The 286,810-nt window shown below is 42.9% G+C and overlaps 1 protein-coding gene across 2 annotated transcripts; it reads right to left on the bottom strand.

Annotated features, from left to right (window-relative positions):
- Nucleotides 1-43,851: 43,851 nt before the first annotated feature.
- LOC141117415 (deubiquitinase DESI2-like) lies at nucleotides 43,852-252,694 on the bottom strand. 2 transcript variants are annotated; one of them, XM_073610273.1, is made up of 5 exons: nucleotides 251,843-252,694; nucleotides 111,606-111,678; nucleotides 80,816-80,909; nucleotides 67,993-68,134; nucleotides 43,852-53,574 (listed from the first exon to the last, which is right to left on the bottom strand). In XM_073610273.1, exons 1-5 carry the CDS (start codon nucleotides 251,879-251,881, stop codon nucleotides 53,314-53,316), a joined length of 609 nt encoding a protein of 202 aa, XP_073466374.1. In that variant the 5' UTR covers nucleotides 251,882-252,694; the 3' UTR covers nucleotides 43,852-53,313. The 2 variants fall into 2 exon arrangements, with proteins under 2 accessions (XP_073466374.1, XP_073466375.1); XM_073610274.1 differs by lacking the exons at nucleotides 111,606-111,678; nucleotides 251,843-252,694 and adding an exon at nucleotides 86,296-86,345.
- Nucleotides 252,695-286,810: the final 34,116 nt, after the last annotated feature.

Genomic DNA, 286,810 nt, shown 5'->3' with positions numbered 1-286,810 from the left:
TTAAACGACCAGCAGTCCGCTTTAAGATAAAAGTGGTCTCTGCGGTGGATTCGCCGCAAGATCACTTTTATCGGCTGCGGAAGAGGTGCACCCCTCCCGCCATGTCCCGGCCGTCTCCGCGGCTTACCAGTTGCGGTGGAGATGATCGATCCTTTCCCCTGCTTGACAGTCGAGTGAGGGAATGATGGCCCCCACCCGACTCAATACCGTTGGATGACGGAAGCGTCGTCAAATGTCACTTTCACCCAACGGCCTTAAAGGGACAATTTTTTTTTTCATTTTTTAATTTTATTTTGTTTATTGCATTTAAGTGTAAATGTGAGATCTGAGGTCTTTTTGACCCCAGATATCACATTAAAGAGGTCCTGTCATGCTTTTTTCTATTACAAGGGATGTTTACATTCCTTGTAATAGGGATACAAGTGATCCAAAAAAAAATTTAAAGGGACAGTGTAAAAATAAAAAGTAAAATAAATAAGAAAAAAAATATTTTTAAAGCGCCCATCCCCGCGTGTTTTGCTTGCAGAAGCAAACACATATGTAAACGATGTTCAAACCACATGTGTGAGGTATCGCCGCAATCATTAAGAGTGAGAGCAATAATTCTAGCAAAAAGATCTCCTCTGTAACTCAAAACTGGTAACCTGTAGCAATTTTTAAACGTCGCCTATGGTGATTTTTAAGGGTGAAAGTTTGACGCCATTCCATGAGCAGGCTCAATTTTTAAGCATGACATGTTGGATCAATTTACTCGGCGTAACATTATCTTTCACAATTGAGCTAACTTTACTGTTTTCTTATTTTTTAATTAAAAAAGTGTTTTGTTTTTTTTCAAAAAAATTGCATTTGTAAGACCACTGCGCAAATACAGTGTGACATAAAGTATTGCAAGGATCTACATTTTATTCTCTAGGGTGTCTGAGACAAATATATAATATTTGGGGGTTCTAAGTAATTTTCTAGCAAAAAAAAAAACCCACAGAATTTAACTTGTAAACACAAAGTGTAAAAAATAAGCCTGGTTCTTAAATGGGTTGTAAAGGTTCATTTTAAAAAAAATAATAAACATGTTATACTTACCTCCTCTGTGCAAGGGTTTTGCACAAAGTGGCCCCAATCCTCCTCTTCTGGGGTTCCCCAGCGGCGCTCCTGGCTCCTCCCCGCATCCAGCGCCCCCTCAGACATGCGCATTTCAAGGGGACACTCGTGCGGGCCCGCTCCCAAGTCCTGCTGCTGCGTCCATTGACACAGACAGCAGGACTAGGCCCCATCCCCCGGCTCCCATGTCACTGGATTTGATTGACAGCAGCGGGAGCCATTGACTGTGCTGCTATCAATCTATCCAATGAGGACCTGAGACAGCGGCAGGTATAGATATTTTATACATAGTTACATTGGTCCAGCTTGCCTTGGACTAATGTTACTTTGTATATACCAGGCTGATGCCCCTGGCAGCTGGAAATCACTGAAGTAGACACCGCTACTCCAGTGATCTCCACTTGCTTTCATGTCCTGAGCTGAGGGGCTGCTGCTGCACTTGACAATGCTCTCTCCTTGTCACCAAAGTGTTTTCCAGTGATGTCAGCTTGTAAAATGCAGTTCTGGGAGGGGCTAGAAGCAGCTGTGCCAACACTCATTGCACAGGCATCTCTTGCTATCAGGGAGCCAGTCCATACTAATGACATGCAGCCTTTGTTGGAGCTAATGCACTTAGACAAGAAGTGGCTGCAAAGAGGCTGGAGGAGATCCAGAAGTGCTCAAAGCAAAGAAGACTATTGTTTGGTATGCCTGGATATATATATATATATATATATATATATATTACATTTTTTTTAAAGGATAGGTAGTCCTTTAACATTTCCTAGTGGGCACGCTAATCATGACAGCAGCCTCTACTGTGGAAAACCAGGTGCAAAAGATTGCCTTCCAGGATCCAAGACTTTGACCTCTAGCCTGTTGGCATTTAAATTCCCCCCATCACACAAACCACACTCTCTGTAAAATCATCCTGATGTAAAAGAATGATTCACCATTTAAACAGCAGAGGGACCCATCGTCTTATTTCTTTATGGCCTTCTGATAAATCGGCTAAAGTAGTTTGCTAATGAAAATGAAGCATTACATTTCACAAAGGCACTCTGCATCCTTATGGCAGCAGAACCTGGTTCATACTATCAACAATGTTGCTATCTAAACTGTAGTGTATTCTAATTAAATATTTGAATACATTTAGTATATATTTCTATCCTTTGTGAACTCTTTTATGGGTCCTTGCATATATGGTAATACTGGAAATTTGCTTCACCGCCAAACCTCAGACAAATAAAGTAGTATTATAGATCCTCAGTGTTTTTTAAGTTTACCACATTGTGACAATGGAGAAGGAAGAGAGAGATGGATGGAGAAAGAAAGAGAGAGAGATAGGGAGGGAAGATGGAGAGAGAAGGAAAGAAAGAAGGCAGTTAAAGCAGATAAAGATACTGCAAACACTTGGTGTTGGCGCTTCAATAATCACAGCACCATGATTGTTATGGTTTTAGGATGATTGAAGCGCATTTTTTCTTATATTACATTGTATTATATTATGAAATAGTTTAACTCACCATAATGCAGAATAAGTGGGAGCCCTCAGTGTGTCACTTGCCACTGTCGCCTACCACCAGATTGTTAGAAACCATGAATCAGACCGAGACATAAGTACAGTTAAATCACACTTGTTTAATATTAAAAGTAAATAGAACAAACGTAGCTAAAACATAGCTAAAGTTCGGTAACCGGAACGGATAGTCAGACAAGCCAGAAAGTCAGGAAGCCAGGGTACAGCATAGCGGAAAAGCAAGCAGGATCTGGAACCAGAAGGAATATCAGCCAAGCAAGTCTTTAACAGTAACGCAGGAGATAGTTTCTGTGATGTTGACCAAAGCGAAGACAGAGATCGTCTGGGCTACACGGCTTAAGTAGGTAAAACTGACGAGCAGGATATCATCAACAGGAGAGTCACTGTGGAAAGATAGGAGCTGGCAATTAGCTGACAGCAAGCGGCCAGCTCAGAGAAGGAAGGGCTGAGCCCAGCCCTGACAGTACCTCCTCCTCAATGACCCCTCCCCCTCGGAGGACCACCAGGCTTGAGGGGAAAACGTCTATGGAAATCACGGGGGAGGACAGGGGCATGTACTTACGAGGATGAGACCCAAGAGCGTTCCTCCGGACCATACTCTTTCCAATGCACCAAGTACTGTATGCGCCCACGGAGCCTACGGGAGTCAACAATGGACTGTACTTCATACTCCTCATGGTTCTCAACCTGTACAGGGTGAGGATGAGGCACCAAGGTGGTAAAGCAGTTGCAGACCAAAGGTTTTAATAAGGAGACATGAAATACATATTAGAAGGAAGGTCTAATGCGTAAGCCACTGGTTAATCCTGCGAGGAATACAGAAAGGCCCAATAAACGAATGTGCGAACTTCAGAGAAGGAAGGTCTAATGTGTAAGCCACTGGGTTAATCCTGCGAAGAATACGGAAAGGCCCAATAAACCGATGTGCGAACTTCAGAGAGGGAACACGAAGTCGGAGGTTGCGAGATGACAGCCAGACCCTGTCCCCAACCTGGTAGGAAGGCGCAGGCAGGCGTCTGTGGTCAGCATGGAGTCTGCACCTATCATTAGCATGTCTCAAAGCCTCCTGAAATTGTGCCTAAGTGGAACAAAGACCACAGAGATGCTCCTCTAACACAGGAATAGTCTGCGGAACAAATTAGTCAGGCAACATGGAAGGTTGGAAACCATAGTTCTCCATAAACGGGGACAATCGGGAAGCAGAATTCAAGGCACTATTGTGAGCAAACTCCGCCCACGGTAACAGGTCTGACCAGTTGTTATTATGGTCAGAAATATAGCAACGTAGGAATTGCTCCAAGGACTGATTGGCTCATTCTGTGGCCCCATTAGACTGTGGGTGATATGCAGAGGAGAAAGTAAGCTGAATTCCCAACTGTGCACAAGAGGCTCGCCAGAAGCGGGATACAAATTGACTACCCCTGTCCGAGACAATCACCTTGGGTAGCCCATGTAAGCGAAAGATCTCCCGAGCAAAAATGGAAGCCAGTTCCTTAAAAGTGGGCAAGTTCTTAAAGTGGAGTCCCATCCAAAAATGGAACTTCCACTTTAAGGGAAGGTGACCCCCTGACGTGCCACATTTGGCATGTCATTTTTTTGGGGGGGACTTCCCACTTCCTCCCGGGGCACCATGGCACCGGAACTAAGTTTACCTCTCTGCAATCATCTGGGACAAGTCACAGGTCCCAGATGATTGCCCAGCCAGTCACAGCGTGCAGCTTGGCTCGTGCCTCTGCAGTGCGTGCCCGGATGTGAAGCCACAGCCGGGCGCCCACAGTGACAATGCCGGCGCTGCAGAGAGGAGGGGGAGACGAGCAGGGCTTCATTTCCCCGCATCGCTGGACTCTGGGACAGGTAAGTTTCCGATTATTAAAAGTCAGCAGCTGCAGTATTTGGAGCTGCTGACTTTTATTTTATTTTTTTTGTTGGAACTCTGCTTTAAGTAGACTACAATGAGACATTTTCGAGAACCGGTCAACCACCATAAGGATAACTGTGTTGCCCTGGGAGTTGGGTAACTCCACAATGAAATCCATAGACAGGTGGATGAAATGAAACTCCACAATGAAATCCATAGACAGGTGGGTCCAGGGCCTCTCTCCATTGGGTATGGGTTGTAAGAGGCCCACTGGAAGGTGTCATGGAGTCTTATGTCCCATACACACAATCGGAATTTCCGATAACAAAACCGTGGATTTTTTTCCGAAGGATGTTGGCTCAAACTTGTCTTGCATACACACGGTCACACAAATGTTGGCCAAAATTCCAAACGTCAAGAATGCGGTGACGTACAACACGTACGACGGTACTATAAAAAGGAAGTTCAATAGCCAGTGCGCCACCCTTTGGGCTCCTTCTGTAAATCTAATGGTTATCTCGTGTTAGTAGAAGTTTGGTGAGAGACCCTTTTCAGCCTCGTGCTTTTCAGTTCATTTCTGCTTTTCAGTTTGTGCTTTATGGTTCGTATCTGTTCTTCAGTGCGTGTTGTTAGTTCGTTCCTGTCTTTCAGTGCGTTCTATTTAATAGTTCGCTTCTGTTTATCAGTGCGTTCTTGTCCACTCGTTTCTGATTTTCAGATCATTCTTCTTAGGTCCTTTCTGATTTTCAGTGCGTTCTGTCAGTTCGTTCTGACCAGCTGACCATTTTCAAGCCATGTTGCGGGTACATTCTCATTGTAGAGTTCGTGCTGTGCTTGGGCTTGGTGTTGGAGTTCTTGCTTTGACCCAAATCCAGTCCATGAACAGGGCGAGGAGGAGTTCATGGATGAAGAATTGGTTGCTCCAGCGTGACCAACTCTCGCACATGCCTTTGTTGCGAGAGATCCAGGAGAATAATCCTGATGATTTCAGTAATTATCTCCGGATGACGGCCCCCGTTTTTCACCGTCTTTTGGCTTTGCTGTCCCCTTATATTACGAAGCAGGACACCTGCATGCGGCAAGCCATCACTCCTGAGCAGAGGCTCGTCGCCACCTTGCAGGGAGAAGTCTCCAGAATATCAAGTTTAGGACTGGAATCTCCCCCCAGGCTCTGGGAATCATTATTCCAGAGACCTGTTCTGCCATAATTCAGATCCTGCAGAAGGACTATATTAAGGTAAGCTTTATCCTTTAACATCACATTCTATGTAGTTAATGTTTGCTAATGTATTGTATTTATTTCATCATTCCCTAATTACCATGATTGTAATATGCTGTGAATGTCCTTTTTGTCCTCATGCATGCTGTAAGCTTTTAATGCTCCTTTTTTGTCCTTCGTGCATATTTGCCTTCATTAACCTCCCCAGCATGCTATCCTGGGCCCATACACACCTAGTCTAGTCACTTAACAATGTATTTTGTCAGCTCCATTGTAGGGCTTACCCTAAACACCCCCTAAAATGTGTACAAATGTTATTGTTGTCCTTAAATTCAGGCAGAGTGCAAGAGGCTTTTTTTGAGGGGCCAAAACTCATTTGGAACCCTCCCTCCCCCACAACAGTTAACAACTGATACCAATCCTCTATATGCTGACTTTGCCAAACCTATACACACTAAACCTACCTCTTTTGTGTTCATATTTATGGATGAATTCACCAAAGCATGTAGTGCAAGGGCCTGCTTGAATACTTTCAAATGGTACTGTTTAAAGTTTTGTTCTGCTATTATCTTGATAGATAATTGCAGAATGTAAAAATGTGCTTCAATTTGGACAGTGTGTATTCATATTTTTGTATTATGACACTTCTTACCTGTCCAGTGGGCTGCCAATAGTGTGAGTAAGGAGGGGCTAGCCAAGCTAATACACATTATTTATGCATTCAGACACTGGGCCATCGGGGGGGGGGGGGGGGGGGAGAATATGATAAGTGGACCTTATACTTTTGTCTTTAAATACTCATTAAAATAAATGTTATACTTATGTTGGCCAAGAATGTTTGTGTCTAATCTGCTTGCAATGTTATGTGCAAAAGTACTATTTTTTTTTCTTGTTTGACGCCACAGTTTCCTCCAAACCCACAGGAATGGCAGACTGTGGCTTCCCAGTTTGCCTAGCGGTGGGACATCCCCAACTGTGGTGGGGCAATAGATGGGAAAGACGTCCACATCGTCCCACCCCCCAACTCGGGGTCATACTATTATAATTATAAAGGGTATAGTAGTATAGTAAAATGCAAATTAATAATGCGCTAATATTAACCTTCTAGTATAACACAGTGTAACCTCCAAAAGATAATTAATAATAATAATGGTGATAAACCATATGTGATATATATGATCACGTATAATTAAATCTAAAACAACATCCTTCACCATTAATGATTCCAATAAAAACTAACTGAAAACCATAGATATGATGAACAAATTGCAATGATATGTTAATAGTAAACACAGTGCAAAGGTATCTCAGTGTGACAGCATACCGCTGTGTGAAAAAACAATGTCTCTGCTAGTTATTCACATGGGCTAGACTGATATACAAGCCTCAATGAGTATCCCCAGTGACAGATGATTCAAAGATTCGGCTACTTGTTAGCGTGGACTGGCATCTGGCTTCCGCAGTATGAAAAACAAAGAAAAAGACCATTACGCAGGTAGTATAGTAAAATATTTCCTATGTAGTAAGCGTAAACTTCACTCACACTTTCCCGCAGAAAGAATCGCATATAAGAAGGTCATTTGCATACAGCTTACAGATGGGATCTCCTCATACGCCGACAGTGCACACAAAACACTGCTGGTGACGTCACTGGCTCCTCCTGACGTGTTGTGTCACTAGACATGTGACTTTTTCAAGGGTGACCATGTGACAGATTTGCTCAATATTTATAGTGTGCATGCCGTTTGCTATAGTGACCAGGGAGTTCAATGCATCATCATGCCACTATATGCGTTCTGCATTTCATCTACAAGACAACATAATATACATTCCAGATAACATTTTAATACACTTATAAAACATTTATAATCCTAACAATAAAACATGTATTAAAAGGTATAGAAAGAAGTTATAAAAAAGAAGAAGTTATAAAAAACCCCGCAATTGATAATGTACCGAAGATTTATAGATGACTGTATAGATAGATGATAGATGTATAGATGACTGTCGACCTTGAAAAAGTCACGTGTCTAGTGACGCAACACATCGGGAGGAGCCAGTGACATCACCAGCAGTGCTTTGAGTGCACTGTCGGCGTATGAGGAGATCCCAGCTGTAAGCTGTATGCAACTGACCTTCTTATATGCAATTCTTTCTGCGGGAAAGTGTGAGTGAAGTTTACCCTTACTACATAGGGTATATTTTACTATACTACCTGCGCAATGGTCTTTTTCTTTGTTTTTCATATTGCGGAAGCCCTTTGAAAGCTAGATGCCAGTCCACGCTAACGTGTAGCCGAATCTTTGAATTAACCATCTGTCACTGGGGATACTCATTGAGGCTTGTATATCAGTCTAGCCCATGTGAATAACTAGCAGAGACGTTGTTTTTTCACACAGCGGTATGCTATCACACTGAGATACCTTTGCACTGTGTTTACTATTATTATATCATTGCAATTTGTTCATCATATATATGGTTTTCAGTTAGTTTTTATTGGAATCGTTTATGGTGAAGGATGTTGTTGTTTTATATGTAATTATACGTGATCATATATATCACATATGGTTTATCACCACTCTAATTCTTATTATTAATTACCTTTTGGAGGTTACACTGTGTTATATTAGAAGGTTAATATTAGTGTATTATTAATTTGCATTTTATTTTCTTTATGTGGTATCAGTTCACATACACAATAATTGCAGCTATATTATTTAGTCATCTTTTAATATCTGTCACATATTTATTTATTTGTTCATATTAGCGCTTTAGTACATTTTTATATAGTAGTATAGTGTTGTTGACAGTGGTGTCGGCGACTTATGAGTTTTTGTATGTGGACGTGGGGAAAAATGGCCAGATGTCGGATGGTGGAGTCATCTCCCAGATGGAGTTTTACAGACGGCTCCAGAATGGCAGCTTGGGCATGCCACCTCCAGAAGACAGTTTGGCAGGACTCCCATTTGTCTTCGTCGCAGATGAAGCATTTGCGCTGGGGGACCATCTTATGCGGCCATTCCCAATGAGGACTCTCACCCCAGACCAGAGCCAGAAGTGTGGTGGAAAATGCCTTTAGCATAATAGCCAGCCGGTTCCGCCTATTCCTCACTGCTAGTAATATGGCAGGATACAAACTAAATCACTTAATTCTTTCATGCTGCATTTTATACTATTTACGCAAAAATGCAGCCAACTTTGTGGCCTCAGTTGCGACTGAGGCAGGTTTACCGGATACAACTCTGACGGCTCTTGAAGCTGGCCATCCTGGCTTGCCCCCCCAAAGCGCCTGTGAAGTATGGCAAAGATATCTAGAGTACTTCGCGGGTAGGGGCCATTGATATGCCAGAGAATGTCTAACCTGTTTTAAATAAATTGTTTGTTAAAAACTGAACTCATATTTCATTTGATTTACTGCTTGTGTTTCTTTTAGCTGTCTCCTAAGTTCTCCAATGGCCTTTTATTTCTGGCCATTTTCTTCAATAGTGCAAACATAACTTATTTGATACATGAGGTGACAATCTCTTCTTCAGCTAACTATTATGTTGTGCTATGGGTCTGCTACACACACACACCTTGTTTTTGTTGTTAATGTATGTAATGCATTAATGATAAAAATAATCATCCTTTTCAACTCCATGAATTAATTGCTTGCAGTCCTTAAAATGGCCTGATTGGGGCAAATTTTAGAGCACTGTGGGTTTTTTTTACTAAAGGCAAATCCACTTTGCAAGTGCACTGAAACTGCACTGAAAGTGCACTTGGAGTGCAAAGTGGATTTGCCTTTAGTAAATAACCCCAATTGTCCCTGTAACTACACCAACTTACTCCAAAAACTGGTATTGAGCATTGAAAGAAGAAGCCACACATTGTTGAGTATAAAACACTTTACTGCAAACACATTTACATGTGCAATATAAAAGGTTTTTTTTAAACAAACCAACATCTTTGGTGTATAACATTATGTGTGACAGTATATAGCCTTTTTGTGGCTAAACAGGCATGTTTAAAACCATAACATACACAACCCAGGAACTTACAAAGTTCAAGTTTTATAAAGTGAAGGCAATATGAGACATTAGTATGTCAAAACTGTGTTGATTTTGTCTTCATCAGATGGGTTGATGTCACCACCGTAAAAGCCAATTTTTTAGCAGTTTTAATTTGCTGCTCTACTTTGCAGAACATGGTTCCTGAAAGGCAACTAAACTTAAAATGAAAACCCCAAAACGCACACAAACCTTTAAAAACGGAATGCAAGGATTCCAAAAGATACAAAGAAAGTGTCTTTAATCTGTTGATGCTTATATTTTAAATCTGAAAATGTTAGGTCTAGCATAGGTTTTGTGTTTGTTCACAAGCATGAAAGGAAAATTCTACTTTTTAGAGCTATTCTGTAACCTCAGTCCTGTGTTTTCCAAAATTGGTTAACTATAAAATATTTGTCATTAGGCAAAAATATTTTCCCGCCTATAGTGCTTCTGAACATTAAAGTGGACCTGTACTTGACGCTTGTGACCTTCTTGCTAGCATAGTGTAAATTTTGAAGGGCTGAAAATTGTACCCTCTTTACAGAAAATTCTTCTCCCTGTTTACTGCTGGTTAAATCCCAAGCCTAGGTCTTTGACCATCTTATCTTTGTTGAAGAGGAAAGTCTGGTAACACTGATTTGATGGTTTTGATTATGTAAGCAGAACTGATTGGAGAACCTAGAACACAATGCTGTTGGCCTTTTTGATACACTCTACCCATCCAAGTTGTAGTGTGTTCATAGCAAACCTGTGCTTTTCCCATTCAGAGTGGTCTCATCGCAAGTCCATAGCCTTGTGTGAGGTGCGACTCTGGGCTTGCACTTGGCTTTTGCTTTCTCTCCTGGCAGCTAAACTTGGTGAAGGAGACATTGTCACTTTAAACCCACTGATACATATTCTTATAGTGCTCCCCTGCTTCTCTTTTCTCAACTCAGCCTCTCAAAAATACCCACGTGACAGTGCTTGAGTTTAGGGATTGGCTGCTGGGCCTGATCATTGTCACATGAAAAAGTGGGTGATCTCACTGATCCTGCTGTATTTGCTAGTGTCAGTGGGTTTGGAGACTTTTCATAGATACTGTCTCATTGCTTGGAATGGACAAAGTGACTGGGTCTCTTCAAAGTGGACCTGTTGCTTTGCACTGCTTTGGCAAAACACGTATAGTAAAGCCGGACATAGATAGTTCGAATCAGATTCAAACCATGTATGGACAGGCTGAATGTACCCAAGTTGATGGCTCAACTTGGGTAAAACCAGCCTGATGGATTTTACATGTGACTATTGCTAGCAGCTTTTATAGAACACGGTGGCTCCGTGGGAGAGATTGCTCCATCAACACTGATTGTGTTGGGGGAATTGAGCGTTTTTTTTTTTTTCTGCAACCTGTGGTTGCAGGAAAGAAAGTTGCTTAATCTATGGCTGTCCTAACACGCTTAGTGTGTTGCTTATTTAAATTTCTTATGTGCACATGATTGTTTACAGATAAAGGATCTAAAAGAGAAATGTGTCCATGTAGTTTGCACCCACATGCAAAAAAGCCTGTGAATACTTGAAATTAGGAATATTGGCAAAGTCTATAGGGTCCATTTATGGTATTTATAATGGAAAATTAGCTCATAATTTTGAGGCACTATTTTGCTGTTTCTTTTCAAATCCCTGTAATCTGTTTTCTACACTTGTGCATTACATGCCATGGGTTGTTTTCAGGATTTATATATACTGGATGAGTACAAATGCCAGTTGCTAAAAGTACACATGTTGCATGCTTCTTCATTTTAGAGCCTCTTGCATTTCAGGTTTAGTTCCTGTAGAACATCTTCTGGAACCAGTCAGCAGGTCTCTGAGACATACTCATATTCCATCCCTGCTCCTCCACGAAGTCAAGTCTCACTGTTGACTGAAGGCCAAGGCATAGTGCGCAGCACTTACACCAGACTCTTCAGCTATCATTCAGTTATACTTCAGTAGCATGCAAAGTAGTCTGGGAGTTGTAGTTCAGTAAAAGTCGAGAGATCCATAGCTATCGTCTCCCCTTTACATAATTCATTTGTTGCTGCAAAATGTGCCTGCCAAGTTGTGTTAAGTTCCATCAGGATTGTCAAATCAGTTGTACTTATTTACATGTTCTTATTAATGTGTTTGTTGAACCTGTGGTTAACCTTTCCAAATGGGTAGAGAGAACATCCTCATAAGCAGCAGCCTTGAATAAATGAAAATTAATGGAGACAGTGTTGACGCACAGGCTTTTATATGATCTCATTGGCTGCCTCATCTGTGACCAGATCTCCAGTTGAGCAACTTGTAAGTGTAACCCGTCATGGCCTCTGCAGAGAGGGGAGCGCCCATACAGAGAGTCTTAACAGCAGCTCACTCTTAGACAAGTTTTAGTTTGTAAAATGTAAAACAATGTTTTTTTTAGGGGCATTTTTGTACAAAACGTTGTTCTTTGGTCTTTTATAAAAAAAATACTGTGGTTGAGGAAATGTTATTGTTTAAATTGTGAATATTAAACCTGAATAAACAAAAAAAAAAAAAAAAATTAAAAAAGCCAAATTTTGAAGATGCACACTAATTGGGACTCAAAAATGTGGATTTCCATCATGGTCCCATGTCTAAAATGTGTGTCTTTTCCCTACATATTTTTTGATAGATGTAGGGAAAAAAACACACAGTGTGTCAACATGTGCTATCAGGGGATATCAATTCATGTGTTTTGTGGGTGCAACCCCTTCCTCGCAACTAAAGTAGATAAGAGGAAGGGGTTGCACCCACAAAACGCGTACATTGATATCCCATGATGGCTGATAGCACATGTTGACACACTGTGTGCATCTTCAAAATTTGGCTTTCAAATTGCTTTAAAATTTTGATAAAAATGTAAAAAATAACAACAACATTGACTTTTTTTTGGTTATATTTTGACTAAAACATCAATGATGTTGGTGAGTCTTTTTTCAACATCATTGAGCTTTCCTTGACCTTCTCTAATTCACGATTGCACATCATTATTTTGCTAATCAGGATCTGTGCACTTGCACTGTTGAAGTGAGTTTCTTCTTCCACAACATCCACGTCACCTAAAAAAAAATACACGCCATGTATTATAAATATGCAGGCATACATCTATTACCTGAAGCTGTGGTCTCAGACACTGACCTCTTGTGGTCACTATTTCGCCCACTTCATGTACCTCAGAATCCACATCTTCATGGTGTGTGGGGATTTCCCCTTCTTCTGGAGGTGTGGGGTTCCTGGTGTCCTCAGATGTCCCGATTCTTTTCTCCCCTATGTGAATACAAAAAAAGGTATACTTAATTCTTTTCTCCCCTATGTGAATACAAAAAAGGTATACTTAGCACACAGATATTTGAGGCAAGAAATAATAATATGAAATATTGCTTGGAAGTGTTGTCCAATTGTCTGTTTTGGCAGAGTTCCAAGCTGAAGACATGATTTTTTCCCTTTCCAAAGCTGGAATACTTACCTGTTTTGTTAAAGTATGACACATGGAGAGACCCCTAGTATTCACTGGAGCACCTGTGTGGGACACCATAAAAACGGTTTTCTAGTGTCCCACACTAGTGCTCCTGTGTCCAGATGTGTAAACAGCTGCTGAGTGTCCACTCCTTACACTGAATTAAGTTTTCATTTCATTGTATTACATATACATCTAGACAATAATGTACTAAACTTCTTTTCATAGAAATAGGCATGAACAAATCTAGTTAACTTGCATCTGTCAAAAACGTTGTATTAGTGGTCGAAAGAACGATGTTTAATACGAATGATTACTGTGCCCACGAACCTCAAACTTGCCATTTTAAACTGTACAACAGTAAGGAAAAGCACATGGAGCAGTACTAAAGTACTACTAATAATAGGAACACAGGACAAATACTTACTTTTTAGAAGCACTTTCCTGATCCTTCTGTACTGATTGTGCTCCCTCAATTTCAGGTCTGACCAGCGTTTCCTCAATTGCTTCTTGGATCGTCGTACCCCAAAATTCCTGTGCAGACTTCTCACAACTTTAGTCATGATCTTGGTCTTTCTCACATTTGGGTTTGAGTAAGGTCCATGCTTCCCATCTTAGTCGGCCCTCTTCAAGATGTCCACCATCTCCACCATCTCTACAAAGTACATATTTGAGGCCTTATATCTCGTCCTGGATCGGGACATTTCTTGCTCCAGGCGTTCCTCCTCCTCCTCGTTGCTGCTCTCTGCATGCACCTGCTCTGTTTCTGCCATGTGTTCTCCCGCTGCACCGAAAGAGAAGGGGCGGGGAATACACTAGAAAGAAGGTCAGGGGCGGAGTTTCATGCATGCGCAGTGTATATAAAGCATAACACGCGTGCATCGTACATACAATCTGTGAGCTGAGGACAAAGTAGCGTAAGCACCAATCGTGCAAACGAAGGTACAATTTTAACTTGGGGCATCAGTGGTTAGTGACCTATACTTTTTTTATAGATTGAGGCCTATATTGGGAAAAGATTAGGAGAGTTTAGCCTGACATTAGGGTTTGTCTTGTGTTGTGTCTTGCAGATAAAATGGATACATTTGCAGATCCAGAATTCCTACCAAACTTCTGGCAAGTCAAACACTGAGATTGCTCCAATAAGCTAAAGAGGAAGGCAGTGCTGGAGCAACTGTTGGAATTATTGAAGACTGTGACTCCCATGGCAGACATCCCCTATTTGAAGGCCAAAATTGGTGGCCTGAGGAGCACATATAATAAGGAGCGCAAGAAGGTCCAGGATTCCATGAAATCAGGAGCAGCAGCAGGTGATGTATATGTCCCCAGCCTCTGGTACTATGACAGACTGCGGTTTTTGTCAGACCAGAGTGAACCCAGGCCATCACTCTCAACCCTTCCTTCCACACTTCCTTCCACATCAGATGAGGCTTCAGAAGTCCAACCTGGGCCTTCCACCCAGGAAGATGTGGAGGAGCCCAGCTTGAGCCAGGTATAGCATTGTTCAACATATTTCTTGTCAAAAATGTAATGGTGTTAACTAGATGTTATTATTGATCACTAATTTCTGATTTAACAAAGTGGTTTACATATCAATAGACAATAGTAGCCAAAAATGATTGGGACAAGAATGAAAAATGCTGGGGTCAGAATGATAGTCTTTTTGATTTGTTAACATTTAATTTGCAACATTCATGAGCTAAAAAGTGTGTGTGATGGATGACCAAGAAACTAAAACTATGTTTTCATATGCAGGAAAGTCTCAGCCAGGAGGAGGCCGTGGAAAGTGGCAGTCAGGAGGTGGCCGTGCCCAGCAGCCTGACCGAATCCCAGTTTCCTCCCCTCCGCCTTCCAATCAAAAGGACCAGGAAGGCGAAGAACCTGGAGGAGTCAGCGACTGTTTTGATTCAGCAGGCTACTGCGGTCCTCACAACAACCCCTGGTGGCCCCAAGTCATATGGCTGTCTGACAGCCAGTAAACTGAAAGAAATGGAGGAGGGCCAACACCTCATCTGTGAGGAGATAACACTTCAGGCCCTAAACAAGGGGATGAGGGGCCAACTTACAACTAAAAGCCACGTGTGTGAGTTGGACCACATTACTCCTCCACCACCTCCAGCAACACCACCACCACCTCCAGCAACACCACCAACAACACAGCCACCCAACCCACCACAGCAGCCTGGAAGGAAGCGTGGAAGGAAGTGTTGAGAGTGATGGCCTGGGTTTGGTGTGGTCTGGCAAAAGACGCAGGCTGTTGTAAGGCCACAGCCTCGGGACATATATGTCACCTGCTGCTGCTCCCGATCTCTCGGAGTCCTGGACCGTATTGTGCTCCCTATTAAATGGACTCCTCAGGTTACCAATTTTGAAAGTCAAATAATTGATGTCTGCCCTGGGGTACAAAAGCTTCAACAATTCCAACTGTTTCTCGAGCGTTGCTTTCCTCTTTATTTTGTTAGAACCCCTAATAAATTTTTAATTTTTGTTTTGACAAATACTTGGCTATGTGTTTTTCTTCAAACAGAACAGTTTGTTTGTGAGTAGGCAGGTACATTTCAAAAATACAATGTCAAATTAACAAGCTACACCAACACCAACCAACCTCTTTGAGGTAAAAAAATACAAGATAATAATGGTGTTGTGCTAACTTGACACACAAAACGACAAAAAATATTATGGAGATCACTAGAAAAAAATAAAAATAAAAAAGCTTTTATTCTGGAGATCTGGAGGAATGAAAAAATAAAAGGAGATCACTATAAAAAATTAAAAAAAAAAAAAAGATTATTCTGGAGATCTTGATGAAAAAACCAACAAAAACAAAGATTATTCATGAGATCACGAGAAATAATAAAAAATCCGTTTGTGTGAATATCAGCAGCAAAGCAACTTCATTACTCTAACATTATAGAGAAGAAGAGAATATGCTGCATTGAAAGATTAAAAAATTTGCTGCGTGACGAATGTGCTATTTCCATTACAAAGGCAAGTTTTACAAGACAGAGCGCTTCCCTCTTGTACTTGATTCTGAGCATGCATGGACTTTTGTGTGTCGGACTTGTGTACACACGATTGGACTTTCCAACAACAAAGTTTTGTTGTCTGAAAATCTGAGAACCTGCTCTCAAACATTTGTGTGCGGAAATTCCTACAGCAAATGTTCGATGGAGCACACACATGGTCGGACTTTCCAACAACAAGCTCACATCGAGCATTTCCCGTTGGAAATTCCGATAGTGTGTACGGGGCATTACTCTGAGCACACACAGAACAGGCAGCTACGAAGGTGGTTACAACAGCATGTAGACTAGGCCACCAGAATTGTTGGGAAATGGCCAAAAAGAGTTGATTCTTCCCAGGGTGGCCAGCAGCCTTGGGAGAATGGTAAGTCTGGAGCACGACAGTACGGAGACACTGTGGGACAAAGCAGCGGTCACAAGGTTTTTCAGGAGGAGCATGGACCTGAGCAGCAAGAATTTTGTCACCCAAAGGAGAAGTGAAACTGGTGCGAAGCGTAGCCAGAATACGATCAGGAGGAATCACAGGAACCGGAACAGACTCCATCTTGAAAGTGGAGGAAAATTGTTGTGACAAAGTGTCAGCCCTTACATTGTTAGTCCCGGGAAAGAATGAGACCTGTATTTGAAACTAGACAAGTAAAGAGCCCATCGCGCCCTTCTGGGAGAGAGGCGTTTAGCCTCAGACAAGAATGTGAGATTCTTATGGTCAGTAAGAATGAGAACCGGCACAGTGGTACCTTCGAGAAAAGATGTCTCCATTCTTTCAGAGCTAAAATGATCACTAACAGCTCTCTGTCACCAATCTCGTAATTGCACTCCGCAGGTGACAATGTCTTGGAAAAGTAGCGGCAAGGATGCATAGCACTCTCAGAGGTAGGACATTGAGACAGACAGGGTGCCAACTCCAGTCTCAAAAGCATCAACCTCAAGGATAAAAGGTAACGTAAGATGAGGATGAGCCAACACAGGAGCAGAAACAAAGGCAGCCTTGAGACTCTCAAAGGCCTTAACGGACTCCGGAGGCCAACTCTGTGGGTTACCGTCCTTTCTGGTCATATCAGTCAGGGGCTTGGCCAGAGATGAGATGTTACGAATAAACTTCCGATAATAGTTGGCAAAGCCCAGAAAACGCTGCAGAGGACGTAAACCCATGGGTTGGGGCCACTGTAGCACTGCTGAAAGTTTCTCTGGGTCCATTGAAAAACCAGCAGTGGAAATGACATAACCCAGGAATTTAACCTGTTCACGATGGAATTCGTACTTCTCCAATTTATAATAGAGATTGTTCTCTCTTAGTTTCTGAAGCACACGACAGACATCTGTGTGGTGGCTCTCCAGGGACTTGGAAAATATGAGGATATCATCGAGATAAACCACCACACATAACTGCAACAAATCTCGGAGGACATCGTTAATAAATTCCTGGAAAACTGCTGGGGGATTACAAAGGCCAAAAGGCATTACGAGGTACTCATAATGGCCTGTTCTGGTATTAAACGCACTTTTCCACCCGTCGCCCGTCTTAATCCTCACAAGATTGTATGCCCCTCTCAAATCAAGCTTCGTGAAAATCAAGCTTCGAGCTTCGTTGCTCCCTTGAGGCGGTCAAATAACTCCGTAATCAACAGAATCGAATAGGCATTCTTAATCGTGAAACGATTGAGACCCTTATAATCAATACAAGGTCTCAGTTCACCACTCTTCTTCATTACAAAGAAGAAACCAGCACCAGCAGGTGACGAGGATTTGCGGATGAAACCTCGAGAACGCGTGTCTGCAACATACTCCTCCATGGCCTTATTCTCAAAGACCGACAAAGAGTAAACCCGGCCACGAGGGGGTATGGCACCAGGTTGAAGGTCAATAGCGCAATCATACGACCGGTGTAAAGGCAAACTACCGGCTTGACTTTTGTCAAACACATCCCTAAAATCGCGGTACTCCTCCGGCAGGGAGGAGAGCGAAGAGTTGCACAGGACCTTGGCTACCTTCTGGAAGCATGACTTACTGCATTGTGGCGATCAGGAGAGAACCTCAGCGCGGAGCCAATCAAAAGAGGGGTTGGGCCTCTGTAACCAAGGATAACCAATAACCAACTGAAGCTTAGGTGAGGAAATAACTTGGAATTGGATTATCTCATGGTGAAGAGCCCCTACGGCCATGGACAACGGAACAGTCTCATGAGTCACATGGGCAGGCTGTAGAGGTCTCCCGTCAAGAGCCTCAATGGCAAGTGGAGTGTCATGCAGCTGCAGCGGAATCAAGTGCTTCGATACAAAGGCAGCATCAGTGAACAGGCCTGCAGCACAGGTTGTAACGGAGCAGCCAGGTGAGCCGTGCGACTCCGTGCAAACTGATCCATGCGGTGATCCTGCTCATCCAATCTGGAAAAAATATTACCAACAAGTGGATTGACTGTATCTTCTAAATTCATGATGGCCTTCACCTACTGTCAGAAACCATTAAATCAGACTGAGACAGAAGTACAGTTAAATCACACTTGTTTAATGATAAAAGTAAAATAGAACAAAGGTAATCAAAACATAGCCAAAGTTCGGTAACCGGAACGGATAGTCAGCCAAGCCAGAAGGTTAGGGATCAGTGTAGTGGAACAGCAAGCAGGATCAGGAGCCAGAAGGGATGTCAGCCAAGCAAATCTTAAAACAGGAATACAGTCTCTGTGATTTGACCAAGGCGAAGGCAGAGATCCTCTGGGCTGGGCGGCTTAAGTAAACAGGACTGCCGAGCAAGATATCATCAACAGGTGAGTAGCTGTGGAGAGATAAGAGCTGGCAATTAGCTGACAGCTGAGCGGCCAGCTCAGAGAATGAAGGGCTGAGCCCAGCCCTGACGCTCACGGCCTTTACAACTCCCAAATGTGGTGGATATCCTACTTTACAGCATGAATCAGTCTGCACTGATTATGTTGAACTATAACTAGTGTACCAGTAGTCCTGCCTATCACCTATCCATCTGGATTAGTATCTAGGACAGCCCCTCTGGCTAGAGGAGTGTGTGTGTGATTGGATTCTCCCACTCTATCTTATGCGAAAACGGTATTCATTAATGATTGACTTTCCAAATGACACCTGTCTTTCACCACTGTTTGAAGAGGCTCCCACCAGTGAAATTTTCCCTCCAGCTATTACCTTGCTGCACGGACTAAACCACATTTCTCCATACCTTGCCCATGTGTATTGATCACACATGTGTTTGGTCTGATACTTATCCTTTATATCTGTGTCAGAGATGCATCACCATTCCACCCACACACCCCTGGGGTAATGCACAGACAGGATGTCAATGATTACCCATTATGGATAAATGAATGCACTATTTGTGCTACAATTGTCGCATGACATCCTTTATGTGCATTATGAGCAGGTGTCCGGACGCTTTTTGTTTTTAATGTGTTTGCACTGTTTAGTTACATGCCTATTCTAGGTGCTAACACCATATAGATGACAATGTAAAGCTGTATTCCAAGCAGATTGTAGCACATTGTTGTTTCTTACTTCTTTGTTAAATAAATATTTTTTTCAGATTCTACTCTAGGACTACCCTTTGTTACCCATAGTAACCGCTATGCTTTCCCAATGTCTGTCATTGGGATAAACCCCCTTTTTTTTGTCTACAGTTTATGCTTACGGTGACAACACCTTACTTGATGAGTGGTAAGGTAAGTAAGAAACGGGATCTTTGCCATACCCGTTATTTTTGTTTTTGGTTGCCACCTGGAACAGAACCTGCCTCTTCATTTGTCTAAAATCTCACTTACGTAATTCTGGTACATGTGCATTATGCCATCTCCACACTTACAGATCTTTTAGACTACATGTTTTTAGACAACTCAAATAACACAAGTGAATTGTTAATAGCCCAATATTCTTCTGAAATCTTAATTAACACAAAACCGTTATGCAAATGAAAAAATATGTGGCAGTCTGGCATCTCCTAAAATGTGTTAGCTTATTAATATAGCAGAAATTGTGAAGGTACATACAATAACAGAAATAAATGAGTTTATTACAAATAAAATACAGAAAAAAAATCAAACACAAATGACCAGAACATGGGATGTTGGCTGGCTACTAAGCAAGACAAATGCCTTGTAGTAAGGTTGGCTCCCACATCTGTAGGTGGGGTCACCATTATTGCTTCTTGTGGCTGTACACTACAGCTGGAGGCTACTTGTAAACAGGTCTTTCAGGGCATATTTTGTAATTTGTAACTGCCCAAGTGCACACAAACGTACTTGTCTAACAACATGTACAGGGATTCCGGCATGAGACTGGCTCACCCCATTCCCCTGATCCAAGTCTATAACAACCCCAGACGCTTGGAGCACCTCTCACACAGGCCTATGATCTAACATTGCACAGATTAGGGCCCTGGGAGGCCAATTGAACACCTGGGCCCGTGGTACACAGAAGCTCGGGTCACCTAGGGCATATTCCATGAGTGGACTCTCTTTCACCGCCAGGAAGGTGACTCCTTTCCTTTAATAACCACCTGCTCCTGAGGTTTGCAATCAGGTTTTTCACACTAAAGCCTCGTACACACGATCGGATTTTCCGCAGACAAAACCTCAGACTTTTGTCCCAAGACGTGTGCCTGGATTTTGCCTTGCATACAAATAGCAAGGAATTGTCGACCAACAAACACGAATGTAGTGATGTACTACGTGGTTTTTCAGCTCTTTAGCGCCACCCTCTGGGCTTTTACTGCTAATTTCATGTTAGTAGAAGTTTGGTGAGTGTTAATTCGCGCTTTTCAGTTTGCGCTTTTCATTTCGTGCTTTTCAGTTAGTTTCTGAACAGCCGTTCGTCAACCAGACATGTTGCGGAGGAGATAACGTGTTATTTATTATTGGCCTTGGAGTTATTGCTTTGACCCAAGTCCAGTCCAGGAACAGGAAGAGGAGGATTTCTTTGCCCAAAAATTGGTTGCTTTATTAATCATGACCAATTATGTCATAAGCCTTTGCTGCGGGAGCTCCAGTAGAATAATCCAGATGATTTTCGGAATTTTCTCTGGATGACGGACCCCTGCTTTCACCAACTCTTGGCATTGTTGACCCCTTATACTAAGAAGCAGGACACATGCATGAGGCTTTTATTTTATTTTTGGTTGAATAATGATTTGATTTGGTATATTTTCTATATTTTTGGATGCATAGAATGCACTTTTTGGTTAATTTCTATTGTCAGATAGCATGTCTATTTTTTTTTTTTTCTTTTTTTAATGCACAATAAAAAAAATGTGTAGAATAATACTTGACTATGTGTTTTACGTCAAATGAGTTTGGGAGTAGGCAGTTACATTTAAAAAAATACAATGTAAAATTGACAAGGAACACCAACATAGTTCTATCTTTGATCTTAAAAACTACGGGATAATGGTGTTGTGGTAACTTGCCAAAAAAAAAAAATAAATAAAGCATAATAACATTATTCTTGATATCACTAGAAAATAAAAGCCTTTTAAAATACGTTTGCCATAACTCCATCAGTATTACCTGCAAAGCAGCTCCATTATTACCCCATTAAATAAAGAATGAGAGAATGTGCTCTGCATTTCGAGATTTTATGATTTGCCACGTCGCAAATGTTAATTCTCCATTACGAACGCTAGTTTACAAGACAGACCGATTCTGGCTCGTCCTTGCTTCCGAGCATGCGTGTTTGTACTTTGGACTTTTGTCCGACGGACTTGTGCACACACACTCAGAAAATCCGACAACAGACATTTGTCCGCGGAAAATTTTAAAGCCTGCCATCCAACATTTGTCCGCGGAAAATCCAACAACAATTGTCCGATGGAGCATACAAACGGTCGGATTTTTCGTCAACAGCCTGTCATCACACATTTCCCGTCAGAAAATCCGGTCGTGTGTACGCGGCTTTATTCTTCTCCCTAAGTATTGGCTGTGCACACTTCTAATCACTTTCATCACACCACACGGAGGCTGCTTGTTGTATTTTAATCTTTTAATCTTTTTTGTATTTAATATTCTTTATTTTAAATAAATGTAAGCAATCTAAAACAGCGAGCATAACACAATTCCAGGCAATTGGTATTGATTTCTAACAGTCCATGTATCCATAACTTCCAGAAAAGTGGAGAGAGGGAGTATTGTGTTATTCACTGTTGGATACATAACTTCACCTCATCTTGAGGCCTCATTTGAGGGTCACAGCCTTCCTTTCCTAATCAGGCCTCTCCCCAAAGGGTAGGGAGCACACACAGTTCTAATTTATCCCAGCTCTCTATTGGCCTGTCCTGTCTCTTCAGCCCTTCCTTCCCCTAAATACAGGGCTTACCTCATTCCCTGTCTATAGGGAAGGTTTTAAAGTTAAAAGGAAAAGAAACTCCTGCCTACACCAGTGGTCGATGGATTATCTCAATCTAAAATAATTGGGGTTGTTAGAGGCTACAAAGGACTTTATTTCATATGGGATGTGACAACTTCCAATTTTGTGCTAAAGAATATGTCTCTGGAGATGTAATCCACCACAGATCATCTCTAGATGAGCACACCTCTCTAAACACCCTGGGCCAGATAATCGGAGATTGGCAGTTGTTGAGGAATGCAAGTTATCACATGTGACATCTTATTTTGGTGCATCAGATGTCAAATAAACTCTTTTTTCTCAGTACATATACAGTATGTGTAACTGTCTTGCATCATCATCCTCTTGGTGGACTAATGCACACCTCTATTGCACCAAATATTGACAAATGCATTATTTATTTGGGGCAGATTGTTAGACTTCATAGGCGATAAGCCACACTTTTTGCCACGCTAGTCATATCTTCCATGTGTCAGATATTTGGCACACTGACAACACTTTATCTGGCTCGTTATTAGCACCATGGTGGTAAATGTATAGCTTTGTCTTCTCCCATGAAAATTCTTTAGTACTAAGTTTGTACTTGTGGTCTTGCCCAGCTGATCTAGAGGAAGGCAAAAAAAATAAATACATAAAAAGCCATTTGTCACTGCATTCATGGGGAAATTTTTTTTTGTGACCACTCAACAGGGATCAGACCTATCCATGTGTAGTGTTGTCCAAAATGTGTACATAGGTGGATCGAAATTCAGGAACAAGCCTAATTTTAATCTATGAATAGGGAGGGGGGTTTTTGGAGGCGCCAACTCTGGTAACACTGTCACATGATGTTAGTGTAAAGCATACACTTACTGGTTCATAGGTTCAGATGGGGTGGCGATGTCATGGGGTGTGCTGGTGTTCAGGTGCAGGCTCCGGTGATGATCCTTCAGCTTAGGAGATGTAAAATCCTGGTTGGAAAAAGGTAGTACAGCAGTGTCCAGTGGAAGCTCCACGCTAACCACCCTTGAACACGGAAGCAGAAGTGATGTCAGCGGTGCATGGAGAGCATCCAGACACAGATGGGGATAGTACAGGCTACGCGCTCGGGGCTCACAGCTCCTTCTACTGGCCTGTTTGCTCTCTGGAGGACAGCAACTAAATAAGGTACAAGACATCTGGCTAAAAGAAAGTGGGCGGGGCTTCCGCGGCTGTGGAACCATAACAGCCAGCGGACCCACATTGTACAAAAAAGTAAAAAATAAAAGATGGAAATGAGGAAGAGGTTTGAGAGTCAATTATTTAATATAACAAAAGGTCATTCATTTAATATAAAAAACAATTATTATATACAAAATCGATTGATAAAAAAGAAGGTGTAATAAAAGAGAATTAAAAATGCATAAAATGCACTGTTGGTTTGTGAACAATGGAACACATTGTGAGATAAAAACGTGAAGGGGAGGGGGACGGGGGGGTGGGAACTATATCCCCCAAGTATTTGTATTATCCTGGAGATTGAACCCTGATGGGAATAATTTAACTGTAAGGCACAAGGATGGGATGGAAGGCAAAAAAAGCAGGGGTACAACTACAATAAAGAGTGTGTCTCTAATTCTTCATTGAGTCCTCCCAGCGAGAGAGTGTTCAAAGAATATATCCAGTAAGTTTCCTGCTGACATAAGCGTTTAAAACGTTCTGCAGCAGAAAGATCTCTGGAAATAGCCTCTATAACCCAGACTTTGAGGCCAGTGGTGGATTTATGGTGTACCTTCAGAAAATGAAGAGGGACACTGTTTGTCACAGCCTTTTTCTATGAAGCGCCTATGTTCGCCAAAACGTTGGCGTAAGGTGCGTATGGTCCTGCCCACATAAAACAGGCCACATGGGCAGGTCAGGCAGTATACCATGTACTCACTAGAGCAATTGTGAAATTCTTTTATGGTATATGTTTTTCCTTGAATAGTGACTTTTTTTGGCCGTGATCCACAAATTTACAAGTGAGACATAATTTTTTCTTGTATTGGTACATTCCCACTAATGGAATGAAGGGAATGTATGAAACCGAAGTGGGTGTGACATTTTTTATTATTTTGCTGGGTGCTATTTTACTCTTTATATTTTTGGCTCTGTGATAGGATACCTTAGGTTGTTGGGTGAGGGAAGAACCCAAAAAAGGGTCTCTGAGCAGGATGCACCAATGTTTGGTTATGATATTCTCCATTTTTTTGTCACAATCATGAAATTGGGTTGTGAATCGTGTTGGTTGTAGGTCATCTAAAGTTTTTGCCTTTGGTGGAAGTTTACTTGCTTGTTGAATGAAGGCTTTTTGGACCAGATTTGATGGATATCCTTTGTCCTGAATTTTTTTCTGAGAGGAGTTTGCCCTGTGTATGGTAATCTTTGTCTTTGGTACAGTTTTGCCAAATTCTATGGAATTGACTTTTAGGTATATTTTTAATCCATCTTGGATGATGGCAGCTATCATAGTGGATGTAGAAATTTCCAGCGGTTGGTTTGATAAAGTTCGTGGCATGTATTTGGGATTCACTATGGAAGAGTTCTAGGTCCAGGAAGGCTAATTTGTTGGGATCTATAACATGAGTGAAGGATAGCCCTAGGGAATTGTGGTTACAATGCTCAACAAAGGACTCCACACTTTCTTTTGAACCATCCCAGATCATTACGATATCATCAATGAAGCGTCCGTAGTAGATCATTTGGGCAGCGAAGGGATTGTTGTGTAGGACATACTGTAATTCCCAATAGCCCATAGTCAAATTGGCGTAACTTGGAGCAAAATTGGCACCCATGGCGGTACCCTGGGATTGAAAATAGGAGGTATGATCGAACTCGAAATAGTTATGTTCTAAACAGAATTTTGTGGCCTCCAGGATGTACTGTGCCTGTCTGGGGTTGATGAGAGGGTCCTCAGAGAGAAAATGTTCCACTGCTCTGAGGCCAATGGCGTGAGGAATGGAGGTATATCGGGATGCGACGTCCAGGGACACCCACTGATAAGTTGGTTCCCAGATGTAGAAGGAAAGCATTTCTAGTAGATGGACACTATCTCTGATATACGATGGTAAGTTTTGGGCTAGAGGTTGGAGGAAACGGTCTATGTACATGGAAAAGCCGCTGGTGATGCTTTCCATAGCGGCTACTATGGGACGGCCTGGTGGATTGGACTGGTCCTTATGGATTTTGGGCAAATGATAAAAGTAGGTTTTTTTTCTGAAACCCTTGACGAGAAATGACAGTTCTGGTATTGAGATGATGTTTTCTTCTAGGGCTCTGTTGGCTAGTCTGGTGGCTTTCAGAGTAAATTCAGGTAATGGATCATGAGTGAGTTTGCAGTAGGTGCTGGTATCGGATAACAATCTAAGGGATTCTGCCATGAAATCTGACCGATTCTGGATTATGATACCACCACCTTTATCTGCTGCCTTAATAATGATGTTATGGCTGTTGGTTAAATCATAAAGTGCCTTTTGTTCTGCTCTAGAAAGGTTGGACTTCTTCTTGGGAACTGATTTACACATGTCAATTAGGTCGGCATACACGACTTGGTAAAATGTTTGTAAGTAGAGGCCTTTTTTATGTACTGAATTGAAAATGGACTTAGGTTTAAATCTCGTATTGTTAAATCGAAGGGGATGTTAGGCAATGTTGAGTGTACAACAGGCCCAGATTAAGAGCATCATGGGCCTGGTGCTAAGGATGTTGGTGGGACTTTTTATGAAAATAAATAAAATGAAAACGCAAACAATTTTTTGTTAAATTTAAATTAAAGAGAGAGAGGGGGGTGAGAGAGAGAGAGAGAGAGAGAGAGAGAGAGAGAGGGTGGTAAGGGGTGAAGGGGGTGAGTGAGAGAACAGGGTGAAAGAGAGGGGATGAGAGAGAGAGGGGGGTGGGAGTGAGGGGGTGAGTCTGTGGGGGGCACAGCATAGTACATTACACGGGGGGGGGGGTATAGCACAGTACATCACATGGTTGGCACAACACATTACATGGTGGATACATGGATACAGCACATTTAATGGTGGGCACAGCACATTACGCGGTTGGCACTGCCCAATACAGCACATTACAAGGTAGGCACAGTACATTATATGGTGGGCACAGCACATGACATGGTTGGTACTGCACAACACAACACATTGCATGGTGGGCACAGCACATGCACACAGTGGGCACAGGACCTTATATGGTGGGCACAGCACATGACATGGCAGGCACAGCTGAGCACATTACATGGTGGGCACTGGACATTACAAGTGGGCACTGCACAGAACATTATATGGTGGGCACAACACATTATATAGTGGGTACTGCACATAGCATGGTGGGCACTGCACAGCACATGACAAGGTGGGCACTGCATGACACAGCACAGCACATTACATTGTGAGCACAGCACATTAAATGGTGGACACTGCATATGACATGATGAGCCCTGCACACCACATTCCATTGTGGGTACTGCACGGCACATGCCATGGTGGACAATGTACAGCACATTACATGGTGAGTACAGCATATTACATGGTAGGCACTGCATGGTGCAGCACATGACATGGTGGGCACAACACAGCACATGACATGGTGAGCACTGCACAGCAATTTACATGATGGGCACTGCACATGACATGGTGGGCACTGCATGACACAGCACATTACATGGTGGGTACAGCGCATTACATGGTGGGCACTGCATGGCACAGCACATGACGTGGTGGGCACAGCGCATTACATGGTGGGCACTGAATGGCACATAAGATTACATGGTGGGCACAACACATTACATGGTGGGCACTGCATGGCATAGCACGTTTCATGGTGGGAAATGCAACTGCACATTACATGTTAGGAACTGCACATGACATGGTGGGCACTGTTGAACAGCACAGCACATTACACAGTGGGCACAACACACTACATGCTGGGCACAACACATGGCAGGGTGGGCACAGCATAGCACATGGCATGGTGGGAAGTGCACATGACATGGTGGGCGCTGCACATTACACGGTGGGCACTGCACATTACACGGTGGGCACTGCACATTACATGGTGGGATCACTGTATGGCACAGCACATGACATGGTGGACACTGCAAATTACATAGCGGGCATTGCCATGACATGGTGGGCATTGCACATGACATGGTTGGCACTGGATGGCACATCACATGACATGGTGGGCACTGCACATTACATGGTGGGCAATGCAAGGCACAGCACATGACATGGTGGGCACTGCAAGGCACAGCATGACATAGTGGGCACTGAACATCACATGAAGGGCAATGCAATGCACAGCACATGACATGGTCAGCACAGCGCATTACATGGTGGGCACTGCAATGTACAGCAAATGACATACTGGACACAGCACATTACATGGGGGGCACTGCAAGGCACATGACATGACATGGTGGGCACAGCACATTACATGGGGGGCACTGCAAGGGACATGACATGACATGACATGGTGGGCACAGCACATTACATGGGGGGCACTGCAATGCACATGACATGGTGGGCACAGCACTTTACATAGTGGGCACTGCAATGCACATAACAGGACATGGTGGGCACAGCACATTACATAGTGGGCACTGCAAGGCACATGACATGGTGGGCACTGGGTACAAGAGAGCACATTACATGGGGGGGAGCAGCAGTCTGTCCCCTAGCACAATAATTACACAACATCCCCCTAACAAATGTACTGACCTTATCATAACAGCATGGGAGATGTCCTTCCTCCCGGGCTCCTGCTGGATAGGACATCAGCGCCCCTCCCCCAGACATGGAGGATCTGTGTGAGTGAACAGATCCTGTGATAGGAGTCAGGAGGCATCGGCAGAGACAGGACTCGGCTGCACTGACTTGTCTCCTCCATGTGTGCACAGAGGGCTCCTCTTCCTTCAGGAAGGCACACAGGAATTGACAAGCCACTTCCATGGGCCTATATTGAGGGAGGGGCCTGGAGCTGCAGCTCCACCAGCCCCTATGTTAATCCGGCCCTGGTGTACAATTCCATATCTGCAAAAGGATTATCTGTATTAAAATCATCTAGGTCCATGGTAGTGGAGGAATTCATATCTGTACAAAGGGCATCAGGGTTGGTGGTTCCATTGGCTAATTTAAATCTGTGTGTGGTCCTCCCTGTTCAGTGTAAGTTGATTGTTGGCTACAGACACTGATCAGGGTATTCTGAGCGCTAGGTCCCGCTGCCAGAACTCAATTACCCAGCAGGGGAGATTCCACCACCCAATCTGGGGACAATCTGTCCAAAGGACAACTATTAGTCGTGCACTCCACAAATCTGGCCTTTATGGAAGAGTGGCAAGAAGAAAGCTATTGTTGAAAGAAAGCCATAATAAGTCTCATTTGCAGTTTGCGAGAAGCCTTGTGGGGGACACAACAAACATGTGGAAAAAGGTGCTCTGATCAGATGAGACCAAAATTTAACTTTTTGGCCTAAAATCAAAACGCTATGTGTGTCAGAAAACTAACACTACACATCACCCTGAACACACCATCCCCACCGTGAAACATTGTCAGCATCATGTTGTGGGGCTGCTTTTCTTCAGCAGGGACAGGGAAGCTGGTCAGGGTTGATGGGAAGATGGATGGAGCCAAATACAGGGCAATCTTAGAAGACAACCTGTTACAGTCTGCAAAAGACTTGAGGCTGGGGTGGCGGTTCATCTTCCAGCAGGACAACAATCCTAAACATACAGCCAGAGCTACAATGGAATGGTTTAGATGAAAGAAAATTCATGTGTTAGAATGGCCCAGTCAAAGTCCAGACCTAAATACAATTGAGAATCTGTTTCTAAGACTTAAAAATTGCTGTTCACAGACGCTCGCCATTCATTCTGACAGAGCTTGAGCTATTTTGCAAAGAATGGTTAAAAAATTACACTCTCTAGATGTGCAAAGCTGGTAGAGACATCCCCAAAGACTTGCAGCTGCTATTGCAGCAAAAAAATGCACACCACACTTTTCAGATATTTATTTGTAAAAAAATTTGAAAACCATTTATGGCTTTCCTTCCACATCACAATTATGTGCCACTTTGTGTTGGTCTATCACATAAAATCCCAATAAAATACATTTACAATTTTGGTTGTAACATGACAAAATGTGGAAAATTTCAAGGGGCATGAATACTTTTTTCAAGGCACTGTATATCAAATATGTCAGACTATATGAGTGAAGCCTATAGATGGCTGAATAATACTACTACTTACATAACTCTTGGTGCTGATTCTACAAAATAATTTATAGATGTCTTGTTTTGTTATCCACAGATGTGAAAATGGGGATGGTTTTAAAACATAAGACTGAATTGTACACTGTCAAGCAACCTACAATTCCCATTATTTATCATTAACCTTAGGTTCATGAAGGGAATCTAACCTCTTGAAGCAGACCAACAAGGGCCGGAATATGTTCACTAAAAGGAGAGTTTAAAGGGTAACTACACATTTGTGGAAAAAAAATATAGCAAATAAAATAATAAATATTATAACATTTACAATTACTACAAAAGACATGCTATAATTTAATGTTATTAAAAATTACCTTTCCTTTTCAATTTGCAGTGCTTTCATTTCCAGTAAAATTCAGTGCAATATGACAACCTGGAGGCAGATTAAAAAGGTGATCAAAAAGCCTGAAAAATGTAATTTTCTGCTTATATGGTTGGCTCACTGATTTTCCCAAAGTCTACACTAAGATATAAATCAGATTTTAGACATCCACTGCAAAAGAAATGTAAGTTTTGGTGAAATAAAGATACTCCCTAAGGGTTAATCACTTCTATAGGGATGCAGATACTGAAACTTTCCTCATTAGAACACAGAAAGCACTTTAGCTGATTGAAAAAGTAATAAACCTAAAAGCAAACATTTTATTAGGTGATAAACTGAATAAGCTTGGAGCAAACTAAACGGATGACTCAGAACCTTCTTAATTGATACAGCTGCTAGCACTGATCACAATCTTATAAGTACATAAACATATAAAAACAAAAAAAAAGCCGCGCTATATTAAGATTACCAATGTGATATGACACATATGAAATGCATGAATATCTTAGTGCAAACTGTGCATGATATTAAACATAATAACATATAATATATAGGGGAGGGGTCGGGACAGTGCAGTAGGCAGCAGGTTTGAACGCTGCAAATGGACAAGCTATCTCATCGTTTTTTCCTTTTACCTGCTCTAGAGTGGTGCACTTCAGCACCTGGAAAATATAAGTATCCAGATTGATGTTTTATAAATAAAATAAGTTTTTTAACAAAAAAAAACATTTTAGACTTTATTTTTATATATGGATGAAGGAACTGACTGCTGGACATCTCAGGATTCCAAAGAGCTTCATTCACATAGAACCCACAGGCGTTCACAGGCATTTTTTGACCAAACTTGGGTGTGCGGTGAAATACCCCGAGGTGAGCAGATTCACACAGGGGGGAGCACAAGTTTGTTGTCACCTTGTCAACTTTGGTGCACCATCACAGGATTTTGCTTTGCCAGCACAATGGACATTTTTTATTTTATTATTTAATATGTTTGATATTAAGCACATTTTGCACTAAGTCACAGGTGGCAAACACAAGGCCCGCAGGCCAAATCCAGCCCACCAGACCTTGTCATGTGGCCCGTTGTTTTGCTTGCTTCTATCTAGCAAGGTTACTCTGTGGTATAAGCAAGGAAGCTGAGATTTCTGCAGTGTGTAAATGTGCTTTTACTATACAAAGATGTTGTACATACAAACACGATTACAATATTAGGAATACAATACAAGACTGACAGATATCTATAACAAGCAAAATGCATAGCACAGCTTATGGTCTATAACAGTACAAATATACTTAAAGGTTACTTATCTTCTGCTACTGTATGTTCGTAATCTCCATTGGCAACGATTCTCCTGGAGCATCAGGCAAGTTTCCTCTATCATGAGTGGCTTCTGATGTTACAACATGATGGTGTGTGTGTTTGTGTCTGTCCCTACTCACCCCTTTTATGTGTCAGGCTGTTTACCATAGTTACCAAACAACAGAAAACATACCTGTTCACTGTAGCTGTAGAAACAATGGACTGTTGCAAACTTTCAATTGAATACAAAAATGGTATCTACGTACCATTGTCTAATGAAGCCAACATATGACAGTAATCTAACAGTCATTCTTTCAGTTTGAGAGTTGAAAGAACCTCAGACAAGTACATTTCTTACTTGTTTACTGTAGCTATAGAGACAATAGCCTGTTAATTGAACTATCAATTGAATACAACAATGATATTTACCCCCATTGTATAAAACAGCATTTGTTTGAGAAATCTACTCAAGCCAAAAAACTGACAATATCTCTATGACCAACCATTATTGTGTAATGTTATGTCCTATGTATCGTAAGTCTGATTAATAAAAAAAAAAAAAAAAATCATATTGTAACAAATGCAACACATTCTGCCCTAGATTTTTTTTTCTTTCAGACTCCATACAGAAAATCACTTCATTATTATGAAAAACTAATTTTAAACATTCATTTTCCTTGAATGCAACACCTCCCATATTTCTGTCATTGAGAAGGTGTCTAAAAAGTTCATTAGAAAGTCCATTCTAAAGTTCTTTAGAAAGTCCAGGCTTGTAATTCATCAAAGGCCTTGCTCTCCACAGCTCTTGCGATCTTCCGTCATTCTTTCCATCATGTCCTATGTATCAAATCGGAGACAGCCTGTGGAGTGGAAAACAAAGCGGATTATCTGTTCCTTCTAATAATACATAAACAGTAGATCCAAGCCCTTCAGCTACAATCTCTCCTCTAAATGGCTTCTTGCCTGGATATCTGACTAACACTTTGCCCCCTGCCCGTACCCACTTCTGACCCTCCCAAAGAACATCAATAGGGAGGAGAGGAAATATACTGATATTTCCCAGAAGATCGCTGCCGTTTTATTTTGGAAGGTTTGCTGTTATGTAGCCTCACTTTCCACTCTTGCTGAGAAGTATCCTCTAACCAGTCAGAGTCCCAGCCACTGTCTTGAAGCTCATCTGCCAATGCAAATGTAACGTCAAACCTTCCTGCCAGATTCCCTCTCATTCCTAGAGAGGCTTCAGCTTCAGATACGTCACTCATGGTTTCTATGTCATGGGAAGCAGTAACATGGTATCTGTTAAGCCCTGTTCTTTCAGGAACCTTACATAAATACTGAACTCTGCACTCCGGCTGTGGAATCTGTGCCCCAGCCCCTACCATCCTCTCATATGATGTGCTTTTGGCTATTGGCTTAGAATTTAACAACATGACTGCCTGTGTGAGGACCCGATCCCACCCCCTTAGTGTATGTTTGGGTGTAAGTTTGCGTATCTGGTCCTTCAATAGCCCATATCTTTCAATCAAACCAGCTGCCTGTGGATGGTATGGGATGTGGCACAACCAGTACACTCCAGATTCTTTGGCCCACTGCTGTACTGTTGATCCGATGAAGTGTGAGCCGTTATCACTTTGGACTTGTTTGGGACAACCATAAGCAACGACAAGTTTCTGGAGCAGTTGAAGCATTGCGGCTTGATCTGCACGTTTGCAAGGATGAACAAGCATAAGTCCTGAATAGGTGTCCACTGCAGTGCAATAATATCTCAGTCCATTGTTTCCCCGGGGCAGGGGACCGATGAAGTCGATCTGCCAGATCTCTGCAGGCCTCTCACCCCTCTTAATCGACCCGGTGGAGTACTTTTGCAATGGTCATTGTCGCACTTCTTCACACACTGTACAGTTCTCTATTACAGTCTTTATCATGTCCATGGATATAGGCAATCTTCTCTGCTGTGCCCATTCATATATTGCTTTCTGCCCCAAATGTCCATATTGCTTGTGGGCCCAGTTTGCCAAGTTCATCAAGACAGGATCAATTGGCACAACTGCCTTCACTTTGGCAATTTCATATGCAACTCTGTTATAGTTCTCAAAGTCTGGGACTAGGGGCACATGTGCATCAACATGCCCCACTTTCATGGTGCGGGAGTGAGCTTCCTTTCAGATGTAGTCCCAGACTTCCTTGCCTCCCCACACCACCTTTCCATGAATCATCCATTCATTGGACTTCCATGTGGGCATCCAAGTTGTCCATCCTTTAAAAACCGCCCAGCTGTCAGTGTAGATAGTGACGTGGGAAGAAGGATCCTCCTGAAGAGTCACCACCACAGCTTTCAACTCTGCATACTGACTGAACCCTCCAATTCCGCTCTTCTGCAGGACTGTGTCTGTACTTGGGTTGTAGGCTGCTGCTGTCCACTTACGTCCAGACGAGGTGACTATGGCTGAACCATCAGTGAACCACGCTGACTCCTTCATGTCTTCTGACAGAGACTCAAAGGGTGGAGCCTCTTGAATGGGGGATGACTGCAGCACAGGAATTTCTTCTTCTGGCCGGGTGCTGGTAAAAGTGACAAGCCCAGCCAACTGTTTTGAAATGTCTCTAACATCCCCAGCTGCAATACCCCCTCTTTCTTGAAGGTACCACTTCCATTTCATCAGTGTCTGGTTCTGGGCTACAGCTGCCCTAGTGGTCAGTCCATTATCTCTCACCCATCCTGCTATTGGCAATGCAGTATGGATGGTGACTGTGTCCTTTCCTGTAATGGTCTCTACATGTTGAAGTGCTGTGTAGGCCCCAAACAGGTACTTCTCTAGGGGCGTGTATCTCTTCTGGGACCCTGTCAGTTGTTTGGACCAAAATCCAATGGGTATTGCTCTCAGTCCTTTCTTTTCATTTGGCTGCCACAGACTCCAAGATATGGTACCATTCTGCTCCACTACATCCAGCTGAAATGGTACTCCTTGTCTCACGGGTCCTAATCCCTGATGCTGCAAAATAGCTTCTTTAGCAGCCAGGAATGCAGTCCACTGCTCTGAATCAGATGAGAACTCAGTCTTTTTTCTGGTGACATTATATATAGGCCTCAGAATCAGTCCAAGATGTGGGATGAACGATCTCCAGAACCCCACAACTCCAATGAACTTCTGTGCCTCCTTTTTGGTGGTAGGGGGCGACAGCACCTGGATAGTTTGCACAACTGTCCCTGGAATTTTCCTCTGCAGCCCAGTCCATATCATTCCCAGGAATTTCACTTCTGTGGCAGGTCCTTGGACTTTGTCTCCGTTGATAGCCCACCCTCTGTTCTCCAAGTGCTCTATCAGCAGGTGCAGTGCTTCAGTTACATCTTCTTTTGTCCCAGAGATCATGATGTCACTAATGTAGTGAAACACAGCGACTTTCAAATTCAGGGTACTTAAATCTCGGGAAATCAGTCCATGACAAATCGTTGGAGAATGAAGATAGCCTTGCGGAAGGACAGTGAAAGTGTTCTGGCGGCCGTCCCACATTATAGCAAACTGGTCTTGACACTCTGGGTCTATTAAAATCAAAAAGAAAGCATTAGCCAGGTCTATCACAGCATGATATTCTCCTGCATTTTTAGCAATTTTCTCAACAAGTGAGATCATATCTGGTACAGCTGACTTCAATGGAGGTGCTACTTTGTTTAGACCTCTGTAATCCACAGTCATTCTATATGTCCCATCAGGTTTTTTTTACTGGGAACACTGGAGATGAGAAAGGACTTACAGCAGGTCTAAGGATCCTTACTCTCAACAGTTCTTGAATAGTCTCCCCAATTTCTTTGTGGCCTCCAGGAAGTCTGTACTGCTTGAGACAGACTGGCTTCTCTGGTAGAGGAAAGTAGACAGGGGTCCATTTCGCATGACCTCTGACCACAGCCTTCACCGCCCTAACCAGATAAGCTTTATCAGGATACCCGAATGTGAATGTACCTCTTTCAGTCTGAATTGACTGACCTTGAAGTACATCCATCCCAAGAATATTTTCAGGTAACTCTGATACCAAAACATTTGTCATAAATCCTGATCCCTTGCCAATAGCCAATTTCACCCGTATCCTAACTGCTGGTGTAGTTTGCCCTCCCAAACCTTCTACATAAATCAATTCTCCTTTGTGATGGGAAGGATTTCCTTGCAAAAGTGTAACTTCGGCTCTGCTATCAACTAAAGCCATTACATGTGTAGAAGAAGATGACTTCCCCCACCATACAGTGACAGGTGCATATGGGCGTCGGTCTCCTGCTGTCACTACCCTCACGGCTATTACAGGAGACTCACCTTCCCTTCATAAAGGATAAGGAACCTCCCAATCCCCTTTTTTGATTCTCCTGCCTTTAATAGGTACTCCTGCCTTTAATAGGTCCACCGACATTTGTTTCCTAGAAATAACAAGCCTGGTTTTCTCTTCACCTCCTGTCTTCTCTACCCCATTCCCTTTCTTCTCTGTTCTTTTCTGCTTGTATTCTTTCTGTCTGGCCTTGACTTTATCTACTGCTCTGACAGGTTTTGTTTTAGTCTACTCTAGCTCCCCCAACTGGCTTAAAAGGGTTGTGGCATCATGAATCTTGCTGTTTAATCCCAGGACTCCCAACAAGGACAATAATGGAGCCCTGAGATTAAATGGCGCAGACTTCATCAGCTTAGAGCGCAGAGCAGACGTAAAGGGTTCCATATCTGGACTCATCCATTCTGGAAACGTATTTAATCCGGTTGTACAACCCATCTCACGTAACCTGGAAAAACCCTCTCCTATTGATCTCCAGGAGTAGGTATTTTCCAGGTCAGTAGGACTAGCGCATACCTGGACTATTCCATCTCTCACGAGGTCTAACAGTGAAAAATTCTCGCTAAACTCTCGGGCTTTTCGCATTGCCTGACGCAATTGTGGATCATGGGTTAACACTCCCATAGTCACTGCTTCCTTACCTGACAAAACAACACTGTCCGCCTCTTCATCCCATAAGTGTAGGAGCCAGATTGAATACAAAAATTGTATCTACGTACCATTGTCTAATCAAGCCAACACCTGACAGTAATCTAACAGTCATTCTTTCAGTTTGAGAGCTGAAAGAACCTCAAACAAGTACATTTCTTACATGTTTACTGTAGCTATAGAGACAATAGCCTGTTAATTGAACTATCAATTGAATACAACAATGATATTTACCCCCATTGTATAAAACAGCATTTGTTTGAGAAATCTACTCAAGCCAAAAAACTGACAATATCTCTATGACCAACCACTATTGTGTAATGATATGTCCCATGTATCGTAAGTCTGATTAATAATAAAAAAAAAAAAAATCATATTGTAAGAAATACAACACACCTGTGCAGCATCCGCCGGCCGCCGCCTGTTTTTCCCACTGCCTGTCTCCCAGACAAGATTAAACATCCTTCTCCTTAGTCCCGCAAGCGGCGTCTGCTTTGTGTGAGCACATGCGCGGCTTGCTGTCTCTTAGGAAACTAGAGTAAACATTTCCTGCTCTTCTGCTCAGTCCATCCAGCAGGGCCGGTGTTCTAAGCGCATGTGTGGTTGGCCCAGCATAGCTGTCAGCGGCGGAGGTCCTTGTCAGCAGCGGAGGTCACTGTCAGCTTGGATGGCAATGTTTTTGTTTTTTTACCATCCAGTGGCCTGCATCCTGTGGGCAGGCTTTTTGAGGACTTGCTATACGGGGAGGTACCAGAGCTGGGCAAGGTAGGAGAGAATACAGATGTAAGGAAGTTTTTTTTGGGGGGTGAAGGCTGTGGAGGCTGATGTGTGGGGGGGAGTGGTGGGTGCAGAGGTCAGAACCTAGGAGGAGGGGTGAGAATGACACCTGTACGTAACGCACTCCTGCACTCTGTATGTAACGCACTCCTGCACCCTGTACGTAATGCACTCCTGCACCCTGTACGTAACACACTCCTGCACCCTGTACCTAATGCATTCCTGCACCCTGTACCTAATGCACACCTGCACCCTGTACGTAACGCACTCCTGCACCCTGTACGTAATGCACTCCTGCACCCTGTACGTAACGCACTCCTGCACCCTGTACGTAACGCACTCCTGCACCCTGTACCTAATGCATTCCTGCACCCTGTACCTAATGCACTCCTGCACCCTGTACTTAATGCACTCCTGCACCCTGTATGTAACGCACTCCTGCACCCTGTACATAATGCACTCCTGCACCCTGTACTTAATGCACTCCTGCACCCTGTATGTAACGCACTCCTGCACCCTGTATGTAACGCACTCCTGCACCCTGTACATAATGCACTCCTGCATCCTGTACGTAACGCACTCCTGCACCCTGTATGTAATGCACTCCTGCACCCTGTACATAACGCACTCCTGCACCCTGTATGTAACGCACTCCTGCACCATGTACCTAATGCACTCCTGCACCCTGTACGTAAGGCCCTCTTGCACCCTGTATGTAACACACTCTTGAACCCGTCACTCTGTACATAGCGCATTCCTGAATTCTTCACTCTGTACATGGTGTACTCTTGATTTCTGATGGTGTTTGGTCAAAGCAGTCTCCAATACCGTTTCTTGTGGATGATACTAGCGTTGCGTGACCCTCCATTTTGGAGTTGCATCATCTACTACAGGAGTGTGAGTGGTCTTAGTGCTGGTCTGCACCTGCCCTTCACAGCACTGCAATATTAAAGAGTAGATCCATTGCCCTACAAATACAACCGGCCCTTTCAGACAATCCATACTGCTGATGCGGCCCCCGATGAATTTGAGTTTGACACCCCTGCACTAAGTCATTCATGCACTTCATTTATTTGTGTCATATCACATTGGTTACTTCAATACAGTATAGTGCAGCACTTTTCATCTGTTATTGTTTTAATTTGCCAGCACAATGGACATTTTATATATTGTATGTTATTAAGTTTAATATCATGCACGGTTTGCACTAAGATATTCATGCATTTTATATGTGTCATATCAAATTGGTAATCCTAATACAGCGTGGCATTTTATTTGTTTTTAGCAAACATTTTAATATATTGCAGTTTACCAATTCTTAGATTCTGGTGATCCAGCCAGTAATGGATAGGAAGGAAGAGGCGCCACAAATGCCAATAGTGTAGCACTGTTTATTTAGCAAAAGACATGTAAAACATAAGTAATGCACTCAGAATGTTCCCAGGGTAACAGGCACGTGTAGTGTAAAACGTCCACTCCAGGGATAACGGTCCGTGTTGGTGCCGCCATGGAACAGAATCCACCACGGGTGGAGATGCAGGGAGCTGGAAAGAGGCTGGGAAAGGAGCTGTCTTTCCTGGAAGTAAACTAGCCAATAGGAACGCAGAAGCAGGACCACGCCTCCTTCGTCAGCCTTCGTCCTCTTTTTCAAATTCAGATGCATTTGAAAATCAGGGCAGAGTCCCCTGGAAACGAGTCATGTATATCCTGACTTCCACCAGGCATTTTGACAGCTGTCATCCTCGTGTGTGGGTGAGAACGTTGCTGGTACTATCTACATCTTGACCTGGCTGGAGCTCTGTCATCCTTGGTTTCTGTTTACTCAGTGATGCCTCCAGCCTCAAACTGATCACAGTCTCAGGTCTTCCCTATCTATGCTGTTTTATGCTAACTTCAAGGTAAGTGTGATGCTTATTTTAATAATTTTTTTAATTGATGCTGACCTCAGCACCCTGCTGTTCATTTTCTTCTGCATTGAGGTGATCCTTCCCAGATCTTCTGCAGGAGCTACAAAGGTTCCAGTCTCAGTCCCTGCGCCTGCTCAGTCATCCATCCATCGATTACTCTCTCATCCATCCATTAAGTTGCCTCATCCCTGCCTCTACCCTTTTGATGGTCTACAGATACAAATGAAGGTTCCAATGGACTAATGCCGCGTACACACGAGCGGACTTTATGGCAGACTTTGCCCGGCGGACGGGATTTCGTCGGACAATTCGATCGTGTGTGGGCTCCAGCGGACTTTGTTTTCTCAAAAATTGGACGGACTTAGATTTGAATCATGTTTTAAATCTTTCCGTCGAACTCAAGTCCGGTCGAAAAGTCAGCTCGTCTGTATGCTAGTTCGACGGACAAAAAGCCACGCTAGGGCAGCTATTGGCTACTGGCTATGAACTTCCTTGTTTTAGTCCGGTCGTACGTCATCACGTACGAATTCGACGGACTTTGGTGGATTGTGTGTAGGCAAGTCCGTTCATTCAGAAAGTCCTTCATAAAGTCCGTCGAAAAGTCCGCCGGGCAAAGTCTGCCGTAAAGTCCGCTCGTGTGTACGCGGCATAAGTGACCCTACACTTGTAGGAGCGTTGTAGGTACTGCGTAAACTTTTTCGATTTGCAATAATGAATCAGACCTTCCCATTCAGAATGAGTATGTAATCAGCCTGCTGTGCTGATCAAGCAGGGAAAATCTGACAGGACGGTTGTACAGAATTCAGTCAGTAGACTACACAACCTCCCAGCCCATACATGGATATAAATTAATCTGGTTCTTGCTGAACTGGCCCAATTTTCAATCCATGTATGTCCGGCTTAAATGATTACCAAGTTATTGGCCAAGAATTAGCATGTGTTCCCCAGCAGCCCTGGAGCTGATTTTTGACAAGCAAAAAACACCTGATCATTGATCAGGGTAATAGAGATGACCTAAAGGTTTTTTCTTTCTTTTAATAATTAAAATAATACTCACAATGTTTAATATTGTTGTTTATATATCATTTTGATCTATTTGCAGTGCTCCAGTTTGCTTGCATTTGGAAGGAAACCAAACCAATCATATACTGTATATCACGGAACACTCTGTACTGCCATATTCAGTGGTACAGTTTCCATCTATAGATCTCTGTGGGTCAAAGTTTAGTATTTTTCCCTTCCAGTGTTCAGAAAATACATACTTTACAGTCCAGTATGCAAAACACAAACAAACTGGAAGCAAAACTCATGCAAATGAGAGGCAAATTGCATACAATTCAGAATTAAAATACACAAACAATGCATGCGTTTCTTTTTAAATACAGCATTGGACAGAGAGCCTTCTCTAGTGGTTTGGAATATGTAGTCAGGAAAAATATGGATGTGACAATGCAAGTTGTAACTTTTCCAGACAGCTCAGTTTTACATTGTTTTAAATCAAAATACTGGAAGAAAATCTTTGCTTTGTCACTCACTGATTTTTTTTTTATAGTGAATGTGGCTGTTTATTTATAACCGCCCATAGTCTGGTATTCCAGTGCTTTTATTGCTGCATCCATTCATTTCATCACAATCAGAATAAACAAGCAGGTCTTTGCATTCATTGTTGGTTGTTGGCAGCAGCTTATTTCTCATTGCCCTGAGGCGGAGATACAGTCTTCTACAGTAGAATATAGTAGAAAAGTTGCTGGGTCAAACTCTGTTTAAATAGATCACCATCTGTCTTCAGGAGCCACACTATGTTGTACTAATGATTCAATTGTCTTCCATATAATTGCACATCTGCATGTCACAGTAGAGGATCAGATTTATATCCACCACAGCTGCACAATGAAAATAACTAAATATGTAAGTTTGACATTTTAGTGCAGTAGGAGAAACAGTGGGAGATTGAGGTTGCTTTTTTCACATAGCATATTGATGTAAACAGCTGTATTGGTAATATTTTTTTAAATCATTTTTATTTTTATATTTGCTTGTGATACTAATGCTCTGCCACACCCTAAGCTGTTCATCATGCAAATCACTTCATCAGGGCCTGGCTATCACAATGTAAAGCCTTGTACACACTACTAGTTTATTTTTTTCGTTCAACCCGCTGGTCGGGTCGAACTTAGGTCGGAGACGCTATATTAACAATCAGATGTTAGTACAGTGATATGCCCTGCTGAGCTATTGTGTTCTGACAGGGGGAAGGGCCCCCCGCCAGAACACCTTCTGGTCAGCACTCTCAGCCACTGGCTAAGAGGGCTGAACGAGAGTCGGCCAGCAGACCTTTTTCGGTCATGACCCTTCGACAGAAGTCAGCCAAACGGCCAGCTTCTGTCAAACCAGCTGTCGCACACACGGGCTGAATGTTGACACAAGTGAGTTAACAGGGGTCTTGCTTTATTTAAGACCTATACGAAGATCTTAATTAAGGTATGGGTGGCTAGCTGTCTTGCAACAAGATTGCAACAGCCAAATCTGACATTTGATGGTATTCAGGCCCAATTACTGATCCAGGCCTGACTGTAAAAAGGTCAGAATTCATCCCACAAGGCACTTTCCATGTGTAAAACTGGACCTTTTAAGGCAGTGCACTTCCTGGCTTTTTCTGTTTCAATCGTTTTTATTGGTATTTTGAAAAACGCAAAGTAAATGAGTACTGTGCAGAGCAGCAAACAATCCTCACATGCTCTGAATCATACAACAAGAATTGGTACAAAAATGTGGGGAGGAGAGTAAAAAGTCATCAGGGGAAGATCTTGGTAAACCGTTAGATCTTCAATAAGGCCACGGAGGAACAAATGGGCATTAACAGAAATAAACAAAGAAAATAAGCTTTGGGTTATGAGCATAGTACATTACGAATACATTATTAACCCTGAGAGGTAGCTGTCAGGACTATTGCCCTGTATATCAGAATAAGAATCAATAAGGGCACAAAGAGCCTGAGGTTGAGACCCTGAAATGTAATCACTTTTTTTTGACAAACACTCCAGCACCAAGTACCATCTGGCGTGAACTTTATAGCCTGCTTCTATCAAGGCTACATTCAGAATACCTTTATGAATCTGCTTGCTCCATTTACGCCAGTCTTATGCCTCAGGGTTTATGAACAAATCCGTTTCCCATGCCACCTGGCAGGATAATCTATCGTTAGTGTTGATGAACAGTTGTTATAATAGCGAGATGCTCCCCAACGTCCTGCATGCACCTGTTTTCAAACACAGTACGGACTGCCACGTGAGAGCTGCCCTTGTGTAGGGATTGGAGAAAGTGATAAATTTGTTGCCATTGAAAGCTCTCGGCGGGGGATCATCTTCAGGCTTCCCGTGAAATAAGAGGAGGGACGTATGCCTCTGTGACCAAAATAGTCACCTATATGGTACATTCCCTTATTAAGCCACCAACCATACCTGTCAGGTTGCATACCCGGTGGGAACAGGGGGTTGCCGAAAAGAGGAGCTACTGGGGTGTGCATTGAACGCAGAGGCCCTCTCCTGCAGCTTGTGTCCCACACCTCAAGTGAGTGGGAGAGTGTTGGGCTCAGTATAGCCCTTCAATGTTTCGGGGAGACTGAAAGGTTGAGATCCATTGCAAGTGGAAGGCTTGCCTGGGCCGCTATGGAAACCCAATCTGGTCGGTAATGTTTGCTATGGAGTTGGCCAAGTTGAGCTAGCTGTGCTGCCACATAGTATTTCCTAAGGTCTGGCACTCCTAGTCTGCCAATATCCTTAGGAGCATACATCGTGGCCCTTGCTATTCTGGGCACTTCCTGGCTTTTTTAGCATAGTAGGGATCACAGAGTTGAACAGGCTCCTGTACCTCAAGACCTGGGCTTCAGCCGTTATCCTGTTAAAGTCAGCAATTTGATAAGCAGGGTGGTTAATAGTTCCTTGGGAATCTAACAGGCATCTGATCAAGTTGAATGACACATCTGCCTAGGCAGAGCTTTGAGGATCACCAGAATGCCCCGCATCTTTACCCTGGGGAGCAGACAAGGAAGGAGTTTCAGAGAAGAAAAGACTGATCCCATGGTGCTCCCAGAGCATCCACTGCTTCTGCCATAGGGTCCTTGGACCTGGAAACACACTTCTCCAGTTTGTTGTTAAATCTGGAGGCCAGGAGATCCACCTTCAGTGACCCCCACCTGTGACACAGGTTCTGGAACCCCTCCAGATGTAGGGACCTTTCCCCTTGGCTCAGGAACTACCAGCTGAGGTAGTCTACCTGCCAAATGTCTACACCTGGAATGTGAATAGTAAATAAAGCTGGAATGTGACGTTCTGGACAAGTACTCTCTCGTTATGAAAAGATTTCTGATTTTCCCTAGTGGTTGATATATGCCACTGCCTTGGCATTACCCAACTGAATCCTGATCGGAATACTTCCCATTTGGGACGTCAAACTATTCTAATACATAAAAAAATGGCTAGTGAAAATAGTTAAACTTTTCTTATTAGAGAAAAGATGTCCATCTTCCTAGGCTCTTCTAACAAACAACTGAAGCATACTAGGGGTGGGAGGGATTATACCAGGCTCTGCACTGTTTGTTTGCCAGTGTCCAAATCCTCCTGTAGGTGGCAGTACAATCCAATTGTCTCTGAATCCTGTGTCTCTCAATGAACAAGAAAGACATTAATTTTTAATAATCTTAATGAGTGAAGTAAAATCATGTATGAGGAAAATTTGAAAAAAAAATGCAATTTTTATTTTGCACAGGAATGAATGATTGAAATCAGTACAACTTTACTTAATTGTGAAAACAAAATTTACTTGCCTTCATTTTTTTTAACCAATCAATTCTTACATCAGTACTACTTTTTAGTTGATGGGAGGCACTAATTGCTGTACACCAAGTCCATGTGCTGATCATCTAAAAAAACTCTCCTAATGTGTGCAAGAACCTTACAATTTCAATATTTTATATGAGACCGAACTTGGAAAGGCTTATATTTGCACACAGGTTACACACACAAGTTAAAGGTCAACTTAAACCCATAATCATAATTGCAAAAGATCTTTTTATTATTAAATGATATCAAAAGACATACATTTAGAGCGCTTATATTTCCTTCCTTTCCTGTAGACTCAAAAATATAAAAATGCTTAAAATTTCCCAGCCAAATCTAAGACTGGCATCCAAAGAAACAAACAAACAAATCAGGCACAAAAATCAAAAGACATAAAGGAATTCCATAATAATTTCTGTATTTCAAGGCATTATATATCCTGAATCAAAACCCCAGATTCAATCTGCATCATGAACAACAGATATATTATGCAATGACTCTTCCTCCCTGAAACCAATCATCAGACCTTTTGTCCTTTGGTTAAAAAACGTCAATAAGGGTGTAAGAGTGTCAACGATAGACTGGGTATGAGTAGATCCATAAGGCATACAGCTACCCAATTGGATGTATCCTTAAGAGAAATACTTGAAACATATAGTAATCCAGTCTGATAGGTATGGAACCTTCCAAACACCATCAACAGTCAATAACTGAAACACAAGTTTACAGAATAAAAAACACTAGAAAATCTAGGTGCATAAAAGCATGGATTTTGTATATTTTAAGGTGATTACCCCATTGTCTCAAAAATTCTAAGCACATACTGTACATGAATGGTATAGGGAATGACCTGAAACTTTGTCCAGAGAGTAATGTGTTTATACAACATCCAGCATAGTTTAAAAAAAACTTCCTACTTTCACCCAAATATGTGTTAAGTAATAAATAGTTAAACCTTGTGGTTAGGTTCACCACTTCTAGATTATAGAGGAAGAATTATAGCTAGCAAGAGTAAAACATTGATATTCATGTGTACATTACACAGGTGATACATGCAAGACAGGGAGGACCTTCAATAGACTAATCAATAGTGGAATCCCAAGGCGATCGAAAAGTTCCAAAGCTAAAAATGATAAAAATTGCTAAAAAGAAAAGGAAGGAACAAAAATAAAGTAAAAAATCTACTTGTACACCAAGTCGTGTCACCACCTTAGGCTGCAAGGCATTGTGTCAGCACTAATGGTGACTTTTGATGAGCACTAATGGTGACTTCAAGCAATGTGGTGAGGAATAGAGCCTTTACACAGGATATATAAGCGCAAAATGGTGCCAAGGGGTGAGGATGCCAAATGTGTTACATCCGGGACCGTAACCACGTCACTGGAACCAGAAGTGACATAAGCGGAACAGGAAGCGCATCTATAACAATGATACAACAACACCAGGACCAGATATGGTGTACCCCAGCAACCAAGTCTTGTAGTTCTCGGTCTACTGGAGAAACATGATAGCTGGCACATTAGCATCTCCTGTCTTGGGGTTTTTTAAGTGTTTTTCCTACTGGTGCTTCATCGATTACTGCTTCATCAACCCAAGATGTCAGACAGATCATTTTTCACCTTGCTCAGCTAATTGCTGAACTTATATACAACCCTACAAAAGTATACAAACTCCAGTTCTGATTGCCCTAAAAACATCACTTTCTCATGTGGTTGTTCTTTCATTGTTTCCTTTCTCACTCCATTTTCATTAGGTACAGAATACTTCTAGCACATCAAAGATACTACACATTTCTCAAAGAATTCTTTGTTTCCTCTTATTCTACTCTTTTATTGTTACTAACCATGTATTCAACTTTATACAAATTAATTGTCTAAAAGCAATAAACATAGAGAAATAAATTACTGATTTAACTGCATATAAGAATGGATGTTAGAGGTTTTGAGCACCTCTTTACAGAAAACATTTTCTTCCCAGTCCTTATACAATTGTTTGGTGTTTAAGTGTGATCAGCACTAAAGAGAATCTGTAAATCATAGAAAATGTTATGACATCATCAGAGGTCTTTTCAAAAAAGTGAAGTTCAATAACTAATCGGAACAGTCTAGGCTGATGTACACAATTTAAACAGTTAAAAATCTGTCTTTTTACCTATACTGTAGATGTCTTGGTGATTTATTATTTTAAAGTGGATGTAAACCAGATTTTTTTTTTTTTATATCATACTGTAGAGTATAAGATTTTCTATCATTTGAGCCCAGTCTTGCCACACAGAGTTAATCTCTGAGCAATCCTCTTTTATTGTTCAGTGAGAAAAATCTTGACAAACAGAAAAACTTTGTCAAATCCTCCCCCTTGCTGTGAGTGACAGGTGATTTACATCTCGTGCACTAGCCTAAGACACAGGCATTATTTTTTAATTCCCTCCCCCACTCCTTTCTTCAGCAGCTCTGCAAGGATTGGCTGTTCCACACCTCAGCATGATTTGGCATGCTGAAGTCATGTGGTTACTTTCCTGTCTTTTCACTGGATGTTAGAGATCATCTCAGTAGAGCACTGGACGGTGTCAGTAGGGAAGAGATTGATGTCAGTAGTTTATTTTTATTATCATAACTTTTTTACAATTTTTCTATTTTTTACAATTTTATTTAATAATATATTATTTTTATATTATTATTCTTAATATTTTTTTAATATACATTTTTTTTTAGGAGCTCCATTGGGGGGCTTTGGTGAGATATCAGAGGTCTAAATAGACCCCTAATGTCTCACTTTTAAGACAGAGATTCCCCAGTCCCTTCTTCTGCAGCCAAGCAGCAGGGGGAATCTGTGCAGAACAGCATGATTAGGGTGTGCCCAGGCACACCTGGCACACCCTGTGCGCACGCCTATGACTGACATCACGACTCCACCTACCGAGCTCCAGACAACAGACCCACCCACAGAATATGCAGTTTTTCGGGTCTAATAACAGACAGAGGGGAGACATTTGACAGGTAAAGATACATGCAGGAGGCATGTGTATCCTTATAGATAACCCCTATGGCAGTAGTTTAGAAAGGATGACCTTGGGTTTACATCCACTTTAACATTATGTATTTTCAGAAAAACGTACGGAAGTCAGAATGAATACATAGTTACAAATTTGCTCCTGTTAAGCGGATTCTACACTTTTTCTCTGTGTTGAAGTTTCAAGGAATAAATATCAGTCTTTGCAGCTCTCTCTCTCTTTGTACAAGGTGATTGGTCTTGTATTCGCTCCTCCTGCAGTTTTCTGCAGGCAGCTTTCCACCTACAGCTCTGCCCTCTGCATAGGCTGTGTGCAACACAGTGTAGATGCCAATCATTCTTTTAGGCTAAGCCCCGTACATACTAGTAGTTTTTTATCGTTCAACCCAGCAGGGCTGAACGAAAAAAAAAGTGACAGCTCCGGAGGAGCCACTGTATTAGCCATGTGATGTTAGTACAGCGATCTCCCTTGCTGTGTTATTGTGTTGTAAAAAGGGGCCAGCCCCCCACCAGTACACTTCGATCAGTGCTCTCAGCCGTTGGCTGACAGCAGTGATCAGATTCCGATCTGCAGACCTTTTTCAGTCATGTCCCATTGACAGAAGCCAGCCAAACATCCCGCTTCTGTCTGACCGGCTGCAGTACACATGGGCCAAATGTCGGCTGGTTTCTATTGAGCTGGCCGATGCCGCCTGACATTCGGGCCATGTGTACTAGCACACTGGCATTGAAAGTAGGCATTTGGGGGTGTTTTTATCGCTCCTCAAACGCCTATGCAAATTATAGTATGGACAGCACACAGTGCTGTTCACATTATCAAAATATGAAGAGTTAGCATTACGTCGCTTTGCTTCAAAATTGAAGCCTTGTGTCTGGAGGAGTTTGAAGCCTTTCAAAGCCTCCCATTTAGCTCTATAGTAATGCTTTGTTAATGCACTGGCAGGCGTTTGTGGCATAGATGCAGCGTGTTCAAATTGGTTTTAAAAAAATAATGCAGGAGGAATTTAATGTCCCACAATGCCCTGTATTGAGGAGAGCATAGAGTGTCCTGTGGTCACTTCCTTCTAAGCACTTCCTGTTTCTGCTGCTTAAAGAAGGCTAACATCAACTTGTGATGGTAGGTATGTAAATCATGACAGAGCATAAAAGTGCCCTTTAGAATATCTCTGAGAGACAATTGGATGTACCCAATACCGCCTGGATGCCCTTCTCCTCTTTCTCTGCTAAGCCAATTGCTCATACATCAGCATCATCTGCAGGAGGTCAAACATGGAATAAAGCAAAGTAAAGGAATCCATGCTGCTGCCTTCCCTGCTGATGGAATATGCACAGGAAACATTTGCCATGACAAGCCACACTTCAAATTGTTTATTTCCTGTAATGTCACTTACCTTTAGCCCCCGTTCACACCTATTCGAATTAGATGCAGCTTACACCGCATCCAATTCGCAGGACATTTTAAAATACATTCATTTGAATGTATCTGGTTCACATATGTGCGTTGCATTCGCACTGTGCATTGCACAAAAAACGTGTGCGTTTTTTGGGCATTGTGGTGCGAATTACAAGCCCATTATCTCCTATGGGAACGCATCTGATTTGCAGATGCATTGCGTTCTGAACAAGGATTTTCTCCTTCTCCTCACTACACCTCCCCCCCCCCCCCCCCTACTCACTGATCAGCAGCTACAACGCAGAGAAACCTTTGAACAACAGATTTTTATCTTCCCAGTGAAACCTGAGCTTCAATTCGCACCGCACATGTGTGAACCCAGGCTGAAAAACAAAACAAAAAATAGTCATTTGTGGAGCGGTTTTAGCGCATCATTAATGCTTGTAAAACTTTAGTCTTTCACCTATACTAAAGCGCATTAACGTCAGTCTAAAGCCCATACTAAAGCATGTTAATGCTATAGGAGCATTTGTTAAGAGTTAGAAATGTATTCAAGTGTGATCAAGCCCTTACACAATAGTATCTGGGCTTGTAAATGCAGTTGGTGCACATTTATGTGTTTTGTGGCTATTGAAGAATTTATTTCAGTTAAAATGTTTGTGCTTAGAGTTCAGCTTAATACTTACCTTTGCTGCCTGATGCAAAGCTAAGCTGGCTAAAATATCTTTTGCATTTGAAGCACTTCCAGTTGTGTTGGATGCTCGACCCCCTCTGTGTTCTCTATGTGGTTCCATCTGCCACATGCTACAGCATATCTGTGTCTTTTAGTGGCATATTATCTGGAAGGAACCACAGTGCAGAGCAAACATAAGGCATCTGGCCCTCTCAAATCTGTCAGATCCAGAAGATTTTTTTATACTGCGTTCTGCAATAGATTGAATATCAGTGACTAAAGCAGTGGGGTAGGTAAGTATTAAGTATTTTATATACAGTACATGCTATCATTTTTTTAATGCTTATCTAGCAACAGAGTTGCTTTAAGAACTAAAAAGGCAGACATTATAATGTTGTCCAAATTAAGCCCCGGTTCACACTGTTACGACTTTTAATGTGACTTGAGAGTTCAAAGTCGCATGACAAGTCACGCTCCGATAACTGCAATAGAACCGTTCCAATCGGTGCGACTCAAGTTGCTCCAAATTAGAAAATGGTTCCTGCACTACTTTTAGTGTGACTTCAAAACGACTTACATCGACTCCTGTTAAAGTCATAAGTAAGCTGTGAGGAAGCCGTGCAGAATGTTGGATTGGAAGGCGCGGCAGTGTGAATCCAGGCTTACCGTTTATGCAAGAATACTTCACATTCATAAGGATCCAACTACTATTCCAATATACTGTGGGTATCAGTGTCAATTTTGGCAGCAAATTTCGATGCAGTTTTAGTCTTAGGACTAAAATGGCATTTTAGTTTTAGTCCCATTTTAGTCTTCTGCAATTATTTTAGTTTTAGTCGTATTTAGTCCACTAAATCTCCAGTACATTTTAGTCGACTAAAATCTCCAGTATATTTTAGTCGACTAAAACTCATTTTAGTTGTCTAAAATCGAATGGGTGTAATTCAATTGTAAGGCATTAGTTAACATTTCTCTACAATTTGCAAACTCATTATATACTGCTGGAGTGAGAAATCTAATATGTTATTTATTATTACATTGAGGTATAAACATGCCCTACAGACCAGTGTTAATTTTGAAGTCAAATTTCAATTTAGTTTTAGCCTTAGTCTTTTGACTAAAATGCCATTTTAGTTTTAATCTCCATTTTAGTCTTTTGACTAAAATGCCATTTTAGTTTTAGTCGTATTTTAGTCATTTCAGTTGTTTAAGTTTTAGTCAAATTTTAGTCGACTAAAATAATATTTATTTAGTCGACTAAAATAATATTTATTTAGTCGACTAAAATGTTTTAGTCGTTTTAGTCGACAAAATTAACACTGGTGGGTATTTACATGTTTGTTTTAGGAACAGTTGCTATTTCTCTTTAGCGACTAATCAGCATCAGACCTGTTCTAAAAATATAAATTGGTTTGGTGTGGGACAATAAACAGTTCTTGGTAAGAACACATTGATACATACCCATTGATACATAAGTCCCTGTATGTTTCAGTTTCCACACTTTTCTTTGAAATGTCACTTAAAGTGGATGTAAACCTGAAATTTTTATTTTTTTATGTCATAATATAGAGTATAAGATTTCCTATCATTTGAGCCCATACTTGCCACAAAGAGTTAATCCATCTCTGAGCAATTATTGTTCAGTGAGATAAATCTTGACAAACAGAGAAAAACTTTGTCAAATCCTCCCCCTTGCTGTGAGTGACAGGTGATTTACATCTCATGCACTAGCCTAAGACATGCAGTATTTTTTAATTCCCACCCCCACTCCTTTCTTCTGCTGCTCTGCCAGGATTGGATGTTCCACACCTCGGCATAATTGGGCATGCTGAAGTCATGTGGTTACTTTCCTGTCTTTTCACTGGATGTTAGAGATCACAGCAGAAGTTCAGTGTAAGAAATACACAGAGAAAATGCATATTGACAAGGGGAGTGTAGAGGTGGGCGGGGAGTCTACTGACATCACGACTCCACCCACTGAGCTCCAGACAACAGACCCACCCACAGAATCTGCAGTTTTTCGGCTCTCATAACAGACAGAGGGGAGACATTTGACAGGTAAAGATACATGCAGGAGGCATGTATATCCTTATAGATAACCCCCATGGCAGTAGTTTAGAAAGGATGACATTGGGTTTACATCCACTTTAAGTCTTTATGTGTAATCTAAAAGGTTGTAACAGACAGTATATGTCGGCTTTAAATAGTAGCACTTGGTGTATTTTCCTGAGCTCTAAGTGCACCTGGAAATAGTACATTAAACTGAATGGCTTGGTACACTTGAATGCTTGGTGAAGTATTCACTTTGCTTTGTGGCACATCAAATTCAGTGTTATTCAGCTATTCCTCTGATATCATGTCTCAGTTGTCAATATTCTTTGCTCAAGTAGAGAAAGAAGCCCCTGAGGTCATATGGCCAAAGTGGGAGAATATACCAAGTAGGAGAATAAACAGTTTATATAAAGACTACGATGATATCTCAATGACAGATGCCCTCTATTCTGTTAGAGACCCAAGCTCCCTTCTTACTACCTAAAATTGAAGTTGCCATTCTTCGACTCACAGGCCAATTGCTAGTTCACTGAAAATGCATGTCCTTGTGAAGACATTAAAGAAACTCTGTCCCTTTGCTAATTTAGGACAAAGTGACAATCTCTTGAAAGTTAACCCTAACCCACTTATACACACCTCCCTGCCACTCCACTGAAGCCCTGGCAAATAGTGCTTCTGGGTATAGGGGAGAATGTGACCTCTCCCCAGGATGTAGTGCTTGGGCCTTATGTGAGGAGGAGGACACCTCAATCCTTTTCTAAAGATATGACACCATTCAATTTAGAGTTTACGCATGGTTTGACCACTAGCTCTGATGAAGGAACAGAACAGTTGTGGAGCACAGGAAAGGTGAGTCTGATGGTAAGTAAGGCACAATGGGGACTTTCAAGAAAATCTGGCACTTTGTGAAATGGAAACTAAACCATTAGAGTTTCAGAGACAAACACTTGCTGCTTACTTACCACCAGACTCCAACACTAATACCCTCTAAAGATTATGTGTCCTCCTTACCCACAGCCATTCTTATTGTGTGGCCTAGATGGGGTGGGTATTCTCACTTTAACTACTGCAACCTGAAGTCTCCCTTTATATACAAAATCCAAGGGGTAAACCTGACAATGTGGGTCACTGCATATGAACAGTCTGATGAATCACTGAGCTGGTATCCCAGAGCAAAGGAAGGAACATATTTCAGCAATATTTCAATAGCATGATATTACTATTTAAAAGGTTAGCTTTCTTTAAGTATGTACGTAGAAGTTGCATTTAAAGCAAAAACACCCGAAATTTTTTTTTTCAAAAACCTAGCCACTCTGTGGGGCTGACTGGTACCAGTAACATGTAAATAGATTTTTGCAGAACGCTGCAATGAAAGGTACGTTTTGGGAGTTACATAACGTGATAGGGGTACTTTAAAGTGAGACTTCTGCCAAAATGTTTTTTATTAGCTTTGGATAGAGCAGGGAAGGTTAAGAACCTTGGTTGGGTTATCTTTCTGTATCAGGCCTCATTAGTGATATTTCCCCTTACTTGTCATCCTGGTAGCAACATGGTCATCCAGTATGGGAAACCTCCAGTTTGAACACAGACAACTATAAAAATCTGTTAGGAGCTTCAACCCTCTCCACTCTACTAAAAAGATATGTTTATTGATGTCTGTGTCCATTTTTTAGATTTCATCTCACTTACTATTCTGCTGACTCATTGTCAATGAGAACAATAAATACCTCATCCACTCTATCCAAATCTAAAAAAATAAATGTTTTGGCTCAAGATATGCTTTAAATATTAAATGGAAAAAAAACACTAAAATTGCAATTCTATACCTTCACCAATAATTCAACCTAAATGTTGTCAAAATAAGCCCCTTGTACAAATCATCTTTCCAATATACATATTCTGTCCAAACAGGTCATGCTGTTTAAGTCTTGTCCTTTTTTGATGAAGCTCTAACAATTATGGTGTCCGGGAATGAAAACAGTCCAAAAAAAGTCAAAAGGTACCAAAAAAATTGTACAGTCAGAATTTGTTACATTCCTTGGGCATTCAAAGAAATTAAAGAAAATGTACATTTTTTTGCATAATTATGATCCAAAGAATCACAATGAAAAGAGAATACAATAAAAAGGGATAAACTAATAAAAATTGAATGACAATGTTGTTGTTGTTTTCTTGAGTTGGAATTTAAGTTATACTCTCCTTTGGAGAATGAAAACTATAAGTCAGTGAAGGTCACAATGTCATTTAAACTCTTGTGTGTCTACAGGTTCGTGAAGCCCCAGTGGAGGCAGTCGATGTTGCTGTTGCGGCAACACCTGATGTGGAAGGAGAGTCTTCATCTGTGGTTTCTCCTTGCTCCTCTCTTTGAAGACCAAGGGTGATATGACTCTGTAGGGCTGCTGGTGTTAGCCATTCTTTTGGAAGGCAGCTCTGAAGAAAAGGGATACAGGAGCTAAAATAAGCAAGGCGATTCACCCACCGGGGAATTTCTTTTCCGCACAACATCTAGAATATACAAGAACAACAGTGTTAAAATTGATGCAGGAAACTTAATTGTACTGAGTCAAACATTTGTATAATGTGCAATGGAGTTGATTTACTAAAGGCAAATAGACTGTGCACTTTTGCAAGTGCAGTTGCACCAAAGCCCAATAAATGAGGTAGAGCTCTGTTGACTTCCATTATGCAATCTTGTGCAAGCAAAAATGCATTTTTTTTCCTTGCATGTTATTGGGTTTTCTTTGTAAAGTGAAGCTTTATCTCATTTATTAAGCCCTGGAGCAACTGCACTTGCAGAGTGCAATTGCACGTTCAAAAGTACATTGTTTCTGGTACAGAAATATTTTTCTGTAGAAGATTAAAGATGAACTCCAGGATAAGCAAATATTGTCTAAATACAAGAGACATTTGTGTTGTTTCTTGAATCTTGGTGTGCTTTCTGTATTTTTTCCAGATTACTGCAGTAAACTGTTTTAAATATTTAGGTGCACTTCCCTTAAGAAAAATAATAAATAGTTCATCATTTACCATAAAGTGCCAGTGCATATGTAAACAATAATATATGCAATCAATACAAATCAATAAAAATCAATAAAAAACCGTGAACATGCAAGTTCATAGTAACAAAAAAACTATATAAGTGCAGATTCCATTCAATATTCTTCCAGTGGGTGCAAGGAACAAATGGCAGAGTAAGTGTGACTCCTCCACCAAAAAATAGTCAGCCTCTTACCAGATGTTATTGATTCCCTATGGCAAGGGAGATCAGTAGGTGCTCAATATAGATAAGCTTCTTTAAACTGCCTGCTTCAGCCAGTACACTTCCCCAGATCTCCAGCAAACCAGACTTTAAGGGTTAACAGCACGGCATGTAAAGTGAATATATCCTCATCTATAGAAGCTTATTTTTCCATTATGCTTCCTGTAATCAAGACCAGTCACTGCTACTCTCTCTTCTTGTGCATGCAACCTGTAGTTGGTGGACCCGCTGGGTTCCTCCCACTTCTCTGCCCTCTGTACAGGCTATGTACAGCATGGTGAAGATGCCACTGCCACTTTTACAAGGTTATCTCTGGGTTTGCAAAGCCATTTGGGACACACAAAGTTGATTTATAACCCTGGTGGCTTTCAAATAAAATATTTAATTACAAATTTTTGTTTTCAGAGTTCAACTTTATCTGAAAAGGAAAATAACACTCTGAACCACATTGAGAGCTTGGAGGACAAGCTTCCAATCACATGATCACTGTGATAGTCTTTGATTAGCTAACACAGTAATCAATAGTTTTAGACCCCCCCCCCCCCCCAATCTTTTTTTCTTTTGTGGGGAGAAAGAGATACATTATATCTTTTTCCCCTCGTTTAAGGAGAAGTCTGAAAAAAAGAATGAATAAAGATAAAATAAACTAGATCAGGGCCTGCTCTAGGTTAGTCTAAGGCTCCATTCACACTAGCGCGTTTTTTGATGCATTTTGCATTTTGCAGAAATGCATGGGAATTTTTTAACATGGGTTCCTATGGAACATGTTCACATCAATGCCTTTTTGTACCTCTGCATTTTTGGAAAGGGTCAGGGACTTTTTTTCATGCAAAATGCAGCGTTTTGCATGTAATAGAATTCAATTAACTAGCATCAAAAACGCAAGTGCACCGTTTTTGCAGCGTTTTTACAGCGTTTTTGATGCGTTTTTGGCGTTTTATTTTTTAAACTGTAAAAAAAAATGCAAAATGCGACAAAAACGCCGCAAAAACGCTGTAAAAATGCTACAAAAAAGCTGCTCAAAAACGTGGCAAGCATGACAAAAAAAACTCCAAAAACGCTCAAAAGCAACATGCATAGGTGTGAATCGAGCCTTAGGCCCCGTCCACACCTGAGCAATTTTCTTCTTGAAGCTTGTAGGTCTAAAACGCTTAACAAGCCAAATCCCATTCATTTCAATGGCCCCTGTTCACATCTGAGCATTCTGTCGCTTGAAGCAAAACGCCGGAAGCCGATTACAATCGTTTTTGGCCCCATAGACTTCAATACAAACGCCTGAAAATGCTTGACTTGAGAGTTTTACGGGTGTTTTGTTGCTCATTTTCTGCTTAAACAGCAGCTTTCCACCCCTAATTTCCTCCCCGTCTCCTCCCCCTTGTGCTTTCTATTGGCTAAACAAAAATGCCTGAAGCTGTAGAACACTTGTAATACGCTTGCTTAACACTTGTAATAAAATTCCTAAAAACGCTCAAAAACTCTCAAATATAACTGCCTGAAAGTCACTACGTTCAGGTGTGAATGCAACCTAATGCCCCGTACACACGATCGGACATTGATCGGATATTCCGACAACAAAATCCATGGATTTTTTCCGACGGATGTTGGCTCAAACTTGTCTTGCATACACACGGTCACACAAAGTTGGTCGGAAATTGTGAACGTCAAGAACACGGTGACGTACAACACGTACGGCGAGCCAAGAAAAATGAAGTTCAGTAGCCAGTGCGGCTCTTCTGCTTGATTCCGAGCATGAATGGAACTTTGTGCATCAGAATTGTGTACACAAGATCGGAATTTATGCGAACGGATTTCATTCTCAGAAAATTTGAGATCCAAATCTCAAATTTTGTGTGACAAATTCTGATGGAAAATGTCCGATGGAGCTTACACATGGTCAGAATTTCAGACAACAGCATCCCATCGAACATTTTCTGTCGGAAAATCCGACCGCGTGTACGGGGCATTAGTGTGTTATAGATATAATTAAAATCAGGAGATACAGTATGTATTAACATTTCTCACCAAATGAATTTGTGCTGAAAAAAAACAAGCAAAATATCTGGATACACTGAGTTGCAAACATATGTACCGTTGTACTAACAAAGTTGCAACTGGGTTCAAGTGTTACATTTATGTTTGACCTTTATCATTAAGGGATTAAACATTTATGTTTCCAACTAAGGTATCACCACAATAATCTACACTCTTATTGTTTTTCATAATGTATGGTGCTAGAGGGTCTGTTGGGTTTTTAGCATTGCTTCTGTCCTTGCTGTATGTGATAATCTCTTTAAATTCCTTTTCCAAGTGGCAAAAAAAAACTAGGAAAGTTGCCTAATTGGGCACATAGAGCAGTAAAAATCTGATAAAGATTCTATATCTGCCCTTTTGCTTTCACTCAGCCATTCAGGGAACACTTTGCATTCTCTCAACCACTTGGCACAGGACCCAGAAGTTAGTGGAGATCGCTGTAGTAACAGTGTCTACTACAGATATTTTCAGCTTCCATGGGATCCCATATGTATGGCACTTACATATTTTCACATATATATATTGATATATTAAAACTGTTTTTTACCCTGTACATTTTGTACTTACCCTATATATTTTCAGTGCCTAGGTCTAGACTTATTTGTTTAGTGCATACAGGTATACAGTCCTAACTTAGTGCAGTACACTAATTGTGCTTCACTGATCCTAATCCGAGCTAATGGATCCTACTGCTGAAGACACTATAACAGACATGATGAAATTAAATCACCCAAATATCAAACAGCAAGGATGTGAAATGTGAAATTCACAATCAAAATGTATTTCAGGTGTAGCAAGGTCCCAGGGTCCAAGAGGCCTAATGTTGACCTTAAGGGTTAGGGAGAGCTGGCATTCTTCCTTGTAAAGTGGGTTACCAGGCATGGCAGGTGTGAATCAAGAAGAATGATGGGCGCCAGTCACGTTTTGGATGCAAACAAGAGATGTATTGTCTCTCTAGAACTGGGGGAGAGCGGGTTAGGGCCAGGACACTATTGAATAGATGCAATGATAATTGGCAGACTCCGAGACTTCTATAGGTAGACAGCTACACAGTGGAAGGCCTCCAGCCAGGTAATATTTCTGTATAGGTAGGACCGCTGTCTCCTATGGCAACTAGTTTTGTAACAGTCACTAACGGTAGTTGTACAGAACTCTTGGTAACACAGAACAGTCCTTTTATTTATCTCACAGTATCCCACTGTTGATCACACACTGAGCTCCCAGTCTCTCACTAGACTTACAGATCCCAGTCGTCACTGGATCCCCTGAGCACTTCCACAGCTATCCCGCTGTATACTCCTCAAGCCTCACCCCCGCTATCCTGCTGGGTCCCCGGTCGGCACTTGCTGATACTTTCCCACTTCCTCACCGTTCTCGACTGGTGAGAAGATTGCTCTTGTACTTGCTTCAGCTTACTCACAGTAGTCTCTGGTAACAAGGTAGGTGGTCCCTTAGTGGCGACAGCTTCCCCTCTACCTCCGACCACAACTGGTTCCCTGTCCGGCTGAACCGTCTCAACTAATCCTGCAGTCCCAACCCTACGCTGCTTCTCCTGCTCCTGGATAGGTCTCAGGCAGCCTAGCAGCCAGGCTTCCAGCCTAGCAGCCCAGAGCAACATAACACACGTCCACCCAGACAGCAGTCCAGGTGGCACAGAACTCCAATCACCTGACTCCACCCAAATAAATAGGCTCCCCCAGCAGGCCAAGGGCCTTAAAGAAACCCTTGCCCATTGGCTGAGACACCCTATCCATTCATAATCTGTCCTTGCTATGCCCTTGTCTATCTAATGTCACCAGCTATAATGCCACCTAGTGACAGAAAAGAAAAGTGCAGCAATTCCAGAATTAGGGGGAAATTAGTGGATCGCCTAACAATTAGCCAGGACAATTACTACCTGGCAAACTAAATTGGTTAGCAGCCCTGCCTAAACACCAGGGTGCTACACAGGTAACTGTCAAAATAATAAAAGTATCACTCTTTGAAAACACACTACAGATTCTGAATCAAGATTTTGGCTTTTCCTTTAGATGTCAGGTTCCTTTTTTTTCATCTTGAACCTCAGGCCTTGCAGTTTAGCTATAGATGAATCTCATTAGAAAAATACAAAGTAAATAAGTTGATAAGGCTGTAATAGAATTTTTCAGGTAGCATCGTAAGAGGAGGCAGCAAGCAGAGAACTGCATGTAAAATCTGACTTTCCTATTTTTTCCATGTCTTGACAGCTGTGGGTGGATCCAGCAACTAGGCCTAAGGGTCGGTTCACACATGGGCAACACGACTTTAACGCGACTTTGTACCGCGACTTCAACGCGGCTTCAGCGCGACTTTGGCACGACTTCGGCAAATTACGAGGCGACTTCAAGTCGCCTCCATGACGGGCGACTTCGCTGGCGGCCCCCCCACCGTACCAGGCCGCATGCCCTCAACATGGGGGGTGCTCTGGGGCATGGGGGGCGCAGTGTGCGCTCCCCCCCCAAAGCACCTTGTCCCCATGTTGATGAGGACAAGGGCCTCTTCCCGACAACCCTGGCCGTTGGCTGTCGGGGTCTGCGGGCGGGGGGCTTATCGGAATCTGGGAGCCCCCTTTAATAAGGGGGCCCCCAGATCCCGGCCCCCCACCCTATGTGAATGAGTATGGGGTACATGGTACCCCTACCCATTCACCTAGGGAAAAAAAGCGTCAATAAAACAAACAGTACACAGGTTTTTAAAATAATTTATTAGGCAGCTCCGGGATCTTCTTCCGACTTCGGGGGTCCTCTTCCGACTTCGGGGGTCTCTCCGCCGTCTCCTCCCGGTGTCCGCATCTTCTGCAGCTCAATTGCTAGCGGTGGTCCGGACTTCTGCCTTCTTCTTTTCTTCCAGAGATGTTGACACGACGCTCTCTCCAGCTGGAATGGTCTCTGAACGCTCCGCAACGGACTTATATAGGCGGTGACCCCGCCCCCTTATGAGGTCACTGTCCCAGGGCATGCTGGGGCTGTGCCGTCATAAGGGGGCATGGTCATCACCCGGTGACCACGCCTCCTAAAACGTCACAGACCCAGCATGCCCAGGGACTGTGACGGCATAAGGGGGCGGGGTCACCGCCTATATAAGTCCCTTGCAGAGCGCACAGAAACCATTCTGGCTGGGGAGAGCGTCGTGTCAACATCTCTGGAAGAGAAGAGGGAAGAAGATGATCCAGAGGTCCGGACCACCGCTGGCAAAAGAGCGCCAGAAGATAGCGGTGGAGCCGGCAGAAGATGCGGACACCGGGAGAAGACGCCGGAGAGACCCCCGAAGTCGGAAGAAGATCCCGGAGCTGCCTAATAAATTATTTTAAATACCTGTGTACTGTGTTTTTTATTGACGCTTTTTTCCCTAGGTGAATGGGTAGGGGTACCATGTACCCCATACCTATTCACATAGGGTGGGGGGCCGGGATCTGGGGGCCCCCTTATTAAAGGGGGCTCCCAGATTCCGATAAGCCTCCCGCCCGCAGACCCCGACAACCAACGGCCAGGGTTGTCGGGAAGAGGCCCTTGTCCTCATCAACATGGGGACAAGGTGCTTTGGGGTGGGGGGGCCGCAGCGCGCCCCCCTCCCCCAAGGCACCAAACCCCCCATGTTGAGGGCATGCGTCCTGGTACGGTTCAGGAGGGGGGGGCGCTCGCTCGTCCCCACCCCCATTCCTGTCCGGCCGGGCTGCGTGCTCGGATAAGGGTCTGGTGTGGATTGGGGGGGACCCCCCACGCCGTTTTTTCGGCGTAGGGGGTTCTCCTCAAGGTCCATACCAGACCCAAGGGCCTGGTATGCCCTTGGAGGGGGAACCCATGCCGGATTTTTACTTAAAATTTGGCGCGGAGTTCCCCTCAAGATCATCTGAGCACAAGTCGCATGCCGAAGTCGGATCATGCGAGACGGCGATCCGACTTTGATCCGACTTCAATGATAGTCAATAGGCTGAAGTCGGATCAAAGTCGGATCAAAGTAGTACAGGGAGTACGCTCTGAAGTCGGAGCGACTTCAGTAGTGTCTATTAAGACGCTAGCGTTAACTCCCATTGAAACTATTTCTGGAGCGACTTGGGGCGACTTGAGGGCGTACAAGTCGGATCCCAAGTCGCCCCAGTGTGAACCGAGCCTAACTGAACAGGCGGGCGGGGGGGGGCGCAGACTGCTTAGGGCCCCTGAGCTAGAACGCAGCTGATGGTGTGTGGTACGGTGACGTTAGTGCCAATGTACTGATCCTGGTGCATTACACTGTTTACTTTTTTAAGCAAACATTAGGTTCTAATGGCCACAGTGAAATGTGAGGCGGTGGATTGCGTTGCACCGCACAGTACTGAAAAAAAGCACTGCATGCCATATTTCTTTCAGCAACCACTGCCAAAAAGGGGTGGTGTAAATTAGCCTGATAGGAGACAAGGCATTTTTAATTAGTGTCAGGACTCTATCCACAAAAAGGGCTCACATGCATTGAAACAAAGATCTGGCATTTCTGTCAGTATTCTACATGGTCGCATTCGTTTGCGTAGGATTGCGCATAGTGGATGCATTGGGAATGCACCAGACCACGGATGCACACTGGCACATGGCCATGCCCACCCTCATCCAGGATTGGTGCCGAATGGTCTTTAAAAGGGAGTTAGCTGCCCCGAAGATCAACCAGATTGCTGGTTGATCTTCGGCTCTCCACTGCGCTGGTTCCTGTGCACCTTGTACCTGTGGATTCTCTGTTACAAACTCGGCTTGCTCTTGGACCTATATTCTGCCTGCCTGGTTTGACCCTGGCTTGCTTAACGGACTTGCTTATTTTACTCTCCTGTGTATGACTCTGGCTTACCCTCCACACCATGCTTTGTCCCAACGTCCGCACCTATTACCTAACCTTGGCTTTGAACAGACTACACTTCTGGCTTCTTCTCTACTTGTGACCTGTCTCTTGCCACACCATGTGCCTCCAGTCACTGCACCAATCCTACTTCATCTGCTCCAGTGCCTTGGCTGACTACCTGGATGCCTGATCCAGCAATGCTCCAGTCGGGACATCCTCGCTAGCAGTTCCAGCAGGCGAGCCATGCTTCTTTTGGGCCTAGCACCCCCTATTCTCACCCTTAGGGGTGCCTGGAGCTTAGCTGCAAGGGAAGCCCTCTCACCATTTGGCCTTCATCCAGGTATGTGATACTTAGCTTGCAGTAGGACTGTGCTGGGCAAGGTTGTCCACCGTAGTCCCACTTCACCTGGAATGAACAGGCCCCTAGAAGAGCTGTGAGAGTCTGTAGATTTAGCATACTCTCACTTCCCCTTTCTCTGAATGATTTTCATTGATGAATTCTACAAGCCTGTGACAACTCTCATCACATTTGAGTTTTACTTTTTACAATATCACCCATTTCACCCAAGCAATTGTGTAACAGTGATTTGTAGCAGCCAAATAATTTCTCTCAATATTTTGCTAGGATAAAATGAATTGCAATTAATGAAAGGTCCATGTGATTTGTAGCTCAGTCAATGAGCGATTTACATGTGCAGCGTTTGAGTAGCTAATCATGTTATCCAATGTAGCTGCTGATGTCCATGGCTCACCAGCGATTTATAGCATATAATCATGTAGTCAGCTAAAGCAGAAAATCTGTATTCTGCTACAAATAATCAGAGAGAAAAACAATTGAGATATTTGTAGCTGCTATAAAGTTGGTAGTGTGACGTGGCCCTAACAGTTACATGGCTGGAAATAAAAGAGGTGAAGTCAATACAAATTGATGTCTCTATTTGTGCCTAGGCCCTCCTACAGCCTTGTACTTGTTAAAATCCAATTGAAGCTTCCCTTAAAACTCAATATGTCAACTCAGGGTGCAGCTAGATTTTAAATGGCTAAGCTTTTATGTTTATTTAGCAAGCTGATTTAGGACAAAATTAGTCTGTTCCCTGCCAGTAGGCTGTAGAGAGTACTCAGGGCTGGTGCTACAACTAGGCAAACTAGGCAGCCGCCTAGGGTGCCCAGCTACCGGTGTTCCTACTCTCTTCTCTCTGCAGCAAGCCACTAAGTCTCAGCATCAACAGGCAGCCGCCGCTCCGTTCGCATATAGTGTCAGAGGCGCAGCAGCGGCAGAGGACTGTATCTGTGTCCCGACTCCCGAATGAATGGAAGCAAGCAAACATTCATTGATGGGCACTGGTAGGCTGCATTGATCGGCGCTGGTAGGCTGCATTGATGGGCACAGGTGAGGCTGCATTGATGGGCACTGGTGAGGCTGCATTTGATGGGTGCTGGTGGGCTGCATTTGATGGGCGCATCATTAAAAAGGTGGGGTATACATGGGCAGGGCAAAGGGGGTGGAGACGAGGGGGCGGAAAAACTAGGTTTTCACCTAGGGTGTTAAAAATCCTTGCACCAGCCCTGAGAGTACTGCTGCTTTCAGAGCCAGTGTCAGAGCTCCTGGACATGTCAGCCTGCTGGAGAGAGGCTACTGCTTACTAGCAGAGAGTAACAGTTTTTATGGCTGCAACCTGAATTGATTGAATGACTTTTAAATTGAGCTTCAGTTGGGCCTTAACCACTTCCAGTCTGGGTCAGTTCTGACATTACCCTCCTACATGTAAAAATCAGCATTTTTTGCTAGAAAACTACAAACTACTTAGAACCCCCAAACATTATGTATTTTTAAAGCAGAGGCCCTAGAGAATAAAATGGTGGTTGTTGCATATTTTCATGTCACATGATATTTGTGCAGTGGTTTTTCAAACGCATATTTGTGGGAAAAAATAAATTTTAATCAAATGTAATGCACAAAAAAAAAATAATGCACAATTGTTTGGTAAAATATAAAAGACAATGTTACGTTGAGTAAATAGGTACCAAACATGTCACGTTGTAAAATTACGCACGTACGTGAAACGGCGCTAAACTACAGTACCTAAAAACAACATAGGAGACATTTTAAAAGCCTGTAAAAGGTTACCAGTTTACAGTTACACAGGAGGTCTGGCACTAGAATTATTGCTCTTGTTCTGATGTTCACAGCAATACCTCACATGTGTGGTGCGATCGCCATTTACATATACAATGTATGCATTTGCCTTTGCGTGTGAGCATGAGGGGACCAAGGCAAATTAAAATAAATTTTTTATTTTATTATTTATTTTATTTAAAAAAAAAATGAACACTGTATCTTAATTTTTTTATCAACTTTATTGCTATCACAAGGGATGAACAACATCCCTTGTGATAGCATGGGCTGTGACAGGTCCTCTTTATTGAGCGATCTGGGGTCTATAAGACTCCAGATCTTTCCTTTAACCTCAAAAGCATAAGATCAAATGAAGATCGGTTTGATCTGATGCTTTCACAAGCCAGTAATAGCTTGCTTACATGAGACCAAAACCAGAACTGCTGAAATCCTTGTGGTTTCCTGTTTCTGACGTCACACAGTGGGAGAAATAACATCAGTTCCTCTCACTGTGTCCCAGGAACCAGATGCCTTCAGTCACATTCTTACTGGGTTCCGATCAGGGCTGGTGCAAGCATTTTTTACACCCTAGGCGAAACCTCATTTTGCTGCCCCCCATTGATTCCACCCCTGACTCCACCCCCTTTGCCCTGCCCAAGTATATCCCACCTTTTTAATGAAGTGGCCATCAAATGCAGCCCACCAGCGCCCATTAAATGCAGACTCACCAGTGCCCATCAAATGCAGCCTCACCAGTGCCCATCAAATGCAGCCCACCAGCGCCCATCAAATGCAGCCTCACCGGCGCCCATCAAATGCAGCCTCACCAGCGCCCATCAAATGCAGCCTCACCAGCGCCCATCAAATGCAGCCTCACCAGCGCCCATGAAATGCAGCCTCACCAGCGCCCATGAAATGCAGCCCACCAGCGCCCATGAAATGCAGCCTCACCAGCGCCCATCAAATGCAGCCTCACCAGCGCGAATCAAATGCAGCCCACCAGCGCCCATGAAATGCAGCCTCACCAGCGCCCATGAAATGCAGCCTCACCAGCGCCCATCAAATGCAGCCTCACCAGCGCCAATCAAATGCAGCCTCACCAGAGCCCATCAAATACAGCCTCACCAGCGCCCATCAAATGCAGCCCACCAACGCCCATCAAATAAAGCCCACCAGTGCCCATCAATATATGTTTGCTTGCTTCCAATTATTCGGCAGTCAGGACACAGACACAGTCCTTCGCCGACGCTTTGCCTCTGACACTTTGTACGAACGGAGCAGTGGCTGCCTGCAACACTTAGTTGCTTTCTGCAGAGAGAAGAGAGTAGGAACACCAGTGGCTGCGAGCCCTAGGCAGCAGTGAGCCCTAGGCGGCTGCCTAGTTTGCCTAGTGGTAGCACCGGCCCTGGTTCCGATTGGAAGGGAGAGTCCAGTAAAGGCAGCGGCGGAGGGGTAAACCCCCTTCCACCGCATGTAAAAGTAATCCAGTGGCTATTTAGCTTGCTCAGATTACTTTTACTAAAAAGAGAATCAGCTGCAGAAAAACATGATACCGGGATCCTGACTGTAGCTCCTGGTATAACCACTATCCTAGCTTTAGTCCGTAGGGTTCAATATTGAATTGGCCCACCCTTTGCAGCTATAACAGCTTCAACTCTTCTTCGAAGGCTGCCCACAAAGTTTAGGAGTGTGTCTATGGAAATGTTTGACCTTTCTCCCATTTGTGAGGTCAGGAACTGATGTTGGACAGAAAGGCCTTTTGCTCGCAGTCTCCACTCTAATTCATTCCAAAGGTGTTCTATCAGGTTGAGGTCAGGACTCTATGACTTTATGGACCTTGCTTTGTGCACTGGTGTGCAGTCATGTTGGAACAGGAAGGGGCCATCCCGAAACTGTTTCCACAAAGTTGGGAGCATGAAATTGTCCCAAATGTCTTAATATGCTGACGCCTAAAGGGTTCCCTTCAGTGGAACTAAGGGGCCACGCCCAACCCCTGAAAAGCAACCCCACAGCATAATCCCCCCTCCACCAAATGATTTGGACCAGTGCACAAAGCAAGGTCCATAAAGTGTCCTCTACAGAGTCCTGACCTCAACCTGATAGAACACCTTTGGGATGAATTAGAGCGGAGATTGCGAGCCAGGCCTTCTCATCCAACATCAGTGTCTGACCTTTCAAATGCGCTTCTGGAAGAATGGTCAATCATTCTATTAGATACACTCCTAAACATTCTGGACAGCCTTCCCAGAAGAGTAGAAGCTGTTATAGTTGCAAAGGGTGGGCCAACTCAATATTGAACCCTACGAACTAAGACTGGGATGCCATTAAAGTTCATGTACATTTAAAGGCGGTATTTTGGATAATATAGTGTATCAATAAAAATATATTTTCCTGAAATTGTATGCAATTAATTCATGTAATGATAGTATATACAATATTAACTCCTGCAAGGGGTGCTTACAATGCTCTCCTGACAGTATGATAGTTTTCCCCAAAAAGCATCCAAGAGGCGCTGGGATTAGGTTAGGTTGAGTTAGGCTGCTCACAAGAGACAGGGCTATCCTCCTGAGGGACCCAGCAGGTTACCAGAAATAAAAGGAAGGAGTGCCAGACCAAACGATAAAAGATTTCAAATTAGTTTATTGGTTTACACTCATTTCACGTGTTTCGGGGGCTCTTTCACACTAAACCTCTAATGAATGGGAGGTTTATTTTGGCCCAGAAAAGACGCTGGATATTTTTTAGTGTAAACTGATAAATTAATTTGGACCCTTATTATTTGGTCTGCACTCCTTCCATTGGTACATAGTCAAAACATACCCTTAGGGTGCTGACTCCAATGATCCATCTTTACTCAACTAACAAAATATGCAACTCCTTCCAATGGTGCATGTTTTTTTTTATTTTTTACTACAGTTTGATCAATGGGGTTAATTTAATAAAACTGGAAAAGAAGTGTAAAATCTGGTGCAGCTCTGCATAAAAACCAATCCAGGTTTCCACTTTCAGATTTTTTTTCAAAGCTTAATTGAACAAGCTGAAGTTAGAAGCTGATTGGCTACCATGCATACAGTGACTTGAAAAAGTATTCATACCAGACTTGGTATTGGTATTCGTACCAGACATCCATTTAAAGACCTGAGACTGGGGCGGAGGTTCACCTTCCAGCAGGAAAACGACCCTAAACATATAGCCAGAGCTACAATGGAATGGTTTAAATCAAAGCATATTCATGTGTAATGCCGCATACACACGATCTGGATTTTGATAGGAAAAAGATATGACGGCTTTTCCGACGGGATTCCGCTCAAGCTTGCCTTGCATACACACGGTCACACAAAAGTTCTCCGAACTTTCCACCGCCAAGAACGCGGTGACTACGACGAGCTGAGAAAATGAAGTTCAGTGCTTCCGAGCATGCGTCAAATTGTTTCCGAGCATGCGTAGGAATTTTGCACGTCGGAATTGCTACAGACGATCGCATTTTCGGATAGGTACTTTTTCCGACCGAAAAATTGAGAACATGCTCTCAATCTTTTGCTGGCTGGAATTCGGCCAGCAAAAGTCCAATGGAGCATACACACGGTCGCATTTTCTGACCAAAAGCTCTCATCGGTCTTTTGCTGGCCGAATTTCCGATCGTGTGTACGTGGCATTAGAATGGCCCAGTCAGTCCAGGCCTAAATCCAATTGAGAATCTGAGGCAAGACTTGACAATTGCAATGCTCTCCATCCAATCTGACAGAGCTTGAGCTATTGAGCAAAGAATGGGCAAAAATGTCACTCTCTAGATGTGCAAAGCTGGTAGAGACATCCCCCAAAAGATTTGCAGCTGTAATTGCAGTGAAAGGTGGTTCTACAAAGTATTGACTCAGGGGGGGCGAAATACAAATGCACGCCACACTTTTCAGATATTTATTTGTAAAAAAATTTGGAAACCATTAATCCTTTTGCTTCCACTTCACAATTATGTGCCACCGTGTGTCACATAAAATCCCAATAAAATACATTTACGTTTTTGGTTGTAACATGACAAAATGTGGAAAATATCAAGGGGTATGAATACTTTTTCAAGGCACTGTAGCTGCACCAGATTTTACACTCTCCAGTTCTAGTAAATTAACCCCTTACTGTCACTTAGCTTGATCTATATGTTGTATACAGTATATATAATTGTGGATAATACATATATATATAACTCCATAGGATGCAAAAAAAACTTTCATATACTAAACGCTACTATTACCTGTATTAATCACATGCAGTTACTGGAATACAATTTTTTGCAATAGTGGTTCTTTAGTTTGTTATAAATGAAAACCAAACAAACCTTATTTAGATATTTCCATTTACAGTTGATTTAGAAATATAGCAAATAAACATGTGCTTTATGAAGTGGGTAATTATTTCTTTGTTTAATTGTTCCATCATTTCATGACCAACATCAGCAAGAAGTCAATGTGAATATTCTGAAAATTGGCGCTTGCTGTGTTCAAGTCTTTCCCTTCCCTTCTATCTTTTTTTTTTTTACATCAGCAGCTGTCTTTTTATTTGAGATTCTATAATGTAATCATACTCCTCCAGATTTATTCAAATGAGAGAGCAAACAGGGACGTGGCTGCTGTGTAACAGCACATAAGGGGCATGAATGCAAATCAGCGTGGTACCAGGCAGGTGGGATCACGGTGTCACAGACCTCAGCCAGAGCTGCAGAGAAGTGATTGCAGTTTTTGTGCATTAAATGGTAGGCGTTGCCCTTATACTCCTTCCCTAGCTCCTCCATGATGTTATCAATGTCTTCCTCTGTGAAGTCTGTTGTACCAAGGGCAATGGCTTCCCTGTAGAAGACACAAATGACAGAAATGACAAGGAGACTCTGTGACCACCATTAAAACCAGAACTCTGCAGCACACATATGTCAGTTAGATTAGGTAGAAGGGTATAATTAAAGGTTCTAGGGAAATTATTGTTATAAAATTTAGACATTTAATGTTTCTTAAAGTGTAGCAGTGAATTTTCAGCATATTATTTCATCAGAAGGATTGGCAAATTACAACTTTAATGTTGTCTAAATATTTCCACCTGTGAATCATGCAATTAAGAAAACTTGACAACTGTGATTAATAAATTGCGTGACGCTCTGCGGACTGGACATGTCTGCAATTATATATTTAGGCAAATTGAAAAAACTCATGATTTGCCTACCTTGAAAAGCGACACCTGTTAGTACGTAACAGGTTGCAATGACAGCAATGGAAGTCAGACATATACTAGGAATTGTTATTAATATTTGTTTCCTTTTTATTGTTCTGTGGGTTAGCTTTTAAACCAATAAATAGATCCAGAGAAATATGCAGCTGACTTTATCCAAAAAGCAAGACTTTTCTGTTAATATTGAGCTCGGCTCCATCCCTCCTACCTCTCCAAGCGTACCTAATGGTGAAGATTTGCATATAACTTCAGCACATATGTCTCTGGATGTGCGCAGCATTTTATTAGATGGATTTCACTTAAAGTAAACTCTAATGATGTTTTTTTTTTTTACATCACGTTTTGTTGGATTTGCCCGGTTTGGGAAAGGTTTATTTTAAGCACATCCCTCTCATAGACTATATGCATGCTTCTATGACAGTTCTACTGAAATAAAGTTGTGGGAGAGCTGGATATCAGTTAAAAATATATATCAAATTGAGTTACTAAGAAAAGAGGTGTACCAATCGCCGAAAAGAAGCAGTTTGAGTGCTCCTGACACACCAAGTGCTTCCTGGAGCTCGTTGTATGTAAATTGCATGGATTTAAATGGTGCAATACATACATGTGCTGAAGCAAGTGTCTTCTTGTTCTGTACTGTGTCTGTTTTAGTGTGTAGACTTCTATGTCAGTCTGTCCTGAAAATGTACTCCCAATTATTTTTTCCTGCCCTGAGTAGACCCTTTACTTACAAGAGTATTAGTGCTTTAGTGATTTTTTTTTTACAGGGATTTTTTTTGTCTTGGATACTCCCAACAGAAAGTTTTCCCTTGAAGCTCTGTTTTTGTTTTGTTTTGGATGATCTTGCCCATTTTTGGGGGGTTTAGCACCTCCTGTTGCATTGACCACATTATAAAAAAATATAAATATAACAATAGGGGGGGTCCTTTTATATTGCCACCCAGGTCCTCAAGCACAGTGATCTCACAGAGATGTATAACAATCTGTCAAGTAGCTTAGCTCTCCAGAATCTGCCAAAAATTGAAATATCAAAATGGACTGGCCCTTTAATTATGACGCTACAAAAACACAATGGAATCTTAATCAATATTAATCAGCCTACAGCAAATGTTTACAATTACAGGTTTGCTTACAATGTTTACAATTACAGTCTTGGCATCTAGGTTTTGCAAGGCCTTGTGCAATTATCTCTTTTAAAAACCAGAAAGCTGGACATGATTGGCCTGTGGCCTCTCATATTTATAGAATAGCACAGCTGATACACAGGCAGAACATTACTCAGTAACAATAAATGATCCAGTAATTACAATTCACCTTTTGGTATTTATCATTGAATACCAAAAGCAGCAGAAATAATGTCTTCTAGCACAAACTATTTTAATACAATGCATGCCCTGTAAAAGAACTGTTGATTAAAGCTGAACTACAAGCAGATAAAGATCACTATTTAATCCATTTACGAATTCAATTAAAAATAATTATTTTTTTATAGATGTTGATGTACTGCTCTATGCTGAGTATGTTTGCCTCTTTAATTGTGTCTTTTTATAACTTTTGTTCTCTCTCTCCCCATTTTCTTCATCTTTGGAAGCCGGGGGAGATGACCTATCTACCGTCTACATTTTGGGAACCCAAGCTATATGCTTTAGATGGGTGGCTCCCTTTCATCTAGGGGGGGGGGGGGGGGGGGCAGCAGCCTACCAGCCCCGCGCCTAAATTTTTCAGTACACGGTGGCCTCTCCTATACCCCCAATTTTGAGACTATTTTCCCATAACGCCCAGGACCTTAATTCCCTGATGAAACTGTTTAAGGTCTTTCAAAATTATCGCTCCCAACAGGAAACATTGTCTTTATGCAGGAGATCCATTTTCCTGCTTCTTTCTTCTTTTAAGCCATCTTTTCTTCATAAACACTTTCCTAAATTTTTTACTGCGAATGCAGAAAACAAAACAAAGGGAGTGGCTATTCTCTTTTCCAAGAATGTTCCCTTTACCCTGACTCAAGAAATCAAAGACCCTCATGGTCGCTACCTTTTGCTCAAGGGTTACATAGGACCCCTGTTGTATACTCTCCTCTCCTATTATGCCCCTAATACAGGTCAGGTTGCCTTTTTCTCTAGCATGTTTTGCACCCTATCTCGGCATTTTGAGGGTTTGGTAGTGTGTGGTGGTGATTTTAATCTAGCTCTGGACATAAGCCTTGATAAATCCAAACCAGTAGGGTCTAAGTTGCGCAGCTCAACCAGGGCAAATCTTCGCTTGGCTAGGTTGCTCCACTCCAAGGGTCTAGTGGATATTTGGCAAGAAAAACACCCCTCTACCAGGGACTATATCCACTATTTTCATGTACATCATTTTTTACACCAGGATAGATCATGTATTTGTCTGATCCCCCCTTGTTCCCTCCATGCATTAGGCCTGTATTAGAAAAACAGCTTGGTCTGATCATGTTATTGTCTCAATCTCTATCGTATGCCCTTCTCCTGGAGATAGGCGCCTTAACTAATCCATTTTAAGTGACCCGATTCGCTACATGGAGATAGAGAAAAGTATTGTAGAATATTTCCAGTTGAACCTCACTGAATCCAGCTCACTGATTTCCCTGTGGACTTCACACAAAGCGACACATCAAGTCCAACCTATGTGTGTGATTATATGTCAGTTGCTTATCTAATAGTTTTTTGAAACTATTGATGCCCCTCGCTGAGACCACCGCCTGTGGAAGGGAATTCTACATCCTTACTGCTCTTCAAGTAAATAACCCTCTACATTGTTTAAGGTTAAATCCCTTTTCTTCTAATTTTAATGAGTGGCCATGTGTCTTGTTAAACTCCCTTCCGCAAAAAAGTTTTATCCCTATTGTGGGGTCACCAGTACGATATTTGTAAATTTAAATCATATCCCCTCTCAAGCGTCTCTTCTCCAGAGAGAATAAGTTCAGTGCTCGCAACCTTTCTTCATAACTCATATCCTCCAGACCCTTTATTAGCTTTGTTGCTCTTCTTTGTACTTGCTCCATTTCCAGTACATCCTTCCTGAGGACTTGTGCCCAGAACTGGACAGCATACTCCAGGTGCGGCCGGACCAGAGTCTTGTAGAGTGGGAGAATTATCGCTTTATCCCTGGAGTTAATCCCTTTTTTAATGCATGACAATATTCTGTTTGCTTTGTTAGCAGCAGCTTGGCATTGCATGCCATTGCTGAGCCTACTAGAACCCCCAGGTCCTTTTCTTCTCTAGATCCCCCCAGTGGTTCTTCCCCTAGTGTATAGATTGCATTCATATTTTTGCCACCTAAATGCATTATTTTACATTTTTCCACATTAAACCTCATTTGCCATGTAGTTGCCCACCACATTAATTTGTTCAGATCTTCTTGCAAGGTTTCCACATCCTGCAGAGAAGTTATTGCCCTGCTTAGCTTAGTATCATCCGCAAATACAGAGAAATACAGGTCGTTTATGAACAAATTAAATAGGATTGGTCCCAGCTCCAATTACCACGGACGAGGTTCATGCTGTAATTAACTCCCTACCCAGCTCCAATTACCACGGACAAGGTTCATACTGTAATTAACTCCCTATCCACTGGCAAAGCTCCTGGCCCAGATGGTCTCCCGACTGATTTCTATGTAGCACATGGTAACATGCTGGCCCCCAGGCTGGCCGCCCTATTTACACATTGCCTGGAGCAGGGCTTCCTCCCACCCTCCATGGCACATGCACATGTTATCCTCATCCCCAAGACGGGTAAAGATCCCAAATTATGTGCCTCTTATAGACCTATAGCACTCCTCAATACTGACCTCAAAATCCTAACTAAACTCCTTATCACTAGACTTAACTCATTACTCCCCTCTCTGATTGACTCGGATCAGACCAGGTTCATGTCCCACAAGTCTACAGACATCAATTTTCTTAGATTGTTTACTAACCTCCATGCAAGACACGACAATCAGGGAACTAGAGTGGTTGCCTCTCTCGATATTGAGAAGGCTTTCGACTCGATTGTGTGGCCTTTCCTGTGGGAGATTCTGCGGAGAATGGGATTTTCCCTGGTATTCATTCACTGGTCAGAGACTATATATAGTTCGCCTACGGCTGCCATTCGTTTAGGGGGCCGTCTATCTCCTGTTTTTGAACTTTCTAGCGGTACACGGCAGGGCTTCCCTCTCTCTCTGGCACTTTTTGAATTCGCCATGGAACCAGTGGCGGAGGCATTACATGTCTTGCCACACATTAAAAGTCTACGACTGGGCTGGCTGGAGGAGAGGGTGGCCTTGTATGCAGACGACCTCCTCTTCTTCCTGAATGATGCTGGCCCCTCCCTGCAAGGGGCATTGTCAGTCCTAGCAGAATTCTCTGTGGTGACGGGGCTCAGGGTTAATTGGTCAAAGTCGCAGCTGCTGGCTATTGCTGAGGCTAAAAAAGAGGCCTCGGCTTCTCTTCAACTACATAGGGTGGACAAGTTTACCTACTTGGGGGGGTGTGTTTCAGGGAATCTGTCTGACTTCATTCCAATGAACTTGTCCCCAGTAATCAACTCAGTCAGAGCCAAGCTGAAAGCATGGGAGAACCTCGCCCTGTCCCTACTGAGTCGTATTAACCTCATCAAAATGAAAATCCTTCCCAAGTTTACATATTTGTTTCGTAATTCCCCTCAATGGATCCCCAAATCATTCTTCTCCCAACTAAACAAAATTTTCTCCTCCTTTCTTTGGGGTCCACGTTCCCCCCCCGCTTTAAGTTAACCACCCTAATGCGCCCTTGTTCGCAGGGGGGCCTAACATTCCCGGACTGTCACAAATACTTCATTGCAGCTCAATTGGTCACTGCATTTTGGTGGCTTGCTCCAGATCTAACTCGCCCTCGGCCGTTGAGGCTGCGGTGTTGCGATCTTTGTAGACGTTGTCGAATCTCCTTTTACAGGGTCCAAAGGCTCCATACGACCTAACCCCTTCCATGCGTACCACCCTTAGGACATGGTGGGAATGCCTGGCCTGTGAAAAGTATCCTCTGACTGCTGTATCCCGAACACCCTGGAACAATCCCAACCTACAGCACTTTCTCGAGATTCCAGACCCTGTGATATGGGCCAGGTACCATATTAGAGCTCTCTCAGAAATCACCTCAAACCTAACAATATTCTCCTTTGATCACTTAATGTCTCATCACAACGTCCTGCTCTCCCACAAATTCCGATATCTACAGTTGTCCCATGCTTTCAGGGCTCAGTTCCCTCCAGGCGAAAGGCAGATGGTGCAGTCCGACCTGGAGCGGATTCTGCGATTTGATTGTACAGAAAAACCCACCTCCATGCTATAAGCACATCTCCTCCGGGTCTCGTCTCCTGAACTGTCCAGGCTCCATCAGCAATGGCACCGGGATGTATATCTTACTTCCCTCGGGTGCATAGGATGAGGTCTTCTCTCTCACTGGAATGTTGGCGTGACCATGCCCCCGGGGATTTTTTCCACATCTTTTGGTCCTGTCCGGTAATTACAGGTTTCTGGTCACAAATTATTTTAGAGGTGAATGATCTGCTAAGTATCTCCATCCCCAAGAATATGCCTGCTGGGGCTGGTGGAGGATTTGGTGCCCAGAGTGGCTGAGAGAACCTTGTTGGGTCTCCTGCTGTTCTATGCCAGGAAATCCATTGTCCTATGCTGAAAGTGAAAGACACCTCCCTCTATAGGTTTATGGAAAACACTTGTTAACAATGTGATACCCCTTTACAGGGACACCTATATACATATCGGCTGTCCGAAAAAACACGACAGAGTTTGAAGTAAGTGGTTAGCGGAACCCTCCACTGCTGCAACAGTTTAGGTGATCTCTCCGATATATTACGGCTCACCTTGACATCCTAACAGACCAACCCGGGATAGCACAATACTCTAGGTGAGCTAGCTCATTGTCAGTCCACCCCTGGAGCAAGAGCCGTGACAGCCTATTGATGATGTTATATTACGGTAGTCGTAGATATTCTAATGATCCTTGATATTGTAATGATATCTGGCAACCCCTGTGTGGGTTCTTCCCTGTTAATAGCCAGATGTGGGCTGAGCTGTTGTACGTCTGTACTGTTTTGTGTATGTTAAGAAAATAAATAATGTTTTTCAAAAATAAAAAATAGGATTGGTCCCAGCACAGAACCCTGACCCCACTACCCACCCCTGACCATTCTGAGTATTCCTCAATTATCACCACCCTCTGAACTCACCCTTGTAGTCAGTTTTCAATTCATATACTCACTCTATGGTCCATGCCAACAGACCTTATTTTGTACAGTAAATGTTTATGGGAAACTATGTCAAATGCTTTTGCAAAATCCAGATACACCACGTCTACGGGCCTTCCTTTATCTAGATGGCAACTCACCTCCTCATAGAAGGTTAATAGATTGGTTTGGCAAGAACGATTCTTCATGAATCCATGCTGATTACCGCTAATGATACAGCTTTCATTACTAAAATCTTGTATATAGTCCCTTATCATCCCCTCCAAGAGCTTCCATACTATTGATGTTAGGCTAAATGGTCTGTAATTCCCAGGGATGTACTTTGGGCCCTTTTTAAATATTGGTGCTACATTGGCTTTTCTCCAATCCGCTGGTACCACTCCAGTCAGTAGATTGTCAGTAAAAATTAGGGACAATGATCTGGTTAGAAATATAAATATGCTCTTAAAGTGAACCCATCTCTCCTCCGTGTTATTTGTTCCCAAGATTTTATCCCAATTTATGCCTTCTAGCAAGGTTCGTAGTTTAGGGAAGCTGGCTCTTTTGAAATTCAATGTCTTTGTATTTCCCTTATGTTTCCTATTTGTGTGATTTATACTGAAGCCAATTGACCTATGATCGCTGTTTCCTAAATTGCCCCATATTTTCCCATCCGTGATGCGGTCTGTATTGTTGGTAATCAGTAGATCTAGTATCGCTTTATTTCTAGTTGGTGTGTCTACCATCTGACCCATCAAATTGTCCTACAAGCCATTTAGGAACTGGCAAGCCTTAGACGAATGTGTGGTTCCCTGCGCCCAGTCTATGTCTGGATAATTAAAATCTCCCATTATGATAACACTTTCCATTCTTGCTGCTAATCCAAATTGTGATAGGAGGTCTGTCTCCACCTCCTCCCTCAGGTTAGGGGGCCTTTAGCATACTCCCAGTATTATTTTCCCCTTAGCTTCATCCCTTTGGAGCTCTACCCATAAGGGTTCCACCTCCTCAATAGCTCCCTTAGTGATGTCATCTCTCACATTCACTTGCACATTATTCTTGATATATAGACAAACCCCTCCTCATTTTTTACCCTCTCTATCCCTGCGATGAATGGTTGCCAGCCTATCATGAGAGCTGTTGAACCAGGTCTCTGAAATTCCCACAACATCTAAATCCTCCTCGTACAACAGTAGCTCTAGCTCACCCTTCTTGTCCGCCAGGCTCCTGGCATTGATGAACATGCCACATAGCTTAGACCGATCGCATACTATCCTCTTATTGGGTGTTCCAAGATTGCAACTAGGACTTGTTACTATACTTACCTTGGGTTTATGTGCTTTAGTCAACCTATCACTAATGCCCCCAATACTACCCCAAGACTATCTCTACCTCTTGACCCTCCCTCCCGTTGCCTAGTTTAAAAACCCCACTAACTTTTTGGCCATCTTTACTCCCAGCAGATCTGCACCCTCCTCATTTAGGTACAGTGCGTCCCTTCTATAGTACTGGTGACCGACTGAGAAGTCGGCCCAGTCCTCCAGAAACCCAAACCCCTCCTTACTACACCAGCTCCTCAGCCACTTGTTTATTTCCCTAATCTCCCTCTGCCTTTCTGGTGTGGCTCGAGGTACCGGTAGTATTCCTGAGAATACTACCTTGGAGGTCCTTTTCCTCAATTTAGCTCCCAAGTCCCTAAAATCGTTCTTTAGGACACTCCATCTGCCTCTGACTTTGTCATTGGTGCCAACGTGCACCATGACAGCCGGGTCTTCCCCAGCCCCTCCCAGTAATCTGTCCACCAGATCCGTGATGTGCCGAGCCCAAGCGCCCGGTAGACAGCATACAGTTCGGCACTTTAGGTATTTGTCACAGATTGCGCTCTCTATCCATCTAAGAACTGAGTCCCCTACCACCAGAATCTGTCTATCCTTTCCCTTCGCTACCCCTCCCCCACTCTCACTGGAGGAATTCTTCCCCTGGCAGCTAGGAGAGTCCCTCAGCTCCAGCAGTGCTGGTCCCTGACTGGTTTCACCAATGTCACTCAATGGAGTGTACTTATTGGGATGCTCAAGCCCTGGGTCGGCCTCCCTGGCACTTCCCCCTCTACCCTTCCTGACTGTCACCCATCTACTCTTTTCTGGTGCCTGCATCTCTTTGTCTCCACCCTCCTCTGTGCTGGCCCCTGCTGGCACCTGCCGGGTATGTTCCTGGATCTCCTTTAGTATGAAGGGTCTTCTCAGTGCTGACAGTTGCTTCCCTAGATTCAGAACCAGGGCTTCCAATGTGCTTACATTTTGCACCGCAGTATTCGCCCTCAATCAGATAATCAAGGAACACATAGATGTCACAAGATGAACACCGAGTCAGATCTCCACACCCGCCAGCCATTGTAAATACCAAATTAATGAAGATTGGAGATTATACCCTGTCCAAATTACCTAACAACTAGCTTCCTGACAATACTCAACAATACACTACACAGGTACTCAACAAGACAATACACAGGTACTTGCAGACCACGTGCACTCGCAGAACCACGTGCACTCGCGGACCCACATGCACTTGTGGACTCACGTGCACCTGTGGACCCACGTGCACTTGCAGACCCACGTGCACTCACAGACCACGTGCACTCGTAGACCCACGTGCACTCGCAGACCACGAGCACCCACAGACCACGGGCACTAGCAGACCCACATGCACCCGCAGACCCACGTGCACTCGCAGACCCACGTGCACTCGCAGATATACTCGCACTATACTCAGGTACTCCCAATACACAGGTACTCCCAATACACAGGTACTCACAATACACAGGTACTCACTATACCCAGGTACTCACTAAACCCAGGTACTCACAATACACAGGTACTCACAATAGACAGGTACTCACTATACCCAGGTACTCACAATACACAGGTACTCACAATAAACAGGTACTCACTATACACGGGTACTCACTATACACAGATACTCACAGTGATTTGGAATGTTGGTACTCTTCCTTTCAGTCAGCATATAAGGACATTTTGAATATTTCCCTAGTGGAAGCTAATGTCAAAATATCGAATAGGTGGAAGATAGTGTTTTCTCGCTTGTCGAGGCTTTATCCACCTTCCTCGCCCCTATGTTTTGGTGGGTGCCATTCGTTTGGCACCATGTATCATATATGGTGGGAACTTGCGAAGTTACAGGGTTTCTGGAACAAGATTTTTGCTATGATACGGAAGGTTTCTTGAATCCCGGTTCCCTAACAGCCTCGTATTGCTCTGTTAAATGAGCAATTGATCTTCTTTATGTTTTTAACTGCAAAACTTACTATAGCCCTTTCTTGGAAAAATACCTCAGTCTGTATCTCACCGTGTAGGCAAAAGATGTCTTGGATAATGCTCAATGAACAAATTGACAGTAGGATTAATGACACTACTTAGCGATCTAAGGCTGTCTGGAGCCCCTATGCGGATTGTGTTCATGTGCAGCTATAGGGGCTTTGAATATGGTGAACTCTCCTCCTGGAAGCCTAATTTATTTCTCTTCCCTCCAGGCCTCTCTCTCTTCCATTTCCCCTTCTGTTTTCACTATTCTAGTCTTTTTTTTTGCTATCTCTGAGGCCCCGCTTTGCTGAAAATAGTTGCAGTTGGTACTCATATAACACTTTGTATATGTGCATTTGCATAGTTAAATGCTTGGCTTCTCCCAACTGTCCTTGATTCGGGTTGTGTATCAATTCCGCCCCGCCTACACTTAGACCGGACATGGCTTGAAACTTAGATGTTCAATGTTCATTCTGTTTCTCACAAACATTTTGGAGAGATGTCCATTATTCACTGTATTTGCAAATTCTGTACCAGAGTCCTGGCTGTACTTTTTCTTTGTCTGATCTTTTAAGTTTTCAATAAAAAATATTGAAAGTAAAAAGGTTTTTGTTTGTTAATGAAAGTGTAAGTATCTGAATCTCTCTTCAATTTGGCTGTATGGTCCCCTGCACAGCAAAAATAGGGAGAAAATATCTAAGATCATCATCATGGACCATATATGTCCATGTACACTAGCCCTAAGCCAGATAAGCTCTAGTGCTGACAACTGTGAGCATTCTTACAAGAGGAGAAAGCAGAGTGATGCCCTCATCCTTGGAGTGATAGTCCTATACTGTTCAATCAGCAGCCTAGGCGTGGATCCACGTCTAAGCTGTACAGCTAACTGAAGTGGGGAAACTTGAAGTCACCACAATAATTATACTGTCTGCCAGGGTTGCCTGGATCACAACATAAGGCAAGGTAAAGAGAATTTCAAACCTTTGTCTTTTAGTTAACTGTTTGCTTTGAATTCAATTTTAAAAGTATAGATACATGTGTAGCACCCTCCTAGGTAGGTGCTAGAAGAGAGCGTAGTTTTTGGTCTTTCTGCTTACCAGGAATATTGGACAGTGGGAGGGGACCTGACATGTGAGTGCACAGGCTTTGTTACAGTCCTGACAAATGGCAGAGGAAAAGTGCTGCATTGCATGTTGGGATACTGTATAAAAGCCCAGGGTACATGTGCTCAGTTAGTTGAGCCAGGGAACAGAGTCCAGAAGGAAGGGGGGGCTACCCTCTCCTCCACGGGGTGGTCATGCGGCCTTGGGTGGTGGAACCAAGGGCCTAGAGAGAGAGAGATAGAAGCTGAACCCAGAGGTCCTGCAGAGCTGACTGGAAGTAAGACACCAGGAGGGATCTGATTCTGCCTACTGTGAGTACAGATATGAGTCTTTGGGGGCCTGTCGAGTGAGGGCCAGCCTCTTCAGCTAGAAGAGTCAGTGGACGGGTGTCCGTAAAGGGGATGCTAGAGAGTAGAGCTGCACGATTAATCGTTAAGAATCGTTATTGCAATTTTTTTCCCCCTTGCAATCTTGACAAAGTATTTCCCGATTCTTTCTATGCAGAGGATTCTCTCTGCTCTGCTGAACCCGGCAGCTGTCAAAAGAAAGGAAAAAAAAAAAAAACAAGCAGTCTGCCAAGAATCACAACATTCTTTAGCAGTGAAACTTAAGTATAAACATTGTAACGATTTGTCCTTTAGATCAAAGGAATACACTTTGGTGTGTAAATGAGGGAAGTTTAACTACTTAAACACTAAACCTTTTTCTGACATTTGTTGCTTTCAAGTTAAAATCAAATTATTTTTTTTTGCTAGAAAATTTATATATATTTTTTTTTTTTTTAGTAGAGACCCTAAAGAAAAAATGTGGTTGTTGCAATATTTTATGTCAATATTTTGTGTCATTCAAATGCATTTTTTTGAAAAAAAATTACACTTTAATGATTTAAAAAAAAATAACCAGTAAAGTTAGCCCAATTTTTTTTGTATAATGTGAAAGATTTTACGCCGCGAGAATCGTGAGAGAATCGTGATCTTTTTATTCTAAGCAAAAAAATTGTGATTCTCATTTTGGCCAGAATCGTGCAGCTCTACTAGAGAGTATCCTGAAGATAATGTAGTGCATCAAGTCTGCTGCTAGTGAGAGCAAGAAGGCTTAATTCCTCCATACATGTGGCAGTATGGTTAAAGCAGTGTGACTGCTTCCACAAATAATCCGGTGAGGCCAAGCGAGAGTTGTCCTCATCCTCTGTGAATAGTTCCAGTTAGAGTATCCCACTAATCACTTCTCCCATCCAAGTTCCAAATTAAAATACAAAAACCCAAATACCTTGGACTGGTCATTGAGTGGAGAGCAAGCGGGAGTAAGAGTGGGGCAAGTGGAAACTCCAAGCAACTGAAGTGGGAAACCCTTAGTAACCAGCTGCAGGTAACCAGAGAGAGGCCTATGAAGTCAACACACAGCAAGCCCTACTGGGACAGTGTTACACATGTAAATATTCTCTAGTACTAAACATGAAACTAAAATGCTTATGTTGATAATCATTTTTCAATATCTACAATATCTTTCATGGACTTTCTGGCTGCTAAATAAAAATAGATGTGGAGTTTCCATAAATTGGTTGAGCTTCAAAAATTACATCAAGATTACTGGATATTACCACAATGCTAACTAAGCACATGCTTTGTATCAAGTGCATTAAGTGCATAAATGGCCTAAATTACAATTACTTGAATTTAAATGTTTCTCCAAGTTCCACTGCGCTGCCGGGTGTAATTTCGAAAATGCCACTGAATGGGTAGGGATGTCCTCCATAGGCAAACTCTGTAAACAAACAATTACAGATACTTAAAAAATGTTAACCAATAATCACTGAACAATAAAGAGGTCTTTAAAAAGAGGTGTGAATATATATTGACATAGAATGTACTGAGTCACTGTTTCTTTGAAATAACTTTATTCAACTTGTTTGAAATCCAAGTAGATGTGACTACCTAAAGCATATTTAAACCCAAGAAGTAAAATGTAATTTATTGCAGGTAAACATAAAATGAAAACCCAGACTAATTGTCTTAAAAGTAAATTATACAGGTCAGTCAAACTGTACCTGCAAACATTTACTCCCAAAACTGGCAAAAGGTAATGTTGCTGCATCCACCTTATAAAACTTAGTGAATATAAGAACTGACAACCAAGTGGCTACTTAGAAACTTCAGAAATTGATGCTTGTTGTCAGAGATTCTGGGATGCACTTACACTTTTCGTAGGTTGCACTGTAAACAAAATTATTGGTTCTTGGTGCTTGATGGCAGTGCTTCAACACCCTAATGTTGGCTGCCCCTCCACAACCATCAACAGAGAATCTGACCTAGGAATCCCAAACATGGTATTCAAAATACACCCGATTGGTCCAGACTACATCCAAAGAATGTAAGGCAAATTCCTTTGGGTGTACTGGCTTAGGACAAAGAAACAAAAGTGCAATGTTTTTATTCATGTGAACATCTGATACCACCTTACCCAGAAAATAGAGTCTTGTACACAGGCCAACCTTGTAGATAACTTTACCAGTTCGGAGACTCTACATGCTGAACTACATGATTCTTTTGCTCAACTGTGAAATTTAAATTCCACCTGAATTCCTCCAAAGTCCAAAAGATGATAAAAGGGTTGGACTCCAGTTCTGAGTAAGTTCTGAGTAAGACTCCACACAGAATAGAAGGTCATCCAGGTACTCCACTATTGTTATCTTTGGCAACAACATCTTGGCAAAGCTGCAAACTAATAAAGCTTCTTCTCTACTGCAAAATGCAAGAACCTCTGCTGCTCCTGGTAAATGTGTACATGGAGGTATGCTTCCTTGATATCTGTGGCTGGCAGACAATCCCCCTGATGCTGGGACACTATTACCAAACAGGTCAACTCCATCGTGAACTTGTGAATGTTGGCAAAAAATCCAATGCTTTAAGATAGGTCGTACTCCACCCCTCTTGGTCACCGTGAGGAGGTTTATGTAAAAATCATGGAATCTTCCTGTAGTTGGAACTGGACATACCACCCCCTGGACCAAGAGTCCCTTAATGGCTAGACATAAATCCGATGTGGAGGGGGTGTCTGAAACTCTTTTTTGTAGCCCGAGGCTGCCAATTTGCTAACTTATTTGTCTAACATATGCACTAGCTAATAGTACACAAACTTAAGCTTAACATGTGGGGGCCAAACCTCACACAGAGGAGAAGGTTTCTTTGTGTCCTTGGTGGTCTGGGATGGCCAGGAATGCTTACCCACTGTAGAGGTAGAGGGCATAAAAGACTTAGTCCCCTTGTCTAAATTGACTATGAATGAAAGAAAACTTTTATGCCTCCACCACGCCTTAGGGGACTAGCACCCAGCACAGCCAAACAGCCACCACCCTAGCTCCAGTTGTAACCCCCATTAGGCTGGGCTGTTACATTACTATCACATGTCATGAGGCAGACTAAACAACAAAACAAAACAAAACCTCACGAATAATAATGATATATTGATAGTTGGTTTATATATATATATACAGTACCTCACACATTTTTGTAAATATTATATTATATCTTTCCATGTGACAACACTGAAGAAATGACACTTTGCTACAATGTAAAGTATTGAGTGTACAGCTTGTATAACAGTGTAAATTTGCTGCCCCCTTGTAAACCAGTGTAAATTTGTGAGGGGTGTACTCACTTTTGTGAGGTAATGTGAGGTAATATATATATGCCCATAAGTTTACAAACCCTGGCAGAATTTATGATTTCTTGGCCTTTTTTCCAGATAATATGAATGATAACACAAAAACATTTCTTTCACTCATGGTTAGTGTTTGGCTGAAGTCATTTATTATCAATCAACTGTGTTTACTCTTTTTAAATCATAATGGCAACAGAAACTACCCAAATGACCCTGATCAAAAGTTTACATACCCTGGTGATTTTGGCCTGATAACATGCACACAAGTTTACACAAAGGGGTTTGAATGGCTATTAAAGGTAACCATCCTCACCTGTGATCTGTTTGCTTGTAATTAGTGTGTGTATAAAAGGTCAATGAGTTTCTGGACTCCTGACAGACCCTTGCATCTTTCATCCAGTGCTGCACTGATGTTTCTGGATTCTGAGTCATGGGGAAAGTAAAAGAGTTGTCAAAGGATCTGCGGGAAAAGGTAGTTGAACTGTATAAAACAGGAAATGGATATAAAAAGATATCCAAGGAATTGATAATGCCAATCAGCAGTGTTCAAATTCTAATCAAGAAGTGGAAAATGAGGGGTTCTGTTGAAACCAAATCACGGTCAGGTAGACCAACTGAAATTTCAGCCACAACTGCCAGGAAAATTGCTCGGGATGCAAAGAAAAACCCACAAATAACTTCAGGTGAAATACAGGACTCCCTGAAAACATGTGGTGTGGCTGTTTCAAGATGCACGATAAGGAGGCACTTGAAGGAAGATGGGCTGCAAGGTCGAGTCCCCAGAAGAAAGCCATTACTACGCAAATGCCACAAAGTATTTCACTTACAATATGCCAAACAGAGACACAGAGACAAGCCTCAAACCTTCTGGCACAAAATAATTTAGAGTGATAAGACCAAAATTTAGCTTTTTGGTCACAACCATAAACGCTACATTTGGAGAGGAGTCAACAAGGCCTTTGATGAAAGGTACACCATTCCTACTGTGAAACACAGAGGTGGATCGCTGATGTTTTGGGGATGTGTGAGCTACAAAGACACTGGAAATTTGGTCAAAATTGATGGCAAGATGAATGCATGTTATAAAAAAATACTGGAGGAACATTTGCATTAATCAGCCAGGAAGCATGGGACGTACTTGGACATGCCTACATGATCCAAAACACAAAGTCAAGTCGATCTGTCATTGGCTAGAGCAGAATAAAGTGAAGGTTCTGGAGTGGCCATCTCAGTCTCCTGACCTCAATATTATTGAGCCACTCTGGTGAGATCTCAAACGTGCAGTTCATGCAAGACAGCCGAAGAATTGACAGGAACTGGAGGTTTTTTGCCAAGAGGAATGGGCAGCTTTACCATCTGAGAAAATAAAGAGCCTCATCCACAAATACCACAAAAGACTTCAAGCTGTCATTGATGTTAAAGGGGGCAATACACAGTATTAAGAAATGGGGTATGTAAACTTAAGATCAGGGTAATTTGGGTAGTTTCTGTTGCCATTATAATTTAAAAAGAGTAAACACAGTTGATTGATAATAAATGGCTTCAGCCAAACACTAACCATGAGTGAAAGAAAATAAAAAAGAGGGTAATATCCGCGCTTGGTAAAAAACAGCATGCAGCAGCTGAACACTATAACCCAGATATAAGGTACACATGAGTGAAAGAAAAGTGTTTGTGTTATCATTCATGTTCTCCGAAAAATGGGCAAGAAATCATAAATTCTGCCAGGGTATGTAAACTTATGAGCAAAACTGTATGTGTATATATATATATATATATATATATATATATATATATATATATATATATATATTGGAAAGTTGGGGGTTGTTTAGCTCTAGTAGTAGATGCTTTTGCCAGTGATTCCAAACCAGTCAGGAACTGTACTTTAGGGCATGGTAGCCCATTTTTATTAAAAAGACAAATAAAAGTCCATAACATAACGGTTTCCCATGCAGGGGTTCTTCCTCAGCAAATACACACAGCAGAAAATGCTAGCCCGTCTGGCTCTCGGTAACAGTACTTTTGCTCTTTATTCTGGTCACACAGACCACCGGATTCTTCAGAGTGAACAGTTTTACTTTAGTGCCCACAGCTCCGCTCTGGCCTTAGTCCTCAGGCTGTTTCACTGCCTCTTGCAGTCACACATGTTCTGGCTGCCTCCTGCAGCCCCTCTGACTCCTGGAGACCTCCTGCCTCTTGGTGTGGAGCAGTCTCCAACTGGGAGCCATGAGGTATTCCCATAAACTCATTATAAGGGCTGTGCTCACCTGAGCACACACCCTGCTGGTCATCTGCAAAATCTGGACACAGGGTTGGAGATCCCGTCCCACCCAAGACACTCTGGAATCTCCAAACTACAGAGCCCCATGACGGGATACCAAAACCTGGAGAAAGCTGTGAAAGCAGTTTTCTCCAGTCCACATCTATGATCTGCAGTCTTCCACCAAGCAAATGTGCACACCCTGTGTCCCCCAAACTACCAATTTTAGCGTGACAGCATCTCCTACTGTCACAATATATATATATATATATACACACCAAAAAATACTTATAAACTCATAAATGACCCATATCAAACCTTTCTTTAGGTCTTAGGCTGTAGTAATGCAGGGTGCTGTAATGACCATTGGCTGGAAACCGTAGGCAATCCAAAGGGCAGAAATTATATCAGCACACCAAGGATTTCTCAGAAGGATCCAAAGCTTTATTTACATGGTCACACAGTACACATACGGCAAAACAATACGGCCTTATATGTACTGTGTGAGCATGTAAATAAAGCTTTGGATCCTTCTGAGGAATCTTTGGTGTGCTGATGACATTTCTACCCTTTAGCTTTATGAACATGTCACATAAAAGCTTCAGCAGAGCCCTGTTTTCACAAATGGCAGTAGCTAACTATATAAATGAATGTATATTTTACAAAATGGCAAGCTGTCTCTATTTTATACTTTAGGAAAACATACATATTGTTTTATTTGACAAACGAACTGTTACATTAGTGACATTTTGCTGAAAATAACATGCTTTTGAAATGTATATCACTTTTAAAAAAAAATCTATGCCAAAACAGATGCCAGACTCAAGTTGGCAGGGTATCCTGATACTTATTCAAAGACATTTCTTCCAATGAACCTGTTATTTTCATAAATTGAAAATATAAAAATATCACAGTATTCAAGATAAACCTCCCACATCTCAAAAACAAAATTTGCGCCTTTCTTTTCCTCAGATCTTTTAATAAAGGAGAAGCAGAACTGGAAAGTGATATTAAAATCCAGACTATATTGTTGTCCTTAAAGCGTATCTCTCAGACATTTTAAACAATGTTTTTTTAAATAGAAATATAGGAACAAAAAAACAAACAAATACTCATCTCTATGCTGCAGCATCAGTGTGATGCTGCAGCTGTCCCATATCAGTTCTTAGTCTGCTGATCACACAGCTCTTGGCTTTTTCTGAGCAGAGAGAAGTGACAGTCACTTACTACTTTCCATTTTGTGCCTCCAGCGCTCAAGGGAGATCTAGGAAGGGGAGGGTGTGGGTGTAGCTGACTTTGGTTCTCAGCCCTGCGCTGAAAGGTGGAGCCAGTTGTCAGTCAGGCAGCTGAGCGGATCCTGATAATATGGTTGGGATCCTTCCAGATCCTGGAACGTCTCTGCAATGTCAGCTGACAGCAGGCAATTGCTCGCTATAAGAGGACTCTGGGTCACAGGAATGCAAAAGTAAGTGCACTCCTGTGACACAGAAAAGAAGTATGATCAAAAAAGCTTTGGCTATACTTAACCATAACAAGCTGACCTCCACCCCACACCTTTTACACCCACCCCCACCCCCCTTGAACTAGTAGCATGATTTCACAAGGAAAATAGCTAAATAACCTACATACCCCAATCAAATCATCTGGGGTCAGCTGTATACAACTGGATACAAACAAAAAAAGGAGAAGAAACAAACTACTTAAAAACAGCAACAAGCTAGTATTTCAACAGAAAATAACAAGTAATCAAAATAATTAAAGAAAATTGTAAATGGTTTATCTTGCTATCCGATGTCTTTACTAATCCTGTCTTACAATGTTAAGGGTTTAAATTCTGTCAGGAAGAGGTGGCTGGACTTAAAAGAATTTCAACAGTCGTGGGCTGATATCATTTTAATACAGGAAACCCAATTTTGTAAGGGCAGGTCCTTTAAATTTGCTTCTGATTCCACTGGGAAAGCTGGAGTGGCAGTGTTGATTAAACAGTCCTTCCCCATTCAGGTCCAATCCCCTAAGTTAGATACATACAGCCAATTCATTCTCCTCAACTGTCTATATGGGGGCAAGCCCCTTACAATTCTTTCCATATACACCCCAAATGCAGGTCAACTTGGTTTCCTATCATTTCACCTCTGCTGCAATCCTCTCATCCCTATACAGTTATGGGGGAGGGGGGACTTTAACTTACTCATGTCCCCCACCAGAGATTGGATATCTCTTCGAGGCCACCAACCTTCTAAACAGCTACTTAGACAATCTGTGCCATTCTGCCAATGGATGAGAGAACATACTGTAGGTTATTTGACTCTTGCCGTGTGAAACATTGCACTCACTGTGTATAGTGTCTTCAGACATTGACCTGATTATCTGGTCGGTCTATTCCTCTCTTGTCCTGGATTTTGAACTGGCTCCAACCAAACCCGGAACCTGCCATTGGCGCTTGAATGGCTCTTTACTCCACAATAAGGAAATTACAGCCACTCTTTCCCAGGCACTGGAGGCATTCTTTTGAAGCTTCTGCTTTGTGAGAGGCTCATAAGGCCTTTATTAGAAGGCAATATATTGCTGCCGCCTCACGTCACAAATGTTATTTAACTAAATTGTAAATGATATACTATCCCTGAAGAAGCTGCTAAGTGGCTGGACACCATCCCACAGCGCTAAATACAGGCCCTGACTGATACATGTTCTCTCTCCCCAGTGGGTGAGTTTTTATTTGCTGCAACGCACTTTTATTTTCTCTTATCTTTTATTCGTTCAGTCATTGGCTGCTGACTAAATATTACTGCCACCGATACATAATGCTCCTATCTTTATGATGGTGGAATTTAAACACAACAAGTTATTAGTCAGAACTTGGGATATACATGCATACCAGGGACCACGTTGTGTAACGGTGAACACATTGCTTGCTGTAAGCCAGTGGGCGAGGTTTGGTTTGCTGGAACGCACGTTTATTTTTTGTGTTTTTTTTTTTGTTTTGTTTTGGTTTTTTTTACCGTCTGGTTACTGGCTACTGGCGAAACATTATTACTACTGACGCACAAGGTTTTCCTCCTTATGAGTATGGGACTTAAATATAACCAAGTAATGCGGGTCAGAACTTTGTGACATATCTGCGTACCAGTGACCGCATTGTGCAGCAATGAACGCATTGCATAATATATTCCAGGGGGTGAGTTTCTTTTTGCTCCAACACACTCTTATATTTTAATTTTTTTTTTTTTTTTCTACCCTACTGGATTATGGATACTGGCTGGACACAGTTGCCGTGCTGCACGGTGCTCCACTCCTCCTGAATGTGGACTTTCAGTACAGCAAGTTATTCCTGGTCAGAACTTTATATCAAACATGCGCACCAGTATTCAAATTGCGAAGCAGTAAACATATTGCACAGGAGAACTGGCTGCGGTGCACTTCGGGATTTTAACCCACGAAGAGGAACCCTCGGCCCACATTCCATCAGGAGGGGACTGTGGGGGTCGAGATTGGAGACCCTCCCTTATTTACACTCAGGTGAACCTTCTCCACCGGCTCGCTATAACATCTAGCGGTGGATAGGCTTATTCTATTATATAGGGGACATAATCCTTACGCAGGGAAAGAGATTCCCTTTTTCCTTTTTTTATGTTTATACCTTGATAAGGTGTAGCTGGCGGGCACCACGACTGTTAAGCAGTTTGTGGACTTCCTTGCTGTGCCTCTAAGGCGCCCTGTTGGCGCACCGCCTCCCAGGGACTTAAAAAGTCATGATTTGTTTGGGTGATCAAACGCACCCGAGTTTAGGGGGTTGCGTGGGGAGGGGGGGTATGGGTTTTGTTCAACGGTACACCATAAAATCTGTCTATGTTGATGCTCATATGTTAGAACTATATTTCACAGGTTTAACAGGAGTATGGAATTTGATTGACAGCGAATCAGGAATGCTGGTTCTGCGCCTGGGTCTGGATGGAGGTCCGGAGAGCGGATTAGCCGAGATGCATACCCACTTACAAATATGGCCCCTCTTAGAGTGATATCCTGGAATGTGCGGGGGCTCAATTCCAAGCTCAAACGATCCCTTGTCTTTTCATATTTGAAAAAATATCACCCGCACATTTGCTTACTCCAGGAAACTCATCTTACGGGCTCCAGAATACTCTCCCTCAAGAAGCCCTGGGTGGGATCATATTTCCATTCCACCTATTCCTCCCACTCCCGGGGAGTTAGTGTTCTTGTGCATAAGGCGCTTCCCTTTGTGCTTCTGGACCTCCACCTGGACCTGGACGGGCAATATGTAATTTTACACGCACTATGTGACAGATTGGAAATGTTAATAGTGGGTTTGTATATACCACCACCGGCTAAGATGATGATACTGCATAAAATTCAAAATATTATCGCCAGCTACCCCACCCCCAATATAATCATAGCAGGTGATTTTAACATGACCCCAAACCCCAGTGCTGATAAATTACACCCAGGTCAGACGACCGACACAGTGCTGTCCCGGTGGGCGGAGGTGTATGGCCTTTATGATACGTGGAGATGGAAAAATCCACAGGGTAGACAATTCTCATGCCACTCTGTTACACATGCGACATTATCACGCATTGATTTAATTTATGTTACCGATCCTCTGTTATCTCGGGTGTCTGCTGTTTCCCATCTACCGCGTGGCATATCGAACCATACCCCAGTTATGCTGGATCTCTCTACGGGCTCGGCAGCTGGTGCGGGCCTATGGAGACTATCCAGATACTGGATCACCGATGAGAAACTGGAACCGCTAATGTTAATGGAACTTGGGGATTACTGGACACATAATGATCAATCAGCCTCTCCACCAATAGTATGGGATGCATTTAAGGCATATGCCAGAGGTAGGTATCAGTTTAATATCTCTAAAATTAGGAATGAGTCGAAACTGGAGCTCTCGACGGCCGAAAAAAGGGCACTAAGACTGGAGACTCAATACACAGCCTCACCCGACCAGGGCACACACTCCGATATGCTCACTGCATATAGGGAGGTGGCGCTCATTCGGGCAGCCTCTTGCCGGCGTTTCCTCCTTGCCCAGACTCAACGTATATTTGAGCAGGGCAAGCGATCGGGTAGATTGCTGGCCTGGTTGGCTACAGAACGGGCTGGTAGCTCCTGTATTGCTAATGTTAGGGATGAGGATGATACTTTGCTCTCTGAACCCGCACATATTAATGCGCGGTTCGAGAGGTATTATCAGCAACTCTATACATCCAGAGCAACATACTCCCCTGAGGAATTAAATTCGTTCCTCCTAAAAATAGACTTCCCTTCTCTAACAACAGAGGCGAGGCAGGCACTGGAAGCTCCCATAACACTGAAAGAAGTCCAGAGAGCCATTAAGTCACTTCAGGCGGGCAAAACTCCGGGACCTGACGGACTACCCACGGAATTTTACAAAACCAATTTAGATATATTAGGCCCCCACTTCCACTCTATGCTCACTAAAGCACTGACTCAGCAATGTCTCCTACCCTCAATGATGGAGGCGATAATCATTGTCATTCCAAAACCTGGGAAGGACCCGGAAATGTGCTCGTCCTACCGACTCATTTCTTTACTGAACATGGACGCCAAGATCCTTACAAAAATCTTGGTGGGCAGGTTAAACTCGGTGATACTCTCCCTCATACATGGTGACCAGATCGGATTTATGCCTGGCCAGGGTACGGATATAAATATCCGCAGACTCCATACTAACATAGTGTTACCCCGAGATCCTAAGGAGGGTGGAGTGGTGGCCTCGTTAGATGCCGAAAAGGCCTTTGACTCGGTTGAGTGGGCCTTTTTGTGGGAGGTAATGTCCAAATTTGGAATCGGGAATAAATTTATCAGCTGGGTCAAATTAGTCTACCAATCGCCAACGGCTAGAGTACGTGCGGGTGGTCTCCTCTCTCCTCCCTTCCACCTGTGTAGAGGGACAAGGCAAGGATGTCCACTGTCCCCAGGGCTCTTAGCCCTGGCCATTGAACCTATGGCTATATTACTCCGCTCGGTGAAGGGATTAGAGTCAGGGCCCCTGGTGGAACGAATTTCGCTGTACGCGGACGACACGCTTTTATAGCTAGGTGATGATACCCATTCTTTAGTTGCGGCTCTTGAAATTATAAATTATTATGGAGGTTTCTCTGGGATCAAAATTAATTGGAGTAAGTCTAGCCTGTTCAGTCTGTCTGATAATGACCCCCCCACAGCTGACCTGACCCCCCTTCGAAGAGTTACCCAGTTTAGATATCTTGGTATTGAGATACGCAGAGACCTAACCCAATATCTAACGAACAACTTATACCCAATCCTCCAAAATATTATTGCAAAATGTCAGGCCTGGAGATCGCTACCATTGACACCAGTGGGAAGGGTGAATCTATTAAAAATGACGTTCCTCCCTAAGTTCTTATATATTTTTAGGAACACCCCGGTTCCAATCCCTGTCTCTTTTTTCCACAAACTAGACGGGGTAATCTCCTCTTTTATATGGGGAGGAAAAACTCCAAGAATAGCGAAAGCCAAGCTACAACTTCCCCTATCTTCTGGAGGCCTGGCATTACCATGCTTCCAGACATATTACTGGGCGGCAGTGCTGGTCACTGTTCGCTGGTGGTTCAAACAGACTAGATCAAACCCCACGGTAAATCTTGAAGCAGCCATAATGGGTTCCTACTCAGCCCTTACGAACGTTGTCTGTAGAGGAGTAAAAGCCAGTTCACATATAACTTTACCAATGCGCACCACAATACAAGTATGGGATAAAGTCACTGCAGCCATAGCCAGAAAGGATACTATTTACCCTCACACTCCATTATGGGGTAATCCCAGACTTTCACATTTCAGGTCCATCCCAGACCCCAGTATATGGGCTAAATATGGGATAGTAAAGATTAAGCAGATTATGCCCAACGGGCAAATACTCCCATTCCCAGAACTCAAAAGGACCTATCAGCTTCCTTCGTGGATGTTATTTCGGTATCTTCAACTAAAACATGCTATGAAAGCACAATTCCCCAGAGTAGTTACAGTGGTATCAAATATGGTGGAAAGCTTCCTTACCTCACGGGGGGTAGACAAGATACTATCTTCCATATATTTACGCCTTACCTGCGGAGACGCAGAGAAGAACCCACATCTCCTACAGATGTGGAAGTCAGACATAACTGATCTCTCTGACAAACAATGGGAAATTCAAAACAAACAATGGCGATTCAAAACTATATACCGACAGTGATCTCGGCTAGGGATAGATTTATCCAACTCAAGTTCATACACAGAGCGTACTATACGCCACAAAGACTAGCGCGGATATATCCTTTGCAATCAGAACATTGTACAAAATGTCAGCAGTCGGTGGGGACGTTTTATCACGTCATCTGGGAGTGTCCTGTCATTCAGGAGTATTGGAAGAAAGTGGTTGAGGAAATTAATAGTGTCACCAACCTGTCTGTGCCCTTGGATCCTAGGATCCTTATTTTAGGAATTACAGAATTGATAACTCATTCCACGTATGACAAATTACTATTATTTTATTTATGCTTCTATGCCAGAAAAGCTCTCCTCCAACAATGGAAACTAGCGATTCCCCCCACGGTGACTCAATGGCGTGCCCTGGTAGATGCGGTGCTACCCTTATACAAACTGACGTATATGGGCCGTAAATGCCCCCAAAAATTTGATAGGGTGTGGAAACCATGGGTGACCACTAGATCACTCTCGGTTTGAGGCGGCCTCCGAAGATAGCTTAATAACTAATGATACTGCTGGGTTACATGAGTTGATTGTCCAGGCCTAGAAATATAGATAAAAACTAAGTAATGGGGATAGTCCTTGCTTGCCTACCTACTCTGGGTTGTAACGTTATGCTGGTATAAATAAGTTAGGAACCATCGGGACCTATAAATGAAGCCCTCTTCTTCCCCTTAAAGTTTTTTTTGACTGGTGAGCCTTTTTTCTAATGTGCATTTCACTAACGAGCTTAATTGATCTGTCATGATCAAGTATACGCCTAAGACGGTGCAATAGTATAACTGGGTCCAATGTAGCCCCCTTTCCTTCTTTCCTTCTTTCCCCCTTCCTCTCTCCTCTTCCCATTTCCCCCCTACCAATTATAGGTTAGGGTTATAAGCCAGCACAAATATCAGGCAGGAATGCCATGCTCCGTCTCATACTCCGGAGTAGTATTGTGTAGCATCGTCAACTTTCATTCGTCCTAATTAAATGTGATATATTATTTCTAGATAGGATACATTGCTATGATGTACTTATGATGTACCGTGTTTGTGTTTTCTTTTGTATTATTTTTGTATTTGTTATAAATAAAAAATTTTCTGTTAAAAAAAAAAAAAAAATTGTAAATGATAGGTGTTCTTCCTCAGCAGCTGTTTCAACCCTAAAGAGATTGAACCACCATGCAATGCACACGGTTGCAGGGCAGATGCAGTGTGGCCATATACAGTTAAGTGGGTTGCGTTTGGCCATGGAACTGTATGTCAAATGTGACATGTCCTTTTTTAGATGGGTGGTCTGGGAAGCAGTAACATCGTGGCACAAGTTTTACTTTTTACTCTACTTTTACTGCCGACCTGGCAATAGGTTTGGTACCAAATGTAGGTGCTTATTTTTGGGCAGAGATTGGCTTTAAAATTTCTGCCTAAAAAGCGGATACCAGAAGGTGCCTACAACTAAACTATTAGATAGAAAAACCTATTCTGTGTGCCTCCCTGACTTAGTTTAATTTTGTTACTATGAGCCTGGGTTTCCTGATTTCTGTGCTAAATCCTGTCCAATTGCAATTCCCCTCTCCAGTACAAGCATTAAAAGAGAAGTATGGCAAAACATTTTTTGGTCATACTTCTTTTGTGAGTCATAGAAGTGCACTTGCTTGTGCTCTCCTGTGACCTAGAGTCAGCTGACGTGGCAGAGCTGCTACAGGCTATGAAAGGATCCCAACCATATTTTCAGGACCTTCCCAGCTGCCTGATTGACAGTTGGCTCTGCCTCTCTGCAGCTGAGAGCCATAGCCAGCTCTGTCTGCACCTTCTCCAGCCTGGTGCTCCAGTGAGCGCTGGAGGGAAAGAGTGAAAAGCAGTGACTGATAGTCACTGCTTTCGGCTCTGAGCAGAGAGAGAGCTGAGCCATCAGCAGTCTCAGTCTTAGAGCCCATGAGGGACAGCTGTAGCATCACACCAATGATGCAGGATAGAGGTGAGTATGTAGGTTTTTTTTTTTTTTATCAACCCCATACTTCTGTTTTAAAGTAGTTTTTGAGGTGGTGGTAATTGGTACCCTTCCATATTTCATGTGCTATACCTGGCTATCCCCTAAGGTGTTTCAGGGGACGCAGTGCTGATAGCACATCTAGACATATTTGGTACAACTGCCCAGAGGCATTATTTTTGGTCCTGCACTTAAAAGTAATTTATACTTTTCTAGATAGACCCTTATGGCATGGCGGAGGTCCTCCTAATTAAGAAAACAGTTAATTGTGCTAAATCATAATTCCATTAGCTTACTCATAATTTTACGACCACAAAACAGACTATTGCCAGCAATTGAAGAAAAACAAAATTTCCTTTTGAGGAGCCTAAATCTCACATTAATTGGTGCATGGCCTATGAGAAAATGGCAGCCATACTAGATGATAGGCTAGCTAAATTTCATAAAAATTTGGGAGACCTGGATTACACACTACTTACCATCAGACTTTCACCATACCCTTCTTATTATCTAAACCTTTTTGTTGAGGCCCTCGACACTGGAAACTCGTTCCGTTGTTCTCACCTCTGGTCTTGCCTAGATACTGTCTCTTTTCTGTTTCTGTTTGCCTGCCCACAGGGTTATCTCGCTTCCTAAATAATTTTGTCTCTAATTCAAGTCCAAAGATGAAATATCTCTGGGAATGCTCTTTGTAGTGCACACTCTGGATGCTGTAACAGATTAATAACTATCCCATTGCCCTAAATAATAGTCTTATGTGGTTTTCTATTTATAACATTTTTCTATATGCAACATAATGACCGCATACTATTCTATTCTACTGTTTCCTTACCTGTTAATTGTTAGAAATTCAAGAATAACTGCTGAAACAGAAAGTTCTTATTGAGGGCATTTCTTATGAATAGGGTGAAGACAAGTAGATGGAGATTAACCAAATGTCATGGAGGTCAAGCTTCTTGAAAGAAATAGCTATAAAAGGAATTTTATTCAGGATTGAAGATTCCAACTTGAAAGTCAACTATTAATATTAAGCTGTAACTGGAAAAAGTATTAAAAGTTTTCCAAATATGTTAAGAAATACATCACCATGAACATGGATATCTGAAAGGTTTCCTGCACAAACAATACAGATTTTTTTTTTGTTTTTTTTTTTGTTCTGTTTTTTTGCTTCAGAAAGGTACATTCCAAATCAAAAGCAAACACAAATAAATATTATTTCTTTTTATATATTTTTTACTGAATTTTGTTTGCCTGGAATTCTCCTTTAAGCTACTCATTGGACTCCCAACTGAGATTAGATGGCGTTGTTCAAAATTCATGTTGCATTCATGTACAAAACCCTGTGCGACCTTTCACAGCTCTGTGTACAATAAAGAAAGTGAAAGGCACAAACAAATAGCTTTGGATTTAGGACAGTGCAGACAAATTGAGCACAATTTGTTTGTCAGGAACATTGAATAAATGACTGGAGAGAGGTGCAATTATTTTACAATGTCACGGACTGACATTTGGAAAGCCGCAGAGAAGGTGAATATAGATTAGTAGAGAGGGATAGAGAGACAGTAGACAGCGGAGCCGCTTGATAAAACGAAGCTATCAGATTAATTTATTTCTCACTTAAAAATAATTTAACTATTAGAGGTGGACAACTAGCGTCAGATCTCATGACTAAAATGTATCTTGATTCCACTGCGGCTTTTTAGGTCTTTAGATTAAAATTTCAATGCAAGAATTTTGTAATTACATACATTCCAAATTTCTGAGAACCAGGAGCACCTTGCAGTGTAAAGTATGCAGGCCAATGACACATTCCTGCGATGTACCTGTTACATGGACCAGAAGAATTGACATGCAAAAAATAATTGGTTTAATCCACAAGTGTTTTTTTTTTTTTTTTTAACCACTACTTTTCCTTTATCATGTTTTTTGCAAGGTGTGTTGAGAAAGATCAGCATAAAACTGCAGATGCTGATATTGCACGGGGATTTGATCCTTCTGGCGCATTGTTAACATCAGTTGCTCTTTGGCATGGTAGAAATGTAGTCGCAGAATCACATCTCTAGGGATGTGCTCCGATAGGAATGTCGGTTTTGGCAGGCGATGTATTCTGTCAATGGTGATCTCCAGATCTGATAGATCAGGTAGAAGAGATTTGAATAGTGAAGTGGCATAGGATCTTAAGTCAGGTTGCAGGACTGTCTCAGGGATCCCCCTAATTTTTAAATTGTTCCTCCTATTGCGGTCTTCGAGGTCTGCGATTTTGTCTTTTAACCAATCTGTGTCTCCTTCCCTTTCCTCATGGGAATCCACTAAGTCGTTGATGGTAACTGCGTATTCACCCATCTTTTGCTCTATGTGTTCAACCCGTGTTTCTACAGCTTGAAGATTAGTATTAAACTTATGCATACACTTCATCATATCTGATTGCAGTGAACTTCTCAGTGACAAGAGCATATCTTTCAGCACTGTATCTATCACTGGCTGATGCATGGTAGGAAAGGTCTCTATGGAGTCAGGGAGCTCACGTGTGTCATCCCCTGAGTCTAGGCCTGGACTTGCCGCACCAAGGGATCCTTCTCCATCCAGTCTAAACTTAGCCTTAGCAGGGCTACCCGTTGGCGGGGAGGGAGAGTATGGGTGTGGGCTGTCTGAAGGTGATCTTTTTTGCCTAAGGCTGTTCTGTGAATTCAGATGGCCGGCGGGGACGTTTGCTGGGGTAGAGGATGACCCGGCGCCATCTTGCCTACCTTCCTGTTGTTTCATGCTATAGAAGTCCGTCAGGCGCTGTGGCTTTCTTTGCTCTTTTCTTTTCCTGGACATCCTCTCTGTCTTGTCCCAGGATGAATCGCCAGCCGTGGATCGCAAAAACGGGACCCGATGGCGTGTTTTGAGCCGCTATATCCCTGTAAATCACCGGAGCTCCGGACTTATGCTGCCATCTAGCTCAAGCGCAGGCCACGCCCCCCCTTTATCATGTTTTTTTAAATGAATAAATTCAATCATTTAGTGGTCAGTTGTTTTAGTGTACAGTAATATAACACTTTGAAATAGTACATTTCTCTATAGAGGTCTTTATAGAGGTCTCTACATAAGACTAAAAAGAGGGACACATGATGAGGAAAGAGGAACAGGGAAATTTGGTTCCAAAAAAGGGATAATTCCTCCAAATCAGTGACAGTTGGGAGCTATGCAACTGTGTATTCATGTATGATAGTTACACAGAAAATGAGTTAATAAGTGGCTAGTATAGGGCAGTGGTCCCATGTGCTAATCTTGTTTTTACAAATAAAGTATTGACAAATCTTTTTTCAGGGTTGCTTATGTGTTCAGTAAAGCTCTGCATAATTACATTTACAGCACACTACTATACTTGTCACTGGCTTCTGTAAACTTTTTTTTTTTTTTTTACACATTTTTTCAATAAATCAGTAAGATCTAACTTGAAAGTAAGAATGAACACCGCGCTCAGCTATGCAGTGTGACAAATGCAAAAAACAGTATGATTCACAGTGATATAATAATGATATGATAACAGTCCCTGACCCATTTCAATGTGAGGTAAAGTGCTTGTGCGATGATCAAAAACCAGTGCTCTAATTCGGTGTGCAGACACAGGTGCCCCACATGGATATGCACTCACCCTTATGAGATGATCATCTATCACTAGAATGGTCACTTGCACTTTGTGGGGATAATGAGACCCCTAAATGATATACTCCAGGTCAGCTATACTCAGACTAGTCCTCCATAGGTGGGGAGAGAGAAATAACAGAGGGAGGCTCCCATAGTGTAAAACCGTTGGTTTATTTGTAAAAGACTGAAACATAAAAACATATACACTCACATTTTTAGGTGCCTAAAGCCCGGCACCCGGTGTGATCAGCATGTATGATGCTAGGGAACGCTGGCCAGTCTCGAGTATAGATGCTGCTGGTCCGCGGTGAGGCTTGGTTCCCTGAGATAGTGATTTCGGGCAAATATGTGGTCGCGATGACGCGATCGAATTTCAACGCGTTTCAGCCAATAGGAACGGCCGTCATCAGGAAGTTCTAAATCCGCCAACTTAAGTTTAGGCTTATATACCCATACAGGCAACAGCCTTAGTTAGAACATGTTGTGTGGTACTAGTTAATGTCCACACATGCTGTACACATGGGCACTTACAGTATTAACTTTAACTGCATAGAAAATGAATTAAAAAAACAAAATAAAACGACATTTGGATATAAAATTAACCTTTCTAGTAAATGGGTATGTCACCACGCAGTGGCAACCTAATGGTAATTACAAGTGAGGCTGCTATTATAGATAACATAAGGAGCCATCTTGTGGTTGAACCACATTGGTGCATGCATTTCCCAAATTGACTAATTACATATACAGTAAAACCTTGGTTTGAGAGTAACTTGGTTTGAGAGCATTTTGCAAGACAAGCAAAATGTTTTAATAAATTTTGCCATGATATACAAGTGATGTCTGCCATGATATACAAGTGAGCCTCTAAGTGTAGCAATATGGTTACATTTAATGAAGGTACAACATTTAGCAACTTATTGCTACACTTAGAGGTGCCTCACTTCTCTTTTATACCCTGTAAAAAAAATGCTTTGATATACAAGTGCTTTGGATTACAAGCATGTTTCTGGAACGAATTATGCTCGGAAAACAAGGTTTTACTGTAAAATGCCTCCATATTAGTTGATACTAATATGTTTTGAAGCTGGTTTGGAAATGAGTTGAAATATTTAAATGTAAAATTAGTTTAAAATAAATAATTAGTAAAAATAAGTTAAAATAAAATTAGATTGGAAAAGAATTAGATAAAAATTGGGAAATAAATAGGAAAAATTGGAAAAAATAGGTTGAACAGTGGAAGTTGATATATGTCTTAAAAGTTAATAATAAAGCAATTAAGATCCAGTTCCACATTCAACCCCTGAGGCGTCAACGTTTAGAGTTCGAATATCCATCTGGTCTCATTCTGGGCTATTCTTTTGATCATATTAGAACCCCTCCAATGCCTCTTGATACTATCAATGGCATAAAAGGTCATCTCTGCGGGGTTATTATGGTATTTGAGGCTAAAATGATTAGACACGCTATGATTGGGAAAACCATTGTGTATATTTGTGATATGCTCACTAATGCGTTTAAGTTAGGGTTTTTGATGTCCTTCCTTCGTATTGGTACACACATGTACATTCCATAACATATGTGACATTCTTTGTTCCACATGTGATGAAGTTTTTAATGGAGTACTGTCTATGTGTTTGGTGGGAAACAAATGTTAATTTTAACACTGTGGCAGAAAATGCTTTAACGCACCAATTTAATGAGTTATTGAGACAATGTATTATTCATAATGATCAGATAAAACATAAAAAGTCTTTGAAAAAATGCAGGAAAGCGAAGATGGCCAATGTTTTATGCATGTTTTTGAAAATTAAAAGCATTGCTATATCGAAAGAAGGCCAATGGTGTACTGAGAGAAAGCAATTATTGGAGCAGGTACAAAGTGTAACTAAGAATACATTAACAATAGTTGCAAAGGCAGATGCAAATGTTTGTGATCATATCGAACAATTAGTGACTGAGAAATGTGTATTGGAACAGAAAATGAATGAATTAGAGGAAACGTGTAAACAAAGAGAAAGTTACATTGCCTCTTTGAATCAGAGAGAGGCTGAGAATGAGCATATTATAATACTGCTTAGGAAGGAATTACATGAAGCCCAGTCTGCCATGGAGTTCTCCTTCGCACATGCTCAGTGCTTAGCGAAGATAGAGGCTCTGTAACAACATGTAGAAAATCCAAATGCTAGTGTTGCTGCAAGTGATGTTGCTATGGTGGGAATCAATGTTGGAGATCTGAATGTGGAATATTTAAATAAAAGTGCGGTAACTACGCTTGAAATTGATTCCGGAATTGAAATGGAAAGCGAGCCTGATCTTTTCAAGAATAGTAACACATTGATAGTGGAGACTTCTGATGAGTCCATTGCTAGTGAATACTCAGACAATGAAAGTGTAAAGTCTGTTGATTCCAATCATAGTAATGTTATGCAGCAATGTGAGTCTCCATCGCCATATGCTCAGAGAAGGGCCTATGCAAGGAGACCAGCTCTCAAATGGTTTGTTTGTAAGGAGGGGTCACATAGCTAGGTATTATTTGGTGGCTAATAATGATATGCAAAGGAAATACCCTAAAACTACACAAGGCGTTATGAAGTTTATTCTGAAAGATGGGGTAGCAATCCAAGGCACGGAGGCTATAGTAATCAAACCCATTTCCCTTTTAAGACCCAAATGCTGAGACTACAAACCGAAAATAGTCAATTAAGACAGGGAAGGCATCACTATGTAGAACAGTTGCATAAACTCAAAATGGAGGTAGCCGCATGTTCGTTCAAATATAGCACTGGAGGAAACAATGTTAGCAGCCCTTAGTGAGCTGCATGGATGGTAAGAATTTTCTGGTTAATGTTTCTTTGCTATGAATAAGGTTTAGATGTGAGTTTCAGAGATTAGCCCTTCATGTTTGAAATATTATAGAGGACCTTGATATATTTTAGTATTTTCTATATTTTTTAAGGCTAAGCCTCTGGATTGTTGTTTTTTTTAAAAAAAATTTCAGTTATGATTATTATGGTTTTTTCCCCTTCTCCTCCTCTTATTTTTATTTATTTTATTTTTTTTTATTTGTACAGTAATTTTCTTTTTTATTTGTTTATTCATTTATTTTATTTTTGTTTTGTTCAGGTGGAAAAATTGTTAGGTTTAGTCCACCTGAAAGGGGGGGTCATTGGCTATGCACTCAATTAGCAGCTGAATAGATGGTCATTGGTAGGGATGGTCCGAACATCCCCCTGTTCGGTTCACAGCAGAACATGCGAACAGGCAAAAAATTTGTTCGAACACGCGAACACCGTTAAAGTCTATGGGACACGAACGTGAAAAATCAAAAGTGCTAATTTTAAGGGTTAATATGCAAGTTATGCATATTAACATGTATCAATGCAAAAAAAAGTTTGGGGAGCAGTGATTTTAATAATGCTTAATGTGAAACAATAAAAGTGAAATATTCCTTTAAATTTCGTACCTGGGGGTGTCTATAGTATGCCTGTAAAGTGGCGCATGTTTCCCGTGTTTACAACAGTCCGAGAGCAAAATGACATTTCTAAAGGAAAAAAAAGTAATTCAAAAATACTAGCACTAGTGCCGGCAGCTATAATGAATTGTCGGGTCTCTGCAATACTCATAAAAGTCATTGAAAAAAATGGCCTGGGGTTCCCCCACAGTGCATTACCAGGCCCTTTGGGTCTGGTATGAATATTAAGGGGAACCCCAGAACCAAAATTTAAAAAAAAAATGCGTGGGGGTCCCCCCAAATTCCATACCAGGCACTTCAGGTCTGGTATGGATATTAAGGGGAACCCCGCGCCAAAAATAAAAAAACAAAATGGTGTGGGGGTCCCCCTAAAAATCCATACCAGACTCTTATCCAAGCACGCAACCTGGCAGGCCGCAGGAAAAGAGGGGGGGACAAGAGAGCCCCCCCCTGAATCGCACCAGGCCACATGCCCTCAACATGGGGAGGATGTCCCCATGTTGATGGGGACAAGGGCCTCATCCCCACAACTCTTGCCCGGTGGTTGTGGGGGTATGTGGTCAGGGGGCTTATCGGAATCTGGAAGCCCTCTTTAACAAGGGGACCCCCAGATCCCGCTACCCCTGTGTGAAATGGTGATGGGGTACCCGCCCCCTCTGACATCACGGGGAAATCCATATGGAAGTCCCCGTGAAGTCCCCCTGTGCCAGAGGGGGGCAAGGTCCCCGGGTGGCCCCGCCCTCAGTTATAGAAGAACTGTCAGAAGAACAGAAGCATCAGACAGCTAGAACCTCCCATGGATGCGGATCGTCCGGAGAACGAATCAGGGAAGAAGACGCCGGAGGAAGAGAAGACTGAAAGGAAGAAGCAGAGGATGGGAGGAAGAAGAGGAAGAAGCGGGGGAAGAACAAGATGGAGGAAGAAAACCAAATGAACACCAGAAGAAGATGGAAGAAGAAGCGGGGAAAAAAGAAGACATTAATAAAGGAATTGTCAAAAACTGTCTCTTGTGTTTTTTAACATTTTTGACACTTTTTTTGTGAAATGGTAGGGGTACGTTTGTACCCCATTACCATTTCACACGGGGGGTGGGATCTGGGGGTCCCCTTGTTAAAGGGGGCTTGCAGATTCCGATAAGCCCCCCGCTCGCAGACCCTCACAACCACCAGGCAAGGGATTTTGAGGGGGACCCCCATGCCATTTTTTGTTTAATTTTGGCGCAGGGTTCCCCTTAATATCCATACCAGACCTGAAGGGCCTGGTATGAAATTTGGGGGGACCCCCACGCATTTTTTTTAAATTTTGGTTCGGGGTTCCCCCTAATATTCATACCAGACCCAAAGGACCTAGTAATGCACTGTGGGGGAATCCCAGGCCGTTTTTTTCAATGACTTTTATGAGTATTGCAGAGACCCGACAATTCATTATAGCTGCCGGCGCTACCGCTAGTACTTTTAAATGACTTTCTTTTCCTTAGAAATGTCATTTTGCTCTCGGACTATTGTAAACACGGGAAACATGCGCCACTTTACAGGCATACTATAGACACCCCCAGGTACAAAATTTAAAGGAATATTTCACTTTTATTCATTTTTTATTTTTCATACTTTTTATTCACTTTAAGCATTATTAAAATCACTGCTCCCGAAAAAACGTCTGTTTTTAAAACGTTTTTTTCCATTGATACATGTCCCCTGGGGTAGAACCCAGGTCCCCAAACACTTTTTATGACAATAGCTTGCATATTAACATTTAAAATTAGCACTTTTGATTTCTCCCATAGACTTTTAAAGGGTGTTCAGCGGCTTTCAAATTTGCCGCGAACAGCCCAAATTGTTTGCTATTCGGCGAACGGGTGAACAGCCAATGTTCAAGTCAAACTCATGTTCGACCTGAACAGACAGCCCATCCCTAGTCATTGGCTATGTCCTCAATTAGCAACTGAATACATTTTGTTTAAGACAAGAGTTGGTAGGAAGCCATTCTAGCCGCTGGAGTTATTGTTGTTTTTTTCTTTGCTTTTATTTTCTTAAAAAAAAAAAAACAAGTTGGGAAGCACAGCACGTTAAGACCATTATGGACTGTTCCATAGGAGCTGTTTCTAAAGTACATGTTGGAAAACGCAACACGTTAAGACAGTTACAGACTGTTCCATAGGAACTGGTTGTGAAACACATGTTGGGAAGCACAATGCATTAAGACAGTTATGAACTGTTCCATAGATGTCTGAAGAAGGGTGATATGCACCCTTTAGGCGCAAAGCGGAATAAGTTGGAAGCCAACTTGTTCTATTTCATAATACAAGAGGTGTGTCATGGTTATGCAATAGAGTTTTCTGTCAGCCTACCTGTCTCCATGTGTTGATCTCTAAAGACCAGCTGCCTCTCACCTGACTGGTTTTATAACCTCTCCTCTAAGCATGGCCCCACCCCAGGCCCTATCAGTGAACCCTATATTAACCTGTGCACTGCAAGCCAGCAGGGCTGATCAACCATTGTGTGTTAGCTTTCGTGTGTACATGCTGTGTTTCCTACGTCTGATTCCAGTTACCGACTTTGGCCTGTTCTTAACTATTCCTGTCTGCTCGTGACCCTGACCTTTGGCGTGTCCCTGACCATCCCTGTTTGCCTGTGACCCTGAACCTTGGCGTGAACTCTGTTGTCCTTGTCTGCTTGTGGCCCCGACCTTGGCTTGTCCCTTACTTTCCTTGTTGTTCCAGCCTGCTGCCTCCTTCCTCTTCTCCTGTAGTCTACCGTGAGCGTGAGCTGTGAGACCCTGGGGGCCACGACCTGGAGCCAGACTGCAGCGCAGTCCATCCTTACCACTAAAGGCTCTGGTGAACACCTGCTGGCTCTTAGACTCCGCGCCCTGGGGAATCTATGCTCTAGCTCCCAGTGGGATCTGTGTCAGTGATCCAGTAAACCTTCTTCCTGAACCTCCCAGGGTTCAATCCGCAGCAGTCAGTCCTAGGGTCCACTACCTAGCGGTGCACTTCTGACTCCTACAGAGTGCATTTGTCACCTAGCCTCAAGGTGACCTGACAAGGTGTTTGAAATATGAACTATGGCTATACTAAGCCTCTGCATTCTTGGTGGCTGTCTGGAATGTAACAAGTTGCAAATCAAAGCTTTGTAGCGTATCAGAATCTTCATCTGAAAGAAGAAGTGAGGCCTCTATCAAGGCTGAACAAAAGCTTGGCTCCTGATCGACTGGTGTGATAACACTATGCAAGCAAGCTTGGACACTAGTTGGGGAGGGGTCAGGACGGCACGACAAGACATCTTGTAAGCTAAGGAGGACGCTCGTATCATCCCGAAACCACCCTGGTATAACCTGCTACAGGTTCATCATAGAATGGTGCAATGACGCACCTGATAAATGTGAGTACCCCAGATGGGGATCTTTGCTTTAGTGAAATAAATTGTTTAAAATGTCATAGCAAAATTGAGTTTTTCCTTTCACATATCCCGGATAACTATGCTGAGAAACCCAGGAGCCTGACATTTTAAAGAGCCCAGAGGTGGTTCACATGCGTGCTTTGACTTAGCTTAATCGCAAAGTCGCACACTCCAAGGTGAGCATTTACTACCTAAGGGGGGGCACCTGAGTGAAGACACCCCAACACGTCTTGGATCACACTTTTTATTGTTCCTGAATTACCCGAACTTTTATCACGTTTCTAGAGACGCTGTTGGATGTGATTTGGATGCGATTTATATGCACATGAGCACTTTGTATTATGATCTGAATCACATATCCCCTGCAGTGTTGTTTATTTTCAGCACGGTCATTTACGACATATTTGGACGCTATATATTGCACAGGAGCACTTTTGCTATGTATTATTTATTGACAGTTATGCACAAGTCAATTTAAATTGATTTTGTGTGTATATCATATCCATTTATTAGTTATATTAATTTGATTAATTTTACACAGTTTTAGTATACACTACAATCTATATAATTTTTAGCATAGTGTATTCAATTAATATATTTATCTTTGCACAATATATGTGACGTGTTCAACGCTAGCAGCTTTTAGATAATTTATTTATCTTTCACGATACATGTGACAGGCTTAATACCATTAGTCTTTGGGTTATTTAAACCACTTTAAGCATCTAGACAGTGGTGGCTCGCAGGATTTCTTTCTATTTAAGCTTCAAAAAGGGCCATGGCTGACAAGATGATGGATGAATGTCCTGCTACAGAAGATCAAAGGGCCAGCTATGAACTGCCCCTAGAGGCCAATACAGCAGGACGGACAGAAATATAATATATTAAAAGGATTACCTCTTGGCAATATCTCGTTGGACAGGAGGCTAGTGGGGTGTCATTACGAGTGGGTCTGAATGAATGTATAAAAAAGTACACACAGAAGGGAAATCGTCCCTTTTCCACTCTTGGTTCCTGCCTGATGGCTCTCTGAGCCTCATGGCTCTCTCTGTTACCATCTTGAGCCCAGCTGATGAGACCATGTGTAGGGGACAGCCTTGCGATAAGTATCTTTGACATTCTTTTGTTATATGCTCTATAGTATTTTCATGTAAGCATTTTCCTATTTTCTTGGGAAATAAATAAGAAGTTGTTTTATTAAGCAGTGTGTTTGTTTTCATAGCTAATATTATCAACAGTAACATTATCAGCGTTTTAATAGACTAGCTAACTATAGGAATAGACAAATTAATACATATATGGAATAAATAGAGGGAATCTGTAACCACCCTTGGATAATATTTATTTTAGAAGTTATTTTATTAATTGTTACATTTATTTTTTGGACACATTCACTCAGAGATGGGACTGAAGAAAGAATTGGGATGAGCATAGTCAGAATATTCGATAAATCTTGTCAAGGCTGAGGTGGTATTGGGAGTTGAAAAGTGAAAACACAAAAGTAAAAGGAAGTACAAAGGAAAACACAGCTAAGACCATGGTTATGAAGAATATAAATAGTTTAGCAGAATACGTAAACTGCTGAATATTCAGATAGGGAGTAACTGTAACTTACAGTTTACTCAACAGGTTCAAAGTTATAAGCAATATTGCAAGAGGGAAGGATGGCAAAGAACATACTTCAGGAACCATAAAACAGACGGAGACAGAAAATGCAGTAAACATCACACCTTTTATTAAAATGGTAAAAATGGTACAACTGGTAAACATAGTCAAAACATAGCCAAATCGGGTAGTCAGACCAAGCCAGGAAATCAGGGAGCCAGAGATCAGCGTAGTCAGAGGCAGAAGACAGGATCAGGAACCAGAAGGGACGTCAGCCAGGCAAGTCTTTAACAGGGACGAAACAGAGAGTCTCTAGATATGTTTGACCAAGGCGAAGGCAATCAATGAAATGAACCAGACAGTTTAAATAGCCATGAGGGGCTGGCTGTGGGCTTGACTGACGAGCAGGAGATGATCAACAGGTGAGCCACTGTGGAATGATGAGTTCTGGCAATTAACCGGCAGCTGAACAACCTGAGCACAGAGAAGGAAGGACTGAGAGCCCAGCCCTGACACATACATACACTTAAAAATAATACAAAACAGATTATTAAAGCTGCACAAACATTGAATCTTCACAGAAATGTTTCTGTGGACCAACCAGGGTAACATACTTGCACAGCATAGTCTCTGTAAGATTTTATAACAAGGGAGAGTCAAGCTAAGAATCTCTATTTTAGTAAAACAGTTCAAAAACAAACAGCTACATGTGATTAACCCCATAAACAGCAACCCTCTCAGTGAAGTCCAAGGAAGTTCTGGTAACACTGGTGAACAGCTGGAGGAATCCAAGGACAAAGGGTCACCCCTCAGCAAATGCAGTACTCTGGTTGCAAATGGGAAAGGGCTCCACACAGTAGATGGGTCTGAAGATGCTGCATGTTATTAGATTCCCACCTAGTTGCAAGTCACTTGCCCAGCTACCTCTGCCTCATCAGGTGTGGCCTCTTTGAGCTTCTGAGAGGGAAGTTGTGTAACCTATCTTCCCTATGGGGTACAGGAACCCAGGGAGTTGTAGACAATTGATTTCACAGGGCCTATGTCTGCATTTGAGCATGATAAGTAATGGGCAATCTGCAATAACAATAGCTAAGGGCATGTGGTAGGAGATTGAATACATGAAATAAAACACAATAATATAGCAAACACAGTATTGTATAAAACAGAAAAGTGTTTAGCAAAATACACTCTAGGGATCCCCAGTAACAGCACATGAAACAAGTAGGGGAAGAGAAGAGTAAGCACATTTAATGAGCAGACACAATGCATGAATAGGGGCTAACAGATATGATATAATTATAATTAAAAAAGTGCTACGCTAAAAAGTGCCTGTGTGTTTAATACACATGTATACACACGCTATACTATGTCTGTTGTAAACCACATAAAAACTATTATAATGACACCACTAGCTCAATTTGGTGTAACTCTGTGCTCAATTATATTGCAGCGTGTGAACTACTAATTGATTAGTATGTCTGCTTATCCTTATATCCACACTCTACTACTGCCTATAGAAAATCACATGCATATGGTGCTAATGAGTGCCATGATTAATTATTTATTAAAGTGATTCTGTGCAACAAAATTAAATATATACATTAATACTCAAATACCAACATCTGTAATAAAATAAATACAATATATATGTGCTTAAAATATTCAAAAACGTGTTCCCATGCACTAAGAAGTGCTATTTTGCTTGATTCACAAGCTGACATGCATTATATATACAGTCCATTCACAGTTCAAAACATCCAAAGCAACTGGTGATGGCAAACCGTGTCCTTGTGTCCACTCTGGTGCTCCCCCCTTCAGTATATGCGCTCACCTTAGAGCGTGTGACCCTGCAATTAAGCCTGGTTAAAACACACATATGAACCACCTCTGGGTTCAGTGTTTATGTTGAAATCCTGGGCTGGTTGCTGGTAAAGTGTTCCACATGTGTATGATGAAAAAAACTCGATAGTGTGATATCGTTTAAACAATTTATTGTATATATAAAACTTAGCCCCTACTGCAGAGTACTCACATTTCGTGGGTGCTACAGTGAACCACTCTTTACAAGCTCAGGGTTACTGCTGAAGTACTGTGTCATTTTCTTTAGCTCACAACGCTCCACTGCCTCCTGCACCATCCTGTCCCCTGGGGGGGGGGGGGGAGCTCTTGTTAGATGAAGTAAATAACCAACCAAAGTATAGTAACAACCCAGGGGAACCTGTCATGCATCTGTGATCCAATATTGGAGTACTAGAATTATTTGGGTGCACCATAGCAGCAACACTGTATAGTAGTTTTGTTCCCTCAAAGTTAATATTTATACATCCTGATACAGCAGGATGTAAAATCAAAAGGACCCTGGATTACCATATCGTGATTTAGACATATTGATAACATGGTCAGTGCGAAAGAGAAAGTTTCTGTTTACTTGTAATACATTTTTTAACACATATCTTTTTTAATCTTCATGCTCAATGGTGAATGGGTATGAAGACTCCAGGGAGCTTGGAAGTATGTATTGCTGCCTGCTAGCACCTGAGTTCTGCTTGTTCCTACAATGTGCAAAAAATGTGCACAACAGGTTTTGGATGCGCTCCTGTTCTTTGATTGTGTTTTTCTTGGAGTCCAAAACATACTGGTAAATTAACTGCCTTCTACTAATTTAAGGCTGGGTTCACACTAAAACACGTAGCAGCTCACAGCAGGAGTCGGGTGCTTCTCCATTTACCGTTTCAGGTTCAACTTCAGCCCGAATTTTGGGCTGAATTTGAAACGGACAAAAAGACGCACGGGGCTCCTGTGCAATTCACACCAGGGCCGCTGTGGAGATGTGTGAACCGGCTCCATAGAGAGCCAGTCACAATCTCCTGCTATGCGAATTGGATGCGGGAAACCCACATCCAATTCGCATAAGTGTGATCCCAGCCTAACTTTATAAGCTTTGTCTGACAAGCTTGTACAGGCTCTAATGGGATGGATATTTTCTATAGAGCTATGGAATATATGGACATTTGTAAGCACTATATAAATGCATAAAATCATTAAGTTTAGAATGTCTAAGCTTCTCTCCTCTGGAGCCCGAGGAATAAGAATGAGGTTAAGGTTGAACATGAGTTTGACCTGAACCCAGCCCGTTTGCTGTTTGATGAATGGATGAATGAACTAGTCATACTTGGCCAGTTCGCATGCCCGAACCCCAGCTGATGATTTAAAACATATATTCATGAACTACCACAACATTAAAGATGCCCATAGCACTGGTGTTTCTAAACAGATCAACTGGGAATTCGCCAAGACATCATGACCCTATTTGGTCATTGATCTCACCCAGCAAACTCGCCTGTTTTGTTTGCATACAGCAGCTGCCAGAAATCTGGCATTTTGTTGTTTTTTTTGGAAAAATCTTTTTTAATGATTTTCATGGTGTAGTACACATACAACTGCCACGCAGGGGCAAGACCAAATGGTCTCAGTTCACATCTACATTTAAAACATGAACAAAACTACTGAAAACAAAACCTAAACTACTTCTCAATAAGGAGAGTGGGATCTGCTCAGGAGTAGCAAGGCTCAAACAAAGGTGAAAAGGATATAGAACATAGTAACAATTCTATGACAGAGTGTTAATCAAGGCCTACACATTAAATTGTATCATTCGACTCGTTGATTGCTGTAGAAGTGTCATCTAGCCAGCATGACCAGATATTTTGAAACTTATGGGGACACCCACTGCTGGCATATGTAGTTTTGTAAAGAGGTAAACTGACATTAATCAGTCCCTTTCCTAAAAGGAATGGTAGGAGGCGATGTTTTCTTCCAATTCATCGTGATGGCTTTGCGGGCATAAAATAACAAGAGACTAATGAGTGTTCTCCTGGCCACTGTAATTATCAGCTGAACCACCAGCCCCAGCAGACAGTATTTTGGGTCTCTTGGCACAGGTATTCGTATTAGATGACTAAATACTGCTAGGACCCCCTGCAAATATTGCATTATTTCCGGGCAGGTCCACAAAATGTGAAGGAATTGGCCATGTTGAAATCTGGCATTTTGTGGTGGTAGTGTGACAGGTGAACATCATCAGGCAGTGGGTCATTGTGTCAGTTGGTCAAGATCGTTAAGCAGCAGGTCATCATGATTCACGAGGATCACAGTGATTCATGAGGATCAACATGATTTTTTCACAGTGTGGGTTTTTTTTGGGGGGAATGAGTAACAAGAGTGTAAAGTTCTAAGTTTAAAAAAAAAAAGAAATTAAAAAATGACATGCCAAATGTGGCAAAGGAAGAGGGGAGGAGGACCTAAAGTGGAACTTCCCCTTTGGGTGAAGTTCCGTTTTAACTATTTATATGCATTGTAAGGAACAGTTATGTGGTAGAATGGAGCCCTTTGCCAGTTCAACTTACCTACCTCTATTACACAATTCTTCTTCCTAACTCCCTCAAGTACTTCTTTGGCAATGGAGGTGCCGCATCAGCATTACAACAGCCTGGTTTGTTGAGAGGACACCACCTGTCCTTGTGTCCTATTCTCTGATGAAATTTGAATAGGCTCAATTCACACAGATAAGTTCACTCAACTTTAATAATCACGTTGCAGTACTTACATTTCATGGAGATCAATATAATAAGAAATGTAATCAAACAGACTATGAGGAAGCATAGGGCTTGCCCTGCTGCAGGCATTGGGGTGCAGGCATTGGGGTGTAACCTATATCTACTGAGATATGTCTGACAGAACCTGAGATATGCCTAACAGAAGCATATTTTCCAGATGACAGCTTCAATGGTGACAGTATTAAGCCTTGCAGCGGTATTAACGATGGAATTATCTATCTATCTATCTATCTATCTATCTATCTATCTATCTATCTATCTATCTATCTATCTATCTATCTATCTATCTATCTATCTATTTATCTATCTAGGACCCATGTCTTCGACCAACACAACAATTTTAATTGTTCAATTAAACTTATTTGTACTCATCTCTGCTTGTAAGTCAAGTGAGGAACAAAGACCTAATGGAAAGGTGGACATCACTAGAATAGAATAATTTGTCGTTCTTTATCAAAATCAAAACATTTTAAGTCCACCTCTGATCTGCTGACCCCTGTTGAACATATGTGCATATTTGATAACAAAATACAAACATTTTTATTTGAGAACAAATGTCCTAAACACATGATGAAATCTTACCTCTGCCATAGATTTCTATCCCTGAATGAAATACTCCTATGCCCAAGGTTGACGTATATTCATTTATCCAATACTGAAAGAGAAAAAAATGGATTATCATTGGGTGAAAAAGGGAAATATTTTCATTTTGAAACTGGAATAGTCTATTGCATTTTATGGAAAAAAATATTGATTGCATATAAATTAGTACAATCATTTTTATTTAAATATTTACGATGTTTCCTATTCAGGGCAAAGTGACAGTGGTTCTGTACAGATCCCTTGCCCCCTAAACCACTGATACTTACCTTGGAAGGACGCTCTTGATACTCTTTCCTTTGTTACAGCCTGCACCAGAATACCCTTTGTTGGCTGGAGAGTATTAGTGGATCAGAGCACATGTCAATTTTTATTTTTCAGTAAAACACATCAAATTGCAGCGCAAATGATACCAATGTGAGCAGCAGCAAAAAATGTGCTAGATATACACAAAGCAATACAGTGCATCCCGAAAGTATTCACAACGCTTCACTTTTTTCACATTTTGTTATGTTACAGTCTTTTTTGAAAATGGATTAAATTCATTATTTTCTTTAAAATTTTACAAACAATACCCTGTAATAACAACGTGAAAGAAGTTTTTTTGAAATCTTTGCAAATTTATAAAAAATAAATAAAAATCGAAAAAAAATCACATGTACATAAGTATTCACAGCCTTTGCTCAACACTATGTTGAAGCACCTTTGGCACCAATTACAGCCTCAAGTCTTTTTAAGTATAATGCTACAAGCTTTGTACACCTATTTTTGGGCAGTTTCTCCCATTTACATTTACAGGACCTTTCAAGCTCCATTAGGTTGGATGGGGAGCGTAGGTGCACAGCCATTTTCAGATCTCTCCAGAGATGTTCAATCGGGTTCAAGTTTGGGCTCTGGCTGGGCCACTAAAGGACATTCACAGAGTTTTCCCGTAGCCACTCTTTTGTTATCTTGGCTGTGTGTTTAGGGTCGTTGTCCTGTTGGAAGATAAACCTTGCCCCAGTCTGAGTTCCAGAGCACTCTGGAGCAGGTATTCATCAAGATGTATCTGTACATTGCTGCATTCATCTTTCCCTTGATCCTGACTAGTCTCCGAGTTCCTTCCGCTGAAAAACATCCCCACAGCATGATGCTGCCACCACCATGCTTCACTGTAGGGATGGTGTTAGCCAGGTGGTGAGCAGTGCCATTCAGGCCAAAGAGTTCAAGCTTTGTTTTATTACACCAGAGAATTTGGTTTCTCATGGTCTGAGAGTCCTTCAGGTACCTTTTGGCAAACTCCAGGCAGGCTGTCATGTGCCTTTTACTGTGGAGTGGCTTCCGTCTGGCCACTCTAACATACAGACTGGATTGGTGGAGAGCTGCAGAGATGGTTGTTCTTCTGGAAGTTTCTCCTCTCTCCACAGAGAAACACTGGAGCTCTGTCAGAGTGACCATTGGGTTCTTTGTCACCTCTCTGACAAAGGCCCTTCTCCCTCGATCGCTGGGCCGCCAGCCCTAGTTTGGCTGGGCCGCCCGCTCTAGGAAGAGACCTCCCCCTCCTCCATTTATGGATGATGGAGGCCACTGTGTTTATTGGGACCTTCAGTGCTGCAGAAATTTTTCACTACCCTTCCCCAGATCTGTGCCCCGATATAATCCTGTCTCGGAGTCCAATTCCTTGGATGTCATGGCTTAGTTTGTGCTCTGACATGCACTGTTAACTGTGGGACCTTATATAGACAGCTGTGTGCCTTTCCAAATCATGTCCAATCAACTGAACTTACCACAGGTGGATTCCAATCAAGTTGTAGAAACATCTCAAGGATGATCAGTGGAAACAGGATGCACCTGAGCTAAATTTTGAGTGCCATGGCAAAGGCTGTGAATACTTACTGTATGTACATGTGATTTTTAATAAAATATGCCGGAATGTATTATGTAAGATGCGACCATTGCAGGGTTTTTTTTTTTTCTTTTTTAAAAGGCTGGAACTCCACTTTAAAGCGGAGTCCCACCCAAAAGTGGAACTTCTGCTTTAAGGACTCCTGACCCCCTGACATGCCACATTTGGCATGTCATTTTTTTGGTACCTAGTTTTGACAGGTACCCAGCTCCCACTTCCGCTCATGACACAGGGACGCCGAGTGGAAGTTCTCCTCTCCCCTCCTCCCTCCCTGCAATCTTCTGGGACATGTCACAGGTACCAGAAGATTGCCTGGCCATTCAGAACATGCAGCGCAACTCACACACCAGGCTGTGAAGCCGCAATCTGTCACAGCCGGGTGCCCACATTGCAATGTCGGCGCCCGAAAGAGGAGGAGAGAAGCGAGGCTTCGGGTGGCTGCATCACTGGACCGTGGGACAGGTGAGTGTTTGTATATTACACTTTTTGTAGCTGTTGACTTTTAATAAACACAGGAATGGGTGGAACGCCACTTTAAGCCCTGTATCCAGTGACATCGGTCTGTTCAATAGAAACCGGCTGACATTTAGCACATGTGTACATCTGGCTTTTGCCGAAGGGGCATGACCGAAAAAGGTCTGCCGATCAACAACCAATCAGCACTCTCAGCCAGTGGCTGAGAACGCTGACTGGTATGTTCTGGCGGGGGGGGGAGACAGTAGCTCAGTGGGGAGATCGCTGTAGTTAGTACAGGATCTGCTCCTGAGCTTTTCATTTATTTTTTCATCCAGCCCGCTGGGTTGAACAAAAAAAAACCTGTTAGTTTGTACTAGGCTTTAATCATAACTGTGATTAAGGCTTCGGCTAAAACGTATTAGCATCCTGTTGAAGATACGGATATTTGATACTGCTGATGATTTTAACAATAAAGGATTACTGAGGATTGTATGAGGTCTCCAGCTTTTTGTATGTATACTTGTTCTGGGTCAGTATTACAGATAATACTGAAACCATTGGACCAGAATTACAACCAGGCAGCCTCCATATTTCTTTCAATAAATGTTTTCTTAATAAAAAATAAATATATATATAATTGTTATTTTAGATTCTATTCCGTTACAGTCAGCCATTGTTCATAAATCCCAGAGCTAGACTGTCAGGTCACATCTATTTATCACAACAGTTTGGAATGTGGCATTGTACACAGCCTTCTGTTACTAATTGACATCTCCATTTGTCTTTGTGTGATGTGACCTTATAAACAATGGGAAAACTAAGATACATTACAGAGAGCAGCTCCTGAGGGGATGGCAAAAAAAAATAAAAAATGCAGCCTAAAATAAATATCCCCAAACTGAGATAGAAGGTGTAAAGTCATTTATCAAAGTTTCTCAAGTGCAAACGGTAGCTGTGAATCTATACACGTGGGTGAGAATGAGCTCTTAATGGTTTCCATGGCAATATATTTTCTTATCACATGATCCACTGCAATTGGACCATTTTACATGCTTCTGATTTATTTCAGGATATGGATTGTGTTATTATTGGCATCCCTCCTATCCTCGCTGTTCACAGTTGTCTTTTTTTTTGTATCTCTGTTTTTCTTACTTACTGAGCCTGTATGTAAAAGATACACACAAAGGTTTATTTAAAGGGTCAGGCTACCCAAAAACTACATATAAAGTATATCTAAATCCATGATTGAACATGTAATATATTGCATCATACAAGTCCTTTCTAGAGTCCCTTTTAAAAGTCTTGTGTACTAAACTAAAATTTCAAACACTTTCAGCTTTCCTAGCCATGTTCTGTGAACTACAAAACAACTCCCCTCTATGAAAGAGAGATGAGAAGGGAAAGGTGTTTGTAGGCCATATAGGGAGAGCAGCTTGGGGTGACAACTAGAGTTGGGCAAACAATTCAAGTCGAGCAAAAGTTCGGCCCGTACATCACCTGTTCACCCATTCAGCGAACACCCGAATTTGTGGGGCGCTCTGTGGTATTTTCGCTCACCTAGCACCCCACAATGCACTGCACGCTGCATAGTGCATAGCTGGTTGTTAAGGAGCGGGCCTGGGAAGCCGGCCGCTGCATCCTTAACAACAGATGAGTCATCATCTGTCAACAGGCTTCCCCGCTGACAGCTGAATGAAAAAGAAAACATTGCTGGAAATAGAAAAAAGTGAAACAAAAAAACAGCGTGGGGGTATCCATACCAGGCCCTTTGGGGCCAGCGTGGGGTCCCCACCCCAAAATCTATATCAGACACTTATCCGCGCATGCAGCCCAGCAGGTCAGGAAAGGGGGGACAAGCAATTGCCCCTCTCTCCTGAACCATATCAGGCCACGTGCTCCCAACATGAGGGGTGCTATGAGGCCCACCCCAAAGCACATTGTACCCATGTTAATGGGAACAAGGGCCTCTTCCAGACAACCCTGGGCGGTGGTTGTGGAGGGTCTGTGGGTAGAGGGCTTATTGGAATCTAGAAGCCCCCTTTAACAACAGGGCCCCCAGATCCCAGTATGGGGTACATAGTAGCCCTACTCATTCAACAAAAAAGTGTCCAAAATAAAAAAAGACAGGAGGCAGTTTTTGACAATTCCTTTATTAAAAAAATTAAAAAAAAACAATGTGCCCAAATGTAGATCCATTGTCAATCATGATTCCTGCCGCACTGCCGAACCTAAAAAAAGAAAAAAAAATGTTCTGCCGCAACGAAGGCTAACCGCCAAATGCCTGCTCCTCCATTTGACCAGTCCTTAAATAGGTAAGGGGCAGAGAAACCTGGTGACATCACCTGGTGGCACCGCCCCTTGTGACATCATCAACCCATCAACCCAGGATGCATCCCCCCTTGTTGACAGCAAGTGGCCTGGTATGGTTCAAAAGCGGGGGGGGGCGCTTACTCAGCCCCTCTTTCCTGATCAGCAGGGTTTCATGCTCGGATAAGGGTCTATGGATTTTGGAGGGGGCCCACGTGTTTTTTTTTTTTTTTTTTACATTTTTGTATTGCTGGCAATTTAAATGTCTTTATTTCTTTATAAATGTCAGTTTTGCTGCAGCAGGTTCTATACATGGAAACCAAAATGGGGGCAGTGAGCCCAATTAGCACTCAAATATAGAAAAACATAAATGTGTATATAATTCAGGGGCGGATCCAGGGGGGGGGCAACAGGGCAATTGCCCCCCCCGAAGCACACACTGACACTCTGAAATTGAATGTTATTTATATCCTGCCGCTCCGCTCCGGCCGCTGTGCCGGCCCGAGTCTCTCTCTCTCTCTCATGTGCCGATCATCAGCGAGAGAGAGACTCGCGTGTGGTATGGGCGGCGGCGGGCGGTCAATAACACTGAAGGAAGGAGGTGGGTGGAGCCTCTTCCCTGCACTCGTTGCTAGACACCAGGCGGCCCTGGCGTTAGCAACGAGTGACGTCAGTCAGGTCAGCGTCAGTCACACTCTCAGCCGAGCCGACCGGCGGCCGGTGTGAGTGTGACTGTGATGTGACACAGCCTGCCCTGGAGCGGCGCCTCCTAATCCTATACATACAGCATACAGCAGAGTGAGTCTCAGAGAGAGCAGACAGCAGCCAGTAACTCAGTGAGTGTGGCTGAGTCTGTGACATAGCAGGCAGCCTGGAGCGGCGCCTCCGAGGAGTCCTATCCTATATGATACAGCAGACAGCTGAGCTGAGTGTCCGGCAGCTCCGTGTGAGAGCGGGCAGGCAGGCGGGAGAGAGAGCGGATTGGACGGGCGTCTCCGTGTGTGGATGGGCGGGTGAAACTAAGGCTGAGCAGGCTAGGTGTGTGTGTGGGGGGTGGCTGGCCAATCAGCGAGCCGACGGGCAGGGGAGCAGAGAGATGACATCATCTCTCACCGTCCCCACATCTCTGCATTAACTTCCGCCCTCACTGTGCAGGTAGCGTGGGCAGCAGGGAGATTACATTATCTCTCTGCTGCCTGTCTCTGGGACAAGGAAGCAAGAAAAAAGCAAAACACCACCTTACCTGGCATGTGACAATCCACATCTGGTGGCAAGTGACAATCCGCATCTAGTGGCAGATGACGTGCAAAGTGACAATCCGCATCTAGTGGCATATGACGTGGCAAGTGACAATCCGCATCTAGTGGCAGATGACGTGGCAAGTGACAATCCGCATCTAGTGGCATATGACGTGGCAAGTGACAATCCGCATCCAGTGGCATATGACGTGGCAAGTGACAATCCGCAATGTGTGGCATTTGACGTGACAAGTGACAATCCACAATGTGTGGCATATGACGTGGCAAGTGACAATCAGCATCTAGTGGCAATTGACGTGGCAAGTGACAATCCGCAATATGTGGCATATGACTTGGCAAGTGACAATCAGCATCTAGTGGCAATTGACGTGGCAAGTGACAATCCGCAATGTGTGGCATATGACGTGGCAAGTGACAATCTGCATCCAGTGGCAGGTGACGTGGCAAGTCACAATCCACAAGGTGTGGCAAGTGACAATCCGCATCTAGTGGCAGGTGTCAATCTGCATCTGGTGGCAGGCAAGTGACAATCCACAAAATGTGGCAGGCAACGGTGGCAGGTGACACGCTCGGGGTTCCCACTGATTCTGCATTATGGTGAGTTGAATGATTTCATTTTATATTACAATGTAATAATAGAAATAATGCGCTTCAATCATCCTGACACCATAACAACCAGGGTGCTGGGATGATTAAAGCACCAACAACAGCCATTTCCCCAATAAATTGTCCGCAAAAAAAATGTATATTTCTGGCAGTGCCCCTCCCGAGACTAGGCTCTGGATCCGCCCCTGATATAATTATCAATAAATATGAATGATGAATGTCCACACAAAGAAAACTGATACTATTCGACAAAAATCGTTCAAGACTTCATATGAATAAGTACAGAACTCCCTTGTGAGAAACTTCAATGTAAATGCCCCTTCAGAAAACCGGGATGTGTAGTTGAAGTGAGAAGAACCACCACCATAAGTACAGAACTCCCTCGTGAGAAACTTCAATGTAGATGTCTCTTCAGAAAACTGGGATGTGTAGTTGAAGTGAGAAGAACCACCACCATATGAAAAGGAGGCTTACCAGAATGTTTGAACAAGCAAGAACATATATTCTGCGTGTCAAACAGGCTTGTGTTGTGATACAACCAACAGAGATGGACACTGGGAATGTCAAAAGCTTTGAACTGAGACTCCCGATTTTCATCAAGGTGAAGATATGTAAACAGATGTATCTCATGCAGGACAATACTCAGAGAATCATAGATGTATTGGGAATGGTTAGAGGAGAAAAAACAAAGGGGGGCCACATAGTGTAATTCTGTTGAGTAAAAAATGGTAAATTTTAACGAAAGTAAGAAAACTCACAATTTTGCAGATAAAATCAGCGCTTGTATAAAATCAAATGGTGGCAGTGGAGACCTTCCTGACGTGTTTCGTCTCCAAGGACATTGTCTGGGGTGTCCCTCCACTGCTGCCCTCCACATATTTATAGAAGATATGACCCCCATCATGAGAGCCAAAACCCTGTGCGTTTGCAGCATGTATAGTGTGTACTTCCGGTTGAGTAAAATGGCGCATCAGCGTGCGTTTCATGCCTCGGACTCAACCATATAGAGGGCGTTCCATACCACTACATAGCGTAACATTAGGAGTTGAAAAATGGTGCATCACAGCGCAATGACAGGAAACCCTCACGTTATGCGCCTCAGCGGCCAGGGGGACATACAATTCACAACACAGTAACAAAAATAGTATCCAGTAAAATAACGAAAAAAGAGAAAATGTGGCACATTAATGTCACATACTCAGGGTCATAAGAAATTAAATGAGTATAATAAAATAAAACATATGTAATATAAAGATTCATCAAATGGGGATACACAGTGGTGAGTCAACTGGATCAAAAAGATTAAAATTGAAATTAGAAAATAAATGATGAAATGACAAAATTGAAATGGTATAACTCTAGACACCCATGGAATGGACTCTCATGTGGGATCATATGTACATATCAAGTAATGTTATAACTAACAAAAAAAGGGAGAGAGAGAAAAAGGGAAAGGTGTAAATGATCAATGGTAAAACTAAAAATTTTGTATCACCACAGAGTGGTACTGTGAATACGACACACTAATGCCCCGTACACACGGTCGGACTTTGTTCGGACATTCCGACAACAAAATCCTAGGATTTTTTCCGACGGATGTTGGCTCAAACTTGTCTTGCATACACACGGTCACACAAAGTTGTTGGAAAATCCGATCGTTCTAAACGCGGTGACGTAAAACACGTACGTCGGGACTATAAACGGGGCAGTGGCCAATAGCTTTCATCTCTTTATTTATTCTGAGCATGCGTGGCACTTTGTCCGTCGGATTTGTGTACACACGATTGGAATTTCCGACAACGGATTTTGTTGTCGGAAAATTTTATATCCTGCTCTCAAACTTTGTGTGTCGGAAAATCCGATGGAAAATGTGTGATGGAGCCTACACACGGTCGGAATTTCCGACAACAAGGTCCTATCACACATTTTCCGTCGGAAAATCCGACCGTGTGTACGGGGCATAATAGTTAATGCCACGTCCCGATATTTGGAGATCATTAGAAAGAGTTTGGAATAATGGACTTTTATAGGCATAACACAAAAAGGTTTTTAAAAAAGTTTCAGTATTTATTACAAAAATTAAAAAATAGAAAACATATAGTATAAACTTACATAAATTCACAAATAATACCCATGAGCATGTTAAACACACCATCTACATAATGAATAAATATTGAACAGAATTCGGATAACCGAACAATTCCCTTGTTCAAATAATAGCAGATTTCAAAAGGATGGTGTATCGTGAAACACTTAGCTCAGCTTGCTCTACATGTTACGCGTTCAGTAACGCTTCCTCAGGAGGTTTGGCATATTATTTTCCACAGATAAGAGGGGTTATATAAAGTAGGATAAGCGGGGAGTACTGTCCTCCACATCAGTGGGCATCCAGAAAGGGCAGATCTTCAAGTTTGTTTAATGAAGTAGTCTAATGAATTGTACCAATTCACCAAAAGAATTAGTGATAGTTGATACAAAAAGTAATAATAGCGTCCAGGGCAACCAGATATAAGTTAGGTCAGCTTTGGACATCCCATAAAAAAGCCAGCAGTCCAGAGAATACTAGATGGTTCCTGACAAGTATCTTTAATACAATGTTTGCTGGGGCTCCCCGCTTTGATGTCAGCGCTGCGCCGAATAGTAGCAACTGTGTGATAAAACTGCTGGTTAAACCAAAAATAGCTATGTGTAGTTGCGAATTCCAATGACTCGATAATGAATTTGTACTGGAAGGGAGCAAGGGATGGTTCATTGTCTAAAAAATACCGGACGGCTTTAACACCTCTCTCATGTGGTATGCACGTGTAAAGGGAGGCCACATCAGCCGTGGCCATGATGTAATCTCCCTGTACATCCAAACCTTCCAATAGTCTGATCGTGGCTCCAGTATCCTTAAGATAGGATGGTGTCTGTCTGACTAAAGGCTGTAAATAAAAATCAATGTAGCGGCCTATACAGGACGTGACAGAGTTGATGCCACTCACAATGGGCCACCCGGGGGGTGAAGAGGTGATGATTTTACATCCTCTGTCACCAATAAGCAATATTCCATCAGACAGTTCTGTACCTGTGCCACCCAATATGTAGTTTATTTGATCCCCTGCCCTTGCGGGAAACAATATGTAGGCTGCACTATTCACACTTTTTCCATTCGAGTTGCCAAACACATTTCCCTGATCAAAAGTGGAGATACAAACATACCGTACCTAGGTACTATAAATTACATCATAACCGCAATCCTAAAGGAACCAAATTTTTGGTGATAGACAGGTATATCCCCCCTTGGAGGGGAGGGGCCAAGACCAGAGGGGTCTCACAATTAGAGACCTTCTGGATCTATGAGTTGCAATCCTATTTGCCGTTCGGCCTGAACGTGGAGTGGGATATCAACTCTTTTATTAGTCAAGCTTAAGAACCTCCATGTTTAGTTTTACCATTGATCATTTACACCTTTCCCTTTTTCTTTCTCTCCCTTTTTCTCTCTCTCCCTTTGTTGTTAGTTATAACATTACTTGATATGTACATATGATCCCACATGAGAGTCCATTCCATGGGTGTCTAGAGTTATACCATTTCAATTTTGTAATTTCATCATTTATTTTCTAATTTCAATTTTAATCTTTATTTCAGCTTAGTCCCCGGTTAATATATCTTTAATAGTTTTGGGGTATTTTGTTTATAGACACCTTCACTGGATGCATTAATCTGTACCCAATGAGCTGTCTGTACACATTTTTTTGATCCAGTTGACTCACCACTGTTTATCCCCATTTGGTGAATCTTTATATTACATATGTTTTATTTTATTCTACTCATTTAACTTCTTATGACCCTGAGTATGTGAAATTAATGTGCCACATTTTCCCTTTTTTCGTTATTTTACTGGATACTATTTTTGTTACTGTGTTGTGAATTGTATGTTCCCCTGGCTGCTGAGGCGCATAACGTGAGGGTTTCCTGTCATTGTGCTGTGATGCGCACACCCGTCTGGCCGCTGAGGTGCGTGATGTCATTGCGCTTTCGCGCTCCCTGATGTCGTCATTCATGCTACGTGATGAAGATCGTGGCGTGGAATGCACGCCGATGCACCATTTTTCAACCCCTAATGTTATGCTATGTAGTGGTATGGAACGCACTCTACAGTCCCTGACAAAAGTCTTGTCGCTTCTCTATTTTGTAGAAACTCCTGCTATTAACCTGATTTTTAATTAATCAATTGGTGTTAGAAATAGCTCATATGAAAAGCTAAAGCCCTCCCAAATGATGTTTAATGCACTGAAATAAATTAGTTTCACTGAAAAAAGATTTATCATTTAATCAAGACAGACAAGTCAAATTTTGGCAAGACAAAAGTTTTGTCGCCTATACAGAAATTGAACAACTTTACTGAAAATCCAAAAATATGTCAGCAAATTAAGTAGTGGTGCTGTGAGATCCAAATTTAATATCTTGTATGACTTCCATGAGCTTGAAGGACAGCATCCATGCGGTTTGGCAAGGATTCATACAATTTATTGATGAAGTCATCATGATTAGCAAAGAAAACAGTCTTGTATGCCTCCCAGAGTTCATCAATATTCTTTGGTTTCATCTTCCATGCTTCATCTTTCATCCTACACCACATATGCTCAATGATGTTCATGTCTGGTGACTGGGCTGGCCAATCCTGGAGCATCTTGCTCTTCTTTGCCTTAAGGAACTTTGATGTGGAGATGGAAGTATGCGATGGAGCACCATCCTGCTGCAAAATTTGGCCTTTTTTATGGTTGGGAATATAAGAGGTAGCTAAGATTTCTTGGTATTTTAGACTATTGATGTTGCCTTCCACCCTGCAGATCCCTCGCACACCTCCATACTGGATGTAACCCCAGATCATGATTTTGCCTCCACCAAACTTCACTGTTTTCTGGGTAAATCTTGGCTCCATGCGGGTTCCAGTAGGTCTCCTGCAATATTTGCGGCGACTGTGGTGTAATTCAGCAGAAGATTCATCTGAAAAATCCACCTTCTGCCACTTTTCCAGAGTCCATCCTTTTAGCAGGCTGTGGCCCTTGGTAAATGCCACACGGTTTTTCAATTGTCTTTTGTTTAGTGCTGGCTTATGGGCACTCATTCGACCATGGAGGCCATTTCAATACAGAGTCCGACAAACTGTACTGGTTGACACAGGGACTTCAGGTGACCAGGTCTCGTGGAGCTCTGCTGCAGTGGAAAATGGGCTGGCCTTGGATTTTCGAGCCAACAAACGGTCCTCTCGAGCAGTTGTCTTGTGGGGTCGGCCTGACCTAGCCTTGTCCAAAACGTCTCCAGTCTCTTCAAATCTTTTGTTTATCCTCTGAACTTGACGCAGAGACACATTGAAGGTGTCTGCCACATCAGCAGTGGATCTGGTCTTCAGCCTCTTGATAATCAACACTTTAGTCTCCGTGTGAATCTTAGGCATGTTTGCAGAGGTCTAGTTGCAGTTGAGAAGGTCTAGTGTACTGGTGTTCTTTTTATACACATCTGAGACCTAATTGATCCATTATTAGTCACAGGTGAAGCTCATATAACAAGGCAACAACACTTATGTCTTGGCAAAAATTGACTCAATGAGCTTTACCAAGCTGTGAATATTAGAATACTTTTTGTCAGTTCCGTTTTGCACTGAAACATTATTACAAAAGCTGTTGGGATTAAAATGACCCATTTCTTGTAACAAAATCTTGATTAGAAATATATTTTAGCGGCACTTCAGGTCAATTTGTACACAAGCGACAAGACTTTTGTCAGGGACTGTATATGGTTAAGTGCAAGGTGTGAAACGCACGCTGGTGCGCCATTTTACTCAACCGGAAGTACACACTATACACACTGCAAACGCACGGGTTTTGGCTCTCATGATGGGGGTCATCTCTTCTATAAATATGTGGAGGGCAGTAGTGAAGGGACACCCCAGATGATGTCCTTGGAGACGAAACACGTCCATTGCCGCCATTTGATTTTATACAAGCGCTGATATTATCTGCAAAAATGTGAGTTTTCTTACTTTCATTAAAATTTACCATTTTTTACTCAACGGAATTACACTATGTGGCCCCCCTTTGTTTTTTCTCCTCTAACCATTCCCAATACATCTATGGATCTTTGAGTATTGTCCTGCATGAGATACATCTATTTACATATCTTCACCTTGATGAAAATCTGGAGTCTCCGTTCAAGGCTATTGACAGTCCCAGTGTCCATCTTTGTTGGTTGTATCACAACACAAGCCTGTTTGACATGCAGAATATATGTTCTTGCATGATCAAACATTCTGGTAAGCCTCCTTTTCATATGGTGGTGATTCTTCTCACTTCAACTACACATCCCGGTTTTCTGAAGGGGCATTTACATTGAAGTTTCTCACAAGGGAGTTCTGTACTTATTCATATGAAGTCTTGAATGATTTTTGTCGAATAGTATCAGTTTTCCTTGTGTGGACATTCATCATTCATATTTATTTATAATTATATACACATTTATGTTTTTGTATATTTGAGTGCTAATTGGGCTCACTGCCCCCATTTTGGTTTTTGTGTCACATTATGTCTTAGCGCTACACTATTTGTTTTTGCCTATTTTGCCATTTATCTAATTTGGTGTGTTAGCTGCTATCTTTAAGGGCAGCGCTGAATTATTTGCTACCCTTTCTGGTTCTGCCACTTTACAGGCAGACTAAGGCCCCCCCCCCCCCCCCCCGGCACTATATTTAAAGGAATGGATATGATATACACACAAAACCAATTTAAAGTGCCTCGTGCATAACTGTGTTTAAAACAATAAACATAAACAAATAACATATAGAAAAAAAAAAAGTGCTCCTGTGCAATATATAGTGTCCAAATAGGTCGTGAATGACCGTGCTGAATATAGACAACACTGCAGGGGATATGTGATTCAAATCATAAGACAAAGTGCTCGTGTGCATATAAATCGCATCCAAATCGCATCCAACTGCGTATCTAGTAACGTGATAAAAGTTTGTATAATTCAAGAACAATAAAAAGTGTGATCCAAGACGTGCTGGGGTGTCTTCACTCAGGTGCCCTCCCTTAGGTAGTAAACGCTCACCTTGGATTGCGATTAAGCTAAGTCAAAGCACGCATGTGAACCACCTCTGGGCTCCTTAGAATGTCAGGCTCCTGGGTTTCTCAACATAGTTATCCGGGATATGTGAAACGAAAAACTCGATAGTGCAATGACGTTTTAAACAATTTATTTCACTAAAGCAAAGATCCCCATCTGGGGTACTCACATATATCAGGTGCGTCAGTGCACCATTCTATGATGAACATGTAGCATATTATACCAGGGTGGTATCGGGATGATACGAGCATCCTCTCCAACTAGTGACAATACAGAGATATCGTATCTGCCTCAGGGGGACATATTTCACTACGGCATTCAGCTCCGTCCAGCCACAGCCTGCCATAGACTTTGACAGGCTACGGGTAGAAGGGCTGGACATTGCACCTGTGCTTGGCACACTAAAACAACAAGAGGAATGCACAGAAGCTAGATGCCCCTGTGTGCAAAGGGCTTTAGAAGCTTGCATTAGGTCTTCCTCATACTAATATATAACTACTTTTCAACTGAAGAGAAGGGAGAGAGAGTTTCATGTTTGCACAACTATAAGAAGCCCTTGCACACTGTCACTTACTGAATTTAGCTAGAAATATGTTAGTAGATGCAGTTAGCTAGCCTTTACAGAAAACCTTCCTCTAGTGATGTAATGGGTAGACTTAGTGCCCAAATAAATGCCAGGATGGGAGGGAGCTAACCAGATGTAGTTGGTAGGGATGAGCTCAATGTTTGGGTCGAAAATAAGTTCGACTTGAACATCGGGTGTTCGCCTGTTCGCAGAACAGAGAACATTATGCAGCGAACATTATAGGGCGTTCGCAGGAAATTCCAACGCCGCGAACGCTATGAGCAGGGATGCCAGGTTTATATCCTTCCCCCCTAAGATATCTTTTTTGAGGTTGGCAGGGATGAAGTGCTCTGGGGATATGGATGGCAGCACTGATAGTGGCGAAGGAACAGCTACAAGTAATGGCACTCTGGTATTACTTGCAGAGGTGCCAGCTTGCACAGAGGCAATGGGAGCAGCAGCAACTTCCACCCTGGCTGGGCGGGCCTCTATCACATCCATGCTATCTTGCAGCAGTTGAATTGAAGTGGAGAGAATGTTTAGAACGGTGTGAATCTGGGTCAGTGACGTGAGCAAGGACACATGCTCTGCACTAGTGGATGGCTGTGTCTGGGACGGGCTTGGAAATAATAGCCTAAACATCTCCGCTTTCCTGGCCGTGGCTTAGAACGGAATGCCCCTGCATTGGAGCTCTGCTATGAGCTTCGGTATAGTCCAGTTCCTCAGAGATGGGGCGCTGCCATGCTCTGAACCCCTAACAGGAATAGGAGGGATGAAGGCAAATTCGTTGCTCTCCGAAATGTGCGACATGTCCAAATCTGTAGAAAAACCCAACTAGAGACCATCAGAACCAAGCAAATTAAATGCTGAAAAACAATGACACCCTACCGTGCCTGACTCTGTATGAAAATGTAGGTGCCGTGAAACAAAACAAACAGGAACAGCGCGTGAGGGTGAACCTAGTGACCATAACTCCTTGTGTGTATGCAGTAAGCGAGCCCGAGTAACCTGCAGCACAAAGACAGGTAATTAAAAAACGAACACTCAGAGCTTGGAACCTACAGACCGTGGTAGACAGAAATAGGAATGTAAGTGACGTGCAACGTATGACGTATGATATACAGGCGAGAAGACTGCAAATATTACAATCATTAAAAACGAAACCTCAGCCCACATAGATCTGTAGACGTGACAGATCCCGGTATGTAATGCAACAAGCTATGACCCCTGACCGAAAGACACACAGAACACACCGTGCCGTAAAATGTAGAATCCACCTGCAACAACATCATGACGTATGCACTGAATAAAATGATGGAATGAACAAGCAGAAAATCAAAAACCTAAAAATGCAACACCAAAATAAGACACCACCTGAACAGGGTGAAATGTGAAACCCCCCCTTTTTTTTTTAAAGGGGGGCTGGAGGAGCCAGGCTGTGACAATGGCATTTAAAATGAGGGGCTAACGTGGCCACCAAGCTGTGGAACTACAAGACTCAGCAATCTGCCTGAGTAACGCCAGTGAAGTTCCCAGGACTGAGGCCCCTGGAGCTGTGTGGCTGATAACTAACCCTGAACAACCACCTGAATAGAGTGTGACGTGTACTTGATGGTGGGAGAAGAAAGGTGAACCTGTGTCAGAAAAATAACTAAAAGGACCGTGAGACCCCCCTCTGTATGTGTATCGTATAAAGGGCTGCAATCACCAGGCTACGCGAGCCCTGCCATGCCTGACCTAAATCGTGCTAACATACGTGATGTGGCAACCCAAATGAGGGGCTGAAACAAGGCCACCAATTTGTGGAACTACAAGACCCAGCGATTGCATGAGTGACGCCAGTGAGGTGCCCAGTGCTATGGACCCTGGTGCTGGAATGCTGACAGCTGGCCAAAATAACACCATGGACTGACCCAGTGATACACTATGCACATGGGGGTCAGGTGACTAAGTGAACCCCCCAAAGAAAATGGTGCAGCAGACCCTGACAGAGCAACCTGCAGTGACAGATCCCTAAATCACTGGGCCAGTGACACCTCCATGGTATAGCACCTGCATGCCTCCCCCCTTAACATCCTGGCCCCGCACCTACCTTTACAAGACCACTGCGTGCTTAGGTGCAATACACATGGTAGGTACCTGTACCAATAGCCAAGCCGCTGAGCCATATGAGCCACTGGAAGCAAGCTGGAAATGAGGAGAGCGTCCACACAGTTAACCCCCCCGCCATCCAATACCCGGAAATTACGACACCGACTCCTTCCCTTTACGATCCGGACTAAGCCAAGATTCCCCTGCGATATATGGGCTGGAACACCCGCCTAACAGCTGAGAAACACTGATCAGGTTAAAGCTGGCTGGGGGGCAGAGCGTCCGCACTGCCAGAAAAAGAAATCACACTGAGCTTGACCCGGAACCGAAAGTGACACGTCGACTGCTTCCTCCAACCAGAAAACGCTAGCTGACGAGTGTGTAGGGAAGGAGGGGGGGGGTTATAAGCCTCAGACTCCTCCTACAAACTCAGGCTAGCCAATCGCCAGCCTTCTAACATATAAAGTCTAGTATATATGTAGCGGGCACCTACTTTCATATCGGTGAACCTTTTCTGAGCTTAAATGATAAAGTACAGTTTCAGGTAAAATTTAGGCAGGCTTGTACTATTATATCAGGCCTGGTTGTTTATTTTGGGAACTGGGAGTGTCAGTATAGTGCAGGGTGTGGCCACCTGTGCTTGGACCCAGAGAAGCCTCCTCTTGCTTTCAATGAAATGATTTTGGAAGAGAGGTTGGACTTGGGATCTGAGTGACAGGCAGCTTGTAGGTGAGTTCTGGCCAATCATTAATTTGTTTGGCAGGAGGCGGGACTCTCATAAAAGCAGGGGTCACATGACAGTGAGAAGAAGAGAACAAGGGAGTGGAGTTAGAGCCCGCAGGGAGAGATTCCCCTGCAGGGAGCCAAGCGGAGCCCCCCCTACGGGGAAGGGGGGGGTCGGGACACATGGAGGAAAGGAGGTGATGACACCGGACAGCATGTAGTCGCGGGTGTCGCTGAACGCCCCTACGGGGAAGAGAGCGTGCCAGACTGGAGAGATGGGACAGAGAAACACTTATGGAAGAAGTAGCAACTAAGCGGACTACATCTGGGCAGTCGATTGTTTGTGAGTGGAACACGGACTATCGATCAAGTGAGTGAAAGCCCAGGGGAAGGGTACTACCAGAGGCTGAGGGGTGTTGGTATGCAAGTCAGCCGAAACAGGTAGTGATGGCCTGTGACTTTGGGTTTAATGCCCCGGGATTCCAATCAGTCAGGCAGGAGGAATTATTCAGAGTAATCTCTTCTTTAGCTCAACTTGGAAGTACCATGCAGATGGGAAGTAGTGGTAAAAAGGTAGCGGTAAAGCTCCAATCACAAATAGAGATACAGACTGTTCTAAGAAATTCTGCAGGTGAAGAAGTTATTCAGAGTGACTCTTTACCATATATTCTCTAGTAAATCTACTTCCGTCTTCCCCACTAAAGAAATCATTAAGAGTGATGTCTTATAGTCCGCATTGTTCTAAGTCTTTGCATGAAACAGGCAAAGGTAAAATTATGAAGCAGTATAAGAGCATCTCAGAAAACCCTTCTCCTATCCCAGTTCACGTTGTATCAAAAAAAAAAAGCAAGAGAAAATGACCATATGGACTGTTTTCTGTTTCTATGGGTTGCGATGGGCTAGATGGCATATATAAATTACAGATATAACACACAAATTGCAGCTCCTGAGGGGGTAGTGTGCTACATGGAGGTCCCACCGAGATATCTGTTTTATATTTGACCACTGACCATTTCCCATAGCAACGGAGTCTGCATTTCTGTAACTGTTGCCACGATAGTCTGCAGTAGGTGTAGGTGTCGCTGGGGAGGACTTTGAAAATGTGCAGCTACAGTTCCTTGCACGCTCAACCAACAAATGGGGGGTGGAGCCACGCCCCAGAACAAAAGTTTGTCAGCGTTCAGCGTGCCACACACCAGACCGAAACAGGCGGTGGAAGATGGCGCAAGGTGTTGGGAGTACACCCGTCATGCAGCGGTTACCTGAGTTGCAGGACCGGGTTCTGATCGATACCGGTGTTCGTTTGGAGCTCACCGGAGGACTGGCACTAGGAGTGATTGATGGAGTGGAGAGACTTTGCATGTTGTGTCCCGGATGTCGGAGGCCTAAGGTTGGAGTCGCTGCCTGGGCTCCGTGTGGGCATCGCGGTGTTCAGCTAACACAACTGGGACCCGTTCAACAGGAAGTCCGATACTATGTCGCCAGTCCTACAACCGGACTTTGTCTACCACAGATGCAGGTGATTCGGAAGCCGGAGAGGGTCGTGTATCACCTACTGCAGCAGTGGAGAAGCTCCCGTCTGATTCGGCTGAATTGGAGCCACCGGAGGATCAGGTAGGATCTAATGGGGGAGCCTGTGGCCTGGCTGGGGACCCAGGGACTGCCGGAGTTAGTGTACAGTCTTTGGAGGAAACCCCTGAGGAGCCGACTGGCAATAAGTCCTGTGTCATGCCCGTCCGGAAGGAGCCTAGTTTGCAGGAGGGGGATCCCTCAGGTGAGCTGGACAGGGTGAGCGGAGGTCAGGCTGTAGATTGGGGGTCTTCACGAGTCCTGGAGAAATATGGATCTATGGACAATTTATTTAAGTGGTCATCCCCTGAAGAGGCTGAATCTAGCGATGAGGAGGAATGTTTCTTAGAGAGTTCTACCTCAGTGGAAGCTTCTACATTCAACATATCTAAAACCCCAGTACCCCCTTACAATGTCTCAACTACTGTCCTTCCAACCAGGGCAGCCACGTACCAACAGTGGGTCAGTAGAGCTTCTGACTCATGCATTTTGCCTGGCAGAGGAAAGGCTAAAGATTTACCCAGACTTTCAAGGTTCCAGCGGGAAGTTCAAAGGAAAGTTGCTCAGGAGTGGGGCCTAGATTATCCTAATGTTCCTGAATGGATTATGGAGATCGTTGAGAGTTCCCAGGAAGCGTGGGAAGACGATCTTGTTTGGGACTATCCTTATGTTCCTAAGCCCAAGCGGACATCGGATAGTGAAGTCTGGGTCCGATTCAAAGATATTTACCATGAGTGGAGACTTGGGAGAGCAATTCACAAGGACAAAATGTTGGTGGTAAAGGCAGGGCAAAACACCCGCAGTTACTCCGTCTCAGTGAGAGGAAAGTCAGTGAGAGGAAAGGCAGGGCAAAACACCCGCAGTTACTCCGTCTCAGTGAAAGGAAAGTTGCTCAGGAGTGGGGCCTAGATTATCCTAATGTTCCTGAATGGATTATGGAGATCGTTGAGACTTCCCAGGAAGCGTGGGAAGACGATCTTGTTTGGGACTATCCTTATGTTCCTAAGCCCAAGCGGACATCGGATAGTGAAGTCTGGGTCCGATTCAAAGATATTTACCATGAGTGGAGACTTGGGAGAGCAATTCACAAGGACAAAATGTTGGTGGTAAAGGCAGGGCAAAACACCCGCAGTTACTCCGTCTCAGTGAGAGGACAAGGGGACAACCGCAAAAGGTTACCTGACCCAAGGTAATACTTGTAAGCAGGTAATACTTGTAAGCAGGACTGCTGGAGGGGTACTCACAAGTATGCTTTAGTACCCATGTTGACTGCAGGATGGCAGATGGGTTAGGGTGGGTTTTCCCCAAAAATAATCTGTTTAGCAGGAGACTCACATTTAGGGTGCCTGACAAGGACAAAGTTATGGACACTAGCGTGTGCTGTCTCCGCTAAGTCCCTTTGCCACAAGTACTTCTACAAGGACTCCTGTTTAGGAGCAGAACAGAAAGTTTATTTGCCAATGGGCAGATGGATTCATTTGCTGAGCATGTCTGTTCAGGGTGCACTCTGCAGGAAGTCTGTTAGACTCCTTTTGAGGGAGTGATGACCCTAATAGAAACATACATGCCATAAAAGAAAAGATTTTGTATATTTGATTGATTACCCAATAGTGGATAATAACCCCCTCTGTTTGGTAACGTGTAGTTAGTAGTAGTTAGAAATATTTTTGTGTCTTTTTTTAGGTAAATTGAAGATGTGACGGCTGTCTATCTTACAGATGAAGGCCTGTGGTATGCAGAGTATTCCTCCTGTGGGAGTAATGCTTTGGTTCTACTTGTATGGAATGTTAGCTGTAGGGATCTACAGTCAGACTATGTAAATTGAATAAGAAAATATGCTGTGTTGCTATTGTGTACAGTGATATTGATGTTATTCCTGTTTCAAGTTTATTTTCCTTTTCCCCATTCCATCTGATGTAATGAGATGCTCTTTCCTCCTTAAACTTAAGGAGGTACCCTAAATTAAATCCCCACAACTGGGGACAGTTGTGATTTAAGTGGGGGGTGTATGTAGCGGGCACCTACTTTCATATAGGTTACCTTTTCTGAGCTTAAATGATAAAGTACAGTTTCAGGTAAAATTTAGGCAGGCTTGTACTATTATATCAGGCCTGGTTGTTTATTTTGGGAACTGGGAGTGTCAGTATAGTGCAGGGTGTGGCCACCTGTGCTTGGACCCAGAGAAGCCTCCTCTTGCTTTCAATGAAATGATTTTGGAAGAGAGGTTGGACTTGGGATCTGAGTGACAGGCAGCTTGTAGGTGAGTTCTGGCCAATCATTAATTTGTTTGGCAGGAGGCGGGACTCTCATAAAAGCTGGGGTCACATGACAGTGAGAAGAAGAGAGCAAAGGAGTGGAGTCAGAGCCCGCAGGGAGAGGTTCCCCTGTGGGGAGCCAAGCGGAGCCCCCCCTACGGGGAAAGGGGGGACTGGGACACACGGAGGAGAGGAGTTGATGACATCGGACAGCATGTAGTCGTGGGTGTCACTGAACGACCCTACAGGGAAGGGAGCGTGCCAGACTGGAGAGAAGGGACAGAGAAACACTTATGGAAGAAGTAGCAACTAAGCGGACTACATCTGGGCAGTCGATTTTTTGTGAGTGGAACATGGACTATCGATCAAGTCAGTGAAAGCCCAGGGGAAGGGTACTACCAGAGGCTGAGGGATGTTGGTACGCAAGTCAGCGAAACAGGTGGTGATGGCCTGTGACTCTGGGTTCAACAATGCCCCGGGATTCCAATCAGTCAGGCGGGAGGAATTATTCAGAGTCATCTCTTCTTTAGCTCAACTTGGAAGTACCATGCAGACAGGAAGTAGTGGTAAAAAGGTAGCGGTAAAGCTCCAACCACAAATAGAGATACAGACTGTTCTAAGAAATTCTGCAGGTGAAGAAGTTATTCAGAGTGACTCTTTATCATATATTCTCTAGTAAATCTACTTCCGTCTTCCCCACTAAAGAAATAATTTAGAGTGATGTCTTATAGTCCACATTGTTCTAAGTCTTTGCATGAAACAGGCAAAGGTAAAATTATGAAGCAGTATAAGAGCATCTCAGAAAAACCTTTTCCTATCCCAGTTCACATTGTATCAATAAAAGCAAGAAAAAATTACCATACAGACTGTTTTCTGTTTCTATGGGTTGCGATGGGCTAGATGGCAAATATAAATTACAGATATAACAAACAAATTGCAGCTCCTGAGGGGGTAGTGCGCTACATGGAGGTCCATAGTATATATTTATTCTCTCTTTAATTATGTAAACAAAATACAAGCAATAAAACTCACATTGCAATATCCACATTATATTTTTGGAGGTCCACAGTATATATTTATTCTCTCTTTAATTATGTAAACAAAATACAAGCAATAAAACTCACATTGCAATATCCACATTATATTTTTACAATGTACAATTATTCTCCCCATTTCCCCCTTCCAAAAAAAAAAAAAATAGGAAAAAAGGAACCCCCCCTTTCCTCCCCCTTAACCCTTAGACCTCCCTCAATTTTCTCCAAACCTCGGATTTTTTAAACGCCATTCATTTTCCGCATATGTTCCAATATGTCTCTAATGAATCCTCTACTATATGAATTGTTTCCTCTATGGCTCTCACCATTTCCATTCTTGGTACCCACTCCTTCATATTCGGCACTTCTTGGGTTCTCCATAGGGTCAGAATCAAACCTTTAGCTGCATTTAAGAGGTATGGGACTAAGGTATTCCTATATTGGGGCACAGTTTTTCTCGTGTCATGAAATAGACATTCCCAGGGATCATTCTGAATATGTTCTCCCGTTATTTGATAGATCGCTGCTATAATTTTACCCCAGTAAGGCTGTATCTTTGTACATTCCCACCACAGGTACGCAAAGGTCCCCTGGGCATCACATCCCCTCCAGCAAGTTGGGGGGCCCTCTGCTCTGAGTCTTTGCACCCCCTGAGGGGTCACATACCATCTCTCTAAAAGTTTATAGCACATTATCACCGTCCTTATATCACTTGATGAAAAACACGCTATTCTAAGGATTTTCCTTTTATGTTCCTCATACCTAAGAAAGCCTATCTCCTCTTCACATTTCCCTAGATAGGGAGGGGATTCAGGTTCTGCTTCCTTGACCAAAATTTTATACATTTTAGGTATTATTTGATTTAAGCTAAAAAGGGGAACAAAATAATTTCTCTATTAACCTCATGTGCCCTTTTCCCCGCAATGGTTGTGCTAATGATTGTGTAAAGTACTTTAATTGTGCATACCTCCATTTATCTAATGACGTATTACCCCATATAAGTGTGATTTCAACATACGTATATATCCTATTTCCCTTCGTTACATCTTGCAGTAATATTTCCTCTTCTTCTCCATCTAGTAAAATATATGTATTCCTCTTTCCCTTGCTTAAAGTAATTTGTGCCCAAAGTAGACATTAGTGGTGAATTAGGATCCCAGTGGTGCATTCTCCCCAACCTATCCCAAATCTTAAAAGTATTTCTAATTAGTGGGTTTGTGCTAATGGCTAGATCCCGGTATTGTTGTGGTATACAAGCCATCTTTCGCAAATCCACCTTACTTTGTGTTATCTCAAAATTTACCCAACTTTTTCCTCTCCTTATTATGGGTCCACTCTGCGATCCGGGAGACAGAGATCGCCTGATAATATTTCTCGAAATCCGGTGCTGCTAGGTTGAATTGCCAGTTGTTCCTCCCTTGGAGTGGTAATATTCAGAATCTCGGATTTAGACATATTTATTTTAAAATTGGACAGTTTTCCATATTTATTCAATTCCTCTAATATAATTAGAATTGTTATCCTAGGGTTGGAGACATAAAAAAGCAAATCAACCGCATAGGTGGCTACTCTATAATCCCATCCCCCCACTCTCACCCCTCTAATATCCGGGTTTTTACGGATTGCAGCTAACAGATGTTCCAAAATAGCCCTTCAAAGACTTTACACCCGGTAGGATTAAGCTGAGGTCTTTGGTTTAATGGTTATGTAAAAAATATATTATATGCATTACGATTGTTTATATTATTTGTATTTCATTTTGTTGTAATAAAAGGCTGCTATGGTCAATCTTGGGGGGTGAAGGAATGGGGTTTAGTTGTTTATTTTACAGGAAGCCTGAGCCTCGGTAATCTGCACATCCCTCAGTCATGTGCTGATACCTCCTGACCCCCTAAACTCTGCTTGCCCCAAGTCATCATAGATCTTCAGTGCTGCGGAGCTGTCTTTTATATAATGTAATGTCAGACGGTATTGATTGTACAGTATATGCTACAGCCATTGCATTAAATAGTTTGCCGTAGAAAATGTCTCACCGACGCACGGATCAGCCTCTTCTGAAAAGGTCATTACAGTTAGCATTACTGTTACCAATTTGCTGAAAAAGAAACTCCTTCATGTGTGTCTGGTCTTAGTCAGCACTCTCCATGGATTGTAAATGGCAAAAACAGGCCGTGTTTACAGCTCTATTCTCCTGGCTCTGGAAGGTGTTTTCATGTAGCCTGTCTTTTCCGCTGTTATTATCAAATGCCATGCGGGTTGTTTTTTTAGTGCACCGCAGAACACAGCCAGGCTTTTTTTAACAATCATTTTTCAGATAAACATGTAAAAAAGATTAGCTTGTTAAAAAATAATCCTATTATAGGACTCCTATAAATGTTGTATAGTATTTAAAAAGATGCTTCTATGTATAACTTGTACATTTATATATTTCAGGGCAGCTAGATTCGCTCTGTACATATGCAGGCACTGCATCCTATGTTGCAGTACTACTTCACAGTTGTGCTTTATGCTCCTGTGTCTGTGGGTCGGCTGACTCATTGAAAACAATGTACTATACTCCCTAAATTACTGTACAGTATATTCTATTTCAAGAATGCTAAAAGGAAATTCTAGCCTGAACTGTCAGGTTATTTTATTTTGCTGTCCTACTTAGGAGAGTTCTCTACACTTCCTGTCCCAGAGACACAACTGTAATGCCGCGTACAGACGATTGAAATTTCCGAAAACCAAACCTTGGATTTATTTCCAACGGATGTTGGCTGAAACTTGTCTTGCATACACATGGTTGCACAAATGTTGTCGGAAATTCCGAATGTCAAGAATGCGGTGACGTATAACACGTACAACGAGCCAAGAAAAATGAAGTTCAATAGCCAGTGCGGCTCTTCTGCTTGATTCCAAGCATGCGTGGAAATTTGTGCGCCAGAATTGTGTACACACGATCGGAATTTCCGAAAACGGATTTTGTTGTTGGAAAATTTGAGAACCAGCTCTCAAATTTTTGTTGTCGGAAATTACGACAACAAATGTACGATGGAGCCTACACACGGTCGGAATTTCCGACAACAAGCTCACATCGAACATTTGTTGTCGGAAATTCCAACTGTGTGTACGCGGCATAAGTGGAAATATCACTAAAATAAGGAGAAGTCTCACTTCTGATGGGTGTCACAGAGCAGGTGTCCCCATTTATAGATTATACAGGCCAACACACATTTTGTTGCCTAAAATATTAGCCCTGTTCCTGAGTATATTTGACCTGCTGATTCCAAAAATGACAACATTTTTTCCCTATCAGCTCTAGTTTTTGAGATACAGCATAAATGCCATATACTGCTCTTCAGTCTGGTCACCAGTCAAAAATCAGGGTATAAATATAGCAAAATATATTGGGTTGATTCAGGCAGCAGCCTGAAATAGCCATAACCTCTACAGCACTCGTTCTACAAAAATTAAACAATATGAGGTGAAATATTCACACAACTCCTGTACGACCATAACTATCAGCCTGGGTTTACACTTCTGCAGTTCAGGACACCGCATGTGATTTGGATAGGAATCTTACCACATTCCTATTGAAATCACATGCAATTCCATGCAGTGCGATTTGAGCCCATTCATTTTGTATTGGCTCAGTTCGCACTGCACCGCTTGAAAAAGGTGCGGCCATCTTTTTTTTTTGCCGCATCGGCAAACATACCATGCATCCGATTGTTACAATTGCACTGCGTTTTGTAACCTGTTTTGGGGTGTCGTAAATTTTACATTGATACTGGGGACAGATCGCATTAATGGAGTACGAATTTCAATGCAGTGCGAGAAATGCTCAGGATACTCTTTATTTCCTGCACCGTATATATGTGAACCGGGGTTAATACTAATAACTTACACTTTAGAACCCAATGTTTCAAATATAAAATTACAGTTGGAAGTTTGTAAATACTCATGACAAAGGCACAACCATGCCACCAGAAAGTTTGCTTTTTGACATGCAGCAGGTGAAAAGCTAAAGTGATTTTAATACCTAATTTTTTATTTTTTGTGAATTTGTGAATCCAATTTTAAAATTGCAAAACAGAAGCTTTCCCTCTTTGAGGAATTGACCATTATCACATTATAAATAATGTTTTTTGATGTATCAGTTTTAGCAATTAGCATAACGTATCTGGGTCTGATGAAATCCAGCTTACCGTATATACTCGAGTATAAGTCGTTCCGAGTATAAGTCGAGGCCCCTAATTTACCACAAAAAACTGTGAAAAACTTATTGACCCGAGTATAAGACGAGGGTGAGAAATGCAGAGGGTCAACAATGCCCATCTGCAGCTGCATGCCTCCCTGTGTCCTGTGCAGCCTACCTGTACCCTGTGCATGTGTCCTGTACATGTGTGTCCTGTACATGTGTGTTCTGTGTTCCTGTGTCCCTGTGTGCATGTGTCCTGTGTCCTGTGTGCATGTGTCCTGTGTGCATGTGCAGCCTACCTGTGTCCTGTGCAGTCTCCCTGTGGCGATCTCCATCCTCCCTGTGGCGATCTCCATCCTCAGACGGCGGCCGGCGTGTAATGATAGTGTTCGGCGGCCATTCCACAGTTCAAAAGCCACGCCTCCTCCTCGTCTGCGATAGGCTGACCGCTGACTGCCTATCACGGACATTCTCTCATTCTCAGCCTATCACAGAGGAGCAGGAGGCGCGGCTTTTGAAAGCTGGAATAGCCTCCGAACACTATCATCACACACCGGCCGCCGTCTGCCTGCATGACACGCTGATCATGCAGACAGATGGCGGTGACTCGAGTATAAGTCGAAGGGGACACTTTCAGCCCAAAAAAAAGGGCTGAAAAATTCGACTTATACTCGAGTATATACTGTATTTTTGACATAAGTTCAGTGCAGGTTGTTTTCATACACTGCTCTTTTTGTGCATAGGTTTGTGTGGATTACACTGAGCTGCCCATTCGGGGTCAAGGCAGTCCTTAAATATGATATTATATAGCAGCTTGTAGGCAAGTGGAGTGTATTTTCTTCACTGCAGGTGGCACTTCACCACAGTGGAATTGCAGAGGGAGAGGAAGTTGAGAGGAACCTAATTCCTCTGTGGTTTAACGAGTCACAGGGGCAGCTATCCGAATGGATGCTGGCATCCCATGTGACTTTGATGGCCATCTTGAGTCAGCAGAGTCTATTTAAAACAGTCCAAAAGACATGCTGGTAGGTTAACTGGATCCTGTCTAAATTGCCCCTAGTATTGGTATGTATGAATGTAAGTTAGGGACCTTAGATTGCAAACACCTTGAGGGCAGGGACAGATGTGAATGTACAATGTATTGTAAAACTGCTGCGTAAATTGACGCCGCTATATAAGTACCCTAAATAAATAAATAAATAAATAAAAATCCTGGCTCCGGGCTTGACACGCATTTGGCGTAGATAGAATAGGGACAGATCACCCATCTGTCAGAGACAATGCTTAGCGGTAGGAGAGGTTGCAGAGGAGTAGGGAAAGTGCAGGGACATGACATCCTAACTGGAAACCTCCCCATGTGGGTACGGACCGGCCAGGCCGCATTCTGCTCCTCAAAACAGATGCTTTCGGCACACCTCTGACATTCTGCCACTGACTCCTTGCTGTTACATCTGCAAATTTTCCCAGTCGGGTTGCCTTCCGCGGCTTCTTGTGTATTGCTGAACTTAAATTAAATATATTCCTGTTTCTCTGCATCTGGACTCTGAGTATTTTCTGCGCTGCACCACACTGCAGCTACCAAAAAGTTCTTCTAGCAAGTGCCAAAATTGCCAGCCCAGACTTACCACTATGAATCTGGCTTTGATTGGCTACAGACCCCATCCACACATTTTAATGGAAGAATACTTAAATTTATGTTATCCATTTTTTACATTTAGATTCCATCTGTCATGTTGCTAGTGCTAATTAAACTGGGTGTGAAAAAACAAATAAAGCACTGTTACACCTTCAGGTTTTAATGTGTGAGTTGTAAAGCAAAATATTCAATGAAGCGGTTCAGATCTCTGCAGTGCATTGAGCTACAGTTTGAAAAAAGAATCATGTCTGTTTTTCTGTGCATTTTCTTTCCTTTTTTTATTGGAAATTTTCAAAGCAAGATAAAAAATAGAAGTTACAAGCAGTCCAATATAGCATTTCTACTCTTTTGTCAGTAGTAGAATACATGTATAAATGTTAAACTGGACATAAACAATGTGTATAATAACAAGAGGAGTATTTCAAAATTGAACAAATCGAATTTATCATATAATTCCATTGGCCATGCTACCAGTACTTCCGGACACCCCTATGGGAGCATACTGTGTCCAGGTGGGAGCATGGTCAATGATCACACTGTGTACGATTTTTTCTTATTTTTAAAGAAACTGTATTAAGGTAATACTTATTTAGTAATGCAATTAAAATTTAGAATAAAGAATATTAACTCTTAAACCATTTTGCCTTTAAGATAAGTTTCAGGGTCGGTAGATCTAATTGTATTATCAAAGTTGTATCAAAGGGGTGTAAAGGTTTTATTATTGAAGTAAAATGGGGTTATGGGAGGGAGAATAACTTGGATGTTTGAAGAAGAATTGGTTTGTTAGTACATCTTGTAGAGAATGTTTGGTTGGCTAATTAGGGGGATCCCCGTGAAGAGAATTTGAGTAGTGGATCCAACATGCCCAGGTTTTACTAAATTTGGTAGGGTTGTCTCTCATTATATGTATCAGCTCTTCCATTTCAGCTGTTTGGTGTACATATCGTATCCAATCTGTTACTGTTGGTGGGATAGATGAGTTCCATTTCAGTGGGATGCAACTTTTAGCCGCGTTAACAAGATTTAAGGTTAGGGATTTGTGGTATATGAAGCATGGAAGGGAGGAGTGGTGTAGAAGATATTGTGCGGTTGTAAAGTCTAGTGTGTATGTGGTGATTTTCGTTATAATTTTGTGTATCTCTTTCCAAAAGAGTTATATTTTCGAGCATGACCACCAGATATGTAATAGGGTACCGCATTCAGTTCCACATCTCCAGCAGAGAGGTGTGGATGATGTGTGGGAGAATTTATTTAATTGGATGGGTGTAAGGTACCAGCTTGCCAGTAGTTTGTATCCCCATTCTTGGATTGTGACTTTTACCAAACCTTTATCAATGTTATGTAAGAATTAATTCTATTCTTCTTCTATAAAAGAGAGTTCAAGTTTTTGTTCCCATTTTAGACATGGTCCACTGGCTTTTGCCTCTTGGTTTGAATATAATAGGGCATACATGAAGGACACTACATGTGATTGTGGGGAGGATCTAGTACAAAAGGCCTTGAATGGCGTGTGTTCTCTATACCATTCTGGGGAGATGTTTGGATATTTGAAAAAGTGTCTCAACTTAACGTATGTCCAGAAAGGGAAATTGGAGTCAAGCATTTTATCTTGGAGCATTTCGTATTGAATATGTATGGGTATGTGAGCTCCTGCATTTTCTATTTCAATCCATGTTTTAGTTTTTGCATAAAGATTCCAGTCAGCTATTCTTGTAAGGTGTAGTATTTGTATATGTGTGGTAGACCAATGCCGTCTTTTAGTTTAGGTAATGTGAGTATCTAATACCTGAGTCTGGGACGTTTGTGTCCCCAAACAAACAGTGTACAAGCCCTCCTGTATGAAGCAAAGAAAGCTTTCGGGAGTCTAATTGGGATTGTCTGCAGAACATATAGGATACGAGGCAGGATGTTCATTTTTATTATGGCAGCCTTGCCAAACCAAGAAAATGTGCCTTTATGCCAATTCAGAAGGTCTTGTTGGATATTTTTTAGTATGGGTATATAGTTAAGTTAATATAAATCCTCTAGGCAGCTGGGTAGTTGTATACCCAGATACGTAATAGATTCCATGAGAAGGGAAATTTAGTTTTACAGTCTGTCACTTCTGTTGATATTAGAGTTATATTTAGGGCATACGACTTTGAAAAATTAATTTGTAGATTGGATAGTTAATTGTATTGTTCTAATTCTTTTAGTAGATTGGATGTAGATTGGATAGATAATTGTAGTGTTCTAATTCTTTTAGTAAGGTAGGGATTGTAGTTTTGTGGCTAGTTAAGAAAAGAAGAATGTCATCTGCAAATGCTGTGTGTCTGGTCTGCAACTTCAATCCCTGTAATGTTTTTGCTCATTCTAATGCAGTTTAATATAGGTTCTAGGGAAATTCCGTAAAGTAGGGGTGAAAGGGGACATCCCTGTCTAGTTCCATTTGAGATGTGGAAGGCATTTGATAAGTGGCCATTAACCCGGACTTTAGCAGATAGTGAGAAGTACAGTGCGAAGATGAAATTGAGCATTCTCTGTCCTAAGCCTATTCTTTCCAAAACCGCTTTCATATAGTCCCAGGCCACTCTATCAAATGCCTTCTCTGCATCTAAAGATAGAAAAAACCCTTTCTGATTGGTTTTAGTCATCAAATAATGTAAATTTAGGGCTTTTAGGGTATTATCCCTGGCCTCCCTACCCTGTATAAAACTACTTGGTCTTTGTTGATCAGAGATGTCATATGTGTTGATAAGCAATTAACTAGGATTTTAGAGAAGATCTTAAGATCTACATTTAATATCGAAATGGGTCTGTAGTTTGTTACCAGTGTATGATCTTTATTTTCTTTTAGAATAACTGAAATGTGTGCTTCCAGTATTCCTTGTAGATCATAGGGTTTGGAGGCCAAGGAGTTGAAAGTTTCCAAAAATGGTGTAGAGAGTGTCTACAAAAGTTTTGTAATAGGTTGCAGATAGGCCATCTGGGCCTGGGCTTTTACCTATTTTTAGTTGCTTTAAGGACATATTTTGTTCTTCTATAGAGATTGGGCGATCTAGTTTGAGTCTAATGTAGATAGCATTTTTGGGCTATATTGAGTTTGTGGTTGCTGTTTGACGGGTGATTTGGTCTTTTGGAGAGGTGATTTTAGGGTGTAAGTTATATAGTTTTGTATAGTATTGTTTGGGATGCAATGTCTTTGGAGAGGTGATTAGAATATGAGAGATTAGAGGAGAGGTGATTAGAATATGAGAGACTACCATCTGTAGCTTTTATGTGGTAGATGGTGGAATTGGTGTGTGTGGCTTGGAATGCTTTTGCCAGCAACTTTCCACTTTTATTTCCCTGTTTGTAAAACACTTTTTTTGTAAGTGTGTATTTCCATTTAATATTTCTTTCAATTTTTTCTGGTAGTTCTTTCCTAGCTTGCATTAGTTCCTGTAGTGTAGTTCCTGTAGTGTCTGTTCAGCGCGTGACTGTTTATGTGTTGCTTCGAGTGATTTGATTCGTGTTATAATTTTTTTCAATCTGGGTCTGGTGCTGTTTTCTTCTATGGGATGCTGCTGCTATAAATTCTCTTCTTATTACGCATTTATGTGCCTCCCAAATTGAGATAGGAGATAGAGAGGGCTCTGTGTTTTCTTTGAAGTATGAGGTAAATCTTTTGGTTAGTTCCTTGTCTGCGAGCAGAGAGGTGTCTAGGCGCTATATTTTAGTATATGCTTCGTGGATAGGTATGGTCCAGATTATGGTAATTGGGTTATGATCCGATAGAATAGCTGGTTCTATGGTGGAATTAGTCAATAAATGTAGGTCTGATTGTAATAGAAATAGATAATCGAGTCTGGAATACTTTCTATGTGAGAGATGGGTGTAGTCATGGGTGTTTGGGTTTAGAGTACGCCAGGTGTCGTGAACCTGAGGTTCTTGTATGGAGAGGTTAATCCTTTTCAGAGCTCGATAGGGAATGGATGTAGTGCCAGTGGATGTCTCTAGCATGGGTTGAAGGGGAACGTTTAGGTCTCCTCCAACAATCAGAAACCCTGTTTTGAAGGTGGAGAGTTGTGATGAGATTGAGTTGATAAATGAGGTTTGTTTCGTGTTCAGGCAGTAAATATTCGCTATTGTGATTGGTTTGTTGTATAGGTTGCCTTTTAGAAAAAGGTATCTTCCTTTACTATCTACAAGGGTGTCTGTAATTTTTATGGGTAAATGTTTTGCTATTAGTATAGATACCCCTTTATTTTTTGTTTGGTCGTTGGTAGCGTGGTAGACTGAAGGAAAGAAATGATTAGTCGATTTAGGTGTTAGGTCAGTTTGAAAATGTGTCTCTTGGATGAGTACAATGTCTGCTTTATGTTTCTTCATTAGAGTTAATATTTGTGATCTTTTTTCTGGTATGTTCAAACCTTGTGCATTGATAGATACCAGTTTCAAAGTATTGAAGTCTTGTTTTCTTGGAGTTATGTTGGTCATGTATGTTGTTTATGAGGTTATTTAGCGTGCTTATTTATGAATAACGTATATGACTTTCTGTATTGTGAGGGGGGGGGGGGGGGCGGAACTGTGAAGTAGGGGTCAGGAAATGTATTAAGGTATTATGACATTTGGGGCGAGGGATGAATGTGGGGTGAAAATCACCCTAGAAATGGGGAGACTTCTGCTTTAGGTATATGTATAGTGATAGGTCTATTATGTGTAGAGGAGAGCTTTGGGGGTGGGGGGGAATCGGATAGGATATACCCGAGAGGCAAGGAAGAACCTGCTAACGTGCCTAGAGTAATAGGATGGGATTCTATACTGGAGGATTCAGCAGAAATTAGTGAGTTAGTGATGTATCATTTGTATCTCTTAAAAGGCTGTCTGCTGTGGGGTTGTGAAATCTAGTTTGGACTCGTGAAGAATGCCTAGGCCTGGCAGAGGATTCAAGAGTGACATTTTTAATGTAGAGACCTATAATCATCTTTTAGTTGGTTAATTAACCAGGAGAGTAAAAGAGATGTATATCTGTAAGACCTGTAAGATATTGTTTGCGTGCTGTGTATGTGTCTCGGGTGAGTGTCTGGATTGCGGGTTGTGGACTATGGGTCTTATTTTGGTTCAGAAAGTAAAATTCTTGAAGTTGTGTTTTTTCTTTTTTGTTTTTTTTGTTTTTTATATAGCGTTATGTAGCAGAATATCATATAATATAATATCTTCTTAACGTTTGTTAACCGCGTTAATCATTCAATGTGAGGAAATAGATAGGGATATGAGAACAAGGGAAACCGGCCACTCCCAATAGGCTGTTAAGTATAGTGTTAGAGATTTCGCCATTGGTTCGAGTCTAGATTTTATTTAAGACAAATCCCTCATGTTATGTAACATAAGGATAAAGGAGTGTGGTTTTTTTTTTTTTTTTACAGGAAAAGACACAGCCAGTTTGAGGTCTTGGTTGACTTTAGGAGGTTTATTAGGTTGATTCCCTTATTCTCATCTCATGCATCTAATTATGTATAATATTAAGAAACATATAACATTAACTGATGTAAGGTATCCAATAGGGATCTGAAAAGCACGCTGAACTTATGTTAATTGCCTTTGTGAGCTGGAAGTAGTCTTTGGACTAAGAGTGGTCATTTTGGATCTTAGATAAAAGTAGTGTATATCTGTGTTAAAGCTGTGTTCATCTTGCTTGATAAACCCACAACTAGATAAGCTTTGTCTCTGTAAGTGTATTAATAGTTCTTAGGGTTTTTTGTGTGGTTTTGGCAGTGGAGAAATTATTCAGATATTTGAGTCCCAGGTACATAAGTAACCGGTATAATTGGACCGCCACTCAAATCTGGGTGTTGGCATCAGGTGTTAATTTTCTGATCATGTCTGATCTGTCACTGCAAAGAATCTGGCTTTATGAACGATAGAGCATATGAATTAGGGCTCTAGTGTAGATAAAGATAGTCCATTCTTATAAGTGTTTGAATTTATCAGTTAAACTTTTCAATATTAAACTTAATCAATAAACAAACAGGTTGAAACATGAGTGGTGGTGTATTATTGTAGTATACTTAGCTGTAGACCAGGATGTTGTAGTTTTTATAGGGTTAGTTACAATTCTTGTCTGGGCCTTCGATGAGCTGGTGAGGCAGTGGGGCTTGGGCCTTGAAGCGATCTGTGGACGTTCTGATGAGATGCGTCTGCTCTTGGTGATCTGTGGTGTCTGTATCGGGAGGATTGTATTTTCATTCTTTCATCTCTGCAGTGTTCTCCGATGGAAGGAGGGGTTTAGAATTCTGCATACCAGTCAGGGATTTGGACCATGGGGAAGCCTAGGCGGTCGCAGAATTTCGGGAGATCTTCTAGTACTTTAAGTGGAGCTGTTCTGCCTGCTGTGGATGCTGAGAGGCAGAATGGGAATTTCCACTTATAGTGGATTCCTCTTGTCCGCAGGACATCTAGCAGGGGTCTGAGATCTTTACAATGCTGTAGCGTTATATTTGATAGACCTTGGTATATCTTGATGTCTGCTGATTCATGGGCAATGTTTATTCGGTTGCGAGCTTTTCTGAGTATCTCTTTCTTCATGCTGAAGCTAGTTAGGAAACAGATTATGTCCCGTAGTGGGTCGGTATCTCTTCCTTTTGGGCGTAGTGCCCTATGTATTCTTTCCATCTCAATGCATTGTTGTATTTGATGATATTCGATTGATTCTGGGACACCACGTACTCGCAGATTATTCCTGCGTCCACGATTGCCTAAATCTTCCATATGTCTTTGCATTTTCCTTAGTTGCAATGTATAGATATCTTGAACGTTTTGCAGCTGGTTTATTTGTGTCTCATGGTTTCCACTTCTTGCACTTTATGTGCAATCTCTTGTATGTCCTGACGTAGATCTGCTATGGCTGCAGACGAGGCAGCTGTGAGTGTGTCCTTAATGTCTGCTGCTACTGCCCGCAGATCATTTAAGCTGAGAGTGGGTTGTTGTGTGGATGCTGGTGGGGAGGCGAAGTCTCTTACCGAGCCTGGCGTCTGCTGTGTCAGCTGCTGGAGTGTAATAGACTCCGCTGATGAGGTTTGTATGGCGGGCGAGGAGGCCGCATTTATGATGGGAGTCTGTTGTTTTACTGACTCTGGTTTTTGTCGGCTCTACTGTGTGCCGGAGTTCCGTGGGGATCTGGAGCGGGAGGAGGAGTGGCTCCGGTTTGGTTTCCCCATGTTGGTGAGTCTGTGGGTCTCAGTTAGGCAGTGAATTAGTCCTCTTTCAGCCCCCCCCCCCTTTCTGTGCATTTTCATGCACTCTGATGTCCAATAGAATAATGAAAATGCATGTAAACACGTTACCATACATGTTAAAAATGCACAAAAAAATGAACAAAAGAGTACACATATAGATGTGAACCCAGCCTATTCAACTGTTATTATAAACACAGAATGATCTGGTTTTATCAAACTCAATTAAACTAAAATTAGGTTAGCATAACAAAAGTGAAAACTAGTACTGTTTCCAATATGATGTTTAATGTGATGTCATCCTTAAAGCGGAATTATATTCACCTTTATTCCAGCACTGCTCCTTCTGTCATCTTCGGCGAGGCTGTTGCCGGGTACCGATCCCCAGCCATTTTTAAAAAGATGTATGGGATTTTTTTTTTTCGTTGAATCATACTTACCTAGGTGGACGCAGCATCGGTTAGATGCTGCATCTGTCCCCCAGTGGCCCCAAGACTGAGAACTGAGCGATAAAACACCGCCGATTGCTCGGTTCTCACAGCTCGCCGAGCACTGTCAGTCAGTGTCCTTCTGCTCTACCCCCCCCCCCCCCCTGCTCACTGGAGAGCTGGGCTATGGAGGGGGTGGGCACAGGCTCTCACAGGGTCGCTGGGAGGCTGAGCGGGATGCCGGTTCAGGACCAACTCTATGACTTCAGCCAGCTGTCTGCTGAAAACGGGTCACAGGAGTGCAAAACAAACTGCACTCCTGTGATCCACAGGGAAAGTACAGCCAAACGAGCTTTGGCTGTACTTCTGTACTTCTCCTATAATTGGCTGGGCTGAGGTGATATCACTCAGTTAGCTCAGCATTGCCATAGTATGAGATAGTTATGTTTCTTCTGCATTAAACATCCTGCCTGTTGCCAAACCTTTATTTTTATTTTGGACTTGAAGATCCAATTTAAAGACCCACTAAAGTGAAAAATACTGTATTCTGGCAACTATATGTGATTCATAGGCATGTGCAAGGGGTGTGACTGGTGTCCCTGGGCACACCCTTATCACTACATGCGATGCTGATTTCCCCTACTTCTTGGGCTTCCCCCTCATGTTGGCAACCCCGCTCACCCCCGCAGTGCTGTTGGCTTCCCTCCTCTCCCACCGGCTGCTGCAGGGGATGTTTCAAAATAGAGAGCGAGTAAGGAGCTAGTAAATATGTAATTTACTGGCCCCTTCCTTTACTAAATTAACACAGTGAACACACTCACTCACTGTGTTCATTCACAGCTGAAGCATAGTAAACCGTTTACTATGCATCAGTTTGTGAATGAACAGGAAGCACTTCCCATTCATTCACTGTCCAGTGCAGCTGAGACTGCAAAGAAAGGCACGTGTGCTTGAGCTTTGTGGGGGGGAACATTATTTATATGGTTCAAACAGTTTTTTCTAACAGATAAAATGTTATTGCTGAACTTATATAACAATTGAAATCCACAAATGTCTTTATTGGATGCAGAAAGCTATGGTAATACAACACAGGTCATATACACAAATACAATTGCATTTTCTATATTTTGACAACGCAGCTAGTAAGGAGACAGTTGCTTTCACAGATGGCACTTTTCTCTGTCTCCAAGCAATGGCCTGAGAAAGCATCTCATAAGGAATTCCAGCTAAAAATGTTCCATGCAAGTGCTTGGAGATAGAGAAAAGTGGTGTCTGTCAAAGCAGACATCTCCTCGGTAGCTACGTTGTCAGATGACCATGGAGAGAAGAGGGTTGCCTTGTCTGACCTAACAGCTAACCTTAGTTATCACACACTGTAGAAATATGGAACTAGGTATTACATGTACCCCAGGGAACAGAAAATATTAGTAAATATTAGAGATGGACGATTAAATATTACAAAACCGCAATCTCTTTTCAACCCCCCTCACGATCTTAATCCTGCATTTCCATGATTCATGTAACAAGTACAGAGCCCATCTCTGCTCACAGACACCAGCTGTCAAAAAAAAAAAAAAGCTGACAATGTTTATCACAACATTGCTCAAGCTGAGATAAAAAGAAACATTATATAATTTAGTTGTTTTAGATCAAAGCGATAAACCTCCGTCTGTAAATTAGGTCAGTTTACCCACCTAAAGCAGAACTTACCTTACACAGCCCACTTCCTGTTTCTTGTCTGGAAAAAAGCCTAGGCCTATGACATCATGCACAGCTCTCGCTTCAGCTGCCCACAGTTAAAATGATTGTAGCCAGACTCAGTGGAGAGAGATTTCTGCAGCATATTTCGCAAGTACAGAATCACAGTATATATAAAATAATATGCAAAGTGGTTGGAGGGAAGCTCCAGTATGGCAAAGATCTTTTTATTACAAATTATGTAAGCAGACTGCAGTTCCTCTTTAAAGACTAAAACCTCGTACACATGATTGGATTTTCGGCAGGGAGTGGTGTCATGACAGACTGTTTGCCTAAAATCCCACCGTTAGTACTCTCCATCAGACAATTGTTGGCCAACTTTCCGCCAACAACTGTTGGATAGCAGGCCTATAAATTTTCGGCGTACAACGGTCTGTTGTCAGATTTTCGTATCGTCTGTACACAAGTCCGTCACACAAAAGTCCAAAGTACAACGCTCATGCTCGGAATCAATGCTCACCAAACATGGCATTAGCAGAAGGTGCCCAAAGGGTGGCGCTCCAGAGCTGAAATTCCACGTAGTACATCACTATGTTTGTGTTTGTTGGCCGACAATTGTGTACCGTTTGTATGCAAGACAAGTTCGCGGCACACGCCCTTCAGACAAAAGTCTGGCACTTTGTCTGCCAACAATCCGATCTTGTGTACGAGGCTTTAGCCTTTTTCTGACACTTTTTTTTTTTACGCTTACAAGTTAAAAGCAGTATTTTTTGCTAGAAAATAACTTAGAACCCCAAACATTATATATATATTTTAACAGAGACGATAGAGAATAAAATGACGGCCGTTGCAATATTTTATGTCACACTGTATTTGCGTAGCGGTCTTTCTGTAATGCGTAGCGGTCTTTCTGAAAAAAAAAAATACACTGTAATGAACTAAACATTAAAGTTAGCCCAATTTTTTTGTATAATTTGGAAGATGATATTACACCGAGAATCATGAGAGAATCTTCATCTTTATTCTAAGCAAAAAAAAAATGTGATTCTCATTTTATCCAGAATCGTGCAGCTCTAGTAAATATGGAAGTGAAAAATGTTAAAAATTGTTAGCTTGATTTGTTCGTCATTTACTTTAAATTCATCTAAAACTACATGCCCTATCTACAGGGTGACAATGCTGTTGTAATTTTACTACAGCACAAAAAGCACTGTCACTCTGTTATAGGAAGTGAAATATCAACTTAAAATGATACTAAAGCATTATTTTATTTTTTTAAGGACAAGCATTTTATACTTACCTGCTCTGTTGCAGTGGTTTTGCACAGAGCAGCCCCGATCCTCCTCTTCACAGGTCCCCCCGCCAGCACTCCTGGCTCCTCCTCCTGCCAAGTGCCCCCATAGCATGTCGTTTGCTATGGGGCACTCATGTGTGCTTACTCCCGAGCCCACGCTCTGTGTTTCCATAAGACACACAGAACAGAGTTCGCCGACCCCCCCCCCCCCCTTTTTCACTGGCTATAATTGACAGCAGCAGGAGCCAATGGCTCCCAATGCTGCCTCTCAGCGAATGAGGATGCAGAGACCTGGGACAGCAGCCACTCTTGTACACATCGCTGATTCGAGCTCAGGTAAGTATTGGGGGGGGGCTGCATACCGAAAGTTTGAATAGAATGCTTGAAGGTAAAAAACAGGTAATAAAGCTATGTTACAGGGAGAGTCAACAAATCACAAACTGCTGTGTTAATATATCTGATAAAATTTATCAAACATAATTTTTGCTTTTGACAAAAGTTCTTCTTGAATCTTTTACACTGCTAAAATGACCATTGGAAAATTATTGGTTGCTTAGAACAACACTGACGCTTGATTCCTTCAGGTTTTAATTTTGCCAAAAAGACCTACAAGTACTAATACTATATATTCTGAGGCTTTGGTTTAGCACCCTAAATTTCTGTTTATGCCACATCCAATGCCACTTGTCCATCAATCACTGGGATATTTTCTTTTATCATGCAGCTGCAGCCAGCAGCTCATCATCTCGAGCCCATCAATCAACGTGTCCAAACCACAACAGCTCTGCAAAATGCTGAAACTGCTGTATCTAAGGTGCTTTTATATTAGAATGTGTTTTCATGGCTTGCCAGGACTGGAAAAGGAAACTACAAACACACATCTGTGACCTCTGCTTCAGCCATTATTCACTTGCTTTGATAGATTATGCCAGACAGCTGTTTTTTCCGTCCATCCATAGCAAAATACAAATAAATTTATAAATGCAGCACTAATAAGTGATATATAAAACAAGGTGATTTATAAAACAAGGTGACAACAAGTACTTTTCGCTTATCACATGACTGGAGAAAGGAAGAGAAGCTGCCTTCATTCTGGAGAGCTACATCCTGTGCCGTGGAGTCTGTATGCTCCTGCTGTCCGCTCTCTGTGAATGCGAGCATATCCACCTGCTGGGGACCTGAGCATCACCATCCATCTATGGTTGCTTCGAGTGAGGCCATTGAAACGCATCTCCATACCACCAGTGTCTCCTATCAAGCACCCACAGGATTGACTGATCCAAATGCCCAATTGACATACCACCGCATGGTGAGTGTGTCCACCCTTTCTGGTAAGCGTATCCATTTCTTCTCTTATCACAGCCATATGTGGGCCTGTGAGACTACCGTTTCGCTGTACCTATTGGCTGATAAGGCATCATTCACACATATCCCCTCTTTTCCCATGGAATAAAATTTATTGAGGAACATTTACTTTATCATGGACACCACCTTTTTCATAGTCATTGGAGATTGACTTTCCATATAATTTGTTATGTTTTGGTACACATTTGCTTGTATTTTATCATCAAGTCATTATCAATTTTACACCACCTCTGGGATGACATGTTGTCACCTTGTTTTATATATCACTTATTAGCGCTGCATTTATAAATGTATTTGTATTCTACTGCACGGTTCGCTACACTGTTGATGCTGGCTGCTACTATTTTTGTATTTTGCTGTTCATAGTAGCGCAACTTTACTTTTCTGTTTGTATCCACAGCAAAATGCATGGCCTAATCCAGAGGTTGTCTTTGGGAAATAGATGTATGAGTGCGGCCAGTATTGCTGCAGAGGTTGAAGGGGTGGGGGGGTCAGCCTGTCAGGGCTCAGACCATAAGCCGTACATTGCATCAAATTGGTCTGCATGGCTGTTGTCCCAGAAGGAAGCCTCTTCTAAAGATGATGCACAATAAAGCCTGCAAACAGTTTGCTGAAGACAAGCAGACTAATGCCGCGTACACACGGTCGGACTTTCCGGCATACTTGGTCCGGCGGACCAGAGTGTGCCGGACAATCCGCCCGTGTGTGGGCGGCGGCGGACTTTTCCGGCGGACTTCTTCCCAAAAGCCCGCCGGACCTAGATTTTAAACATGTTTGAAATCTTTCCGTCGGACTCAGTTTCGGGCGGAAAGTCCGCTCGTGTGTGTGCTGGTCCGACGGAAAGCCCGCTCGTGTGTAGGCTGGTCCGACAGACCAAATACGACACGAGGGGATGGTATTGCATCTCGCGCTCGCTGCAATAGGAAAAACAAATCTTCCTATTGCGGCGAGCGCGGGGCATACCAGGCCCTTAGGTCTGGTATGGATTATAAAGGGGAACCCCGCTACGCCGAAAAAACGGCGTGGGGTCCCCCTAAAATCCATACCAGACCCCGATCCGAGCACGCAGCCTGGCCGGTCAGGAAAGGGGGTGGGGACGAGCGAGCGCCCCCCCCCCTCCTGAACCGTACCAGGCCGCATGCCCTCAACATGGGGGGTGGGTGCTTTGAGGGAGGGGGGCGCCCTGCGCCCCCCCCCCAAAGCACCTTGTCCCCATGTTGATGAGGACAAGGGCCTCTTCCCGACAACCCTGGCCGTTGGTTGTCGGGGTCTGCGGGCGGGGGCTTATCGGAATCTGGGAGCCCCCTTTAATAAGGGGGCCCCCAGATCCCGGCCCCCCACCCTATGTAAATGAGTATGGGGTACATGGTACCCCTACCCATTTACCTAGGAAAAAAGTGTAAGTAATAAAACACACTACACAGGTTTTTAAAATATTTTATTAAACAGCTCCGGGGGGGGGGATCTTCCTCCGGCTTCGGGGGTCTTCTTCCGGCTTCGGGGGTCCCTCCGCTTCATCTTCTCCCGGCGTCCGGTTGGTTCTTCTCCGCTCTCCGGCCTCTTCTCCCGGTGTCGCAGGTCTTCGGCCGGCCCCTCCGCTCTCTTCATGTAGCTCTATTGCGAGCGGAGGTCCGGACTTCTGGGCTTCTTGGCTTCTTGGCTTCTCTTCTCTTCTCTTCCCCCAGATGTTGACACGACGCTCTCTCCGGCTGGACTGGTCTCTGAGGGCTGCGTTGTGACTTATATAGGCGGAGACCCCGCCCCCATATGATGTCACAGTCCCTGGGCATGCTGGGACTGTGACGTTTTAGGGGGCGTGGTCGACCACGCCCCCTAAAACGTCACAGTCCCAGCATGCCCAGGGACTGTGACATCATATGGGGGCGGGGTCTCCGCCTATATAAGTCACAACGCAGCCCTCAGAGACCAGTCCAGCCGGAGAGAGCGTCGTGTCAACATCTGGGGGAAGAGAAGAGAAGAGAAGAGAAGCCAAGAAGCCAAGAAGCCCAGAAGCCCAGAAGTCCGGACCTCCGCTCGCAATAGAGCTACATGAAGAGAGCGGAGGGGCCGGCCGAAGACCTGCGACACCGGGAGAAGAGGCCGGAGAGCGGAGAAGAACCAACCGGACGCCGGGAGAAGATGAAGCGGAGGGACCCCCGAAGCCGGAAGAAGACCCCCGAAGCCGGAGGAAGATCCCCCCCCCCGGAGCTGTTTAATAAAATATTTTAAAAACCTGTGTAGTGTGTTTTATTACTTACACTTTTTTCCTAGGTAAATGGGTAGGGGTACCATGTACCCCATACTCATTTACATAGGGTGGGGGGCCGGGATCTGGGGGCCCCCTTATTAAAGGGGGCTCCCAGATTCCGATAAGCCCCCGCCCGCAGACCCCGACAACCAACGGCCAGGGTTGTCGGGAAGAGGCCCTTGTCCTCATCAACATGGGGACAAGGTGCTTTGGGGGGGGGGCGCAGGGCGCCCCCCTCCCCCAAAGCACCCACCCCCCATGTTGAGGGCATGCGGCCTGGTACGGTTCAGGAGGGGGGGGGGCGCTCGCTCGTCCCCACCCCCTTTCCTGACCGGCCAGGCTGCGTGCTCGGATCGGGGTCTGGTATGGATTTTAGGGGGGGCCCCACGCCGTTTTTTCGGCGTAGCGGGGTTCCCCTTTATAATCCATACCAGACCTAAGGGCCTGGTATGCCCCGCGACGGGGCTCGCAAGGTGTCAATCTAGCCGATAAAAGCGGCAAGATTGACATCCTTTTCTAGTCCCGTCGCACCTGAGTCACGTTCAAAATGAACGGACTTGTCCGTGTGTGGGCAAGTCCGTTCATTCTGAAAGTCCGCCGGAACTCCGGCGAAAGTCCGTCGGAAAGACGGGCGGACTTAGCCCGCCGGAAAATCCCGGCGTGTGTGGGCAAGTCCGTTCGTTTTAAAGTCCGGCGCACCTGGCGGACAAAGTCCGTCGGAAAGTGTGCCGGACCAAGTAGGATAGAAAGTCCGCTCGTGTGTACGCGGCATAAGGACACGGATTACTGGAACCATGTCCTGTGGTCTGATGAGACCAAGATAAACTATTTTGGTTCAGATGGTGTCAAGCGTGTGTTGCGGCAGCCAGGTGAGGAGTACAAAGACAAGTGTGTCTTGCCTACAGTCAAGCATGGTGGTGGGAGTGTCATGGTCTGGGGCTGTATGAATGCTGCCGGCAGGGCAGAACTTAGGGTGGTGGGGGCCCCTGGGCTTGAGTCACTTTCGGGCCCTACCTTCTATACATTACTTTAAATAGAACAAAATGTTGACTTGTACAGTAGACAGTGTTACGTGTTAAAAAAAACGTAATAATCTATTTATATGACCACTGATTAAAGCTTGAAAAACTTTTTTTCCAATAAACAAATAATGAATAAAAAAGTTCAAAGTGATCATGTGTTTATTGCAATGCACAAATGTCTTGGTCAGAATGAGAATAAAACACTTATTTACCTGGAAAACATATTGAAAAACAAACAAATACCTTGTAAGGCAGCCCGGAAAAGACAGATACTACACTTAGGCAGGCTCCTCCGCTCCAGGCAGCTCCTGTCGCGGTCACATCGGCTCTGAGTCTGAGACTTCGAGTCCGACGTGACTGACTCAATGACATCACTCATTGCTAGACGCCAGGTGGCCCAGGCGCTGGCATGGAGGAGTGGAAGAGGACTCCAGTGGCAACTTATGAAGCTCTGGTGAACTCCATGCCCAAGAGGGTTAAGGCAGTGCTGGAAAATACAAAATGTTGACTGCGCTAACCCCTATCATATATTCCTAAATATACCACTTAAAGTATGCCTCCGAGTTATTAATTAATTAAATTATCTTATGTGCAATATGCTAGTGCCTATGTAACATATATGCAATCATCAAACAATAAATAATATACTAAATGGTCCAATCAATATTATAAGTGAGTCAATCAAAAAATGTGACAAAAATAAAATTTCCAGAAATTAATAATCAGCTGTGGATCAGGCACAGTCCCCAGGTGAGACAGAGATGAATTACCCCATGGGGGGGTATAAGGAGAGAATGTTTGTGGCTCAGCCAGAAGCTTCGAAACCTGCCTCCACACTAGCACCGTGGTTCTCATGGGGGTGGTCATTTGTGTACTGGATCAAGGCCCCCGATTAACCAGGTTGCTAAGTTCAGAATAGGACCCCAGTATGGCCACCTCTAGGTTCACCGACGGATTAGATTGATCCTGGGCAAACCACCACCTCACCGACACCAGAACAGAACAAAACAAATATTTCTTAAAATGGGGCAGTGCCAGGCCCCCCTCTGACAATGAAAGTTGGAGCTTGGCTCTAGCCACCCTTGGGACTGACCCCTGCCATACAAAGGCGCTAAAAGCTTGGTCAAGCTTAGTAAAAAAATAATTAGTTATACTAATGGGGGTGTGACTAAACACATATAGGAACTTAGGGAGGAAGGACATTTTAATTAAATATTTTATATCCACTGGCGTAAGTGGCAAATTTTTCCAGATTGAAAATTTCTGAAGGAATCGCTGTAGAACCGGACAAACATTGGCCTCCATGTAACTCGGTAGATGTCTATGGATCTGGATACCTAAATATTTAAAGCTGTCTACCCACTGGAGAGGGGCAGGTAGATCAGGGGGAGGTCCCGTCTGATTTAAGGAAATAACACTGATTTGTCCCAGTTAATTTTAACACCAGAAAATCTACCAAAGGAGTCAATAAGTGCCAGGTCAGCTTTAAAGGATTGGCGGGGGTCGTTAAGCTAGAGGAGGGTATCGTCCGCATACATTGACACTTTTTCGACAATGGGGTGCACCGATATACCAGTGACTGTAGGGGAAGATCGGAGCAGCATTGCCAATGGCTCAATAGCGAGAGCAAATAGAGGTGGCAGCCCTGTCTAGTGCCTCGGTGGAGTGGGAACGATACAGAGAGAAGGCCATTCGTCCAAACCCTGGCCCTTGGGTTGGAATATAACAGCTGCAACCATTATATAAAAATTCGACCAAAGCCAAATCTATGCATTCCATTCCATAAATAGTCCCACTCCACTGAGTCAAATGCCTTTTCAGCATCCAGGGAGAAAACCACCGCCCCCCCCCCCCCCCCCAGCCACCCGATCAATCACCATGAACAACCTTCTTAAATTAATATCGGTGCCCTTGCCTGGCATAAAGCCTGTCTGATCCCCATGTATCAGGGAAAGTATCACTGCATTGAGACGGTTAGTTAGTACCTTCGTGAGGATTTTGGCATCGACATTTGTCAGGGAAATAGGTCTGTATGATGAGCAGGGTTCCGGGTCTTTCCCTGGCTTGGGAATGACTACAATAACAGCCCTTAACATAGACGGTGGTAACATAGAGTCCTTAAGGGACATCAGTAAAGTCGCCCTAAATTTGGACGTCAGTGAGGCGCAATGGGTCTTGAAGAATTTGGCCGGGAGGCCATACTCTCCAGGAATCTTACCCACTTGCAAGGACGCCACAGCCATCTGAGTTTCTTTCAGTGTGAGTGGGGTGTCCAGTTTCAAACGGCCTCCTCAGACAAAATAGGGAAGTCAATCGCGTCCAGAAAGGAGTGGAGTTCCTCCGGGTTGTAGCCCACCCCGGAGGAATACAGATCCTCATAGTAGAAAGCAAACCAGGGTCTGACAACAATCTCTCAGTTCTATCCCTAATATTAGCGACATGAGCAGAAATTGTTTGTTCCCTGGAAAGCCATGCAAGCAGGTGCCCCGTTTTCTCCCCCTGTTCAAACACTCTCTGCGATTTTTAGAGTAATTGTTTTTGGGCTGCCGAAAGCCTGAGGAGCTGAACCTCCCTCAGAGCTGCAAACAAATCCAACCTCTGACTCTCCTCCCCAGTCATTACATATCGTGCTTCCAGCATCTGGGCGTTGGCTTCAGCTTGGGTGAGTGAGGTCCAGGAACACCAGCGTGCCGAGCCAATAGCAGATTGGTAATGCCTTCTTATACAGTGGGGCAAAAAAGTATTTAGTCAGCCACCAATTGTGCAAGTTCTCCCACTTAAAAAGATGAGAGAGGCCTGTAATTGTCATCATAGGTATACCTCAACTAAGAGAGACAAAATGTGGAAACAAATTCAGACAATCACATTGTCTGACTTTTGAAAGAATGTATTTGCAAATTATGGTAGAAAATAAGTATTTGGTCACCTGCAAAAAAGCAAGATTTCTGGCTCTCACAGACCTGTATCTTCTTCTTTAAGAGGCTCCTCTGTCCTCCACTCATTACCTGTATTAATGGCACCTATTTGAACTTGTTATCAGTATAAAAGACACCTGTCCACAACCTCAAACAGTCACACTCCAAACTCCATTATGGTGAAGACCAAAGAGCTGTCGAAGGACACCAGAAACAAAATTGTAGACCTGCACCAGGCTGGGAAGACTGAATCTGCAATAGGCAAGCAGCTTGGTGTGAAGAAATCAACTGTGGGAGCAATAATTAGAAAATGGAAGACCACTGATAATCTCCCTCGATCTGGGGCTCCACGCAAGATCTCACCCTGTGGGGTCAAAATGATCATAAGAACGGGAAGCAAAAATCCCAGAACCACACAGGGGGACCTAGTGAATGACTTGCAGAGAGCTGGGACCAACGTAACAAAGGCTACCATCAGTAACACACTACGCTATCAGGGACTCAGATCCTGCAGTGCCAGATGTGTCCCCTTGCTTAAGCCAGTACATGTCTGTGCCCGTCTGAGGTTTGCTAGAGAGCATTTGGATGACCCAGAAGAGGATTGGGAGAATGTCATATGGTCAGATGAAACCAAAGTAGAACTGTTTGGTAGAAACACAACTCGTCATGTTTGGAGGAGAGGGAATGCTGAGTTGCAACCAAAGAACACCATACCTACTGTGAAGCATGGGGGTGGCAACATCATGCTTTGGGGCTGTTTCTCTGCAAAGGGAACAGGTCGACTGATACGTGTACATGAAAGAATGAATGGGGCCATGTATCGTAAGATTTTGAGTGCAAACCTCCTCCCAACAGCAAGGGCATTAAAGATGAAACGTGGCTGGGTCTTTCAGCATAACAATGATCCCAAACACACCACCTGGGCAACGAAGGAGTGGCTTCGTAAGAAGCATTTCAAGGTCCTGCAGTGGCCTACCCAGTCTCCAGATCTCAACCCCATAGAAAACCTTTGGAGGGAGTTGAAAGTCCGTGTTGCCCAGCGACAGCCCCAAAACATCATTGCTCTAGAGGAGATATGGATGAATGGGCCAACATACCAGCAACAGTGTGTGACAACCTTGTGAAGACTTACAGAAAACATTTGACCTCTGTCATTGCCAACAAAGGATATATAACATAGTATTGAGATGAACTTTTGATATTGACAAAATACTTATTTTCCACCATAATTTGCAAATAAATTCTTTCAAAAACCAGACAATGTGATTGTCTGGATTTGTTTCCACATTTTGTCTCTCATAGTTGAGGTATACCTATGATGACAATTACAGGCTTCTCTCATCTTTTTAAGTGGGAGAACTTGCACAATTGGTGGCTGACTAAATACTTTTTTGCCCCACTGTATAAGTTTTGAAACCTTCCCAACGACCCAAAGAGGGGTGCCAAAGAGGGTTCAGAGGCCCAGTACAACAAAATGGCTGATTCTACCATTGGCTCAACCCACTCATCTGAGACCCAGTATCTCGAAAGACGCCACAAGCAGTTAGGTGGGGTTACTGTAATTTGTAACTTCAGGAGGATGGGGGCATGGTCCGAGATACCTCTAAGGAGGACAGACACCTCCCGGATCTTAGCCAGAATGGGGCTGCTGACATACATGAGGTCGATACGTGACATAGCTGTGTGTGTGGCAGAGCTGCAAGTGTATCCTCTAGCCCTGGGGTATTTCCATCTCCAAACATCCGTGAGGCCAAAGGTAGCTGCCCAATGGGAGAGTGGAGAGTCTGTGGCCGTGTCAGGAGTCATTTTGTCCATAGTGGTACAAGGGACCATGTTGAAGTCCCCAGCCAAGACCACCGCAGCAGTCGGGTAGGCCACTACCAGCTGGGTTATCTTGGTGAGGAGACCAACTATGGCTGGAGGGGGGGTTATACAAGCCCACCAATAATAAAGGCATGCCATCAACAACAGCGCGCAGTACTACGTATTTGCCCTTGGGATCCAGATGCAGGTCCATTAGTACAAAAGGTAAGGATTTTCGAATGAGAATGCTAACCCCCCTGACATTGGTATAAGTGGTGTGATAGTAATGTCCTATCCATGCCATCTTGCAATATGCAAATGTCCGGGCAATCATTTTTAAGGTATTTGAAAACTAGGGCCCATTTAATTTTGGAGTTCAGCCCCCGGACATTCCATGAGATTAGTGTCAATGGGGCCATGTAGAAAGGGAGAGGGGCATGAGGGAAGGTCTAGTCATTGCATCTGAGCTCCTAGGCAGGGTCACAAAAGGGAGAAGCCACCATGGGAATATAAATGGCAGTGGCAGTCCTGGCTGCAACACCCGTCTACCACATAGAGCCAAGATTCCTTCAAAAACCAAGTTAAAACATAAAGAAAATAAAACAGTAAATCTATCCCCAACCTCCCACCTTGTACATTCACCCCAACTCGAATGTACTTGGATCCCCAAAGCAAACATGGTTACAAACCACTTAGGGTCCTGAACAGTAGTCAAGGAGGTGAGTCTTACCCAGGCACAAAGTGCATAGGGGTACTGCAGAGATGCAGCCAACGGGGCGGAATGCAGTGGATTATTATCACCCGGCAAAGCCGGGGGGCACAAACTTAAACATTCGTTGTCCAGTGTAGAACTTGGGATCCCAGTCAAAGGTAGTTGCAAGTAAAAGGTTTATGGAATCATCTAGGCTAGGGCAGTGGCAAAGTTGGAAATCCATAGTGTACAGCACATTGGCAGGGCAGGTGAAAGGTACATCCAACATATAGGCTGCATAGGAAAAAATGAGTTCAATGCTGGCAATGGGGAGACCTGTCATACTCCAGCATCTCCAGGACCTAAGAATGTCCTCCGCCATCAGGCGGTATGGGGGCCCATCCCATAATGGCAGCAGGAGCACACATGTGAGCGTTCAATGTCACCCCCATCTCTATAGCATCCCGTTTTCGAAATAGAATGCCCGCATGCGGACCAAACATGGTGTCAGGCCCGCCCAACCCAGCCCAGCCTAGAGAACAGAAAATGAACCTGTCCAGCAGTACTCACGCGGCATATCCCCAACAAGGGATCGCGACATCACAACTTCATATGCGGGGTAGGGTATTGATCCATTGTGCAGCTTACTCAGGCGAGGTAAAAACGCAGATGGTTTCTCCATTGACCATCCTCAAACATGCAGGGAACAACATGTTGTACTTGATTTTCCGGGAGCAGAGGGAAAGCTTGACCGTGTCAAAGGATTTGTAGAGCTTCTGGGTGTCGACTGAGAAGTCCGGGAAGAACATAAGTCGGGCTGCTTCATGGCGGATGGCATACATTTTCTGAGCTTCCCTAAGAATCAGGTCGTGTTCTCTAAAGTTCATCAACCTGAAAATGAACGTGCGGGGAGATGCACCCAAGGGTCCATGAGTAGGTGGCTTTATATAGGCCCTCTCCACTACAAAGTGAGGAGGAGGAGGGCGCCTAAGGGGAGGGCGTGCGGAGAAGGTGCTCAGCGAAGGCCGGTGTGTCAGAGCACTCTGTCCCTTCAGGCAAGCCGATGATCCGGAGATTGTTATGCCGGTTACGATTCTCGGCGTCTTCCACCCTAGACTCCAGGTGCTACAGTCTCACCTGAATCGTATACAGGGTAGCAGTGTGGTCCCACACCGAGTCTTCAGTGTCTCCCATGCGACATTTGGCCTCGTCCATCTGATGGCGGATCTTGTCATAGTCCTTCCTCAAGAGACCCATCTTGAGCTGCAGGGAGTCAATTTTAGACGCAAGGGCAGTTTGCCATCCATGAATTTCCTGCATTAGGGCCGAGAAGTTGGCTTGCTCCGTGAGGGCCGTTCAGCCTCCGAGGTTTGTGTCGCCATGTTGGAAGTCTTCTCCATGTGAGCAGCTGAGCCGCAAGTTTAGCTGGAGCTCCCCCGCGCTGCTGCGGTCGGGACCCCGGTTGGTTTTTGCGCTTCAAGACCATCTACCTGGGCATTCAGATGAACTCAGGAGTAGAATTGCACGGGTCAGGGTACATGTACAGGATAATATCCCCTCCGTGGCTGCAGAGCTCTGCACCTAGACGCCTGACCCGGTCGCCATCTTGGTCACGCCCCATCTCATGAGGTTTTAGTAGCATGAAGGAGGGAGTGAACAGCTGCAGTGGAAAATAAGGTTGTAAAGTGCACCTGTGCCCAGGCTATGACCATTAAAGTATTTACTTATTCTTAATAAGCAGTAAAAGAGGTTTACAACAAACCATGACTGATCTTTCTAGCTGGATGTATTGTAAAAGTAATGCATTCTTAAAGATCTTCAAAGATCACAACAAAGAATCTAAAATTAGGTTTCAGTGGGTTACTAACAGCCTAAAAATACCTGCTCTGTGGGCTGTCAGGCTGCCAAGATCCCGCTTTATCAGAAAGTAATAGTAAAGAAGTTGAGATTTCAGTGTGTGACTTCTCCACAATATCTATAGCTACAGGAATGAATGCAGATGTATTTTAAAGTGATTTTACTGCTTTTGTTTAGAAAATGAAAATACTCCAGTGTGCATATGTGGGTGGGGTTATCTTCACCCTATATGATGGGTACAACGCCTAATGACTGGTTGCTTGGTGTCTTGAATTTGGGCTTGGTTACTCTTAGTAACAACACTTCTTCTTCCTTGTCTTGCCAAGTTATTGCCTTGTGCCTTACAGACCCAGGTTCTTTAGATATGCCAGAACCAACATGCACCCCTTTGAATAACTTCAGACTAGGCTCAGAACAGTTAATGAAACTTTACTGAACAAGTTGCAGCATAATAGTTTAATATGAACAACGTCCTTGTCCCTAATCTAATTATGATTGTGCAGCTTCCCAGGTATACCTCCATGAGGTGATAGTCCATCTTGGTATTTTCCATGACTTGGATGTCCTCCGAAAATGTTGGTGCCTTCAGTGGACTGCATAGTCCTGATACCATAAGCCATGAGCAGGAAAAAAACCAACCACGTACGGACCCTGGACCTCAGCCATCCCCCTTTTTATAGCACATGTGGGCTGGCTGGGACCAAAAAGCCCAGGAATTGAACTCATATAACTTAACCCTTTCCCCCAGTCTGGGCCAACCACTAACTTACTAAGGCCAACATATTACAAACTGCCTACACATAGTTTGGGCACTGGTTCCTAATGAAGAATAAAATTAAAGTGCAACTATACCTAAAAGTTGTTATTGATGTCTGTGTGCCCACTGACGAGATTCGCTCTCTCTGTTTGTCCCTATAGCTATTGATATAATTATAAAAGGAACCAGTCACTACCACTGACCCAGTAAACTAACTGTAGCACCCTGGTGTTTAGGCAGGGTTGCTAGTAAATTTAGTTTGCCAGGCGGTAGTTGCCCTGGTTAATTGTTAGTAGATCCACTGATTCCGCTCTAGTTCTGGACTTGCTGCACCTACTCTCTTCTGTCGCTAGGTGGCATTATGCTGGTGACATTAGATAGACAAGGGCTTAGCAAGGTCAGATTATGAATAGATGGGGTGTCCCAGCCAATTGGCAGGGGTGTCTTTAGTCCCTTGGCCTCCTGGGAGAGCCTATTTATTTGGGTAGAGTCAGGTGATCGGGGTTCTGTGCCACCTGGATGGCTGTCTGGGTGGACGTGTGTTATGCTGCCCTGGGATGCTAGGCCGGAAGCCTGAGGCCTATCCCGGGGACATCTGGCTGCTAGGCTGTCTGAGGCCTATCCAGAAGCAGGAGAAGCAGTGCAGGGTTGGGACTGCAGGATTGGAGTCCAACCGAGAGTAACTGTTCAGCCCGACGGGGAACCAGTTGTGGTCGGAGGTAGAGGGGAAGCTGTCGCCACTGAGGGACCATCCACCTTGTTACCGGAGACCACTCTGAGTGAGCTGGAGCCAGTACAAAAGCAGTCTTTTCACCAGCCGGGGACGGTGAAGAAGTAAAAAAACTTCAGCAAGTGCCAAGTCAGGGACCCAGCGGGACTGCAGAGGAGGCGCTTGAGAAGCATCAGCAAGTGCCAAGCCAGGGATTTAGCGGGTCAGCAGGGGTGACGTTAGAGGAGTATCTGTGAGTGCCGAACCAGGGACCCAGCAGGGAAGCGGGGTGACGCTTAAGGAAAATACAGAGTTATGGAAGTGGAAGAGCTCAGGTGATTCAGTGGCTGAGAGTCTAATGAGCGACTGGGAGCTCAGTGAGTGAAGACCTACAATGAGAGACTGTAGAGTGCGAGGAGAACTAGTTGTGTTACCTATAGTTAAATATAACTACTGTTAGTGACTGTTACAAGATTTTTTACCATAGGAGACAGCGGTCCTACCTATACAGAAGTGGTGTCTGGCTGGAGGCCGTCCACTGTATAGCTGTCTACCTATAGAACTCTCGGAGTGTGCCAATTATCATTGCATTTACTTTAGGCTGTCCTGGCCCTAACCCTCTCTCCTACAGTTCTTGTTCAAGAGACAATAAATCTCTTTGTATTCAAAAAGTGTCTGGCTCCCATCATTTACACCCACCATGCCTTGTAACCCACTCTAAAAAGAAGGATGTCAGCTCTCTCTGACTCTGGAGGTCACCATTAGGCCTCTAGAAGTCCGGGACCTCGCTACATAACTATTGAATGAAACACCACCAGCTGATGATAGGAGTCATCCTTTTTCAATTACTGCTGCAGTACATAAATGTTGATGCCATGAAATGCTACCTCATCTCTCAATTTAATGCAAGAATCCAACCAATGGATTGCAGGACCTTAGATATTTGTTTTTCTTGGGGTGGGGTTAAGCTATGGTCACCGAGAGAACAGTTAAATGGAAATTTGTGGGTAAGGTAAAATAGCACCTAAAAATTGAGCCACGGTAATGAGCCATGTACGGTAACATATGCCACAGTCCTTGTACCCCAAAAATATGCTTTCATTACTGTGCCATAAGCAAGAATCTAACAGACATGCATAAACCTCTGCACAATTATTTGTAAAAATGAAGCTCTGTGTTGCGTTACTAAGCATAGGAAACGGCAACATGATAGAGAGGATATGGCAGATGAGGAGGTGCATTATCGCAACCCCAGAGATGTTGAATTTGAAGAAGTACGGGAGTTTACACAAACTGAACTCCATGAGCTGGCAAAACAATACAAACAAAGGTCTGGGGAACCCCTAGTGAGTTAGCTCTTACGCTTATGGAATGAAGGGGCGGACAGTGTTGTTTTGTCAGCTAAGGAAGCAGTGACTATGGGAGTGTTAACCCATGATCCACAATTGTGTCAGGCAATGCAAAAAGCCCGAGAGTTTAGTGTGAATTTTTCACTGTTAGACCTCGTGAGAGATGGAATAGTCCGAGTATACACTAGTCCTACTGACCTGGAAAATACCTACTCATGGAGAGCAATAGGAGAGGGTATTTCCAGGTTACGTGGGTTGTATAACCGGATTAAATAAGTTTCCAGAATGGATGGGTCCAGATATGGAACCCTTTACGTCTGCTCTGCGCTCTAAGCTGATGAAGTCTGCGCCATTTAATCTCAGGGCTCCATTATTGTCCTTGTTGGGAAGCCTGGGATTAAACAGCAAGATTCATGAAGCCACAACCCTTTTTAGGCAGTTGGGGGAGCTAGAAGAGACTAAAACAAAACCTGTCAGGGCAGTAGATAAGGTCAAGGCCAGACAGGAAGAATACAAGCAGAAAAGAACAGAGAAGAAAGGGAATGGGGTAGAGAAGACAGGAGGTGAAGAGAAAACCAGGCTAGTTATTTCTAGGAAACAAATGTGAGTGGACCCATTAAAGGCAGTAGTACCTAAAGATGAGATAGATGGGATTTCTACTGCAGAAATGCTGAAGAGGTGGAAACATTTAGTAGGGAAAACTGTCAGGGTTAGAAACACTACTCCTAGTGAAGATAACTGCAGCCTGGACTTAGAGAAAATAGAACAGACCCCTCCTGTTAGCCCCAAAACAATTCCCAAAACTGAACATGAACCCAAATCCCTTTACCCTGGGGAGGAGTTAGAGAGAATCAGAAAAGGGGATTGGGAGGTTCCTTATCCTTTATGAAGGGAAGGTGAGTCTCCTGTAATAGCTGTGAGGGCAGTGACAGCAGGAGACCGACGCCCATATGCACCTGTCACTGTATGGTGGGGGAAGTCATCTTCTCCTACGCATGTAATGGCTTTAGTTGACAGCGGAGCTGAAGTTACACTTTTGCAAGGTAATCCTTCCCATCACAAAGGAGAATTGATTTATGTAGAAGGTTTGGGAGGGCAAACCACACCAGCAGTTAGGATACAGGTGAAATTGGCTATTGGCAAGGGATCAGGATTTATGACAAATGTTTTGGTATCAGAGTTACCTGAAAATATTCTTGGGATGGATGTACTTCAAGGTCAGTCAATTCAGACTGAAAGAGGTACATTCACATTCGGGTATCCTGATAAAGTGTATCTGGTTAGGGCGGTGAAGGCTGTGGTCAGAGGTCATGCGAAATGGACCCCTGTCTATATTCCTCCACCAGAGAAGCCAGTCTGTCTCAAGCAGTACAGACTTCCTGGAGGCCACTAAGAAATTGGAGAGACTATTCAAGAACTGTTGAGCGTAGGGATCCTTAGACCTGCTGTAAGTCCTTTCTTGTCTCCGGTGTTCTCAGTAAAGCAACCTGATGGGACAAATAGAATGACTGTGGATTACAGAGGTATAAACAAAGTGGCACCTCCATTGAAGTCAGCTGTACCAGATATGATCTCAATTGTTGAGAAAATTGCTAAAGATGCAGGAGAATATCATGCTGTGATAGACCTGGCTAATGCTTTCTTTTCGATTTTGATAGACCCAGAGTGTCAAGACCAGTTTGCTATAGTGTGGGATGGCCGCCAGTACACTTTCACCGTGCTTCCTGAAGACTATGTTCATTCTCCAACGATTTGTCATGGACTGATTGCCCGAGATTTAAGTATCCTGAGTTTGAAAGTTGCTGTGTTCTACTACATTGATGACATTGTGATCTCTGGAACAAAAGAAGATGTAACTGAAGCACTGCACCTGCTGATACATCACATGGAGAACAGAGGGTGGGCTATCGACAAAGACAAAGTCCAAAGACCTGCCACGGAAGTGAAATTCCTGGGAATGATGTGGACTGGACCGCAGAGGAAAATTCCAGAGACAGTTGTGCAAACTATCCAGGCTCTGTCGCCCCCTACTACCAAAGAGGAGGCACAGAAGTTCTTTGGAGTTGTGGGGTTCTGGAGATCGTTCATCCCACATCTTGGCTGATTCTGAGGCCTATATATAATGTCACCAGAAAAAAGACTGAGTTCTCATGGGGTTCAGAGCAGTGGAGTGCATTCCTGGCTGCTAAAGAAGCTATTTTGCAGCACAAGACAAGGAGTACCATTTCAGCTGGATGTAGTTGAGCAGAATGGTACCATATCTTGGAGTCTGTGGCAGCCAAATGAAAAGAAAGGACTGAGAGCAATACCCATTGGATTTTGGTCCAAACAACTGACAGGAGCACAGAAGAGATACACGCCCCTAGAGAAGTACCTGTTCGGGTCCTACACAGCACTTCAACATGTAGAGACCATTACAGGAAAGGACACAGTCACCATCCATACTGCATTGCCAATAGCAGGATGGGTGAGAGATAATGGACTGACCACTAGGGCAACTGTAGCCCAGAACCAGACACTGATGAAATGGAAGTGGTACCTTCAAGAAAGAGGGGGGTATTGCAGCTGGGGATATTAGAGACATTTCAAAACAGTTGGCTGGGCTTGTCACTTTTACCAGCACCCGATGCTGCAGTCATCCCCCATTCAAGAGGCTCCACCCTTTGAGTCTCTGTCAGAAGACATGAAGGAGTCAGCGTGGTTCACTGATGGTTCAGCCATAGTAACCTCATCTGGACGTAAATGGACAGCAGCAGCCTACAACCCAAGTACAGACACAGTCCTGCAGGAGACCGGAATTGGAGGGTCCAGTCAGTATGCAGAGTTGAAAGCTGTGGTGATGACTCTTCAGGAGGATCCTTCTTCCCATATCACTATCTACACTGACAGCTGGGCGGTTTTTAAAGGACTGACAACTTGGATGCCCACGTGGAAGTCCAATGAATGGATGATTCATGGAAAGGTGGTGTGGGAAGGCAAGGAAGTCTGGGACTACATCTGGAAGGAAGCTCACTCCCGCACCATAAAAGTGGGGCATGTTGATGCACATGTGCCCCTAGTCCCAGACTTTGAGAACTATAACAGAGTTGCAGATGAAATCGCCAAAGTGAAGGCATTTGTGCCAATTGATCCTGTCTTGATGAACTTGGCCAACTGGGCCCACAAGCAATCTGGAAATTTGGGGCAGAAAGCAACATATGAATGGGCACAGCAGAGAGGATTGCCTATATCCATGGACATGATAAAGACTGTAATAGGGAACTGTACAGTGTGTGGAGAAGTGCGACAATGGCAATTGCAAAAGTACTCCGCCGGTCGATTAAGAGGGGTGAGAGGCCTGCAGAGATCTGGCAGATTTACTTCATCGGTCCTCTGCCCCGGGGGAAACAATGGACTGAGATATTGTTGCACTGCAGTGGACACCTATTCAGGACTTATGCTTGATCATCCTTGCAAACATGCAGATCAAGCCGCAACGCTTCAACTGCTCCAGAAACTTGTCGTTGCTTATGGTTGTCCCAAACAAGTGCAAAGTGATAATGGCTCACACTTCACCGGATCAACAGTACAGCAGTGGCCAAAGATTCTGGAATTTACTGGTTGTGCCATATCCCATACTATCCACAGGCAGCTGGTTTGATTGAAAGATACAATGGGCTATTGAAGGACCAGATACGCAAACTTACACCCACACATACGCTAAGGGGGGGATCGGGTCCTCACACAGGCAGTCATGTTGTTAAACTCAAGGCCAATAGCCAAAAGCACACCATATGAGAGGATGGTAGGGGCTGGGGCACAGATTCCACAGCTGGAGTGCAGAGTTCAGTATTTATGTAAGGTTCCTGAAAGAACAGGGCTTAACAGATACCATGTTACCGCTTCCCATGACATAGAAACCAAGAGTGATGTATCTGAAGCTGAAGCCTATCTAGGAATGAGAGGGAATCTGGCAGGAAGGTTTGAAGTTACATTTGCATTAACAGATGAGCTTCAACACAGTAGCTGGGATTCTGACTGGTTAGTGGATACTTCTCAGCAAGAGTGGAAAGTGAGGCTACATAACAGCAAACTTTCCAAAATAAACAGCAGTGATCTTCTGGGAAATATCAGTATATTTCCTCTCCTCCCTATTGATGTTCTTTGGGAGGGTCAGAAGTGGGTACAGGCAGGGGGCAAAGTGTTTGTCAGATATCCAGGCAAGAAGCCACTTAGAGGAGAGATTTTAAGGGCCTGGATCTACTGTTTATGTATTATTAGAAGGAACAGATAATCCGCTTTGTTTTCCACTCCACAGGCTGTCTCCGATTTGCTCCAAAGGAAGACCAGAGAAATGTGGTTACATGATGGAAAGAATGACGGAAGATCGCAAGAGCTGTGGAGAGCAAGGCCTTTGATGTATTACAAGCCTGGACTTGTTTCTAAAGAACTTTAGAATGGACTTTATAGTGAACTTTTTTAGTTAAAGACTGAAACGCCTTCTCAGTGACAGAAATGGGAGGTGTTGCATTTAAGGAAAATTAATGTTTAGAATGAGTTTAGTAATGAAGAGATTTTGTGCGTAGTCTGAGAAAAAAAAAATCTAGGGCGGAATGTGTTGCGTTTGTTACAATATGATTTTTTTTTATTAATCAGACTTACGATACATGGGACATAACATTACACAATAGTGGTTGTTCATAGAGATATTGTCATTTTTTGGCTTAAGTAGATTTCTCAAACAAATGCTGTTTTATACAATGGGGGTAGATATCATTGTTACAGTTCTGAACAGGCTATTGTCTCTATAGCTACAGTAAACAAATAAGAAATGTACTTTTCTGAGGTTCTTTCAGCTTTTAAACTGAAAGAATGACTGTTAGATTACTGTCAGGTGTTGGCTTGATTAGACAATGGGTACGTAGATGCAGTTATCAACCGTCCATTGTTTCTACAGCTACAGTAAACAGGCATGTTTTCTGTTGTTTGGTAACTATGGCAAACAGCCTGACACATAAAAGGGGGTGAGTAGGGACACACACACCATCATGCTGTAACATCTGACGCCACTCATGATAGAAGAAACTTGCCTGATGCTCCAGGAGAAACGTTGCCAATGGAGATTACGATCATACAGTAACAGAAGATAAGTAACCTTTAAGTGTATTTGTACTATTATAGACCATAGGCTGTTCAGTTTGCTAGGCATTTTGCTTGTTATAGATATCTGTCAGTCTTGTATTGTATTCCTAATATTGTAATAGTTTTTGTATGTACAGCATCTTTGTATAGTAAAAGCACAATTTACACACTGCAGAAATCTCAGCTTCCTTGCTTATACCACAGAGTAACCTTGCTAGATAGACGCAAGCAAAACAAGCTCTAACATGAAATAGGTTTTCTGCACACAGGCTACCTTGAGGAACTTCATTAAAATCGTCAGTGATTTCTTAGCAACCAGCAACAGTTGTACAATATAAAGAATGCAGTCATGAGGGCTAGTAAATACACAGCATAGTATACAAATTAGGGATCAAGGGTGTGTAAAGCACAGAGTGCAGGGGTCAGAATTTCATAACACACAGAGCACATGCCTAATAAGTTTATATGACACAGAGTACAGAGGTCAAAAGTGCACAATGAAGTGCGCATGGGACAGGAATGGTTATTATTACAGGAATGCAGGGGTCAGGTGTGTGTGATGCAAAGAGTTCAAGAGTTGGGGTATGTTTAAGCACAGTGTGCAGAGTCAGGAGAGTATAACGTACATGTCAGTAGACTGAATACAACAAAAAAATGGCCTCCCTTCCCAAGCACAAATTCCCTCTTCAGTACAGGCCCCCCCCCTCCCACCAATACAGATCTCTATCCCCCAGTATAGATCTCACCCCAGTACAGATCCCCTTTCCTTACCAGTGTAGCAAGAGTTTAACAAGAGGAAAGCACTGACCAGAGATTGGTGGTATCTTTTAATGTTTCAGCTTGAGTTTCCTATAGCTCAGAATTCGTGTTAATACGGTAGCTGCCAAAGGCATTCATACACTGAAGTACCCTCCTAATGCTTAACCCTACCCTACTGAACACTTAGCCTAACTGCTAAAGCAAGCCCTTTACACTTACCTGCTCCATCCCTTCAACACAAAAAAAATTCTTAATCTACCCCATAATACTTTAATACTAACTCTTCACCTAAGCTCTTAATTGGGCCCATAACACTTTTGCCGCGTACACAAGACCGGTTTTGCCGTCGGAATAAACTCCGAAGGTTTCTCCGACGGAACTCCGACGGAATTCCATTCAAGCGGTCTTGCCTACACATGGTGAAACCAAAGTCCGACCAAAGTCTGACCGTCCAGAACGCGGTGACGTACAGCACGTACGACAGGGTTAGAAAAAAGAAGTTCAATAGCCAGTAGCCAATAACTTCCGTCTCGTACTTGGTTCAGAGCATGCGTCGTTTTTGGTCCATCGGAACAGCATACAGACGAGCGGTTTTCCCGATAGGAATTGGTTCCGTCTGAAATATTTAGAACATGTTCCATTTCTTGGTCCATCAGAATTTTCGAGAAAAAAAAAAGTCAGATGAGGCATACACATGATCAGAATAGACGATGAAAAGCTTGCATTGGACTTTTTCTGTCTGACATTCCGCTCGTGTGTATGCGGCTTTACAGGTCTATTTATAAGAAAATTGCTGTGGAAATGTCTGAAGCATTCACACAGCCATCACAAAAAATCCCCGTAATTTGTGTAATATGTTTACTATCTGTAATCATGAGCTACATCTAGTGGCATAGTGCAGTATTTTTCTGATTGGGGTATTTTCAGGAAAATACCACATTATGGGCACTAGATGGAGCTGACAATCATAGGAAGTAAACATATCACACAAATTACAAGGATCATTTGTGAAGGTTGTGCAAATGTTTAAAGGGGTTGTAAAGGCAGAAGGTTTTTTATCTCAATGCATTCTTTGCATTAGGAAAAAAACCTTTTGTGTGTAGCAGCCACTATAACTAGACCCCTTAATCTTCCCCCAACACGTTTCCAAAAAGCTAAGCCCAACATTAACTTGGCTTCTAAACTAGACCTAACAGTAATTAATTCCTATCCAACCTCCCCCCATCCATGCGACAGGAGCCTCTGTGTGCTAAAACCATGTAAACAGTACATTTGTTATACCGAAAGCAGTGCAGCAAGCATGACTCCCAAGCTGAAGGAGAGAAATCTTACCCTGTATGGCCAGCTTCAAGTGTACAGAAAAAAGACTAATCACACTGGTCATCGCAGCTGCTACTTCTTGACCAGACTTCCACTTCAATTTACTATTCTTATTAATTATTTATTGTATTTTATCTTATTTTAATAGTACTATTGCGTCTTTCCTGGCACAGTAATGAACAAGTAGTGTACTATGCCAACACTTCATCTTTAGGATCCGTGCTCTTCTTCGTGTCTTGTTCTGGCAATGTAATATGACGGCTTGTTTATATAAATGGGAACAGCCTAGGATTTGTACACTGTGCAGAAAGAATGTGACATGGAACATGTGATGTTATGTTTCTGGATAAGTTACTTTTACTTAAGCAATAACAAGGAGATAATATTGCTCTCAGGTGAGAACACAGGGATAAAATAAATAATTCAGTGTGGTAAAGCAGTGTAGGGTTTTCCTCTTGTGCATATCTTGATTCACTTGGCACACAAGGCTCAGTTATTTTGCTTAGACATGTAATAATACGGAAATCATCTACATGCTCCAACCTATAAGCAACATTTACAGTGAAAGTCCAGCCATTTTCTTGTTATTTTGGACAGTATGGGTTAGACCAGTGTTTCTCAACTCCAGTCCTCAAGGTGCACCAACAGGTCATGTTTTCAGTATTTCCCTCAGATGAAATGGCTGTGGTAATCACTAAGGCAGTGAAAACTGATCAAATCACCTGTGCAAAATAGTGGAAATCCTGAAAACATGACCTGTTGGTGCGCATTGAGGACTGGAGTTGAGAAACACTGGGTTAGACTCTGACTTGTACTTCTTTTTGGATTCAGTTTAAGGATGGGAATTAAGGGGAATCACAATCAGGGACAGAGACCGCAATACAAACAAAGGGGGAAGAGTTAGAACACCTGTCAAATATACACTATATTGTAAAAAGTATTGGGACACTTGCCTTTACATGCACATGGACTTTTAATGGCATCTCAGTCTTAGTCCGTAGGGTTCAATACAGAGTTGGCCCACCCTATGCAGCTATAACAGCTTCAACTCTTCTTCTCGGAAGGCTGTCCACAAGGTTTAGGAGTGTGTCTATGGAAATGTTTGACCATTCTTCCAAAGCGCATTTGTGGGGTGAGGCACTGATGTGGACGAGAAGGCCTGGCTCGCAGTCTCCGCTCTAATTCATTGAAAAGGTGTTCTATTGGGTTGAGATCCAGGCTCTGTGCAGGCCAGTTAATTTCCTCCAACCCAAACTCACTCATCCATGTCTTTATGGACCTTGTAACAGAGAGATATAAACCTTAGCGCCTTTGCATAAAAGAACTGATCATCAAACTCCAGCTGCAGTAAAAAAAACCTTGCTAATAAGCAAATGGCAAAGAAGCAAAGTAGGAATGTAAAAACAGTTTGCTGCGCTTAGGGTTGATCAAATTCATGTAAAACATGCAGAACACGCAAAAAAATGCAGAACACGCAAAGGGTTAATAAAGTGCTCGTGTTTAAATTGACATCTCCTGTGCAATGGTGTTCAGACTGGGTGCCCCACATACAGAGGGGACGGAAAATATTCAGACCCCCTTAAATTTTTCACTCTGTTATATTGCAGCCATTTGCTAAAATCATTTTTAAGTTCATTTTTTTTCCTCATTAATGTACACACAGCACCCCATATTGACAGAAAAACACAGAATTGTTGACATTTTTGCAGATTTATTAAAAAAGAAAAACTGAAATATCACATGGTCCTAAGTATTCAGACCCTTTGCTCAGTATTTAGTAGAAGCACCCTTTTGATCTAATACACCCATGAGTCCTTTTAGGAAAGATGCAACAAGTTTTTCACAACTGGATTTGGGGATCCTCTGCCATTCCTCCTTGCAGATCCTCTCCAGTTCTGTCAGGTTGGATGGTAAACGTTGGTGGACAGTCATTTTTAGGTCTCTCCAGAGATGCTCAATTGGGTTTAAGTCAGGGCTCTGGCTGGACCATTCAAGAACAGTCATGGAGTTGTTGTGAAGCCACTCCTTCATTATTTTAGCTGTGTGCTTAGAGTCTTTGTCTTGTTGGGAGGTAAACCTTCGGCCCAGTCAGAGGTCATGAGCACTCTGGAGAAGGTTTTCGTCCAGGATATCCCTGTACTTGGCCGCATTCATCTCTCCCTCGATTGCAACCAGTCATCCTGTCCCTGCAGCTGAAAAACACAACCACAGTATGATGCTGCCACCACTATGCTTCACTGTTGGGACTGTATTGGACAGGTGATGAGCAGTGCCTGGTTTTCTCCACACATACCCCTTAGAATTTAGGCCAAAAAGTTTTATCTTGGTCTCATCAGACCAGAGAATCTTATTTCTCACCATCGTGGAGTCCTTCAGGTGTTTTTTAGCAAACTCCATGCCGGCTTTCATGTGCCTTGCACTGAGGAGAGGCTTCCGCCGGGCCACTCTGCCATAAAGCCCCGACTGGTGGAGGGCTGTAGTGATGGTTGACTTTTTACAACTTTCTCCCATCTCCCGACTGCATCTCTGGAGCCACAGTGATCTTTGGGTTCTTCTTTACCTCTCTCACCAAGGCTCTTCCCCCCCGATAGCTCAGTTTGGCTGGACGGCAAGCTCTAGGAAGGGTTCTGGTCGTCCCAAACGTCTTCCATTTAAGGATTATGGAGGCCAGTGTGCTCTTAGGAACCCTAAGTGCAGCAGATTTTTTTGTAACCTTGGCCAGATCTGTGCCTTGCAACAATTCTGTCTCTGAGCTCTTCAGGCAGTTCCTTTGACCTCATGATTCTCATTTGCTCTGACATGCACTGTGAGCTGTAAAGTCTTATATAGACAGGTGTGTGGCTTTCCTAATCAAGTCCAATCAGTATAATCAAACACAGCTGGACTCAAATGAAGGTATAGAACCATCTCAAGGATGATCAGAAGAAATGGACAGCACCTGAGTTAAATATATGAGTGTCACAGCAAAGGGTCTGAATACTTAGGACCATTACATTAATGAGGAAAAATAATGAACTTAAATGATTTTAGCAAATGGCTGCAATATAACAAAGAGTGAAAAATTTGAGGGAGTCTGAATACTTTCTGTCCCCACTGTAGATGTACACTCACCCTGGATGTTGACCAACTATCGCTAGTATGGTCTAATAGGCATGTGGGGATACCCCTAGGGAGCCTGTTGAAATGACGTCTCTTGCAAGAGTGCACCTCATAAATATAGATAGAAATGACAAAGGAAAACCTTCATTGCACAATGCCGTAAAACCAGGTTTATTGAATACACAGATTAAAATAGTTCCACTCACATTTAAAAGTGCCTTATAGTCCTGGCAACTGGCGTGTGTAGCAGGTGATTGTTAAGGGTAATCAGCCCTGATAAGCAAAGTTTACATCGTTCTGCTCGATTCCCAGGTAGATTCTTATGGGCGGAAGAGAAGCAATGACGCGGTGTAATCTTCAACGTTTCACAAAGCCATCATCAGGAAGTGGTATACCCACATGCCTATTAGACCATACTAGCAATAGTTGGTCAACATCCAGGGTGAGTGTACATCTATGTGGGGCACCCAGTCTGAGCACTATTGCACAGGAGATGTTAATTTAAGCACGGGCACTTTATTTCATCATCTAATGGGACTTTATTAACCCTTTGTGTGTTCTGCAATTTTTATGCATGTTCTGCATTTTTTTGCATGTTCTGCATGTTTTACATGAATTTGATCAACCCTAAAAGCAGCAAACGTTTTTAAAATTACTTCTTTATGGACCTTGCTTTGTGCATTGGTGTGCAGTCATGTTGGAACAGGAAGGGACCATCCCCTAATTGTTCCCACAAAGTTGGGAGCATGAAATTGTCCAAAATGTCCTTAAGGGTTCCTTTTACTTGAACTAAGGGGACGTGCCCAACCACTGAAAAACAACCCCACACCATCATTCCAAATCCACCAAATGATTTGAACCAGTAGACAAACAAGGTCCATAAAGACATGGATGAGCGAGTTTGGGGTGGAGGAACTTGACTGGCCTGCACAGTGTCCTGAATCCAACCTGATAGAACACCTTTGGGGTGAATTAGAGCAGAGACTGCAAGCCAGGCTTTCTTGTCCACATCCGTGACTGAGCTCACAAATGCGCTTATGGAAGAATGGTCAAACATTCCCATAGACAGGCTCCTAAAACTTGTGGACAGCCTTCCCAGAAGAGTTGAAGCTGTTATAGCTGCAAAGGGTGGGCAAACTCAATAATGAACCCTATGGACTAAGTCTGGGATGCCATCAAAGTTCATGTGCGTGTAAAGGCAGGCGTCCCAATACTTTTGTCAACGTATATTGTTGGCTGCAGAAAATGTGGTCAATAGGAAAGACAATTAGGAACATTTCCCCAAAACGTGGTGCAGACAGCTGTAAAAAGTTGACAAAAGTTTACCACTATCCCCACGTCTAATGTGTTTCCCAAACCCAATGTTTTTTTTTTTATTTTGCAAAGAGCAGTGAATGGTTACAACCCCTAAAAAAAGTGTGTGTGTGTGTGTGTGTTTTGTTTGTTTTTCTTTTTTTTTTACTATCTGTGTCTCATCAGGGACATTTCCATTTCTGTCCCAGAGACACAACAGGAATTGAGAAGAAATCCCTAGAGAGTCGTCACCAAGATCTTTGTCCCCATAGGAAGATTTCCCTTCTATTTCTGCTTAGAAGGCAATTGTAAAATTGAAGATTATCTTCAGTTTCTGTGCCCATGACAATGGCCACCAGGATTTGTATCTCTGCCCATCCTGTTGCAAGATTTGTGCAGCTCTGCCACACAGCATAGCCCTGCCTAGCAGGGGAGGAGACCCGATCTTATCCTGCTACAGTTTCACTTTACCTTCAGGTCTCCTCCCCAACCTCAGCACTGTGACTGGACAAGGAAAGGAGAAGCAGCACATTGATGAGCTCATGTTTTTATGACTCTGCATTCTCCTCCTGTCAACATTCTCCTTACAATGCAGCACAGCTGATTTGCTCCTTGCACTGATCCCCTCTCTGAACTCTGCAATGCGGTGGATTACAAGAGGTCGATGCTATGTCAAATTAAGTCATTGAGATTGATAGAATTGACTCTTCCTATGCTCATTCTATTCAAAAGGCAAACTTTAACAAGAAAAATGTTAATTGGTCAAATAGGCACTTGTTGGGCAACAAGGGTTGTAAACACTATAGTAGTCTTATTTTCAGTAACTGCAAGTAAACTCTTTTCATATTAAGATCATAAGTGTTTGATCAACCAATCAGCTGCCATAGTAGATGGGGAAGGAAACTGTATATCATGAAAAGTATTTGATTGCTGGTAAATATTTTGTGAAGGAACAAACCAGAATATAATATACAATATTGCGTTCATTAAAGCCTCCTAGGTGCATAATGTAGATCGGACATATATGCTGGATGGGTGGAGTGTCTATATGCTTGCTAAGATAGGATATCAGGAATACTGGGGACTCTGGAGGCTTCTAATCATTATATTATTTTGCAAGGATAGCGCTTACTTCCATAGGAGCCACTGGATTTTCAATCTTCCCTTTACACACAACCAGGTAACGAGAATTTAGCAACGCTCTCGCATGCTCAATAATCAGTCCAGGAGACTTTTGTTTTGTTTATTTTTTTTTTTATTTAGTGGATAACTTTGGATAGGGAATGAGAAGCTTGGGATACCCAGAACTGTAGAACTTGAATGAAATCTTGGGATTTACTAATCTCTCTGGCTTCTAGGTATTGATGTAAAAATGCTATTTTCCCGTGGGATTGATGGCCCAGCTAAACTGACAACAATAGGTTCTAACCATAGGCGTGCGCAAGGGGTGTGCCAGCTGTGCCTGGGCACACCCTAATCCTGAGGTTGGCAAACCGTCAATGGCGAGCAGGTGACAGGTAAAATGCAATCCTTCCTTGCCAACCCTCAAACTGGACAGGAAAAGTGGTGGGGGTGAAATTTAGTGGAACCGATCTGTATTTTCCTCCTGCAGTAGCTGAAAGTAGGCTTCTCCTCCTCTCCCTCTTGTCAACATTCTGCTGCCACAGGAGGAAAATACAGGGGAATCGGTACCAATATATGCCACCCCCACCACCCTTCCTGTCCCTGTTACTCTTCTTTCTGTTGTTCGGGTCCCCCTGTGTGCTCCCTGGCTCCCCCTTCCTCCCATTGTTTCAGGATGGAGAGTGGGGAAGAGGACGGTAAATATGTCAAACGCATATGTGTTGGAGCTTTGGGGTGCACACCCTAATGAAATAGGCTGCGCACACCTATGGTTCTAACTGAAGAATGCAGGTGCTGCTCCTTAGAGAAATTCTATGACTGCTTGAGGTGCGGGATGGCTCCTGATAGCTTTGGACTAGCACTGGGCTGTCCCTTGGTTATGGATAAGCAAAGTATTGCACCTTGTTGTCCCCTCTATCCAGGCTTGAGGTGTAAAGAAAGGAAGTTACATACTAAGTCCCTTTTTGGTGAACACTGAAGTCCAAAAGGCTGCTGCTGTCAAGCCTTGCCAAGCCTAGCCGACGCTGGTAAAAAAGGGTAAAAGGGGTGAGACTTCTAATTGCACTTTCTCTCTTCCACCTGCTCTCTCCTTCTCCAGTCCTTTCTTCTCCTGCCTATGTGCAGAGCCCCCCCTTCCAGCACAGAAGTCCCCTCTAAGCAACTGGACCCCAGACTCTGGTCCCTCACTGCCATGCTCCTGAACATATATGGCCTATTTCCCTACCTTACCTCCTCAGGGATTGGTGGAAACTCCATAAATATTCAGGCTTTAGCCCCTGTTCTGCCACCCTCCAGAATTATCCTGAAAGCCTCAGAAGCCAGGGGGAGGTAACAGAGGACTGCACAGCTAAGCACAAATAAATTAACCCCAGCTCCTCTCCCAACAGAGGAGCCAAACTAAATTTACTCACTCTGTACACTGAGGGTGCTACACAAGTACTCTGTTGGACTTTGTCATCGACAGTATTTTGGAACCCAATAAACGCTACTGTCTGGAAAGATCAAAGTTGCCACGGAAATTTGTTTTGGGTTGCAGGAGTTTATCTTCTATACCTATCTCTGCATTCCTGTTTCTACAATACAAATAATTACATTAAAAATGAGTCCCTCATCATTATTATTTACAACAAAAATCACACTGAAAGAATTATTTACATTTGACCACTTTTACATGTAGAATAAGACTAAAATGGCTTACTAAAACTTCCAGTTATCCTAAGTTAATCTTGACATTACCTGGATGCTCAAAATTCATTAGTTGAGCATTTTACAAAAGCTTTTACCAAAAATTCTGATCTGAACAGTCATTTCTTATGAAAATTAAGCACATTTTAAAAAATCCTATTTATTTTCAGCTCATTGAAACTATAGCTCTATGCTAGATTCTTGGGGCGCAAATCTTGCCCAAATCTCTCCATTAGGATTTGTCTGAATCCTGGATTATGTTCATCCTTAATTGTTATTTCACACACTGCTTCTCTCTCCACGTTCCTGTGAAGATTATCAAGCTCGCTCTAAGGAATCGCTGTCTTGGAGAAGCTTTAATATATATACTGTGTACATATCTCACCAAAGCCTCAGCAATCTCCTTTTATTAATTTCCTCTGCTAAAGCCGGCAGCATGCGATTGATTTTTCATGCCGTTATTATTTTATAATAACTTAACTCTGCAATTTTTCTTTGTGAAAGGAGACGAAAATGGCAAAAATGTCAAATAATCAATGTCTTACTGTAGCAGAAAGGCATTGTGCAACCTGGCCAGGCAATGTTAGGGTTTTGCTTAGCATGGAAAAGAACGTTTTAGATTTTCAGGATTTTCAGCAAAAGCTTAGTTTTATTAGGATATTTGTGGCTACAACAATCCAATCTCCCATCATTACAGTCTTTTTATAAAAATTTCCCAAAGCATTTACGCAAGCTTTAACAAGGATATTTTTTTTTAGATAGATAGAACTACAATGAGCATTGCTTATTGCCCCTGATGTTAGATATGAATTTTTCATGAACTGAGCTGGAAAAAAAGGAACAAAAGCATATGATTGAATCAAGATCATATTAGCACACTGGCCCAGCAGCAAAGAGGATCAGTATATAGAGAGGTGCCTGTGTCAAAGACCTGTGCTGGGTGGACTAGCTGCATAATGACAACTAGTGGCAGATAATCAGTTTATGCACTGTATATCTGAAGGCTCTGTGTACATATGGAAGTGGACAATGCAGAGTGCACACTATGTCCTACTTCATTTTGAGGCATAAAGATTTTGAGGTATTGGTCCAGTTCTAATGGAAGGTCAGAAATCGGTTTGGTGTACTGACCCAATGGACCAGTACTAATAGAGCCTCAGAGATCTGTTGGTGCACTGAGCCATTAGTCCAGTGCTAATGGGGGTTAGAAATATATTTGGTGCACCAAGACAAAGGTTCAGTACTAATGGGGGCTCAAAGACCTTCTGGTGCATTGGGGCAATGGCCCAGTACTAATGGGGGCAAAGAAATGGCTCAGTACTAAACGAAATCTGTTTGGTGCACTGCACCAATTGCCCAGTATTAAAGAGGGCTCAGAAATCTGTTTGGTGCACTGCACCAACAATCCAGTGTGAATAGGTGCTCAGAGATGAGGGCTCGGAGATCTGTGGGTGGAATAAACAAATAGAGGCTCGGAGATAGGTTTGGTTAGCGGGCCAATGGCCCAGTACTAATGAGATCTCCAAGGTCTATTGCTAGAATAAATCAATGGCCAAGTAATATTAAAAGCTAAAGATTTGTTTGGTGCACAGGGCAATGGCCCATTACTAAAGGGGACTTAGAAATCTGTATGGTACAATGTGCCAATGACCAGGTACTAATAGGTGCCCAGAGATGACGGCTCTAAAATCTGTTGGTGCAATGAGCTAATGGTTTAGTACTAATGTAGCCAAAGAGGTTTGGTCTGTGAGCCAGTGGCCTAGTACTAATGTGAGCTCAGAGGTCTATTGGTTTTATGAGCTAATGTCTTAGTACTAATAGAAGCCAAAGATCCATTTTGTGCATTGAATTAATAGTTCAGTGCTAACAGGTGCTCAGAGTTCTGTTGGTATGCTTAGCTAATGGCTCAACACTATTGGGGACTGACTCAGAGATCTGTTTGTCAGCATTGACATTACAGCTCCCCCCCCCCGTAGCCTGTGTCATTGCATCTTTCTCTAGGTAACTTCTGAAGTCTATGTTGACTTGGGCAATTAAAGTCCTGGTAAGTTACAACACCTGGAGCTTACAGTAAGGCATCTATGACTTCAAGAATTTAATATATACAGTCTGGAGGAAAGAAGGGAAAGGGGGAGACCTGACTGAAACCTTTAAATACATCAAAGGGGCGAAAAGGTTCAGGAGGGCAGCATATTCAATTACACCAAACTCAAGAACACTGAGATATGACCTCAAACTACCTGAAGGAAAGTTCAAAACTATTCTTAGAAAATATAATTTTACCGAAAGGGTAAAAGGGTAGTTGGTGCTTGGAATAAACTTCCAGCAGAGGTAGTGAACCAGTCAACAGCAAATGGCTTCAAACATGCTTGGGACAAATATAGATCTATACTCAGACAAAAAAGTTAACTAAGCAAAAAAAAAAAAAAATACAAGACATATATAAAAAAAAAAAGAAAAAGGGCAGACTCAATGGGCCACTCAGTCTTTTTTTTATGCTTCTTTTTAAGTCCTTTTGGACTACATGTAACTAGAAGCATTGACCTGCACAGATTTTGCTACAGGTGCAGTTAGTTAACATTCATACAAAACCATAGAGGAGCACATTTTAACATTCCTGATAGACACCTAGCACTCTTATGAATTTAAACCATGATAATGAATGTGGATTGAAGTGCTGCCCCACATTATGAAGATTTTAACACCTGTTACTTACTTTGGGAGATTCCTGAAAATAGATGCACGTCTTTAGATTTACATGGATTGTGGAGATGGGTGTCATAGGTACTCGTTTTTTGAAACACTGTACACATATGTTGGACTAGGTAGAGTTTATATTCTGCTTTTGTCCAGGAAGAACATTCTAAATATATGCAGCAAAATTCAGCAAAATGATCACTGAAGCATTTGAAAAAGACCATATGAAAAACATGTGTCATAACACTCATTAGCAATGCAAGAAACTGCGATCCCAGCCTAAAAGGGTCTCCTAAGGATGAATTCATGTTTGGAAACACTGTGCTGCAAACGCAGAAAGAAATGACAATTGTGTAAGTATAAAAAATTGCTCTAAACATTTTTGCAGCAGGAAATAGACTTCCACTAAAAAAAAAAAAAACCTCCGGAAACTATTTCCTATTTTAAGCCTTTACAGGATATGCTTTGTTATCTATGGTGGAATAACTTTTCGCCTGCTCTATAACATATACAGCAGATAATTCTTGAACTTTCAGTTGAAGATGAAAAATGTTTCAAACTTAAATATGCACAGATAGGTTCCCCTGTAATGAGGAGATATTATACTCACCTGTTCCCAGTGGCGTAGCGTGGGGGGGAGGCCCGGCAGGGGGAGCCGTGGCCCCGGGTGCAACATTTAGGGGGGGCCAATCCCACGCCAGTGTGGGTCACTCTGTCCTAATTCCTATTATTTGTATTTACTGTGTTGCTGTGCTCTGGCCGCTATGTTCAGTCTCAGCAATGGGCAGCCCGAACCCTGTGATTGGGTGAATGGGGTCATGTGCGGCAGCGGGGCTGGCCTGTCCGTGATCGCGGGTGGCGCATGTGCAAAGGTTGCTCCTGGAGTCCCACCTCTTCCTGTCAGTCTGAGCTACCCCCAGCATGTTAGACATGGTACCTTACAACACTGATACATGCCCACTAGGGCATTCCTATTGAACTCAAATTTTCATACAGAAAAGCTAGCAATGTAAAAAACTCAGTGGCCCCCAGCAAGTATAAATCTCACTCCACTCCACCCACACAAGCCCTATGCCTCATTCACCTAGTGGGCATAGATCAGTGTTGTAAGGCACTATGTCTAACATGCCAACATGTAACTCATGGCCAAAATTTATACCTTGGATCCTCTCACACCCGGAGGCCTTAATGAGGAAAGAGAGGTCAACAGTCTGATCTTATCCGTAATCTGGTCCAATCCACTATTGCACTTTGCTTTGGTTCTTTTTATACATCCCCCTGAGCTCTCCCCCCCCTTTTTTGACATTTTCTTCTCCTCACCCCTTCTTTCCTTTTCCCTTTTCTCTCCCCCATCCCCCCCCCCCCCATTGGAGTGTGTATAGGAACATGTGTGTATTTAATTTGACACATATAGTGTGGTTATATATGTACACACGTGTGTATATTTTCTTATTGAAAAAAAAAATTACATTTTTGATATAACCTGCTGACAAGGTTTCAGCATGTATGTGTATGTATTTATGTATGTAGATGCATTAATGTGTGTATATGTATGTATATGTATACATTTTTAATTATTCATTTTTAATTCTTATTATGATTGCACCAAAATAACTCCAATTTATAATTTTTCATTCAGGATTAATTTATTCAATTTTTACATAAGAGTTTGGACCCTTAAGGCCTTCACCATATAGTATTTATTGTATTTATTTATAGTATAAAGTACTATAAAGGTCAGTATAGTTGTTCAACCATCTCATATCCCACACATTTTGGTAATTTTTAAAAATATACATATCAATTTTTTTTAATAAAAAGCACTAATTACAATTATTAGTGTGTATATAGAGGCTCACGAGCATATACTCCAACACAGGAGTCCCATTTCATATTTTTGTTTATTTTTATTATTATTATTATTTTATTTGTATTTTTATTATTATTTTTGTTGTTATTATTATTATTATCATTTTCATTTTTTTATTATTTTTTATTATTTTTATTATTTGTATTTATTATTATTTTTATTCTTTCTTTCATATTTATTCTTTATTGCACATTTATTTCATAATTTTTGGCATGTTTAAGTGTATTCATAACTCCATGGTAACTGCATTCATTTTTACTTCATTCATCTATTATTGTGTATCCCCTTTATTGCATATTGAACTTGTTTGTACAGTCCCAAACAACTTCTACTACAATTTAGGCAAGTTCCACCCTCATAGCAATTGTAATTTATGTGTTTCTAAAGCCACAAGACTTTAAGACCCAGCAGCAGCGGCTATATTGCTTATAAGCCCTTTTTCAAAATGGCATCAGCTAGGCCTAAAGAAGGAGCACATGCTCCGAAAATGCATCGCCTATTCTCTCACCGCGTCCCGGAAGTGACGTCATCATGTGTTCCTTGTGCGTTCCAGGACTCCAGGAAGCGTCAGCAACCACCAGCGCGGTCCTTTTGAGCGCCACACTGCAGAAGCCATCCTAAAACACAAGTTTCATGGATGCCAGTGCACTATTGTGCCTTTATTTTATCCTTGTGAGTACCTGTATCCACATTTTGTAATAAATGACCTTACTCTCTACACTTAGATTGGCGCCTGTGCTTTCTTCTCAGTTCTACAATGCATATCACTGCTCTTCGGTAATTTGATTCCAAATTGTGTTATCTTAAACTGGCAATACACCAATTGATTTCTTTTAATCAGCATATTAGCCTGAAGCATGACGATAGCATGAAGCCAAATTTAGCCTGGTTGTCACACCACTTCCTCAAACTCAATCTATCCAAAACCAAGCTCATATTTTTTCCTCTCCCACGTGCCTCTTCCCCTGATTTCTCTGTCAAGATCGATGGCACAACTATCAACCCATCCCCGCATGCCAAGGTTCTAGGTGTACTTCTGGACTCTGAACAGACCTTTCTGCCCCACGTCCAATCACTGTCCAAATCTTACCTCCACAAGATCTCCAAAATACGCCCCTTCCTAATCAATGATACCACAAAGCTCCCTGGTCATCTCCCGCCTTTAATACTGCAACTCCCTCCTCACGGGATTACCTTTACATAGTCTATCCCCCCTTCAGTCCATCATGAATGCTGCTGTCAGACTCATGGACCTTACCAACTGCTCAGTGTCTGCTACTACTCTCTGTCAATCCCCAACTGGCTTCTGCCTACCCAAATAATTAAATTCAAAATACTAACAACAACTTACAAAGCTATCCACAATTAACCTAGTCTCAAAATACAAACCTATTCGTTCTCTTCATTCCTCCCAAGACCTCCTGCTCTCTAGCTCCCTCCACTCATGCTCGCCTCCAAGACTTCTCCCAAGACTCTCCTATCTTATGGAACTCTCTACCCAAATTTGTCTGACTATTTTCCATTCTGTTTGCTTTTTAGACAATCCCTGAAAATCCTCTTCAGAGAAGCCTATTCTGCCCATAACTAACAACTGTACTTTTATTTTCTCCAACCCCAACAGCTGTTACCTTTTGTATCACTTGACCCTCCCTCCTAGATTGTAAGCTCTAACGAGCAGGGCCCTCTGATTCCTCCTGTATTGAATTGTATTGTAACTGTAATGTCTGCTCTCATATTGTAAAGTGTTGCGCAAACTGTTGGCGCTATATGAATCCTGTATAATAATAATAATATAAAGAAGAAACCTAACAGATTCCTCCATCTAAACAGTACAGATGGACAAATCCCCCGCTGTTAAAATACCCGAACAGTGGCTGAATCTGACTGGACTGCAGCGATGTTTGGCTGACAATTTTCTACCCGACTCCTTCAGTTGTTCAATTAAAGGATGTTGGGCAGAGTGGCGCCAACAGGGCCACCCACTGATTGAACTGCAACTAATTCATCAGGAAAATTTCCTCAGTATAGCATATGGCCAGTTTAACAGAGAAAGATTCTTTTAATACTGACTTATTTATTCAGGGACCTATTGTGCAAAAATGATGGCAGCTACCGTAGCTGATTTCTTTCTAAAAATGCTAGGTGCCTCACTGTCAAGCTAATTTCAGCCTCAGAGCTTTCTGGGTCACTGACCTGGAACAAGTATACTGTACAGATTGGGATATCTTTGCTTATTGCGTGTCTTTACCAGGTCTGTGCCTCAGAAAGTACTAATGCCCGAGACAGCCAGGCAACTAACATTTTTAGAGGTAGGTCAGTAGTAGAAGCATTCAAATTTTTCTTAAAACAAATTTCCTTTAATGTATTTTTCAGGTCAGGTTATGTTTATATAGTGGAGATCAGCAGGCAAGGGCCACTGAACCAGGATGTGTCTCTCGCTGTTATCTCCTATATAATCAAATTCCACTTTGCCAGCTCTATTGACAGGGACTACAATGCTGCAGCAGCATCCTATTAATCTTATTTAGCTGTTTCTCCCAGCGTGCTCACACATCCAGGAAAGATGGATATGCAAAACACCATAATGCATATATTACCTATCCAACAGTCAAGCGAGAGTGAGTGGAAAATGACGAGTCACAATCGACCAGTGCTGTTATTATAAATAACCTCTGTCCTTTTCTTTTTACACTAATGTGTTCTTGGTTTCTTGTTTTAAATCACAGGTAACATTTACACAGCTGATACATCTATGTACATTATCTTCAAGGCAATACAGTTTTTTTAAATGTTCAGCTGATGGATTGAGAAAAAAACATCTTCCCAAAGGAAAGAGTACATTAATAACCGATGAAAGGTACAAGTTGTATCAATATGTCTGTGTGATCAGGTTTAGCGGCCTATTCTTTTGTAATCGGGGGAACATTGCATCTGCAGATGTCTCAAAAATGACCCCAAGCTTGGCAAAGACTTGCAGCAAAAACAGAGAAACAATCAGAAAAGAAGGATAACTAATTTCTGGTGGCGTTCCCCTTTACAGTAGATGTAAACCCTGAAAAAAGACATATCTACAACAAAACAAAAATTCCATTATACCTATATATTAAATGAATTGTAGTGAGGGGAAACAGTCACTGATTGCTTACCCAAGAAAGACCAGAGCCCAGATGGCAGTCAAGGTAGGGACACCACAAGGGATCCCTCGCAGTGGACACGGGGGGGCAAAATTTGTAAGTATGCCAGTATATCAATAATTGCTGAAAGTAAACACGATATACTATTCTAATTGCTTGGTAATAGTCCATATCGTATCTATGGTATAGGGACACAACGGGAACAATGGGGAGGAGGATGGGAGAGGTGGTCAGTGAAGGAGGAAAGGGGGGAAGAGGCTAGGAACAAAGGGTTCACTACAATTCAATGATATATTGGTATAATGGAATTTTGATTTTGTTGTATCTGATACTATATATAACATTCCTGAAGAAGCAGCTTCCACTGTGAAACATGTAGAGGATCTAAAGTACGTTGTGAATTATATGCCCTCAGCATCTGACCAGCTATGTGACCAGTTAGACATGTTTGTATAACTTACTGTCTGTTGACGTTATCAAGAATTGCTGTTTTATCACAATTGCAGATTTATGTCTTTTTATTATTTTTGTATAAATAAACATTTACATATTTTTTATATTTTTGTTCAATAATTGGGTACCGAGATAGTCCATTACTCTTCTTACTGGGGGCTTTGTAGGGTTCACCCCTGGTTATTTCTTCTAAATACTAATTTTAGGATGATGGTGCCTCTATAACCTTTTAAATATCTACACAGAGGCTTACATGCTCCTTACAGTTGTATTTGTGTTGTACATTGTAATATGTTGAGCCAGCTGAAGCACATTTTGTTTCGGACAGAGTTGTTGTAATATACAGTATCTCACAAAAGTGAGTACACCCCTCACATTTTTGTAGATATTTTATTCTTTTCTATATCTTTTCATGTGACAACACTGAAGAAATTACATTTTGCTACAATGAAAAGTAGTGAGTGTACAGTGTAAATTTGCTGCCCCCTCAAAATAACTCAACACACATCCATTAATGATATTAGATGTTGTAAATGCCCGCCTATCAAAACATCACTCCGTGCCCAGTACAAAATTACCAACGGTACATAAGCAAAACAAGTAAAAATAAGTAAAAATAAATAGCTACTTAAATAGTTGATTGTGATTAAAAGGCAATAAGGAATAATTTAAATGAATTAAAGTCTTTCAATATTTCAGCAGCAGTTCATGTCGAAATTAACAGGACACGCTTTCATATAAAGTTCAATATATCAAATGAATCCTGTGGTGAAGATCCTATAGTGGCTCCTGCTGTGTTCTGTGAGTGAAGATATTCCTTCCACCAAGTGTTACACCACGTGCGGGGTACCCCTAATGACATTGCACTCACCAGAAATCCAGCAAACATCAGCTTTGAATGGTCATAGCAATAGCAGGTCTGCACCAATTTCTAAACGACCACCAGATGTCAGTATTACTCTTGGTAGCTCCAATGAAATATGTGGGAGAGATAGAATGTCCACATAGTGTGATATTGCTAAAACACTTTATTGAAAACATCCAAATACCCCCCCATATGTAACAAGCGTACCAAAAATTGTGAATAAAAAAGCAAATAAGAAAGTGCACTGTGCCTGTTGCATTTTCCAATCGGAAAGGTGTTAGGAGCGTTCGCCCTATACAGCTACAACTATACGCTTCCTGGTTCCTCCCTGGTCTATGGAGCGCACACGTCACTTCCGGTAGATCACGTCACTGACGCGTTTCGTCACTTCCGGACTTCGTCTGAGGGCGTGATCTACCCGGCGAGAGGCCGGTATTTATATCAGTAACAGGCGCAGCTACCAATCCAAAGAGACATAACCCAGACGGAGCCATAGATACACGCCTACGTACAGATTACTGTCAGCAGTGAGAGAAAAGACTCCCCCACTTATCTGCTCCTATAGATTATGTTTGGTTGGTGCTGAGCGAGCACCTTACCGGACTGATATGGAAGATGACAAATAAACATGATATGTAAAATAAGTACATAAACGCTTGAAGCTAATCTGCATGTATGCTGCGAACAATATTCCCCAGCACAAATGCAGAACAGAAGTAGCATCAATTGACAATGGCTAAGGGACAAAAAGATCAAACATATGACAAAATCTGCATAATAAACCATTCTATGAATCAATTTCTCAGTGCGGTCTATATATGATAAATAATAGCCGCCACCCGCCACCTCTAAGTACATAAACTGCATATTTAAAACATAGGAAATTGTGTGCAGAATATTAATGTCTGATATGTAATCACCATTAATGATATTCAAATCTTGGAGACACATTTAAATGACTAGATACATCTGAATGACAGGAAAATGAAAATCAATAGTTGATACCCAAATATATCATATATACACTCAATGAGAATGAATAAGATATAAATATAATTATAAATAGAATGAAATTAAAATAGAATAAATTGACAATAGACTGGGATAAATAAACTAAAAATATATTAAAAATATATAAAAATATATTAAAAATATATATATACGCAGTTAAAAAGTCACCATGACTAAGTATCGCTGATAAAACAATTAATATCTAGCTCTATATTGAGGCCATTGGGAGAGATCACATCCATGGAATAAATCCATTTAGTTTCATGTTTAGATAATTCTCGAATGCAATTTATACCCCTCCAATGAGGTTGGAGATGCTCCACCCCCCAAAATTCCAATCCTGTAGGGTCCCTGTTGTGTTTCAACTTGAAATGGAGTGAAACATTGTGGTCCTTGTAACCTATTATGATATTGTTTATATGTTCAGCGATTCTAACGCGTAATAGCCTTTTTGTGCGGCCTATATAAATTAATCCGCAAGGGCATTTTAATGCATATACCACAAAGGTGCAATTACATGTGATAAATTGTTTCATAGGATCCTATGAAGAAGTCGATGTGACGAAACATGTCGGAGGCGTGGCTGTACGGCAACCCAGCATCTGTTCGCAACGTGTGACGCACTGTGCTCTGCACTGGTCGGCTGGTATCACCTCGGAGTGTTGAGGAGCTATCGAGGGGAGGTGTAAGATTCGCATGCTGCATCCCGGGTCCGCCGTGACCACCAGTACATTGCCACTAGCAGTCACAAGGAGTTTCTGTTTTATGCTGTTTTAACTTTTTTAGAATGTGAGTACAATGATAGAAGAATTTACTTTGTAATTCAATAAATGCTTTTAAACGATATTACACTATTGGAAGCATTATTTCTTTTCATGGAGATACACTTTTGCCTGGTGAGGAGTGCTGCTAATTAAAGAACTCCATTTGCTGTGGACGCAGCTTCATCCAGTCTGAGCAGCCCTTTTGGGTGTTTCAACATTGCTTATACGCCGAGCATGAAAGTGCAAGGCATTATTTTCTGGTGAGTGGGGCTCCATAAGAGTGGATCACAATCACAGCCGGTGTGGTGGAGGAGATGTCTATGACACAGGAAGATTGATGTTTTAGATTCACTCTTTGACACATACTATCATGCACGGACTTTATTTCAACATTTCATCTTCACTATTGCATGAACTGCTTATAGATGTTTTGACCTTCTTTACAGTTTTCTTTTGTCACTAAAGGAAAAGTTTATTTATTTGAAGGACCACGATTATATACCATAGAATTGTCTGACATAGCTACAGCACCTATCACGATTATATATCATATGGTTGTTTGGCATAGCTAGAGCACCTCCAGCAGTTGTGTTTTATATCACTGGGCATCACTAATATGTATATGATTCACCATTCTTCAATCTTTCATGGTGTTTACAGTGCCACTATTTTATTTATTTAGAATATGTTTTCACATTATCTTTTTTTCAAGTTGGCAGCTACAGGTACTACAGTTTGGTTTACACCATAGCGCAGTGGTGGTTCATCAGGTTTATTTTTGCGCGACACTTGATCACCATTTTTTAATAGATCTACTGATTACCAACAATACGGACCTGATCACGGATGTGGAAATGCAGGGCAATTTAGGAAACAACGATCACTGGTCAATTGACTTCCGTATAAATCACACAAATAGGAAACATAAGGGAAATAAAAAGACACTGAATTTCAAAAGAGCCAACTTCCCTAAACTAAGAACGTTGCTAGAAGGCATAAATTGGGATAAAATCTTAGGAACAAAGAACAAGGAGAAGACATGGGTTCAATTTAAAAGCATATTAAATAAGGGCATTAGCCAGTGCATCCCATTGGGTAATAAATTTAAAAGAGCAAACAAAAATCCTGGATGGCTTAACTCCAATGTAAAAATGCATATAAAAGCAAACAAGAAGGCCTTCAAAAAATACAAAGTTGAGGGATCATCAAGGGACTATATACAAGATTTTAGTAATGAAAACGGTATCATTAGCAGTATTTAGCATGGATTCATGAAGAATCGTTCTTGCCAAACCAATCTATTAACCTTCTATGAGGAGTTGAGTTGCCATCTAGATAGAGGAAGGCCCGTAGACGTGGTGTATCTGGATTTTGCAAAAGCATTTGACACAGTTCCCCAAAAACGTTTACTGTACAAAATAAGGTCCGTTGGCATGGACCATAGGGTGAGTATATGGATTGAAAACTGGCTACAAGGGTGAGTTCAGAGGGTGGTGATAAATGGGGTGTACTCGGAATGGTCAGGGGTGGGTAGTGGGTTCTGTGCTGGGACCAATCCTATTTATTTTGTTAATAAACAACCTGGAGGATAGGGTAAACAGTTCAACCTCTGTATTTGTGGACGATACTAAGCTAAGCAGGGCAATAGCTTCTCCGCAGGATGTGGAAACCTTGCAAGAAGAACTGAAAAAATTAGTGGGGTGGGTAACTACATGGCAAATGAGGTTTAATGTAAAAAAATGTAAAATAATGCATTTGGGTGGCAAAAATATGAATGCAATCTATACACTATGGGGAGAACCTCTGGGGGAATCTAGGATGGAAAAGGACCTGGGGGGCCTAGTAGATGATAGGCTCAGCAATGGAATGCAATGCCAAGCTGCTGCTAACAAAGGAAACAGAATATTGGCATGCATTAAAAATGGGATTAACTCCAGGGATAAAGAGATAATTCTCCCACTCTACAAGACTCTGGTCCGGCCGTACCTGGTGTATGCTGTCCAGTTCTGGGCACCAGTCCTCAGGAAGGATGTACTGGAAATGGAGCAAGTACAAAGAAGGGCAACAAAGCTAATAAAGGGTCTGGAGGATTCTCTCTGTAGAAGAGACGCTTGAGAGGGGATATGATTTAAATTTACAAATACCGTACTGGTGACCCCACAATAGGGATAAAACTTTTCAGCGGAAGGGAGGTTAATAAGACACATGGGCACTCATTAAAATTATAAGAAAAGAGGTTTAACCCTAAACTGCGTAGAGGGTTCTTTACTGTAAGAGTGGCAAGGATGTGGAATTCCCTTGCACGGGCGGTTGTTTCAGCGGGGAGCATCGGTAGTTTCAAGAAACTATTAGATAAGCACCTGAACGACCACAACATACAGGGATATACAATCTAATACTGACATAAAATCATACACATAGGATGGACTTGTGTATTTTTTCAACCTCACCTACTATGTAACTATGTAGCAAAAGTGAGTACACCCCTAAGTGAAAATGTCCAAATTGGGCCCAAAGTGTCAATATTTTGTGTGGCTGCCATTATTTTCCAGCACTGCCTCTTGGGCATGGAGTTCACCAGAGCTTCACAGGTGCCACTGGAGTCCTCTTCCACTCCTCCATGGCGACATCATAGATCTGGTGGATGTTAGAGACCTTGCGCTCCTCCACCTTCCATTTGAGGATGCCCCACAGATGCTCAATAGGGTTTAGGTCTGGAGACATGCTTGGCCAGTCCATCACCTTTACCCTCAGCTTCTTTAGCAAGTCAGTGGTCGTCTTGGAGGTGTGTTTTGGGTCGTTATCATTGGATTACTGCCCTGCGGCCCAGTCTCTGAAGAGAGGGGATCATGCTCTTCAGTATGTCACAGTATATGTTGGCGTTCATGGTTCCCTCAATGAACTGTAGCTCCCCAGTGCCGGCAGCACTCATGCAGCCCCAGACCATTACACTCCCACCACCATGCTTGACTGTAGGCAAGACACACTTGTCTTTGTACTTCTCACCCGGTTGCCGCCACACACACTTGGGACCGTCTGAACCAAATAAGTTTATCTTGGTCTCATCAGACCACAGGACATGGTTACAGTAATCCATGTCCTTAGTCTGCTTGTATTCAGCAAACTGTTTGTGGGCTTTCTTGTGCATCATCTTTAGAAGAGGCTTCCTTCTGGGACGACAGCCATGCAGACCAATTTGACGCAGCATGTAGCGTATGGTCTGAGCACTGACAGGCTGACCACCCCTTCATCCTCTACAACAATGCTGGCAGCACTCATACATCTATTTCCCAAAGACAAAGACCTGTCCTGTTAAACTGCCGTATGGTCTTGGCCACCATGCTGCAGCTCCGTTTCAGGGTGTTAGCAATCGTCCTATAGCCTAGGCCATCTTTATGTAGAGCAACCATTCTTTTTTCAGATCCTCAGAGAGCTCTTTGCCATGAAGTGCCATATTGAAATTCCAGTGACCAGTATTGGAGAGTGAGAGCAATAACACCAAATGTAACACACCTGCTCCACATTCACACCTGAGGACTTGTAACAGTAATGAGTCCCATGACACTGGGGAGGGAAAATGGCTAATTGGGCCCAATTTGGATATTTTCACTTAGGGGTGTACTCACTTTTGTTGCCAATGGTGTAGACATTAATGGCTGTGTGTTGAGTTATTTTGAGGGGATAGCAAATTTACACTGTTATACAAGCTGTACACTCACTACTTTACATTGTAGCAAAGTGTCATTTCTTCAGTGTTGTCACATGAAAAGATATAATAAAATATTTACAAAAATGTGAGGGTGTACTCACTTTTGTGAGATACTGTATATCAGGCATGTCCAAAGCCCAGCCCACGGGCCAATTGCAGCCCGTGGTCCGGTATCATATGGCCCCACTGGTAATTTGGATATATATATATCTTTTGTAGCCCCCAACGAATCGGCGCTCGGGGATTCGTTGGGCGGCCACAAAAGATATATACTGTATTTATCGTTCTTCCGAGGGGACAGAGAGGGGGCGGGACGAGTGCCATCAGATTACATCCAGGAGAATCTCCTGTTTACCCGGCTGCCTCTGTAATAGGAAATCCCATCTCCTGGGCTGGCATTGGACGACTGTTCCATTTATCATAGGAGGCGGGACTTTGTATTAAAGAGGCCTCTGAGTAAACAGGAGATTCTCCTGTATGTAATCTGTTGGCGCTCATCCCGCCCCATCCCTGTCACATCCGAGGCTGTAGATGGGCATGGGTCAGGCTGCACTGATGGTAATGGTGAGGCTGCATTCATGGCAATGGTAAAGCTGCATTCAGAGACTGCATTCATGGCAATGATGAGGCTGCATTCATGGCAATGGTGAGGGAGCATTCAAAGTCTGCATTCATGGCAATGGTGAGGCTGCATTCAGAGGCTGCATTCATGGCAATGGTGAGGCTGCTTTCAGAGGTTGCATTCATGGCAATGGTGAAAGTGCATTCATGGCAATGGTGAGGCTGCATTCATGGCACTTGTGAGGCTGCATTCATCTCAATGGTGAGGCTGCATTCATCTCAATGGTGAGGCTGCATTCATGGCAATGGTGAGGCTGCATTCATGGCAATGGTGAGGCTGCTTTCAGAGGTTGCATTCATGGCAATGGTGAAGGTGCATTCATGGCAATGGTGAGGCTGCATTCATGGCACTTGTGAGGCTGCATTCATCTCAATTGTGAGGCTGCATTCATCTCAATGGTGAGGCTGCATTCATGGCAATGGTGAGGCTGCATTCATGGCAATGGTGAGGCTGCTTTCAGAGGTTGCATCATGGCAATGGTGAAGGTGTATTCATGGCAATGGTGAGGCTGCATTCATGGCACTTGTGAGGCTGCATTCATCTCAATGGTGAGGCTGCATTCATCTCAATGGTGAGGCTGCATTCATATCAATGGTGAGGCTGCATTCATGGCAATGGTGAGGTGCATTCATGGCAATGGTGAGGTTGCTTTAACGGTAATGGTGAGGCTGCATTCATGGCAATGGTGAGGCTGCATTCATGGCAATGGTGAGGCTGCAGATGGGCACTGATTAGGCTGCATTGATGGGCACTGACCCTTATTTTGCTTCACAGTTCTTTATTTAAAATTTTGTTTTTCTCCTGAAACTTCCCTCTTAAAGTGAAGGTGTGTGTTTTACGCCTGTGCGTGTTATACGCAGATAAATACGGTATATCCAAATAACATGCCCGAGCTCATCCTTAGACCCTTAACCACACAAAGCCACATAGGCGAGAGAATTCTTGTTGGGCAGTGTATTAGTTCATTTGCGTTTCACTTTAATCGTTCAAAGAATGTCAGGCAAAATGGTCGGCCCTCACGTATGTTCACTTCATCAAATCTGGCCCTCTTTGAAAAAAGTTTTGACACCCCTGCTGTATATTAACAGTCCAGAGAAAAATGTCAGTCTATGTTATGCCAAGAGCAATATCAGATGCAGTGTCAGTGAAATGAACATGCCAGCTCATTCAGGAAACTCTTTGAGATCATCTGTATTCCCAAACATAACAGGAAAAAGTCTTTGTGTTAATCTTTTATGTACACATGGTTGCAGAATAGGTCCTGTTCTGCATAAGAAGGCAGTGACAGTTTTTTGGGAAGTGGGAACATGACATAAGATGCTGCCACCCATGAATCATGCTGGACATACACTCAGACTACACACACATCATGCATTTGTCTTCATTTCCAAAACAGGCAAGTGTGCAGGCATGAGAAAAATCATTCTTATTGGTAGAATCTGTTGTGATGATCTTGTTGGGTTGTAGTATATTAGATAAAAGTCTTGCATGCTGCATTTAGGTTGCATTGACCCACAGTTTGCCATTTAAGTCAATATATGTAAAGTGCTGCGTAAATTGACGGTGCTATACAAGTACCTGAAATAATAATAATTCACTTGAAGTTTTTTCCAAAATGCAAGGAGGCTGATTTCCTGAATTAAGAATCTTTACTCAGAAAAGTGTGTAAATATTAACTTCAATTATCCATTCATGTGAAAAGCAAACCCCTCTTCCACTGGAATATCAAGTCATATGCAGATGTTTTGCATTTCAACTCCTTTAGTATATCAATCCAAAAGTATCTAAAATACATGTTAGAGCTTGTTAACCCATGCATGGTGGTTTGAACAAGCACCTAAATCTGACCACCAGGCAAATGTTAAAACAAAGTGCCCCCCTCCCCCGCACCCCCATAGCAACGCCACTAAGAGGCGGCAAGCAGAATGCAGAGGAAGTGGAGGCTGTCACTCCCCCTTTCCCTCTGCATTCCTCAGACCAGCACTTATCTCATGCAAGTGCTTGGAGCTGAGATAAGTGCTGGTTATTAAAGTGGTTGTAAAGGCAAAAGGTTTTTTACCTTACTGCATTCTATGCAGTAAAGTAAAAAACCTTTTGCAAGCAGCTCCCCTCGCTCCCTTTTATACTTACTGAGCCCAATCTCGATCCAGCAATGTGCATGAGAGCCGAGGCTCTCTGAAATCAGCTCTCTAGCTCATCATTGGCTCAGATACAGCAGCAGAAGCCATTGGCTCCTGCTGCTCTCAATCAGAACCAATGACAGGGTAAGGGGTTGGGGCTGAGCCCCACTCTGTGTGTCTTATAGACACAAAGAGTAGGGCTTGGGAGCGAGCTTGCAAGAGTACCCCCATAGCAAGTGGCTTGCACTCTGCAGGGGGGAGGAGCAAGGAGCACTGGTGGGAGACCCAAGAAGAGGAGGATTAGGGCTGCTATGTGCAAAACCACTGAACATAGCAGGTAAGTATAACATGGTTGTTATTTAAAGAAAAAAAAAGGTACCTTTACTATTACTTTAAGCAGCTGCCCCCTTGCTAGCTATTCTTGTTGGACAGCCATAAGGAGAGGGTTAAGGGGGCCCTGTCTGACCTCATAGCTAAGCTTTCAAATCACATAGGAACATGTGACAAAGTACTGCGGGTAGTTTGTCTCCTGAGGGACAACACTGAAAAAATTAAAGTGGGGTTCCACCCAAAAAAAAAATACCTGAAAAATTCTAAACAAAAAAACAAAAAAACATTTGGATATTTTTTTTTTTTTTTTTTTTTTTTTTACTTACCTCTAAATGCCTGTTGCTAGGTGGTCCCTCGTAGTCTGCCTCTTCCTTTGCCTGGGCTGGTGACATCACTTCCCCCTCGGCACAGGAAGGGCTCCGCTCTGCTCCCTCCCTCCTGTCAATCATCTGGGACCCATTACAGGTCCCAGGTGATTGAGCGGCCAATCAAGGCGCGCGGCGCCGCTCACGCATGCGCAGTGGGTGCCAGGCTGTGAAGCCACAGCCCAGCGCCCACAGTTGAAATGCCGGCGCTGACGAGCGGAGGGGGGGGATGAGCGGGGCTTCGATCCCCCACATCGCTGGACCCTGGGACAGGTAAGTGTCCAATTAAAAGTCAGCAGCTGCAGTATTTGTAGCTGCTGACTTTTAATTTTTTTTTTTTTTAATGGACCCCCTGGGTGGAACTCCTATTTAAGTAAAAGTTTTCTTTTAAAGCATTACTCATTTATTAAAACATAACTGCATTTATTTTAAATGTATCTATTATTGATACTTGAATTTTTACTCAATTTCATCCTCTTGTAATCCCTGTACAGCAGCACTCAGACTGAGTGAGGGAGGGCTATTACTTGGGGCTAATCAGGTGCCCTTGCATTTTCATGTTTCTAAAAAGAAACATGCTGACAGGAGGAGAGAGCATAGAGGTGACCTCATCAGTTTTCCTGCTGCTCTTTCACTGTCCAGTCAAAGACTGGGGCAGGGAGGTGACCTAACTGTGTTGTTTGCAATCATGATGTCCAGTTTAGCGAGGTTCTATTCTGAATGGAACTGCAGTCTCCTGGAAAATGTGATTTGGGTATCCCAGGAGGCTGCAGGAATGGGTTGTATACTTCACCTAGGCAGGAAAGGAAAAAGAAGGGTGGAATTAAAAGAAGAAAAATGTAATTATAAGCAATGAAATATTAAAAATGTCAGCTTTTTAATATTGTGGAGGGGGATACTAATGGACAATATGATACTTTTGCTGAAAGGTCCGCTTTACAGTATCTACATTTGAGAAAAGTTAGGTCACCAACCTGTCTGTGCTCTATGGCAAGGCTGTGTAAATAACAAAATGGGATTGTCCGAAATGCAAATCTTTTGGAAGGTAAGAGAGCCCCCATATGTACAGTGGGGAAAAGAATTATTTGATCCCCTGCAGATTTTTTGCCCACTTACAAAGAAATTAAGGGTCTAGGATTTGTATCATAGGTGTATTTTAAATGATAGAGACAGAATATCAACCAAAAATCCAGAAAAACACATGATACAAATGTTATAAATTGAGTTGCAGTTCAGTTGGTAAAATAAATATTTGATCCCTAAACAAAACACGACTTAGTACTTGGTGGAGAAACCCTTGTTGGCAAGCACAGAGATAAGACTTTTCCTGTAGTTGGTTACTAGGTTTGTACATATCTCAAAAGGGATTTTAGTCCACTCTTCTTGTCAGATCTTCGCTAAATCCTTAAGGTTTCTTGGCTGTCACTTGGCAACTCGAAGTTTCAGCTCCCTCCATAAATTTTCTATAGGATTAAGGTCTGGAGACTGGATAGGCCACTCCATGACCTTAATGTGTTTCTTCTTGAGCCACTCTTTTGTGGACTTGGCAGTATGTTTTGGGTCATTTTCATGCTCGAAGACCCATCTTCACTGGAGGAAAGAAGGTTCTCTTCCAAGATTTTACAATACATGGCCCTGTCCATTGGCCCTTCAATGCAGCTAAGACAGCCTGTACCTTTAGCAGAGAAACAGCCCCAAAGCATAATGTTTTCACCTCTGTGCTTGACTGTAGGGCTGGTGTTTTTAGGGTCATAGTCAGCATTTTTCTTACTGCAAACACAGTGAGTCGAGTTAATGCCACAGAGCTCAATTTTGGTCTCATCTGACCACAGCACTATCTCCCAATCCTTCGCTGAATCATTTAGATGTACATTGGCAAACTTTAGACGGGCCTGTACATGTGCCTTCTTAAGGAGGGGGACCTTGCGGGCACTGCAGGATTTTAATCCATGGGGATGTATTGTTTTACCAATGGTTTGTTTGGTGACTGTGATCCCAACTGCCTTGAGATCATTCACAAGCTCTCCCATATAGTTTTGGGCTGATCCCTCACTTTTCTCATGATTATCCTTACTCCATGAGGCGAAATCTTGTATGAGGCTCCAGACCCAGGGCGATTGATGGTTATTTTGTATTTCTTCCATTTGCAAATAATTGCTCCAACAGTTGTCTCCTTCCCACCAAGCTTCTTGCTGATGGTCTTGTAGCTTATTTCAGCCTTGTGCAGGTCTACAATCGTGTCCCTGATGTCCTTTGACAGCTCTTTGGTCTTGCCCATGATGGTGAGGTTTAAATGGAAGAAAGAGGTTCTGTGGGCAGGTGTCTTTTATACACATAACGAGTTATTGTTAGGAGCACCTTATTAAATTGACAGGACTAATCTGTGTACCACATGAGCACATACTGTAGCCAGTCTATGGGAGCCAGACTTATTGTTGGTTGGTAGGGGATCAAATACTTCTTTTACTCACTGAACTGCAACTCAATTGATAACATTTGTATAATGCGTTTTTTCTTGATTTTTGCTTTATATTCTGTCTCTATCATTTAAAATATACCTATGATAATAATTATAGACCCTTCATTTCTTTGTAAGTGGGCAAACATACAAAATCTGCAGGGGATCAAATAATTATTTTTCCCACTGTATATTCCACATGTGTATTTAGCTGTTTGCTTGCAGCTCTTGTACTATTTGCTTGCAAACTATTACTAAAGGATAAACAGGAGCTGCAATTACTGACCTTCTTCCAAGAATACCAACTGCCTGGCTGCCTTTGGCTTCAATACTTTTGACCTGGAACACGTATGCATAATAAAAAGTGAGGGTGAAGTCAAATCTCCTTATCTGCATACACCCTTGTTCTAGATCAGTGACTGTGCCATTATATCATCATGACAGCCAGACAGCTATTTTCAGAAGGAGACGTTGACAATGGCAGCCTACATAATTGCTCAATACAAGTTTCCTTTCGATCCTCAGCATTACTAAATTGTGAGCATTCTGAAACCATTAAAAAAACAAACCTTTAGCACCTTTCAGAGTTAATGAGAGCAAGCAATTATATTCTATTTGGATCTGTATAATACATCGATCAGTGTAAAGCTCGACTGGAACAATGCCATATAGAAGCATAAAGTATACAGGGGTTCCTATTTTCATCCACTCTTACACCATCAGACCAATTTTTAGATTTCTAATTATTGGGTTGGCACCAAAATTGTCGCTTTTATTATTTCCCTAATGCCTCAGCTGCGGGCTTCCTATGGGTTGATGCCTTAATTGTGTTTTCTAATTTTCCCTTTAATGACATCCATTAATAGATCTCTTGCTGATCACCACGTGCGCACTACTTAACCACCATGCAGCTACTTTAGAAGAAAGTACAGGCAGTGAAGATGGGACGAGACTTAATAATACATTGCTAGAATGTATCAGTGGTGTGCTAGAATAGTCCAATAGGTGGTTAAGATCTGTCCGTGCCATTGAAAAGGTTGTTTTATCTATACCTCTTTTATTTCCAGCACTGCTACTATACATTTAGCTGCTGGTTGGCAGCTGAATTTTTTCTCATAGCAGTGTCTGCTTCTTTTATGAACAGTGGACGCATGATAGAGTTTTAAGGCTTGATGTTAACTGGCCATACACCAAGAGAATCCCTGTTGAACCAAATTTTGCTCAGTGGGTGGTCCTGCTGGCCCCCTGCCACCCAGCATCTCTATATCAAAAATCGAAGAAGCCATGCAGAAATGTATTGGCCGAGCAGCATACACATCCAATCAGTAGCAGGCAATCTTCAGGTATTTTGACAGCTGAATGGGGTCAACTGTCAAAATTCAATAGCTGCAGTATGGGATGTAGTGTAGATTGAGGGATCTGTATGGGCAGCTTTATATAGCTTTATCACGTAATTCAAGAGGTTCCCAATCTTTTCTGGTCATAAAGCACTGCAGCATGATATATGGTACATGATACTAACGCCCCTTTCACACATACAGACTGTTTGTCCGTTTTTCATCCACCCGTTGACGGATGAAAAACAGACATCAATGCATCTTAATAAAAAAACGGATGTCAATGGATGTTCATCCATTGACATCCGTTTACATCAACTTACACCAACATCCATTTTTTGGAATGGATCAAAACCCAATTTTTTTTCCGTTAAAAAAAGGATTGGATAAAATACAGATGTAAACAAAAGGTTCATTTTTGCATGAAAGAGCGGCTCTGGGACCCAAGTCGTTAAAGTAATTGTAAAGTCTAATTTTTTTTCTATTAAAATAACAAACTTGATATACTTACCTGCTCTGTGCAGGGGTTTTGCACAGGGCAGCCCAGATCCTCCTCTTCTCAGGTCCCTGGCTGGAGCTCCTGGCCCCTCCCTCCTGTCCAGTGCCCCCACAGCAAGCAGCTGTGCTGTTTCTCCTTCCCTCAGTCTGAGCTATGCTCTATAGGGACTAGAAAGGCAGTGTTGGATTAAGGCTGGCCATACATTATACAATTTTCTTGTAGAACTTTTCATTAGATTTACTAAAACCATATAATATGAGGTCAAACTTGAACACTTTCAATTTGTATGCAATCAGGCAGGCCCTTGCACTATATAGTTGAAGGTAAATTTAAAGGAAATTGAACAAGAAAATGATATAATGTATGGGCAGCCTTAGACCTTCGGCTGCCTGGGGCATTTCAAGTTCAGGGGCCCCTCAACATAGAATTTTAACTATATGACAAATAAAAAAATGAACTGAAATGAATGATAAACCTTGTTCTAAAAAAATGTTAGGTTCCAAAGAAGACACTTGTCTGATTTTTTTCTATATTTTATTGACTGTAAAGCCCCATACACACTATCAGATTTTCTGCTTATTTTTGTCTTCAGATTTACCAAAACCATGTAGCGCAAGGGCCTGCCTGATTGCATACAAATTGAAACTCCTAAGGTTTGACCTCATATTATATGGTTTTGGTAAATCTGAAGACAAAAATCAGCAGAAAATCTGATAGTGTGCATGGGGCTTTTGAATACACATTACACAGGTAATTGGAACTTGGCAAGTCATACATCCAGGGCTTTTTTTCAGGGGGAACTTGGTGGAACTCAGTTCCACCACATCTGGCTCTGACGCTTTGGTGCCAATCACTTGTAAACACAGAAGTCTGGTTTCTGTGTTTACAAGTGACATCTTTGCACTCTGTATGTAATGCATTCCTGGTATTTAATGCCCCTTTAAGACCCTCCTACTGTTTTCGTGAAATTTGACTGACAACACCCACTATTTGATGTGATTTGAAGGGTGTGTGTAGGGGGAGGTTTTATGGGGCCGTGGTTACGTTCCAGCACCTATTGTTTGAGAAAAAAAGCCCTGCATGCATCACAGTTAAGCATCACACTACAATATTGCTCTGTAAAATCTTTCCAAGCATTATGGCAAGTCCCCTCTCTTTTTGGTGAGTGGACATCATTGACAGGTGCATAGGAGGTGGCGTGTACGGATCCATGGGCTGAAAAGTTTGGGAAAGAGATAATCATTTATAGGAAGCCTGGTCGAAGGATTCAAGACACAGGAAAAACCCACTGGTTAGGATTTGACTTAACTACTACATATTTTGTTAATTTTTTTTTAGTTAAAACTAATTTTATTATTAAAAACAAAAAAAATTATAAAGGAAGTCTGGGGTCCCCCTCTGGCAGGGAGGCCTGGGGCGATTTCCCCTTTTGCCCCTATTAAATCTGGCACTGACAAGAGGCTGGTTCCAGGTAAAATGCATGTACTTACACTGCTTATGTTTTAACAAATACATTTAGTGATGTATTACTTAAAACAGAGCTACGTTAGTTTGAGCTTTATTACTGCTTGGAGATCGGTTTTAATGAATCAGCTGAGGATTAATTCACATCGATCATCCATACATTTACAAACAAAGGTACTGCTTTTTACAACTTACATAACTATACTGTATTAACTAAATTAACATTCTGTACTACTTTAATAAATCAGCCCAATAGTAATATACATTATGATTGATACATCATTTTCACAATAAACATTATTTAATTAGTATGATTAAACTGCACCAACAGCCTAATATTCCTATCACCAAGATAAAAAATGCACCACAACAGCATAATATTCCCATAACTAGGATGAAATATCTCCTATCTAAACCCAAGACTAATATAACTGCTACGGAAGCACTGTGGGTGCCAGCCTTTCTCAGGGGAAACAATAACTGGCTGGGAAAATGCTCCAACTTTTCCTCAACAGGGCAGTTTAAGTCAGATATGTGGTGGTGACTATAAAAAATGGACATTTCTCATTACAAAAATAAATGGCTGGAATAAACACGAAAACAATTTCTAATTGCTATAGCCCCCTTAAAGTGGACCTTACCTAAAAAAAAAAATGTTATTGGGGACACCCAATCAGTACACAAAAATTCTAACTTCTGCTCCATTCATTCTGTGAATCTGTGCTTCCTCCACATCTTCAGCTGCTTCATGATCAACCCCCTACCAGCCAGAAGGACAGCTCTGGTTTGAGGTAGCAAAGAACGGCTTGTAGCAAGATGGCTGCCTCCACAAAGTAAACCACAAAGTAAACCAGTTGAGCATGAGATGTCAGTAATAGGGAAGAGTTGCAGGGAGCCTAAAGACAATCCTCATGAATATTCCTTTGAACCCTCAGGTTGCCTTGTTTGGGCAAAGCCACAGTACAAGGTCCTCTTTACAGCTATTTTTGGTTATTAAAATAGCAAGCATGTCACAAGCTACACTCTCCCTCTGGGGAACCCCTGCAGCACTCCTCGAGAATACTACCAATGTTTCGTGACCATAACGCTGCCCATTACAATATAGATTCAAATGCTTCTCCTACAGAGACCGCACAGAAGAGAGCACGCATTGAGGACTATCTCTCCTCTGCTGGCTTTCCTAGCCTGTCCCCTGAGCAGCGTGTCGATTTGGACCTTCCTATATCTCCCACTGCATTGTGGGCTACTATAAGATCTCTTCCTGAAGGAAAAAGCGGCGGGCCCGATGGCTTCACGAAGGCCTATTACTCAAAATTCTTTACCCAACGGCAGGCCCCTTTGTGTAGATTTTTTAATTTTCTTGCTACGAATGGGTGCTTTCCACAAGGGGCCTCATTGGCATACATCTCAGTCATCCTGAAGGAAGGCAAAGATCATACCCTCTCACAGAGCTACCATCCAATTTCTATGTTGAATACGGACTTCAAGTTATTTGCTAAAATCCTCGCCAATCGCCTTAAACACCTCCTTCCTGAGTTCACCCTGATCAGACGGGATCTATAATGGGCCGGGAGGCAAGAGACAACTCTATCAGAGCCCTCCAGCTCATTCATTGCGTCCGTACATGCGATCATTTGCCGCCCTACTTGATCCTTTCAACTGACGTTGAGAAGGCATTTGATCGCATGGACTGGGACTTCCTTAATGCTGTGCTGGTGAGGTTGGGCTCACACATGTTGTGTTAGATCTCAGCGCTATACATGTCCCCTACGGCCCAGGTCAGGGTGAATGGGGGCTTATCCCCGACGTTCCCTATTCGGAATGGCATGAGACAGGAGTGTCCACTTTCACCCCTACTATTTGCTCTGGTACTGGAACCACTGTTACGGAAAATATGATCCAATCAGAATATCAAGGGGGTTCCTGTAGGTGCTGTGCAACATAAGCTCAGCTTATGCGGACAATGTCCTTTTCCACATTGTGGACCCCATTGTCTCGCTGCCAAAACTGATGGAGGAACTATCGGCCTATTGTCAGGTGTCTATTTTTTGGATTAATTATGCAAAATCGGAAATCTTACCAATCACTGTTCCTTCCCTTTCACCTGGGCGTCCCATGAGATACCTTGGTGTACATCTTAAGGACAACTTAGATACCCTATACACTTGCAATTATCTCTCTTTACTTTAAAAAATCAGCTTAGACCTAAAAACATGGAACAAAGAGACTTTTACATGGGTTGGCCGCACAAATATCATCAAAATGACAATATTGCCCCGTGTAATGTTTATCCTGCAGATGGGGCCAATACCTCTACCCCCATGCTTTTTTAAGGAGCTTCATAACCGGTTCATTCGGTTTGTGTGGAGTGGGAAGAAACCGCGCCTAGCTGTGGCGATTCTGCAGCGGTCTAAGCGAAATGGCGGTTTGGGTCTGCATAACATTTCCCAATATTACCAGGCAATTGTATTACAACATATTCTCAACTGGAGGTTCCACACAAGTTCTAAATTGTGGGTTCAAATGGAGAAAGTTATAGCCGGTCGTACGCTCCGTAGGTTCCAACAGAGGACAGCTGACTTTCAGATTGGGTGTCTCCGTTGACTGCCCATACTCTGAAGGTGTGGGACAGACTGAATAAAGATCTCGCCCTGGCCCCCCCAACCTCGCCACTGGCCCAGGTGGCTGGATTCCCTAGGTTCCTCCCTGGTGAGCAGCTGTCCTTTCTTGGAACCTGGGCGAGAGATGGCATCCACAGTTTGGCACGTTTTGTTTCCACTTTGGTTCCACTTACTACCCTACGGGAACGTTACGGCAGTTTCCCCTTAGATTTTTGGCGCTACCGCCAGCTTTCGAACTTTGTCACATCGCAGTATCATGCGGCACCGATTAGAGCTACCCTTACGGAGTTTGAAAGCCTATGGGTCGAACAAGACCCTCAGCCATACATGATCTCTGCCCTTTATAAACTACTAGAAGCAGCTAAGCCTAGTCCTAAACCACTTTATATTAAAGAATGGGAGCGTGACTTCCAGTTTGAGTTTACGAATGAACAACCAAACTGTCTATATTTCCTAATGCACTCAAGTTCAGTTGAATCTAATGCCGCGTACACACGGTCGGACTTTTTGTCTACAAAAGTCCAACGGACGCTGACGGACTAAAGCTGGCTGGTAATCCGATCGTGTGTGGGCTTCTCCGGACTTTCAACGTACTTTTTTAGCCTCAAATCCGACGGACTTTAGATTTGAAACATGCTTCAAATCTTTACGTCGTAACTACGACGGACCCCGAAGTCCGCTCGTCTGTATGCTAGTCCGACGGACAAAAAAACGACGCATGCTCATAAGCAAAAACTAAACGGAAGCACTCGGTCTAGTAAAACTAGTGTTCGTATTGTAGGTAGCACATTCATCACGCTGCAAAATCTGTGATCGTTGAATGCAGCGCATTTTATTTCTTCTTTACGAATGCTCTAAAGAACGAAGGTGTTTTGCTGTTCATAATCAGAGTTCTCCCAAACTGATTTCTGGATTCTTTTTCTCTTTGATCTCATGAATGATATAGTATGCTTTTTAAAAACAATGTTTCCATACTAATAATACTTTTTCCCTTTTTTTTTTTTTAGGTTTGTAAAGTTACCACAAAGAACCCATTATTCTATTTTTTTTTTCTAGTGATTATTTTTTAGTTTTTAGATAAAGTTAACCCAAAGCACCGTTTTTGGTTATGTAGATTTTTTTATTTTCAAGACTTACCACTTGAACATTATTAACATTAGTAATGTATTTTTGGTGTGTTTTTTTCAAACTCAATGAGATTGTTGTCCCTTGTTAATTTAACATTGTGTGTAAAATCAATGATTTAAAAGAAAACACATAAAGTCTTTGGCTAAACTCAAAAAAGATCCATTTATTCATGGTCAAAATAAAATAAAGAGGAAGTCAACGCTGGCAAAAGTCGGTGTCCAAGAAAATTGGGATCTTGCGGAGTCCATATAAGAGGGAGCACAATCTGGTCCAAGAATCCCAGAGATCAACAGCACCAGCAGATGATCTAGATGTCCCCAGACTGTGGTCCTACAACAGCCTGCGTCTTCTGTCAGACCAGACTGAACCCAGGTCATCACTTTCTTCTCTTCCCTGCAGCCTTTCCTCCACGCTGCCCTGCAGCCTTCCCTGTAGCCTTCTTTTGAGGCTGTGGCTCTGGTGTTTCAGTTGTGGCAGGAGGAGGAGGAGGAGGAGGAGGAGGAGGGGGGGCTGCCTCATGTAGTTGGGTGTTTCGTGTTAGCGTGCCCTGCAGCCCCTTATGGATTATTTCCCCAAATAGGCGCTCACAAATGAGGCGCTGCTCCCAATCCATCTGAAGAAGCCTGCTGGCTAAGTAGCAGCCATAGGATTCTTCCACTTCGGGGGGGCTCCTTAAAAAACGGGTGGCCTCTTGCATGAGGCGCAGGGATGCGTCCTGTGTGACCATCCCCTTCCTGGCCCTTTTTTTGGGAAGGTGGAGGTTAGGCACTTGGGATTCGGTCAGGCTCCTACTGGGCCCAGCCACCTCACTTGGCCCAGCCACCTCACTGGGAGCAGCCACCTCACTGGGAGCAGCCACCTCCTGCCTGACACTGGGCCCAGCCTCCTCCAGGATGATGGTGAATCCGGCCTCCTCCAGGCTGTCCATGGGCCCGGTCTCCTCCTGCCTGCCACTTTCCCCACATTCCTCCTGGATGGACTCATCCTGTGTATAAAAAAAGGACAATAGTTTGAGTATATTTTTTTGGGTTCATCAATGACACACAGTTTGCTTCTCATGAATAGCAAATTCAATGTGAATACATCTCTTTAATAAAAGAGTCTAATCAGACACCCTAATTATTTCAAGCAGGTGCCAAACATATTTAGCCACTACTGTCAATTGATATGTATACACAATTTTGAGTGCAAAATTATTTTAGACAATTATAACATCCAGTTAACATCATTAATATTAGTACAGTAAATATTTGTTAAAATAATTTACCTGACTCCAGATGGTCATATCCGGTTCATCCAGGATGGAAGACCCAGCTTGCTCCTCATCAGCCTCTGCTGGGGTGGAGGGAAGGGTGGAGGGAAGGGTGGAGGGAAGGGTTGAAAGTGATGGCCTGGCTTCATTCTGGTCATCAAGAAAACGGAGTTGATTGTAGTACCACAGCCTGGGTACATAAACATCATCTGCTGATGCTCCTGATCTCCTTGATTCCTGGATCTTCTTATGCTCCCTCTTATACATGTTCCTCAAGACCCCAATTTTCTTGAGCAATGTCTCCATTGTTGCTTCCGGGATGGTCGCCTGGACAAAGGACAGAAGTCTCTCCAGCGTTGACTTCCTCACATGCTTTGCATAATACTGAGGGTGTTTCACCTCCCACAAATTCCTCATCTCTCGATATTTAGAAATAAAAGCTGTAAGGAACTCTGGATCCTTAAATAGGGGATTCATTATATCTGGAAAAGATAAAGTCACAAGACAAAAAACACTTATTATAGGTTTCTGCTAACCCCTCATCATCTTCTCCCTATGTAGGCCTCATCAATCTATCAAGCCATATAGGCCGCTTGCTACAAAGTCATGACCATAAAACCCAAAAAAAATATATTTAAAATTACCTTCGTTTTGTAACGTCCTGGTCCACTATCACCTACGCACAGAACGTACGTACGACACGTGCGCAAGGGCCCTCTTCATACACTACGCATGTGTGAAACTCCGCCTGCGTCGCCCGCCCCTGACGTTCGAAATTAACTCATGTTCTCCGCCCCCTAATTCGACGCACAGAACGTACGTACGACACGTGCGCAAGGGCCCTCTTTATACACTACGCATGTGTGAAACTCCGCCTGCGTCGCCCGCCCCTGACGTTCGAAATTAACTCATGTTCTCCGCCCCCTAATTCGACGCACAGAACGTACGTACGACACGTGCGCAAGGGCCCTCTTTATACACTACGCATGTGTGAAACTCCGCCTGCGTCGCCCGCCCCTGACGTTCGAAATTAACTCATGTTCTCCGCCCATTTTTTGTTACGGCGCGTAGTGGGGTAAATAATGGCGGAGACACCTGATATGTTGACGACCTCAGGTAGTGGAGACAGCCCGGAGGCCGGAACGTCAAGATCTGTGAGGCCTAGATTTAAGGCCTCTAATATGAGTTTTAAAGAGATGGTGGAGATGGTGGCCATTCTTCACAAAGACGACTATGATGGGAAGTATGGGCCGTACGCACGGCCAAATTTGCGCAAGGCCAAAATAATGGCGAAGGTCGTGGACACTTTGCAGGCATCTTTTGGGGTCCAGCGCTCCAGAGATCAACTTCGAAAAAGATGGTCTGACCTGAAACTCAGGGAGCCGGATCAATACAGACGTATCCGGAAAGTTCTTAAAAAAAGTAAGTACTTGTCGTGTTTTTCTCTTGTGTTTATTACCTTGTATACTGCTCCATGTGCTTTTCCTTCCTATACGATTTTTTTGTTCATCGTTTTAAACGATCTTTTACTAAACCTCGTTACATATCTATAGATAGATCTATATATATATAGATATATATATAGATATAGATATATATATATCTATATCTATATATATATATAGATCTATATATAGATCTATATATATATATATAGATATATATAGATATATCTATATATATCTATATATATATCTATAGATATATATAGATATATATATCTATAGATATATATATATATAATATATATATATCTATATATATTATATATAGATAGAGAGAGAGAGAGAGAGAGAAAAATATATAGAGAGAGAGAGAGAAATATAGAGATAGGTAGATAGATAGATATAGAAATGTAAAACATTCTTTTGGAATATTTTAAGTTAGCTTTTTTTTTTTCTTTACATTTAGTTAGATATTTAGAGATTTTGTTCCAGATATAGAATAGAGAAAGAGAGAGAGATCAAAAGATTATTAACTATATTTTGAGATATTGATATCTAGATATCTATCTATACGATATGTCTTTATAATTTTAAATATTGAGGTAAAATAGGAACTCTACACAAACCACTTCACTACAAATGTTGGAAAATTACTATGTACTAAAATATCTGTGTGCTAAGTAGATTAATAATTTTTTGTTTCACATAGGGGAAAAATCACTCAGCCAACAAGAAGACAGTCCACCCCAAGCCAAACATGATTGGGAAATCAGCCCAAGTCCCACTGAGGATGTGGAGGAAGGAGAGGTGGGCGACATGGGCACCCCACCAGGTGAGTGTCTGACACACCAGCTTACGGTAATCTATGCATGGCTGCCTTTTGTTTAATGTAATTTGTCTACTCTATTTTAGGGGATCTGGTTGTGCTTGATTCAAGCAACAGTGCCACCCCCGAGGATGTGGAGGAATTATGCTACATGGGCACCCCACCAGGTCAGTGTCTGAGACAACAGCTTTATTATGGTAAGGTAAAAACTATGTATGTGTGCATATTTCTAAATACATTTTTTGGTTTCATTCCACTTTAGGTACAAGAAGTGACTATTTCACCTCAGAAAGTGCCCAACGGCTAATTGGTCAAATAATGGCCTGGAATAAGGACATCGATGAAATGCGTAATCGGCTGGATCGTATGCAGCAGGAAATGAAGGACATGATTGATGTTTTGGGTCGAATCTAAATGCCCTTTTTGAAACCCCAAAACATCAATCATGTCCTTCATTTCCTGTTTTGCTGACCCCATTCTGGGCCTTCTCTTTATTTTTTTGGCTGAACAGAAATGGCTGTTTAACCCAATTTAAAAAAGGAGGGCTGTTTCTCGTAAATACCTAAAAAATCCACAAAAAAATAAAACTTGATTTTCTCAAAAACCAAAAAAAAAAAAAAAACTTGATTTTAAAAAAACCAAAAAAATAAAAAAACTTGATTTTAAAAAACACAAAAAAAAAATAAAAAAATTGATTTTCTCAAAAACCCCAAAAAAAAAATAAAACTTGATTTAAAAAAAACAAAAAAAATAAAAAAATTGATTTTAAAAAACCAAAAAAAAATAAAACTTGATTTAAAAAAAACAAAAAAAATAAAAAAATTGATTTTAAAAAACCAAAAAAAAATAAAACTTGATTTAAAAAAAACAAAAAAAATAAAAAAATTGATTTTAAAAAACCAAAAAAAAATAAAACTTGATTTAAAAAAAACAAAAAAAATAAAAATATTGATTTTAAAAAACCAAAAAAAATACTAAACTTGATTTTAAAAAACCAAAAAAAAAAACAAAAACTTGATTTTAAAACCAAAAAAAAAAAATAAAAAATTTGATTTTCTCAAAAACCCCCAAAAAAAAATAAAACTTGATTTAAAAAAACCAAAAAAAATAAAAAAATTGATTTTAAAAAACCAAAAAAAATACTAAACTTGATTTTAAAAAAACCAAAAAAAAAAAAACAAAAACTTGATTTTAAAACCAAAAAAAAAAAAAAAAAAATTGATTTTCTCAAAAACCCAAAAAAAAAATAAAACTTAATTTAAAAAAACCAAAAAAAATAAAAAAATTGATTTTAAAAAACCAAAAAAAATACTAAACTTGATTTTAAAAAAACCAAAAAAAATAAAAAACTTGATTTTTAAAAACAAAAAAAAAAAAAAAAAAAAAAGCCTGTTTGCGAAAATCAAAAAGCCAAAAATATTTTTTTGTGGATTAGGGAGAAATATTTAAATATAATTATATTTTGCAAAATTATTAAGAGATCATTATATTTTTGTCTATGAACATTTTATACTAAATGCAGAACTGAATGCATAACAACCATGAATAAAAACATCTCCTTATAGGAATTAAATAAATGTGTGGTTTGTTATTTCAATGCTCAGTATCAGTTTGGTTATAATTGTAAAAAAGTTGTTTACAGTGGCAATGGAGCTTATTTAGACATTTAAAATTAAAATACAGTTGGCACTACAACTGCTCGACCATAACCTAGGAGACAGCCCAAAAGAAAGGCAAGCAATAAATATAATGCAAGATTTCATCAATATTTTTTTTATTGTAAAAAATTAAATATCCTGGCCCATTGCAATGGCCCCCCTACCCATAAAATAATTAACATATTGCTGTCTAACTTGACGGGCACTTTTGGGGGCCAAGCCAGTACGGACAGTATCCAGGCCCGTAAGGTTGGCATCTATTTGTCCGGCCTCAGGCCCAACTGTGCCTATATAATTCTGAGAATGTTTGTTTAAAAAGTTGTGCAGAATGCAGCACGATAAAATTATAAAATTAAGTTTGTATTCCGCCAAATTAATGGCTGTTTGAAACAGGCGGAACCGGCTGGCCAGAATTCCAAACGCATTCTCAACCACTCTTTTAGCTCTGGCCAGCCGGAAATTAAAAACCCTCCTCTCCGGGGTGAGGGTTCTTTGGGGGAATGGCCTCATGAGGTGCTTGCTGAGAGCGAAGGCTTCATCGGCAATGAAGACAAAGGGGAGTCCTTCCACGTTATCCGCATCAGGTGGCAATCCCAGGCCACCACTCTGGAGACGCTGGCAGAACTCCGTCTGGGCAAATACTCCTCCATCCGACATCCGGCCATTCTTCCCCACGTCCACATATAAAAATTCATAGTGTGCCGACACCACCGCCATTAAAACAATACTGTGGAACCCCTTATAATTAAAATAGTATGACCCCGAATGGGGTGGTGGCACGATGTGGACATGTTTCCCATCTATAGCCCCTCCACAATTGGGAAAGTCCCAACGGCTGGCAAAATGGGATGCCACAGTCTGCCATTCCTGTGGCGTTGAAGGAAACTGGGGAATCAAACAAGAAAACCAAAATCAATTAATTTGTAAGCTAACATTGCAAGAAAATTAGACAATTAAAAACATTATAGTCCCCAGCATCAGTATAACATTAAATAATTTAATTCTTCTGGAATAACTAATATGGAAAGGCACACTTATCAGATTGCTCACCCCCTCTGATGGAACATTGCTTACATTTTAGGGGGTTGTGAAATCCCTAAAAAAGATTACTTTTAGGACACGCAGGAATTTAGGGACTAAAAAGGCTACAAGACTGCAGTTGTCGCACTCTGCAGGTGCAGTTGCTAACCAGCTTACAGTAAATGAGGTAATGTAAAAAGGCATTCATGTTGCAAGGAGTACACAATCACATGCAAGGGCAATTAATGAAAACACTTTGAGGCTTGCATATGATTTGATGATGGAAATCAGCAGAGCTTCTGCTCATTTACTAAAGCACTGGAACAAATGCACTTGTAGAGTGCACATGCATTTAGCAAAGTGCAACATATATTTGCTTGAGACAAATCAACACCACAGAACATTCAAGCAAATTTTTACGAGGGTGGGGGGGGGGGTTGTGTAATCTAGCTAATTGCTAATTAGCAGCACACTATTTGGAGTGAGTTTAGGGGGGGGGGGGGGGGTTGTGAAATCTAGCTAATTGCTAATTATAAGCACACTAAATACACTCAAACAAAATACATTCAAAATGAGTAGACTAGGTGGATATGTTCACATCACTGCATGCTGGGGAGGTTATTGAAGGAAAATATACATGCATGACAAAAAATAACAGGAAAAAAATCCAGCATGTGTGAGGATAAAAAGGGGACATTCACACTATATTGCAATGATGGTAAGTAGTGTTTGAAGCAAGAAATACATTACATTATCAAAGATTACATAAAAGAACATGTGATGCTAATAAAAGAAAAATATCTTACCTTAATATAGTCCTTCTGCAGGACCTGGATGATGGCAGAACAGGTCTCTGGGATAATGATACCCAGAGCCTGGGGGGAGATGCCTGTCGAGAACTTAAGGTCCTGCAGGCTTCTCCCTGTCGCCAAGTACCGCAACGTGGCAACTAGCCTCTGCTCCGGAGTGATGGCTTGCCTCATGCAGGTATCCTGCCTGCTGATATAGGGGGTCAGCAAAGCCAACAAACGGTCAAAAACGGGGTCCGTCATCCGGAGAAAGTTCCTGAAATCCTCAGGATTATTCTCACGGATCTCACGGAGCAAAGGCATGTGACAGAACTGGTCACGCTGAAGCAACCAATTCTTGGTCCATGAACTCCTCCTCGCCCTGTTCATGGACTGGTCTTGGGCTGAAGAATAAACTACAGCACCAAACACATACAATGCACGAGCTCGACGACGAGTACGTACAGGTAACATGGTTTCAAAACGGTCGGCTGGTCAGAACGCACTTAACAGAACGCACTGAAGAACAGCAAGGCCTGTGAAGAACGACCTGAAAATCAGGAACGAGCGGCCAATAAAACAAAGATTTCTCAATGCCAACTGACCAAACGCACTGAAAAGCAGATACAAACCTCACAAGCACAGACTGAACAACAGTTAAAACGAACTGAAAAATACGAGTCTCACAAGCGCGAATCGTCTCTCACCAAACTTCTACTAACACGAGATAAACACGAGATTAGCAGAAGGAGCCCAAAGGGTGTCGTACGGGCTATTGAACTTCTGTTTTATAGTCTCGTCGGACTTGGTGTACGTCACCGCGTACTAGGCTGTCGTACTTTTGTGTGGTCGTGTGTAGGCAAGTCCGTTCGTAAGAAAGTCTGCCGCAAGTCCGCCGAAGGTACGCCGGAAGTATGTCGGACAGGCTGTCGGACTTTTGTAGGTGAAAAGTCTGACCGTGTGTACGCGGCATAAAACTCAAGAGAATAACTATAAAATACTTTCAAGGTGGTATCGGGTGCCTACGATCCTGGCTAGGATTTATCTCACGGCTTCTGACTGGTGCTGGAGGGGTTGTGAACAGAGAGGAACACTTCTCCACATATGGTGGGAATGCCCCATACTGAGACCTTTTTGTTAATGGTTAGTAAGCATATCTCTGATGGTCTCGGTGTGGACATCCCTGAATTACCAAGTCATTTCCTCCTCCACCGTCCCTCCATGCCCTTAGCATGCTATAAATGAACCGCTCTCCTACACCTTCTCAATGCGCTAGATGCCTAATTCCAATTTATTTGAAAAGCTTGCGCATCCCAAGTGAAGTGGAATGGATGGGGAATGTGGGGGAATGACTTGCCACATGTAGGAGTAACCAGAAACGGTTTGACTCCATTTGGGCATCTTGGAGAAACCACATATCTGGGTCCCTCTAAATCTCTTCCAGCTTGGACACTGCCTTGCTGGCTCTGGCTGACCCCAAATTTAAACAACTAGTCATAGCGAACCAAAAACCCCCGAGTGTCAAACCCAGGGCTACGGTGTCCAATCAATCAGCAAACCAGGCGTGAATATTGAGTTCGCATGTTGTGAACAATAACTTCGACTCAATATTTTTCTGGTCATCAGTATAATGATTATGTTGTGAGTCCTATGTTGGTAAGGATTTTGTTTGAGGTTAACAGGGTCCTCCTCCCTCTCCCTGTTAAGGGGGAGGGTTGTACCCATATGGACTGATTGTCGGGGAGGAGGACTTCACTGGTTTAATAAAGCGATGACATACGACATTGTCTTTCAAAGTCATAGATGATGACGATTACTTTGCTTTTTTCTATGCTTTATGTTTTACTTTATTTTTTCCCTTTATGTGTTTTTATTGCTGACCTGTTCTGATGAAAACTCTAAATAAAGATTATATTAAAAAAAAAATAGTAAGCTTGTAAGCTTGCAGCAAAAGTCAGTAAATGCTTGTGTTGCTGAATTTTGCACAGAATTTATATTGTTTACAATATTTATGCACTATATTGCACTGTGGTTGTTATAGTTGAAATGTGTGTTATTGATTTATGCACTTTACTTATACATGCACTTTACACTGATACATGCACTTTACTTAGTTAAGGATGCAACTTTTCCATGTGTACAGTACAGTTCCATGTGTATGGTGTCACTGCAGGGAATATTGTATTTACTTAACTTGGTTGCATCCTATTCATAGGATATAAGCATGGTGGGGGCAGCTGCACTTGGTAACAGACCCATAGCATGGAGCATTGAATTGATTGATAAAAGTAACAATGTTTCTTTGTATCTTTCTATGTCCATTTGAACAATGTTGCTAAACATTAAGTCAGACGGTTCTTTTTTTGACAGCAAGAGTTGTTAGAGCTGCTGTATTTACACAGCGACTTCCAGCTTTATTTTCAGGGACCAGATTTGCTGGGAAGTGGGGGGGGGGGGCAGCAGAAGGGTAGAAGGACTGGATGTGTTACACATGTATTATGTACTTTGATGGTGTGTTTTTGAGTGTGTGTGGCATGTCCAGTGTCCTTAAATAAGTACATTATTTTTAGGTATGCTCTGTGCATGGAAACACATAACAAATATATAGTGCATATAGTGGAGGTTCCTCAAATTTGACTGTGAAAGTGGAACTACATTTTGAGGTTGCCCATAGACGTTAGAGGGCAACAGGGTGATCATTCATCATCTTCCATGGTCAGGACTGGTAACTAAGGAGCTTTGCTTAATCATCAGGGTAAGTTAATATGAATGGAGATCAGAGGAAGAGAGGATGAGTAGTACAGACATGGTCATTGCTTGAGCTAAGCTGTGCATTTGACTGTTCCCCGCAACTTTAGTCAGTGTAACATGGCCCAGATTGGATATCTTTTTTCTAATCTGGCTGAATTGAATGACCATCCTCATATGTTTACAGGTAGATTTTGTACACTATGCTAATCTGTCATTAGTTCAGAACATCATACAGGTAACAAAGTAAAATATTTTGTTTTTAGATTTCAGTGTTTGATCTGATTTAAAAATAACACAAGGAAAAAACAATCAGTTTGACTGAATTTAGTTGAATTTTTGCCTAGGATCAACCTTTCCTTTTTAGTATTAACAAATGTGCGTTACTCAAACTGTCCATTTGGTGAAATTACATTTAAAGCGGAGTTCCACCCAAAAATCGAACTTCCGCTTTTCCAGTTCCTCCCCACCTCCGGTGTCTCATTTGGCACCTTTCAGGGGGGAGAGGGAGCCTATACCTGTCTAATACAGGTATTTTGCTCCCACTTCCGGGCATAGATACCTGAGCCACCCGCAGGTATCTACGCCACTTCCGGCGCCTTCTCCATCCGTCCCCCCCCCACTGTCTTCTGGGAGACACACAGGTCCCAGAAGACAGCAAGGCTTCCCTTCCTGATTCCCTTACCGAAGATGGCGGTGGCAACACCCGACAGCCGAGGGATAGATCGGCTTCAGGTGCTGACATCGCGGGCTCCCTGGACAGGTAAGTGTCCTTATTTTAAAAGTCAGCAGCTTCAGTATTTGTAGCTGCTGACTTTGAAAAAAAAAATGGCGGACCTCCACTTTAAGCTGGGTTCACAATAATGCGAATTGGATGCATCCAATTCGTATGACAGGAGATTTTGATCAGCTCTCATGGGAGCCAGTTCACACAACTCCGGAGCAGCTGCGGAGCGAATTGCACTGGGGTCCTGTGCATCTTTGCCTCCGTTTCAGGTCCGAATTCAGGCAAAAATTTGCACCGGACCCCTGCCGTCAACCGCATCTATTTCAAGTGTGAACCCAGCCTTACCCATAACAGTTTATTAACAAATAATGCTCTTAAAAAAAATAACATACACTCCACATTAATAATTATGCTACCAAATTAGTGTGTGCTGTAAATTGTCTCCAGTATTGCTCGTGTTTCTTTTTGCTGGAGGCTGCCATTTTATTGCAGCCCAGAGCACTTACTTCTTTATTGGAAACTCTCCTCCTTGGTCTCAAAAACTATATGTTACTTTCTTCAAATAACATATGTACATTTCGAGCCTTGATTGTATTTCTTGGCTCAGCTAGAGAGGAAGGCTGACAGAAGCTTTACAGTGCTGAATTTTACAGGCTGCCATGAGGAAGAGAGGAGTGAATAACAGGGAGATAAGACACTAATCTTTTAGGTTTAACTCTTTTGTGACTCCCTAGCAGCAGAGTTTGTCCTGTCACCTCTCCAGCTTTTCTTTTCTCCCTCCCTAATCAATTTTTTGTATTGGCACAGTTTGCGTCATTCATATTGCTTTCGTCTCCCTTCAGCAACAGTAAATCCTAAAGCTGTCTGCAGATCTTGTCTCTAGGGGCTCTGATTTTAGGCACAATGCTGAGAATAGAGAGAAACTGAGTATGTGCAGAGCAGGGTGAGACAGCGCCATACTGAGCTTTAAACAATATAGGCACTTATTTTTAATGTTTTACATAGCTATACCTGCAAAAGGACCAGCATTAAGTGATCTATCAGGACCTAATTTTCTGACCGAAGTTCCACTTTAATTTTAAAAACATACATTTTTTCATTCTAGTGACTGTTATTTAAAAGATCAAACCTTTATGTTTAGCATTGGCAGCTACAAATTCTAACCTCTGCAGTGTCTATAAGTATGTACAGTATGCAGGGCTTGTCAGAGAAAGGGCTGGTTCATTTGGGAGGAGGCAAAGCTTAATATCACCCTCCCAAAATACATTTATGATTGAAATAAGAACTCCTATCATTTCTGCTTTTTCAGTTCAAAATGTTGAATAAAGTTCCCCTATAAAACCGATTGTGTTGAATAATAGTATTTATTTAGGTATTTTTTTGCAGTTATAGTAATAGTATAGGACAGTATATTAATTGTTGTCACAAGCAATGAATCAAACAAAAGACACACACAGATATTACAGAAATATTTCTTTAAAGGAGATATACAGTGCAGAATCTAATCAAATGAGGAATCTTCCCCCCACAGAATTGTAATATTCTCTCTGTGAGATTGAATCTTGTGCAGCCTGCATCAATATTGCCAGCAGAAAGCCAGGCGGAGATGTTATGAAGCTGATTTGTTATACACAGAGATGACTTGTTGGAGTGACAGGGACAAATGTGTCAGGTGCCAACTCCCATCAAACCCTTTTACTGACTGACTGGTTTGCTATTACAGAATGCAAGGTGGTCATGTGGTCTTTCCATAAACCGTTTAGTCAGAAGCAATAAACATTGTGAAGACAAAAAAAAATTATATGGAGAAGATCATCAGTTGTTGTTAAAGTGTAAAAAACTGAGGGGTGCTCCAGGTACAAACCAGAAGGGGTGTCTGGGGAAAAACAGTCCCTTGTAACCCATGTCTTCAATATTGCATATCCATTGTCAAGTCTTCTTGGACCATTCTTTACTGGTTTACCAAATGATATTGCCTTTGCCCTCTTAATTTGGACATAAATAAGTCACGATTAGACTGATGAATGCTAAATCGGCCAAAACTCAAGCCATGGGTGGCACTGCAATTGTTTTCATGCAGCCATGGATGCCACAGGTGCTTAAATACAATGCAGATTCCTTCATCAATGCTGTTAGGAGAATGGGGGAATCAAGTCATGTTCTGTCTGTCTCTTGCATGCTGAACGGCCAAACTTTAAGCCGTCTATTCCCAGCCTTATTGCCTACTATGTGTAGCCTTGCTTCTCTGTTTTACTATAAAAACTGATATAATTGCTCCACAAATAAAGTTGCATTTTAAAGTAGATCTAAACCAATCATTAAAATCTTATATAATCATGTAAGTATTGCTGGCAGACTTTCCCTTCCTGTACTGTATATAACTAACCAGAAAACTACTGTTTATTTTTCTCATTAAAAAATATAACGTACATCTTCACTTCTTAACCCTTCCTCCTTTGTTTTCTTCCCTGTTTATTTTCTTCCAATCTACTACCCCTTTGGATAGTTTGGGGAGCAGTGTGGGGTCGCTGGTTGGCCACCATTGGTCCCACTCCCAGTTTGAATGCTGTGTATACAAACACAAAGACCAGCTACAGTGATTCATGGCTGAGAGGACCCTTCATCTTTGATGAAGGTGTCCTCCAGTCAGGCAGATCCTCTTTGGAGGATGTCTCCTCTACTCTTAAGAATCTGGTCATAGCCCAAAATAGCATAAGTCCGGTTCTTTAGCAACCACCGGTGTATGTTACCAATGTTTTTATGTACCGGTACTTTTCTATTTTGTATTGTATGGTCTTATAAATGTACGGTTTATAAAAATGATTGAAAAAGAAAAATATAACGTACAGATGGCTGTTTCTATCATTTTAACTGGGTTTGAGCAACATCTATTGGTATCAACAAACAAAAGCAAACACTCCTATCCAATTGCACTCAAGGGAGTTGGCAATTAGCTGGTTGGGATTTTTTAAGATTCCAGTTACCATTTCCCCTGGAATTAGCCTGGGGTCAGCGAAAACTAGCTGCTCAACCTCCATGAATATTAACATATAAGCTTGGGAGCTGGAACATGCATTTTGATGTCATAATCATTCAAAGATATTTTCAAGGTCAGAGTGTGCCCACACATCTGACTGCTGTTTTTACTGTCTGAACCAGCTCTAGACTGTAAGCTTATTTAGATCACACTCTTTTTTGCCATGGTTTTGGAATGTTGGAAGCATGTCATGTGTATTTCCTTACAGAAGAGGAATCACAACTTTCAGCCTAGTGCCCCTCTTGATACCATGCTCCATCTGCAAGCCAATGCCACTTTTAAAATAAACAATAATAATAAAATATAGCACAAAGCAAAATTACAGCACAGAATAGTAAATTGATATTATTTATCTAAAGAATAACTCCACTTTTGAAACACATTTGATTTTTTTAAAGTGTATGTAAAGGCTGTTTTTAGTTTTGAATAAAGGGTGAAAGGTTAGATCCTTTGTCAAGTTTTTATTGCTGTAACAGAAAAAAACAGACTGAAACATAACGCCACTTCTAAAAATTCCAGAGACAACTTTATTTCAATACAATTCATGGGCACAATCCAAAGCGTAGCCAACACATTTTGGGGTTTCAAAAACCATTTACTGCCAAAAAAGCTACTGACAAGGGCTGTGCTTGTAGAGTGCTTTGAAAAAGTATTCCTATCCCTTGAAATTTTCCACATTTTGTCATGTTACAACCAAACAAATGTAAATGTATTTTATTGGGATTTTATGTAATAGACCAACACAAAGTAGCATATAATTGTGAAGTAGAAGGAAAATGATAAATGGTTTTCGATTTATTTTACAAATAAATATCTGAAAAGTGTGGTGTGCATGAGTCAATACTTTGTAGAACCACCTGTCGCTGCAATTACAGCTGCAAGTCTTTTGGGAATGTCTCTACCAGCTTTGCACATCTAGAGAGTGACATTTTTGCCCATTCTTTGCAAAAAAGCTCAAGCTCTGTCAGTTTGGATGGAGAGTGTCTGTGAACAGCAATTTTCAAGTCTTGCCACAGATTCTCAATTGGATTTAGGTCTGGACTTTGACATGAAAATCCTTTGATCTAAAACATACCATTGTAGCTCCAACTTTATGTTTAGGGTCGTCCTGCTGGAAGGTGAACCTCCACCCCAGGCTCAAATCTTTTGCAGACTGTAACAGATTGCCCTGTATTTGGCTCCATCCATCTTCCCATCAGCTCTGACCAGCTGCCCTGTCCATGCTGAAGAAAAAAATCCCCTCAACATAATGCTGCCACCATCATGTTTCACGGCCGGCGTGGCGTGCTCAGTGTGATGTGTAGTGTTAGTTTTCCGCCACACATAGCATTTTGCTTTTAGGTCAAAAAGTTCCATTTTGGTCTCATCTGACCAGAGCACTTCTTCCACATGTTTGCTGTGTCCCCCACATGGCTTCTCGCAAACTGCAAACAGGGCTTCTTAATGCTTTCTTTCAACAATGGCTTTCTTCTTGCCAATTTTCCATAAAGGCCAGATTTGTCGAGTGCACGACTAATAGTTGTCCTGTGGACAGATTCTCCCACCTAAGCTGTGGATCTCTGCAGCTCCTCCAGAGTTACCATGGGCCTCTTGGCTGCTTCTCTGAATAATGCTCTCCTTGCCCGGCCTGTCAGTTTAGGTGGATGGCCATGTCTTGGTAGGTTTGCAGTTGTGCCATATGCTTTCCTTTTTTGGATGATGGATTCAACAGTGCTCCGTGAGATGTTCAAAGCTTGGGATATTTTTTTATAACCCAACTCTGCTTTCTCCACAACTTTATCCCTGACCTGTCTGGTGTGTTCCTTGGCTGTTCATAATGCTGTTTGTTCACCAAGGTTCTCTAACAAACCTCTGAGGGTTTCACAGAACAGCTGTATTTATACTAAGATAAATTATCTATTAAATTTCTATTTACTATTATTTAGGTGACTAGGCAATTGGTTCCAGTAGATTTTAGTTAGGGGTATCAGAGTAAAGAGGTTTGAAAACAAATGCACGCCACACTTTTCAGATATTTATTTGTAACAAATTTTGAAAACCATTCATCATTTTCCTTCCACTTCACAATTATGTGCCACTTTGAGTTGGTCTATTACATAAAATCCCAATAAAATACATTTACGTTTTTGGTTGTAACACGACAAAATGTGTAACATTTCAATGGGTATGAATACTTTTTCAAGGCACTGTATTTACACTGGAAGAAATTACTAGGTCCAGTTCACTTTTATTTCATTCACATTCTGTTGAATTATGCCCCTGGTGAAGGGGACATTTTTGGACCCTTGAAACATGTTCGGTTGTTTCTGGGTTTTCCTCTTAAAAAACAAACAGAATCTTGCGAGCTACCATGTGAAAATCCAAATGATAATTAGAGATGATTAAAGGACAGCTGCTAGCATTGATCACGTCCCATATGCTCGTGCCAAGAAGTTTTATACCAACATAATGCTGCGCTATCCAAATGTAATCATACGGTAACCGTACTAAACCATAATATTACTGGCTGCAGTTAAATAGTGGTGGTGGGATATACTATTCCTATATAAAAAATCTAGTGAATATAATATTGCAATCTTATGCGATTATAAGTTGCGAGCATGAACAATAAAAATTGCAATCCTATGTGATCCTCCCAATGACAACCTGTGTAGCATACACACCTCTATATATACACACACGTAGCATTCATATGCAATAGAGAAATTTGAGTGACAATCTGTAATTTACATAAATCTATATAAAAGTGCATCAATATACAATAATCAATATAGAAATAAAGTGAACTGTGTTTGAAGTGCTCTTGTGCCAAACTAATTAATGCATTAATCTGTGTCCATAAAATCTCAGCATAAAGTCCATTCATAACTACTCCATTCTTCTGGTGCTCATTGCAAATGATATAACAGTAAAGTGCTCGTATCCACTCTTGTGCTCCCCCTTTGGTGTATACGCTCACCTTAGAACGTGTGACCTTGCACCTAAGCTCAGTAAAAACATGCTTTTAAACCACCTCTGGGTTTATGGTCACTATTGAGATCCTTGGATGATTGCTTGCGGCAATATTCATATGCAAACCAGAGGAAACTGGATAGTGTATTACTGTTTTAAAAAGTTTTATTCAAAATGACAATATTCCCTATATTAAGGTACTTACATTTAATAGGTGCTATGAGCGCACCACTCTGTATCAAGCCAAATATAAAGGCGCTGTGCTGATGTGTCCTCTCCCGCTCCGAGAACACTCCACTGTCTCCACTGAGTGATAGATGAAGCAACATTTAAAACACATTTTTACACTAATGTATCAGAAAATAATCAGTTTGACACCAAACACACCTATGGTACAAAGTGCAGAAGGTCATTGGGACACATCACCTAAGAAGAATATGCATAAGATCTATATCATATTTGGTGTTTAACAAATCATAATATAATTCAGTTCAATAATAAGTTGGTTGTAAGATTGAAAAACATGGTCGATGGAACTATAGATATAGTTAGAATGGCTGATATTAAGTAAGTGTCTGCTTTAGCATCATAACATTTTTCAACACTCCTGCAGCACACCCCTCAGACCCATGGATTGGTTACACAAATTCTGTAAACGCCATCTTCAGTTACCTGAAAAGATGGCTACAATTGGCAGCTCAGCCCTCTTGATTACCATGGAACCATGAAGGAATCCTAATGTGAGCCAGTGACTCTACTATATCAGATTTTACTACTCTGCAAGCGTATTGGACTCTGCATTAAACTTAATATCAGGTGAACATTGTTAAAGTGGAGTTCCACTCAAACTTCAGCTTATCCGGTGCCACATGTGGCCTCGTTCAGGGGGGAACAGGACCTGTTTTGGACAGGTACCGTTCCCCACTTCTGGGAGACAGTTCTCTCGGCCAGTTCTTTCAGAAGTTAGACCCCCTCCTCCTTCCTCCGCCACTGGACCAATTGGAAAGCGCAGCACGCTTCGCACATGCGTAGTAGGGAACCAGCTGTGAAGCCGAAAGGCTTTACTGCTGGGTTCCCTTACTAGGAATGGTGGCGGCTGCACCCGACAGCCGATCCGAAGATCGGCTGGGGTGCCAACATTGCGGGCTCCCTGGACAGGTAAGTGTCCACATATTAAATGTTAGCAGCTGCATTATTTATAGCTGCTGACTTTAATTTTTTGTGGGGGGCTGGACCTTCTCTTTAAGTATTTTTTTCACTTTCACTGTTTTGCAATATCTTTTCAATAATATTTTTTTGTTGCACTGTTTTTCTTTTATTAAAAAAAAACTATATTTAAAAAGCATTATGCTGAATTGATGAATGGTTTAAATCAGAAATTAAAGAATGTTTGCTGATGTAAGGGCTACAGCATTTTAAAACTCTGTCACATCCCTATCTGGACTTGGCAGCGAGTGTCAATGACATATCTCCAAGGTCAGTGTTGCTAGAGCTGATGCTGTGAACAACGCATGTTTCCATTAAAACACATGGTGACGGTGTGTTCCATTAAAGGGATATTTAAGTTTTAAGCTTTTTATTTGATTAAAACAATTAACATGTTATATTTACCTGCACTGTTCAATGGTTTTGCATAGTCCCGATCCTCTTCTGGAGTCCCCGACCAGCACACCTGGCTCCTCCTCTTTGGTTAGTGCCCCTATGGAAAGCCGCTTTCTATGGGGGGCACTCATGTGGGCTTGCTCCCGAGCAACTCTGTCTTTGTTTATTGACACAGAAAGGACGGCTTTGCCCTACCGCCCAAACCCTCATCACAGAATTTGATGACGCCAATGGCTGCCGCTGCTATCAACCTGCCCAGTGAGGAGGCAGAGAGCCGGGACAGCCGCTGCTTTCATGCACATTGCTGGATTGAGATTGGGTTTGGGTAGGTATAATTGGGGATCCTGCAGCACAGAAGATTTTTTACCTTAATGCATAGAATGCATTATGGTAAAAAAAAACTTTAATGCCCCATACACACGAGCGGAAATTCCACCTACAAAAGTCCGATGAGAGCTTTTGGTCCACAAATGCGACCTTGTGTATGCTCCATCGGACTTTTGTTGGAGGAATTCCAGCCAGCAAAAGATTGAGCGCATGTTCTCAATTTTTCGGTCGGAAAAAGTTCCGATCAGAAATTCCAATCATCTGTACCAATTCTGAAGCACAAAATTCCTACGCACGCTCAGAAACAATTTGACGCATGCTCGGAAGCATTGAACTTCATTTTCACGGCTCGTCGTAGTGTTGTACGTCACCGCGTTCTTGACGGTCGAAAGTTCAGCGAACTTTTGTGTGACCGTGTGTATGCAAGCCAAGCTTGAGCGGAATTCCGTCAGAAAAACCATCCAAGATTTTTCCAATGGAAATTCCGCTCGTGTGTACAGGGCATAAGACTTTAGAACCATTTTAATGTACCTCAGCGATGATCATTCTCAGTTTACTGGTGCTTAGGTAGTTGTCTGGCAAACTGGAAAATCTCTTCACAGGGTGAGTGTGTAATGTGAGTGTGTCATGTCACACTGTTCACATAGCAAAATGATTGTTATTAAAAAAAAAAAAAGTGTAGCTGTGTTCACTTTTTGATCTGGAATCATGACTAGCAAATAATCCTATTTCTTCTCTCTTGCACATATTTGGATATTCCAGGTTAATGCAGATTCATCTTATTTGCTAACATTCAATTTAGTAGTAAACAGACTTTTTTTTAGCAAGTCAAGCCCATTATGGACACAAAACAAATGAGTAAAAAAAAAAAAAAACTTTTATGTTGTACCAAAAAAAATACAATAAACAACCAATCAGATTCTTTCAAGACAACAAATGTTTAAAACACTATTTAATTTTGCACCATAATCACCGCCTTTTTGTAATGGGACACCTTTCCAGTTTCATCTTACAGCTGTGACACAGTGTATGGAAAACTTTAGCTGTGGTTTCTGATTACTGAGATTCCATTATCAAATTAGTCCTGGCACAATTCTAAGAGCTCTGTATTTTTCTCTAGGCAATCTGATCCTTCAGCAAAGATAAGTAGTCAAATTGTGTCTGCTTCTCTTTTTATATAACGATGCATGCATGCATCAGCTAATGCACTGAACTAAAGGGTACATTTAAAAGGATTCATAAATATAAAATAGAATTATAAAACGGTGAGTGATTTTCAAGAATGAATCTAATTCTCATTGATTATTCACACTTAATGGTCAAGTATGGTTGTGAATGGACATCATTAAAGAAAGGAGTAACTATAAAAAAAAGCCACTTATATAACCTGAGTCGTGCTTGCAGTGTCCTTACATGATATCACACTGCTAGAATCAAGAGGGAAAGTACATTGGCATGACATGTCATGGAGTGAAAACAATTGGAACAGACCACCTTCAAACTTTGGAAGTTTATTCAGACGGTCTGGAACATTTCATCTAGTCCCCTGTACTGTTTGAAAGAGATTAAACTGTGCCAAGAGTCTGTGTCTCTGTCTTTGAAGAATGCAGGCCCTGTCCTGTAAAACAACTCTTGCTGTCTTTGCTGTCCTAGTCACACAATGGGGTTGATTTACTAAAGGCAAATAGACTGTTCACTTTGTAAAGTGCAGTTGCTCCAGAGCTTAGTAAATGAGGTAAAGCTTAAAGTGTTTAACCCCGAAAAAATATATAGATCATGGTCCCTTAAAGCAGATTAAACAGCACAGTGTTTGTGCTGTGTAATTTGCCCCCCTCTAAACTGTAAAGAACCTGCCTGTTCCTGCCACTTGCTGTATCCCTCTCTCTGCGCTGACCACGATAACCAGGGCTGCTGAGCCCTGACCACTGTGGTCAGTTTACATCCCTACGTCTTCCGCAGCCCCATTCTGCTCTCCTCTCTCCCCCTCCTCCCTGCCTGTCAGCTCTGGGTTCTGTATTTTTGTCTTCGCCCCCTCCCCCATATTAGTACAATCAAAAATAATAAATGCTCACTGCCAGCCCCTCTATTATAGCTTGGTATAGCACACTGTATTATTCTTTTTTAAAAACGAGGCTTGTAAATACCTGTTTAGAGCGATCTTCAGGTCGGTCACGTGACTCTCGGCTGGTTTCCAGGGCTCCTGCAGGAGGGGTTGAGCGCCCATGTGACCTCTCCAGCTGATGTCAGAGGGAGATCTCGGACCCTCCTGCAGAAGCTGTCCATCGGAGCTGTACAGCGGCCACGAGTCATATAATCGGCCTGAAGATCGCTCTAAACCAGGGGCGGCCCGTCCAATAGGGGTGCCTGGGCACCGCCCCCTCTCTCTTCGCCACCTCCTATATGCAATGGATAGATTCATGCATAGCATAGTTCCCTGTATTCAAATCAAAAGATATGTCACACACCATAAAAGGGTCCAACATTTTACTAAACAATCCCATCACAACAAAAGACAGTGACGTTTCAGGGCCATGCAGGACAAGTATGTGACATGCCTGGCGAAGGGGTCCTGCATGACTCTGAAACATTGCTGTCTTGTGCGGTGCTGTGTTCATTTAACAAAACATTGGACCCTTTATGGAGTTCCCTGGTGCGCTGGTGACATATCCCTTGCTCTAAGAAATTCCATCCAGCAGTTTCTACAATACTTACTCTACAGCCATTCACAGGAACATATGCGTTGAGAATATTGTTCTGTATTCAGATCAGTCACCCAATCAATAATATACAAGGAATGCTTGCTATTTTTTAAACACACTAATAGCACCAGCTTCTGCCCCTCTCCCACTTTTCCCCTCTCCCAAAAGTCCCCTCCAACAATCTATTAAAAAAAGCACTCTATAAGTACCATTTTTTCTGCAGTATTCAGACCTGGACAAGTGGCACTTCCGGTCTTTTCTCAGCAGTGGAGGGGAGCGGCCCTTTCTCTTGGATGGGTCAGCTCTCATGTAATGACGTGCGAGCACTACCCAGTCCATGAGTACTACGATTCCAGGCTGCAGGAAGACATCCCCTCAAGGAGTGTGTCTCGACAGCCTGAGATCACTTGAAATGAGTTGGATGATGCTGGCCGTCACTCAACCTGGAATATGAGAATGCTGGATGTCAGAGTCGGGCCCGGCACTAGGGATAACGCAAGTATTGCGGTAAAAGCTGCCGTTTTAAAGGGTAAAAGAAAAAAAATGGTGGTTTTTAAATTTATTTGGGTATTTAAAGTGTATCCAGCTTCCCTGGGGTGTTCTTTTTTCCAATCCTTTAGTAAATCACCCTCAGTATATTTATGCTAATTACATGCTGCCACAGTAAAGCCAGCCATACATGGATCTAAATTCAGCCGGTTCAGCGGGTACCCTTGTATTTCGATGCATGTATCGGCAGGTTGGGTGTACAGAAGTCAATCTACGAATCAACTTCTGTCCAACAGCCCTATTGGGTTTTTCCTGATTGATCAGTGCTTTTACTTTAGCCGGCAGCACTGATCAGTGTATTCTGATGGCTGGGAGGTCTCCTCACTGTCAGAATACAATAGCTCAGTGGGAAGGATTCCCCCTCCCACATATCAAGTGTGTGAATGGGGGAATTGGATCTTTGTTTTTTTCAACCCGCTGGTATAATGGTATGTTCATCCAAAGCTGGTGTCAAAGCTAAATAGATGTTTGCTGGCTGAATCATCTCCTCCTTATACCTTCTATGGACTTAATTTGAGAATTTTCTCTACTAAATGGAAATTTCTATTCACTGTTATAAAGAATTAATCAGTGTGCCCTTCTGTTTTCATTTATTTGCTGTTTCGTACTTTAGTGAGGCTACAACGAATCATATATTGTGAAAGCAAAGGGAACGGTGACTGCAAGGCTAGTAATAATCTCGCAGTACTGGGTCAGATGAAACAATCTCACAAATTCCAGTCGTGCAATAAAAGAAGAAAAATCCAGTATGAACTTTGCAGCAAAGTAGAGAACAGTAATGAGAACAGACAGTGTTTGAATACCCTGTCCATAAAGTTTCTGTAAAATTGATGGATCTTACATCACATCTAACTAAAGATCTGGCATTATATGGTCAGAAAAGGTTTGGAAAAAAAAGCTGGCCCTGATTAGAAGGGATCACAGTCACTTAAATTTTCAATTATTCACCATTGCATGGTACTAAAAACCACACTAACAAACTCTGAGCCAGTATTAATTTAGACATTTTAAAATTTTGATTTCGTTTTAGTCATAGTCTTTGGACTAATATGCCATTTTAGTTTTAGTTGTATTTTAGTCATCTGAATTGCTTTAGTTTTAGTCTAATGGGTCTAATGGGTTTAGTTAAGCATTGATCTATAATTTCCAAAGTCATTATATACTCCTGGAGTAAAAATCTAACATATTATTTGGTATTAAGGTTTGGACATGCACTACAGACACTGATTTTGCCATTGTGATATATAACGTCTTGATAAATAAAATCAAGTTTCATAAACAAACAAAAATATTGCTTTGTGACAAACAGAAGTGCAACTTTAAGGCTCCATGCACACTGGAGCTGATAAACTGCAGTTTATTGGCGTTTGGGCATTTTTTTTTAAAGCTCATAAACTCCACTCCATGTTAGCCTATGTGTCCATGCACACATGGACATTTTTTAGCTTTAATGAGCAGTGGAGTTTATGGGCTTTTTTCTGAACGCCAGAAATTCTCGTTCAAAGTGCCGTTTTTCACCGCTAAAAAAAGCCAAACGCTGATAAACACTCATAAACGCATGTTAATTAGCGTTCGGTATTCTATTTTTTCAATACATTGTGGGAGTTTGGAATGCATTGTGGGATTTTTGGAGTGTCCTCTGTGTATTTTTATTAAAAACGCCCATTAACGCTAACGCTAAAAAACGCTCATTAACGCTAGTACAAAAGGCTGTGCCAGCAATCTGTCCAGAAAAAGCTTTTTTGAGCTCCAGTGTGCATGGAGCCTTAAATATAAAAAATCCTAAAGACTGTAAACTCTATTGGCTGTAATGCTATTGCACATATTACCTGAATAAATCACAACAATAAATATTGATGTAGCAATCTGGTGTATAGGCAGGGTTGCTAACAAATTTAGTTTGCCAGGTAGTAATTATGCTGGCTAATTGTTAGGAGATCCACTGACTTCCCCCTAACTCTGGAGTTGCTGCATTTTTCTCTACTGTCACTAGGTGGCATTGTGGCTGGTGACATTAGATCAACAAGGGCATAGCAAGGACAGATCATGAATGGATGGGGTGTCTCAGCCAATAGGCAGGGGTTTCTTTAGTCACTTGGCCTGATGGAAGAGCTTTGTTATTTGGGTGGAATCAGGTGATCGGGGTTCTGTGCCACTTGGATGGCTGTCTGGGTGGACGTGTGTTATGTCGCCCCAGGCTGCTAGACCGGAAGCCTAAGGCCTATCCCAGGGACACCTGGCTGCTAGGCTGCCTAATGCCATTTTCAGGAGCAGGAGAAGCAGCGTAGGGTTGGGACTACCAGATTGGAGTCCAACCGAGTTGTGAAGGTTCCACCAGACAGGGAATCAGTTGTGGTCGGACGTAAAGGGGAAGCAGTTGCCACTAAGGGACCATCCACCTTATTACTGGAAACTACAGTGAGAAAGCTTGAGCAAGCACCAGAGCAGTCTTCTCACCAGCCGGGGACAGTGAAGAAGTGGGAAAGCTTCAGCGAGTGCCAAGCCAGGGACCCAGCAGGTTAGCGTGGGTGACGCTTGAGGCGTATACAGTAGGATAGCTGTGGAAGAGCTCAGGAGATCCAGTGACGACCGGGATCTGCAAGTCTAGTGAGAGACTGGGAGCTCAGTGATTGAAGATCTACAGTGGGATACTGTGAGATAGGAAGTGGACTGTTCTGTGTTACCAAGTTAGGTACAACTACATTTAGTGACTGTTACAAGTTTAGTGCCATAGGAGACAGCGGTCCTACCTATACAGACGTGGCATCCGGCTGGAGATCTGCCAACTAACATTGCATCTACCTAAGGGTGTCCTGGCCCTACCCGCTCTCCCACAGTTCTTGTTAAGAGACAATAAATCTCTTGTTTGCATTCAAAAAGTGATTGGCGTCCATCATTTCATCTTGCGTTACACCCATCATGCCTGATAACCCACTTTACAAGGAAGGGTGTCAGCTCTCCCTAACTCTTGAGGTCACCATTAGGCCTCTGGGGGCCCAGGCTACATTAGAAAAAGCCTTTTTCTTATTTTTTTTCTTTCAACAGTTTAGTAGATATTGACATCAAATTTCGATTTAGTTTTAGTCATAGTCCTTTTTCTAAAATGCCATTTTAATTTTTGTCGTATTTTAGTCATCTGAATTGTTTTAGTTTTAGTTGTATTTTAGTCAACGAAAATATTTTCGTTAACGAAATTAACATTTCTCTGAGCTGCTGCTTTATAGGCATAAAACAGATGACCACTGGGGGATTAAATGGTTCAATGGCGAGGGAGTCACTGAGCGATTGAGTGATTCACTGGGGGACTAAGTGATTCACTGGGGCACTGAGTGATCCACTGAGGAATTGAGTGATTCACAGGGCAATTGAATGATTCAGGGGGGGATTGAGTGATTCACTGGGGGATTGAGTGATTACCAGGGGGCACTGAGTGATCCACTGGGGAATTGAGTGATGCACTGGGGAACTGAGTGATTCGCTGGGGAATTGAGTGATTCACAGGGCAATTGAGTGATTCAGGGGGGGATTGAGTGATTCACCGGGGGATTGAGTGATTACCAGGGGGCACTGAGTGATCCACTGGGGAATTGAGTGATGCACTGGGGAACTGAGTGATTCGCTGGGAATTGAGTGATTCACTGGGGGATTGAGTGATTCACTGGGGAACTAAGTGGTTTGATGGGGGATTGAGTGATTCACTGAGGGATTGAGTGATTCGCTGGGGTATTGAGTGATTTGCTGAGGGATTGAACGATTCACTGGGGAACTGAGTGATTCCCTGAGAGATTCAGTGATTCGATGATGGATTGATTGATTCACTGGTGAACTAAGTGATTCGATGGGGGATTGAGTGATTCGCTGGGGGATTGAGTGATTGACTGGGGGACTGAGTGATTCACTGGGGAACTAAGTGATTCGCTGGGGGATTGAGTGATTTGCTGAGGGATTGAACGATTCACTGGGGAACTGAGTGATTCCCTGAGAGATTGAATGATTCGAATGGGGATTGAGTGATTCATTGGGGAACTAAGTGATTCGCTGGGGGATTGAGTGATTTGCTGAGGGATTGAATGATTCACTGGGGAACTGAGTGATTCCCTGAGAGATTTGGTGATTTAATAGGGGATTGAGTGATTTACTGGGGGACTGAGTGATTACCAGGGGGCACTGAGTGATCCACTGGTGAATTGAGTGATGCACTGGGGAACTGAGTGATTCGCTGGGAATTGAGTGATTCACTCAGGGATTGAGTGATTCACTGGGGAACTAAGTGATTTGATGGGGGATTGAGTGATTCCCTGAGGGATTGAGTGATTCGCTGGGGTATTGAGTGATTTGCTGAGGGATTAAACAATTCACTGGGGAACTGAGTGATTCCCTGAGAGATTGAGTGATTCGATGGGGAATTGACTCACTGGGGAACTAAGTGATTCGATGGGGGATTGAGTGATTGACTGGGGGACTGAGTGATTCACTGGGGAACTAAGTGATTCGCTGGGGGATTGAGTGATTTGCTGAGGGATTGAATGATGCACTGGGGAACTGAGTGATTCCCTGAGAGATTTGGTGATTTGATAGGGGATTGAGTGATTTACTGGGGGACTGAGTGATTACCAGAGGGAACTGAGTGATCCACTGGGAAATTGAGTGATGCACTGGGGAACTGAGTGATTCGCTGGGAATTGAGTGATTCACTGGGGGATTGAGTGATTCACTGGGGAACTAAGTGATTTGATGGGGGATTGAGTGATTCACTGAGGGATTGAGTGATTCGCTGGGGTATTGAGTGATTTGCTGAGGGATTGAACGATTCACTGGGGAACTGAGTGATTCCCTGAGAGATTCAGTGATTCGATGATGGATTGATTGATTCACTGGTGAACTAAGTGATTCGATGGGGGATTGAGTGATTCGCTGGGGGATTGAGTGATTGACTGGGGGACTGAGTGATTCACTGGGGAACTAAGTGATTCGCTGGGGGATTGAGTGATTTGCTGAGGGATTGAACGATTCACTGGGGAACTGAGTGATTCCCTGAGAGATTGAATGATTCGAATGGGGATTGAGTGATTCATTGGGGAACTAAGTGATTCGCTGGGGGATTGAGTGATTTGCTGAGGGATTGAATGATTCACTGGGGAACTGAGTGATTCCCTGAGAGATTTGGTGATCTAATAGGGGATTGAGTGATTTACTGGGGGACTGAGTGATTACCAGGGGGCACTGAGTGATCCACTGGTGAATTGAGTGATGCACTGAGGAACTGAGTGATTCGCTGGGAATTGAGTAATTCACTCAGGGATTGAGTGATTCACTGGGGAACTAAGTGATTCGATGGGGGATTGAGTGATTCCCTGAGGGATTGAGTGATTCGCTGGGGTATTGAGTGATTTGCTGAGGGATTAAACAATTCACTGGGGAACTGAGTGATTCCCTGAGAGATTGAGTGATTCGATGGGGGATTGACTCACTGGGGAACTAAGTGATTCGATGGGGGATTGAGTGATTGACTGGGGGACTGAGTGATTCACTGGGGAACTAAGTGATTCGCTGGGGGATTGAGTGATTTGCTGAGGGATTGAATGATGCACTGGGGAACTGAGTGATTCCCTGAGAGATTTGGTGATTTGATAGGGGATTGAGTGATTTACTGGGGGACTGAGTGATTACCAGAGGGAACTGAGTGATCCACTGGGAAATTGAGTGATGCACTGGGGAACTGAGTGATTCGCTGGGAATTGAGTGATTCACTCGGGGATTTAGTGATTCACTGGGGAACTAAGTGATTCGATGGGGGATTGAGTGATTCCCTGAGGGATTTAGTGATTCGCTGGGGTATTGAGTGATTTGCTGAGGGATTGAACGATTCACTGGGGAACTGAATGATTCCCTGAGAGATTGAGTGATTCGTTTGGGGGTTTAAGTGATTTACTGGGGAACTAAGTGATACAATAGGGGATTGAGTGATTTGCTGAGGGATTGAATGATTCACTGGGGAACTGAGTGATTCCCTGAGAGATTTAGTGCTTTGATGGAGGATTGAGTGATTTACTGGGGGACTGAGTGATTACCCGGGGCACTGAGTGATTTGCTGGGGAATTGAGTGATTCACTGAGGGGTTGAGGGATTCACTGTGTTTTCCATTTCTTTCGTCATCAGCTTGGAGCTCAAATTTCTGATGGGTGTGTTTGAGATGCCATGACAGTAACCCCAATGGTGTACTTAACACCTATCGGGAGACTAGAGGAAATGACTTCTAGAAAGCATATAGTAATATGTGTCACTAAGGAAAATTGGGCTGAGTGCTATTTTTACATATCAGGGATTAAGGTTAATGGCCTACAAGTGGTATTTGCACCCTAGACAATTCAGGGATTGCTTCTACTAACTAAAGTTGATTAGTCACATCAGTAGAGTGTTTTAGTAATAAAAAAATCAGACATAAAACAGACCTGAACAAGTATTCAGATTTACTGAAGGACCAACTCTAGGCAAAATGTTTTATTTTGTTTTGGATATAGCAGGGGAGGGTTAGATCCTCTGTAAGATATATCTGCGTGAGGGTTCCTTCATGTGTGTGGCAGCTGTTGCTGACCCTCTGAAAAAGTGTTCTGTGGTGGATTGCTTTTCAGAGGCATTTAACAGGCGGTGAGGAGGTGATGTGTTTCCTCATCAATGCCGGATTTAACCCTTTTAATGCCACACTGCACATGGTTACAGGGTGGTTGCGGCACAGCCCTACAGACCTGTATGAGTCGTGCTCAGTGGCAGTAAGGACCACCGAATCCAACATGCTCTTTAATTTTTGACATGAGTACAGTCCTGAGCAGTTGTGTGTCTGTGTTTAGGTATGTGGACAGGTGGTGGTAAAAAACTGCAACTCAACTGCCTGGTTTTACTACCCCCTAGCTAACCATGTGCATGAATCACAACACATTTTAGTAGCATGGGGAAAGTTAGAAACTCTGATAAAGTTTTTATGGCTGTCTGTGCCTTTCTCTCACAGATGTAAATAAAAAATTGCCAATTTGAATTATTTCCTACTGTATCCAAAACTAAGACAAAATATGTGGCTGGCGTTAGGTTTAAAAACACAGGGAAATGTTTAGAAAAAAAATGGCAATAAATGTACAGCTGATAAAAGAAGATTATTTCATTTTGAAACAGGCTTTTTGTGTTAAAAAAATGGATGCCAAATTTTTAACATATGACATTTTTGTTGGGAAATACCCAAAATAATGAAGCCAGAAACAATTGGGCATTTCAAGAAGATCTCCCTGGCATCCTACCTGTTTCATTCCATACAGGTTTATTTTTTTTCTTTCTTTTCTTGTTTTATTTATAAGAAAATCAACACTTTTTTTAAAGCTTTATTTATATGAAATCAACATATTGTACATATTGTACATTCAATAAATATTCATTATACTGGTAAAATATAATCTAGGTAGCTAAAAAAAACACATTCTGTATGCAATAATTTTAATAGTTATAGAATTACCTGCAGGATAAACATAATACCCTGACCCAATAGCTATAACACTGGAAATGTATTCCTCTATTATAGCCAACATTCAAAATGTTCTTTCTTCCCAAAACTGGTTCTCCTTCCCGTAAGAAAATTCCACTGTCAAAAATCTAAAAATATGATATTTGATTTTATTTATTCAGGGTAATCTTTTCTCCATTCACTTTCTGAGTAATTCCCTTAATGTAATCAGCATAACCACAGTGTATGTGTTATTTAAATATTTGTAGAGATCTTGATAGAATGAGTGACCTGAAGGTGATTGGATTGTGCCAGCTTATCAGACCACCCTCTGATGTCTACGGGAAATCAGTTGATTTGTGGTTGAGGTTTACGGGTCCTTTAAACTAGGCCTATGGATAGAAAAAGAGACAACTCTTTGCTTTATATTGCAGTCATTTCCAGTGTGTATGTGATTCTTTGAAGAGACCTGAATAGCGGATAGTTTTGATATGCAAAATGTTCAGCTTCCATCGTCGCTGCCTGTGTGCCGCTCCCTCCACACCTTTCTGTTGGCCTATCACTGTTATGAACAGCATCACTAGCCAATTTTAAGCTTCAGAAGGACCAGGCCAAGCTGGTGACCGCATAAATAATTGCTATTAGCATATTGGAGTGCCCCAGCATGGTGGGCTCCTAGAGTGCTCTATACACAATCTAAAATAACTGAAAGGCACCACATGCTTCCACTACACAAAAAAGGCAACAGTTTGATATATTTCACTTTTCTATCCATGGGAACAATTTAATTTGCGGTTTCTAAACTGGGTCAGAAACAATTTCAATCAGCAAACTCATTTTGAATTGCCTACAGAAATCTGGGTGTTAGCCATCAATAGATTACTTTGTTGCTATGAAAATCCTACATATTATATTTATTGTGCACAATGTAGATGAATGTGTTATTGAACTGAGCCTCCACCTACATGATGCATAATCTAAATAAAGGAGCGAGCGCAGAAAAGCAACAATGATTCTGAATAGAGGCATTCTCCTGGGAGTGCATTATTATAGAATGCAGCCACTTTACTTGTGGTGCAGCTTTTCATACTAATATGTAGTTGCTCAGATACATACTGTATGTCCTCATTTGATGCTGCTGCCTAGACTGTAGGCTAGCTTACAGCATGGAGTTTCACAAATAATATCAAGTGCCTAAGAATAGACACGGCTTTATTTAATCAGGCATCATACGTAACGTTCATAGCAACCAACGTTCACATATCAAAAGAATTCTTTATTTGTAGCAGTGAAATATGAATTATGCTCATTCCTTTCTGACTCCTACAGTAACTAAAACTGTTTAGAATGATTAAGATAAATCCAACTTTTTTTAAATACGGAGTGCCAGAATACATGGTGACCCTATACTTATTCAGAAATTTGAATTACATTTTTTTTTTTATCTTGGAAAGAGTAAAAAACAGCTAAAACCACTGTCAGGTTTTTTGTTTTGCCATCAATGTCCTATCAGACATTACAGTGTCTATCCTCTGTCAGCTATTAGTAGCCCTCAGAGCTTCTGATGTAGCTCCTCCTTGCTAGTCATCAGCAGGGTGGAACAGGACTGCCACTTCAAAACCTCAGCTATACAGGGATGCATCCTACTTCCAAACCTAACCTGTGTCCCTCTGCTGAGGTGATGGAGCCCGAGGCTCCTCGCCAGTCATCAGTAGAGTGAAAACAGGACTGTCACTCCTAGAACTCATCTACATGGGCACTAATCATGCTTATAAGCTTAACCCAAGCCCTCCTAATGAAGAGCCTGGGTCCATAAGTCAGTCATCAGTAGGATGAGAACAAGACTGCAATTTCCAGACCTGATCTACAGGGGACCCATTCTGCTTCCAAGCTAAACCTGGCCCCCTTGGTGACGCACAGGCTCATAAGCTCCTCCTCACCAGTCAGCAGTAGGGTGTGAACAAGAGTTCCACCCCCAGACTTCATTCATGCAGGGATTCATTCTGTTTTCAAGCTGAACCTGGGCCCTCCTGCTGACCCTGTACCCCTTATTAGTAGTCCAGACCCTACATTTTCCCGATGGTAGCTTTTTCCTTAAAGTGGATTTAGCCAAGTATAATCAACATGGTGATAGAACAAAAGATTCAATGCACTAAACTATGAGCCATTTTCAGTAACATGCATTAACATTTGCTAATTTTTTATGACCGAAAATCATGTTTTAATTCCTTCCAGCTTCCTCCAGACAGAGTCCAGTGAGTGAGACGGCACCTCTCAGGACCAGATCCCTTGTGGTATGATTCTGCAATCAGCTGAGCAAGGTCCATTAAAGCCCCCAGTCCTGGCAGAGAAGGGGTTGGCGACCTTTGAGAGGTGGAAATCTACCTGACAACATGGAAGAGATCAAATATCTTCAGGGTATCTTCAGGGTGCTGCACTGTTTAAAAAAAAACTATCAAGCCCCCGATAAAACAATGGCATGAGGAAGACAGTGGGGGTTATTTACTAAAGGAAAATCCACTTTGTACTGCAAGTGCACTTGGAAGTAAAGTCGCTGTAGATCCGAGGGGGACATGCAAGGAAAATAAAAAACAGCATTTTAGCTTGCACATGATTGGATGATAAAATCAGCAGCGCTTCCACTCATTTCAGATCTACCCCTTAGATTTAGAGCGACTGCACATCCAAGTGCACTTTCAGTTCAAAGTGGATTTGCCTTTCTTAAATAATCCCCAGTGTGTCCCAGAAGTATCCTCTCCCCCTCTTCACATCACCCCCCACAGTAGTGTCCTCTGTTCCCCCTTTAAATCAATCTCCACAATAGTGTCCTTTGCCCCCTTCACAGCATCCCCCCTATATTAATGTACACTTCTCCTCACCCCCCCCCCCCCGCCCACAGTATTGTCCTGTGCCCCTCTAAAGCACTGTCCTCTGCTTTCTTCACATCAACCCCCCCCCCCCCACACACACACACACACACACACACATAGGGCAGTCTCATTTACTGCTTCCACCTATTCAGATTCAGGAGTGCATCACAGGTGAGAGCAGGAGGCAGCATAGTTCTGGACAGAGGGTGGGAGCAAGAGCTGCCGGAGTTAACTTTTCATATTAACAAGCTGTTGATTGGTTGCTAGGACTGCTCTGTGTCTTAGCAACCAATCACGTGCTGGTTCACTTGAAAAGTTAATTTGGGCAGCTCTGCTCCAGCCTTCTGTCCTAAGCTGTGCTGCCTCCCGCTCTCCACTTTGACATGAGGATGGGAGTGGTTGAGTAAGCTGGGGGAAGGAGCGCAGGTCGGCAAAGCAGGGACGTGGTCACAATCTACCCGTCACCTGCCGGCGGTCGATGGGTAGATCACGATCTACAGGTTGCCGACCTCCTCCACTATAGAGCATTTGTAAAATCCATGAGCTGTCTGAGAGCAAGAGTCCCTATACCTCTGGAACCCTCAGAGGAGAAGGAACCCTTCTCTCCAGTGTCTCAGTCTATTTATCACCATTCCGTACCCCCTGCTGAACACTCCACCCCAGGGATTGGCTGGAACCTGATAATGTTTTAGGCTGGTTGTTTTGAGTCTCCCACCCTAAGCTCTGGAAGCTTCTTTCAGAGACAGGGGGAGCAATCAAACTCCCAGCCTGTGAGACCCTGAACAGGCCAGAATAACATTTACTGCACCCTTTATTGCAGAAGGAGTCAAAGTTAAATATGCCTAGCAACCTACATTAGGAGGGTGCTACATTGATATGAGCTTATTGTTATCAATTAATAAAGGCAGGTTGTTTTGATATACACTTGAGCATGAGCAGCTTATAAATACTTTTACCAATGTGCATTATTGTTCTTAAAACATTGTGGTAATGTAAAATATGTAAATGTATATGTACCTGGGCCAGCTGTATATGCTAATTATACACACAGACTTTGCCTCCTGCTTAGTAGTGCTATTCAGTGATTTTTGTTTTTTGTGCCTTTGTCTCAGTGCAAGTCAATCATACTGCTCAGGCTGGATAAGAACAATCAACTCTCTATAGGCCTAATGTATCAACATGTTCTTGCTGAGAACTAGAGTTCTTTAGCCGCAGCAACCAATCCCAGTGAGCCTTGAACATTACCATCCGATTGCCGGCTGTGGGGGAAAACACATTGATACATCAGGCCCTATGTGGCACATCCTGTGAACTCAGAGATTGTTTTGTTGCAAAATTGATGACTGCCTAAAAAAACAAACATAATTTTAAAAATGTAAGAAATCAAATTGTAACTATATGGAACATAAGCATGTAAAATGCAAAGATTGATTCACAAATTATATTGAAGGCATTATAAACCTTTCCACCTACACCTTGTGTTTTTTATACGCTTAAGATGTGCATTGATCATGTAGTTTCATGGTGTCATTTGTTGCTCTGTTCACACAGCCTATAGTAGAGTAAATCAATGTTCAAACTTGAGGCATGCTGCATGACACTGCACAGGTAATGCATGACCACTGGCTGTAGTCTAGGAACTAACACTCCTGCATATCCCATAATACCTGGGTCTCTCAATCTGGTTCTCTGCAGGTGAACACTGCATAGTAATTCGACCTGAAACAGACACAAACAGGCAGAGTAAAAAGGGAAAGATTGCTCCATCACATTAGCACTTCCAAATTTGTGATGCAGCACAGAAGAACTGGCAAATCACAGATTGGGCACTGTGTAGCTAAGAACAGGTAATTGCTTGTCCCCTTAGCGAATAGGGACATGCTCGGTTACTAACTGCAGCCACAACATGTGAGCCCGTCGTTACAAGGTAAGCAAAGATAATGACACAGGAAATAAAACTAAAACACATAGTTAAAACATTTAAAAGCATACAATGCCTTCAAAATGAATTTAAAGTACAAGTAAAGAAAACATTTTTTTTTTAATGGATTGGTAAGGGGTTAGACCCTCTGCTTAGTTTTTTTCTTTTGCTGTCTGTGTCCCAGCTGAGAAGATTTACCAGTCTGTCCTGGTGACCATTGTCATTGAGACAAAAAGTAAATCCTTAGAGTAGAATTCCATGTTTATTATGACTATAAACAGGTAACCTGGGCCTAGCTGGCTCAAACTTTTTCCAATATTAACTGATTCAGCTGCAGTTTGCACTGTACTATACTGTAGTAGCATCAGCTTCTGGTACACAGAAAATAAATTGTCCAGCCAGCATATATATCTATGACCCAGAAAATCCAGGTTACAACAAGTCCATAAATGTCTCTTATCCATTGTAGGCAAAATAAGAGGGGGCACGAGACCACCTGCCGCTGCTATCCTCAGAGTTGTGACTGGCTCTGTGTAAACCAAGTAGAAAGACAGAAGAAGTAAGGAAGCGCCAGCTAAGTGTAGTATCCCAGTTAAAAAGGTTTATTAGCAATGGATTTAAAACACTCACAAAAGAATAAGATAAAAGTATGCTCATCTGGTGCAATGGTTGTAGATGTTAGTCCCTCCTGCATCTGTCCTGTGGGTCCGCTGGCATCGGTTCTGGCTGCTGGAGATGGTGATGGCTAGCTCAGGAGCCTGAAGGAGCCCCAAAAGACCAATGCACGGCAGAAGTGATGTCGCCGGAAAGATGGGAGGACCAGATGAGAGGAAGGGTACGCGTTCTGGAGGGACTAAAATCTACTACCACTGCACCAGATGAGCATACTTTTATATTATATGTTTTAAATCCATTGCTATTAAACCTTTTTAACTAGGAAACTACATTTAGCTGGCTCTTCCTTCATTCTTCTCTCTCTCCACTTAGAGTAAGCAGTAAGTTGCGACTTCCTCTTCCTCTCTACAGCTGGAACTAAATTGAGTCGACCTGAATGCTTCTCAGTTATTCAGGAAAAGCCTTGTATTTATATCAATGAATACAAGGCTCTGATTGGCTGAGGTGGAGAGGTGGGAGTATGACGTCATGATTTCCTTCTTGGCCAATCGGAAGAAAGCCTTATATTCATTGATAATAATACAAAGTTTCCCCTGAATAACTGAGAAGCATTCAGGTGAGCTCAATTTAGTTTGCCAGTAATGCTGCAGAACACAGCACCACATACTGTATGTAGCTGATGCTACTATAGTATAGTACAGTGCAAACAGCAGCTGCATGAGTTAGTTTTGGAAATAGATTGTTTGGGCCAGCTTGGCCCAAACAGACTAAGGTCATAGTAAACACGGAATTCAAATTTAATAATAGAGTTGTCACGAGAGCAAGAGGTGGGGAAGTTGTCCCATGGTGACATATGTTCTGGTGACAAGATGTATATTCCCCTTACTTTGTGGAGGGGACAGGAAGTGAAGGGAAATCTTTACAACAGAAGAAGCCTGACGTGGGCTTTAACCCTTCCCTGCACTAGCCAAAATTCAAAAATGTTTTGGCTGTACATACACTTTAACAATATTTATTAATGTATTTTTACAGAAAAGTACATTGTAGTTTCTCTTTAAATTATAAGTGCAGGTAGATAAACAGGCCATGCATTAACTCCAGTTATGTACAGGTGTATTCAAAGAAATTGCAAATTGCTAACACAAAATACACATACTAAACTGTATGAGGTGATAAGAGTCTCACACTTTCACCAAGCACTGTGGAAACCTCTTAGCTCCAGGACTTTTGAAAAGAAGCAGTGATCTTTATTCTCCAACACCTGTGAATCAATTGTTTCATGGAGACCTTTGAACAGAGCCCAGCCTGCCAGAGGCCTCAGAACAATTGGGCTTAGTCCAAGATTGCACCTTGAAAACCACAAATTTCTTGAAGAAAGTAGAACATTGCTTTAAGATGAAAAGAAACGTAAAATCTTCCATAACAAAATGTAATACCCCATAAAAATATTTTATTTTTACCAATTCCAGGCTTATTTTCAGATAGATTAAATGTTTTCTTCAGTTGGTTGATCCTTGCAGAGACTGAAATTGCTTTGCTTGTTAGGTAGCAGGGGAGGAATTGTGTTGTCCATGACAAATAAAATCCAAGACGTTAGGTGCCCATACTGGAAACTATGGGGAAGGCAGTTTACTATGTGGGTGAGATTGCAGATGACTGTTCATTGAATAGAAGGGAGTAAACACCCTATTGGTGGAAAAACTAAGCTCTGGAGGAAAATACAGACTCCTGTTGTGATGACGCAATGCTTAAATATAGCCTAAGCGCAGAATATACAGGATGACACTGAGGGTGTTAAAGACAGTGTTTAGTGTTTTTCTTGTTTGTTCAAATAAACACATAGAAGACATCAGCTTGATGTATATAATCTTATCAATATCTTATCAAAGTGACTCTGTGGGGGGGGGGGGGACAAATATCATCTCAAATGTCTTGCAAGGGAAGAGACTTTTTACTAACCTGGTCTGACTCCTGTTTTTATGAACCTTACCTCCTAAACTATGCTTCCCCTAAGAATCTTCACATCTAATACACTTCTGGAAGTGTTGGATGCCTGTCTGATGGGGGGGAAGGGGAGAAACGCAGGAGCATGGCGGGCAACCAGGTATCCAACATACCTGAAAGTGATCCTTCTAGGAGGCAAAGCTCTGCAGCAAAGGGAAGATTCAACCAACAAGTTATAGACCAAGTATCTTCCTTTACAGGACATTTTTTGTTCTGTTTTTCCCTCTGACAGGGTCACTTTAATATTTCAACACAGCTTTTTTTAATATAGAGTTTGTGCGTATACACTGTATGTATAAGTGGGCGGGCATATTTACTCATTACAATTAGCACCTAGAAAGTAAAGTCCCATGTCCTATGAGAAAGCGTGTGTGGTCTGGAATTTGGGATAAACAGTGATCTTAAGCCCCCCATTCATACTTGAGCGTTCTTCTGCTCCTTTTCCTATGCCTGACTATGCTCAACATGCAGAATGCCATTATTTCTAATTGACCCTGTTCACACTTGTACGTTCAGTCTACGCTCTAGGCCCTATGCTCTTTTTTGAGCATATTCAGTTCTTTTTGGTCCCATAGACTTCAATGGGAAAGCGTGTAAATGTGCACCACGCATGTTTTTGAGCATCTTATGCTTGAAGTAAACAAATGTCACCAGCACACTAAGGATCTTCAGAGTGGGTCCAAAGCTTTAATCAGGTCCTCCTGTCAGTTATTTAGGCGGACCCAATCAGACCATCTATTGCCCTCTATGGAGCGGCAGATGTCAACAGACATGTGTCCGTTGACACCCGTCAACATCCGATCTTATCCGCTAAAAATAGGCGGATGGGGGACTGGCTCCCCATTGGTCTGGCGGATCGGATGACAGTCGGATGGAAACAGACAGGCGATCGGTTTCCATCTGACGGCCAATACAGGAAAACGGAGTGGACACAGACCTGTCATCCACCTGCTCAGTGGGGATCAGCAGACAGATTCCTCACTGAGCAGGCACATCCACTGTCGGAGTCTGGCTGTCTGAAAGAGTCCTAAATAAGGTGTGAATGCGGGCTAACTGCAGGGTGGTATAAGGTGTGAATGCGGGCCAACTGCAATGTGGTGTAAGATGTGAATTAAGGCTAACTGCAAGGTGGTGTAAGGTGTGAATGCGGGCTAACTGAAAGTTGGTGTAAGGTGTGAATGTGTCAAGTCTCTGGTGTGAGGCCAGGTTGCTGAGAGTGCAACAAACCCCTGGGAGTGATACAGGGAGTGCGGTGCCCAAGGAAGCACGGATTACTGGAACTGCTGCTGGATGAGCTGGTTAGCAGAGGGCAGCTGGGGTGCGCTGGGTGAGCTGTGTTGGCAGCCGTGCAAGGAGAGTTCTCAATCGCCTACATCATAATTCTTCTCTGGCTGGCTCATTTTCCGTGAGGAGAAGGCCACGGGGTGAAACAAAGACTTAGGCCCCTGGCGTTGTGATAATACTGCCCCTGTGACTACTTCTGAGGCATCGACCTCTAAGATGTAGGGCAGGGCAGGATCAAGGTGTTGTAGGATTGATGCAGAGGTGAATAAAGATTTCAGTTTGTCAAAAGTAGATTGTGCTTCTGGAGACCACAGGAAATGAGCATGCAGGCGGGTTACTTGGGTTATAGTAGAGATGATGGAAGAGAAGTTCCTTATAAACCTCCTATAAAAATTTGCGAAGCCCACAAATTTTTGCACCCCCTTCTTGGCCAGTCTAGGATTGCTTGCATTTTTTGTGGATCCATAGCAACACCACCAGTGGAGATGATTAGCCCCAGAAACTGTATTGATTTCTTTTCGAAATCGCACTTTTTGGCTTTCACGTAAAGTCCATGCTTCCTTAATGTGTGCAACACTGTCTTCACATGTGTTCGATGAAGCTCCAAGGTAGCTGAAAATATGAGGATGTCATCCTGGTAGATGATAACAAAGTAGTCTAGATATTTCCGGAAAATATCATTTACAAAATGTTGGAACGTGGCCAGGGCGTTACAGAGTCAAAATGGCATTACTAAATACTCAAAATGTCTAAACTGCATTCTGAACGCTGTTTTCCATTCGTCACCCTCTCGGATGCGAACAAGATTGTAGGCCCCCCGTAGGTCAAGTTTGGTAAATATCTGAGCAGTACGGAACCTCTGAAAGAGTTTAGGGACTAGAGGAAGAGGGTAGCGGTTCTTTATGGTGATCTTATTAAGCTCCCTGTAGTCCACATATGATCTTAATGTCTTGTCTTTTTATTTGACAAAGAAAATACCGGCACCGGCAGGAGAGGAAGAAGGATGGATGAAGCCTTTTTCTAAGTTTTCATCTATGTATTGTCGAAATGTTCCTAACTCCATCTCAGAGAGGGAAATATGCATCCAAATGGGATTTCGGCCCCTGGGAATAATTCAATAGGACAGTCATATGGCCGATGTGGTGGTAGAACATCAGCTTTTCTCTTATCAAAGACATCCAGGAACTCCTGGTGGTACACTTTGGCTATAGGCAGATACAGGTTGGGCTGTCAGGCAACTGGTGGCATCTCTGGATTCAAGGACAAGGCAGTGCTGCTGGCAGTAGGTAGAGGTGAACAGAACCTCCCTCTTGATCCAATTGATCTGGGGATTATGCGCTTGGAGCCAAGTAATACCCAAGATGACTGGGAACATAGGTGAACTCAGGACGTCAAAGCGTATGAATTCCTGATGGCCATCAGGAGTAGCAACAAGGAGAGGAGCAGTCTCTTGTGTGACAGGGCCAGAACTAGGCATGGTACCATGGGCCAGATGAACTTCCAGTCAGTTTCTTGTGGAGAAGAGGCAAACTAAGGTTTCTTGCCAGGTTCAAGTCCAGAAAGCAGCTGCATGCCCCCAAATCAATTATGGCCCAAATCCGAACCTTCATTTCTGCCAACTGCAACATGATGGGGAGAATGAGATGAGAAGGAGAAGCTCCAGAGACCTGGAAGTACACTGGGGTGTAATTAAGTGGCTTACTGGGCCTTATTGGGAAATTACATAGGAAGTGTCCATTTCCTCCACAACAGAGGCAGAGATTGGCTTGATGATGACAACGTTTCTCATCAGGGGTCAGTGCAGATCGCACCAGGCCAACTTGCATAGGTTCAATCCAAGGGGCAGATGTACTGGAGGGCACAGGCACTGATGGAGTGGGAACCTTAGGCAGCATCCAGGCGGGCCTGGAGGGCTGTGATCGGTCGGACTGTCGCTCCCGCAGGGGTCTATCTAGTTGTATGGCCAATTGAATGAGACCCTTGAGTGTAGTAGGGGTCCCAACCCTGACCAACTCATCCTTGAGGGATTCGGAAAGTTCCAGGCAGAACTGGTGTTTTAGAGCTGCCTCATTCCAGCCTGTGTCTGCAGACCATCAACGTAAGTCCATGATATAGTCCTCCACTGGCCGCCGTCCCTGCTGTAGTGAGTGCAGAGCGGCTTCATCAGTGACCATACGTTGGGGATCTTCATAGAGCTGTGCCATAGCTGCAAATAATGCATCCACTGTGTTAATAACTGGACTTTTCTGTTCCCATAAACTGTGGGCCCATGTCTGGGGTTCATCGGACAACAGGGAAATGGGGAACCCAACTTTAATAGTCTCAATGGCAAAAGTCCAGGGTTGCAAGGCTAGATACAGTAAGCAGACATTCTTGAAGGATCTGAGCTTTTGTCATTCTCTGGATAATCGCTCAGGAGTTGGTACTCATGGTTCTGGAGGAGGAACTACCACCATAGGAGCCACAGAGGGTCGTTCTTGGGCAAATGCTGTGGAGCTGGTGGAAGATGGACCTGGGTCCACAGAAGCAGGTGGCACTGTGAAATGTTGCAGCCGACCCTCTAACTGGAGGTGTCCTTTCTGCAGTCTTTGGACTGCTTTAGTCAGAGTAGTGGCCTGTTGGCACAAAGCCTCTATCAGGGACGCACCTCTGCCGGCCTCAGACATGGCTGGATTATACTGTCAAGTCTCTGGTGTGAGGCCGGGTTGCTGAGAGGGCGCCCCTTGCGGCTAAGTGCAATGCACCCCTGGAAGTGATACAGGGAGTGCGGTGCCCAAAGAAGCAGGGATTGCCGGTACTGCTGCTGGAAGAGCTGGTTAGCAGAGGGCAGCTGGGGTGCTCTGGGTGAACTGTGTTGGCAGTCGTGCAAGGAGAGATCCCAGGTATGGAACAGCAGGGGAACCAGGAATAGAGTTAGTAGCCAGGCCAGGGGTCATACACAGTGGAATCAGTCCGAGATGGATACAGCAACAAGCCAGGTCATACACAGTGGGCAGGAGATAGCAGAGTAGTCAGCCAAGCCAGGGTCAAACACGATGAGACAGACAGGAGCACAGGTCAGGAGGTAAGCCAGAGGTTCAGGATAAACAGGTACAGCAAGCAGGGTCGGTAGCGGGAAGTCCAAGGATCAGGATATACAGGGCACAGGAGACACAGGAAGCTGATGATAATCCAGCACCTGCATGTGTCAGTGGCAGGTTTAAATAGGCCAGAGGGCGCCAAGATCTGTCACGGCGTGCACACGTCTGTGTGCAGCCTCCGTTACGTACCTGTGTGCATGCACGGGGATTCATCTGGCACAGCCATGATGGGTACTGGCAGGATTACCCATTCTTTGGCCATTTCCCTGACAGAATGCGAGCTAACTGCAAGGTTGTTTATGGTACCATAGTTACATAGTAACAAATATGGATTCTTTCTTGCTTGAATGAAAATGCTCACAGCACTCTTTAGTAAACAGGAATTGTATATAGGAAGCGCAGCAGGTAACATTTGATCACTTTTTTAACCTTCAGTGCTCCAAGACTAATGCCCTGTACACACGGTCGGACTTTGTTCGGACATTCCGACAACAAAATCCTAGGATTTTTTCCGACGGATGTTGGCTCAAACTTGTCTTGCACACACACGGTCACACAAAGTTGTCGGAGAATCCGATCGTTCTAAACGCAGTGACGTAAAACACGTACGTCTGGACTATAAACGGGGCAGTGGCCAATAGCTTTCATCTCTTTATTTATTCTGAGCATGCGTGGCACTTTGTCCGTCGGATTTGTGTACACACGATCGGAATTTCCGACAACAAAAATTTTATATCCTGCTCTCAAACTTTGTGTGTCGGAAAATCCGATGGAAAATGTGTGATGGAGCCTACACACGGTCGGAATTTCCGACAACAAGGTCCTATCACACATTTTCCGTCGGAAAATCCGACCGTGTGTACGGGGCATAAGAGTGAGTGCACTCCAAGTTCTATATTCTAGAGGCTCAGTATTTGTTCATAACATTATATACTCTCTAAGAAAAAGCACTTATAAGCGTGAAACATATAGTAGCTGTATCCATCGCTGTTTAACAAGCTAGGATATTAGACATTTTCCACAATCTGGTTGTATGATGGATCATTTTTATTGGCAATATATACTTTGCACATTGTTGACACTCTTTACAACCTGTTGGACAAACCCAATAGGATGAAAAGAGCATTGACAACGTGCAAGCCATACACTACCAATGAAAAGAACTGACCATAAAACCAGATTGTGGAAAATGTCGGCACAAGACACAGCTCCTACACATTTCACACTTATAAGCAGTTTTACAAAGAGTGCACAATGCCTTATAACCAAATATTGAATTTCTAGAATATAGAATTTGCCGTTGGTACTGTAAGACTAACTACAGAATGGCTTCTGCCTTCTGTACTTTTTATATGCTTGCCAAATGCTTGTTTAGTGATATTAGTTTATTTTTGTTTTGTCTATATATGATGTAAGTGCCATACCAAGGGCTGCATTTAAATGCATGTGACAGAAGGAAAAGGACACAGTGCACATAATTGCAGTTGAAAAAATATAAAAAAATAGAACTTGACAATTATTTGGGAACAGCTCAAAGGGAAAGTATGTTGTATCAGAAGGGGGTTTAAAGTAGTAAAGATCTGTCAGTGAGTACCTCAATGATTTTCATTGGCAGCTTTCATCCACTTCTATGGAGCCTGCATACTATAAGTACCCAACGCTGTGGGAGTCCTCATCTACTAGCAAGTCTTACACTGATTTTTTCTGATTACACATATACTATCTGCATTTTTGTAAATGAACTCTCTTTGAAAGCTTGATTAGGATTGGAAACTTGCCTGATTCATCTTAATTAGTGCCACCATCCCACTAGGCCTGCACTCATCACCTAACAGCCAAAAGAGTGGCTTGTATATCATAGGAATGGAACTTGTAAGTATATCTACTGTCTCCATGGTCACGTGGGATTACAGCACAGTTCCTGTTTCTCTGAATTTGATTAGCCTGGGAAGAAAGGTGTGTAGTAACTTTTGTAATATAGGCAAGGTCTGCAACCCCTGTTGTCCAATAGACACTATGGTCTGACACAAGAAGCACACATGCTTCATACCAAAGCACCAATCCCAGTAGAGAACCACACATCTTATTACAACTAAACAGGAAACGCCTGTGCCCAGGCAATCACATTTCTAAAAGGTGTTCATAAAAGGAACCATGCACCCTAATGTACACTGCTTCATATGTAAGACTGATTCCCCTGCCCATTGTCTGCCTTGTAGGAAACAATGGAACATGCCCTGCTGCATTTTATGTTGACTCAGGGGACTATAATTTAACTATAATGCTGGTCGTAGACTGCCATATTGTTATAGACAACCAGTGATGGCAGTTGTCACCTGCTATGGAAACAGTTCACCACTCTTGACCACAGCAAGACAAGGTGGCTTCAGAATTTTAGGACTTAACTTATTATGATACTATGCTATATTATTAAACTTAGAAGATCATCAGTGCTCTTTGTACTGACTTAACAAATATATTACACAATTCTGGAGTGGTCACCCATATTACCGATCTGCTACAAATTTCCTAACATTCAACACATCCCAGGTGTTTTTACGTCAGCAGCACATGCTAAGCAATAAAAGTGAGTCCTCAACAAATGTGCGACAATTCCTCTAATCTAAGTGAATCCTATTATCCTGTGGACAATTTTCATAGGAAATAATATCACTCACATATTAAGGTGATTACAATAGCTGAACACAAATCAGTAGATATGAGTGATGAAGGATGAATATAATTAGATATGCCTGAAAGTAAGCATCAAACAAGTAGCTACTGATAAAGAGCAAATGATGACATTTACTTGTCTATAAACAAAACCCTTATGCTTATTATTATTATTATAATTTTTGTGTTTTATATATACAAATGAGCCCAGTACCATTATTATAGTTGTAGGGTTAAAAATGCTTTCTAAAGTCAAGGCAGTGATGGCAAAGCTCCAGTTAAAATTAACATCAAATGAAGGCTGAACATTCTATTGGTATTTTCATTAATTTAATTTGCTATCCATTAAATCAATATTGTGTTGCAACAGCAAACAGGCCATTGGCTGCTTGTGCATCCATTCAAATCTTTCTACTAAATTGTCTCATATGTTCTTTTTTTTTCACGCCTCATTTATGAAACATAAGCACATGATTTTTTTGCTGTCTGTGTCTCAAACACACTTACTTAGGTTGTCTATGTCTTCCACAATTAAGAACTGTTTTTCATAGAACTGCAATGCTGCAAGAGAGCAAATCAGACATTCTGGCTGTATAGTAGTAAATAGGTAGGGGAGGGGACTCTGAACTCCCATGCTTTTATCTATTCTAAGTGAAATCATACAAGTTGGATGAAATCAACTCAAGTGTAGACAGAATACTGTGTAAGATAAAAACCACATACATAAAAGAAAAAAAAGAAAAAAGCTGGTTATAGTACAGCAGGCAGAGAACTTCACTTGATGCTAGACCTGAGAAAGCGTGAGAAGTGAAGAACACTGTCAGTATCTGCGATGAACAACTTCTTACTTGTTTTTCAACCAATCATATTACTGAAAACAAAGAAATGAAAAGCAATATTTTTCTATACGTATCATCACTCAACATTTGTCTACTGTTTCATGTTAGGGTCCACCAAGCTAGATATTATCTAAATAGACCGTTTAGGGAGGTCTTCACACTACATAATTTTTACTGGTTTTCGATCAGATCTGAGAACAAATTTGACTGTGTGTGGCAGGCGTAAAACTAAATCCACCAAACTGCAAGAATTTAGTAAATAGACAAAAATTGCATGTAAAGCACCCACTGGCTGCTTACTTATGCTCGGGCTCCATCCACTTAAGTGGCCTCCATCCACTGAAGTTCTGGTCTGCTGCCTAAACATGGCAATTCACTAACTAGAGCTATAAGACTTACTTATGGTTGCCTCCAAATGGCCTGCCTAGGTGTGATAGTAATTGCTACAATAGTAGTGGAGAGGGTAGCAAATCACATGGCAGCTGGCACTTGCCTTTGGATGTTTGCCATGCAACAATGATTTATGGACATGCTAGGTCTTTAAACCGATACATCAATAAAAATATGAAGAATTAATTTCTCAATTTCTGCTGACCTGAGTTCAGTGAAAATTATTCCCAAGTAAGAGACATGGCCACAGATTGGGCTTTAGATCTCCCATGTTATCTCAATTTGAAAGACCGCAAACAATTATTGTAATTGGTTTTACATAAAGGAAATGTTGAAATTATTAGTATCATTATTTGTTTTGATATACAAACGAACTTACTTATTGTTACCTGGAAAATACTAGTAATTACTATTAATTAGTCTAGCTGAGAATACAGGGTTTCTGAGACAGTAGGCAAAGGCTTGCTCTCTAAGAACCAGCTGCAGCATTAAACGAGCAACTCCAACCACCCCACATAGGTTGTCTATTTAACACTTAAAGATCAAAATATAAGCAAGCAAAACTATCTTACCATATCATAAACATTGAGTATAACTGGTTCATTGGCCATTGCGAGTCCTGTCCTTTGCTTACGACTCTCCAAGGTGTGTAAGATCCCTCTGGTCAATACTGCAACTGCTTACAGAAGGAAGAGATGTTTTCATTCTAGGTCCTCCAAACAAACCGCTCGGGGGCTCTTTTCAGTCAAAGTTAAGGTAAAAATAGGTTTCTTTCTGACACCACAGCTCATGGATAGAGCTAGAGGTGACCACCAGGTCTGGTGAGAACCCCCAAGTTCTATATTCCACAATCCAAAACCCAAGGGGACAACATTGAGAAATAAAGCAGTGTACTAAAGAATTTGCTGCAGTGAATTTGCCATCTGTACGCCAGTGACCTTTACAGTGCTTAAGGTTAGCTCAGCGTTTAAAAACATGCTGTTCTTCTCTGCATCATCCAATTCACTCAGTTGTGCAAGATAGAGACCTCTGTCTATCCTTCTCAGTCTGGCGGCTAGCACTGCACAGATTGCAGGGAGACGGTTTCATACATTCATGCATAAGGCAAGGATGGCTTTAAATCTGGGATTTGTATCCTGTGTTTATCTCTGCTCGTGGGAATATTGACTGTTCACAGAGCCCATGATGATGCTGCTGATGCTGTTTCCAGGATAAAGAGGGGGGGAGACAAGTCATGGCTTATGATGTAAGGAGCTGAGACAAGAAGGAGCTGTGCCATCCATAGGTTTTCAGCTTAGAAGCGGTATGACCCTGGTGCTGCCACAGTGCAGGCTATATAGTAACCATAGAAAAATAGGGACAGGATGACCTAATCTAAATAGGAGGAGGAGTCCTGGCTGGACGCCTAATAGATGTGAATGGGAGTTGCAGGGAGGCCAGTTACATCATACAGCATCCCCGGTCCTCTGGAGACGGAGATGAAAATCATGAATACTGCATGTGAGCCATTCATGAAGCAGGACTGAGAGTTCCCCTCTTTATTTTATATCCAGCATGTGGAATTCCCTAATGAGATACTTAGCGAGCTCATTTCTGGCAAGACTTACAGACAAGCGTTCTGTTAACCATGTCAGTACAGGAAAATACTGCAGCTACATGGAAGCTTCATCTAATCACTTATCAAAATAGGAAATTTTATACTTTTTTGTATAAATAATTTTGTTTCCCAGATAGTAATGACAAAGATGGCTCTTTAAAATTTAAATAAGGATTGTTCGTTATTGGGAATGGTTTTCAGAACCAAAAATCCACCCAAATATATCAAAGTGTTACTAAACCCAGGACCCTGTATTCACTATATCTGGTCTCCCACAGTACACAGAACAGGGAAATGCAATTATTTTAGTAAATATAAACTGCTAAATACCTTCTCTCATCAGCAGTATATAGCAGTCTTATTACTTAAAGCTTGCAGGACTCTGACTGTCCTATGAGGCTACATGACCCCTGACCCTCTGTCTGGACATTGCTGATTGGCCCTGTGCTGATCACATGCACTCTCCCAGGAGAAAAAAAAACTCTCTAGCAATACACACCAAACTGAGCATGTGGGGAGTGACTCCAAAGGCTCTGTCTTATCAGGAGATAGATTGGGGACCATTGAAGAAGGGGAGGATCAGAGAAGACAGGATTAAACAGCCTTTCTACACAATGGGGAGGATTAAACCCTTAGGTTCCACAGTGAGTATAACAAGCATGCTTTACTGCATATACACACTAATTTTAGTGTTGTGGGTTTAGCAACACTTTAAGGAAGATATGCACTGCATCTGAGCACCATAAACCAAAAACACAATTTAATCTTTTTAATATTCAAAGCAAACTCCCCCACCCATTCATGTCTCCATGCTTTATTTTGTTGAGAAATCACTTTCCTCAGGGGTGGGTATAAGTTTACAGAGAATTCTATATTAGAAAAAAATGTATTGACAAGAATATAATGGTAAGCATATAGGTGTACATAGACATAAGAACGTTTACATACTATGCTTTTCATTTCATTTTCACTTATGTTAACACTGTGTAGGCTGACTTGGCATTCCATAACAGTTACCCTTTTAAGCCATCTACTGAGCCACTATCAGGTATGGGCTACTTGCCTTATCAATATCCTATTTAACTCTGTATGTCTACACTACATGATTAAAACGGTTGGTCATTATACATGTGCAATATTACGTCTTTTTGCAGGACCCGCCCTCGGCCTCAGTGGAGCTCCAGGTTTTCATACCTTCCTACGCCCTTTTTTTTGGGCTTTTTTTCTCTTCCCCTTTTTTGAAGAGAATACCACCTATTCACATCTATACATAAAAAACTTACTGTTACGCATGAAGTAACAACATTGGTAATATGATAATGAATTTCCATCTACCGTAATCAGGAATATGCTGCATAGACAGACAATGTCAGTGCCTTTGTTTTTAACTGTTATGGAATGCCAAGTCAGCCTACACAGTGTTAACGTAACTGAAAATGAAATGAAAAGCATAGTATGTAAACGTTATTATGTTTATGTACACCTATATGCTTACCATTATATTCTTGTCAATACATTTTTTTCTAATATAGAATCCTCTGTAAACTTATACCCACCCCCTAAGTAACTCCGAAATGCGTCGGGTGCAAGAGTATTGGTTCAACACTGTATCTGTGTACAAGTACCTGATTCGTATTCCTTATAATTGTTGTTATATTATTGCTTTGTGTTTTTACTACGTTTTCAATCAATAAATTACTGTTTATACTGTATATACTCCCTTTACGCCTTTTTACATGTGCCTTTAAAATCCACCACTAGGGGAATTTTCTTTCTATATATATATTCAATTTAGGATGTGACAGTGGGCAGTATGTACAGGAGAGGAGTGTGGAGGGTATGACAGTGGGCAGTATATACAGGAGAAGAGTGTTAAGGGTATGACAATTTAGCAGTATGTACAGGAGAGGAGTGTGGAGGGTATGACAGTGAGCAGTATGTACAGGAGAGGAGTGTGGAGGGTATGATGGTGAGCAGTATGTACAGGAGAGGAGTGTGGGGGGTATGACAGTGAGCAGTATGTACAGGAGAGGAGTGTGGAGGGTATGATAGTGAGCAGTATGTACAGGAGAGGGGTGTGGAGGGTATGATGGTGAGCAGTATCTAGAGGAGAGGAGTATGGAGGGTATGACAGTGAGCAGTATGTACAGGAGAGGAGTGTGGAGGGTATGAAAGTGGGCAGTATGTACAGGAGAGGAGTGTGAAGGGTATGCTGGTGGGTATTGTTTGCAGGAGAGGAGTGTGGAGGGTATGATGGCGGGCAGTATGTACAGGAGAGGAGTGTGGAGGGTATGATGGTGGGCAGTATGTACAGGAGAGGAGTGTGGAGGGTATGACAGTGAGCAGTATGTACAGGAGAGGAGTGTGGAGGGTATGATGGTGGGCAGTATGTACATGAGAGGAGTGTGAAGGGTATGCTGGTGGGTATTGTTTGCAGGAGAGGAGTGTGGAGGGTATGATGGGGGGCAGTATGTACAGTAGAGGAGTGTGGAGGGTATAACAGTGGGCAGTATGTACAGAAGAGGAGTGTGGAGGGTATGCTGATGGGTATTGTGTGCAGGAGAGGAGGGAATGACAGCAGGCTGTGCAGGAGAGGAGTATGGAATGTAGGACTGCGTGCAGGAGAGAAGTGAAGAAGATACAGTATGATAGCATGAAAGTGGGCAGTATGTACAGGAGAGGAGTGTGAAGGGTATGCTGCTGGGTATTGTTTGCAGGAGAGGAGTGTGGAGTGTATGACGGTGGGCAGTATGTACAGGAGAGGAGTGTGGAGGGTATGACAGTGGGCAGTATGTACAGGAGAGGAGTGTGGAGGGTATGACAATGGGCAGTATATACAGGAGAGGAGTGTGGAGGGTATGATAGTGAGCAGTATGTACAGGAGAGGAGTGTGGAGGGTATGATGGTGAGCAGTATCTAGAGGAGAGGAGTATGGAGGGTATGACAGTGAGCAGTATGTACAGGAGAGGAGTGTGGAGGGTATGAAAGTGGGCAGTATGTACAGGAGAGGAGTGTGGAGGGTATGATGGTGAGAAGTATCTACAGGAGAGGCGTATGGAGGGTATGACAGTGAGCAGTATCTACAGGAGAGGAGTGTGGAGGATATGACAGTGAGCAGTATGTACAGGAGAGGAGTGTGGAGGGTATGAAAGTGGGCAGTATGTACAGGAGAGGAGTGTGAAGGGTATGCTGGTGGGTATTGTTTGCAAGAGAGGAGTGTGGAGGGTATGATGGTGGGCAGTATGTACAGGAGAGGAGTGTGGAGGGTATGATGGTGGGCAGTATCTACAGGAGAGGAGTGTGGAGGGTATGACAGTGAGCAGTATGTACAGGAGAGGAGTGTGGAGGGTATGATGGTGGGCAGTATGTACATGAGAGGAGTGTGAAGGGTATGCTGGTGGGTATTGTTTGCAGGAGAGGAGTGTGGAGGGTATGATGGTGGGCAGTATGTACAGTAGAGGAGTGTGGAGGGTATAACAGTGGGCAGTATGTACAGAAGAGGAGTGTGGAGGGTATGCTGGTGAGCAGTATGTACAGGAGAGGAGTGTGGAGGGTATGACAGTGAGCAGTATGTACAGGAGAGGAGTGTGGAGGGTATGATAGTGAGCAGTATGTACAGGAGAGGAGTGTGGAGGGTATGATGGTGAGCAGTATCTAGAGGAGAGGAGTATGGAGGGTATGACAGTGAGCAGTATGTACAGGAGAGGAGTGTGGAGGGTATGAAAATGGGCAGTATGTACAGGAGAGGAGTGTGAAGGGTATGCTGGTGGGTATTGTTTGCAGGAGAGGAGTGTGGAGGGTATGATGGTGGGCAGTATGTACAGGAGAGGAGTGTGGAGGGTATGATGGTGGGCAGTATGTACAGGAGAGGAGTGTGGAGGGTATGACAGTGAGCAGTATGTACAGGAGAGGAGTGTGGAGGGTATGATGGTGGGCAGTATGTACATGAGAGGAGTGTGAAGGGTATGCTGGTGGGTATTGTTTGCAGGAGAGGAGTGTGGAGGGTATGATGGGGGGCAGTATGTACAGTAGAGGAGTGTGGAGGGTATAACAGTGGGCAGTATGTACAGAAGAGGAGTGTGGAGGGTATGCTGGTGGGTATTGTGTGCAGGAGAGGAGGGAATGACAGCAGGCTGTGCAGGAGAGGAGTATGGAATGTAGGACTGCGTGCAGGAGAGAAGTGAAGAAGATACAGTATGATAGCATGAAAGTGGGCAGTATGTACAGGAGAGGAGTGTGAAGGGTATGCTGCTGGGTATTGTTTGCAGGAGAGGAGTGTGGAGTGTATGACGGTGGGCAGTATGTACAGGAGAGGAGTGTGGAGGGTATGACAGTGGGCAGTATGTACAGGAGAGGAGTGTGGAGGGTATGACAATGGGCAGTATATACAGGAGAGGAGTGTGGAGGGTATGATAGTGAGCAGTATGTACAGGAGAGGAGTGTGGAGGGTATGATGGTGAGCAGTATCTAGAGGAGAGGAGTATGGAGGGTATGACAGTGAGCAGTATGTACAGGAGAGGAGTGTGGAGGGTATGAAAGTGGGCAGTATGTACAGGAGAGGAGTGTGGAGGGTATGATGGTGAGAAGTATCTACAGGAGAGGCGTATGGAGGGTATGACAGTGAGCAGTATCTACAGGAGAGGAGTGTGGAGGATATGACAGTGAGCAGTATGTACAGGAGAGGAGTGTGGAGGGTATGAAAGTGGGCAGTATGTACAGGAGTGTGAAGGGTATGCTGGTGGGTATTGTTTGCAGGAGAGGAGTGTGGAGGGTATGATGGTGGGCAGTATGTACAGGAGAGGAGTGTGGAGGGTATGATGGTGGGCAGTATCTACAGGAGAGGAGTGTGGAGGGTATGACAGTGAGCAGTATGTACAGGAGAGGAGTGTGGAGGGTATGATGGTGGGCAGTATGTACATGAGAGGAGTGTGAAGGGTATGCTGGTGGGTATTGTTTGCAGGAGAGGAGTGTGGAGGGTATGATGGTGGGCAGTATGTACAGTAGAGGAGTGTGGAGGGTATAACAGTGGGCAGTATGTACAGAAGAGGAGTGTGGAGGGTATGCTGGTGAGCAGTATGTACAGGAGAGGAGTGTGGAGGGTATGACAGTGAGCAGTATGTACAGGAGAGGAGTGTGGAGGGTATGATAGTGAGCAGTATGTACAGGAGAGGAGTGTGGAGGGTATGATGGTGAGCAGTATCTAGAGGAGAGGAGTATGGAGGGTATGACAGTGAGCAGTATGTACAGGAGAGGAGTGTGGAGGGTATGAAAGTGGGCAGTATGTACAGGAGAGGAGTGTGAAGGGTATGCTGGTGGGTATTGTTTGCAGGAGAGGAGTGTGGAGGGTATGATGGTGGGCAGTATGTACAGGAGAGGAGTGTGGAGGGTATGATGGTGGGCAGTATGTACAGGAGAGGAGTGTGGAGGGTATGACAGTGAGCAGTATGTACAGGAGAGGAGTGTGGAGGGTATGATGGTGGGCAGTATGTACATGAGAGGAGTGTGAAGGGTATGCTGGTGGGTATTGTTTGCAGGAGAGGAGTGTGGAGGGTATGATGGGGGGCAGTATGTACAGTAGAGGAGTGTGGAGGGTATAACAGTGGGCAGTATGTACAGAAGAGGAGTGTGGAGGGTATGCTGGTGGGTATTGTGTGCAGGAGAGGAGGGAATGACAGCAGGCTGTGCAGGAGAGGAGTATGGAATGTAGGACTGCGTGCAGGAGAGAAGTGAAGAAGATACAGTATGATAGCATGAAAGTGGGCAGTATGTACAGGAGAGGAGTGTGAAGGGTATGCTGCTGGGTATTGTTTGCAGGAGAGGAGTGTGGAGTGTATGACGGTGGGCAGTATGTACAGGAGAGGAGTGTGGAGGGTATGACAGTGGGCAGTATGTACAGGAGAGGAGTGTGGAGGGTATGACAATGGGCAGTATATACAGGAGAGGAGTGTGGAGGGTATGATAGTGAGCAGTATGTACAGGAGAGGAGTGTGGAGGGTATGATGGTGAGCAGTATCTAGAGGAGAGGAGTATGGAGGGTATGACAGTGAGCAGTATGTACAGGAGAGGAGTGTGGAGGGTATGAAAGTGGGCAGTATGTACAGGAGAGGAGTGTGGAGGGTATGATGGTGAGAAGTATCTACAGGAGAGGCGTATGGAGGGTATGACAGTGAGCAGTATCTACAGGAGAGGAGTGTGGAGGATATGACAGTGAGCAGTATGTACAGGAGAGGAGTGTGGAGGGTATGAAAGTGGGCAGTATGTACAGGAGAGGAGTGTGAAGGGTATGCTGGTGGGTATTGTTTGCAGGAGAGGAGTGTGGAGGGTATGATGGTGGGCAGTATGTACAGGAGAGGAGTGTGGAGGGTATGATGGTGGGCAGTATCTACAGGAGAGGAGTGTGGAGGGTATGACAGTGAGCAGTATGTACAGGAGAGGAGTGTGGAGGGTATGATGGTGGGCAGTATGTACATGAGAGGAGTGTGAAGGGTATGCTGGTGGGTATTGTTTGCAGGAGAGGAGTGTGGAGGGTATGATGGTGGGCAGTATGTACAGTAGAGGAGTGTGGAGGGTATAACAGTGGGCAGTATGTACAGAAGAGGAGTGTGGAGGGTATGCTGGTGGGTATTGTGTGCAGGAGAGGAGGGAATGACAGCAGGCTGTGCAGGAGAGGAGTATGGAATGTAGGACTGCGTGCAGGAGAGAAGTGAAGAAGATACAGTATGATAGCAAATAGTATGTGCAGGAGAGAAGTGCAGCTATAATGAAGGCAGTTGTGGAGGGATGTCTTTTAGTTGGGGAGATATTTCTTTTAGGGCCAGTTCACACCAGATGCAGTTCCATGCAGTTTCGTGTGCTTTTTTTCTGCACTAAAAATGCATGCACAGTGTTTTCCATGTATTCCAATGGCTCTAGTTCACACCATGCAGTCAGTTTCCGGTGCAGAAACTGACTGGAAACTGAACGGAAACTGGCTGCATGGTGTGAACTAGAGCCATTGGAATACATGAAAAACACTGTGCATGCATTTTGTGCAGAAAAAAAGCGCAAGGAACTGCATCTGGTGTGAACTGGCCCTAAGAGGCAGTGTCTGAGGGGTGACCAGGGAGGGATATTGGGATGGTAGGGAAAGCATTGGGAGTGTTCCAGCTCTCGCTGACTCCCAAACGTTAGGGACTGCAGGTCCCAGTATGAACCCCTCAGAGCTGAGGATATGACCCCCCCTCGCTACCCCCTACTTAGTCAAATAGTGAAGGACTATAGGTCCCAGTATGAACACGTGAGATCTCAGAGGTTTATACTGGGACTTATGATTCTTCAATTTTGGAAGGAGTCACATACATTAAACAAGGGTGGGGCCAATGTTTCATATGGGGGGTGCTGATTTTAGTGTTGCCAAGAGCAGCACAAAACCAAAATACACCACTGGACACAGACATCATAACGATAATCCAACTATGGAATCTATCACTCCTTTCCCTCCTGTGCGGCTATCTTTACCATAGAGCGCTAGGAGAAAGTGACATCAATTCCTCACTCTATGATAGAGATAGCCACGCAGGAGGGAAAGAAGTGATAGATTCCATCGTTGGGATAGTTTTGAAATCCTCTTTTTTTGGGAAGTGGGGTGTCCCTGAATGGCAGTTTGGAAATGTGGTCACCCTAGTTTGCCAAACAAAAATTCAGACATATGGGACTTCCATAAATACTAATGTGAAATTACTGCAGGAGACATTTCATGGTGCCACTTCTGTCCCCATCGCCCTCCATTGGTGCAGTGAAATGAGAACTTTAGTGCATACTTACCTGCACACCTATGTTTAGACAACAAACAGACATAATGGCATTCACAGTCATTTATAAAATAGCTGCAAATGACACCCCGAATTCTTGTCAGTTATCCCAAGATTATAGTACACAAGCTTTGACACTGCCTACTTGTCATAAGGAAATAACATTTTTATTGCGTTCTATTTTCTTGTTTGCTTTAGCGTCTTAGCTTGCTTGATTTTTATCATAATCCTGCTATAAATGCATACATTGCATTTGTCACCCATGGGTAAGGCCAAGCTACACCTCTTTTTTACTCATTTAGCACAGGAGTGCTTGCTTAGCTCATAACTGTACAAACATTATCAGAAATTGTCCAGCTTTAATTTCTGATACAGTTATTTATCTGCATTAAAGGCCAGTTCACACCAGAACCACACAGGAATGCAGTCCGCAATACTGTGCGTTCCCCTACAGTGTGTAGCACCCTGATGGTTAGGCAGGGTTGTTAGTAAATTTACCTGCCAGGTATAGTTGCCTTGGCCAATTGATTCCACCCTAATTCTGGAATTGCTGCACTTCTCTCTTCTGTCACTAGATGGCAGGGTATCAGGTGACATTGGATAAGACAAGGGCATTGCAAAGACAGTTTAGGAATAGATGGGGTATCTCAGCCAATGGGCAGGGATCTTTTTGGGTCCCTTGGCCTGCAGGGGAGCCTATTTATTTGGATGAGGTCAGGTGATCGGGGTTCTGTGCCACGTGGACGGCTGTCTGGGTGGATGTGTGTTGTCCTGCCCCGGGCTGCTAGGCCAGAGCCTGAGGCCTATCCCAGGGACATCTGCCTGCTAGGTTGTCTGAGGGCCTATCCAGAAGCAAGAGAGCAGCGTAGGGTTGGGATTGCGGCTTGCAGTCCAACCATAAGTAACGGTTCTGCCAGCCGGAGAGCCTGTTGTGGTCGTGGGTAGAGGGGAAGCTGTAGCCACTAAGGGACCATCCACCTTCTTACCAGGAACCACTGTGAGTAGCTGAAGCAAGTACCGGAGCAGTATTCTCACCAACCGGGACGGTGAAGAATTGGGAAACTTTAGAAGGTGTCAAGAAGGTGTCAAGCCAGGGACCCAGCCAGCAGAGGTGACGCTGTGAGAAGGTTGGAAGAGCTCAGGAGATCCAGTGGCAGTGGATCAGCAAGTCTAGTGAATCACACGAAAGCACACAAAAAGTAGTGCATGCAGTACTTTTGAAAACTGAGCTGCACCAAATCGCATGATGCTGCGGTACCATGCGATCTGGTGCCTCCAAATGCACTGCGTCTTTTGTTTGGGGTACAATTAACAATGTATTGGCACCTGCAGCAGATCATGAGGGCAATGCATTTTGAATGTAAACCTAGTTACACCACTTGTACCTACAGGTAAGCCTATAAAAAGTTGTACTTGTACCTACAGGTAAGCCTATAATAAGCTGTACTTGTACCTACAGGTAAGCCTATAATAAGCTGTACTTGTACCTACAGGTAAGCCTATTATAAGCTGTACTTGTACCTACAGGTAAGCCTATTATAAGCTGTACTTGTACCTACAGGTAAGCCTATAATAAGTTGTACTTGTACCTACAGGTAAGCCTATAATAAGTTGTACTTGTACCTACAGGTAAGCCTATAATTTACAGTACCTGTAGGTACTGTAAATATCTCCTAAACCTGCATGGCGCATGCGCACTGAAGAAACGGCTCGCTCGTGCTGTTTCTTCCGCAGCCATGCCTTGACCGGCGGCTCCCGCACGCATGCGCAAGAGTGGTGTCTTCGCCGCTCCAGCCAATCACAGCGACGGAGCCCGTGAACCCGGAAATAACCTGGGAGACATGTCGCTGGTCACATCGGTGTACCGGGAACCCTGCAACAGCGTTGATCTAAGGTAAGTTTTTCATAACGAGCTAGTATGCGATGCATACTAGCTCATTATGCCTTTGTTTTATAGGGGGTTTTTTTTGGGGGGGGGGGTTACAACCACTTTAAGAACACCCACATTTATAGGATGCAGGCAAACACAGAAAATATATCCTAGGGACTTCTTCTTTAAAGAGATCTTTGTTCAATGGCTTTATAATAGCAAGACTATGGTATCAAAATTTAAAGGTACACTCCAGTCAGGAGTATGTAAGTAAAAAGGCAATGCCCAGACAGATTTCCTGAGGAGATGAGTAATCTGTGCACTGCAATATCTGGCAGCATCCACACTGTACTGCCTGACATTGCAGTGCAATTCGGGCCGGTGCGCTGCAATAACACGCAGTATGTCTGCATTTTAGCGCAGCCCTAGGCTGTGTTGCAGTGTGAATGGGACACATAGGAAACAATTATTTGTTTCCATGTGGTAAAACATTGTCACCCCACATAGTGTGAATTGGCCCTTAGTCATTGCCACAATGCTTTCCATTGCTAGCTTTCCATATCCCACTTTACACTCCAGTCAGGTATGAAAACTCAACTACATTTTTCATTTCAGCTCATCCTCACCGTATTCACTAAGCTAAGTGGCAATTTTCTACTCCTGTAGTAAATCAACCCAACAGACTTGTATTTTTAGAAATAGTAGTAAAGCATAACTATTGGTAATACAGCCAAGCAGATAGCAGACCCTGTTTTTGCAAAACTCAGGTATCACCACCCTATATATAAATTGTACAAAAATAATTACAACTGTACATAAATCTTTTTTTTTTTCAAAGATTAGGGCCCCTTTCTCATCCATTCCAATCAGCAGAGGATCCATTAACCGCTTCAGCCCCGGAAGATTTTACCCCCTTCCTGACCAGAGCCCTTTTTGCATTTCGGCACTGCATCGCTTTAACTGACAATTGCGCGGTCGTGCGACGTTGCACCCAAACAAAATTGACATCCTTTTTTTCCCACAAATAGAGCTTTCTTATGGTGGGATTTGATCACCTCTGCAATTTTTATTTTTTGCGCTATAAACAAAAAAAGAGCGAAATTTTGAAAATAAAGCAATATTTTTTTTACTTTTTGCTATAATAAATATCCCCCAAAAATATATAAAAAAAACAAATTTTTTTTCTCAGTTTAGGCCGATATGTATTCTTCTACATATTTTTGGTAAAAAATCGCAATAAGCATATATTGATTGGTTTAGGCAAAAGTTATAGCGTCTATAAAATAGAGGATAGTTTTATGGCATTTTTATTGTTAATTTTTTTTATTTATTAGTAATGGCAGCGCTCTGCAATTTTTATCGTGACTGTGACATTATGGCGGACACATCGGACACGTTTGACACTATTTTGGGAATACTGTCATTTATACAGCGATCAGTGCTATAAAAATGCACTGATTACTGTGTAAATGACACTGGCAGGGAAGGGGTTAACCACTAGGGGGCGATGAAGGGGTTAAGTGGGTCCTAGGGAGCGATTCTAACTGGGCTACAAATCAAATGACAGCGATCACTGCTCCCGATGATAGAGAGCCGTGATCTCTGTCATGACACAAGCCAGAACGGGGAAATGCCTTGTTTACATAGGCACTTCCCCGTTCTGCGGCTCCGCGACGCGATCGCCAGGAGACCAGCGGACATTGAGTCTGCGGGTCCCACGGGCACGGTCACACTGTGCGAGGCGGGCGCGCACGTCCGCTAACCCGCCAATTAAAGGGGACATACAGGTACGCCCATTTGCCCACTGCTTCCATTGTGCCAAAGTATATTGACGTGCAGCGGTCTGCAAGTGGTTAAAGTGGTAGTAAAGTCTTTTTTGGCACTTGTACCTACAGGTAAGCCTATAATAAGAATTACCTGTAGGTACAGTGAATGTCTGTATGGTTTAGGAGATATTTACACTGCATACAGCTGGTGATGTCACCTGCGCATGTGCTCTGAAGGGGCGGCTTACCCGTGCCATCCTTTCAGAGCTCTGTGCCGCGATCAGTGACTCCCACGCGCATGCGTGGGAGTAACATCATCGCGGTATGGCCAATCAGACGGCCGGAGGACACGAACCCAGAAGGAAGACCAGGTGAAGATAGAAGCCCTGTCAGTGGTGACAGCATGCAGCTGTCACAAGTTCCACCACCTTTGGCTCAGACCCTTTGGTGCCTGCTCACCACAATCACTTGTAAACACAGAAGTTTGGTTTCTGTGTTTACAAGTGACAGCTCTGCACTCTGTATGTAATGCAATCCTGGTATTTAATGCCCCTTTAAGACCCTCCTACTGTTTTCGTGAATTTGACTGAACACACCCACTATTTGATGTGATTTGGAGGATGTGTGTAGAGGGATGGGTTTTATGGGGCCGTGGTTGAGTTCCAGCACCTATTGTTTGAGAAAAAAGCCCTGGTTCTATTTCCTAATGTGCTAGTATGCGATGCATACTAGCACATTGCGCAATTGTCTTGCAGGGTTAAAAAAAAAGTGCAAATTACTACCGCTTTAACAGATCTTGTGATTAAAAAAAAACAGAGCATAACAGACCCATGTTAGGTCTATGGGCAGGCAGATGTAAACAGACATGTATTCATTTACATCTGGTTACCTCCAATCTGTCACCTTTAGATCTGAGAAATGGGAAAAGAACACAAACTAGTTCATTGTTATTCAGACCTTGCCAAACTTGGAGGTATTCGGATGTATATGGACACACGTCTGTTTACAATCACCTGCCCATAGACTTACAATGAGTTGAAAGGATCTAAACACACACTGATAAGATCATATACATCTACCTCATCACTTTTACTTTTGTATCTAAAAATAAGTTTAAGGTTGGGTTCCCACTGGGTTTCCCCGCATCCAATTCGCATGACAGGAGACTGGTGGGCTCTCAATGGAGCCGGTTCACACAGCTCTAGGACGGCCGCAGTTTACGCTGGAAAAGGGTCCTGTGCATCTTTGGCTCAGTTTCAGGTCCAAATTTAGGCAAAAATTTGGACCTGAATCGCACCTGAAACAGAAAACAGGGACACGCCGGACCCCTGCTGCGAGCCGTGGCCGGAGCTAGTGTGAACCCGGCCTTAAAAAGTACCTTTGCATTTAGGTATTCTTAAATTAGAACATGTTTTGTTTTTTAAATAAAATGGGAAAATATTAGAACCTTAGACAGGTTTCTATTGCCCCTCACTTCTTGTCCTGAGGCAAGTGACATTAGGATAGGACACGATGTAAAATCTTTCTAGTGGAACACATACAGTACAACAATAAAATCCACACAAACCTTTCCCCACCATATCCACAATTAGAAAAAAAGTTTTGGCCGAAGGTTCAAGCAGGAGAGCACACTGGTCAGTTTTCTAGCTATGCCAGAGTGTACTCTCCTCCAATGATCAGACATGTCCTGACACGGCCCCGCTGCACAGCCATTCACTGGGAAGCTCAGCGTGCTGCTGCTTCTCCTCCCCACTGCTCCTACGCAGTTGAGAACAGAGAGAATGTGATCACTTAGAAAGATTAAAAAGGCATTTATAAAGTTTTTTTTATATCTATACAAAAATGTTTTGCCTTTCATTTCTATTTTAGGCGGAATGGGTTGTTTTACAAGGTGATCATTTACAATCACTTTAAGGTACTAATTAAAAAAGTGGTCCTAAGTAGCACTCCAATCACTAGAAAAATGTGAGCTTTATTTGCTAAAGTTCAAGTATAAAAACATCACAAACCCAGAGTACAGGATGACAGCAACGATGGTAAATGCATTTTACACAGAATGTGCTTAATCATAACACTAAATTATATTTTTGTTCTTGGATTTAGATACATTTTTTGTTTTGGTTTTTTAACCTGCACTGAAAATGATAGTAGAACTTAATGTGTTACTAAACCCACTACAGTAAAATCAGTCTGTATATGCAGTAAAGCATGCTTGTTATACTCACTGTGGAACCTAAGGGGTTAATCCTCTGCATTATGTAAAAAGGCTGTTTGAACCTGTATGCACAGATCCTCCCCTCCTTCCACTGCCCCCTGATAATTTTCTGATAACACAAAGTCTACGGAGTCAAGCTGCACATGCTCAGTTTGGTGTGTATTGCTAGAGAGATTTTTTTTTTTTTTGGGAGGATGCATGTGATGAGCACAGGCCAATCAGCACTGTCCAGACAGAGGATCAGGGGTCTTGCAGTCTCATAGGACAGTTAGAAAACACCTCCTACAGTGAGGGAAAAAAGTATTTGATCCCCTGCTAATTTTGTACATTTGCCCGCTGACAGTCTATAATTTCTGTGGTAGGTTTATTTTAACATTGAGAGAGAATAACAACAAAAATATGCAGAAAAATGCATTTCAAAAAAGTTGTAAATTGATTTGCATTTTTAACCCTTTCATGCCTAAGTGTATTTCTGACATTTGTTGCTTACGAGTTAAAATCTGTATTGTTTGCTAGAAAATTACTTCCAACCCCCAAACATTACATATATATTTTTTAGCAGAGACCCTAGAGAATAAAATGGTAATTGTTGCAATATTTTATTTCACACGGTCTTTGAAACACTTTTTTTGTGAAAAAGAAAAAGCACATTAAGGTCCTGGAGTGGCCTATCCAGTCTACAGACCTTAATCCCATAGAAAATATGTGGAGGGAGCTGAAGGTTCGAGTTATCAAGCATCAGCCTCGAAACATTAATGACTTGGAGAGGATCTACAAAGAGGAAAGGGACAAAATCCCTCCTGAGATGTGTGCAAACCTGGTGGCCAACTACAAGAAACGTCTGACCTCTGTGATTGCCAACAAGGATTTTGCCACCAAGTGCTAAGTCATGTTTTGCGAAGGGGGCAAATACTTATTTCACTCATTAAAATGCAAATCAATTTATAACTGTTTTGAAATGCGTTTTTGTGGATATTTTTGTTGTTATTCTGTCTCTCACTGTTAAAATAAACCTACCATTAAAATTATAGACTAATCATTTCTTTGTCAATGGGCAAATGTACAAAATCAGCAGGGGATCAAATACTTTTTTCCCTCACTGTACAAGCTTTAACTAGTGCTTGGCTGGACACTGATAGAAGTCATATGTTTTCTATATACTGCTGATGATAAAAGGTATTTAGCAGTTTGTATTTAGTAAAATAATTGCATTTCCATGTTCTGTGTACTGTGGGAGACCAGATGTAGTGAATGCAGGGTCCTGGGTTACTAACACTTTAACTGCTTGCAATAGGGAACACCTTCTGGGGAATCTGGTTTATCCTCAAAATACTAACCAGCAATAAATCCGAAAAACACTACCGAGACCCTGTATATGTTAAGCAGGCTCACCATTAATTAGAAGTAAAAATAGATATGTTCTCACCAACTGAATCCAGCTGAGCTGGCTGAGGTTTTAAATTACCACTGCTTTGCAATCTGTTACTTCCATGGCTGCGTATTTTGCAGGGATATGGGAATGCAATAGCACTTTGCTTTCTTATAAGGATAGACAAAAAGCTTTTCTCCCACATTAAATCGAATAGAAAATTATGTTTTTGCTGAGGCTATGAGCCAGCAAGTGGATTGTCTTTCTTACGAGGCCATTTTCCATTTATATGTAGCTTATTATTTTTCTTACATTTATAATTCCAGGGCTGGGGTAGAGGGTAGGCTGATGGGGCGGCTGTCTAGGGTTCAGCTAAAATAGGGAGGACTTATTTAATAAATTAGCATTTTCACAAAAGAATGCTCAACCAAAAGGAAAGAAATGTGTTTAAAGAATTTTTATGGATATGACTCTTGCCCTGCATTTTTTTTTTCCTTAAACAAAGGTTTTATTAAGTAAAGATGGTGCATATAAATACAGAATAGTACTAGTATACATAGACTGCATGATAAACAGGGGAGGTATACACTGTTAATAGATTCAATATTAGGAGTAATATATGCTAATGTAAAAGTAAATGGATACATCTATAAAATACCACCAATATAATGAGTGATATTATCTCCCCCCCCACCCCCCTGTTGAACACATGTTTTATTTAATTTAAGTACACGTAATGTATATATGTATTATGTAACGTTCTCATACATGTTACAAACATTTAGGTCCATAAGGGAGATATTGTGTGCGGTACAGACATAACCATTGTGGGAGAACAACATGTGCGATGTTACCTTTTGATCTGTACATTCTCTGTCTGTATATGAAATAAAGACTTAGTTACAGAGGTCTAAGTGTTGTATTACTAATCGAGCTTATAATTAATTGCAAGTTTCTGGTTCTTGCAGCCAGCGATCCCAAATCTTGTTATATTTTGTCGGACAGCCTCTATTAATGTAAATATATTTTTTGTACGGCAATGTTGCGTTAACTTCTGTTTTCCACTCTGCCATACTGGGGGGGGGGTGGCCTCATCCACTTTCTTGCTATGATTTTCCTGACAGAGAATAGGGTTTCATGAAGGAACACCTTGGTAAACTTGTCTACTGTATCTGGGAATATCCCTAGGAGACATTGTTTTGGTTCTAACGCTATTGGGGAACCCATGGTATCACGCAAAAAAGTTATAACCTGTTTCCAAAGTTGCTGAATCTTAGTACATGTCCATATTAAATGGTAGAACGTGCCCGTTTCTTGTCTACATAACGAGCAAAGAGTAGACTGATTGCGCTTATATCTGGCTACTCGAATTGGAGTAAGGTATGTTCTATGTGTTATGTAGATCTGAGAGAGTCTGTCTGAAAGTCTTGGTGATACTGCTTTGCATGTCTCGAGAGCTTCCTCCCACTCTTCATTTGCCATAAGGCCCACTTCTCTTTCCCAACGAGGCTTCAAATCAAACGCTATTTTTGACGAAGCGGGGATCAGAAGCATGTTATAAAATGTGGATATTAGTCCACGTGGGTCTGTATTTTTAACTATAGCCATAATGGGATGAAGAGTGGGCTACGCCCCAGCCTGCGAAAATTGTGTTTGGGTCGCATGTCTTACTTGTAGGTATCTGAAGAACATAAAATTTGGAAGAGAAAATTCCTCCTTAAGTGTGTTGTAAGTTTTGAGGGTTCCATTGGAGAGCAAATGATGTACATAGTAAATTCCCCTAGTCTCCCACAGCTCCGAGTCCGGGATGCTTATAAATTCTGTCATGTCTCTATTGTGCCATATCGGTGTTTATTTAGTGGAAGTGAGGTCCCAAATACGTCTGTAGTGATATACCAAGGACTTCGTGTCACCCCCCATCTCAGTATGCCTAGATCCCGCCGATATTGCATAGAGGGAGTCGTCGGTAAGTTGCACCCTTTTGGAGCAAAGAAGGGTCAGGAAACGTAAGTTATCTGTCTTGTCTATGTGAAATAGTTGTGATAATTGTGATGCAATGTAATAAAGGTTCAGATCCGGTAGGGCAATTCCCCCCATGTCTGTCAGGTTTTTAAGCGCTGGCCATGCGATTTTATGTCTGCTGGTCCCCCATACAAAGGGTTTGAGCAGGGCTTCAAGAGGCTTAAAGTATTTTAATGGGAGATAAATTGGGGTATGCCACAATATGTAAAGGATTTTTGGAAGGAGGACCATTTTTATCAGATTTATGCAACCCCATACTCCTAGAGGTAAACGGGCCCATATGCGTATTTTGGTTCTGAGTAGTGAAAAGAGGGGTTCAATATTGAGGGAAATGTAATCAGCCGGATCCCTGGATATGTGGATTCCTAGGTACTTAATTGTATCTACTCTTTTTAGTGGGGTCTCCGTCCACGACTCAGGTGGTGGGAAACTATCTATTGGTAAAATTTGGGACTTTTCCAAGTTGATCTTTAAGCCGGAAAACGTTCTGAAGTGTTCGATCAACTGTAGTGCATTTTGAAGGGAAGGGCCTGAGTCAGCGAGATACAATAGGGTATCGTCTGCGTATAAGCGAATTTTTTCGGTTAAGGTTCCCATTTGTAGACCCACAATCCCGGGGTTTGCATGGATAGACACGGCCAGAGGCTCTGCAGCTAGGGCATAAAGAAGTGGGGAAAGAGGGCAGCCCTGTCTCGTGCCTCGACCGAGATCAAACGCTTGAGACGGCCACCCGTTCGCCACCACTCTAGCTGTAGGTGTTTGATAAAGTAACTTGATCCACTTAAGGAACCTGGGGCCAAAACCATACCTTCCTAGGCATTGCCATAAGTATCCCCACTCCACAGAGTCAAACGCCTTGGCCGTGTCAAGCGTCACAATCACCCGAGATCCTACATTTTCATGTGTGGCCTGTAGATTTATGAACAATTTCCGTAAGTTGAACGAAGTGTTACGACCAGGCATGAACCCCGCTTGATCTGCATGGATCAAAGAGAGAATAACTTGATTGAGTCGGAGGGAGAGTACCTTGGCTAATATTTTGATGTCCACCTGTAATAGGGAGATTGGGAGGTAGGATTCGGGGTATCCTGGATCTTTTCCCGGTTTGGGTATGAGGACTATTGTTGCCTCTCTCATAGAAGCGGGAAGTGTAAATGTCTCGAATAAGTGGTTATATAAGGTTAGAAGTTTTGGTCTTGCCCTGCATTTTGTAGGAAAAATTTATATGGATACCAAAAAGAGGGCACTCAGAATGCATTTTCCATACCTGCCAATCACTTGAAAACTGCTCAGTTGGGAGCTCCAAACCAAACAGTTTAGCACACATTTCTGTATTTGATGGGCATCACACTGCAGCACATTGACATTGCTCACGCTAAGCCATTTACTTTAATGGCTTCCCTGATGGGAGGCCCACAGGGAGAGTGTGGCTAGCCATTTAGAACCTGAAAAACCCGTGTATACAGCTATTCTGTGAATATGACTTTACTGCCACAGTGAAATAAATAAAGCTGGACAATAGACAAACTGAAATACTCAATTAAAATGTGAATGGCTTTTCTTGTCAAAAGATTTGTAACTGAACTCTTCTGATCCCAACATCCTGCAACAATGTACAGCAAGGTCTGGAATCTTTCTGCAGACTAAACTGCAGTCAAAGTGGACCTAGTGTCAGACATTTTTATGCAAAAGCTGAACTCCAGCAAATATCTGCATTGAATACTGGTGTAGCACAGTTAAACATATTTCTGGCAAGGATTAACCTGATTCACTAAATTGGGTCAGGGTTACTAGAGGCCAGGGCTGAATGATTCATCCTGGCAGCTCTTCGGTGCCTCACCCTGGTGTCTGGAAAGTTGGAGAACCTTCTAGAGCTAAAGGGCAGGGGTTAGGAGGAGCTGCCATGAATATTTATGGGGCCTCAGCCAATCCCCAGAAGTGGGCTGGCAGGGGACTGAGACAACCCCATAAATAGAAGTGGGCCATTCCAGCAGGGGAGTTGGGTGGAAGATGGAGAAGCAGTGTTGAGAAGAGGCTGTTGGTGGCCTTTAAGGGACCCTTTACCAGGGTTGGGGTTCTACCTTGGGCCGGGTGCTCAGGAAAGCTGGCCTAGTGGATCCTAATACAGGAGGCAGTGGGAAGTATTTGACACACTGCCGATTTTGCAGGTTTTCCTACTTACAAATCATGTAGAGGTCTGTATTTTTTATCATAAGTACTCTTCACCTATTATGAGAGACAGAATCTAAAACAAAAATTCAGAAAATCACATTGTATGATTTTTAAAAAATTAATTTGCATTTTATTGCATGACATAAGTATTTGATCACCTACCAACTGTCAGGTCACCTTGAGGCTAGGTGACAGATGCACTCTGTAGGAATCGGAAGTACACCGCTAGGTAGTGGACCCTAGGACTGACTGCTGCGGATTGAACCCTGGGAGGTTCAGGAAGCAGGTCTACAGAATCACTTACACAGATCCCACTGGGAGCTAGAGCATAGATTCCCCAGGGCGTGGGGTCTAAGAGCCAGCAGGTGTTCACCAGAGCCTCTAGTGGTGAGGATGGACTGCGCTGCAGTCTGGCTCTAGGTTACGGCCCCCAGGGTCTCACAGCTCACGCTCACGGTAGACTACAGGAGAAGAGGAAAGAGGCAGCAGGCTGGAACAACAAGCAAGTAAGGGATAAGCCAAGGTCGGGGCCACAAGCAGACAAGGACAACAGAGTACACGCCAAAGTTCAGGGTCACAGGCAAACAGGGATGGTCGGGGACACGCCAAAGGTCAGGGTCACGAGCAGACAGGAATAGTAGAGAACAGGCCAAAGACGGTAACTGGAATCAGACGTAGGAAACACAGCAAGTACACACAGAGGCTAACACACAATGGTTGATCAGCCCTGCTGGCTTGCAGTGCACAGGTTAATATAGGGTTCCCTGATAGGGCCTGGGGTGGGGCCATGCTTAGAGGAGAGGTTATAAAACCAGTCAGGTGAGAGGCAGCTGGTCTTTAGAGATGAACACATGGAGACAGGTAAGCTGACAGAGAAAACTCTATTGCATAACCATGACAGTACCCCTCCTCTTTTGAGTCCTCCCCCTCCCCCGCCTGGGCCCTGGCTTAAAGGGAAACTCCAGATGAAACCTCCTCAACAGACGAGGCGCAAAGATCTCAGATGCAGTGATCCAAGACCTCTCCTCAGGACCAAACCCTTCCCAATGTACGAGATACTGAAGAATGCCTCTAAGGCGCCGGGAATCGAGAACTTGACTAACCTCGTACTTAAGATTATCCTCAGAGACCGAAACCGAGGTAGGGAGAGGACGAGAGGACTTATTGAGGGCTAAAGGCTTCTTAGGAATGGGTAAAGGCATAAGAAGACCATCAGGAGACTGAGCAGGGTCCCCCAGACCCTTAAAGATGAGCTGGGCATCCAGCACAGGATCATCAGACTGGGCAGAAGTCAGTGGATCCCTGAGACCAGGTTGGTTAGAAAGTGATGTGTCACAGAAGTCAAGCTGGATAGCTTCGCTGGGCATAGGCTGAACGGGTGCAGAGGCCGACTGAACAGCATTGCCAGGTGCAGCAACCACCAGAATCGCATCACAGGGCGTAGCGACTGTGGAACTGATAGACGAGTCAGCCTGGGTGTGCGTACAAGGGGGTCCAGGAACAGGCAAAGGTAAATGACCATGCAAACTGGACTGAATGATCGGCTCAAGTTCACAGGTGGGCTCCTCATCCAGAGTGCCACATGACCCAGAGAGTGCCTGAGCCCGACTATTGCAGGAGACATTCCAGAAATTGCTATATGCATTGGGAAGAGCAGAAGATACTGGGATGGTGGCAACAGGAAGTTTCTCTTTTGAGGTAACCTTGAGTAGGCAGGAAGAGGAACAGGAGGAACCCCAAGCCAGGATCCGTCCAGCAGTCCAGTCAATGTGTGGAGAATGGAACCGTAACCAAGGAAGACCTAATATGATAGGAGATGAAGCCTTAGGTAAGACAAGGAAGGATATCCACTCCTGGTGGAGTGTCCCTACCGACAGCTTAACAAGGTGGGTCTGGAAGTGGATAGGACCCCCTGGGAGAACAGTGCCATCAATCGCCAAGACCACCAATGGCGTTGAAAGGGGCAAAAGGGTAAGTCTCATGGAAGATGCAGTTTCCCAATCCATGAAATTGCCAGCAGCTCCGGAATCCAGATGTGCCGAGACCGAAGGAGAGGAAGCACCGACATGAAGGAACACAGAAAGAAGAAGACGAGAAGGTGAAGGTGATACTTCAGGGTCTAATACGCCACCTTCCAGATGTATTAGCCCAGATCGTTTTTCCGGATGAAGAGAACAAGTGTCACGAAAATTACCTTTGGCCCCACAATAGAGGCACAGGCCCAGAGTTCTGCGCCTAGCGCGTTCTTCAGGAGACAACTTGGTCCAGCCCAGCTGCATAGGTTCCTCAGCAGGCAGGGGGTGCTCCTCGGATCGAAGAGAAGGGACTAGGAGCTCAAGCTGCCTAAGGAACGGGGAGTGCTGGCGTCTTTTTTCCAGGGCCCTCTCCTGAAAGCGAATATCGATCTGGTTACACAAGGTGATGACACCGTCCAGATCAGCAGGAAGGGATCTTCCTGCTAATTCATCCTTCACTCTATCAGAGAGGCCATGTAAAAAGGTTGCAACTAGGGCCTCATTATTCTAGCTCAATTCAGCTGTGAGGATACAGAACTGAAGAGCATACTGTCCCACAGAAGCGGACTCTTGACGGAGACGTAAAAGAGCGCTAGCCGCTGAGGAGACACGACCCGGTTCCTCGAAGATATTCCAAAAAAGTTTCAAGAAATCAGACAGGCTAGAAACCCCTGGATCATTCAGTTCCCACAGAGGGGCAGCCCAAGCTAGTGCCTCGCCGGACAGGAGGGATATAATATAGGCTACTTTCGCCCGATCGGACAGGAAGTTTTGGGGCTGAAGTTCAAAATGAATTGTGCACTGGCTAAGGAACCCCCTGCAAGCCTTGGAGTCCCCAGAGAAACGGGCCGGAGCTGGCAGTTGTAATGAATGTGTGGCTGCGACTGGTGCGATAGGTGCAGCAGCAGATAGCGGTTGAGGTTGTTGAACCGGGGGTCCTAATGAGGCCTAAACCTGTTCAAAACGGGATGCCAAATCCTGAAGGAATCGCATCACTTGGGTCTGATGCGATTCCTGGGTCTCAAGTCAGCGAACTAAGCCCTGCAACAGATCATCTTGGGTAGCGGCACATCAGCCGGGTCCATGGCTGATCAAACTGTCAGGTCACGGTGCAGTGAAAAATCTGGACTGCCGCACTCCGGATTGGAATAATAAAGGTAGGCCAACTGTCAGGTCACCTTGAGGCTAGGTGACAGATGCACTCTGTAGGAATCGGAAGTGCACCGCTAGGTAGTGGACCCTAGGACTGACTGCTGCGGATTGAACCCTGGAAGGTTCAGGAAGCAGGTCTACTGAATCACTAACACAGATCCCACTGGGAGCTAGAGCATAGATTCCCCAGGGCGCGGGGTCTAAGAGCCAGCAGGTGTTCACCAGAGCCTCTAGTGGTGAGGATGGACTGCGCTACAGTCTGGCTGCAGGTCGCGGCCCCCAGGGTCTCACAGCTCACGCTCACGGTAGACTACAGGAGAAGAGGAAAGAGGCAGCAGGCTGGAACAACAAGCAAGTAAGGGATAAGCCAAGGTCGGGGCCACAAGCAGACAAGGACAACAGAGTACACGCCAAGGTTCAGGGTCACAGACAAACAGGGATGGTTGGGGACACGCCAAAGGTCAGGGTCGCGAGCATACAGAAATAGTAGAGAACAGGCCAAAGACGGTAACTGGAATCAGACGTAGGAAACACAGCAAGTACACACGGAGGCTAACACACAATGGTTGATCAGCCCTGTTGCCTTGCAGTGCACAGGTTAATATAGGGTTCCCTGATAGGGCCTGGGGTGGGGCCATGCTTAGAGGAGAGGTTATAAAACCAGTCAGGTGAGAGGCAGCTGGTCTTTAGAGATGAACACATGGAGACAGGTAAGCTGACAGAGAAAACTCTATTGCATAATAATGACACCAACCAGTAAGAATTCCGGCTCTCACAGACATGTTATTTTTTCTTTTGGAAGCCCTCCTGTTCTCCACTCATCATCTGTATTAACTGCACTCGTTTGAACTTGTTACCTGTATAAAAGACACCTGTCCACACACTCAATCAAACAGACCCCAATCTCTCCACAATGGCCAAGACCAGAGAGCTGTGTAAGAACATCAGGGATAAAATTGTAGACCTGCACAAGGCTGGGATGGGCTACAGGACAATAGGCAAGCAGCTTGGTGAGAAGTCAACAACTGTTGACGCAATTATTAGAAAATGGAAGAAGTTCAAGATGACGGTCAATCTTCCTCGGTCTGGGGCTCCATGCAAGATCTCACCTCGTGGGGCATCAGTGATTATGAGGAAGGTGAGGGATCAACCCAGAATTACATGGCAGGACTTGGTCAATGACCTGAAGAAAGCTGGGACCACAGTCTCAAAGAAAACCATTATTAACACACTACGCCGTCATGGATTAAAATCCTGCAGCACACGCAAGGTCCTCCTGCTCAAGCCAGCGCATGTCCAGGCCCGTCTGAAGTTTGCAAATGACCATCTGGATGATCCAGAGGAGGGATGGGAGAAGGTCATGTGGTCTGATGAGACAAAAATAGAGCTTTTTGGTCTAAACTCTACTCACCATGTTTGGCGGAAGAAGAAGGATGAGTACAACCCCAAGAACACCATCCCAACCGTGAAACATGGAGGTGGAAACATCATTCTTTAGGGCTGCTTTTCTGCAAAGGGGACAGGACGACTGCACCATATTGAGGGGAGGATGGATGGGGCCATGTATCGCAAGATCGTAAGAGCATTGAAGATGGGTTGTGGCTGGGTCTTCCAGCATGACAATGACTCGAAATACGCAGCCAGGGCAACTAAGGAGTGGCTCGAAAGAAACATCTCAAGGTCATGGACTGGCCTAGCCAGTCTCCAGACCTGAACCCAATAGAAAATCTTTGGAGGGAGCTGAAAGTTTGTATTTCCCAGCGAAAGCCCCGAAACCTGAAGGATCTGGAGAAGGTCTGTATGGGCCAAAATACCTGCTGCAGTGTGTGCAAACCTGGTTAAGAACTACAAGAAACGTATGATCTCTGTAATTGCAAACAAAGGTTTCTGTACCAAATATTAAATTCTGCTTTTCTAATGTATCAAATACTTATGTCATGCAATAAAATGCAAATTACTTAAAAATCATACAATGTGATTTTCTGGATTTTTGTTTTAGATTCTGTCTCTCACAGTTGAAGAGTACCTATGATTAAAATAACAGACCTCGATATGCTTTGTAAGTAGGAAAACCTGCAAAATCGGCAGTGTATCAAATACTTGTTCTCCCCACTGTAGAACAGACAAGGGGAGAGACTGCCATCTGTAGCAAGCCCTCTGGAAGACCGCGTAGTGCCAAGTCTATATCTAGTCTTGCCCTGGGAGGTCTCCATGTGTGTGAGCCAGTCAGGCAGGACTGGGGCAGAAAGTTAGTCAGGAGGACTGGGAGGAAGATCAACCAGGTGTGACTAGTGGCAGCCAGGTAGGCTAGCATTTTCTGCAAGCAAATGAAGCTGAGATCAGTGTCTACAGGGAAGCAAAAGGAGAAATGTCATGCTGTTCACTCACATTGCACTACTTTGTCAAGGGGCTGAGAGTTCCTGCCTGTAATGGGCCTCTGTTGAACTAGTAACATCCTGCTAGTTCCACCAGGAGTGAGCAGCAGGTGCTTTGCACTGGAAACCAAGTTTGCAGGAAGAAAAAAGAAGAGGAATTTTTGTAAATAGAGAGGAAGCTGTCCCCTTGTTCATAGTTCTGGACATTTTTCAAGTTGGGCATCCCTTAATTCCCTACCACATCCAAGTAATCAACCCCTAATAAAACATCAAAAACAAGCCAATGACTGTTTTCTGTGTTGGTATGTAAGGAAATGCTATGTGACTGGCTGTGCAGCTGTGAGGACCCAGGACCAGGGTTGCTGATAGAAATCACAGGGCCATGTACAGCCTACCTGATGGGGCCCCCTTTAGCCCCACCCTGGTCCCTCCTTCAACCCAACCCTGGCCCCACCCCTGGCCCGTCCCCAGACCCTGCCTTGAAACAAAGTGCAAGTTTGTCTTCAAGTGATATCTATCTTTCTCCAGCAAGTTATAAGTTTGATTATCCAAAAGAAATACGGTGATGATACAAGAGATGATCAGAGACTGCAGACATCATACAAGAGATGGTCAGAGACTGCAGACACTGTACAGGAGATGGTCAGAGCCTCACTGTGCCCATCTGCAGCCTGATCAGTGCTCATCAATGCAGCCTCACTGTGCCTATCTGCAGCCTCACTGTGCCTATCTGCAGCCTCACTGTGCCCATTTCAGTATCACCAGTGCACATCCATGCAGCCTCACTGTGCCACCAATGCAGCCTCACTGTGCCCATCTGCAGCCTCATCAGTGCCATCAATGCAGCCTCACTGTGCCCATTTTCAGCCTCACTGTGCCCATCAGCAACCTCATCAGTGCCATCAATGCAGCCTCACTGTGCCACCTGCAGCCTCACTGTGCCCATCGGTGTCAGTGACTTTTTTTCAAAAGACTGCAATTAACTGCCTAGCTGCATCTAACAAGTGTGGAACTATGCTCTTCTTATATGCCCTGATGGAATTTAGAGTGCCGCTGTACAGGGTCATACTGAATCAAGACTTTAGTATTTCAGGAATTAAGTTCCTGAGCTCAGCCCAGAATGGCCTAATCTTGGGACACTCCCAACAAATATGGGTAGGGGATCCCTGTAGCCCGCAGCCCCACCAGCACCTATCTGAGGCTGAGGGGTGTGCAACAGTCAACTTTAGGATCCTGTACCACCTAAGTGGAACCTAAGTACCACCTTACCACATAAGTTTATAATTACTCTGTTTCCCATTTCCCAATCAATCCAAGACCTATGGTGACTTCACGTTTATTAACAATTTATAAGAGGTAGATAGCAGACCTATATCAATGGGCTGTTTATGCCAGGGAGATTCAAAGTCAGTAAGAGATTCATCCGTTCTAATACCCCGTAGGTGAGAGGTATAAAAGTGTTGTAGTTGCTGATATCTCTAGGCATCCATTGGGAACTCGCCATATACCTCTCTGAGATCCTTCAACGGGTGCATTCTCCCATTCTGCATAAACTTAAGGTAGCTGGTGTCTCCATCAGTTGCCCAAGGTTTAAAAAAAGACAGTGACTCACCCAGGGGGAACCAGCAGAAACCACGCAAGTAGTAGAGGAGAAGTTAATGGAGGGAGGGCTCCTTGTTTATTGATTGAGTCCCAGAGCTTTAAGGTGTGGGTAGTAAGAAAAGAAACAGATTTGGAAAAACCTCTGTATGAGTATGGGACCCTGGCCTGGACTGGCCATAAGGCAGACCGGGCGTTCGCCCGGCGGGACGAGGGCCACTGGGCTGCCAGGCCGCATGTGGAAGCTGGCAGGGCCGGCCGCGGGACGATATGCACGGCTGAAAGTTGCATTTCGCGGCGCATGTGCCCCGCAGCCCACGGTCACCTGGCAACCAGGACGCAAGGAGAGGAGGAGGGACAGAGAAGCCGAGGCCACCAACTTCCCTATATGCGGCCACAGCACCTTGCTGGCTTTCAAGTGCGGGAGGGGGGTCTGAGACCCCCCTCCCGCACTTGAAAGCCAGCAAGGTGCTGCGGCCCCAAATAGGGAAGTTGGTGGCCTCGGCTTCTCTGTCCCTCCTCCTCTCCTTGCGTCCTGGTTGCCAGGTGACCGGGGGCTGCACATGAAAGCCGACGAGGTGCTGCAGGGGAAAGGAAAAGCAGTACATGCCTACTCCTCTTCCCGCCTATGAAGGGGTTCGATCTGATGATCCAGGGCAAGAGAGTGCTCCTTTCCCTAATGGTAACTATGATCTTTTTATACCTGGCTGTGTGAGTAATAATTTATTACTGGCTCTGTGAGTAATAATTTGTACCTGGCTCTGTGAGTAATAATTTATAATTTATACAGTCAGGTCCATAAATATTGGGACATCGACACAATTCCAATCTTTTTGGCTCTATACACCACCATATTGGATTTGAAATGAAACAAACAAGATGTGCTTTAACTGCAGACTTTCAGCTTTAATTTTAGGGTATTTACATCCAAATCAGGTGAACGGTGTAGGAATTACAACAGTTTGTATATGTGCCTCCCACTTTTTAAGGGACCAAACGTAATGGGACAATTGGCTGCTCAGCTGTTCCATGGCCAGGTGTGTGTTACTCCCTCATTATCCCATTTACAAGGAGCAGATAAAAGGTCCAGAGTTCATTTCAAGTGTGCTATTTGCATTTGGAATCTGTTGCTGTCAACTCTCAATATGAGATTCAAAGAGCTGTCACTATCAGTGAAGCAAGCCATCATTAGGCTGAAAAAACAAAACAAACCCATCAGAGAGATAGCAAAAACATTAGGTGTGGCCAAATCAGCTGTTTGGAACATCCTTAAAAAGAAAGAATGCACCGGTGAGCTCAGCAACACCAAAAGACCTGGAAGACCGTAGAAAACAACTGTGGTGGATGATCGAAGAATTCTTTCAATGGTGAAGAAAACACCCTTCACAACAGTTGGCCAGATCAAGAACACTCTTTAGGAGGTAGGTGTATGTGTGTCAAAGTCAACAATCAAGAGAAGACTTCACCAGAGTGAATACAGAGGGTTCACCACAAGATGTAAACCATTGGTGAGCCTCAAAAACAGGAAGGCCAGATTAGAGTTTGCCAAACAACATCTAAAAAAGCCTTCACAGTTCTGGAACAACATCCTATGGACAGATGAGACCAAGATCAACTTGTACCAGAGTGATGGGAAGAGAAGAGTATGGAGAAGGAAAGGAACTGCTCATGATCCAAAGCATACCACCTCATCAGTGAAGCATGGTGGTGGTAGTGTCATGGCGTGGGCATGTATGGCTGCCAATGGAACTGGTTCTCTTGTATTTATTGATTATGTGACTGCTGACAAAAGCAGCAGGATGAATTCTGAATGTTTCACGCAATATTATCTGCTCATATTCAGCAAAATGCTTCAGGACTCATTGGACGGCGCTTCACAGTGCAGATGGACAATGAACCAAAGCAAACTGCAAAAGCAACCAAAGAGTTTTTTAAGGGAAAGAAGTGGAATGTTATGCAATGGCCAAGTCAATCACCTGACCTGAATCCGATTGAGCATGCATTTCACTTGCTGAAGACAAAACTGAAGGGAAAATGCCCCAAGAACAAGTAGGAACTGAAGACAGTTGCAGTAGAGGCCTGGCAGATCATCACCAGGTATAAAACCCAGCGTCTGGTGATGTCTTTGCGTTCCAGGCTTCAGGCTGTAATTGACTGCAAAGGATTTGCAACCAAGTATTAAAAGGTGAAAGTTTGATGGATGAGTGTTAATCTGTCCCATTACTTTTGGTCCCTTAAAAAGTGGGAGGCACATATACAAACTGTTGTAATTCCTACACCGCTCACCTGATTTGGATGTAAATACCCTCAAATTAAAGCTGAAAGTCTGCAGTTAAAGCACATCATGTTTGTTTCATTTCAAATCCATTGTGGTGGTGTATAGAGCCAAAAAGATTAGAATTGTGTCAGTGTCCCAATATTTATGGACCTGACTGTACCTAGCTCTGTGAGTAATAATTTATTACTGGCTCTGTGAGTAATAATTTATTACTGGCTCTGTGAGTAATAATTTGTATCTGGCTCTGTGAGTAATAATTACATTGTATATCCCTGTATGTTGTGGTTGTTCAGGTGCTTATCTAACAGTTTTTTGAAACTATCAATGCTCCCCGCTGAAACCACCGTCTGTGGAAGGGAATTCCACATCCTTGCCGCTCTTACAATAAAGAACCCTCTACGCAGTTTAAGGTTACACCTCTTTTCTACTAATATTAATCAGTAGCCACGTGTCTTATTAAACTCACTTTCGCTGAAAAGTTTTATCCCTATTGTGGGGTCACTCACCAGTATGGTATTTGTAAATTGAAATCATATCCCCTCTCAAGCGTCTCTTCTCCAGAGAGAATAAGTTGAGTGCTCGTAACCTTTCTTCATAACTAATGTCCTCCAATCCCTTTATTAGTTTTGTTGCCCTTCTCTATACTCGCTCCATTTCCCGCACATCCTTCCTGAGGACTGGTGACCAGAACTGGACAGCATACTCCAGGTGCAGCCGGACCAGAGTCTCGTAGAGTGGGAGAATTATTGCTTTATCTCTTGAGTTAATCCCCCTTTTAATGCATGCCAATATTCTGTTTTCAGCAGCCTGGCATTGCATGCCATTGCTGAGCCTATCATCTACTAGGACCCCCAGGTCCTTTTCCATCCTTGATTCCCCCAGAGGTTCTCCCCCTAGTGAGTATATTGCATTCATATTTTTGCCACCCAAATGCATTATTTTACATTTTTCCACATTAAACCTCATTTGCCATGTAGTTGCCTACCCCATTAATTTGTTCAGATCTACTTGCAAGGTTTCCACATCCTGCAGAGAAGTTATTGCCCTGCTTAGCTTAGTATCGTCCGCAAATACAGAGATTGAACTGTGCACCCCATCCTCCAGGTCATTTATGAACAAATTAAATAGGATTGGCCACATGACAGAACCCTAGGGGAACCCACTTTCCATCCCTGTGAACTACTATAGGCACGTGAAGTGAATGTCGGCAAAAAAAGGTGAGTGTTTCTACATTAAATAAGATGTGTGGCTAATTTAGGGGCATGGTGTTCCAAGAAATTGACCCATCTCATAGACACTTGTGAGGTCAGAGGTAGCTTCCTCTTTGGGTTGCCTAGCAAACATCAAAATGCTCACTGCTGATTGCAGCAGGCTCTGTCCTCTAGGCTAATCTCAGCCTCCAGCTGGTCAATCTGCTACTCTGCTCCGCTCTGAGAGGGTTCATCTCAAGACCCCCACCTTTTCAACTCTTCCGGATATCCTACAGTGGTTCACCACCCAAGCCCGTTTGAGCCAACTAGACGTACGTCTTTTTGGGTCCAATTGATCTGGTAAGCCTCCTTATTGTTGGTGGTGGTGTTCTCCTCACGTCAGATGTCACGCATTTATTGATTTATTCCATACACGAAGTCACGCAATATCTATGGACCATTACTCTATATGAACTATATAGATAAGAAGGACTTTTGTCTAATTTATATCTAGAGATTTATTGGCTCCTGGACTGTATCATTTTTATAATAGACATTTAGGGGTTTTTTTTAGCGCTACACTTATTTTGTTTGCACTTTTCCAATTTACAATAGAGATTGTTCTCTCTTAGTCTCTGAAGCACACTACAGACATCTGTGTGGTGGCTCTCCAGGGACTTGGAATATATGAGGATATCGTTGAGATAAACCACCACACATAACTGCAACAAATCTCGGAGGACATCGTTAATGAACTCCTGGAAAACTGCCGGAGCGTTACAAAGGCCAAAAGGCATTACCAGATACTCATAATGACCTGATCTGGTATTAAACGCAGTTTTCCACTCGTCGCCCTCCGTAATCCTGACGAGATTGTATGCCCCTCTCAAATCAAGCATTGTGAAAACCATTGCTCCCTTGAGGCGGTCAAATAACTCCGTAATCAACAGAATGGGATAGGCATTCCTAATCATGAAACGATTGGGACCCCTATAATCGATACAAGGTCTCAGCTCACCACTCATCTTCTTCACAAAAAAGAAACCAGCACCAGCAGGAGACGAGGATTTGCGGATGAAACCTCGAGAAAGTGCGTCTGCAACATACACCTCCATGGCCTTATCCTCCATGACCGACAAAGAGTAAACCCGGTCACGAGGGGGTATGGCACCAGGTTGAAGGTCAATTGCGCAATCATACGACCAGTGTGGAGGCAAAGTACCGGCTTGACCTTTGTCAAAGACATCACTAAAATCGCGGTACTCCTCCAGCAGGGAGGAGAGTGAAGAGGTGCACAGGAGCTTGGCTACCTTCTGGAAACATCTCTCACTGCACTGTGGCAACCAGGACAGAACCTCAGCATGGAGCCAATCAAAAGAAGGGTTGTGCCTCTGTAACCAAGGATAACCAATAACCAGCGGAAACTTAGGTGAGGAAATAACTTGGAATTCATGGTGAAGGGCCCCCACGCCCATGGCCAATGGAACAGTCTCATGAGTCACATGGGCAGGCTGTAGAGGTCTCCCGTCAAGAGCCTCAATGGCAAGTGGAGTGTCACGCAGCTACAGCGGAATCGAGTGCTTCGATACAAAGGCAGCATCAAGGAACAGGCCTGCAGCCCCAGAGTCGATTAGAGCCTGTATCTCGACGGATGACTCAGCCCAAGACAGGGTAACCAAAACCAGGGGCTTATCTTTCTGGGAAACTGGAGACGAAACAACGCCACCTACGGTCTGTCCGTGACAGGACCTCAAGGTTCGGGCATTCCCTGGATGGGTAGGACAAGACTTGAAAGTGACCAGCCTGGCCACAATAAAGGCACAATATCTCCCGCCTCCTAAGGGCTCTCTCATCCGCAGAGAGACGCGTGAATCCCAAGTGCATGGGTTCATCTTCACAGACCGACTCAGTACCAGGTGGCATGGGAGGTGAGGGAGGCAAGGGTGGGACTGCAAGGCTTGGAGACAAATGTACAGGGGAAAATACAAGAAGAGGAATTGTGTGGAGAGGGAGCTACCATGAATATAATCTAATCACCAATACGGAGAGCGGAGACTACCCTGGGCGCCTTATATGATCGCGGTGTTGAGGAGATCGTGGAGGAGATAATCATATGCTTTTTGCCCCTTTGGGGTTGTTGGATCCGATGAGTGGGGACCCTTGATGGGGAGCACAAAAGTCACTAATAACATCTGAAAGCACCCCAGTCACGGTTTTGCTTGAAGAAAATTTGAACACCGTTTTTTTGCAGAAATGTATCACCCTATGGACTATGATCACTATTTACAATTTGTTTGGTGTTATTTGTACTATTAGGCAGAGGTGCACTTTTATATCTTTGTTCAATGCTAAACCACTATACTATATGGTGGTTTTTCTTTGAAATCTCATCACAATTATAGGTGTTTAGTTTACATCTTCTATATTCTTGTGTTCACTTTTTTATGATTTTTTATCACCTAAGATTGCTTATATTGGCACAATTTACTGGTGGTACCGTAAACCACCACTAGGGGTTATGGTGTTTTTTGTAAACTTCATTTAGATATTTGGTACAGCTTACACTATCACACATCAGGACACCAAGGGATAACAAACCCACCCCCCCACCTCCCCCTTCGCTATAGCTGCTCATCCCATATAATCCTATAGGGAGCGCCATACCCCATTGTGAATAATCTTTAACAAATGTACAGGAGGCTTGCGTCAGCGCTCCTTAAAAGAGAGTCTTTCTCTGAGTCTGGAGTCAATGAGGATGGCAAATGTGATCAACCCCTTCAGCTCAGTGGGTATATCTCAGGCTGCTATCTCATCCTTGATGTTATCCGAGAGACCATGAGAGAAGGCAGCCACGAGGGCCTCATTGCTCCAAGCAACTTCTGCTGCCAGAGTACAGAATTCAATGGCGTAATCGGCAACAGTTCTCGTACTCTGTTTGATGGACATGAAGCTCTTGGCAGCAGAAGCAGAGCGTGCAGGAACGTCAAATACCCTTTTGAAGGAAGCCACAAATTCTGGGTAACTCAGGACCACGGGTTTTTGCGTCTCCCATAGAGGGTTTACCCAGGCCAAGGCTCTCTCAGAAAGCAAAGATATCACAAAACCTACTTTGCTTCTGTCCGTGGGAAAAGCCTGGGGCAGCATCTCAAAGTAAATCTCAACCTGGTTGAGAAACCCTCTGCATTGAACTGGATCGCCCCCAAATCGCTGGGGAAGCGGAGTGGAACCAGACATGCCTCTTAAAGAGGTAATACTCGAGGCGGGTGCCTGCACAGAGACTGGAGCAGCAGCAGGGACGGCCTGCAACACAGGTTGTACCAGAGCAGCCATAGTGGAAGATTTCAGGTGAGCCGTGCGACTCAGGAGCGTTTGTAACGCCAAGGCAAACTGATCCATGCGGTGATCCTGGTCATCCAATCTGGAAAAAATATTACCAACAAGTGGACTGACTGCATCTTCTGAATTCATGACCTTCGCCTACTGTCAGGAACCCATGAATCAGACTGAGACAGAAGTATAGTTAAATCACACTTTTTTAATAACAATAATAATAAGGTAAACAGAGTAAGTGTAGTCAAAACAAGCCAGAGTTCAGTAACCGGATCAGGTAGTCAGCCAAGCAAATGTCAGAGGGCCAGATATAAACGTAGTAGCAAGCAGGATCAGGAGCCAAAAGGAATGTCAGCCAAGCAAGTCTTCAACAGGAACGCAGGAGAAAATCTCTGTGATGTTGACAAAAGGTGAAGGCAGAGATGAAGTGAGCTGGACGGCTTTAAGTAGCCAGGACTGACAAGAAGATCATCAACAGCTGAGTCACTATGGAGAGAAAGGAGCTGGCAATTAGCCGACAGCTGAGTGGCCAGCTCAGAGAAGGAAGGGCTGAGCCTAGCCCTGACACCAGATTAATACGCAGAGAAATTAAAAGGAATCTGTTACATTGCCCACCCACTGATATCCTCCATGTGTTCCCCTGTAGCTTTTTATTTTCTGCTAAACCCTCAGAAATCCAATGTGCTTACAAGTATGGGGAAGCATGTAACCTACTTCCCTTGCTCCCAGGGAGCAGTACTGGCCAATCACCAGGCCGTCACTGTCACATGGGGGAGCGGTTCAAACCTCATATGTGCTCT

This window comes from Aquarana catesbeiana, linkage group LG13, assembly GCF_042186555.1.
Source record: "Aquarana catesbeiana isolate 2022-GZ linkage group LG13, ASM4218655v1, whole genome shotgun sequence".
Classification (NCBI taxonomy): Eukaryota; Metazoa; Chordata; class Amphibia; order Anura; family Ranidae; genus Aquarana; species Aquarana catesbeiana.
This window is presented reverse-complemented; position numbering and strand designations above follow the sequence as displayed.

Coding starts and splice junctions, on each gene's coding strand:
- LOC141117415 (XM_073610273.1), bottom strand. CDS start 251,881: ATGGCCAATGAACCAGTTATACTCAATGTTTATGATATG. Junction 80,910..111,605: donor GATAGAAATCTATGGCAGAG/GTAAGATTTCAT, acceptor GTTTGTTTACAG/AGTTTGCCTATGGAGGACAT. Junction 53,575..67,992: donor TCTCTGCAGCTCTGGCTGAG/GTCTGTGACACC, acceptor TGTATATTCTAG/ATGTTGTGCGGAAAAGAAAT.